This window comes from Pogoniulus pusillus, chromosome 39, assembly GCF_015220805.1.
Source record: "Pogoniulus pusillus isolate bPogPus1 chromosome 39, bPogPus1.pri, whole genome shotgun sequence".
In the NCBI taxonomy this organism is placed as follows: domain Eukaryota; kingdom Metazoa; phylum Chordata; class Aves; order Piciformes; family Lybiidae; genus Pogoniulus; species Pogoniulus pusillus.
In genome coordinates this window covers 4,096,828-4,345,740 of record NC_087302.1, presented here as the reverse complement: position 1 = coordinate 4,345,740, position 248,913 = coordinate 4,096,828, and the positions used below count along the sequence as shown (strand labels likewise).

The 248,913-nt window shown below is 53.1% G+C and overlaps 7 protein-coding genes across 15 annotated transcripts; 6 read left to right on the top strand and 1 right to left on the bottom strand.

The window, feature by feature from the left end:
* The first annotated feature begins 8,538 nt into the window (after positions 1–8,538).
* On the top strand, positions 8,539–36,132 carry SLC41A1 (solute carrier family 41 member 1). Of its 4 annotated transcripts, none has more exons than XM_064173594.1 (12): positions 8,539–8,669; positions 9,408–9,538; positions 9,845–10,602; positions 18,503–18,610; positions 25,049–25,120; positions 25,741–25,885; positions 25,983–26,129; positions 28,285–28,432; positions 30,125–30,204; positions 31,997–32,131; positions 33,004–33,152; positions 35,771–36,132. In XM_064173594.1, the coding sequence occupies exons 3-12, from the start codon at positions 10,225–10,227 to the stop codon at positions 35,954–35,956; spliced, it is 1,548 nt and encodes a 515-aa protein (XP_064029664.1). In that variant the 5' UTR covers positions 8,539–8,669; positions 9,408–9,538; positions 9,845–10,224; the 3' UTR covers positions 35,957–36,132. The 4 variants fall into 4 exon arrangements, with proteins under 4 accessions (XP_064029664.1, XP_064029666.1, XP_064029663.1 ...); XM_064173596.1 differs by having other exon boundaries at positions 9,842–10,602; XM_064173593.1 differs by having other exon boundaries at positions 9,408–10,602.
* A 5,036-nt stretch (positions 36,133–41,168) lies between these two features.
* Positions 41,169–52,854, top strand: RAB29 (RAB29, member RAS oncogene family). 2 transcript variants are annotated; one of them, XR_010308824.1, is made up of 6 exons: positions 41,169–41,307; positions 43,705–43,776; positions 45,209–45,390; positions 47,581–47,702; positions 48,931–51,583; positions 51,940–52,854. XR_010308824.1 is itself a non-coding variant. In XM_064173785.1 (5 exons), the coding sequence occupies exons 1-5, from the start codon at positions 41,184–41,186 to the stop codon at positions 49,046–49,048; spliced, it is 618 nt and encodes a 205-aa protein (XP_064029855.1). In that variant the 5' UTR covers positions 41,169–41,183; the 3' UTR covers positions 49,049–52,854. The 2 variants fall into 2 exon arrangements, 1 of the variants encoding a protein (XP_064029855.1); XM_064173785.1 differs by having other exon boundaries at positions 48,931–52,854.
* A 4,358-nt stretch (positions 52,855–57,212) lies between these two features.
* On the top strand, positions 57,213–79,988 carry NUCKS1 (nuclear casein kinase and cyclin dependent kinase substrate 1). Its single transcript, XM_064174002.1, has 8 exons — positions 57,213–57,476; positions 65,639–65,688; positions 67,463–67,568; positions 69,049–69,104; positions 69,432–69,584; positions 70,046–70,198; positions 71,300–71,446; positions 73,149–79,988. Exons 1-8 carry the CDS (start codon positions 57,460–57,462, stop codon positions 73,346–73,348), a joined length of 882 nt encoding a protein of 293 aa, XP_064030072.1. The 5' UTR covers positions 57,213–57,459; the 3' UTR covers positions 73,349–79,988.
* A 19,980-nt stretch (positions 79,989–99,968) lies between these two features.
* On the top strand, positions 99,969–142,514 carry SLC45A3 (solute carrier family 45 member 3). Of its 2 annotated transcripts, none has more exons than XM_064173542.1 (5): positions 99,969–100,041; positions 130,641–131,046; positions 131,831–132,664; positions 135,683–135,948; positions 141,851–142,514. In XM_064173542.1, exons 2-5 carry the CDS (start codon positions 130,875–130,877, stop codon positions 142,319–142,321), a joined length of 1,743 nt encoding a protein of 580 aa, XP_064029612.1. In that variant the 5' UTR covers positions 99,969–100,041; positions 130,641–130,874; the 3' UTR covers positions 142,322–142,514. The 2 variants fall into 2 exon arrangements, with proteins under 2 accessions (XP_064029612.1, XP_064029613.1); XM_064173543.1 differs by lacking the exon at positions 99,969–100,041 and adding an exon at positions 125,523–125,561.
* A 734-nt stretch (positions 142,515–143,248) lies between these two features.
* On the bottom strand, positions 143,249–242,210 carry MFSD4A (major facilitator superfamily domain containing 4A). Of its 4 annotated transcripts, none has more exons than XR_010308809.1 (11): positions 241,731–242,210; positions 233,321–233,519; positions 232,972–233,211; positions 224,332–224,500; positions 221,131–221,246; positions 219,689–219,862; positions 214,388–214,535; positions 212,909–212,979; positions 211,865–211,985; positions 209,756–210,759; positions 143,249–143,258 (listed from the first exon to the last, which is right to left on the bottom strand). XR_010308809.1 is itself a non-coding variant. In XM_064173629.1 (10 exons), exons 1-10 carry the CDS (start codon positions 241,958–241,960, stop codon positions 210,695–210,697), a joined length of 1,533 nt encoding a protein of 510 aa, XP_064029699.1. In that variant the 5' UTR covers positions 241,961–242,210; the 3' UTR covers positions 208,898–210,694. The 4 variants fall into 4 exon arrangements, 1 of the variants encoding a protein (XP_064029699.1); XR_010308808.1 differs by lacking the exon at positions 143,249–143,258 and having other exon boundaries at positions 208,898–209,801; positions 209,862–210,759; XR_010308810.1 differs by lacking the exon at positions 143,249–143,258 and having other exon boundaries at positions 208,898–210,147; positions 210,381–210,759.
* On the top strand, positions 147,747–153,127 carry LOC135191399 (Krueppel-like factor 15). The gene is made up of 4 exons (XM_064173661.1): positions 147,747–147,832; positions 148,884–148,995; positions 149,910–150,924; positions 152,764–153,127. Exons 3-4 carry the CDS (start codon positions 150,017–150,019, stop codon positions 152,927–152,929), a joined length of 1,074 nt encoding a protein of 357 aa, XP_064029731.1. The 5' UTR covers positions 147,747–147,832; positions 148,884–148,995; positions 149,910–150,016; the 3' UTR covers positions 152,930–153,127.
* Positions 168,805–195,808, top strand: ELK4 (ETS transcription factor ELK4). Its single transcript, XM_064173773.1, has 5 exons — positions 168,805–169,069; positions 186,783–186,998; positions 190,368–191,291; positions 193,084–193,200; positions 195,522–195,808. The coding sequence occupies exons 2-5, from the start codon at positions 186,792–186,794 to the stop codon at positions 195,618–195,620; spliced, it is 1,347 nt and encodes a 448-aa protein (XP_064029843.1). The 5' UTR covers positions 168,805–169,069; positions 186,783–186,791; the 3' UTR covers positions 195,621–195,808.
* Positions 242,211–248,913: the final 6,703 nt, after the last annotated feature.

Sequence of the window (248,913 nt, the reverse complement as noted above, 5' to 3'; positions counted from 1 at the left end):
TCCTATGCAGCAGCTTTGCCTTCCATGATCTTGAGTCTTTACCCCCATGAGCTGCCATGCCATGCTTACCTGGCACGCTTCTGAAGGGTCACTCAGTGCTTTGGCACCTCTGACAGAGCAGCTTTCTTCCCACCCCATTTCACTGCTCCCATGAACTGTTTGCAGAGGACATCTCTCATCTCGAGTGGCATTTGAAATCTCAGTGTCCTGTGGCATGGTTGGGGTTGGAAAGGACCTCTGGAGATCATCCACTCCAACTCCCCTGCTCCAGCAGGGCCCCCACAGCAGCTTGCCCAGGATCACAATGGCCAGATGGGGTTGGAAGCTCTCCAGAGGAGACTCCACAACCTCTCTGGGCAGCCTGTTCCAGGCTTCCAGCACCCTCACACCAAACAATCTTCTCCTCTTGTTCAGATGGAACCTCCTGGGTTGCAGTTTGTGCCCATTGCCCCTTATGCTCTCTCTGGGCACCACTGACATGAGCCCAACCCCCTCCTCTTGCCCCCCAGCCTTTAGCTGTTGCTGAGCATTGCTCAGATCCCCTCTGGGGCTGCTTTTCTCCAGGCTCACCACCCCCATGGCTCTCAGCCTTGGCTCCTCACAGAGATGCTCCAGGCCCCTCAGCACTTTTAGCCCCGTCCCTTTCCTGCTGAGATCACAGCTTGGCAGGGTGTCAGCAGCAGGTGATAATGCCAGGTACATCACCACAACATGGATTAACAGCTCTGGGAGCTATTTTCCTTTGTAATGAGTCACTGCTTTGAGGATGTAGTGCAGTTACCTCTGAGTCATCAGAGACCGGTCTGATTTTCTGCTCCAAAGACAAAAGCTGGTGTCATACCCACTGGGGTTTGGAATGCTCTTAGTCCAGTTCCAGGCTGGTAACACCTTCCTGTGTTCTATCCATGGCAATTTTGTTTCTCCCATAGCTTTATAGCCAGAGCTGCCATTTGTGTGAGCAGTTCATAGACTCACAGAATGGGTCAGGTTGGAAGGGACCTCAAAGCTCAGCCAGTTCCAACCCCCCCTGCCATTGGCAGGGACACCTCCCACTAGAACAGCTCGCTCATGGCCTCATCCAACCTGACCTTAAACATCTCCAGGGAGGTTGTGATCAAAGATCACATTCTGTGCTTCTGTGCTCCACAGCCTCCCTGGGCAATCTGTGCCAGTGTCTCACCACCCTCACTGCAAACAGCTTCTTCCTAACATCCACTTTCAGTCTCCCCTTTGCCGCTTTAAACCCATTCCTCCTCCTCCTCTCATTCCCAGACCTTGTCAATAGTCCCTCCCCAGCCCTCTTGTAGCCTCCTTCAGATCCTGCAAGGCCACTCCAAGGTCTCCTGGAAGCCTTCTCTTCTCCAGGCTGCAGAGCCTCAACTCTCTCAGCCTGTCCTCATAGCAGAGCTGCTGCAGCCCTCTGAGCACCTTCGTGGCTTCCTCTGGACTCGCTCCAAGCTCCTCAAGGTGTCTGTCTGCAGGCAGAGCAGCTGAGATGGGGTCAGAGGATGTCATCTCCCACACCTGCAGCTTCTAAAGAAAGCTCCCTCTCTGGCCTCTATTTAGGAGGACTTTGGTTTATTTTCAGCCCTAAGTGACCTAGGAGAGTTCAGGCTCAGAGCTGGAGGAGAATGCAGGAACAAGGTGTTTACAGAATTGTTTCCTCCACTCTTGTGTTTGACTCTTGCATCCTTGGCTGCTCTTCTGCTGTGCTGTTTGGTTTTTCAGGTTGCTGCTGAAATCCATTTTCTCAAGCTGGTGCTGTGAAAGCTTCTGCATTCAGCTCAGCCCTTGCCACCAAGCCCCACTCTCACAAATGCTGTAGAGCAGTTCAACCCCTGAGGAATCTGGAGGCAGCTCAGTCACAGCCTGTCACCCTTAACTTTGACTTTGGTGCTCTCCAGCCCAGCCTGTCACCCTTAACCCTGACTTTGGTGCTCTCCAGCCCAGCCTGTCACCCTTAACCCTGACTTTGGTGCTCTCCAGCCCAGCCTGTCACCCTTAACCCTGACTTTGGTGCTTTCCAGCACTGCCCAGTTGAACCCTGCCAATGCCCTCAGTCCTCAGCCACAGCTTGCTAGCACGCTGAGTATTTACAGATGTGCTTGCCCCAAATCCAGCCTCTTGCAGTGACCCTTTAAAGATACTGCCTTGGCCTGTGAGGTCTCCAGACCTGTCAAGCCCTAGTAGTTGCATGCCAGTATCTCTTGGTGCCCACAGCAAGTCCAGACCTGTAGAGCCATAGTAGTTGCATGCCAGCATTGGTGCTCACAGCAAGTCCTGGAGGTGTGCAGCAGTGCTGCCTTGGCAGCTTTGTCCCTAGCTGAGCAGCACAGGCTCTGTGTCTGCCCAGCTGCCATGCAGGGGCCTTGGCTTTGCTTTCCACTTCCACAGCTTCCCAGGGCAACAGGGGTGGCAAAGATCAAGAACTCAGTGTGGTGGGGAAGGAAGTGACCTGCTTCACTCACTGGAGATCACTGGGAGTGTAGAGCTGTGCTGGTGGCTCCCAGAGGAAGCTGCCAGAAGGAAAATGACCACATGGAAAGGTGGTTAAAACAGAACAAGGGAACACAGCCTCAAGCTGTGCCAGGGCAGGTCTAGGCTGGATGTTAGGGGGAAGTTGTTGTCAGAGAGAGTGATTGGCACTGGAATGGGCTGCCCAGGGAGGTGGTGGAGTGGCTGTGCCTGGAGGTGTTGAAGCAGAGTCTGGCTGGGGCACTTAGTGCCATGGTCTGGTTGATTGGGCAGGGCTGGGTGGGAGGTTGGGCTGGCTGAGCTTGGAGCTCTCTTCCAACCTGATTGATTCTGTGATTTCCTGAAGGGAGGCTGTAGCCAGGTGGGGTTGGGCTCTGCTGCCAGGCAGCCAGGGACAGAAGAAGGGGACACAGCCTCAAGCTGTGCCAGGGGAGGTTCAGGCTGGAGGTTAGGAGGAAGTTCTTCACAGGAAGAGTGATTGGCATTGGAATGGGCTGTTGGGGGAGGTGGTGGAGTTCCCATCCCTGGAGTTGTTTAAAAGGAGGCTGGAAGAGGCACTTAGTGCCATGGGTTAGTTAATTAGAAGGGTTAGGTGCTAGGTTGGACTCGATGATCTCAGAGGCCTTTTCCAACCTGGTTGACTCTGTGATTCTGTAATTTTGGGAAGTCAGAGGATCTTCATGGAGTTGGAAGTGAAAGAGGAATGAGGAGATTGGTTTTAACAGCAGTCTCTGCTCAGCCTCGTGGCATTGGTGCTTTCTTCAACCTAATTTCTGAGCAGAAATGAAGTCACAGCTTGCATCCTGCCCAAAGCATGAGCCATGTCCTCAGTGCCTCCCTGACAGGTGTCCCTGCTGTGCTTGGGTCAGCAGCTGCTGCCACAGGAACCACTGGCCTGGTGGAACACAGGAAGTGTGAGGACCTTTCAGCTCCTCTCCACCAGATGCTCTCACGTGGGGATGTCCCCTAGGGACCGACCTGACCGAGCCTGCCCTGTGTTTGGCACAGCAGGCACAGCACGTGGGTGCCACATGAGCACAGTTGGGAGCAGCATTGTTTGGTGATGAGTTTGTTTGCTTCCAGGCTGGTTGAAACAGAACTTCTGGGCTCTGCATTTCATCACAGACTCACAGAATGTCAGGGTTAGAAGGGACCTCCAAAGCTCAGCCAGGCCAACCCCCCCTGCCAGAGCAGCAGCACCCAGAGCAGGTCACACAGAACACATCCAGGTGGGTTTTGAATCTCTCCAGAGAGGGAGACTCCACAGCCCCCTTGGGCAGCCTGTGCCAGGACTCTGTCACCTTCACAGTGAACAAATTCCTTCTCATGTTTAAATGAAGCTTCCTCTGCCTCAGCTTCCACCACTGCCCCTTGTGCTGGCATTGGGCATCCCCCAGCAGAGCCTGGCTCCAGCTCTGCCACTCACCTGCACATCTTTATAGCCATTGCTGAGGTCACCTCTCAGGCTCCTCTGCTCCTAGCCCCAGCCCCAGCTCCCTCAGGCTCTGCTCCTAACAGAGCTGTTCCATTCCCTTCAGCATCCTTGTGGCTCTTCTCTCACATTGTAGAACAGAATCATAGAATGGTTTAGATTGGAAGGGACCTCAAAGCTCAGCCAGTTTCAACTCCCTACCATAGGCAGGGACACCTCCCACTAGAACAGGTCTGTCAAGGCCTCATCCAGCCAGATCCTGAACACCTCCAGGGAGGTTGTGGAGCACAGAAGCACCCAATGTGATCAAAGGTCACATTCTGTGCTTCTGTGCTCCACAACCTCCTTGGGAAACCTGTGCCTATGTCTCACCACCCTCAACCTGTGCCAGTGTCTCACCACCCTCACTGCAAGCAACTTTTTCCTAACATCCACTTTCAATCTCCCCTCTGTCACTTCAAACCCATTCCTCCTCCTCTCGTTACAAGCTCTTGTCAATAGTCCATCCCCAGCCTTCCTGTAGCCTCCTTCAGGTCCTGCAGGGCCACTTCAAGGTCTCCTCCAAGCCTTCTCTTCTCCAGGCTGCAAATCCCCAACTCTCTCAGCCTGTGCTCATAGCAGAGCTGCTGCAGCCTTCTCAGCATCTTGGTGTTGATGATCCTTGTAGTCCTTTCCAACCATAGCGATCCATAGTGATGAGATGTTGTGCTGAGGGATTTGGTTTAGTCAAGGACTTGTCAGTGTGAAACTAATTATTGATTTGATGATCTTGAAGGCCTTTTCCAATCTAAGATATTCTGTGATTCTATGTTGCCTGCCCTCATGAGCTGCTTCTGCTCTGGACTGATATCTGCAGGGGTTAAGGTCGTGATCCATGACCTGGTCAGTCTTTGAGTTTGCCTGCTGGTTACCAGAACTTAAGGACCAGGTCCTGTTCCTGGTTACCAGAACTTAAGGACCAGGTCCTGTTCCTGGTTACCAGAACTTCAGAATCTTTGCTTAGAGACAACTGGGACTCCATGTAAGTCATGGAGTCAGGGTTAGATGTGGACAGGCCACAGAGGGACTTCCCAGGACATTCTCCATCTTGTTAGATGGCATTTTCAAGTGGTTTTGACCAAACCATTTTGGGTTCTTCTGTGAAAAGGGCAAAATCATCCCACAGCCATTGCAGCCTCCCAGGCCACCACTGAGTGCTCACCCCAGGCAGGGTGCTGCAGTCATGTGGCTGCTGTAAGCCACGTGGACACAACCTTCCATGACCTAGTGCAGCTCCCTGGTACACTTTTTCCTTTTCCAAGAGTTTTGTTGCCTTTGGTACCTGCCACCCTGCAATTAGAAACCCATTTCCTGCCCTTTCATCCCCTGCCTTTCTGCTCTCAGGGTCACTGGTGGGGATTTTATCTGTGTCTCTGTTCTTGTCTCAGGCAGCTTTTGTCTCCCAGCTTCCACTTCCTGAGCCTGCAGCTGGCTGGGTTGGTAATCAACAAGGTCACAGTTTGGTGCACCTTGTTTTGAGTGAGGTGGTGGAAGAATGGTTGCTCCATGGCAGGTAGGCATTTTGCAAGTCAGGAAGGAGAGATGAAGGCAGAAGGAGACCCTTACAGGCCAGGTTTATTTGGACAAAGGAAAACAGAAGCTAAGGTTGGAGGCAGGAGCTAGAACTCCATGCCCAGCTTGTGAGACTTTGCTACAGCTTTAATTAGGGCAAGGCCAAGTACAGGGTCCTGAGCTTGGGTCACAACAACCCCATGAAGGCTCCAGGCTTGAAAACTGAACCAGGAGAGAAGGATCTGGGGGTGTTGGATGACTGCAGCTTGATAAGAGCCAATATGTGCCCAGGTGATCAAGAAGTCCAACAGCATCCTGGCCTGGATCAGCAATAGTGTGACCAGCAGGAGCAGGGCAGGGATTGTCCCCCTGTACTCAGCACTGGTGAGGGCACAGCTTGGGTTCAGTTTTGGGCCACTGGCTCCAAGAAGGACATTGAGAGGCTGGAGCAGGTACTGAGAAGGACAACAAAGCTGGGTCTAGAGAACAGAGCTGGGGAGGAGCAGCTGAGGGATGTGGGGTTCTTCAACCTGGAGAAGAGGAGGCTGAGGGGAGACTTCATTGCTCTCTACAGCTCCTTGAAAGGAGGCTGGAGCCAGGTGGGGTTGGGTCTTTTCTGCCTTGTAACAAGTGATAGGACAAGAGGAAATGACTTCAGGTCGCACCAGGGGTGGTTTAAGTTGGATACAAGAACTTCTTCACTGAAAGGGTTCTGGAACAGGCTGCCCAGGAGGTGATTGAATCCCCATCCTTGGAGGTGTTTAAGACTAGCCAAGGTGTGGAGCTGAGTGCCATGGTTTAGCACCAGACTTGGCAGAGTTAGAGACTGGTTGGACCGGATGAGCTTAAAGGGCTTTGCCAACTGAAGCAGTTCCATGAAGAAGCAATGAAGAGACACATCTGCAAAGCTTTTTGGGCCTGAGAAGGTTACAAGCCCCACCTAACTTTGCCATTGGAATGGGCTGCCAGGGAGGTGGTGGAGTCCCCATCCCTTGAGGCGTTGAAGCCAAGCCTGGCTGGGGCACTTAGTGCCATGATCTGGCTGATTGGCCAGGGCTGGGTGCTAGGTTGGACTGGATGAGCTTGGAGCTCTCTTCCAACCTGCTTGATTGTATGACTCTATCTGAGCTGTCATTGTGCTGCTTCAGAGGATTCTATGCCCTGCTCTGCTCAAGTGCTCCAGCCACCCCCTCCTTCTAAGTACTTCAGCAAAGGAAGCTCCTCAAGCTCCCCTTTTCATCGAAGCAGGGAGAACTGCAGCAGCACAGCCCCCATCTTCAGAGAGATCTCCATCACAATGGATCTCCTGCTGCCATTGACCACCACTACCTTCCTCTCTTCACTTGGAGGGATGAAGTCACCAGCTCTAGTCACGCTTGACCCAGTGTGTGTGGGGAGGGGACACACAAACACAGAGGAGACAGTTCCTGTGCTGCCCTCCCTGGGCCCTCTCACGCATGCCTTGTGTCACAGCCATCTTCATTGGCTCAAGACCTGTCTCCAAGGCCTGGAGCTGGGGATCACGTCATGGCTCTGGGTAATCACTTGCTGTTGGCTGTTTCCTGGGAGGAAAGGAAAGGCAGGAAGGAAAAACAACAACTGGTCAGAAGTTCCACTCCTGCCAAAAAAATCTATTTCCCTCCCTCCCCCCCCCAAAAAAAAAGGAGAAATAAAAGGGAAGGATGAATCAGAAGAGCAGCTTTGGGTCGGGAGTGGAGACTTCTGCCAGGCAGTACTCTGCAGCAGGACTTCTTGGTGTCTGCTGGGGGACAGTTGGCTCTGAACAGGGGCCAAGTGAGTATGTGCAATAGCCTGGGTTTTCTTTCAGCTGCATCAGAGAAGCCCTTGGGGCTGAAGGTCACTGTGTAGCTCTTGTACCATCCTAGTGCTGCTGGACCTCGGTTCCCAAATGGCAGATGAGACAGCAAAGCTGGGCTTAATGAAGGAGTTAGGGAGTTGAGGTGGAAAATGCCATTGGGTTGCTGTGTCACTGACATTTAAAGCTGACCTAAGTGAGAGGAATGGCTGGATCAAGCCTTCTTCGGTGGAGCATCAGTCAAGCTGAGTGCACCTGGACTCCAAACACCTCTGAGCCTGCCTTTCCAGCTGTGTGACCTGTGACACCCCTGTCCCCAGGCATCGAGAACCTCTCGGGAGCATCCCGACAGTGAGAGAAGCGAGAACCAGACAATAGTGAGGAGAAAGAAGCAGAAGCCTGCCAGTACTGCATGCCAGGTCAGAGCTGGGATCATCCAGGGAGCAAGGAAGCCCCAGGGATTGCACCTAGCGTGGTGGAGGGGAAGAAGGTTGGAGGGATGCAGGGAGGGAGGGAGGGATGGATGGATGGATGGATGGATGGAGGTGAATGGCCTGGAACACAAACCCTGTGAGGAGTGGCTGAGGGAGCTGGGGGGGTGCAGCCTGCAGAAGAGGAGGCTCAGGGCAGAGCTCATTGCTGCCTGCAGCTGCCTGCAGGGAGGCTGTAGCCAGGTGGGGTTGGGCTCTGCTGCCAGGCAGCCAGGGACAGAAGAAGAGGACACAGCCTGAAGCTGTGCCAGGGCAGGTTCAGGCTGGATGTGAGGATGAAGTTGTTGTCAGAGAGAGTGATTGGCACTGGAATGGGCTGCCCAGGGAGGTGGTGGAGTGGCTGTGGCTGGAGGTGTTGCAGCCAAGCCTGGCTGGGGCACTTAGTGCCATGGTCTGGTTGGTTGGGCAGGGCTGGGTGCTAGGTTGGGCTGGAGGAGCTTGGAGCTCTCTGCCAACCTGCTTCATTCTATGATTCTGTGGATGGATGGAGGGATGGATGGACGGACGGAGGGAGGGATGGATGTAGGGATAGGGGTGGGTGGATGGATGGACGGAGGGAGGGAAGCAGGAGAGGCTGCGGCATGGGCGCGGGGCTGGCCGCAGGCTCCCCGCGGGCTCCATGTGGGCTCGGCCTCACGTGACCCCGCACGCCACGCCCCTACGGCGCTCACCCCGCGCGGCGCGGGGGCGGGCGTGACGTCACGCGCGCTGACCAATGAGGGCCCGGCCCGGCGCGCTGGGCGGGGCCGGCAGTGGCGGGCGGTGATGTCAGGGCGGCGCGGGGCGGCCCGCGGCGGGGCCGGCGGCGAGCGGAGCGGAACGGAGCGGAACGGAGCGGCAGGCTCCGCGCTGCCCGGCGGTGCGCTGCCCGCTTTTGAGGTGCCCAGCGGTGCGGTGCCCAGCGGTGAGCTGCCCGGGGAACCAAGTGGGGGCGAGCTGCTGCGGTGGGGCCCAGGGTCTGCGGCGGGGGCAGTGAGGGGCCCCTCGACAGCCCCGTTCCGCGGAGAGGGGGCCGGCGGCCGAGGTAGCTTGGTTGTGCTTGGGATGGCTCTTCCCCGTGGGCGCCGGTTCCGCCGGTAGCGCTGCGCTGGGCTGCGGCTGGGGGTTGAGGGACTGAAGGGGCTGCGGGCCGCCCGCTCTGCTCCGCGCTCTGCCGGTGGCGCTTCCGCCGCGGCCGTGGCTCTGCGAGCGCTGCGGCACCTCCGGCGCTGCGGCAGCCGGGGAGGGGGCAGAGCCTCGGGGCCGTGCTCCTTCTGCACGCCTGCCCCGGCTCGGCGCGGGGCTCCCGGCGGGCGGCAGTCCCTGCTGCACTTGTGGCCGATGGCTCTGTGCGGGGCTTTGGCCTCCGGGCTAGGCACCCTTGTCCTGCGGCTTGGGGACCCTCCCCTAGCAGGGGTCCCCAGAGTGTGTTCTGGGGTGCGGGCAGAAGGGAGCTGGTCTCGCCCTCATCTCCCTTGACAGCCTGCCCTGAGATGTGGGCATGGGAGGCTGGCAGGGTGAAGGGCTAGCGTGGCTGTCAGCTGTAGGCTGAAGGTTGTGCCGTCGGCGTGGGGTGGAGGAGGAGCAGGTTGTGGAATGAATGAGTCCCTGTGCTGACTGCCACGAGGCCCAGCAGCAGATCTCTTTTCCTCTCGTGTTCCAGGTGAAAGAGGAGATCTCAGAGAGCGACCAAATGCCAGCTCCCACCCTCCAGCCTGCTCAGCTCACTACGAAACCCTAACCAGGAGCCTGCTGTTGCTTTAAATAAAGCCTCTGGCTGCCTTGTGCTGTAAGGTGAGAAATCCTTCTGCAAGAGGAGGAGGGCAGGGACACTTGGAACTCGCTGGTGCTGCTGCTGACTGCTTTGGCAGAGAGCACAAACCAGGCTGAAACTGAGCAAAAGCCTCCAGGAGCCTTCAGACTCCAATTCCACAGAGGGATGGTGGCAAAGCCCTGGTAGTAAGGAGAGCCTTTCTGGACTGCAGCATCTCCCAGAGCCAACACCTCTTGTATCTACTCTCTGTTTCCTCATCTCTTTAACCTCCTGTGTTGTTCACTTCATCTGGTTTTCTCTCTGCCTTGTGTGTCCCCTGACAGCAGTGGTGCTGCTGGAAGAAGACCTGGAGAGGCATGCACTGAAGTGTCACACATCAAAGACAAGAGGCTTGGATCCTGTCGCAGTTCTGCTGCACTGCACGGAGCCAGAGAGGAAAACCAGAGGGAATCTGCTGTAGTCCCCAGTTCCTGCAGTGTTCCCTGCTGGCTCAGTGGTTGGTGTCCTCCATTCCTGGACGTTGCTTGATGGGGATCTCTGCTGCAGGAGCAGTCTCTGCACTCAAAGGCAGGCGAGCAGGGCTGAGAGAGGTTGGCTCTAGATGCTGGAAAGGCCATTTGTATAAGCTCCTGGAAGAAGATCTCTTCTGGAACAGCTGCTGGCTGTAGGCCCACCAAGCCAAGGGTGAGGGTAGCCTCTCTGCAGCATGTCTTCCAAGGCAGAGCAAAAGGAGGCTCTCCAGGCCAACGGAGCTGTGCTGCCTGTTGTGCCCACAGACTGTCTCACCGGGCCAGACCGGGGGCAGCTGGTGGAGCCCTCCAATTTCCTGGCACCTGATGGTGATGGGGTGGAAGTGGTGGTGCTGGAGTCCCGTGCCAACGCCAAAGGGGTGCGAGAAGAAGATGCCCTGCTGGAAAACGGCAGCCAGAGCAATGAGAGTGATGACACCAGCACAGATCGAGGCCCTGAGCCAGCCTCGCCCCTCAAGGAGACCTCCTTTTCCATTGGACTGCAAGTCCTCTTTCCCTTCCTCCTGGCAGGGTTTGGGACAGTTGCTGCTGGAATGGTGCTGGACATTGTGCAGGTAGGGTTGACGCTTCCCTGGCGTGGCACTGGGCTCTCAATCCTGTCTCTGTTGACTGTGGCTTGATCCCAGGCCAGGAGGGGCTTGAATGCCAAGGCTGGTTCAGCAGACAGATGTCTGGAGTGAGAGGAGAACACTGGTTGGGGCAGGGGGAGATAGGAGGGGACCTTGGTGATGTCTGGAGTGAGGGGAGAATGCTGGTTGGGGCAGTGGGAGACAGGAGGGGACCTTGGTGATGTCTGGAGTGAGAGGAGAATGCTGGTTGGGGCAGTGGGAGACAGGAGGGGACCTTGGTGATGTCTGGAGTGAGAGGAGAATGCTGGTTGGGGCAGGGGGAGACAGGAGGGGACCTTGGTGATGTCTGGAGTGAGGGGAGGATGCTGGTTGGGGCAGAGGGAGACAGGAGGGGACCTTGGTGATGTCTGGAGTGAGAGGAGAATGCTGGTTGGGGCAGGGGGAGACAGGAGGGGACCTTGGTGATGTCTGGAGTGAGGGGAGGATGCTGGTTGAGGCAGGAGGGCACTTTGGTGATGTCTGGAGTGAGAGGAGGACGCTGGTTGAGGCAGGAGGGCACTTTGGTGATGTCTGGAGTGAGAGGAGGACACTGGTTGGGGCAGGAGGGCACTTTGGTGATGTCTGGAGTGAGAGGACGACACTGGTTGGAGCAGAGGGAGACAAGAGGGGACTTTGGTGATGTCTGCAGTGAGAGGGGGAGAGACTGTGGGCACCTCTGCACTGCAGCTGCCCTACTCTGGCTCATGGGAGGAGGATGCAGCTGAAGGGAACCGAGACCACTCCGTGTGTTAGGCAGGAAGTGAAGTGCTCTCCTGCTGGTGGCTGCAGGCATCCCAGCTCCAGAGGTTCTCCATGAGTTCTACAGGTCCTGCATCCCTTTTCTTTGACATCTGCTGCACGCCAGGCTTGTGCCACCCAGGCTACTGATCCCCCCATCACTCTGTGTGTGGGGGAGGCTTACCTGGTGGCTGAATGAGTGTCCCCTCTGCTGCTTTGTCGTGCTCTTGAAGTGGCCAGGAGCAACTGGGCTGTGACAGAGTTGTTCTTCCTGAGGGCTGTGTGGAGATGATGCTTAGCAAAGAGCTGGTTGTTAGCTCTGGATGAAAACTGCTGTGCCAGCAGGCACCACCCCTTGCTAGGTGTCTCATGGCAGGTGCCACTGTGGGAGCTCAGCAGCTGTGCAGCTTGTGTAGTTTGTTGGGTGGGAAATGTAATCCTCTGTGATCTGTGCTAGAGAGCATTGTCCTGCTCTGGCAGGGGGGTTGGACCTGATGATCTCCTTGGGTCCCTTCCAACCCCTAGCATCCTATGAAATGTGACTCTGGACCATGCCTGTCTCTCCAAGGTGTGCTGTCAGGGGTCGTGTGTGTCTCTGGCAGCAGATCAGTTGCTCTGAAAGGCAGGGTGAGCTGAGTTTTGCTGGTGCTCAGGGCCCAAACCAGTGCCCAGGGTGCCAAACTCACATCACTCCAGGCAGTGCAGCTTTGTGAAGCTGTTTGGATGCAGGAGGAAGCCATTTTGCAGCTGTGGTCAACCAAAAATGCTCTGCTTGAAGCTCTCCTCCTTGCTTAAGGGGAGTAAACAAACCCTGGCAGTGCAAGCAGAAGAGGACTCAGATGTCAGTGACTCCTGTTGCTGGCAGATGGGATCATCTCTGCCCAGCTGTGTGCCAGGAGGGCAAGTCAGGCTCTTTTCTGTTGCTGCTGTGGGTGGCCAAGCAGCCTCTCCTTTCTTGCTGTCTCGGCCCTGATGGCTGTTTCCCTGCGTGCCTGAGCACTTTGGTCAGCCTTGTGGTTCCTCTCCATGCAACCTGTCGAAAGAGCTCAAAACAGGAAAGGCCTCCTGCTCTAAATGAATCTGGGGGAGGTTTGCTGGCATCACTGGCTGGGGAAGAGCCGTTTCAGGCACGTTTCCCTTTGCAGAGCTCCCTCTAAGCCCCTGCCTGGCTTTTCCGGCTGTTTCCCAGAGCCAGCGGTTGGAGCCCAAAGCCTTTTCCTGGAGAAGGACCAACCCTGCTGGCCAGGGAGGAGTGGGGCAGGGCTGGGATCCTGCAGCACACTCCTGCCTTCTCCTGCCTGAGGTGTTTTAGGGCCCTTAAGGAATAAAGCTTTGTAATTCCTGCGTCCCACAGCAGCTCAGCCTGGGGCTGTGCAGCTTGGTCTGCCAACTCTGCCAGCTCCCTCTGGGCTGGGGATTAAAGGAGGCATCTAAATGCCATAGGGTGGAGAAGGGGGATGGGAAGCCTGTGGGCTCTGCTTGCTTGCCTGCAGGAGCTGATCCTGCTAACTGGCTGCCCAGGGGGAAGAAGGGAAGCACTGGGGTGGGCTGGAGTGCTGTGGCTTTGGGTGTTGCAGTGGTTTGTGGTGGAGGGAGGGCTCCATACACTCAGCCCCCTCTGTTTTGGGTAGAAGGACTAAGCAGCCAGCTGCAGTTGGTCTCCCCACTGTGACAGCAGGCAGCACTGGCCTCTGGCCATGCTGGCACATTAATGTCTCCCTAATTTGCCTCTCGGGGGAATTTGCCTCTGCTCCCACTGGGATTGGAGAGACCTTTGAGCCGAGTGGCATGTGAGCCTACCAGCTGCAGTCAAGGACTGCTGGCACAGTCTCCTCTCCCAGCAGAGCCCTGAGTGCTGTTTTCCAGACTTTTCTGCTCCCTGGAGGTGCTTTGAATGGGTGGATGGAGTAGAGAGTCTGTTTAGAGAGTCCTCATAGAATCACAGCATGGCTCAGGTTGGTTCAGGTTGGAAGGGACCTGGGAGGTCATCTCCTCCAACCTCCCTGCCACGGGCAGGGACAGCTCTCAACTAGATTCAGTTGCTCAAGGCCTTGTCCAACCTGGCCTAGAACAGCTCCAGGGAGAGGGCAGCCACAGCCTCCCTGAGCAACCTCTTCCAGTCTCCCCACCCTTGTACTGGAGAACTTCTTCCAGAGCTGCAGCCTAACTCTGCTCTCCTTCAGCCTCAAACTGTTCCCCCCCTGTGCTGTTTCTGGACACCCTTATGAGTCATGGAATGGTTTGGGTTGGAAGGCAGCTCCAAAGGTCATCCAGTTCAGTTCCCCTGCAGTGAGCAGAGACCTTCTGCCCTAGGTCAGGTTGTTCAGAGCCTTGATCAGGTTGCTCATCTCCCCTTCTGGACCGCCTCTGGTGTCAGCAACCCTCTGGAAATGCCAGCACTGGAGCTGTGGCTTTCCTGTTCCCTTTGGAGGGAGAGAGCTGGCAGAATGCAGGGTGTGAAGCAGCCTCACCAAGGCAGTCACAGCTCTGCCCTGCAGCACGTCCCAGCATGAATCACCTCCCAGCCAGAGTGGGAGCAAAACCAGGCAGTTACTCATGGTTCCTGTAAGCCTCTGTTTCGCACATGGGGACCGAAGATGAGAGCAGCTGGGAGGCAGCTGGCACCCTGGAAATAGCTGCTGCCTGCAGGTGCAAAGCTGCTGACAGGCAGCCAGCCTGGAGGACACTGCAAACCACCACCTGGCCTTTGCAGGTGGCTTCCAGGACCTCTGGCAGGCCAGGGTCGGGTCCTGTTCTCTCCAGTGCTGCCTGGGAGAGCCCAGGACCTGCTGGCTCTGCTGTCTGGGTGGGTTTGTGTTCCAAGAGAGTGCAGGCTTAGCATAGAATCATGGAACCAAGCAGGTTGGCAGAGAGCTCCAAGCTCAAACAGCCCAACCTAGCACCCAGCCCTGCCCAACCAACCACACCATGGCACTAAGTGCCCCAGCCAGGCTTGGCTGCAACACCTCCAGCCACGGCCACTCCACCACCTCCCTGGGCAGCCCATTCCAATGCCAATCACTCTCTCTGCCAACAACTTCCCCCTAACATCCAGCCTAGACCTGCCCTGGCACAGCTTGAGGCTGTGTCCCCTTGTTCTCTTGCTGCTTGCCTGGCAGAAGAGCCCAACCTCCAGAAAGTGAAGCTGAAAGAAGTTCAGCCTAGGCTGGTTGTAGTCTCTCTGCTCCCCTCCCCAGAGGGCAGGGAGGAGATGCTGCAGATGGAAGGGCCTCTCCCTGGAATTCTCTTCTAGAGCTTTGCTGAAAGCCAGCCAGGACCCCCCACACCCACCCTTTGCTCCCCAGTGCAGTGTGTTCCCCTTGGCATGGAGCAAACTGGATGATCCTGGAGGACCTTGTGTGCTGTGTCAGCCTCCCCTCCTCACCCCCCTGGGGCCAGCTCATTTCTCTGCTTCTTGACAGACTTGTTAAAGGAGGGCAGAAGGATTCTAACAGCTCAACCTCCTGAGCTGAAATTCGTCTTTGCTCCTTCTCTTTCCCTCCTTTGTTGTGTTCCCCAAGCAGCCTGGCTCTGCTTCACCCCACGGAGCCATGCTGTGGGCACAGGTCTCTGCAGGGAGCTTTCTTCTCTGCAGGAGCCAGGGAGGCCTTCAAGACCTCCTAAATGCCCCTAGCCCAGTGTTGTATAACATCTTATATTAAGAAAGCTGGCAGCAGCCCATGGGTCCTGCTCTTTGCAGTCAGCAAGCTGCTGAGCTCTGCAGAAATCTCCTTGTTTTCCTTCCCTGAGGATGGCTTTTATTCCTTGCTCCAGGAACACCCCTCTCTTGCTCAGGGAGCTGCTTCAGCAGGCTCCAGTTACAGCACTCCTGGCACCAGCTTGCAGTGCCAGGACCTCCTTCAGAGATGAATTTACAAAGCCAGGGTTGGGACAAGGTGAGGGAAAGCTGTGAACTAGTTCTAGCTGTGGCCTGATCCTGCCTCTGTGCTCCCTGGAGGCAAAAGGAGCCAGGGAAATGTTTGCACAGCCTTTGCAGCAGTGCAAAGGCTCAGTCAGGGTGGGAAGGGACCACAAGGATCAGCCAGTTCCAGCCCCCCCTGCCATGCCCAGGGGCACCTCACACTAGATCAGGCTGGCCACAGCCTCATCCAGCCTGGCCTTAAACACCTCCAGGGATGAGGCTTCCACCACCTCCCTGGGCAACCCATTCCAGGCTCTCAGCACCCTCATGCTGAAGAACTTTTTCCTAACATCCAGTCTGAATCTCCCCAGTTCCAGCTTTGTTCCATCCCCCCCAGCCCTATCCCTACCTGACAGCCTAAAAAGTCCCTCCCCAGCTTTCTTGTAGGCTCCCATAAGATACTCAAAGGCCACAATAAGATCACCTCAGAGCCTTCTCCTCTCCAGACTGATGTTCTTTCCAGACACCCAGCAGCAGAACAAGGGCACAGCCTCAAGCTGTGCCAGGGCAGGTTCAGGCTGGATGTTAGGAGGAAGTTGTTGGCAGAGAGAGTGATTGGCACTGGAATGGGCTGCCCAGGGAGGTGGTGGAGTGGCTGTGGCTGGAGGTGTTGCAGCCAAGCCTGGCTGGGGCACTTAGTGCCATGGTGTGGTTGGTTGGGCAGGGCTGGGTGCTAGGTTGGGCTGGCTGAGCTTGGAGCTCTCTTCCAGCCTGCTTGAGTGTATGGTTTTGCCTAGAAAATCAAGGCAGCCTCTGGTGCCTCCTGCTCAATGGAGCTGACTTCACTGCAGAGCCAGGGCATAGTAAATACAGAGAGGAGACCTCATTGCTCTCTACAGCTCCCTGAAAGGAGGTTGGAGTGAGGTGTGGGTTGGTCTCTTCTCCTTCTTACAGGTGATAGAATGAGAGGAAATGGCCTGAAATTGAGCCAGAGGAGATTGACAGAACCACAGCAAGATGCAGACTGGCAAAGCCCCTCAGGGGCACCAAAGCCAACCCAGAGCCCTACTCCACAGCATTCACCTTAAACCACAGCCCCAAGCACCACATCCAAACCACCCTGAAACACAGCCAGGCTGGGTGACTCCAGCACCTCCCTGGGCAGCTCATTCCAGTCCCTGAGCACTCTCTCCATGAAAAACTTTTTCCTAATGTCCAATCTAAACCTCCCCAGCCTCAGCTTGAGGCCATTCCCCCTTCTTCTGTCCTCAATTCCCTGTGAGCAGAGCCCAGCAGCAGCCTCTCCACACTGTCCCTTCAGGTAGCTGCAGACAGGTTTAGTTGGATATAAGGAAGATGTTTTGACTGTAAGAGTGCTCAGGGGACAGGCAGAGGCAGCCCAGGGAGGTGGTGGAGTCACCATGCCTGGAGATGCAGCCCAGGGAGGTGGTGGAGTCACCATGCCTGGAGATGCTCAGGCAACCTGTGGCCATGGCACTTGGGGACAGGGTTTAGTGGCTGTGGTGGTGCTGAGCTGATCATCTTTCAGGTCCCTTCCAACCCAACCCGTTCTGAGAAGTGCCACTTCTTCTACCCTTGCAACCTGGCACTGCCCATGCGTGGCCCTAGGCAACCCCAGCTCCCCTTCTGGTGCCACCCTCTGAATTGTGCCCTGCTTGAACTGCTTCTGATGTTGGTGGAGGTCTCTTCCAAGCAAAACAATTCCATGATTGTATCTGGGTAGTGCAGGTGCCAGGCAAGGGAGGGCACTCAAGGGAAAGAGAGGCCACAGAGAGCTCAGTGTTGGAGCTGGCAGGATCAGGCAGCAGCAGCAATGCTGCCGAGTGCTGATGCGAGGCATGTGGGCAGGGAATGGCTCTCAGCTGAGACCTGCCTTCAGTTCTGCCAAAAATCTGCAAGTATTGGGCAAAGTTCCTTCATCTTTCCCTCTTTTGGCCTCTGCAGCTGTAAACATTCCGTCAGTGGCTAATCTTTGGGGGATTTTGAACTGAGAGTTGCAGGGTGAGATCCGCTCTGTGAGCTCAGCAGCAGCGTCTGGCTGCTGCTGGGCCAACCTCAGGAGCACTCCAGGCAGGGCACAACTCAGAGGGTGGCACCAGAAGGGGAGCTGAGGTTGTCTAGGGCCACTCATGGGCAGTGCCAGGTTGCAAGAGTAGAGTTCAAGAGAGATGCTGAGGTGCTGGAAGGTGTTTGGAGAAGGGCAGCAAGGCTGGGGAGGGGCCTGGAGCACAGCCCTGTGAGGAGAGGCTGAGGGAGCTGGGGGGGTGCAGCCTGCAGCAGAGGAGGCTCAGGGCAGAGCTCATTGCTGCCTGCAGCTGCCTGCAGGGAGGCTGTAGCCAGGGGGGGTTGGGTAACCTGTTCCAGGCTCTCACCACCCTCATGCTGAAGAACTTCTTCCTAACATCCAGTCTGACTCTCCCCAGTTCCAGCTTTGTTCCATCTCCCTTGGCCCTATCTCTACCTGACAGCCTAAAAAGTCCCTCCCCAGCTTTCTTGTAGGCTCCCATAAGATACTCAAAGGCCACAATAAGATCACCTCAGAGCCTTCTCCTCTCCAGACTGATGTTCTTCCCAGACACCCAGCAACAGAAGAAGGGGACACAGCCTCAAGCTGTGCCAGGGCAGGTTCAGGCTGGATGTGAGGAGGAAGTTGTTGTCAGAGAGAGTGATTGGCACTGGAATGGGCTGCCCAGGGAGGTGGTGGAGTGGCTGTGGCTGGAGGTGTTGCAGCCAAGCCTGGCTGGGGCACTTAGTGCCATGGTGTGGTTGGTTGGGCAGGGCTGGGTGCTAGGTTGGGCTGGCTGAGCTTGGAGCTCTCTTTCAACCTGCCTGGTTCTGTGATTCTAAGAATAAGGGACACACCACAGAGTGGATTGGGTTGGAAGGAAGCTGAAAGCTCATCCAGTTCCAAGGGACACCTCCCACCAGCCCAGATTGCTCAAGGCTTCATCCAGCCTGGCCTTGAACACCTCCAGGGAGGGAGCATCCACAGCCTCCCTGGGCAGCCTGTGCCAGTGCCTCCCCACCCTCACTATCAAGAATTTCTTCCTCATCTCCAGGCTCAATCTCCCCTTCCCAAGCTTCAATCCATTCCCCTCTGTCCTCTCCCTACAAGCCCTTGTAGAAAGTCCCTCCCCAGCTTTCCTGTAGCCCCTTTGACCCAAAGCAAAGGTCTCTAACAGCCATGGCTATCTGTAATGGTCTCTCTTGGTTTCAATCTTGCAGCACTGGGATGTCTTCAAGTATGTGACAGAGGTTTTTATCTTGGTGCCTGCACTGCTGGGCCTGAAGGGGAACCTGGAGATGACTCTGGCCTCTCGCCTGTCAACAGCTGTGAGTACCCAAGGAGGTGGAGGGAGCAGGGATGGGAAGGTCTATGTGTGTGGTGGCTGGGCAGACAAAAAGGTCTCTCAGCCAGTGACTACAGAAACCAGAGCCTGGACTTTAGGGTGCTGGGAAGGTGCCTTTGTCCCACTGGACTGATCAGATGTGAAGGTTTAATCAGATGTGAAGCTTTGCTGACAGTTCACTTCCTTGTCGTGGCTGCTGGTGGGCCTGGAGGCAGGGTGTGTGAGCTGGCAGTGGCAGGTCAGGCTGTACAGTGCCTGGATGAGAGCTGGCAGTGGCAGGTCAGGCTGTGCAGTGCCTGGGTGAGAGCTGGCAGTGGCAGGTCAGGCTGTGCAGTGCCTGGGTGAGAGCTGGCAGTGGCAGGTCAGGCTGTGCAGTGCCTGGGTGAGAGCTGGCAGTGGCAGGTCAGGCTGTGCAGTGCCTGGGTGAGAGCTGGCAGTGGCAGGTCAGTGTGTGCAGTGCCTGGGTGAGGGCTGACAGTGGCAGGTCAGTGTGTGCAGTGCCTGGGTGAGGGCTGACAGTGGCAGGTCAGTGTGTGCAGTGCCTGGGTGAGGGCTGACAGTGGCAGTTGACCATCTGGAATGCTTGGATGCAGTTGTCTCGTGGGGAAGCAGGGTGCAGAGGAGTCACCAAAGCAGGCTGGGACAAGCCAGGTTCTGCAAGGCTTGGAGATGAGAGAGCCTGGAGAGAAGTCTCCAGCAGAGGCTGAAGTGGTGTCTGCAGCTGCCTGAAAGGAGGTCATAGCCAGGTGGGGTTGGTCTCTTCTCTCGGGCAACCAGGGACAGAATGAGGGCACACAGCCTCAAGCTGTGCCAGAATAGCTTCAGGCAGGATGGTAGGAAGAAGTTCTTAGCAGAAGGAGTGATTGGCATTGGAATGGGCTGCCCAGGGAGGTGGTGGAGTGGCTGTGCCTGGGAGTGTTTAAAAAGATCTGGCACTTGGTGCTGCAGGTGAGCTGATTAGATGGTGCTGGCCAGGAGACTGGACTTGATCACAGAATTAGCCAGGTTGGGAAAGACCTCTGAGCTCTCAGAGTCCAACCTGGCACCCAGCACCTTCTAATCAACTAACCCACAGCACTCAGTGCCTCATGCAGCCTCCTCTTAAACACCCCCAGACTCCACCACCTCCCCAGGCAGCCCATTCCAGTGCCAATCTCTCTTGCTGAGAAGAACTTCTTCCTAACATCCAGCCTGAACCTGCCCTGGCACAGCTTGAGGCTGTGTCCTCTTCTTCTGGTGCTGGCTGCCTGGCAGCAGAGCCCAACCCCACCTGGCTACAGCCTCCCTGCAGGCAGCTGCAGGCAGCAATGAGCTCTGCCCTGAGCCTCCTCTGCTGCAGGCTGCACCCCCCCAGCTCCCTCAGCCTCTCCTCCCAGGGCTGTGCTCCAGGCCCCTCCCCAGCCTTGCTGCCCTTCTCTGGAATGATCTCAAAGGTCTCTTCCAAGCTGACTGATTGATTCTGTGCCCTTGCAGAGAGAGCTGGCAGGTGGTTTGACAGCCTCTTGAAACTGATGGAGAGACAAGGCTGGGCATGGCTCCTGCTGGAGCTCGGTGCCATTGCTGTGAGACAGCAGCTCCCTGTGTGAGCTGGAGGCAGCTCTGGTAGCTCACTGGATCAGTGCCACTCTCAGTGAGGTGCTTGGTGTGGAAACGTTGCTGTAACACAGCAGTCTGGCTCTGCAGCTGGCAGTGCTGGAGAGAGACTGGTGTCCTCTGACAGAGGCAATCATCACAGTCACAGAATGTCAGGAGCTGGAAGGGACCTCCAAAGCTCAGCCAGTCCAGCTCCCACCAGAGCAGCAGCACCCAGAGCAGATCACACAGGAACACATCCAGAAGGGTTTGGAATATCTGCTGAGAGGGAGACTCCACAGCCCCCCTGGGCAGCCTGTGCCAGGGCTCTGACACAGTGAAAAATTCCTCCTCATGTTTCCATGGAGCTTCCTCTGCCTCAGCTTCCACCACTGCCCCTTGTGCTGGCATTGGGCATCCCCCAGCAGAGCCTGGCCCCAGCCTCTGCCACTCACCTGCACATCTTTATAGCCATTGCTGAGGTCACCTCTCAGCTGCTCTGCTCCAAGCTCCCAGCCCCAGCTCCCTCAGGCTCTGCTCCTAACAGAGCTGTTCCATTCCCTTCATCATCTCAGTGGCTCTGTGCTGGACTCTCTCCAGCAGTTCTGTGTCCCTCTTGGGCTGAAGGGCCCAGAACTGGACACAGTACTCCAGATGTGGCCTTAGCAGGGCAGAGCAGAGGGGCAGGAGAACCTCTCTCAACCTCCTACCCACAGCCCTTCTAATCCCCCCCAGGATGGCACTGGCCCTGCTGGCCACCAGAGCACATTGCTGGCTCATGCTCACCCTCCCATCCACCAGGACCAGGCAGCACAGAGCTTCCTCTTGGCATGGTCCTCTTCTCCCAGCCTTCCCCTTAGTGATGGCTGCAGGAGAAAGTAGAGTGTTGAAAAGATCTCTCCAGGTCTGCTCTTCTGAGTCCTCTCTTGTTCTTCCATCTCGAGCAGTGGGGTGATGCCAGCTGTGACTTTTTGCTCCTCCTTTGTTGACCTCTGTGGCCCAAAGTTGTTTTTTTTGGTGAATCCCTGGCTGGCAGCAGAGCCAACATTTTGTGCTGCTCACCATCCAGCCTGTGCCAGCTCCTCTTGTCCCTCATGCAGTTGCTCCCTATACACATCCAAAGGGATGCCCCTGAACCAGTGGCACTGGAGCATCCTCATCTGCAGTCTCAGGTTGTTCCTGGGGAGCAGGAAGGCAAAGAGCACTTCCCTGGTGTCACTCTTGTCTTGGCCCCTGCACCCCAGCCTCTGCCTGCTGATTCCTGCTGACTGTGGGGACCAGTTCCTGCTTGGATTCAGCCCTTACTCATCCTGCTCCTAAGGAGCAGGGTGCTGAGCTGCCTGGGGGTGGCTGTGCCAGCATAACCTGGCACAAGCTGGGCTCTGGCTGCTTCCCGTCTGTGCTGGACAGAGCTGCTGGGAGGCTTCACACTGCCCTTGGCCCAGCTGTGCCAGGACTTACAGGGACAGAGGCTGAGCTTTGTTTGCCCCTTCCTTCTGGGAAGCAAAATGCTCTGTTTTATTTGCTCTCCATCCCTGGGGTCACGTCAGGATCCTTGCTGTGCCAGACAGGGACCATTCTCCCTCTTGGCCTTGGCCAGCTTGCACTTTCTGAGCATGAGCTTATCAGGGTGAGTGCTTGGCTCTCCTGGGCCAAAGGCAGCACAGCACTTCTTGTCCTCTTCCCTTATGGCACTGGCACAGAGCAGTGTTGGGGCAGGCTTGGCAGAGAGCAGAGGCTGTGCAGAAAGTCACAGGAGTGCCAAACCTTCCCCTCTCTGCCCTGCTGGCTGCAGCAGTCATCAAGAAACTGCCTCGGGGGGCACTGCTGCAGCCTGCCTGCACCTCTGTGCCAAGCAGCTGCTGCCCTCACACCAGCTTGGGCTCCTGGTTGCCTGCCCCTGAGCAAGGTGGCACTCACCTTGCATGCCAGCACCCAGCCTTTGTGCCCTGCTTTGCTTCACCCTGGCAGGAGACGAGGGGGTGCTGCCTCCACACATCCCCTCCCTGCTGGGGCAGGGTCAGCTCCTGGGCTTTCCTTTCTCCTTGCCCTCTTCTCTCAGTGTGGGGGACCCACGTGGAGGGAGCTCCCCTCTGCCTAGGGCTTGGTGGGGTGAGTCTTGTGCTCTCTCCACAGGCAAGCAGCCCAGAGTGGTTTCTCAGGCTGTGGCTTTCTAATTAGTGCTGCATTAAGCCCCCCCCTCAGAAATTCCTTCCACAATTAAGAAGCAAAACTCTCCCCATTAGTTCAAGGATTAAAATCTTGTTGCTGGTGACTGCAGCTTGGTTATGTTAATCCCAACCTAATTGCCATGTGGCTGGAATGTTAAGGTCAGGCCTCATATGGGGCTCAGGTTGCTGTGTTGGATGTGCTCAGTGCTGCACCAGTCAAGTTTGTGTTGGTTTTCATAGAATCAGTCAGGGCTGGAAGGGAGCACAAGGAGCAGCCAGTGCCAGCCCCCCCTGCCATGCCCAGGGACACCCTACCCTAGAGCAGGCTGCACACAGCCTCAGCCAGCCTGGCCTCAAACACCTCCAGCCATGGGGCCTCAACCACCTCCCTGGGCAACCCATTCCAGCCTCTCACCACTCTCCTGCTCAACAACTTCTTCCTCACCTCCAGCCTGATTCTCCTCACCTCCAGCTTTGCTCCATTCCCCCCACTCCTGCCACTCCCTGACAGCCCCAAAAGTCCCTCCCCAGCTTTTTTGGAGCCCCCTTCAGACCCTGGCAGGTCACAAGAAGGTCCCCTGGGAGCCTCCTCTGCTCCAGCCTGCACAGCCCCAACTCTTTCAGTCTGTGCTCACAGCAGAGCTGCTGCAGCCTCTCAGCATCCTCCTGGCCCTGCTCTGGACACTCTCCAGCATCTCCACAGCCCTCTTGTCCCAGGGGCTCCAGAACTGAGGAGGAGAGGCTGAGGGCCCTGGGACTGCTTGGTCTCGAGAAGAGAAGACTCAGAGGGAATTGAATCAATGTTTATAACTCTCTGAGGGCTGGGGGTCAGGAGGGGGGGACAGGCTCTGCTCACTGCTCCCTGGCATAGGACAAGCAGCAGTGGATGGAAGCTGCAGCACAGGAGGTTCCAGCTCAACACAAGGGGGAACTTCTTGGCTGGAAGGGTCCCAGAGCCCTGGCACAGGCTGCCCAGAGAGGTTGTGGAGTCTCCTTGTGTGGAGCCTTTCCAGGCCTGTCTGGATGTGTTCCTGTGTGCCCTGAGCTGGATTGTGTGGCCCTGCTGTGGCAGAGGGATTGGACTGGATGAGCTCTTTGAGTCCCTTCCTGTGTTCCATTCTTCCAGCTTCCCACCAAGACCTGGAAGGTGCTAGGGGCAGGGCAGAACTTTTATGCTCTGCCAGAACCAGCAACTTGCAGGGATTCTGCTGGGTTCTTTTGGATCCTTCACTATGGACTTCAAGCAACTTTCCATCTCTTCTGGTTAGTCTGCTTAGCATCTCCCAGAGCTGCAGCAGTGCCAGGTGACCTGTGTGCCATGGCTTTTCCTGCTCCTCAGTGGGTGTCCACGTGGCAGTGGCCTTGTTTACTCAGCTTCTAACCGAAACAGCCTTTCTTGCTGCCAGCTTCCTCTGGCCTTGCTCCGTACCGGAGCTGGGGCACCTCTATTCCCGTCCTGGCTCCTGACCCTGAGGGGCAGCATGACCCAGCTGGGGCTGAGCCAGGCTTGGCTCTGTCCCCACAGAGTGAATTGAGTGAGGAGAGGAGCAGCAGTGCGTGGCTCTGCGTGGGGACAGAGCATCTCTGATGGAAGATCTTTCGTCAGCAGACATAGATTCCTCCCTGCCCTCCCTTCCAGACCTCACTCTGCTGGCTCTGGCTCTGCTTTTGCCATGGAGAAGAGCATCCCATTCCTGGAGTTGGGAAGGGGAAGGTGCAGAGAGAGGTGCTGGAGTCCCCATCTCTGGAGAGAGTCAAAACCCATCTGGATGTGTTCCTGTGTGGCCTTCTCTAGGTGACCTTGCCTTGGCAGAGGGGTTGGACTCCATCTCCAGAGGTCCCTTCCAGCCCTCACTGTGCTGTGATTCTGGGAACAGCTTTAGAAGTGTGGACTGCAAGACCAGAGGAACTGCTGGAACAGGCACTGTGGTACCCAGGGTGTGCAGCCCTGGATCACTGACAGACCTGCAGGCAGAGCTGTGCCCCAGCTGGGCACACAAACACCTCTCCTGCTCAGTTGCTTACCTGTAAGATTTGAGGTTGCTCTTTGCTGCTGCTCCTGACACAAACTTACTTAGCTGGAACTAAGAAATCTGCCTGCTGCCTTCAGGTTTGGGCTCCTCAGTTGAAGAGGGACAGGGATCTGCTGGAGAGGGTGCAAGGGAAGGCTATGAGGATGAGGAGGGGACTGGAGCACTGCCTGAGGAGGAGAGGCTGAGGGCCCTGGGGCTGCTTAGTCTGGAGAAGAGAAGACTCAGAGGGGATTGAATCAATGTCTATAACTCTCTGAGGGCTGGGGGTCAGGAGGGGGGGACAGGCTCTGCTCACTGCTCCCTGGCATAGGACAAGCAGCAGTGGATGGAAGCTGCAGCACAGGAGGTTCCAGCTCAGCACAAGGAGCAACTTCTTGGCTGGAAGGGTCCCAGAGCCCTGGCACAGGCTGCCCAGAGAGGTTGTGGAGTCTCCTTGTGTGGAGCCTTTCCAGGCCTGTCTGGATGTGTTGCTGTGTGCCCTGAGCTGGATTGTGTGGTCCTGCTGTGGCAGGGGGCTTGGACTGGATGCTCTCTTTGGGTCCTTTCCAACCCCTGACATCCTGGGATGCTGGAAGGCAGGAATTTGCCTGTTAGAGAGTGCAAAATGCTGCCAGATTTTAATGACACTGGGATGTCCTCTTGCAGGCTAACATTGGCCAAATGGATACACCCAAAGAGCTCTGGAAGATGATAACAGGGAACATGGCTCTGATACAGGTAAGGAACTGTGCAAGGAGAAGAAAGTGTTGGTATTTGGTGTTGAGCCCAGCTCTGTCAGCTGTCAGGAGGGTTGAATGCCTGCAGTTTGCTGTTGACTCTCAACACTGCTTGTCTGAAAGCTGGGGAGGGACTTTTTAGGCTGTCAGGGAGTGGCAGGACTGGGGGGAATGGAGCAAAGCTGGAAATGGGGAGATTCAGACTGGATGCTAGGAAGAAGTTCTTCACCATGAGGGTGGTGAGAGCCTGGAAGGGGTTGCCCAGGGAGGTGGTGGCAGCCTCATCCCTGGAGGTGTTTAAGGCCAGGCTGGCTGAGGCTGTGGCCAGCCTGATCTAGTGTGAGGTGCCCCTGCCCATGGCAGGGGGGGTTGGAACTGGCTGATCCTTGTGGTCCCTTCCAACCCTGACTGATTCTATGATCCTATGATGAAATCTTTTTGTCCCACAGTCCTCTGACCATGATGATTTGCCCCTCAGGTCAGGCTTGGTGGTCCCCAGCTGGACACTGATCCACTCGAATGAACGCCTGGGGGGGACGGGGGTGGTGGTTCCCCTTTCCCTCACCCCAGGACTGTTTTGCTCTCTAGTCCCCTTGGTGACTGTTTAGATTATCTTCTCAGGTTCAGGCTACTGTGGTTGGCTTCCTGGCCTCCATTGCAGCAGTGGTGTTTGGCTGGATCCCAGATGGACACTTCAGCATTGACCATGCTGTCCTGCTCTGCGCCAGCAGCGTGGCCACTGCCTTCATTGCTTCTCTTGTTCTGGGTGAGAGTCAGACCCTGCACACCCTCCACATGCTTCTTCCTAATCTGCTGAGCTCCCCTTGGGCCTCAACCTGTTTTCTTTCTCTGTCTGGCTGTAGGCATGATCATGATTGGGGTCATCATTGGCTCCAGGAGGATGGGGATCAACCCTGATAACGTCGCCACGCCGATCGCTGCCAGCCTGGGGGATCTCATCACCCTGGCCCTGCTTTCAGGCATCAGCTGGGGCTTGTACAAAGAGCTGGGTGAGGAGCAGCAAAAGGCCATTTGTGTCTCTCTGGTCCTTCCATGTGCTGCTGCCTCTCTGTCTCGTTTCACCCTTTACCCTCTCGTGGGCATGGGTAGGATGCCTGGCCTGGAGGCTGTCTCAGTTAGTGAGACCCAGTCAGAGCTGGTAAGGAGAGGAGGTGAATGTTCCTCCTGCCTTGGAGCTGCAGACAGCCCTGGCAGTGACCTGCATGCTTCCTTCTCACCAGGTAAAGTGCTAAGGGAGAGGTTGTCCCTTTCCATGTGCCAAGGGCCCAGCTGTGGCTAAAGCAGTGGGAGAAGGATATCAGGGAGTGACAGGCCTGGGGGGAAGGGAGCAAAGCTGGAGGTGGGTAGGTTTAGACTGGCTGTGAGGAGGAAGCTGTTGAGCAGGAGAGTGGTGAGAGGCTGGAATGGGTTGCCCAGGGAGGTGGTTGAGGCCCCATGGCTGGAGGTGTTTGAGGCCAGGCTGGCTGAGGCTGTGTGCAGCCTGCTCTAGGGTAGGGTGTCCCTGGGCATGGCAGAGGGGTTGGAACTGGATAATCCTTGTGGTTCCTTCCAACTCTGACTGATTCTGTGATTCTTAGGCAGCTTGGGATTCATCTTTTGTGCTGTCAGCACCAGCTGGGGATCCTTACTGCAGAACTGCAGCTGTAGGCTCTGGACTTCCTCCTCCCTCCCTTCCACCTTCCTTCCCTGGCTGGAGCGCAGGGGATGTGACTCAGCCAGGTTCAGCCAGAGGTGAAGCAACACTGGGAGTAGGAAGTGGGAATGAGGAGTGGAAATCAAAGAGATCTCAGTTGGGTCTGTTGATAAAGCCCCTGTGTGAGTCAGTGAGGAGAGGGAAGTGCCATGTTGTGCTGCCTTCAGCTGGAATCAAGTTACTTTTCTTCCTAGGAGCTGGTACAGAGCTGTGTTTGGAGTTGAGATGTTTGAGTGTTGCTAAGCAGTGTTTAGTCCAAGGCAGGACGTCCCAGCTTCTCACACTGCCCTGCCAGCAGAGACTGGGAGGGGACACAGCCAGGACAGCTGACCCAAGCTAGCCAAAGGGGTATTCCAGACCATATGATGTCATGGCCAGTATAGAAAGTGGTGGGGAGCTGGCCAGGGGTCAGTGTGGCTCAGGGACTGGTTGGGTATTGGTCAGTGGGTGGTGAGCAGTTGTGGTCTGCATCACTTGTTTGGCTTGTTGGCATTTTATTTCCTCTTCCTCACCTGCCCTCTTACATTGCCTTTATCCCAACCCCCAGGTTTAACCCTCTCTTGCCCTCTTACATTGCCTTTATCCCACCCCTAAGTTTAACCCTCTCCTGCCCTCTCACATTGCCTTTATCCCAACTCCCAAGTTTAACCCTCTCCTGCCCTCTTACATTGCCTTTATCCCACCCCCAAGTTTAACCCTCTCCTGCCCTCTCACATTGCCTTTATCCCACCCTCAAGTTTAACCCTCTCCTGCCCTCTCACATTGCCTTTATCCCACCCCCAAGTTTAACCCTCTCCTGCCCTCTTACACTGCCTTTATCCCACCCCTAAGTTTAACCCTCTCCTGCCCTCTCACATTGCCTTTATCCCAACCCCCAAGTTTAACCCTCTCCTGCCCTCTCACATTGCCTTTATCCCACCCCCAAGTTTAACCCTCTCCTGCCCTCTTACATTGCTCTTATCCCAGCCCCCAAGTTTAACTCTCTCCTGCCCTCTCACATTGCTTTTATCCCAGCCCCAAGTTTAACTCTCTCCTGCCCTCTCACATTGCTTTTATCCCACCCCCAAGTTTAACTCTCTCCTGCCCTCTCACATTGCCTTTATCCCAACCCCAAGTTTAACTCTCTCCTGCCCTCTCACATTGCTTTTATCCCAGCCCCCAAGTTTAACTCTCTCCTGCCCTCTCACACTGCCTGTTTCCCACCCCCCACGTTTTACTACTCTTTCCCCTCCCCAGTTCTCTGCCCCCTCCCACTCCGTGGGGAGCAGCTGGCTGGGGTTAAACATGACACAGGCACCGCAGAGCTGGGACTGGCTTGGTGTCGTTTTGCCTGCCCTGCCTGGAGCTCCTGGCTGCAGGCAGGCTCAAGGAGCTCAGCTGAAGTGGCTCCTCTCACCTGAGTGCAGCAGGATGTGTCCTTGACTCGTTGCTCCTGCTTACTTGCCCCTCAGAGAGCAAAGCCTACGTGAATCCCCTGGTGTGTGCCTTCTTCATAGCTCTGCTGCCCATCTGGATCATCATTGCCAAGAGGAATGCAGCCACTCGGGAGGTGCTCTACTCTGGCTGGGAGCCTGTCATCATTGCCATGGCTATCAGCAGGTAGGAGGAGTTCCTTCCTCCCAAACACACCTCCTTTTGGGGTTTCCCTCACCAGCCCTTTCAACCTCTTGGGCCCTTGGTGGATTTTGGAACGAGAGAACCAAACCTCTGAGCTCTTTGTAGTTTAAGAGAGCTGTTGAGGTGCTGGAAGGTGTTTGGAGAAGGGCAGCAAGGCTGGGGAGGGGTCTGGAGCACAGCCCTGTGAGGAGAGGCTGAGGGAGCTGGGGGGGTGCAGCCTGCAGCAGAGGAGGCTCAGGGCAGAGCTCATTGCTGCCTGCAGGGAGGCTGTAGCCAGGGGGGGTTGGTTTCTTTTCCCAGGCACCCAGCAACAGAACAAGGGGACACAGCCTCAAGCTGTGCCAGGGCAGGTTCAGGCTGGATGTTAGGAAGAAGTTCTTCATGGAAAGAGAGATTGGCATTGGAATGGGCTGCCTGGGGAGGTGGTGGAGTCCTCATGCCTGGGGGTGTTTAAAAGGAGGCTGCATGAGGCACTTAGTGCCATGGGCCAGTTAATTAGAAGGTGTTAGTTGGTAGGTTTGACTTGATGATCTTAGAGGCCTTTTCCAACCTGGTTGACTCAGTGATTCTGTTTGCACAGCCCTGGTTGCCAGCAGGCTGCAGCTCATCCTGTGGCTTCTAGACAAAAGCAGGGAGTTGTAGGTCCTGGGGCACTGGAGGGGTTAAGCATCTGGCTGCTGGAATCCAGACCCTTAGCAATGTCCCAGCTGCTGCACAGGGAGACTCTGGCATGGCCAGGGAGTAAACTCAGATCCCATTTGGCAGTCCTATGCACAAGCTCACCAGGAGCTGGCAGTGCCCTCAGGCAGCCCTGCAAGGCTGCACCAAGAGCAGTGTGGGCAGCAGGGCAAGAGAGGGGATTCTGCCCCTGTGCTCTGATCTGACCCTACCTCCAAAACTGCCTCCAGTTCTGGTGTCCCCACCATAAGAAGGACACAGAGGTGCCTGAGGAGACCACAAAGATGATCCAAGGGCTGGAGGAGCTCTGCTGTGAGAACAGGCTGGGGGTGTGCAGCCTGGAGAGAAGAGTCCAGGGGGACCTTAGAGCTGTCTTTAATAGCTGAAGTGATCCTACAGGAAGGCTGCAGAGAGACTTTTCCTGAGGGTGTCTAGAGCCAGGCCAAGGAGGAATGGTTTGAAGCTGAGGCAGAGCAGGGTTAGAGTGGAGTGAGGAAGAAGTTCCTCAGTAGGAGGGTGCTGAGACTCTGGGATAGGCTGCTCAGAAAGGTTGTGGCTGCCTCCTGCTTGGGAGTGCTCAAGGCCAGGTTGGATGAGGCTTTGAGCAGCTGAGTCTAGTTGAGAGGTGTCCCTGCCTGTGGCAGGAGTTTGGAGTAGATGAGCTCTGAGGTCCCTTCCAACATGAGCCACTGCATGAAGATCCCTCTCTGCTCCCTGAAGGGCAGGGCTGCTTTGGATTATGGTGTTGCAGCAACCTTGCTGCCAGCAAACATCAAATTCCCTGCTAACCAGGAGTGAAAATCCTGCTAAAACTGTCTTCTTGTCCAGGGTTGAGCCTTAAAACCACCTGCACCAACCTCAGCCATAACCACTTCTGTTGCTGGGGGGGTGTGTCCCTGGGGTGCACACACTGCAACAGAGAGAGCCCTCAGAGCCCTGTGCTGTGTATTTCCTGCTGAGCTTTCACCACTGACCTCTTCCATCTTCCCTCTGCAGTGTGGGAGGGTTAATCCTGGACAGAACAGTCTCAGACCCCAACTTTGCTGGCATGGCTGTCTTCACCCCGGTGATCAACGGTGAGTGAGTTCCCACTCTGACCTTGCAGCTCTTGCTGGCTCCTGGCAAGCACTGGGATTATTCCACATGCCTTATTTTTAGGCCAGGTTAAGGAGATTCAATCCCTTTTGTTTGCCAGCAAGAGGTGGTGCTTGGACTCCAGCTCTGCAGCAGCCTGGCTCCCTCTGCTGCCAGCCCAGCACAAGAGGGTGCCTGACCTGGGAGGCTGTTGCCTGACCTGGGAGGCTGTTGCCTGACCTGGGAGGCTGTTGCCTGACCTGGGAGGCTGTTGCCTAAAAATCACTTTCCAAGAGCCCACCAAACACACTCTTGGTTTCCTGATTGCTCCTTGTCTGGTGGAAGACCTCCATCTTTACACAATGTGTGGCTTTGTGGCACCTGGCAACAGAAAGATTTGGCTTGATGGGACTCTGAGCAACCTAATCTGGCTGGGGATGTCCCTGCTGACTGCAGGGAGGTTGGACTGGGTGACCTTTAAAGGTCCCTTCCAACCCATTCAGCTTGGAGAGGAGAAGGCTTTGAGGAGACTTTGGAGTGGCCTTCCAGGATCTGAAGGGGGCTACAGGAAGGGTGGGGAGGGACTATTGATAGGGGCTTGTGATGAGAGGAGGAGGAGGAGGAATGGGTTTGAAGTGGCAGAGGGGAGATTGAAAGTGGTTGTTAGGAAGAAGTTGTTTGCAGTGAGGGTGGTGAGAGACTGGCACAGGTTGAGGGTGGTGAGACACTGACACAGGTTGCCCAGGGAGGTTGTGGAGCACAGAAGCACAGATCTTTGATCACATTGGGTGCTTCTGTGCTCCACAACCTCCCTGGAGGTGTTCATGACCAGGCTGGATGAAACCTTGAGTGACCTGTTCTAGTGGGAGATGTCCCTGCCTAGGGCAGGAGGTTGGAACTGGCTGAGCTTTGAGCTCCCTTCCAACCTAAACCATTCTGTGATCAAAGATTTGGGTTTACAGCTGAAGACTCATAAAAGCTTATTGCAGCTGCTCTAAAGCTTTGGGCTCCTTTCTGCCTGATGAACCTGGGAAATTGTTTGGTTGCTTTTTGCCACAAATGGATTTACAATTTGAGGACTTTAGAGCTGTCTTCTAGGACCTGAAAGGATCCTACAGGAAGGCTGCAGAGGGACTTTCCCTCAGGGTATCTGGAGACAGGCCAAAGTGGAGTGGTTTGAAGCTGAAAGAGAGCAGGGTTAGACTGGAGCTGAGGAAGAAGCTCTTCAGTAGGAGGGTGCTGAGACTCCGGAACAGGCTGCCCAGGGAGGTTGTGGTTTCCTCCTGCCTGGGAGTGTTCAAGGCCAGATTGGATGAGGCCTTGAGCAGCCAAATCCAGTTGAGAGGTGTCCTTGCCTGTGGTGGAGAGGTTGGAGCAGATGAGCTCTGAGGTCTCTTCCAGCCTGATCCATTCTGTGATTCTATGAATTCTGAGCCAGTGCATCTTGTGCTGGTGGCTTCCACATTTTCACTATGCCTTATGTCATATATATATTAAAACTAGGAGGTTTAAACTTCCTCTCTCTGTTTGGGTGGCTGATTCAGCTTTTCATTTGCTTGATTCAATGTCATTTCTTCTTCCAAAGCTGCAGTAGTAAAGCTGCATTTGTTTCACTAAGGAGAAGCCTTAGGACAGAGGTTTTTTTTGGTCTCAGCTCTTCACATCCTGCTGGAAGTAGAATTGTGATCAAAAATAGACTGCCCTGAATGATTCCAGATCTGCTGGCTGCTGAAAACAGCTCTTTCTCCTCTCTGGAGTGTTTGAGACCTCATCTTGCTTCTCTCCCCTCTGCAGGTGTGGGTGGCAACCTGGTGGCCGTGCAAGCCAGTCGCATCTCCACTTACCTGCACATGAGTGGGATGCCTGGAGAGAGCTCAGAAGCAGCCCCTCGCAAGTGCCCCAGCCCCTGCAGCACTTTCTTCAGCTCAGGTGGGCAAGCTGAGTGCTGGAATCTGTTGGCTTCTGCCTGTGACAGTCGCTGGAGCACTGTGGCAGGAAGTGGTGGCCAAGGTCTGCCCAGAGGCAGCTGAGGAATGTGGCTGGTCCCTTGGCTTGCCCTACCCCCTAGAGCCATGTTAGAGCCAGCAAAGCTGCTGTGGGGAGAGCTTGGCCTCTGCTGGCTGAGCAGTGTCATGTCCTGGCTGCCTGATTCTTTTCCAGATGGATCCAAGATGCTGCAGCCTGCCTGGAGGCTGCTGGAGGGGTGCAGCTCTGCTGGGCTGCAGAGAGCTCCTGCTCCCGAGGGCTTGTGAGCAGCTCTGTCCTCTGTGGCACAGCACAGCCCACACTTGGCAGTCCAGCCCAGAACGTGGGCACAGACTCTTCCTCTCCAAGCTTCCTGGAGAGGCTTGATGGCCTCCTGGCCTTTGTGCCAAGGCTGGCCCTTGGCAGGGAAGGGGTTGAGAGGTCTGCAGTGTGGTTGTGACCTGTTAGAGAAGGAATCACCAGATAGGATGCAGCCAGAGCTCCCAGGAAATTCAGGGCTCATGGCACATCCTTGATAGCTCTGAGGTGGTTCCTGAGTCCTTTTGACAGCTGAGGCCTGAGAACAGCTTTGCTGTGGGCACAGAATTCAGCTCCTCTGCCGAGCTTGCTGCAGAGAGTCCTTGGTCACTCTTCTGGGCACTGCCTTCCAGCCTAAATCCGCAGTGCCTGGATCCTCACCAGGCAGTGTGCTGGTCCCTGCTTCTGATTCGCCCAGGGTGGTGCTGCCCTGCCCCCTGGAGCCCAGGGAGGCTGCAGAATTCCCGAGTTTTCAAGCCTTTCCTTAAGCCTGAGCCCCATCTTGGTCTCCTCCACAGATGTGAATTCCCGTTCTGCTCGTGTGCTCTTTCTCCTGGTGGTGCCTGGACACTTGGTTTTCCTTTACACCATCAGCTCCATGCAAGGTGGACACACTACACTCACCCTCATTTTTATAGTCTTCTACATGACAGCTGCTCTGCTCCAGGTAAGCTGGAGCCCCTCTCAGGGGCTGTGAGCCCTCAGGGTGGGATGAGGGATCACCAGCTGAGTCGCAGAGACCCTGCTGGAGGCACAAGGGACATCCCCTGACTGTAGGTGAGAGATTTCTGTGCTGGGCAGAAGTGTGCCAAGCAGATTGTGTTTGCCAAATGAGGCAGCATCAAACTGAGCAAATCCTCTTTTTCCTGCCCTGTGCACACAGGTTTTGCTTTCTATCGTTTTTTGGCACCTTTTGAGTCTGTCTTTTGTCCCTTTTAAGTCCTTCTGAGGGCAGAAGTGTTTACCTTGTGTGTGTTAATCTGCCCCACAAAGGTGCTTTAGCAGTTTTAAACTTGCAGTTTGAAGACTGGTGAGGAAAACAGGATGTGGAATTTGCAGGGACCCCTGTGGGGCTTGTCCTGCCCTGTCCCTGCCACCTCTGCAGGGTAGAGATTTGCCAGCTGTGCTGACTCTGAGGGACATGTACAGACCACTTCATCCATGCCACAGAAACCCACTGGCCTCTTGCAGGGGCCTGGCTGCCTGTTAGAGGGCAGGGAGAGATGCTTCAGTTAGGGACTTCCCTTCTCAGCCCAGATGTGCCCTCCCCTGCTCATCCTGCTGATGGCAACACAGGATGTCAGAGGCTGGAAGGGACCTCCAAAGCTCAGCCAGTCCAACTCCCCTGCCAGAGCAGGAGCACCTAGAGCAGATCACAAAGGAATACACTCAGGGGGGGTTTTGAATCTCTCCAGAGAGGGAGACTCCACAGCCTCCCTGAACAGCCTGCTTCAGGGCTCTGCCACCCTCACAGGGAAAAATTCCTCCTCATGTTTAAATGAAGGTTCCTGTGCCTTAGCTTCCACCACTGCCCCTTGTGCTGGCATTGGGCATCCCCCAGCAGAGCCTGGCCCCAGCTTCCAGGCACTCACTTATAAACATGAATGAGGGCAGCCCTCAGGCTCCTCTGCTCCACGCTAAAGAGCCTCAACTCCCTCAGGCTCTGCTCATAAGGAGTGTTCCATTCCCTTCATCATCTCAGTAACTCTGTGCTGGAGTCTCTCAAGCAGTTCTATGTCCATCATAGAGTCACAGAATTAACCAGATTGGAAGAGATCTCCAGGATCATTGAGTCCAACCTATCACCTAACAGGATCACAGCTCACAGGATGTTAGGGGTTGGAAGGGACCCAAGGAGATTATCCAGGCCAACCTCCCTGCCACAGCAGGACCACACAATCTAGCACAGTTCACAAAGGAACACATCCAGACAGGCCTGGAAAGGCTCCACACAAGGAGACTCCACAACCTCTCTGGGCAGCCTGTGCCAGGGCTCTGGGACCCTTCCAGCCAAGAAGTTCCCCTTGTGCTGAGCTGCAACCTCCTGTGCTGCAGCTTCCATCCACTGCTGCTTGTCCTATCCCAGGGAGCAGTGAGCAGACCCTGTTCCCCCCCCCACTCCTGACCCCCAGCCCTCAGATGTTTATAACATTAATTAATTTCCCTCTCAGTCTTCTCCAGACTAAAAAGTCCCTTCTAATTAACCCATGGCACCAAATACCTCATGCAGCCTCCTGTTGAACACCTCCAGGGATGGTGACTCCAACACCTCCCTGGGCAGCCCATCCCATTCCAATGCCAATCTCTCTTTCCAGGAAGGTTTTCTTCCTTATGTCCAGCCTGAACCTGCCCTGGCACAGTTTGAGACTTCCTGAACTGTCCCCTAAAACTGAGGCCAGCCTGAGGAAATGAGTCAGAGCATCCAGCAGAGCAAAGAGCAGGCTGCTGTCAGCTAGAAGGCTAAATTTAGGTTGTCAACTGCTGCTGGGTGCTGGGCACTTGAGGGGGCTTCCGCTCTGCAAAGCCACTGCTGCCAGCAGCCTGCAGTGGAGCAGGAGCAGGGAACCAAGGGGACAGCCAGGTGCTGTCTGCTGTGGTCCTGAGGGGCACCTTGCCTGCCCTGGAGACATCAGAGGCATTAGAAAAAGCCCTGAGGCTGCTTCAAATCCTTGTCCCAGACTGGAGGCTTGAGAGGACCCAATGCAGATTTCTTCTGTCTTTAGGTCATAGCATTGTGTGGGCTGGAAAAGCCCTTGAAGGTGATCAGGTGATCCTTGATCACATTGGGTACTTCTGTGCTCCACAACCTCCCTGGAGGTGTTCATGGCCAGGTTGGATGAGGCCTTGAGGTTGAGGGTGGTGAGACACTGGCACAGGTTGAGGGTGGTGAGACACTGGCACAGGTTGCCCAGGGAGGTTGTGGAGCACAGAAGCACCCAATGTGATCTTTGATCACATTGGGTGCTTCTGTGCTCCACAACCTCCCTGGAGGTGTTCAGGACCAGGTTGGATGAGTCCTTGAGCAACCTGTTCTAGTGGGAGGTGTCCCTGCCTATGGCAGAGGGGTTGGAACTGGCTGAGCTTTGACCTCCCTTCCAACCTAACCCATTCCATGAAGCACTGCAAGTGCTGTGCTCAGCAAGGGCCTTCTGCCCTCCCTTAAAGCAACCTTGGCAATGAGGTTGTGAGTCTGAGCTGCACCTGCCCAAGTGGAGCTGCTGCAGACACAGGGCTGCAGAGGGCAGGTTTGGTGGCTGATGTGGCTCTCTTCTTCCTGCCTCCCAGGTGCTCATTCTTCTTTACATCGCTGACTGGATGGTGCACTGGATGTGGGGCAGGGACCTCGACCCTGACAACTTCTCCATCCCATACTTGACAGCTCTGGGAGATCTGATTGGAACAGGTCTCCTGGCTCTCAGCTTTCACATCCTCTGGCTCATCGGTGACCGGGACTCGGATGTAGGGGACTAGCTCCCCTTGCTGCCCTCCCTCCACCTCTCACACTTCTCTTCCTCCTCCTCCTCCTCCTCCCTTTATTTTTGTTGTTTCTTCTCTTCCACCCTCACTCTGCTTCCTCCTCCAACCCTGTCTCTTCTGGAGACTTCACCTTTGATACTGGATTCTCATTATTTTCAATGGGAGCTTTACCTGGTTTATATTTCAAGCCGAGTTTGTACAGCAAAGCAATCTAGTTTTAGGAAGGACAAAATGAAAAACACTTTAAAAAAGAAGAAAAAAGGACAAAAAAAAAAGGTGTAAAGAGACAATCACTAAGTGCAATTTCCTAGGAGTTAGGTCTGACCCAAGGTTACAGTGAAGTTAGATGGTGCACCCTTGGCCTGATCACTCCAGGCACTGTTCACTTCCGAAGCAGTTTGAGTGCTGGAGGTGGGGTTCAGGGGTTTGCACCTTCTAGCAGATTACCTGGATGAAGGCCTGGAGTGTCCCCTGTCTTCTCTGCCCTGTCACTCTCCTCTCTTCTGTTTGCTTTCCTGTGCCTGGCATCCAAAGCAGGTGACTGGTAGAGGGATTAGCAAAGACAGTGAGGAAGGGTCCTCTGTGCTCAGGCACCCACAGGGAGAGTGAGTGGCCCTGGGGGTGAGGACTTCTCTCCAGAATCTGGCTGTGAGCAGGGCTGGTGTCTGCTGACAGGTTTGACCTCCCTTGTGCCAACCACCTGGCAGCATCTCGGGCTGCATCTGCTTGTCCTGCCCCTCAGCACAAACCGAGTCAGCTGCCCCTGCGTGCAGAGGGCCACACTCTGTGCTTTGTCTGCAGAGGCTGTGAGCTGTGCCTGGCCATGAGCTCATCCTTCTCTCTTCCACCAGCCATCAGCATCTCCTGGAGCCATCAGGGATGCTGTGTGCCAGCCTCCTCTCCATGCAGCTATGGGCACAACTCTGTTTTCATGGCAGCCTCCTCAGCTGATTGTTGTATCCTGGAGGAGCAGATGGAAAACCAGGTCCTGTTTTGTGCTTTAAGACTTAGCATTAAGCTCTTGGTGTCTCTTAGGAGAGGACACCCATGTTGAGCCACCTTGTGTAGGTCAGAGATCTGAAGCCCAGCTTCCCTGCTCTGCTTCTTCCCCCTCTGCTTTTCCTGCTGTTCAGTTCAGCTATGGCTCAGCTGCCTCCTCTTCTGCTGCTGCTGCATGTTGGAAGGGCTCCTGCAGTCTGCAGCAGCCTAATGAGAGAAAACCTGTTCAGCTGCATGTCTGAGGTGGTTAGAAATGGTCCTGCTGAAGGCTTGCAGCACTCAGAGCCCTTTAGTTTTCCCACTGGGATAGAAATCAATCCAGAGAGCTGAGTGCAGCAGGTCTCACTGACTTGGAAGCTTCCCTTGGTTCCATCAAATGTAAATGTTGTGCTGGAGCAGGCAGAGCTGTTAAACAGTCTGCTGCATGTGAGCATCATGTGCATGCAGCAAGTGCTTTGGAGGGAAGCTCCTAACATCCAGGAAGGGTGGGGGAAATAGAGATACCCCATGGAGCCTGCAGCCTGGAGAGCTGCCAGTGGCTCCCCAGAGGTTGGGAGAATGCCCTCAGCACAGCAGCATCTTGCATCCCATTCCTGAAGCCACAGCAGGGCTCTGGTTTGTCAGCTGGGCAAGCCTTGGGTGCTGCACTTCTGCTGTGTCTGGACACTGCTTGACTGCTTCTCTGCAGCTCCAGAACATCACCTGGAAGCTGCTGGAATTGTGGGTTTCTGCCTTTCCTCTTGCTTTAAGCACAGACCATCCTTGGTTGGCCTGAATTCCTCCTTCTGTGTTTCTCCTACAATTCAATCCTTGCCTTCTCTTCCTGGCTTTCTGTCCCAGACAGGCCAAGCATCTCTGCTGGGAAATGGTGTGATGTGGTGCTGGGAATGTTGATCTTCATCCCAGAATCCCAGCATGGTGGGGATTGGAAGGCACCTCTGGTTATCATCAGTCCAACCCCCTTCCTGCTCCAGCAGGGCACCCACAGCAGCTTGCCCAGGAACCCAATGGCCTGGGGGGAGTTGGGATCTCTGCAGAGAAGAAAACTTAACAACCTCTCTGGGCAGCCTGCTGCAGGGCTCCAGCACCCTCACACCAAAGGAGTTTCTCCTCCTGTTCAAGTGACAAACAAGATCTAAGGCCAGGGTGGGAGATCTTTTTGTCACTTTGGGCAGTGCACAACCAGCTGAGCTCAACAAAGCCCTGCCAAAGTGTGCACGGTCAGGAGTGAGCTGCTTGGAGCAGTTCCTGCCCTCCTCAGAAAACAGAGCTAATGGTCCAGGTCAAGACCAAAGTTAGGCTGGGACTGGGCACTGTCCCAGCCCAGAGATCTGGCTGCAGAGCTCTGAAGATGAGTGTTTGGCAAGGTCAGGGTTAGTGAGTGGGGAACCAGTTTTGGAAAGCCATGGGAGCAGATGGATCCAAACCAAAGAGCAGCTCTGGGCTCTTGCTGCTCGAGCACCTCTGAAGCAGCAGAAGAATCCTTTTCTGCTTTGCTGTTTGCTGAGTTCCTTCTACTGCCAAGCTGTTGGTAGTGCTGAGGCAGAGCTGAATCCATGCCCTTGCCAGGCTGCTCACTCCCAGACCCTCAGAAGAGCATTTCTGAGCTGGTTTTCACCTCCTACCTTGCTGCTCTCAGGCTTGCTGTCCTCTTCTCCATCTTTGCACGTGTGCTTCGTGGCAGCAGCTCTGAATCTCCTCCTCTCCACCCTAGGGACAGCTTCTCCCAGACCTTGTTTGGCCAAAGCTCTGTTCAAACCCCAACCTTCACACTCTGCTGTGCTGAGGTCTCAGCCTGGGGACCTGGGGAGTATTCTCTGCTGCTCACCTGATTTCTCTGCCTAACGTTGAGGAACAGCTACAGGACTTCCTTCCATTAACACTTCACCTTTTAGAGGGAGAGATGAGAAACTCTCCTGGACTTTAGGTGTCCACTGTTACTTAGTCCCCCCCCCAAGAACAGATTTCCCCCCCAGGAGAAGAATCTATCACTTCTGATCTCTTGTGAAGAGACTCTGAAAGCTGCCACTGCTGGGCTCCTGGTGTCCATATGTCTCTAAAAGGTCTGAAGGATGGGGAGGGGGGAATAGGTCAGGGAAGAATTTAGCATCAAACTGAAGGGTAGGGATGGTCCCAAACCTTTCCCACCAGTCCCACTCAGCTGCATGCTGACCACACAGCTGCCTGCAAGTGAAAAAATTCCTGGTTTGCTCTTTTTAGTAAAGGAAAAAGAGACAAACAAAGACTGTCTTAATTATTTATAGTTCCTACCACTTGCCAGATGTCAACTGAACTGATAAATTATATTTGGTTAATTAAAGAGGACATTTATTTATGTGGCCTGTGGTCTCCTCCTACCTCCCTGCTTGAGCAAAGGTCTCCCTCCCAGCTTGCAGCTCAGTTGAGGGGTTTCTTTGGGGGGGGGGGGGGGGGGGGGGGTTGATAGGCTGTGGAATGGGAGTTAAGGAAATCAAACAAATTGCTGCCCACGAAGCCAGCTGTGATTAGTGCAAGTGACACAGCACTGGGGTGGCTTTGGCTGAGCCCTGCCTGGAGCCAGGAGCTGCTGGAGGTGTTTGTTCTGGGCTGGGTACAGAAGCCCTGCCCTAGCTGAGGTGGCCTCTTAGCCTGTGACTCCTGGGGAAGGTATGTGGGACAAAAGCGTCCTGCAGGCTTGAGGGGGGCATTGCTAAGCCACTGGATTTGCAGGGTGAGTGATTGGCAGAGGGCTCCCACCCTCCCCAGCTGCGGCATGGGCCTCTGTGGGCTGTTTCCCGGCAGGGCTGTGCCTCCTGGCTGCTTGCCCAGCGAGCATCTTGAAGACTCCTAAAAGAGCAGCAGCAGGCACTGGGGAGCAGCCACCGAGAGCTTGCTGGCTCTGACTTCTCCTCTGGCCCCAGGCCACGCTACCTGCAGTGCCAGGTCATCTCCCACACCCTGACTATCAGGGCGTTTAGGCACAGGGTGGGTCCTTTGATATCTTGGTCTCCCGGGGGTGGAGGGTTGCGTTTTCCTGTTCAGCTTGGGGACCGAGAGCAGAGCTCCTGCACACGTGTTGCAGACAGAGACATTTTGGCATGGCCCTTGCAGAAATCCCAACGATGGTGTGGAACTGCTTTAAAGTGCATTAAATGTCTAGGGCAGGGTCTGGGGGTACGTAGGGCTGGATCCAGAGGCGTAGAAGATAGGGCCTGGGGGTACAGGGATGCATGAAGCAGTGTCTGGGGGTGCAGGGTTGCATGGGGCTGGGCAGGCATGGGGTTGTATTCAGGGGTGCAGAGGGCAGGGTGTGGGGGTACAGGGGTCTATGGAGCTAGATTCAGAGATACAGAGGACAGTTCTGGGGGTTCAGGGGTGCAGAGGGATAGGGCTGGAGCTGAAGGTGCAGGGGGACTGTGGGGCTGGGGGTGCAAAGGTGCACGGAGATGGGTTTGGGGATGGTAAGACTGGATACAGCTGTGCTGAGGGCAGGCTCTGAGGCTGGAGGGATGCATGGGGGTGGTTTGGGGGTGATGGGAGTGGATACAGCTGTGCTGAGGGCAGGGTCTGAGGATGGAGGAATGCATGGGGATGGTTTGGGGATGATGGGACTGGATACAGCTGTGCTGAAGGAAGGCTCTGAGGCTGGAGGGATGCATGGGGATGGATTGGGGGTGATGGGAGTGGATACAGCTGTGCTGAGGGCAGGGTCTGAGGACGGAGGGATGCATGGGGATGGATTGGGGGATGATGGGACTGGATACAGCTGTGCTGAGGGCAGGCTCTGAGGACGGAGGGATGCATGGGGATGGTTTGGGGGTGATGGGAGTGGATACAGCTGTGCTGAGGGCAGGGTCTGAGGACGGAGGGATGCATGGGGATGGATTGGGGGATGATGGGACTGGATACAGGCATGCAGAGGGCGGGCTCTGAGGATGGAGAGATGCATGGGGATGGTTTGGGGGTGATGGGAGTGGATACAGGCATGCAGAGGGCAGGCTCTGAGGATAGAGAGATGCACGGGAATGGGCTTGGGGGATGATTGGGCTGAACGCAGGAGCGCTGAGGGCAGGCTCTGAGGCTGGAGGGTTGCCCGGGGATGGGGGCAGGGGGCAGGCAGGGGCGGATCCCTCCGCTGCGAACTACAGGTCCCGGCAGCCTCGCTGCAAGCGGCGGTTCCGCCGCTGCCTCCACCTGACCCTCACATGACCGCGGTGGAGCCGGGGCCGGAGCCGGGGCCGGGATGGGGCAGCGCGATCGGATGTTCAAAGTGCTGGTGGTAGGAGATGCCACGGTGGGGAAAACCTCGCTGGTGCAGCGGTACGCGAACGACAGCTTCAACCGGCACTACAAGTCCACGGTGGGAGGTGAGCGGAGCTCGGCGGCGGGGAGGCAGGGAGGGAGCGGGGCGGTGCAGGCATCCCGGGGAGCTCGGGGTCCAGGATTGCTCTGAGTCCCAGGGAGCCAGGCAGCCCGGATTTCTCCGTATCCCGGGAAGTCCGGAGAGGCAGCACTGCCGGGATGTTCCCTGCTCTGCTTTGCAAACCGAGCACTGCCCGTGCCGGGCTGGGCTGGGCTTTATCTTCTCCTCCGAAAGCCAGCGAGGTCCTTGCTCAGCTCCAAATACCGCTGGGACTAATGAATGCTGCATTTATTCATATCGAGGTTATTGCTATTGCATTTAATACTATTGCACTTATTATTGTTGCATTTAATAGTGCTGCGTTTGTTATTATTGCACTTATTCGTGCACTTATTGCACTGAATGCATTTGTTAGTGTTGCATTCATTGCTTTTGCAGTTGTTATTATTGCACTGAATGCATTTGCTATTATGCATTCATTGCTATTGCAGTTGTTATTATTGCACTGAATGCATTTGCTCTTATTGCATTCATTGCTATTGCAGTTGTTATTATTGCACTGAATGCATTTGCTCTTATTGCATTCATTACTATTGCAGTTGTTATTATTGCACTGAATGCATTTGCTATTATGCATTTATTGCTACTGCATTTGTTGTTATTGCACTTAATGCATTTGCTCTTATTGCATTTATCACTAATGCAGTTATTATTATTGCACTTAATGCATTTGCTCTTATTGCATTCATTACTATTGCAGTTGTTATTATTGCACGTAATGCATTTGCTCTTATTGCATTCATTACTATTGCAGTTGTTATTATTGCACTTAATCCATTTGCTCTTATTACATTTATCACTAATGCAGTTATTATTATTGCACTTAATGCATTTGCTCTTATTGCATTCATTACTATTGCAGTTGTTATTATTGCACTTAATGCATTTGCTGTTATGCATTTATTGCTATTGCATTTGTTATTGCACTTAATGCATTTCTTACTATTGCAGATGTTATTATTGCACTTAATTCATTTGCTCTTATTGCATTTATTACTAATGCAGCTATTATTATTGCACTTAATGCATTTGCTCTTATTGCATTCATTACTACTGCAGTTGTTATTATTGCACTTAATGCATTTGCTGTTATGCATTTATTGCTATTGCATTTGTTATTGCACTTAATGCATTTATTGCTATTGCAGTTGTTATTATTGCACTTAATGCATTTGCTCTTATTGCATTTTTCACCAATGCAGTTATTATTGTTACATTTAATGCATTTGTTATTATTGCATTCATTACTATTGCATTTGTTATTATTGCACTTAATGCATTTGCTATTATGCATTTATTGCTATTGCAGTTGTTATTATTGCACTTAATGCATTTGCTATTACTGCATTTATTGCTATTGCAGTTGTTATTATTGCACTTAATGCATTTGCTATTAATGCATTTATTACTATCCCAGTTGTTATTATTGCACTTAATGCATTTGCTACTGCATTCATTGCTATTGCATTTGTTATTACTGCACTTCATGCATTTCCTGTTATTACATTTGATATTGCACTTAATGCATTTGCTATTACTGCATTTATTACTATTGCATTTCTTATTAGCTCATTTGTTCCTATTGCACTTAATGCATTCGTTATCATTAAGCACCCCTTGCTCACAGGCTCTGGTGGGAAAGTCTCTTCCTCTTCTTCCTTCCATCCTCCCTCATCTCCTTTAGTCTGGAGAGCAGGAGGCTGAGGGAAGACTTCCTTGCTCTCTACAGCTCCCTGAGAGGAGGTTGTGTCAGGTAGTGTCAGGTGATAGAAGGAGAGGCAATGGCCTGAAATTAGGCCAGGGGAGGTCTAGGTTAGATATCAGGACCAATTTTTTTTGCTGCAAGAGTGGCCAGGGATTGGCACAGGCTGCCCAGGGAGGTGGTAGTGGAGTCCCCATCCCTATAGGTGTTCAAGTAAGGTGTGGCCATGGCACCTAGGGACACAGTTTAGTGGGCATGGTGGTGTTGGGTTGATGGTTGGACTGGATGACCTTAGAGGGCTTTTCCAACCAAAACAACTCCATCACTCTGTGACTCCTGCTTTATCTGCTGGCATTTTGTGTGCTGGGGGCATCCTCTCTGCAGGCAGTAGGGTGGGCAGTGTGTGGCACCCCTGGGTTGAGCACTTTTCTGTGGTGCAGGAGAGGGCTCAGCTCTCGCCCACCCTCCCGTGCTGCGTTTGGTCATGCTGGTGTTGGGGATGGTCCAGGACAAACTGCCCTGGCTGGGAGAGCAGCTGCTGGGTTGGCCTGGGAACTGGTGAGAGGCTGCAGAGGAATAAATCCCATGGTGCAAATGGTCCTGACCAGGGTTCCTTTCTTTTTGGGGGGGGCTCTGCAGTGGATTTTGCTCTGAAGGTGGTCCAGTGGTCGGAGTCAGAGACAGTGCGGCTTCAGCTCTGGGACATTGCAGGTATGTTCCCAGGGACCAGCAAGCTCAGGAGAAAGCTCTCAGTGGCTTAGCTTTTCCCTTTCACTTTCCCCTCTCCCTTTCTCCTTTTTCCCCTTTCCTCCTTCTCCTGGTTCATTCATCCAGCTGGACACAACCTCTCAGCTCTGAGTCTTCTGCTAAGACCTCATTTTCTGGCAGGACCCCCAGGAATGCTGATTGCTGCCTGGAGCAGCTTCGCTGCCCACACACTGCTGTGGCTGCTGGGGTCAGGATTGGGATCTGGCTGCTTAGTGAGCTGCGAGAGCAGAGCCAGCAGATCCCTCAGGGGCAGCCACAGCAAGAATCACAGAATCATGGAGTGGTTTGGGTTGGAAGGGACCTTAAAGTTCATCCAATTCCAAACCCGCTGCCATGGGCAGGGACACCTCCCACTAGCTCAGGCTGCTCAAGGCCTCATCCAGCCTGGTCTTATACACTTCCAGGAGTGAGGCATCCACAGCCTCCCTGGGTAACCTGTTCCAGTGTCTCACCACCCTCATAGCAAAGAACTGCTTCCTAATGTCCAGTCTAAACCTACTCTGCTCTAGTTTCAAACTGCTGCTCCTTGCCCTGGCACCAGAGAGGTGTCTGTTGGGTACCCTCAGGGTGGTGGGGCTGAGTCAGGGGTGGGGCATGCTGCAGTAGATGGTGGTTCATGGGCTGGGGCAGAGTGAGGAGCTGCCATAATGTGCAGGGAACTGTGTTTCCTGAGCCTCCCCAACAGCAGAAGACCAAGGATAGGCCAGTGCTGCAGTGCCTCTAAAATGGCACCTCTGGATCTGGAAGGGTGAGAACAGGGTTGTGGTTTCCTCTGGCCTTGCTCTTCAGACCTGTGTGGCTGGAATCCTGAAACAGAAAAGAGGAAGGAGAAGTTTGCAGCAAGAGGATTGCAGCAAGAGCATGATTTCAGTTTCAGCCCCCAAAAGGCCTTTAAGATTTAGAAAGCAGAGGAGGTTTAGGTTGGAGATTAGGATAAAGTTTTTCACTGTAAGAGTGGTCAGGGGTTGGAACAGGCTGCCCAGGGAGGGGGTGAGGTCCTCATCCCTGGAGGTATTCAAGACAGGTGTGGCCATGGCCCTTTGGGACATGGTTTAGTGGCCCTGGTGGTGCTGGGTTGTTGGTTGGACTCAGTGAGCTGAGAAGCCTCTTCCAACTCAAACAATTCTGCAACTCTCTGATTCTGTTGCTGGGTGTCTGGGTCAAGATTTAGAGCTGCCCAGATTGTTCCAGTTCTGCTGCTGCCTGGCTGAGCTACCCCAGGCAGGACAACATCTCCATGCCCCTATTTCCTCACCAGTCAAGGGGGCGTTGTTGGTGCCGAGGATGTACCAGGAGGAACTTGTTCTTTGTGTGAACAGCTCTGAAAGTGGCCCCTCTGGGGGGGGTCATTTCGTTTTTCCTGTTGATCCTGAAGGACAGGAACGCTTCACCTCCATGACCCGGCTCTACTACAGGGAGGCAGCTGCCTGCATCATCATGTTTGATGTCACCAATGTCAGCACCTTCAGCAACAGCCAGAAGTGGAAGCAGGATTTAGACAGCAAGCTGCTGCTGCCAGATGGGAACCCTGTGCCTTGCCTGCTGCTGGCTAACAAAGTGAGCAGCTCCATTCTTGGCTCTCTGTGTGGGGTGTGTGGAAGGGAAAAGTGGATGGAGAGACCTTGCAAGCCCCAAGCCTTGCCCAGGGTTGTCCCAGAGCTTGTGACCTCTTTAGTCCTTTCTTTACTTCTTGATTTCTTTGTCTAGCAAGGGCTCTGCTCCGTAATTAGACACAGGTAGGACTGAATGTGGGGATAGAATGACAGAAACAGAGAATTGTTCAGCTTGGAAAAAACCTTTGAGATAGGGAACACAGAACTGTTGAGGTTGGAAGAGACCCTGGAGGTCATCAAGCCCAACCACTCTCCCAGAGCTCACGATCCCACCTCTGCTGCTAAGCCACCGTCACTAAACCACATCCCTCAGCACCACATCCCTGTGGCTTTCAAATACCTCCAGGGATGGTGACTCCTCCACCTCCCTGGGCAGCCTGTTCCAGTGCTTGGCAACCCTTTCTGGGAAGAAATTGTTCCCAGTGTCCAGCCTGAACCTCTGCTGGTCCAACCTGAGTCCACTTCCTCTTGTCCTGTCACTTGTTGCATTCGAGAAGAGCCCAACCCCCACCTCACTCCAAGTGAGGGAGTTGCAGAAGGCACTCTACAGCTCCAGGGAGTTGTAGAGGGCAACGAGGTCTCCTCTCAGCCTCCCTTCTGAGGACTAAACAGCCTCATTTCCCCCAGCTGCTCCTCAAAGGGCTTGTGTTCAAGGTCCTTCTCCAGCTTGGTTGCTCTTCTCTGAACACACTCCAGTGCTTCAATGTCCCTCTTGTAGCGAGGAGCCCCAAGCCAAGCCCAGCTGTTAGCTGGCACAAAGGAGATGTTTGACAGCTGCTCTGTCCTTGGCTGCAGTCCCTTGTGCAGGGCTGTTGGAGCTTGAGCTCCGAAGCTCCTGGGTTTAAAAGCTTTGCTTTGCCTTTCTTTCTTTGATCTGTAACTTGCAGTAACCAGGGGAGGTTGTGTGGAACACTGCTGCTGCTTTCTGCTCCAGCTGCCAGAGGGATGTCTCCTGGCTGCAGGAGCAAGTTTCACCCTGTAGATTGGTTGTTGCCTCTTCATCATTTATTTCCCTTTCATTCAGCAACCACCTCTGTGTTCCTCCTGTGCCAGCATTGGCTCAGCAGCTCTTTCCAGGTACAGTTTGAGACTTGCCTGGTTTGAGAGAGCCTAAATCTGGAGATGACTCAAAAACACGATGGGTGGGCAGGAGAGTGGTGAGGTTTAGGAGCATAGAATCATAGAATAGTTTAGGTTGGAAGGGAGCTCAAAGCTCAGCCAGTTCCAACCCCCTGCCATAGGCAGAGACACCTCCCAGTAGAACAGGTTGCTCAAGGCCTCATCCAACCTGGTCCTGAACACCTCCAGGGAGGTTGTGGAGCACAGAAGCACCCAATGTGATCAAAGATCTGTGCTTCTGTGCTCCACAACCTCCCTGGGCAACCTGTGTCAGTGTCTCGCCACCCTCATTGCAAACAACTTCTTCCTAGCATCCAGTTTCAATCTCCCTTCTGCCACTTTAAACCCATTCCTCCTCCTCATCTCATTACAAGCCCTTGTCAGTAGTCCCCATTCTTTCTGTAGGCTCCCTTCAGATCCTGCAAGGCCACTCCAAGGTCTCCTCCAAGCCTTCTCTTCTCCAGGCTGCAGAGCCCAAACTCTCTCAGCCTGTCCTCATAGCAGAGCTGCTCCAGCTTCTCCTCTTCTTCACAAATGTGCTTTCACCTGGCAGCTGCCTTAGGGCAGTTTTGCCTGCAGCAAGGGCATCTATGTGGCTGTACCCACTGAGAGAAGCTGTTATGGGCCAGGCTTTCTCACTGCTTCTTCTTAAGATCCCTTTGGGATCAGGGTGGCTGCATCTGGGACACTTCACCAGTACCTCAGCTCCTTGCTCTCGAGAGGCTGGGCAGATTTGGGATGAGTGACAAAGCTTCCTTGTCCCATGCTGGGTGAACCTCCATTCCCTGCATGCTTGGCTGAGGTGTGTCAGCATCTCAGATGAGATAAATGCTGCTTGCAACATCCCATTAAGAACCTTGCCCTAAGAACTCTCTATATCAGGTTGCAAACTGGGGGATGTGAGGGGCTGAGCTTGCTGCCTGCTGCCATCACACAGGCTGAGGGGGGGAGAGTTCCCCTCCCAGCTTAAAAATTAAAAGGCTAAACTTAACATGACCTGGTTCTTGCTTTACAGTGTGACCTTTCCCCGTGGGCAGTGACAAGAGAAGAAGTGGATCGGTTCAGCAAAGAAAATGGCTTTTCTGGTTGGGTGGAGACATCTGTCAAGGAAAACAAGAACATTAATGAGTCCATGAGGTAGGCACCAGGCTGCTGATACACAGAGTCTTAGATTGCATCAGGTTGGAAGGGACCCTCAAAGCTCATCTTGTCCAGCTCGCTTGCAGAGAGCAGGGATGTCCCCAGCTAGAGCAGGCTGGTTAGGACCCACTGAAATCTGACCTTGGATGCCTCCAGGGATGGAGCTTCAACCACATCTCAGGGCAATCTGTTCCTTTGTTTCACCACTCTCACTGTAGAGAACTTCCTCCTGGTGTCTTAACTAAATCTCCCCCACTCCACTTTCAAACCATTGCCTCTCATCCTATCACTACCCACCCTTGAAAACAGTCCCTGCCCAGCCTCCCTGTAGGTCCCCTTCAGATACTGAAATGCAGCTCTCAGGTCTCCCTGGAGCCTTCTCCAGGCTGAATAACCCAAACTGCCTCAGCCTGTCCCTGCGGGGGAGGTTCTCCAGCCCTCTGCTCATCTTGGTGACCTTTCTCTGGACCAGCTCCAGCAATTCAATGTCCCTCTTGTGTTGGGGGGCTCAGAGCTGGCCACAGCACTCCAGGTGAGGTCTCACCAGAGCAGAGGGGCAGATTCTCATGGCTACTCTTTTGATGCAGCCCAGGATGCATCTAAGAGTTTGTTCCCTCTCTCAGATATGGCCAGCTCTGAGGTGAGGGGAGATGCTGTCAGTAAGTGACAGGCAGCAGCAATCATAACCAGGCAAAGCTCCTGAAGGGAAGCTGAAATCTGAGGAGTCAGAGGTTGGGTTTTTTCCCCCTTGGCTAAGCTCTGACATGCTTTTGGAAAGAGAATTTCTTTGTACAATACCAGAGATGTTTTTTCATCTGCTGGCCTCTAGCAGCAGGTTGGGGTTTCATGTGCAAAGACACCAGAAGTCCTTTTGTGGTGCAGGAGGAGGATTTGTCCTTGTCTCAAAGGTACTAGACTGGGTACTCACACCTGATCTTGAGCAGCTGGTGTCTAGAAGCTGGGTTTTGAGTCCTAAACTAGACCCGAGGTGGCTGCAGGAGGTGCTGTTTGCTACCTGCTTACTGCAGACCCTTCTGTCGTGATGCTGCCGTTAAGGAGCTTCCTTAACCTGATTGCTTAGTCCCTGAAGTGCTGAAGTTTTGTGTCCTTCTAGAAGGAATCTGCTGTTTCATTTTGCACTGCTGAAAAGCTGCCTGGCCCCAGGACTGGCTTAAACCAAAACCAGAAGAAAGCCTAAACCAACTTCCCTGTCTTTGTCTCCTAGAGTCCTGATTGAAAAGATGATGTCCTCATCTACTGGGGATGGAAGCTCCTCTGCCACTGGGAGTGGGGATTATATTAACATCAAAGAGACAGCCCCACCAGGCTGGGCTTGCTGTTAGATGCACTGCCTGCACCACCTGCCTTTGGGGTCCAGCACCAAGCTCCTTTTATTATCATCATTACTTTTCTTCCCCCTGAACTGGTTGTCACTGGGTTTTGAGTTGGGCTTTTTCTGCCATGACCATGAACTGTCTTCTGCTTCGTGCCTCTTTGTTCTCAGCAGAGCATTGCTACAATGACTTGGGAGTGAGGAGTGGAAAGGATGAGAAGGTTCCTCACTCTCCTGGTGTGGTAGCTGCTGGGGGCTCTGCCAGCAGTGCTGCAGCACAGGCCCTGCTCGAGTGCATGGCTTGGATTCATTACTTTTCAACAGTTTGAGCACTTCATCCTCTGGCACAGATGTCAAAGGAATATCTCTAACATTGTTTTGCACCTTTTATTCCCCCTCACCACCTGCACCCACCCTGCACAAAGGCACCAAAGTGTCCTTCAGGTCCAAAGTGTCCTTCAGGTCCACAGACACCTGTGGCTCATGCTGTGCCTGTGGCTTCCCAGTGTGGGACTGCAGCAAAAACTCTTTTACTTCGTGCTCTGGATCTACACATCTTTGACTCCATGTCCTGGAGAGACCTACACAGCTCATCATTGCTACTGACTGTCCTTCAGGTGTGAAGCCAGATGTGGATTGGCAGCATGTCCCAAGGAAGCAGATCTGCAGAGTTAGCAGTGAGAAGCTGAGAGCTGCTGTAGCTCAGTCCTTACTTTTATGTCCAGACTGTGGTGCTCAACAGCACAGCCCTCTGATTTTTGCCCAGTTGCCTTCTGCTCATTCCTTCTCCCTCATCTTCTGTCCAGCACAGAATCACAGAATGCATCAGGTTGCAAGAGACCCTCAAAGCTCATCTTGTCCTGCTCCATCTGCAACTGGAGCAGGCTGGTCAGGGGTCACTGAAATTAAACCTTGGATGTCTCCAGGGATGGAGCCTCAAGCACATCTCTGGGCAATCTGTTCCAGTGTTTCACCACTCTCATTGTGCAGAACTTGCTCCTGATGCCCAACCTAAATCTTCCCTGCTCCAGTCTCAAACCAGTGCCCTCATCCCCACAGGCCCTTCTGAACATCCCCTCCCCAGCCTCCCTCTAGGTCCCCTTCAGATACTGAAATGCTGCTCTGAGGTCACTCTGGAGCTTTCTCTTCATAAGGCTGAACAGCTCCAACTGCCTCAGCCCCTCCAGCCCTCTGATCATCTTCATGGCCTTCTCTGGACCTGCTCCAACTGTTTCATGCCCTTCTTGTGTTGAGGGCCCCAGAGCTGGACAATCTGTCACTTTATTGGGGCACCAAGAGCTGAATGAGGAATAGGTTGTAAACTCCTTTGTGTGGCCACAAGAAGTCCTTTTCACTTGGAGAACACCTTGCATCCTCCCACCTCAATTGGCAGTTGCTGACCAATTGCCTTCCCACAGTTACTCCAGAGGGACTGAGTGGATTTGGTGGCAGGGATGGTGCAGGGAAGGCAGCTCTCTGAAAGCCCACCTGCTGGGTTTAGTGCAGTGAGGGGGAAGCAAAGGAGAAGGCTTCACAGGACAAAAGGGGATGAAGAGAATTGCTCCCCACTTGCCTTTTGCTGTCCTACTTTCCCTAACATCTCTCCAGGTAGTCTATTTTGGGACCAGTTCTTACCAATAACAACAAAGTAGAAGTAAAACTACACAAGAGAGTTATTGGTCTGACGGGTTGGATTTCTGCAGCCTTGTAGGCATCTTCTCTAAGCATGTTCAGCTACAGAATTGTCTGGCCCATGTTTTAGTTAGGGCTTGGACAAGTAATCTTCATAGAATCATCATAGAATGCTTTAGGTTGAAAGGGACCTCAGAGATCATCTACTCCAACCTCCCCTCCATAGGCAGGGACACCTCTCAACTAGACTCAGCTGCTCAAGGCCTCATCCAGCTTGGCCTTGAACACCCCCAAGCAGGAGGCAGCCACAACCTTTCTGAGCAGCCTATTCCAGAGCCTCAGCACCCTCCTACTGAGGAACTTCTTCCTCACTCCACTCTAACCCTGCTCTGCCTCAGCTTCAAACCCTTCCCCCTTGGCCTGTCTCTAGACACCCTCAGGAAAAGTCTCTCTGCAGCTTTCCTGGAGGATCACTTCAGCTATTAGAAGGCAGCTCTGAGGTCCCCCTGGACTCTTCTTCTCTCCAGCCTGGACACCTCCAGCTCCCTCAGCCTGTCCTCATAGCAGAGGTGCTCCAGCCCTTGGATCATCTTTGTGGCCGCCTCTGGGCTTGCTCCAGCAGCTCTGTGTCCTTCTTGTGCTTGGAGGTGAGGTCTCAGCAGAGCAGTGTAAAGGGGAAGAATCAATAAGGTCTTTCCCTTCTGGAGTAGTTTCACTTGAAATCAGGACTGTAAACTGTTTTATCCCAACTTCTGTTGAATCAGGAGTGCTTTCATTTGGCAGAGCACTCCCTCTGTCTGCCTGCCCTTCCTTTACAGACTCTGTGGAGGGGGAAGGTGGTCAGGACAGGAGCTGATTGCTGATTGTTTCCATTCTAAAGAGCTGGAAAGGATTGATGCATAAAGAGTAAGAGGTAGGAAACTGGGACCCAGTGGTTTGAGAGCTAAAGTGCCTGGAATAGGATTCTGCTGTGCAAATATTGCTAAATTTGGGCTTACAGGCACTTAAAAATGCCCTTTTTTTATTGCACTGCTGGAGTCACAGTAGAAATGGGTGAAAGATGGAACAAAATTGACCTATCTTGTTGAATTTTACTACTCACGTGTTAAAAGCACAAGAAAAGCAGTATCTAAATGTATTTTAACTCCATAAGCATTTCCAGGTCTTTAGGGACCATGGGGAGAAGAGTTTAATCCTTTAAAGGATCTCTCCCCAAACCCATTTTGGATTCATCTATTATTTATTGATTTCTCTATCAAAATGTTCTAGCAAAGAGGTCAATCAAGCACCAGCTGTCCTTACAGCTGGAGAAGCTGAGGCATGCAGTGGAACTCTCTGCCCAGGACCAACCAAATGCTCAGGTCAGTGACATTTTGGTCCTGAAAGGTAAAAATGTCCAATTCCTGTTTTATTTCTGGCCCAGCTGCCAGGCTGTGCACCTTGCAGGAAAGCACCTTCATACCTGTTGCATGTCAGTTTGAGAGGTTCATAGGTTCAGAGATTCATAGAATGGGTTGGGTTGGATGATCCCTTGAAGATCATTCAGTTCCAACCCTCCCTGTCATGGGCAGGGTCACCTCCCATGGTTGCTCAAGGTCCCATCCAACCTGGCCTTAAACACCTCCAGCGAGAGGGCATCCAAAAAACTCCCTGGGCAACCTGTTCCAGTGACTCTTTGCTGCCAGAACCCCTCAGTGTGAACCTCTTTTTCCTAAGTGCCTCTCAGAACCAAGCAAAGAGCCAAAGGAAGGTGTGTGAAGGTTTTTCATTTGTTACACATCATTTCTCCTCTGCCCAGTGGTTTCCGGCACCGCTGTGTGCCTCAGAGGGTTTATTTTTCCACGCTGCTTGTTAACATCTTTGTAGGCAACAGCAGGCAAGTGTCAAAACCAAGCCTGCACAACAGCAACAGTCGTTTGCTTGAGATGGGTATAAAAAGAACCCCAAGCAGACAGGAAAGCAGTTTTGCTGTGCAGGTGTCTGTGTGTCTTTTCTCAGGGCTCGCTGTGCGGCACACAAGGCGCTTCAAAAAGGAAAACCAAATCCAAACCATAGCAGAAGAAGAAACTCAACCAAAACTCTTTTGGTTCAGTCCTGTAAAACTGAACTGGAAAAGAGGAGATTTAGGCTGGAGATGAGGAAGAAATTCTTTACAGTGAGGGTGGGAAGACACTGGCACAGGTTGTCCAGGGAGGGTGTGGAGCACAGAAGCACAGATCTTTGATCACATTGGGTGCTTCTGTGCTCCACAACCTCCCTGGAGGTGTTCAGGACCAGGCTGGATGAGTCCTTGAGCAACCTGGACTGGGAGAGGTGTCCCTGCCCATGGCAGGAAGGTTGGAACTGGATAAGCTTTCAGCTCCTTTTCAACCCAAACTGTTCTCTGAATCTCTGAACCTAACCTGCTTTTTTGCTGGCATGGGCAGCGTGGAAGGAAAGGTTGTGTGAGGGATGATTGTGCCCAGCTTGAGCTGGCTTGGGTTTAAAACAACTGGAAGGGAAGGACCAACTTTAAGTTAAAGCAGGTTCTAAGAAACACTTTGAAACGAGTTAAGTCTTCTTCATGCAGTGATAAAAGCTTGAATCTTTCAACTATCCATCAGAAAAGCCTCATGTTTAGTTTGATGCTTTGCTGCTGTCTCAATCAGGAGTGAAAACAGTCCTGTGGAGAGGGACCTGAGGGGTCCTGGTGGCTAACAAGTTGCCCATGGCACAGCCATGTGTCCTTGTGGCCAAGAAGGCCAATGGGGTCCTGGGGTGTATTAGGAATAGTGTCCAGCAGATCAAGGGAGGTTCTCCTCCCCCTCTGCTCTGCCCTGCTGAGACCTCATCTTGAATACTGTGTTCAGTTTTGGGCTCCCCAGTTGAAGAGGGACAGGGATCTGCTGGAGAGAGTCCAGCAGAGGGCTAGGAGGATGATGAGGGGACTGGAGGGCATGGCTGATGAGGAGAGGCTGAGGGCCCTGTGGCTGCTTAGTCTGGAGAAGACTGAGAGGGGATTTGATAAATGTTTATAACTGTCTGAAGGCTGCCAGAAGAGGGAGGACAGGCTCTGCTCACTGCTCCCTGGGATAGGACAAGCAGCAATGGGTGTAAGTTGCAGCAAAAGAGGTTCCAGCTCAACACAAGGGAGAACTTCTTTGCTGGAAGGGTCCCAGAGCCCTGGCACAGGCTGCCCAGAGAGGTTGTGTAGTCTCCTTGTGTGGAGCCTTTCCAGGCCTGTCTGGATGTGTTCCTGTGTGATCTGTGCTAGAGAGGATTGTCCTGCTGTGGCAGGGGGGTTGGACTGGACAATCTCCTTGGGTCCCTTCCAGCCCCTAACATCCTGTGATCTGTGATCCTGTTAGGTGATAGGTTGGACTCAATGATCCTGGAGGTCTCTTCCAATCTGATGATCCTATGAACAGTGCAGAAAATGATGGCTCCTTAAGTGCCTCCTTTACACTCTTTGTGTGACTCTGGGCCAACTGCACCCATTTCCTTCTCCTCCAGGTGTTGTTTCTCATCCCTGTAACTTTAATTTGTGGTCAAGGAACTCAAAACCACATGAAGTTTAACGGTGTGTTTTCTGTGTTGCTGGCAGCAGGCTGTGGGTCCAGGTAGCTGAGAAGTTTGACTGCCATAGAATTGGACAGGCTGTGGTGGAGAAATGTCAGTGAGGACAAAAAAAAAGCCTTTTTCTTTCTGTTGGTTTGTCTGTTTGAACTGCTTGCAGTTATGCAGAAGTATTTCAAAGGCAGAGCTCAGGCAACTGAAAATTTGCAGTATTATCATGTTGAGAGAAAGGAAAGAAACTGCAGGGAGGTTTTTCAGTATCAATCAGTAACCAAATGCAGTATTGCAAACATCTGAAATAAAAATCTGACATTGCTGGTGTAGTTGTTTGTTGTTTTCTTCTCCTAGCAGCCCTAAAATAGGAGTTCAAAGTAGAAGCAACCTTGCTGTCAGTAACAGGGTGCCTGGAAAGCACAGAGGGTACTGCTCTGTGCTGCCTGCAAAACAAAATAGAGCCTTTTCTCACTTGAAACATCTTAGATTTGTGTTAGTGACCCACAAGAGGGATGGAAGCCTGCAAAAGCTGCTCACAGCTGTGAGGCAGGCAGAGTGAGGTTTAATCAAATACATCCAGCTAAGGGGAGAAAAGAGAGTTCTTTGATGTGGTTGGTTGATAATTCACCTTCCTTCCTCTGGCTTATTAATTCAGAGTATTTGGGGACTGCCCATGCTGGCAGGCAGTTCAGAGACTGATAGGTTTACAGAATGGTTTGGGTTGGAATAGACCTTAGAGGTCCATGGGCAGGGACATCTACCACCAGCCCAGTTTGCTGAAGGCCTCACCCACACAGTATCACACACAGTATCACCAAGGTTGGAAGAGACCTCACAGATCATCAAGTCCAACCCTTTACCACAGAGCTCAAGGCCAGACCATGGCACCAAGTGCCACATCCAGTCCTGCCTTGAACAGCTCCAGGAACGGCGACTCCACCACCTCCCCGGGCAGCCCATTCCAGTGTCCAATGACTCTCAGGGAAGAACTTTCTCCTCACCTCCAGCCTAAATCTCCCCTGGCGCAGCTTGAGGCTGTGTCCTCTTGTTCTGGTGCTGGCCACCTGAGAGAAGAGAGCAACCTCCTCCTGGCTACAACCTCCCCTCAGGTAGTTGTAGACAGCAATAAGGTCACCCCTCACCCAGCCTGGTCTTGGAAACCTCCAGGGAGAAGAGTCATTGGACACTGGAATGGGCTGCCCGGGGAGGTGGTGGAGTCGCCGTCCCTGGAGCTGTTCAAGGCAGGATTGGATGTGGCACTTGGTGCCATGGTCTGGCCTTGAGCTCTGTGGTAAAGGGTTGGACTTGATCTGTGAGGTCTCTTCCAACCTTGGTGATACTGTGATCCTGTGATCCTGTGATCCACATCCTCCCTGGGCAACCTGTGCCAGTGTCTCCCCACCCTCACTCTGGATATCTCTTCCCTTCCTGATCAGCTTCATTTTCACGAGTATTGACTCCAAGGGAGGACAGGGCAGGTCTGAACTGATCAGAGGAATGGCAGTAATTGCAAAGGAGACCAATGAAGCTCAAGCAGAGCATTAAATGAACTCGCGTTACTCCTCTAACGAGGTGAAAAGCTGATGATATTTGTGTTGTCTCCAATGGTTCAAGGTACAGAGGAACGTTTTTTATGTTCTGTTTTTAATAAAACGGAGGAATGAGTCTCTGGAAAGATTCAAGGGTGAAAGTGACTTGATACTGCTGAAGCTGTCGTTTAAATGCTCTTTTCCCACGGCAATCCCAGCTCTTTTGCTAAATAAAATGAGGTTAATTGGGAATTCCTATGGAATTTAGAGACGAAAGAACCTAAAACCTTCCCTGCAGAAGCTGTGCGTGTTCTGCCCGCACAGCTTGGTCCGGGGCATGCTGCAGAGCAGGGAGCTGCTGCTTGGGTCAAGGTGCTGCCCGTGGAACTCCATGGTGTGCCTGTGCCAGGCTCCGGGTGTCAGTGGCAGCCCTGTGACAGACGCTGTGCTCTCCTGTGCTCTACCTGGTTGTGTATTCCCCCCCAGGCAGACTCCTCTGAAGTCAGGCCCTGAATGGTGACACACTTTAGCATGACAAAGGGACCTGCCACAGCAGGATGGGCACTAGGATCACCCTCTGGGGCCCTAACCTGCCTTCCTAAGCCCCACACCTCGAGGGCATGGCAGCCCCACTCTCGCTCCTCACAGACCCCCAGCCCCGCAGGGCACAGGCAGCCCGGGGCATGCTGAGGAGGCGCAGCAAGATGGGGCCGGGGGGGCAGTGCTGCCAGCTCCGGGTGACCGGAGTGGGGCTCACACCCGCTGCCCCGGGGGAGAGCCGACGCTGGGGTGCTCCGGTGGGAGCCAGCAGGCTTGCAGGGCCCTGTAGGCCATACCCCTGTGGACCCCTGGGCCGGGCTGCCGCGGAAAGGCAGCGCCAGAGGAGCGGCGCTGCTGGCCGAGCCCGCAACCGGCGCTGCGGGGCCGTCGACGCCCGCGGGGCCGCTGCGAGGCGGTGCGGCGCTTCCCCGCCTTTTCCCTCCAAAACCGCGCCAGGCCGCGCCTGGCGAATCTGCGGGAAGTGCCCCACGGCCGCGCCGGCTTCCGTGAGCCCCAGAAAAGATTCAGGCCGGGTATCGACAGCGGTGGCGCGGGGCTGATGTGGCGGAACGGGGGTGACTCGGCGCGGCCGTGCCGCCGCGAACCGGTGGCGAATCTGCGGGCAGAGCCGCGGCCCCGCTCTGTCACTCACAGCCGCTTGAGCGTGTGGGGCGCCCTCGGCTCCCTGCCCTCCCCGCGCGGGGAGTGGGCAGGGTCTGCACGCCGTGATGGTTCGAACTAGCCAATGGGACGCGGCGTCCTCCCCGCCGCGGCCAATGAGATGGGGAGGAGGCGGTGCCAGCGGGGTAGGCTGCACCGCCCCCCGCTCGCATCCTCTCGGCGGTGCGAACGCGACCATTTTGCGGGGGGGATCGGCGAGCAGCGGCGACCGCGGCGGCGGAGGAGGAGCGGTGACCGGGGGTGGGGGGGCCGCGGCCCACGCAGAGGAGCGGGTGTCTCCCGCGGCGGGGCGCGGGCCGGCGGCGGCAGCGCCTGAGGGAGAAGAGGCGGCTCCGGGAGGCGCGGCCTGAGGCGCTGGGCCCAGGGCTCCCGCTCGCTCCGGAGAAGGGACGGGCGACGCCGAGCCCGCACCGGGCGACCGTTCATTTTTTCCTCCTTCCCCTGAGCGCTGGGCGACGTCCCCAGGGCCGGGCCCGAACCAGTGGGGAAAATGTCCAGGCCTGTCAGGTGAGTCCTTGGCGGAGCGCGGAGGCCCCGCTCCCGCCTCTCCTCCCACCCGCGGCGCCAGCGCTGCCTCCCTCTTTCCCTCCCTCCTCCCGGGCCCGGCCCCCGGCGGCGGGCCGGCAGTGTGTAGGCCTTCCCGCCTGCCTTGCTGCAGGCCTCGCTGCAGGCCGTGCCTGGGGAAGGGGCAGCCCGAGGCGAGGCGGGCCGGGCCTGGCCTGGCCGAGGCGCGGAGGGGCGGGGAAGACGGTGTGGGCTTGCTGAAGGCCAGGCGGGCGGCGAGGCTCCCTCAGGGCGAGGGGCGGCTGCGTGGCCGTGGGGAGGAGAGCGGGCGCGGCGGCGGGGGCAGGGAGGCCGCGCGGGTGCAGCATGGGCCACGTTCTGCGTTTTCCCCTTCCCACCCCCTTTTTCTTTTTTTTTATCGTTCCTACAACTTTAGATTTTATTTATTTTTTCAATTTATTTGCGACGTGCCTCGTTGCAAGCCTGGCCCCGGGTGATGTGCATCGCCCTGGGCTTGCCGGAGTGGGGGGGGGGGGGGGCGAACGGGGAGGCGGCAGCCCTTTTCTCTGCGCCTTGACGGGGCGTGCGAAGAAGAGGCCATTAGAGAGGCCGCGTCCAGCGTCCCACATTTTGTAACGGGAAAAAAAAAACTGAATCGCCACGATCCACCGTGACCCACTTCGTGCAGAACGGGCGGGCGAGAGGCGGTGTTCGCCAACCAGGCCTCTGTCGCAGCCCCCCGCACCCTCTTCCAGCAGGGTGGGGGGTGGTGGTGGTGGTGGAAGCAGACCACGCTGGCTGGGGGAGGGGACACGCATGCAATACGCCGTGACCAGCGAGGGTCTGGAGGAGAGGGGCTGTGCATAGAAGTTAAACCACGTTTAGGGGAGGAGTTCGGAGGAGCCGCCCCCTCTGGTGGGAGCAGCGTTGAACACACGCCCTTTTCCTCTCGCCTGGTAGCTAACTGCTCTCCCCGGGTCGGTTTCCTACTGGTATTTCCCCCTTTCCTCTCCTCCTCCCCCGAGATGACTGATTTTAGGTCGTGGGGAGGAGGAAACCGTGGGCCATTTAGCTAAAAGGGCTGTATTCTCTGCAGAAGTAGAGGAGGTAGGTGGTGGTGTCTGCGTCTTTAGTTGGACCTGCAGCGTGGGGCTGCAGAGGAATCTTCCGTTGTTGAGTCGTGATACCTTTGCACAGAGAACTTAACCTTCCGAAGTAGCTGAAGGTTTACTGAGGGTGGAGAGTGTGTTCTTTTTAACTTCTTTCTGGGGAGGTGCTCAGAGAGTGATGATGTAATTTTGGTTGCCTTTATAGAAAAGGTGAGAGTTTTGTAAGGTATTTTTTGAATCTTCTGATTTATTTTTCACTCTGGAGATATTGCAAAAGGCTGGTTGCACTTCTGTTCCAAATAAGCCTGATCTAGGGTATTTGGGGTTATAAATAGGAAATAAAACTTAAGTACCTGCATTTATAGGTAGTAGTAGCCTTTGTGCTTAAGTAATCTCTCTAACATGTGAGAGTTTAAAGACTAGTGGAAATTAGGGCTGCTGTGCTAAGTAGGAGGCTTGGTGCAGTGATTAGTGAAGGCTGTTTTTTATTGCTTTTTTTGACCAGTAGTTTCTTCCAGCAGACAAAGCTAAGGGTAATTAAACCTGAAGTTCCAGCCTTAGGGAATTGTTGCAGGTGCAAAAGGTGGATTAATAGGACTGGGTGTATACTCTGGGCCTGACATTCTGCAAGTCAGGGTGTTGGACTCTGGTGGTCTGATCTTGAATGACAGTGCTTGTGTTCTGAAGTGGCTTTGCTGCTCAGGGTGACACTTCAGTGTATGTTCAGCTGGTGATTTCCTTGCCAGCATTGGGGTCTTGCTACAGGTAAGAAAAGTGTGCAGCTCCTAAGGTTTCTGCTGTTAAGTAACATGAGTAAGCAAGTAGTTCTTAAAAAAAATAATTACAAATAAATAGAGAGTCCTTCAGTGTTATGAAAGATCTGACTTGTCTCACCCTCAGCTGACAGGCAGTGGGCTGCAGGAAAATGAAGTGCCAAAGTCCAGCAGGCTGATAGTAGCAGCAAACCTTTGGGGCGTGTGTCAGGAATAGATCCAGCAGTTTGCTATCTATCAGCCCTTTCAGGGGCAAAAATGTAAATATTCAGTGGCCAGGACATTGTATTGCTCTACTAATAACTGCAGAACTCTCCTAATAGATACAAAAACCCTTGAGAAACTATAATTTATGTTTTTTTTCCTGAATGTCTCCACTTATGGTTAGTAACATGGAAGTAAGTCTGGTGAAAGGTTCCTAACCAGAGGAAGATTTAATATTGCAGAAGTTTTGGTCTCTTCAGTGGTGTTTGAATAAAGTTGTCTACTAGTTTCCAATGAGGATAAATGCACCAAAACCAATGAACTTCCAACACGGATCCTCTGTTTTTACTCTGCTTGTCTATAGGAGACTGAATCTGGTGACTGAAGTCAGTTCTTGAGATTAAGAAGCAGTAATAAAGTTCTGTCATTTCCAGGCTTCGTGTGCCTGGCACTTGGGGCTAAAGACATAATGCACAATTAAACTTCTCCTTGGTGAACAATTATGGTATCACCACTAACTCTTAGAAGGCAAGGAGGAAAATGTAAAGGCACTGCAGTTACTCAACCTCTGATCTTGTGGCTAACTCTTCTGAGGTACTGCAAAGAGCATTTGATGGTTGCATTACTATATTCCTGTCCTTGTATATAAATTAAATTGTTTTGAGCCACTGTTTATCTATATATCATCAGTTAAGGTGCTTTAAGGAAGAATTTTGTCTTTAAATGTGATGGAGCTTGCTTCTGCCTTTTCTCACTGGCCAGTTTGACTTACTGGGTACTCCTGCAGGCACTGCAAAATGAAAGCTGTGGGCAGGTGTGGAAATCACAGGGGATTTTTGTTAGATCAATTCATAACTGTCTTCAGTCTTAAAATGAACAGTCTCAGTGCTTCAATGCTTCACAAATCTAATTATTCTTTATTAGTAGCTCTTGAAGCTCTGTCTTGCTTTGGCAGTGCAGTGGAAGGAGAATGGTCCTTTGAAATGTTACTTGTAGGGAAAAAATACATTTATTTACTAAATAAAATGTAATTTGTTGCCACTGTTGTACCTGTACACTGTAAATGATACTGCGATTCTGGAAAGCTTCCAAGGGGTAACAAGGAAGCAACACTTCTTGGGGACTGGCGTTTAACTTGAGTAATGATTTGTGGTTGTGTCCAGAGATAAGCTAGAGACACTTTCCAGATGAGTAACAATATACTGTCCTTGCTCTGAAGATAAACAGAACGAGGTAAAAGTATAATGAAAATCAAATACACAGCTTTCAGAACTGATTTTGTGTGTGTTTTGGGGTTTGTTCTCCTCCCTGCTCTGCATCAAAACATTTCTGTGCTGTATGTTAAAAGCTGTAGTTAGTTTAAAATAGACAGGCCCAAAGCTGCTTAAATTGTTGCTGCATCAATCATTTAATTGTTTTATGGAGTTTAAAGATGTGTATCCCTGAAAAATTATGCACATGCCATGAGTTATAGCCAGTTCTTAGAGATGTTTGGAGTTGCACCAGTTTCAGACCAAATGACCTCTCACTGGGAACCTCTAGTTGGTGAGTCCTGTCTGAGCACAGTTGTGCCAGTTAAATGGACTGACACTAAAGTAGTTTAGGTACCTAACTGTGTCAGCTTGAGATGCAGAATTACAAGTCTGTGTTCATTTAAGGCCTAAATCACTGCAGATTTGTTGAGCACAACTTTGAAGAAGCATTTCCTAGCTGTCTTTTTTTCCTTATCTATGCGTTGAAAAGGCACCAAAGGCATGGGTTTAATGCCAGTAGTTACTGATAAGGTGGGAGCTGGAATGAGAACTAGAAGGTGAAGCTGACTTCTCACCAAGCTCCTGTAGTGAGAAGGTACATAAGGCTTCACAAATACTTAGTTTAATGGTTCTGTTGGGTAAATGCTGTAGTTAACAAAAGAGCTCAGTAACCACTTAAACTGTCATTCATTTCACTTGCCACATTGTGTCAGAGGATGGGTGGTTACTTCTGATAACAATTTGACCTAAGCATTCTTCTCCAGTGCTGGAGATCAATTAGCAGCATTTTGCAGCCCCTCGGAGCATTGCTTTTCAGATTTGTTTTCTTTACACTTGGCCTTAGCTCTGGATTTTGATACCTATGGAAATCACTGAGGATCTGACCATCCCCTTCTGAAACCCCAAAGCTTTCTGATGCATCTGGTACATTGACTTAGAGACTGAGGGCTTAGGGACTTGCCTAGCTGAAGATGAGCTCTTGCTATACAATCCCTGTTCGATTCTACAGTCATTTAGTGATCCTTTTACAAGTTAATATTTCACAATTTCAGTTTTATTAAGTACCAAGTATGGCTTGTAAGATGTACTCTTTCTGAGCTCTTATTAAATACTTGAGTGTGACTTTGCTAAGTAAGTGCTTCCAAAGATGAGTTACTTAAAAGATGACTTACTCTTTATTCCACAAATAGCTGTTATAAAAACCATCAGGCTCTCTCTCCGCCTTTCCTCCCCCATTTCCTCCTCACACCAACACTTTAAATGTTCAATTGAGTTAGCAAGTAAGTTACCTTTAAATTTCAGTGCATATTTTAAACCAGATTGAACAATACCCATCCCAGATGCCTACTAGGCTGTCTTTTTATGCTCAGTCTAACTGACTTTAACAAATAGTTTATTTCTGATTGCCTGCCTTAACATCTTGGTTTTGCTAGTGTCAAAGAGATAGACTCCACACTGATACAACCAGTGAATTTAGCTTAGCTCCAGTGAATTTATCTGCTGTGAAGATGAGGTCTCTCTTTGCATACTCATAGTTATTAAGCATTTCACATGAGTGAAACAGTGCTGTTGACGCTTCTAAAGAGAACCATAAATTGATCCAGATGGAGTGAGTGATGAGTGTAGAGTGAGGAGAGTGGCCAATGCAGAGCAGTTTGTTTCAGTCCTTGTGAGCTTCACTGATTCTGTCGAGAGTACTTGCAAGATACTGCCTTCAGTAACATCAGCGTAAATGCTGCTTTCCTCCACCCTTCTTGCCTTGCAAGTTAAGATAGAGCAAGCTGAACAGACAGCTTCTCTGGGCAACCTGTTCCAGTGCCTCACCACCCTCATGGGGGAAAATTTTCTTCCTAATATCTAATTGAAATGGAGCTTCTTCCAGTTTGAAGCCATTACTCCTTGTACTGTCACTCCAAGCCCTTGTCAAAAGTCACTCCCCAGCTCTCCTGTAGCCCCCTTCAGGTATGGGAAGGCTGCACTAAGGTTTCCCTAGAGCCGCCTTTTCTCCAGGCTGGACAATTCCAGCTCTCGCAGCCTGTCCCCAGAGGGGAGCTGCTCCAGAACTCAGACCATCCTTATGACCTACTTCTGCCATGGTGGCTTTTATGTTTGTTTGGTTTTTTTTGTATCACCACTCCTGTTCACAAGGCAGTGAGAGCCAAGCAAGATTTACTTTCTAGATGAAAACAGACTACAGTGCTTGGGAAGAAGGATATGTTCCACAGAGACAGTGTTTCTCGTTGATGTTTTATCTTGACTGCCTTTCGTTTTCATTACACTATGGGTCTGAGAAATGAGTGAGATGTATCTGGGTCTGACCAACTTACTAGAAGGTGGCAATATTGCAATTTCCATCTTGCTTGCTCGGTAAGTGGTGTCAGAAATGATTTATGGAGCATGTGGCAAGTCTACCTTTTTTCCCACAGTAGAGGAAACTAATACCTCGTATTTACAGTTGATTTCATAACTTTATTCTTCATCAGATACTAGAATAAAATTGTGTGGATGGTTCTGTTTTTTTTTTCACATGTGGGATGGGTCAGGAGGCAGTCTTCAGAAGATCTCCAGCTGGAACAGGAGTTTGGAGTCCCTGGGCAGTAGCCCATTACAAACTCTGCCAACAGTTGTACTCCTGAATTGATACTGCACCATGCTCTGGAGCACACTGCTGTTGTACTTTGTTCCACTCACACGTACTCCAAAACTTGGATGGATTTCAACCTGTAGAAATGTAATTAATGACTTGTCTTGCCTTCCATTTATTTGCTTGTTAGATTTGTTTTTGAAGGACTGGGAAGGGGTTGATTTTATTTTTTCTGAGAGGCTTGGAGCTGGCTCAAGATAAAATTGTTATGCTCCTTTGTCTTTTTAAGTCTGCTGCTTTAAGCCATGAGTAGAGGTACTTGTACAGGAGTGCAACTTGTAACTGCTTTCAAAAGGATCAACACCCAGAACACAGCAATGACTTCTAGGATATCTTTTGGTTTAACAGTCTTATCAGGCATGGTGGAAATCACGAAGTGCAGCTCAGGTGTGAGAACTGAATGTGAAGTTCAACAGTCCTACAGTTTCCACAGTACAGGGAAAGGGCTTTGTGTGCTGGATGGAGCTTATGCTGGCTTCTCTTTGAGGTGTTCCTGAAGTCTATAATGTGGGTAGATGAGTTAACCTACATCTCATTGACTTTTCAAGCTGTTGAGGTGAGCTTGTGGGGTGATTACTGTGAAACCAGATTCATCTTTGGCTTTGGGTCAAAAGGATTGTAAGCTGTGCGTGTAGGGGTGTCTGAATGCCATGCCTTCTTCAGCTGTGCCTCCTCCTGTTGCATGTCAGCTGCAAGAGGTGGATGTTTGGAGTCTGAATTTGCCTGATGTGTTACCAGCTACAACTCAAATCTAATTCAGTTACCTTGGCTCCCTCAAGGAGCTGTATTACAGGGCAGTGGTGTCTTATCAATAAAGTAATTGGGACAGGTGCTGAGAAAATAGCCAGCAGTCACCAATACTTTGGGGTTGAGATTTTGCTTATTTATTAAAGTTACAGAAATAGATCCAATTTTGTTGGCAGTGAGGCAGTCATCTTCGTAATAGCTACAGGTGTGGTTAATTTTGTGTGGAATTGACCATTACATTTGCACTGGTAGTGACATCTTCTTGCCTGGGCTACTTTCAGTTTGATTGGAGATCAGGGAAGGTGCTGATGAGGTAAAATTTGGCTGTCCAACAGCTTGGGTTAAATGTGTCTTCCATTTTTGTGCCTAGTCAAAGCATCACAGAATGATACAGGTTGGAGGAGACCTCTGGAGAGCATCCAGGCATGTTTAGAATGACTTCAGAGATGGAGACTTTACCACCTTGCTGGACAGTCTGCTTCAGTGCTCTTCCACTCAAAGTAAAGAAGATCCTCCTCGTGTTTAGATGGAACTTCCTATGTTCCAGCTTGTTACCCCTTGCCCTGTCACTGAGCACCACTGAAAACAGACTGACCTCATCCTCCTGGCACCCACCCTTTAAGTATTGGTCAACATCTATGAGATCTTCCCTTAGTCTCTTTTCCAAGATGAAAAATGACAAGTCCCACAGCCTTTCTTCACATAGATGTTCTGGTCCATTCATTCTCTTTGTGGCCCTTTGTACCCTTTCTAGCAGTTTCAGGAGTTATAAGCAGCTGTCTTAGATCTTAGAGCATCAAAGTAATGAATTGAGAAAGCACCTAGAAGTGAAATGCTTTAGAAATAGTGCTCAAGGGGGAAGACAGTTCTGAGCAGAAGATAAGAACAAGTGTGATTGTATTGAGCAGCAGTTAGGAAATGTTGATCTCATTGCTGCCCTTGTTCCATCCCTGGAACCCTGGTTTTGAGTATCACACCTTTAGGACGGGCTATTGGGGGACCTCTGGCTTGAGGGATGTGTCCTTTGTGTCTTTTATCTTGGGCTGTAGACAGAGCTTTCAAGTAATGCTTTCATTATCTGACAGCTAATGATAGAGTGAATTTTAATAAGGGAAGAGCCATATAGCAGAGGTTCAGATGGCTCTTCCTGGCTGCAGTTGTGAGCCTTAAGAGTGCTGCCTACCAAAAAGCAATTCCCAATTCTGAGACCTTAATCCAGGCTCTGATACCAGCTTCTGGGGAAAGTGCTGAAATAGCCCCATGCTTGTTTCTGACTTCAGAGCTGGAGGTGGCTTATTTATGAGAGTTTGGGAATGGGTTTGGGTCACAAATCCTGCACTAGAAGCAAGGACATGGCAGTTCCTTACTACTTTGAGAATGCTTTTATATCTCTGAGATCATGAATTGCTAATGTTTATTTTTCTCTCCTTAACAGGAACAGGAAGGTGGTCGATTACTCTCAGTTTCAGGAATCAGATGATGCTGGTAATTTTTTTTTCTTACCACTATAATATTAAGTTAGAGCAGTTCCTTTCTTGCTTTGCATGTAAATCGTTTTGTTTCTAGTTGCATCTTTAGCTTAACATTCTAAGGACTTTCTGCTTTCAGAGTCTCTGAATTGTTAATAAGGTTTTGAAAATGTAATGATTCTCATATGTTTTGTATCAAACAAACAATGGTGATAGAAATCTTATTATTTAATGCTTGTATTGTTGTAGTGCCTCGAGGCTGTTGGCACCAACTGTTTTCTTCCTTGGTCTATGTTATGGTCTGGCAGAATCGCCTTGATGCTACTTTCCCCCCCCCTACATTAAAATGTTTTCAGTGGACTCTCATTAGTCCCCTAATGTCAGGCATTTTTGTGAATTGCTGCTTAAAAAAAAAAAAAGCTTTATGTTCTGTGTGAATTAACACAATATTTCTGGAAGCCATATGGGGAGCATGTTTTGTGTTCTTAGCAAACAGACATCCTGCTACTGTTTGCTGAGCGAGGTTACTCTGATAATTAATGGAAACAAATATGCAGAGTTCTTCACTGCAGCTCTGTTCCTCATCTTGAATGAGCTATTGTGTAAGAGTGTAAGAAGTTAACACTGCAAACTACTACACAATGACTATTTTTTTGCCCCCACTGTAGGACAGCAAATAAAGTGTTTGCTGTCGAAAACATACAGCAATGCATAGGTTTGTAGGATGGTAGGGGTAGGAAAGGACTTCTGGAGACCACCTAGTTCAGCTTCCCTGCCCCAAAGCAGGATTACCTAGGGCAGGTCACACAGAATCACAAAATGTTGGGGACTGGAAGTGACCTGGAGATCATTTAGTCCAGCCCTCCAAATTTCCTGCCTGCTCTAGCATAGATTTGCTCTTTCTTTCCCCTCTTCTAAGGGTATATGTTTTTCTTGAGCTTGGACGAGGTGGTGTCTGAATCTTAACTGGCTCTCCTGGACACCCCAACCTTCTAGAACCCTACCACACAGGATGCTTCTAAGTAGGTCTTTGAATAGGACAACGTTCGCCCTCTGGAAGTCCTGGGTAGAAATTTTACTATTTGCCCTGCAATACTAAACTTTATCCTGTCAGGAATGCATTCAGTTAAGTTTGGAGCCTCTCCAGAGATGGAGACTCCACAACCTCCCTAGGCAGCCTGCTTCAGGGCTCCAGCATCCACACAGCTAAGAAGCTTCTCCTCACATTGAGATGGAACTTCCTCACTTGCAGCTTATGCTCAGTGTTACTTGTCCTGTTACTGGGCACCACCAAAAAGAGCCTGTCGCCTTCATCTTGACATCTACCCCCTGGATATTTATAGATACTAATAAGATTCCCCTCTCAGCCTTCTCCAGACTAAGCAGCCCCAGGTCTCTCAGTCTTTCTTCACAGGACACATGTTCAAATCCCTTAACCATACTGATAGCTCTAACATTTAGGATGTTAATTTTTCATAAGTCTACCTCATAATTCTGTTTCTAACTAGATGTAAAATGAGATGCTGTGGCCTGTTGTGAGGCTTTTTCTGTGTTTCCTTATTGTCCTGTGTGAGACTTGTTTGTCAGCAGCATTTTTGTTGTGCTGTTGACAGAAGAAAATCTAAATCACTACTTTTAAGACAGGACTTTCTCTCAGTCAAGGTTTGTTTGAAGCTTTGTGATTTTGGGGGGAGAGGCTGTGCATAAAATGATCAAGTTATAGCTGAGGAATTCAGTTTTCTGGGGAACTAGGAGTTTGATTCAAAACCATTTTATACTGTCCCATCTAGATGAAGATTATGGAAGAGATTCAGGTCCCCCCTCCAAGAAAATCCGCTCATCTCCCCGAGAGGCTAAAAATAAGAGGCGATCTGGGAAGAATTCTCAGGAGGACAGGTAAAAGAAGCACTTCATCTGTTACCAACATGTCTCCAAACCCTGTCCTGTGTGTGGGGAGCAGTGTCTTCTAAGAGGAATGATTGTAAGTGGAACTCGAGGCCTACAGAGCTCTCAGTCACACAGCTTGCATAACCGACTTGGACGCTGAGGTGGTGCTTTTTGATCTGAGTAGACAGAGAAATCATGTGTAAAGTACTTGTCGGTAGTAGGGTGTCATTACAGTAGCTTCTGGAGCTAGACAGTTGGGAGGAATAGATCTGAGTTACAAATATTGACAGCTAATACAGTTACCCAGGTAAGTCACTGGCAAATTGGATTTCATTTTCCATGGTTTTTCAGTATGCTCTGAGAATTCCTGTGCTAAAGATGTGACAAGACAGTTGCAGTGGCAGTCAGGAGTAAGGTCTGTGTTAGATTTGTGAGTCTTTGTTTCTCATTTCTAGTTTTGTGTAATGTATAAACAGAGTATCTTGTTTTGATAACTGGGCAATGCACACAGCATGAAGGAATCCACAGAAAACAATGGCATAAAGACAAGTGATGGCTCTTAATTCAGAATAAAACTTCATTCCATTTATAACTCAGCCATGGATTGGTGTCTGAAACATCAACATTCTAACTGTGGAATAAAAGACATCTGGGTTATTGGTAGGATGAGAGGGAAGTGCATGATTCATCTCAACCATGTTAGTTCATGGTTGATTTACTTGAGAGAATTCCAGAATGGTAGAGATTGGAAGGGACTTCTGGAGATCATCTAGTCCAAGCCCCTGCTAAAGCAGAGACACCCACAACAGCTTGCCCTGGATCACAATGGCCAAGTGAGATTGGAATCTCTCCAGAGGAGGAGACTCCACAACTTCTCTGGGCAGCTTGTGCCAGGGCTCCAGCACCCTCACACTGAAGGAGTTTCTCCTCCTGTTCAGATGGAACCTCCTGGGTTCCAGTTTGTGCCAGTTGCCTCTTGTCCTGTCACTGGATGCCACTGAGAAGCAAACAGCCCCATCCTTTTGCTCCCTACCCTTTAGCTCTTGCTGAATATTCATCTGATCGCCTCTGGGGCTGCTCTTCTCCAGGCTCGGCAGCCCCAGGCCTCTCTGCTTCTCTCCTCACAAGAGATGCTGCAGGTCCCTTAGCATCTTCATGGCCTCCACTGTATTCTCTCCAGTAGTTCCCTGTCCTCTCTTGAATTGGGGAACCTCAGAACTGCACCCAGTACTCCAGATGTGGCCTCACTGGGACGGAGCAGAGAGAAATTTGACTGCACATCACATTGTGTGTGATGCAGAGTTTGAACAGTCTCTTTCCAACCACAACTACATGCACAAATGGGTAATCCTGGTGTGTAACACCCAGGGAAAGTGCAAGTTCCTAGCCTAGAGATCAGTTTGCTGTGTGATACTTGCTCTTTTCCACACAGCAGTGACTGAAGTTGAAGCTAACAGCAGTCAGACCCTTGTCTTTCTCTTATTTTCAGTGAGGATTCAGAAGAAAAAGATGTGAAGACTAAGAAAGATGATTCACACTCAGCAGGTAACTAACCTTATGCTACTGATGGAATATCTTCAAATTGAAGGGCAGGTTGTAAGAGCTACAGGAGTAGGATTTGACAGAGGAAAGAAATAGTTTTAATAGAGAAGAATGCACTTTTCTAACAGATGGAACTTAAATTTAATGCTGTCTCTGCTGCTGCTGCTGCCTCTGCTGTTGCTTCTTCCAACACTGATTTGGAATAACAGATTGTTGTATTTTGTTTTGTTACAAAGTTTCTCTTCACAGGTCTGTGTTAACCTCTTTTCAGTTCTCATCCATATCTCAGAATGATACAAGAAGCTTCATGTCTGTACCTTTTTCTTCCAGATGAGGATTTTGGCAGTGAAGACGATGACTTAGGAGCAGATGATGGCAAAGCTGACAGTGACTATGAGAGCTCTCAAAAAAGCAAAAAAGGAAAAAAGGCTAAACCAGAAAAGAACAAGAGAGCAGCTTCCAAATCCAGGAAAAGGCCTGCAGGTAAAAACAAAGAAGGGTTGTTAGCCTTTGCAGGGACAGCTGCTGTGCTGGGTCGTTGTTGGGTTACAGAAGCTGACTTGCTGAGTCAAAAGTGTAATTGCAGAATGGAATCACTGAGTGCTTTAGGTGGGAAAGGACTTCCAAAGCTCATCTAGCCCAGCAACCTTACAGTGAGCAGAGACCCCTTCAGCTAGAGCAGATTGCTTAGAGCCACAAACAACCAGACCTGGGCCAGGGTCTTACCATCTTAGTGTAAAATTTCTCTCTAGTCTGAGTCTCCCTCTTAGTTGAAAGCCATCAGCCCTTGTTCTGTCACAACAGGCCTTGTTCTGCTCTCTGTGAGCATCTTGATTAAGTTTCTCCTGAAGGACTTGACCTTTGTCTTGCCCACCTGCTAGCTCTGGACAGTTGGGTGGGCTGTGCTTTATATCTTCATTACAACTTGATGACTTTTGCTGCAGAGGACAGCGAGGATGAGAAAGAAGACCATAAAAACGTGCGCCAGCAACGACAGGCAGCATCCAAAGCAGCCTCTAAGCAACGAGAGATGCTCATGGATGATGTGGGTAGTGAGGAGGAAGAACAAGAGGATGATGAGGCACAATTCCAGGAGAGTGAGTGAAATAATGGAAATGAATGTGGCACTGGGTATATTGGGTGTGAGATTGTGGGTCTGGCCGGACAACAAAAGTAGTCATGGGATGGCTTATGTTGTAAGGAAGCTCAGCAATCATCTACTGCAGCCTCCCTGCCATGGGCAGGGACACCTCTCAACTAGACTCTGCTGCTTAGGGCCTCGTCCAGCCTGGCCTTGAGCATGATCTTGGAGGTCTCTTCCAACCTGGTTGATTCTATGATTCTGTGGTCTAGTTGACTGGATAGGGCTGGGTGCTAGGTTGGACTGGATGATCTTGGAGGTCTCTTCCAACCTGGTTGATTCTATGATTCTGTGATTATGATTATCCCAAGGGAGGAGGCAGCCACAACCTCCTTGGGCAACCTATTCTAGAGTCTCACTACCTTCCTTCTGAAGAACTTCTTCCCAGGCTTCAGACTAACCCTGCTGTCCCTTAGCTTCAAACCATTCCCCCTTGGCCTGTTGCTAGACACCTTTATGAAAAGTCTCTCTGACAGTGCAGACATGGACTTGTCCTTCATTTGTCACTGCTTTGCACACCTAGAATTGCTGTCCAAAGTCTGCAGCAAAGACCTACAAGTGTCTGTAAGCAGTCCCAAAGGATTGCAGTCAAAGTCTCTGCTTTCTGCTACTTGTTGGTACCTCACTGGTTTTGAGGCATTGATGATGCTTTCAGAGGGTGACTTTGTCCTTGATCGGCCACAATAGGACAGTTTGGTAAGAAAAGATGGAGTCAACTGGTGATGAACCACGGGAAGTTCTTGCAGTACAGAGTGCAAAATTGATCTCAGGATGGAGTTGGAACACCATGGAGAAGCTCACTTAACTTCTCTGTCAAGAGATTCTCTGCCTTTTGAGATAAGTGGCTTGTAAAGGAGATAAGGCATATTTTGAAGACCTCAGAACACTTTGTCCTACTGTGCTTTACCCCAAAGAGTGTGAAATCTGTATCAGATTTCTGTAGCACAGTAGGTAAGTGAGAGCTCACCAGATCAGAGGCTGCTAGATTCTTCTCTCCACTGACTGATCTCTCACCTGTGTCTTCTTCCAAAACCTTACATTTCTTTCTACTCGGCAGATTCGGGAAGCGATGAAGACTTCCTCATGGAAGATGATGATGACAGTGACTATGGCAGTTCAAAAAAGAAAAACAAAAAAGTCTCTAAGAAATCCAAGCCAGAGAGGAAAGAAAAGAAAATGCCCAAGCCCAGGCTAAAGGCTACAGGTGAGATGATGTTAAGGAAGTTAAACAGAGTGCTTTAGGGGCTGATTTTTTTTCCTGCTGTATAAGACTCAATAAAACACTTGGGGTCAGTAGACAATCACCCAGAGTGCTGTACATACAGAACATGTAATTCATGATTTAAATCATAGAATCAGTCAGGGTTGGAAGGGACCCCAAGGATCATCTAGTTCCAACCCCCCTACCATGGGCAGGGACCACAATGAAATAATAACGTTGTGAAATAATAAGGTGGCTTTAACTTTTGACTAGGGTTAACTAGTTTCTGCCAACGAGCCAACTCAACCTTTGTGTGGATTCCCAAACCTTCCCTCTTGAGGTGCTGCAGTCTGACTCTGTGTCACAGCCAAATAATAGAATTCCTGGCTGCTTTATTGTTTTTATCTTTTTATGAGGCTCATGAACTTTGTAATGTTTTCAGGGTGGAGGAAAGTATCACAGTATCATCAGGGTTGGAAGAGACCTCACAGATCATCAGGTCCAACCCTTTACCACAGAGCTCAAGGCCAGACCATGGCACCAAGTGCCACGTCCAGTCCTGCCTTGAACAGCTCCAGGGATGGCAACTCCACCGCCTCCCCGGGCAGCCCATTCCAGTGTCCAATGACTCTCTCAGGGAAGAACTTTCTCCTCACCTCCAGCCTAAATCTCCCCTGGCATAGCTTGAGGCTGTGTCCTCTTGTTCTGGTGCTGGCCACCTGAGAGAAGTAGAGAGATCTGAACCAAAATTGATCCATTTCTGTGGGCAGTCTAAAGTCAAAATAGCAATGTATGTACTGCTTTGGCAATTTATTGTGTCCTATCCAGTAATTAGGAAGGATTTGCAATTAAATAGTTTAGAAATCTTATTATCTAGCTTTTTATAGAATCAAAGAAAGCTGAGTTTGGAAGGCATCTTAAAGATAGTCTAGTTCCAACCTCCCTGCCATGAGCAGGGATACCTCCTATTGGACCAGCTTGCTCAAGGCCCCAGCCAACCTTGCTTTGGATAGTTCCAGCCTTGGAGCCCCTGTAACTTCTCTGGCAACTTGTCCCACTGCCTCACCACCCTCATGGGGAAGAATTTCTTCCTAGTGTCTCATCTAAATAGAGGTTCATCCATTTTGAAGCCATTATCCTGAGGGCTGTCACTTTTCAGCTTAGCTTTACTAATGAGGAATGATCAAAAAGACTGTGTGTGGTATGGGCAAAGTGAAATGAAGCTTGCTACTGAGGTGTCTTATAGCAAATTCTGGTATGGGCAAAGTGAAATGAAGCTTGCTGCTGGTGTCTTATAGCAAATTCTGGTATGGGCAGAGTGAAATGAAGCTTGCTGCTGAGGTCTTATAGCAAATTCTGGCATGGGCAGAGTGAAATGAAGCTTTCTGCTGAGGACTCTTGTAGCAAATTCTGGTATGGGCAGAGTGAAATGAAGCTTTCTGCTGAGGTCTTACAGCAAATTCTGGTATGGGCAAAGTGAAATGAAGCTTGCTGCTGAGGTCTTATAGCAAATTCTGGTATGGGCAAAGTGAAATGAAGCTTGCTGCTGAGGTCTTATAGCAAATTCTGGTATGGGCAAAGTGAAATGAAGCTTGCTGCTGAGGTGTCTTGTAAGAAATTCTGTTTGTGTGAAGCTATCTGACTGCTTGTTTGTTCTGGTTGTTGTTGCTGATCAGAACTTTGATAAGCCTTTTTCTTTTCCCAGTGACCCCCAGCCCAGTGAAAGGCAAAGGGAAGGCAGGTCGCCCCACAGCTTCTAAGGCAACAAAAGAAAAAACCCCATCCCCCAAAGAAGAGGATGAAGAGCCTGAAAGTCCACCAGAAAAGAAAAAATCCACCAGCCCTCCTCCAGAGAAGTCAGGAGATGAGGGATCTGAAGATGAAGCTCCCTCTGGTGAAGATTAAAGGGCAGTTGAGGAGGAAAAAAAAAAATCTTTGGTTAGAAAAGAAAAAAAAAAAAAGGAGAAAAAAAAAAAGGAAAAAAAAAACAGGAAAAGAAAACCTACATAGGGGTAGAACACGGTTTGGGCTGTGGCTTGACTCATGGGCTTTGAATGCTGTCTTTACTTTCAGCTGTTTAATACAGTGTATCCTTTTTTTAATAAGAGGAAACCCTTCTAGGGTCAGATTTTGAAGTCGATGTTCTCTGTTGGCCATTCCGTTCTCCCTCCCTCCTCCAAACCTGAAAGCCATTTCAGACAAATTGAGCAGACCATTGAAATACCTTTCTTTTTTCTTCTTCTTCTTCTTTTTTTTTTTCCTGGTGTGTGTTTTATTTTTAAGGGAGATTGCAGTTGTGAAGCAATAAGGTTTGAGACTGATTATGTGGAAACCGTACTTAACAAGCTGTAAGTAGAATAGATTTCCCAGTGCTGGTAAGAGCTCCTTAAAGCTGTTATACTGGATTGGAATATGTGGGGAACAAAATGAAGCTCTGCTTTAAGAGACTTTTGGTGAAAAAAGGTCACTCAAACAAAGCAGTTGAGGTGAATTCCAATAGAGTGGGAGGAACCTTGTGTTTCTTGGACTCAGGCACGTTTTTAATGGAAGGCAATCAAGAGACTTGTAGCAGATCCACTGTCTTATTTAGACTGCAATTAGGGTGCAGATATTCTGTCTTTGATCTGCAGTTTGCCTATCTGGTGTCCATCCTATACAAATCCAACCCACAGGCTTCTTGCATCCGTTCACTCTCCTTTATTTCATCCAAGGTTAGGCAGAACAGGGGAAAGAAATTGAAAAACAATCTTTTAAAACTCTGTTTTCAAACTGTTTCTTCCAAGGTTGGCTACAGATGGGCAGAACAGGGAAGAGAAGCTGAAAGCAATTTCAGTTTTAAACACTGGTTTCCATTTGATCTTGTGGAGAAAATGCCTTTAAACTTGTTTGGGTTATTTTAAGGGGCAACACCCCAATCTAATGGGAATGTAAACCTCAGTCCTTCAGCTTTTGGGGCAAGGGATGTCCATTTATCATTGTGAAGCAAAAGACTGCTGGAATGTTCTGGTTTGCTGGAATGTTCTGGTTAGTCTCAGATCCCATGAGTTACGTGTAAGTGTTTCTCTTCTCTCCCTTCACCTGTGCCCAAAGGCTCTGTAGTCAAACCTCTCAGCCTCTCCACCTGTGCCCAAAGACTCTGTAGTCAAACTTCTTAGCCTTTTCAGCTGCAGTTTTGGACAGCAGACTTCCATGGGTAGTGAACATAATCACACTACCATTTTCATTCTTTCATCCTTCCATCCCACAGCCTTGGGAGGCTTTGCTCCCACATTGACACTTCTGACTCTTGTTGGTCATCACTCTGCTCCCTGAGACTAAAAAATGCTGATCAGAGAAGAGTGATAAAGGGTGAAAGTAGGAGAAAGTGTATTTTGGAAGCAGTATAGCAGGGCTATCAGAAAAGCAGGATCTCCCTCCAAAGACAAACCACTTAAGCAGCCTGTGGTGACATTTCAATGTTGGAGGTTTTTATTAGTGAAAGCAGCCATATCCTTTTTAAATTTCAATTAAAATCCACCAGCCTTGGTTTTCAAACCCTAAACCAGAGCCTGCTGCCATCTTTGGTGGTAGAAAGACTGTAAACTGGACCTGCCATTTTTCTCTCTCTTCTGATTCTGAAACCCTTTGTGCTTTCTGTATGTCATTCACAGTTAACTTAGAGCTGGCAAACTTCACATCTCTTTTTCCCTCTTTGGCACAGAACTACATGTTTTGTAACCATCCTCTTGAAGGTAACATAAGGCAGCTAATTAGTTGGGATTTTTAGTACACATGCTACCAGATTTTTAATCCTATTTGGATTTTTAAAGAGCTTTTTAGATGTGATACACTAAAATATAACCAGGAAGGACTCTTGGCTGAGTGACATAGGGAGGCTGAAGATGCTGAACGCAGCATGGAGCTTAAAATGTGGAATGGGATATTAATATGAACAGCCAAGTTGATTGTCTTGTTGTGATTCATAGCCATGGGTTTTTATTGAGGCTGGTAAATTACTTTTACCTTGGCTTATAAAAAGAAGTTTTCCCAACATTCTTTACTATCATGAAGCTCCTGTTGCAGTTGCAATAAAGATGATCAGTGTTTCCATTGTGAATCTAATTTCTTTAATGGTTATTATTTTAATGTGCTTTCATTTTGCACAGCAGCTTAAAACTGGAGTCCTAACATAAGCAGTGGATGTAATCCCCCTCTTCTCCACTTGCCATGTTTTTAGGAGTGCAAAGGCTCTTGCATTTCATCCCCCTCCTTAGTCCAGTTTTTCTTGGATCAGAGGGAAAAAGAAATGGTCATGTTTGGAAAAAAAAGCCCAACATGTAGCTGAAACATGGGGATAGCACACACCTGTGAGTGTCTGGTGCAGAGTTCTCCTTCTGGCCAGACTGTTTCAAGCTATTCTTGCTCTTAGCTTCTTCTCTGTTGGGTTTTTTTGGGTATTAAAATGTACGAGGATTACTTAAACATAGAAACAGCAGTTTCTTTAGCCACTTGGCCTAATTTTCTGAAGAGTTTATAAGTTCCACTTAAGCTGTATTTTGGTGTTTGTTTTTCCTAGCTCAGTTAACTAAAAGCTGTGAGAACAGCATTTCTGTTATCTTCAGTTCAGGTTTTACACTGGGATTATTTTTCACCTGACAATTTTAGCCCTTTTCTCTTCCAAAACTCTTCTGCTCTCTCATACATTCATCTCTCGTGGCTATTCCAGGCTTTTTGTGATGCTTCTCTTGGAGTTTGTCACAACCCAAACACTATGGAAATCCTCTGCTTGTGGGACTTGGTGACTCCTAGGTTTTCCTGGTTTGCTGATCTGTGCAAACACTAAGCCCTAACAGTCTCTTGGTTACTCTGTTAGAAACACAGCAGTTGACATCTCAATGGGTAGAGGATTAAAACAAAGGAGAAAGCTAATACTTTTTTAGTAGGTGATATTCTTCAGTAGTGGCAGACTTAACCATTTTTAAACGTCCTTTTTAATTCCTCTGAAGCTTTCCTTGAGGGAAAGCTGTAAAAATGCCTTTCTTGAGGAGCATGAACAGTTCTTCATGGAGCAGAAAGCTTCATTCACAGGAGGCATTTAAAAGATCAGCTTCTATTCCACAGCTGTAGCTTTTGGAGCCTTTGCAGAGAGGTAAAATGGATTTATTCCCAAATCCAGCCAATCTAATGCCCAGCCCTAACCTTAGTCCTGAAATGCTAGTTCAGAACTGACTTCATTCTCTCTCTTGTCTCTCAGTCCCCACCACTGCAGTTAGTTTTGCAGTTACATGCCAATAGTTCTGCCTTGAACTGAACACAGGGCTTGAGGAGTGAAAAAAGAGTAGGCAATTCCAGTTGGAAATTCATGCTGCAGTTGACTTGCTTCAGTTTGTTTAAATTGGAGAAAAGGCAATTCCAATTGCAACTCCATGGTGAAGTTGATGTGCTTCAGTTTGTGTTTGAATGAATAAGAATAGGCAATTCCAATTTGAGTTCCATGGTGAAGTTGATGTGCTTCAGTTTCTGTTTGAATTGGGAAAAAAGGGGCAATTCCAATTGCAATTCCATGCTGAAGTTGATTTGCTTCAGTTTGTGTTTGGAAAAAAAAGGCAATTCCAGTTGGAATTCCATGCTGAGGTTGATTTGCTTCAGTTTCTGTTTGAATTGGAAAAAAAGGCAATTCCAGTTGGAATTTCATGCTGCAGTTGACTTGCTTCAGTTTCTGTTTGAATTGGGGGAAAAAAAGGGCAATTCCAATTGCAATTCCATGCTGAAGTTGATTTGCTTCACTTTGTGTTTGAATGACTAGGAATGGCAGTTCCAATTGGAATTCCATGCTGAAGTTGATTTGCTTCAGTTTATATTTGAATGGGGGGGGGGGGGGAAGGGCAATTCCAGTTGGAATTTCACACTGAAGTTGATTTGCTTCAGTTTGTGTTTGATCAGCATGAGAGCACCAACAGCCCCAAGCTCGGTGGGTTTCAGAACGCAGCGTGGGTGAGAGCAAGGCTTAGAAATGAGGCAGCTGAGATGCTTTGGATTTCCTTGGCTAATCCAAGCAGCAAAACGTGGGGAGAGAAGCAGCAACACATCTTTGAGTGACTTCTGCTAGGAACCCCTCACCAGCACCAGGTAATGGTTGGGAGCCTGCTCAACTCCCTTGCCACCATACAGCTGTAGCCACAGGGGATGGACTCAGCAGTGGCAGAAGATGCACTTGAATTCCTTTTTTTTTTTTTTTCCTTTTTGATATTTTCCCTTTTTCCTTTCTTCTTTTTTTTTAACCCTCCACTGGTGATGGTCACAAAGGTACAATTAGACACTGAGGCACCCAGGTTAAAAGGAGGGAAGTGGAAGTAAAACTGTAACATGCTGGAAGCTTGGTTTGTTTGGTTTTTTTTGAGCTGTAGAAACTGGTGCTTTGCTTTCTGTAATTTGTTTGTGAAGTGTTTATTTTTATAATGGATCATATTGTTGAACACATGGTTCTGGAGGGGAGGGAGGGAGGGAGGGGAAGGGGAAGAGAAAAAAAAACACAAACCAAAACCAAACCCCAACCAACAAAAGTGATCCATGAGGTTAATATTTGAGAGGTTCATCTGTTGGGGGAAGGCAGGGTATGAGAAATGGTGAGCAGATGGATATTTAAAAGGGACACTGTCACAAAATAGTTGCTGGTGGATAGGATAGGTTAGGTTTGGGGTGGGTGTGGGTTGGGGGGGAGGGGGAAGTGGGGTAGGGGGGGGTGTCACATCTATATGTGGAAATTATATATTCTATATGTATATGATCAAATAGAACTTTTGTTTGTTTGTTTTTCCCTAAACTTTGACTATTTTCCTACAGTTTTGGGAGGTTTAAATACAAGTCCTGCAAAACTTAACTCCTCTTGTTCTTAACTGTCCAAGATGACTTTGGGTTTGAAGTACTCTTGAGGAACATCCGCAGTGTCCTTGGGACACTTCCCCAAACCCTTAAGTGTATCCTCACGTTTTAGACTTCCCACTTCAGTAGAGGACTGGCATTTGAATGTCTTTTCATGAAATTCTTTATATTAAAAACAAAAAAAACCCCTAACCACAAAACATTTCTGAAGTCTAGTCCAGTTCTGGCCATGTGCTGACTCTTGTGTATCAACCACTATTGGAAGTGACTCTTTAGACTCTGCCCCTTCAGCCGCGTGAATCGAGTGGGTCCATCGGTCTGAGCATGCTCAGTGTGACTGCAAAACCACCATTGTGCATATGCTTTGTATATTGGGGGCAAGGGTTTTTTTATATATATATTTTGGGGGGGGTGGGGGGAAAGTGGGTGGGATGGAGAAATCCTCAATCAGCTTAAGCCAGGATAACTGTGTGTAAAAGCCCCTCTGAAGTATTTTGTCGTGTGAGTGCGCGGGTGCGAGCGGGCGCATGGGGAGCGTCTGACCTCTTTTCTTCCCTTTTGTGTTCTGAAGATTTGTGAAGTTTTAACTCCTTTTCCTCCCTCCTCCCCTTGCAGAAGCAAATTGTTACAAAAACTGAAAAAAAAAAAAGAAATTGTAAATAAGAGCTACATAGTTTTTTTTTTGTTTGAACCACGAACATGTCACAGCAAACCCTGAGTTAATCACTTGGAAAAGGTAAAGGAGGAGACTCCAGGTTGGCAGTTGGGAGGCACTGCTCTGTGGTATGCAGTGAGTATTTGTCTTGAGTATTTGCAATCCCCCTGGTGAGCTTTTTCTTCCAGCAGCTCTCTTTGCAGTTCCCCTCCCCCACCCCCTTATCCCTTGAAGTTTTTTTTATAACCTTTTAAGAGCAGGCAGAAAAAAGAAGCAGCTGCAAACAGCATTTGGTTCTTGGGGGTTGGGGTGTGCATGGGCACCACCACAGCCAGGGGGACGTTGGCAAGTCATGCCATACCTTGACAGTAGTGTGGTACTAGGAGAGTTGAGGCTGAATGTAACATGAATGCTTTATTTAAAATGGAAAACAAGGAAAAAAACCCAACCAGAAAAACAATTTGGGAGGTTTTCTTTTGGGTTTAATCCTTCTTTTAAAGGGGTTGAAGTGACCATGAGTGTCGACCACGTTTGTGGATTTCTAGATGCAGCCATTTCAGCGGTAGAGTTGTGTGATGGTCTTTTTTTTTTGTGCTACTTCTTTTTGACCTGTTCCAGTCTATGTACCTGCAAAGAAAAGAAAAGATTAAAATGATGATAATAAAAATAACAAAAAAAAAATTAATCATAATCCCACCCAAACCCCCTGCTTTGCTTTTATTGAAAGAGTTCCCAGGACTGAATACCTGCTCCTGAGCTCTGTTTTTTGTGTATCCTTTGCTTGTATTTTGTATTAAAAAGAAACCACAAGGAAAACAACAACAAAAAATAAACCCTTTATTGTTCAGCATGTTGGAATTGTGTCCCCCCCCACACCCCACACCCTCTTTTGGTTGTTTGGTTTTTTTTTTTCCCTCCTTTTTTGGAATATATTAAGCAACTCATTCTTCTGTATCTTTTCTTTTCTTTTGTAAACTTTTTGGTTTTGTTTAAAAATGGCTTTATAAAAAGGGCTTTTATAACCCATGACCAGGAGTTGTGTCGTTTTTCCTGCTCTTCCCAAGGTATGATACTGCACTGGGTTATTGGGTTGGTTGTTTTTTGCTTGATGAGTGTTGGGGAGGTGTAAAGGCTGTTTGGAGGAGAGAAGGAGGAGAGGGGCTATGATCAATGGCAAAGGGATGAGATTTAACAAGGTCAAGTGCAGGGTTCTACACTTTGGCCACAACAACCCCAAGCAGCACTACAGGCTGGGGCCAGAGGGGCTGAGAGCAGCCAGGCAGAGAGGGAGCTGGGGGTGCTGGGAGAGAGGAGCTGCAGAGGAGGCAGCAGTGCCCAGGTGGGCAGCAGAGCCAATGGCACCCTGGGCTGGCTCGAGCAGTGTGGGCAGCAGGACAAGGGAGGTTCTTCTGCCCCTGTGCTCAGCACTACTCAGGTCACAGCTTGAGTGCTGTGTCCAGTTCTGGGCTCCTGCATTGCAGAGAGCTGCTGAGGTGCTGGAAGGTGTTTGGAGAAGGGCAGCAAGGCTGGGGAGGGGCCTGGAGCACAGCCCTGTGAGGAGAGGCTGAGGGAGCTGGGGGGGTGCAGCCTGCAGCAGAGGAGGCTCAGGGCAGAGCTCATTGCTGCCTGCAGCTGCCTGCAGGGAGGCTGTAGCCAGGTGGGGTTGGGCTCTGCTGCCAGGCAAGCAGCAACAGAAGGGGACACAGCCTGAAGCTGTGCCAGGGCAGGTCTAGGCTGGATGTTGTTAGGAAGTTGTTGTCAAAGAGAGTGATTGGCACTGGAATGGGCTGCCCAGGGAGGTGGTGGAGTGGCTGTGGCTGGAGGTGTTGCAGCCAAGCCTGGCTGGGGCACTTAGTGCCATGGTGTGGTTGATTGGGCAGGGCTGGGTGCTAGGTTGGGCTGGCTGAGCTTGGAGCTCTCTGCCAACCTGTTTGATTCTGTATGTGTCCAGGAGAAGGTGCCAGGCTTTCTGCTGGTGTCCAGTAGAACAGTGAACCATTGGTACAAACTAGAACTCAGGAAGCTTCACCTCAACAGATGGGGCCACTTCTTTGCTGTGAGGGTGCTGAAGCCCTGGAGCAGGCTGCCCAGGGAGGTTGTGGAGTTTCCTTGTCGCAAGAGATTCCAGCCCCACCTGGCCATTGTGCTCCCAGGTAAGCTGCTCTGAGTGTCCCTGCTTTGGCAGGGGGGTTGGTGTGGCCAATCTCCAGCGGTGTTTTCCAACCTCTAACGTTCTGTGCTTCTGCGTGGGGTCTATGACTCTCTTGTGAGGTCTGAGAGTTTGGGGATGAATTCCTTTCTCTGAGGAGGCTGAGTCAGGTGCTGGCCAGAAGATTTTGGCAAGTAGAACTTTCCAAGCCTGGGAGCTCAGGGGAGGACCGAATGAGGTCCCGCTGGCTGTGAAGAACTCGGTCCGCAGAGGAGAGTTAAGTTTTCCGTTTCAGCTATTAAAAACATGATGAGATCTCGGTCGGTCCTCGCCTCGCTCCCAGCGCTCCCCCAGGGCTTTGCTGCTTTCCTTGCTCTTCCCTTGCTGCCCAGCAGGCGGCGCCCTCCCTCCGCGCCCACTCTCCTGCTGCGCCCTCTGCCGGCAGCAGGCGGGGACAGCCGCGGGCGCTTCCCGGCCCGCCGCGTCCTTGGCCCCTCGCTGCGGGCGCGGGGTTAGCGCAGCGGCTCCGGCGGCGGCTGCGTGGCACCAAGCGGCGGTGCGGGGTGAGCAGCCGGCAGCGGATCGGGGAAGCTGCGGGCCGGGCACAGCCGTCCCCACGGCGGGGGCGCCTGGGGCAGGGGTGAGCCGGCAGTGCTGGGACCGGGGGTTGGAGTCCATCCTCGTTCAAAACCCGCCCGAACGCGTTCCTGTGTGACCTTCCGCAGGTGACTCTGCCTTGGCAGAGGGCTTGGGCTTGATCCCCACAAAGTCCCTTCGAATCCCTCCTCTTCTGTGGCCCTTTGGTTCTGTGAGCTACTCTTCTTCCTCGCTACCACCCATCTTCATCCTCTGTGTGCGTGCAGCCTTTGGCTGCCTTACTCCTGCAGACTGCTTGCTTGAACCCAGGTTATGTACAGGCTGCTCAGCCCTGGGGGCAAATGCTCTGCCAGCAGCAAGTTACAAGTTCCTGTTGGCATCCTGGCAGTGTTTGCAAGGAGCTCATTCCGGAGAGATTTGTCCTCCCATTTAACGGCTGTGCCTCTGAGGAGTGGACTCAGGTAAGGTTTTGTAACCACAGCAAGCACTGCCAAGGCAGGGGGCACACCATTCCCTTGGCAAAGGATGCTGGCTGGCAAGTTTGGATCTAACAGAATTTTGCCTCAGGAGTATCCTGTTTGTGTTGGGATTGGTTATAGGACGAGAATGAAGTCAAAAGGTGGAACTCGAGATCAGGTCTCTGCAATGCAGCTTGTTTTGGCCCTAGAGGTGGCTTTGAAAGAGGATCTGAATGGGAGAAAGTTGATTTGAAGAGCTGCTGTTGTCTTCTTGCCTATCTTGCAGGGAGAAATTGTGGAAATTGAGATGCTGCCCAGAAAATTCCCTGTGCTTTAAAAGCATATTTTTAGGTACAGCTTCAATGCAGGAAACTACAAAGCAAACAGGCTACAGCTTGAGTGCTGTGTCCAGGTCTGGGCTCCTCCATTGCAGAGAGATGTTGAGGTGCTGGAAGGTGTCTGGAGAAGGGCAGCAAGGCTGGGGAGGGGCCTGGAGCACAGCCCTGTGAGGAGAGGCTGAGGGAGCTGGGGGTGTGCAGCCTGCAGCAGAGGAGGCTCAGGGCAGAGCTCATTGCTGTCTGCAGCTGCCTGCAGGGAGGCTGTAGCCAGGTGGGGTTGGGCTCTGCTGCCAGGCAGCCAGGGCCAGAAGAAGGGGACACAGCCTCAAGCTGTGCCAGGGCAGGTTGAGGCTGGATGTTGTTTGGAAGTTGTTGTCAGAGAGAGTGATTGGCATTGGAATGGGCTGCCCAGGGAGGTGGTGGAGTGGCTGTGCCTGGAGATGTTGAAGCCAAGCCTGACTGGGGCACTGAGTGCCATGATCTGGCTGCTTGGCCAGGGCTGGGTGCTAGGTTGGGCTGGCTGAGCTTGGAGCTCTCTTCCAACCTGCTTCAGTCTTTGAAGAGGATTTGGAGTTGGGTTGGTTTTTTTTAGCTTCTTCCCCTGGTTTTTGAAGTCTGCCTCCCATGAGCTGGATAAATGCAGTCCAGAAAGACATCACTAATCACCTGAATGCCTGTGGAGCTGGGACAGAGCTGTCCTGAGGAGAGGAGGAGAAGGTAGAGCTCTGAAAGGTGCATTGATTGAAGAGCACTAAGTGCCAGCAGCATGTGATGGTAGACTCGAGTTCGATCTGGGAGTGCTGCCTGTTAGTTCACAACCACATCCTGGGCTCACACACAGCTCCAGCTTCAGAGTTTGATGATAGGTCAGGAAATGGTTTTGTGTGCTTTGGCTTCTTTGTTGTTTTACCTCTTTCTACAGCTACAGGTCGAGTTCAAGTGCTGTTAGCCCACTGTGGGCAGGCTTCAGAATGCACTCACCCCGCCCCATGAATGAACCAGAGCAGAAAGGCAGAGCTCCTTCTCAGAGTCAGTGCTGCATTAAAGTCTTTATTGAATCATAGCATTATTTTGGTTGGAAAAGACCTCTGAGACCATCAAGTCCAACCTTCAACCCAACCATGGCCATTAAACCTTGTCCCCAGATGCTGTGCCCACAGGCTTCTCAAACCCCTCCACAGAAAGCAACTCCACCACCTCCCTGGGCAGCCTCTTCCGATGCCTGACCATAATTAATATCCATCCTAAACCTCCCCTGGCATGGGAAGGTTTAGCTTGACCCCTTAAGGTCAAATTCAGCCCCTTTGCCCTTCAGCCCTGCTTGCAATTTGGCCTCCTGCATGGGTTCTGATGGCCAACAAGGAAAACAATCCTGCCCAAAGCCAAAGCCATTTCCTCTCCTGTCCCTTCCAGAACGTTTCACTTGCTGCTAGGCTTTGCTTGGTGCCCCAGGATTTGCTTCATGCTCCTCTCCAAGTTCTGTAGCTGATGATTTCCTGGACAAATCTCTTGTCTCTTAGGTTGAATAACATTTGTGTGCCGAGGAGATAAGACAGCAGCAGTCCCAGCAGCAATAAACTCCCACTTGCTACCCTCTTCCCCCTCTCTGCCCTCTCCCCTAAGCGGTTGGTTTGGGGCAGCATTATCAATCCGTGGCTTCCCCCAGCAGTGGGCTCGGTCAGCTTTGTTCATGACAACCATTTCAAACACCAGTGATGAATTGGAGTGCTTTGGGGCTGAGGACTTCTGTCCTGCTCTGGGGAGATGATGTTAGCACTGCTTTTGTGGATGGGTTTTTGAGCAGAAAAGTCTTTCTGCTTGGAGTTTCTCTCTCTTTCTGCTTGGAGTTTTCTCTCTCTTTCTGCTTGGAGTTTCTCTCTCTTTCTGCCTGCAATTTTCTTCTCTTTCTGCCTGCAGTTTTCTTCTCTCTTTCTGCCTGCAGTTTCCTTCTCTCTTTCTGCCTGCAGTTTCCTTCTCTCTTTCTGCCTGCAGTTTCCTTCTCTCTTTCTGCCTGCAGTTTTCTCTCTCTTTCTGCCTGCAGTTTTCTTCTCTCTTTCTGCCTGCAGTTTCCTTCTCTCTTTCTGCCTGCAGTTTCCTTCTCTCTTTCTGCCTGCAGTTTCCTTCTCTCTTTCTGCCTGCAGTTTCCTTCTCTCTTTCTGCCTGCAGTTTTCTTCTCTTTCTGCCTGCAGTTTTCTTCTCTCTTTCTGCCTGCAGTTTCCTTCTCTCTTTCTGCCTGCAGTTTTCTTCTCTTTCTGCCTGCAGTTTTCTTCTCTCTTTCTGCCTGCAGTTTCCTTCTCTTTCTGCCTGCAGTTTTCTTCTCTCTTTCTGCCTGCAGTTTTCTCTCTCTTTCTGCCTGCAGTTTTCTTCTCTCTTTCTGCCTGCAGTTTTCTCTCTCTTTCTGCCTGCACTTTTCTTCTCTCTTTCTGCCTGCACTTTTCTTCTCTCTTTCTGCCTGCACTTTTCTTCTCTCTTTCTGCCTGCAGTTTTCTCTCTCTTCCTGCCTGCAGTTTTCTCTCTCTTTTCTGCCTGTTGATTTTGTTTCTCTCTTTTCTGCCTGGGGTTTTATTTTTAATTATTTTTAACTAGCTAAGTGGTCTCCTGTATGCTTCCTAAAAGGGACTCAATGATGTCCTATGAGGACAGGCTGAGAGAGTTGGAGTTGTTCAGCCTGGAGAAGAGAAGGCTCTGTGGAGACCTTATTGTGGCATTCCAGTGTCTGAAGTGGGCTACAAGAAATCTGGGGAGGGACATTTTAGAGTGTCAGGCAGTGATAGGAGTGGATCCAAGCTAGAAGAGGGAAGATTTAGATTAGACATTAAGAAGTAGTTCTTCACCATGAGGGTGCTGAGACACTGGCATAGGAGGTGCCAGTGTCTCAGGAGGTGTCTCAGTGTCTTAGGAGACACAGGAGGTGCCCAGGGAGGTGGTGGAAGCCTCATCCCTGGAGGTGTTTAAGGCCAGACTGGATGTGGCTGTGGGCAGCCTGATCTAGAGTGAGGTGTCCTTGCCCACAGCAGAGGGGTTGGAGCTGGCTGATCCTTGAGGTCCCTTCCAGCCCTGACAGTTCTGTGATCTTAAAAGGCCTTTTCAACTTTAATGATGCTATGGCTCTCTTGTAGCCCTCTCCAAAGGATGCACTGAGTTTCAGCTTCCCATTTTCTTCTGGATTCCAATGGGGATCTCCCCAGCAGTAACTTGTCCCCATCACCCCTTTCTTTTCCACAGGGCTCCTTGTTAGAAGGGAGCCTCCATCCTCCTGGTAGCCACCACTTATCTCCTGGTCCATACTGATAAGGCCTCCTCTAAGCCTTCTCTTCTGCAGGCTGAACAAGCCCAGCCCTCAGCTCTTGATGCTCCTTCAGTGACTGTGGCCTGCCAGCTACTGTGTGGTGGGGAGCAGCTGGATTCTGGTGGGGAGCAGCTTAGTTCTGGTGGGGAGCAGCTTAGTTCTGGTGGGGAGCAGCTGGATTCTGGTGGGGAGCAGATTGATTCTGGTGGGAGCAGCTTAGTTCTGGTGGGGAGCAGCTTAGTTCTGGTGGGGAGCAGATTGATTCTGGTGGGAGCAGCTGGATTCTGGTGGGGAGCAGCTGGATTCTGGTGGGGAGCAGCTTAGTTCTGGTGGGAGCAGCTTAGTTCTGGTGGGGAGCAGCTTAGTTCTGGAAGCAGGTCTGGGTGATTATTTTTTCCTTTTCCCCCCAGCTCTTAGGTTTAGGCTTCTGCAAGAGTAAAATTGCTCTGCAAAGAAAATCCAGGCAAGTGACAGCTCAATCCACTCCAGAAAAGGTTCCTTTCCCTCTTTACAAAAGGAAATCAGGGGGCTAATAGATGGAGCTGTGTAGCTGATCCCATTCTGACAGGGCTCATTACATCAGATTTGAGCACTCACTCTAGCATATGGCAACAGGGAGGGACTCTGTCTAGGACCACTGCTGGGGGAAGTCTCCAACCATGTTTGTGTGCCTTGACCCCAGGCAATTCTTCCATTCTTCCTTTGTTAACCAAGTGGTTTGTTGAGTGCCAGTGACCCCTTAGTAAGTCTCCTGAGCTGCTGGGGCTGGGAGTGACACAGAATTGTCACTAACAATATTGGGGAGGGTTCATCGTGGGGCAATTTTTAACGTTGGGGTCAAAGTCATCCTGGAGATTTAGGAGAGGCTGAGGAGGAGGTGAAGTAATCAGAGAGTCATCAGTGCACACTCTGGATAGATTTGGTTTGGGAGTGGGAAAAGCAGGAGGAGAGGAGCTGGTTCTAGAAGGAGTCCTCCTCACAAGCCTGATGTGCTGACAGCAATTGAAATTGGGCAGAGGTGTGCCAGAGGGAGGGGGGGGAAAAAGCTTTAGGAGAGGTTAAAGGGAGAGCAGAACAAGACCTGTGAAGAGACAGAGAGCTGGGATGCTGGCAAGTAGATGAGGTAGCTGTGTTTGTCCTGGCCTGACAGTGTGAGCTGGACATGGGAAACTCTGGAGGATCCTTTTTACCTTCTAATGAATGAAGCAGAATCAAGGTTCTCCCAGTTATAGAATCACAGAATGGTTTAGGCTGGAAGGGACCTCAAAGTATAGACAGGGACACCTCCCACAGGTTGCTCAAGGTCTCATCCAACCTGGTCCTGAACACCTCCCTGGGCAACCTGTGCCAGTGTCTCACCATCCTCACTGCAAACAACTTCTTCCTAACATCCACTTTCAATCTCCCCTCTACTACTTCAAACCCATTCCTCCTCCTCCTCTCATTCCCAGACCTTGTCAATAGTCCCTCCCCAGCCCTCCTGGAGCCCACTTCAGATCCTGCAAGGCCACTCCAAGGTCTCCTCCAAGCCTTCTCTGCTCCAGCCTGCACAGCCCCAACTCTTTCAGTCTGTGCTCACAGCAGAGCTGCTGCAGCCTCTCAGCATCCTCCTGGCCCTGCTCTGGACACTCTCCAGCATCTCCACAGCCCTCTTGTCCCAGGGGCTCCAGAGCTGGATGCAGGACTCCAGGTAGGGTCTCAGCAGAGCAGAGCAGAGGGGGAGAATCCCCTCCCTGGCCCTGCTGGCCACACTGCTGCTGCTGCAGCCCAGGCTCTGCTTGGCTCTCTGGGCTGCAAGTGCACACTGCTGGCTCCTGTTGAGCTTCTCCATCTTGCCTTACAAACGGGTGCAAGGCCTCATTCTTTTCCACCCCCAGCACCTCAGCTCCTCTCTGAGGCAGGATTTATCATCCAGCAGAGCTGCAGCTGCTCCTCAGCAGTGCTTTGGAAGGGGGAGAGCAGCTTGGGTGTCCTTCTCCTGCACTCACTTCCTGCCCCTGCAGCTCAAGGGCTTTCAGAATAAACAGCCTGGGAACTATTTGCACTCTGTGCTATAAACAGGCTGCTTGTTGTTTACCTGGAGCAAATATCTGCCCATCGACTGCACAAGAAAATAGGCAAGGAAGGGGAAATGTTGAGGCTCAGAAGGGTTCAGTAGATCATTCTCCTGGATCAGTTGCTTTGACAGCACATTGCTTGCCTTCCTCCCCCCCCCCCAGCAAATATATCTGAGGTGCTTTCTGTGAGCATTTTATTGGTCTTTTCTGTTTCAAGCTTCTTGCTTCAGCCAACAGTGATAGATGGTGGCAGTGCTCTGCCTTCTTTGTTATTGCTCCCTAGCAGCCAAGCTGTGGGAGCAAATACCCCTGGAAAGCACAGAACCATAGAACAGTTTGGGTTGGAAGGGATCTTAAAGATCATCCAGTTCCAATCCTCCTACCATGGGCAGGGATAGCTCCCACTAGACCAATCTGCTGAAAGGCTTCATCCAACCTGGTTTTCACAAGCTCACAGGGGTTGGAAGGGACCCAATGAGCTCATCCAGTCCAAGGTCCCTGCCAGAGCAGGACCACACAATCCAGCTCAGGGCACACAGCAACACATCCAGACAGGCCTGGAAAGGCTCCACACAAGGAGACTCCACAACCTCTCTGGGCAGCCTGTGCCAGGGCTCTGGGACCCTTCCAGGCAAGAAGTTGCCTCTTGTGCTGAGCTGCAACCTCCTGTGCTGCAGCTTCCATCCACTGCTGCTTGTCCTATCCCAGGGAGCAGTGAGCAGAGCCTGTCCCCCCCTCCTGACCCCCAGCCCTCAGAGAGTTATGAACACTGATTCAATCCCCTCTCAGTCTTCTCTTCTGCAGCCTAAGCAGCCCCAGGTCCCTCAGCCTCTCCTCTTCAAGCAGTACTCCAGTCCCCTCATCATCCTCCTAGCCCTCTGCTGGACTCTCTCCAGCAGATCCCTGCCTCTCTTCAACTGGAGAGCCCAAAACTGAAGGCAGTGCTCAAGGTAGGTCTCACCAGGGCAGAGTTTTGAACATTTCCATCCTTGGAGCTTCTGCAACTCCTCTGGGCAACCTGTTCCAGTTCCTCCTCACTCTCCCAGGGAAGAATTTAATCCTAACATCCAATCTAAACCCAGATTCCTCCGGTCCAAAGCCTTTATCCCTCCTCCTGTTATTACCTACCTTTGTACAGAGTGCTCTCCAGCAGCTCCTTTCCCACCCCTGGCAGGCTGCTCTGCAGGAGCAGAGGTTGCATTTCTCATTGTTCAGAGCCTGCTCTGGTGAAGCAAAGGGAACTTGTTCTGCCCCTCTGCAAATCAGCAGAGTTTCATTCCCGCACAATGAGATGGCCCCAACAGGAGCCAACAGCAGGACCTGCTTTTTCATCTGGTTGTCCTTGTTCCAGAGGGACTTGGAGCAGTGAGTTATTGTGCAGCCAAGGTCATCAGCCTCTTGCATACCAGGGCCCCTGGCTTCATCTGTTGCCTCCCCAACGTCTCAGGGTCCCCCCCCGGGGCAGCGCTCGGCGCTGATGCTGCCCTGGGAAATCGAGTGGATGGCTCATGGGGAGCATCATTTGCAAGTGGCTGAGCAAATGTGTTGCAGAAAATGGCTTGGAGACTGAATGGGAGCTGACAGTTTCCTTGGCACCCAAAGCAGAAAGAAATCCACTGCTTTGTCTCAGGCTTAGCAGAGCTGAAGGGCAGCAAGGCAGAGCTTTAAGGTGCAGGTACCAAACAGGCAGGGTGGGAGTGGGCTCAATCCTCAGGCAGCTTTCTCTGACCAGATTTGAATCAAACCAGGCTATTTCACCAGGAAGAACCTCAGATGTTATCCTGAGAGCTGGAAATGGTTGACTGACACCAGAGGTGCCTGCTTTGCCCCATGGCAATGGGACTCAGGGTTGCAGTGAAAGAAAATTTAGCCCTTTGGGGTAAGAGTGAGGAGGAAGGGCCCAGGCTGGCAACAAGGACAGAATCACAGAATCATTGAGGCTGGAAAAGACCTCTGAGATCATCAAGTCCAGGCTGTGACCCAACACCACTTCATCAGCTAAACCATGCCAACAAGTGCCACATCCAATCTGTTCTTACCTCCTGGGATGGTGACTCCACCACCTCCCTGGGCAGGACATTACCCAGCACTGGTGGGGAAAGCTTGAATCATTGAATCCTAGAATCAGTCAGGGTTGGAAGGGACCACAAGGATCAGCCACTTCCAAACCCCCTGCCAGGGGCAGGGACACCTCACACTAAATCAGTCTGTCTAGAGCCTCATCCAGCCTGGCATTAAACACCTTCAGGGCTGAGGCTTCCACCACCAACTTGGGCAACCTGTTCCAGGCCCTCAGCACTCTCATGGGGAAGAATTTCTTCCTAACATCCAGTCTGAATCTCCCCAGTTCCAGCTTTGTTCCATTCCCCCCAGTCCCATCACTACCTGACATCATAAAAAGTCCCCCCTCAGCTTTCTTGTAGCTCCCTTAAGATACTGGAAAGTCACAATAAGGTCACTTGGGAACCTTCTCATCTCCAGATTGAACAGCCCAAACTCCCTCAGTCTCATAGCAGAGCAGCTCCAGCCCTCTGCTCATCCTCGTGGCCCTTCTCTGGACACCTTCCAGCACATCCACAACCCTCTTGTAATAGAGGCTCCAGAACTGGAGCTGCATCAATGAGCAGTGGGACCCTTCCCAACCTGGCATCTGCCAGGCTGCACTGACCAGGAAGCTCTGCCCTACCTTGGTTGTAGGACTGAGGGTGGCTGAAGGATGCTGCATTAGGAGAGCAGAGGCAGGGTGGGATCAGAGATCTCACAACTGCAGGTTGTGGAATTGCTGTCTGCACCTACCTGAAGGGAGGCTGTAGCCAGGTGGGGTTGGGCTCTGCTGCCAGGCAAGCAGCACCAGAACAAGGGGACACAGCCTCAAGCTGTGCCAGGGCAGGTCTAGGCTGGATGTTGTTAGGAAGTTGTTGTTAGAGAGAGTGATTGGCACTGGAATGGGCTGCCCAGGGAGGTGGTGGAGTGGCTGTGGCTGGAGGTGTTGCAGCCAAGCCTGGCTGGGGCACTTAGTGCCATGGTCTGGTTGGTTGGGCAGGGCTGGGTGCTAGGTTGGGCTGGCTGAGCTTGGAGCTCTCTTCCAACCTGCTTGGTTCTGTGATTCTAAATGGTGCAAAGAGACCTTGAGCTTTCCAGTGGCTCTGCCTAAGCAGTGCCTGCTTGTCCTCGGGGTGCAGGGGGTTAAAGATCCTGAGGCCAGGTGTGGGGACAAGGATTAAAGTTCAGAGCAGCCAGAGATTCAGGGAGCTGGAGCCTGTGGCTGCTGTGAGGCAGGGGGACCAGAACAGAGCTGTGCTTCCTTCTCACCCAGGGGATATCTGGGGGTCAGCTGCTGCAGGCAGGAGGGGGACAGCAAATAAAACTGCAAAGCAAGGACGAGGGGAAGAGAGATTGAGCCAGAGCCTGTGGCTGCTCAGCTCATCTCTGACTTCCCCTCGGTGAAGCTGTTTGCTGTTGTGGTTGGCTGTTTGTCCTTGGACGTTCACAGCAAGGCCATTGTCCCTCCCTGCCTGGTTCTGCAGTGTCCTCCTGGCAGGGCAAGGGGCAGCCCCAGCTTGCTTGGTGGGTGGCACAGTCCAAAACTCTGGTTTCATCCTGGGATGGCAACTGAGTGCAGGATGCTGTGTATGGGGCGGGGTGGGGGGGGAAAGGAGGCTGTTGGCTAGAAGAGGTTAAGAATGCAGCCCAGGGAACAGTGGGGGGAAGGCTAAAATGTTTGTCCTGTGCTCTGTAAACAGAGCAGATATGCTGGGATTTCAAAGGCAGTTTAGCAACCCTGGCACAGGCAGAGCTTCACGGAAGGCTTCTCCCTTTCTGCATGGCTGCAGGGACGGGAACGCTGCTGTGGAGCAGCAAACAGTGGGAGCTGTGCCAGTATCAATAAAGGCTTTGATGAGGGAGAGAGTTTGTTTGCTTGGCTGCAAAGGCCTTGGGATCCAGTGAGTGGTACACAGTGACCCCATCTCCCCACCAAACAGAAGTCATAGAACTGTTTTGGTTGGAAAAGACCTCTGAGATCATCCAGTCCAACCATCAGCCTCATCCAGTCCAACCATCAGCCTCATCCAGTCCAACCATCAGCCCAGCACCACCATGGCCACTAAACCACGGCCCCAAGGGTCGTGCCCACAGGTTTCATGAACCCCTCCAGGCATGGTGACTCCATCACCAGCCTGTTCCAATCCCTGAGCACTCTTGCAGTGAGGAAATTCTGCCTCATCTCCAACCTAAAGCTGCCCTGGCACAGTTTCAGGCCATTTCTTCTCCTTCTACCACTTGATACTAGGGAGAGAGCAACTCTCCAACCCAGTCCTGCCCTTCCAATGGGAGAGGCTTTGCAGAGTCTCAAAGCCAGAGTTAGATTGGGTATTAGGAAGAGAAATTTCCCCATGAGGGTGGTGAGGCACTGGAACAGGTTGCTCAGAGAAGTCATGGAGACTCAAAGCCTGGAAGTGTCCAAAGCCAGGTTGGATGAGGCCTTGAGCAATGTGCTCCAGTGAGAGGTGTCCCTGCCCATAGCAGGGGGGTTGGAACTGGCTGAGCTTTAAGGTCTCTTCCAACCCAAGCCACTGTGAGACTGCTGTGCTGCAGCTTTGCTTTGCTGTTGGAGAAGCAAGAAGATGCTGTCCTCAGCAGCAGGCACCTTCCAGCCTGGCACTACTCCAGCTGGAGGCAATGCCTCTCCCATGGAAAATGCAGGTTCTGTCATTTCCCTGCCCCCCCCCCAGAGTCTCCCCTCAGAGTTGTGCTGACTGTGGCAGTTCTCTGCCTGCACAAGGACTGCTCTGGTGGCCCCAAATTCCATCTCTTGATTCTCCTGCAGCTGATGTGTCAGAGGAGCCTTGATGCACAGCTCAAATCCCAGGAGGAGGTTGAAATGTTCATTTCTTTTTCTTAGTCTTCTGGTTTCTTTTTTGGCAGTCTGAAAGTTTTAGCTTGGTGACTTCTCCTGCAATGCTTGAGACACACAAAAAAAGAGAGAATACATTTCCTGTTTAGAAAGAGAGCAAAGATAAGCCCTAAAGTGCAGCCTCCTGCTCTGGCTACCTCAAATATAAACAGCCTGAGCAGCCAGGCCCTGCTTTTGTTTGCCTTCGTGGCTTTGGTTCTCTTGAAAGGTGCATTAGACACAGTTCCACAGGGTCCATCTTCTGGCACCATCATTCCCAGCTGGCAGGAGAGCTCCTCCCAAGAGATTGCCCCCACCAAGTCTCCAGCATGAACTCCCACTTTGCTCTGCAGGCAGCAGCACAAAGCACCACCAAAGAATCATAGAATCAAGGAGTCTCCTTGTGACAAGGAGGAGACTCCACAACCTCCCTGGGCAGCCTGCTCCAGGGCTCCAGAACCCTCACGCCAAAGAAGTGTCCCCTCCTGTGGAGGTGCAGCTTCCTGAGTTCCAGTTTGCACCAATGGTTCATTGTCCTATTGGACACCAGCAGAAAGCCTGGCACCTTCTCCTGGACACATAGAGAATCATAGAAGCAAGCAGGTTGGCAGAGAGCTCCAAGCTCAGCCAGCCCAACCTAGCACCCAGCCCTGCCCAACCAACCAGACCATGGCACTAAGTGCCCCAGCCAGGCTTGGCTGCAACACCTCCAGCCACAGCCACTCCACCACCTCCCTGGGCAGCCCATTCCAGTGCCAATCACTCTCTCTGACAACAACTTCCTAACGGCATCCAGCCTGAACCTCCCCTGGCACAGCTTGAGGCTGTGTCCTCTTCTTCTGTCCCTGGCTGCCTGGCAGCAGAGCCCAACCCCACCTGGCTACAGCCTCCCTGCAGGCAGCTGCAGGCAGCAATGAGCTCTGCTCTGAGCCTCCTCTGCTGCAGGCTGCACCTCCCCAGCTCCCTCAGCCTCTCCTCACAGGGCTGTGCTCCAGGCCCCTCCCCAGCCTTGCTGCCCTTCTCTGGGCACAGCTCACAGCTTCACTGATGGCACTGGGTTGGAAGGGACCCTCAAAGCTCATCTTGTTCAGCAGGGACAACTGCAACTAGAGCAGGCTGCTCAAAGCCTCATCCAGCCTAGGCTTAAACACTTCCAGGGATGAGGCATCCACAACTCAGAGCAACCCATTCCAGTGTCTCACCACCCTCACTGTGCAGAACTTCCTGCTGATGCCCAACCTAAATCTCCTCTGCTCCAGCTCCAAACCACTGCCTCTTGTCCTATCACTCCAAACCCTTCATACCAGCCCCTCCCCAGCCTTCCTGTAGGTCCCCTTCAGGCACTGAAATGCAACTCTAAGGTCTCCTCAGAGCTCTTCTCCAGGCTGAGCAGCCTCAGTTCTTTCAGCCTGTTCCTGCTTTGCATTTCTCCACCACCTTTCCTCCTTGGTGTCTGAGTGCTCTGTAAATACTCACTCCTAGGCTCCCTGGGTGGGTCTGAACCGAGGACTGGTTTATTTTCTCGGCTCCCAGAGAGGGAAAGGTTTGCAGTGTGAGTCAGCAGACAGCCTGCAATCAAGTTCAGGACTCGTGGTTTGCTGTAATTAAGCACAAAATGGGCTGAAAGCTCCTGTTGGCTGATCTGGGGCTCTTGTGGCTTCCAGGGCAAATGGGAGCATCCATAAAATCCCTTCCTGCAGCATCATTACGACCTGCAGAAGGAGCTCAGGACTGTGAGTTCCCTCTGCCTGGCTGCAGCACAAGAGGCTGAGCTGTTCCCAGCAGACCCTGAGTACCACCACAGAATCATAGACTCACAGAATGAGTTGGGTTGGAAAGGATCTGAAAGATCAGCAAGTTCCAACCCCATGGGCAGGGACACCTCCCACCAGCCCTAGGTTGCTCAAGGCCTCGTCCAACCTGGTCTTGAACACCTCCAGGGAGGTTGTGGAGCACAGAAGCACAGAATGTGATCTTTGATCACATTCTGTGCTTCTGTGCTCCACAACCTCCCTGGGCAACCTGTGCCAGTGTCTCAACCACCCTCAACCTGTGCCAGTGTCTCACCACCCTCAACCTGTGCCAGTCTCTCACCACTCTCACTGCAAACAACTTCTTCCTAACATCCACTTTCAATCTCCCCTCTGCCACTTCAAACCCATTCCTCCTCCTCCTCTCATTCCTAGACCTTGTCAATAGTCCCTCCCCAGCTCTCCTGTAGCCCCCTTCAGATCCTGGAAGGCCACTCCAAGCTCTCCTCCAAGCCTTCTCTTCTCCAGGGTTCTCTTCTCCAGTCCAGGGAAGACTCAAGGCTCTTTGATTCACTGCAGGTCATGGTTGGCTTCTGTGCTGCTAGAGACCATTGCTGGCTCCTGTTGAGCTTTTCATCAACTGACACCTCCAAGTCCTTCTCCCCAGAGCTGCTCCCAAGCTATTCTTTGGTAAAGCTGAGATGGGTTCCTGGTCTTTGGTACCTTATCTACCATGTCTGATGGTGCCTGAGCCCTGCCAGCGTTCTGGCTGATACCATGAGCTCCACTTGGCTGGGTAGATGAGATTTAGATACAAGCAGGGCAAATCTACAGTAGAATCTAATCAAGCACAAGCAGCTGAGGTGGCAGTTGACTTTGGTTCCCCCCTTTTGATAAATTCATCTGGTTTGCAGATTTCCATGAACCTTCTGAACCTTCACATCCTCCTTCAGCAAAATGGTTAGGTCCATTTAGAAAGGCCAGGACTGGAGCTGCTGAAGCCAGTGGGATAAACAAGGTGAGGCTCTTATTGCCATACTGAGGTGCTCAATCACTTGGTCTGAACTTTCAGAGCTGCTGATTTCACAAAAGATCCCACTGAGCCTTTGCCAAAGTCCTTCTGGGAACTAGGTCTGGGCTCCTGAGTAGCTGTCAGCATGGAGCCCTGCAACAAGGAAATGTGTAACGTGCTCTGAAATCCTTGGCTGCTTGGTGGATGGGTTCCAGGAGCGCACAAGAAGGCTCAGGAAGCGCCTGGGCTTTTGGTCTTGCTCAGTCATGGGGAGCTGTCATTTGGGAGATGTGAGATCTGTAAAGCTGTACTGGAAGGAAGGAGAAGGTGGGCAGGGAGGAGTGGAAGCTCCACCAGTGCCTGGCTGTGGTTTCCTCCTTGTGGTGCCATGTGCCTTCTTTGCCACAGGTCACCTTCGTGGCGTGACCGTGGAACATCTCCGCCGAGGCTCCGTAGAGGAGCCCCAGGTTGGGTACCAGCACTCAGCCTGGCCAGGAGGAGGAAGTTGTTCAGCAGGAGAGTGGTGAGAGCCTGGAATGGGTTGCCCAGGGAGGTGTTTGAGGCCAGGCTGGATGAGGCTGTGGGCAGCCTCATTTAGTGTGAGGTGTCCCTAACCATGGCAGGGGGGTTGGAACTGGCTGCTCCTTGTGGTCCCTTCCAACCCTGCCTGATTCTATGATGCTATTCTATGATTCTACCAAAAGGCTGCAGAGGTGCTTGAGACCAAACCTTGAATCCTGGGCTCGGTTTTGGGCCCTTCACTACAAGGACACTGAGCTTCTGGAGCAGGTCCAGTGAAGGGCAAGGAAGCTGATGATGGGTCCAGAGCACAGGGTGTCTGAATCCCTCTATCTGGAGGTGTTTAAAAGTGTGGTGCTGAGCGCCATGGTTTCACAGCAGCCTTGGCAGAGTCAGAGAAGGGTTTGGGCTCAGTGATCTCCAAGGGCTTTTCCAACAGAAATGATTCTGTGATTCCATGAACGCAATGATGACAAGGAGGAGGCAGCAGCTGCCCTGGCTCCCGATGGCAGTGCAGATGTCAGCCAGAGCTTCCTTTTCGCTCTCTTTCTTGCAGAGCTTCATGCAACTGGCACAAAATCACAGAATGAGGGGGGCTGGAAAGGGCCTCTGGAGACTTGAGTCCTGCCAAAGCAGGATCACAGTGTCCAGGTGGGTTTGGAAAGCCTCCAGAGAAGGACACTCCACAACCTCTCTGGGCAGCCTGCTCCAGGGCTCCAGCACCCTCGCACCAAAGAAGTTTCTTCTCATGCTGAGGCAGAACATCCTGGGCTGCAGTTTGTATCTGTTGCCCCTCATGCCATCACTGGGCAGCAGTGAATAAAGCCTGGCACAGAAAACCCCTGGCCTGCTGACACCCTGCCAGCTCTGTGGCCTTCAGGGAGAGGAGCAGAACCTCTTCTTAGTGCCAGCCTAGGAGTACTCACCACAGCCTGCAATTTCTCCTTTAAAACTGGCTGCTTGTGCCCGAACCAAGCTCACACAGTGAGTCAGAGCCGGGAATAGAAGCTGGGAAACTCAAGTCGGTGCTGCCAGTCTAACCACAGAGCCCTGCAGTGCCAAGCTGCTGGAGCTCAGCGCAGGCACCATGCTGGGGAATCCACCTCCAGAGAGAGTCAGAGACTCCAGCGCAGGAGGGAACAAACCCAGCAGCGCTAATAGCTCTTTAATTGCTTGCGAGTCGAAAACAGGGGCAGCTCTCCCCACCCAAATTTGGACTCTGGCACTTTACCAGCTGAAGTCATAGCCCAAACCCTTCAGCTTTCTGGTTTCTTTTTCTTCTGCGTGTGTCTGTGCCGGGCTCGGTTGTTTTTCAGTCGTGTTCCTGGCTACATCTGGAGCGCCAAACCTTTCCTCCCCCCCCCCCCTCCCCTTCATTCTTTGCTTCAGGAAACAGCAGTGTGACTTCTCCTGGCCAAGCCGCCCTGGTGAGCCAGTTCTCATCGGTTCGAGTGACAACAAATGCAGGTGGCTCCTCTGCTTGCCCTTTTTTTTTCCGCGGAGGGTGAGTCCTTTCAGCAAAGTTTGGGAGGGAACAGCTGCTCGCACAGGGAAAACAAGACGATCCTGCTGAGCCAAGCTGAAATGTGACATGGCAATGGGATTGGGGTTGGTTTTTGTTTTGACCTTCGGAGGTAGGAAGCTGCTGAAAGGAGAGACCCTGTGAAGATTTAATAAGCAGATCTTCAGGATGCTCTTGCGGCTCGCTGAGCTGGGGGAATCCCAGGGAGGTTCTTCTGCCCCTGTGCTCAGCACTGCTCGGGACACACCTGGAGTGCTGGGTCCAGTTCTGGGCTCCTCCATTGCAGAGAGATGTTGAGGTGCTGGAAGGTGTTTGGAGAAGGGCAGCAAGGCTGGGGAGGGGCCTGGAGCACAGCCCTGTGAGGAGAGGCTGAGGGAGCTGGGGGGGTGCAGCCTGCAGCAGAGGAGGCTCAGGGCAGAGCTGATTGCTGCCTGCAGCTGCCTGCAGGGAGGCTGTAGCCAGGTGGGGTTGGGCTCTGCTGCCAGGCAGCCAGCACCAGAAGGGGACACAGCCTCAAGCTGTGCTGGGGGAGGTTCAGGCTGGATGTTGTTTGGAAGTTGTTGTCAGAGAGAGTGATTGGCACTGGAATGGGCTGCCCAGGGAGGTGACGGAGTCCCCATCCCTGGAGGTGTTCAAGAAAAGCCTGGCTGGGGCACTTAGTGCCATAGTCTGGTTGCTTGGGCAGGGCTGGGTGCTAGGTTGGACTGGCTGAGCTTGGAGCTCTCTGCCAACCTGCTTGATTCTATGATTCTATTCTATGAATCCACCGCGGGAACAGGGCAGGACCTTCAACTAGCACAGAGCAGAGCAAGGCTTTTGAGCACCCCACCAGCAGAAGAACTGCCCCAAACACCTATTTAAGCACAGCTGCGTTTGCCAACTGCATCCTCGCCTCCCTTTTCCTCTCCTCTGCTCACCAGCGCTCGCCCAAAGCAAGATGTTTGTTGCTGCTGCGGATGTTTTTGAGGAGCTCTTTCTAAAGCCTCTCATCTCCGGGGCTGGATGTGTGAATAAGAACATTCATTTTTACCTCCTCCCCATCCCCCCCGCCTCAACTCACGGTTCCGTTCAGCTATTGTGGGACGAGGCAGGTACAGATTTCGCTCCCTGGATCTCTTGGTATAAGCATCTATATTGTCCCCCTCTCTCCCTCGCACACGCCATGTGATTTTTCAGCATGAGCAATGTCCAGGAGCCAGGTCACAAGCTTCCCAGAGCCATTTGCATACAATCCAAGCAATTACAAGTCATGAATAGATTAGTGAAAACCCAAACAGAACAAGAAACTCCCGGGGCTGGGGCGGGGGGGAGGAGGGAGTGGTGGTGGTGAAGGAAGTCTCAGGTCGAAAGAAACGAGGGGGAAAGAGGCAAAAAAAGAAAAAGAAGTAGGGAGCTTGGTTCCAAACCCGGGGCTGAGGGATTCGGCCCCGCTGAGTGTCCACTCCATGGGGTTGATGGCAGCAGGCTCAGTCCCCCCGGCACGGTGAGGGCTCAGTCCCGCGGGGCACGGTGAGGACTCGGTAGGGGGCACGGTGAAAGCTCGGTCCCCTGGGGTCTTGGCACTGTGAGGGCTCGGTACCCCAAGCACGGTCAGGACTCTGTTCCCCGGGGTCTCGGCACTATGAGGGCTCGGTACCCCAAGCACGGTCAGGACTCGGTCCCCCGGGCAGGGCCAGGACTCGGTCCCCTGGGGTCTTGACACTGTGAGGGTTCAGTCCCTGGGCACGGTCAAGACTAGGTCCCCAAGAGTCTTGGCACTGTGAGGGTTCGGTCCCCTGGGCACGACAAGACCTGGTCCCCGGGCACGGTCAGGACTCGGTCCCCAAGAGTCTTAGCACTGTGAGGGTTCGGTCCCCCGGGCACGGTCAAGACTTGGTCCCCGGGCACGGTCAGGACTCGGTCCCCAAGAGTCTTAGCACTGTGAGGGTTCGGTCCCCCGGGCACGGTCAAGACTTGGTCCCCGGGCACGGTCAGGACTCGCCCTCTGGGCACGGTCAGGACTCGGTCCCCTGGGGTCTTGGCACTGTGAGGGTTCGGTCCCCTGGGCACGACAAGACTTGGTCCCCGGGCACGGTCAGGACTCGGTCCCCAAGAGTCTTAGCACTGTGAGGGTTCGGTCCCCCGGGCACGGTCAAGACTAGGTCCCCGGGCACGGTCAGGACTCGGTCCCCAAGAGTCTTAGCACTGTGAGGGTTCGGTCCCCGGGCACGGTCGGGACTCGGTCCTTGGGCAAGCTGAGGGCTCGGTCTCTGGGGCACGGCGAGGGATCGCTGCGAGGCGGAGGCTCCGCCGCGAATGCTCCGGCGTTGGGAGGGGGGACACGGCCGGCCCGGGGCGGCGGATCCCCCCCGGCGGCCCCGCTCCGCCCGCGGCAGCGCATGCTCCCTGCCGGGCCTCAACCTGCCCATTTAAACGGCGGCGGAGGCGCGGGCGCCGCACCGGGGCTGGGCGCCGGGCTGAGCCCCGGCAGCCGCCGCCGCCAGAACCACCCCCGAGGTAGGGATGGAACGGGGCAGGGTGGGAAGGAGGAAGGGAGGGACATGGCAGCTCCGTGCCCCGGCCGAGCCGGGATGAGGCTGCCGGAGTTTGCCGTCCCGGGTAGCGGGAGCGGCTGCCGCCCGGTGCCGGTCGGCGGAGAGCAGCGGTTGCTGCCGAGGCGGCTGGAAGGTGTCCCGGCAGCTCCTGGGCTCGCAGGCGGGAGGGGAAGAGCGGCAGGCAGAGCTGCGGAGCAGTGTCTCGGCCGGGGAGCGCTGCTGGTCCGCTCAGGCGAGGCGGTTGCGGGCTCAGCTTTGGTCCCGCTGATGCTCCCTGCGGCTCCGCCGCTGGTTTTGCTTTGGGCAGACAAAAAAAGACCCCACTCAAGATCTGTGGGAGCAGGAGGGGCTGCAGGTAGGGCTGCCAACAGTGCCCCTGCGGCACCGTTCCGGGCCTCCCAGAGCTGCGTTAGTGCACAGAGCATGGATGTGGCGTTAGCGTTTGCCATGCGTCTCCTTGCTACGGAGATCCCTGCTGTGACCAAGGTATTTATACAGTTGATTGAAGGAGGGGGAAAGAGTTTGGGAGGTGGGAAGTGACCATGAACTTCCCGAAATCCTAAAGGCTTTTGGGACAGGTGAGTGAATCCTTAGCCTCAAAGGAAGGCAGCACTTGGCAAAGGGAAGTTTTCATTGCACCTCACCGGTGGCTCTGGTGGGTTTGCTGCCAGCTTAGCCTATCTGACTCCTTCAACTGCAGGAGGAGCTTAAGGTTGTCTTCTTAGAAGCGGTACCTAACCGGCACAGGATGGCGATTCCATCAATTAACTTTGGCGTGACTGGAGACTTTGGTGGTAAAATGCCTTAGCTGTTTGTGAGAGACCCAAACTAAAAGGCTCATTTGTCTTGCCGTGGGTGACAGCTTTAGGAGGCAGAGCAAAGCCCTAGAATAAACTAAGGCTTTTACACTGGCCATGGCCAGATTGATTTCCAGCCTCACTGTTGAAAACAAAAATCAGAAGGGAAACTTATCAAGAGCAGCTTGGTGTGGGTGTTTTTTTCCCCCCTGGTCTTCCTCTGGATCTGCCAGCCACAGAGAGCAGCCATGCTCAACCCATACTCCTCTCTGATGGTGTATTTTTGGGTTCAAGAGAGCAGCATTTGTCTGTGTCATGTGGCAACGCTGAGGCAGTTTGTAGAAGCAGAGCATGAGGAAGAACTCCAAACGCCCTGGGCACCAAAAATCACCCAGGCACAACAAACCTATGTCCCCAGCCTTTGGAAAGTGTTTTATTATTCAGCCTACCTGCATTTTCCTTCCTTTCTTTTTAATCTCAGGGTTTGTTTTCTCTCCCTCTTTTTAAACCTGTGATGCTACCTGGACTTTCTTGCGTCATCCATCCCTGCTGCCCTTCCACTCCGCGGGGAGTGGCTGTGGTGGCGGAGCCAGGCGTGCCAGATTCCCAGCCCTCTGCTCGGATTCCAGGCAGTTGCCTTCAACTCTGGAACTTATTACCAGCAAAACTTTGTGGCAAGCCAAGGCTGCTTGGCTTATGGGATTTGAGAAAAGAAAGGATTAGAAATTTGATATGGATAACAAGTATCTCCAGAATTAATAGGAAATTAAAGGAGAGCTTTACAAGTCCCCCTAGTGCAGGGTATAAACCAATCTTAGGATTTAGTAGGCAACTTCTCCTTGTAGGGAGATGTTTGGGGTTTTTTTTTTTTGATGGGTATATTCCTCCCACAGCCTGTGCAGTGTTGTCTCTGAGAGGGTCTTGTCTCCTTGAAGAGAATCATAGAATCAGTCAGGGTTGGAAGGGACCACAAGATTCAGCCAGTTCCAACCCCCCTGCCATGGGCAGGGACACCCTACCCTAGATCATAGAATCCTTCAGGGTTGGAAGGGACCACAAGGATCAGGCAGTTCTAACCCCCCTGCCATGGGCAGGGACACCCTACCCTAGATCATAGAATCCCTCAGGGTTGGAAGGGACCACAAGATTCAGCCAGTTCCAACCCCCCTGCCATGGCCAGGGACACCCTACCCTAGATCATAGAATCCCTCAAGGTTGGAAGGGACCACAAGGATCAGGCAGTTCCAATCCCCCTGCCATGGCCAGGGACACTCTACCCTAGAGCAGGCTGCCCACAGCCTCAGACAGCTTGACCTTAAACACCTCCAGAAATGGAGCCTCAACCACTTCCCTGGGCAGAAGAGATTCTCATTGAGTTGTCTGAACCTCCCTGGAGATGTTTAAGCAAAGCCTGGCTGAGGCACTTAGTGCCATGGTCTAGCTGACTGGATAGGGCTGGGTGATAGGTTGGACTGGATGAGCTTGGAGGTCTCTTCCAACCTGGTTCATTCTATGGCTCAAAGGTGTTTCCCACTGAGATGCCTGAACCTCAAAGGTGTTTTCCAACATCAAAGTGCTGCTGGAAGGCCCAAGCTTTGTGTAGAAGCTGCCTTGAGCTCATGGTAGCCTTCTTTATGGGCACAGCATGGTCTGGCAGACTCTTAAGATGATCATCAGTGTAAGGTCATAGAGGAGCAGCAGATACTGCAGCATACCCCAGACAGATTCCACCAAGAGAAGCTCTTTGGAGGCATTCAGTCCTGCTTTATCAGCAGTAAGAAAGGCTCCATCTGGAGTGTGAGGAGCTGAAATGGCTGGGCTGATCCCTGAGCTAGAGAAGGCAGCCTTGGGGCTGCTCTAGCTTTGCCAGAGTCCCTAGCAAACACGGATGTCTGGTGTAAACTCTTGCTAACCTCATTCCCAAATGTTTATTTCTCTGGAGCACTCAAGTGGCAGCATTTGGGGGGGGGGGGGGTTGGGATGTGAGTGTGTGTAGGTTTTGGTCTGTCCCTTTGAGTAGTCTGTCTCTGCTCTTTGACTAAAGCCTCAGTGTAGAGATGAGTGATGCTGGGGACTGTTGCAGCTGATGGTGTTGTGAGAATAACCCAAAGCAATTTTAGGTGCCTCAGTTTGTGGTGAAGCTGCTACTAGAAGTGTTATGCAGAGTATGAACAAAAAAAAACCCTGGTCCTAAAAGCATCAAACCCATTGTCTGAGGAAGTGACAGGGCAAAACCTGCTCTTTGGATGCAGCTGAGTGAGTCTCCTTGGATGTCTTCTTGCAGAGTCTTGGAAATCTCAGTGCCTGCAGCACTCTGAAAGATTGAACCTAGAGAGATGCTGAGATAAGGGAATGTGTCCAGAGAAGGGCACCAAGGCTGGTGAGAGACTGAGGGAGCTGAGGGAGTGCAGCCTGCAGAAGAGGAGGCTCAGGGCAGAGCTCATTGCTGTCTGCAGCTGCCTTAAGGGAGGTTGTAGCCAGGTGGGGTTGGGTTCTTCTGCCAGGCAAGCAACAACAGGACACAGTCTCAAGTTGTGCCAGGGCAGGTCTAGGCTGGATGTTAGGAGGAAGTTGTTGGCAGAGAGAGTGATTGGCACTGGAATGGGCTGCCCAGGGAGGTGGTGGAGTGGCTGTGCCTGGAGGTGTTGCAGCCAAGCCTGGCTGGGGCACTTAGTGCCATGGTCTGGTTGGTTGGGCAGGGCTGGGTGCTAGGTTGGGCTGGCTGAGCTTGGAGCTCTCTTCCAACCTGCTTGATTCTGTAATCCTAAGAAGCTCTGAGGAGTTGCATACTTCTTCTGAGGAACACAGAGAAGTGGAGGAAGATGAGCATTAATGCTCTGTTAGGTCAGGCTTTGCTTTGATATTCCTATTCAATTATGAGTCTCAATCTCTGGCTTCTGTAGTTCTACACTGACAAAACCCAGGGTGAAAGAGTTTGACCTGTGACAGTGTCCTGATGATTTCCTTTCTAAGGAGCACTGCAAACAGTGAAGTGGCAGAGAACTGCCAGGGTTGTGTGTTCTTCCCTGCATGCAACTAGCAGCTGGTGTGATTGAATCCTAGAATGGCTTGAGGCTGGAAGGGGCCTTAAAGATCATCTACTTCCAAACCCCTGCCATGACCAAGGTCATGTCTTACTAAAGCAGCTTGCTCAGGGCCCCATCCAAAGTTGCTTTGAACACTTCCAGGCTTGGAGACTCCACAGCTTCTCTGGGCAACCTGTTTCAGTGCCTCACCACCCTCATAGGAAAGAACTTCCTTTTGATGTCACAGAATTAACTGGGTTGGAAAAGACCTCTGAGATCACTCAGTCCAACCTATCACCTAACCCTTCTAATTAACTAACCCATGGCACTAAGTGCCTCATGCAGCCTCCTCTTAAACACCCCCAGGGATGGGGACTCCACCACCTCTCTGGGCAGCCCATTCCAATGCCAATCTCTCTTTCCATGAAGAACTTCCTCCTAACATCCAGCCTAGACCTGCCCTGGCACAGCTTCAGGCTGTGTCCCCTTCTTCTGTCCCTGGCTGCCTGGCAGCAGAGCCCAACCCCACCTGGCTACAGCCTCCCTGCAAGGAGCTGCAGGCAACAATGAGCTCTGCCCTGAGCCTCCTCTGCTGCAGGCTGCACCCCCCCAGCTCCCTCAGCCTCTCCTCACAGGGCTGTGCTCCAGGCCCCTCCCCAGCCTTGCTGCCCTTCTCCAAACACCTTCCAGCACCTCAACATCTCTCTGCAATTGAGGAGCCTAGAACTGGACACAGCACTCCAGATGTGGCCTGAGCAGTGCTGAGCACAGGGGCAGAATCTAATTCTACCCTGCTCTAGTTTCAAACCACTGTCCCTTGTCCTATCACCAGAGGCTCTTATAAAAGTCCCTTTCCATCTCTTCTATAGGTCCCCTTCAGGTATTGGAAGCCTCCTCTTAATCTACCAGGTCTGGTAGGAGCTTACTTACATAAGTGACAGGAGAGGACACTCAAGAGGCAGTGCAGAGTCATTTGCTGAGGGTCTCTGTCTGCCCCCATGACTGTAAATGCACACTCAAGAACACTTGGGCAATCGAAGCCTTTCACACAGCATCAGATGTAGAGTCATAGGGCTGGAAGGGACCTTTAGAGGTCACCTAGTCCACTCCCCCTCCAGGGCCATCAACATATAGGTTTGGAGCACTCCTCTGACCATCCTCTTCAGGGGTTTGTCCCACCTCAGTCCCAGTGGGGTCGTAGAGCTGTTCAGATGAGCAGTGAGCAGCATCTGAGTAACACCTGTTTGGTTTTATCCTCCACCTTTGCCTAGGCTGGAGCAGTTCATCCAAGGAGTGTCTTGTTTTGGTGGGCATATTCCTCTCTTTAGGGTTTTCTTTAGTGGCTGTTTGTTGCCACCTCCTTGTCTTGGCTAAGGCAATGACAGAGCAAAACACTTGACCCACTGGGTGAAAGCTATGGAGGGTTGTGATGGACTCGAGGCCAAAGGAGCAGAGGGATGGAAGGAAAGCAAGCTGCAGGCAGTGGTGTGGTCACATCACAGTGCAACCAGGGATGGTTGCAGTGCTCTGTCCCTCGAGAGGAGTTAGCAGCAGATGGTACAGAGAGGGATGCACAGGAACCAGAAGGAGCTGGGTCTGGGGCACCTCCTTTGTCACTTCTGCTCTTGCAACTGTGTTCATCATATGATTGTGCCTTGTGGCTTCTGCAGGAGGTGGGGGGCAGCCAGTGTGAGACAGCTACTTTTAACTACAGCTGACCCTAGACAGCCAACCTGTGGAGTCTTGTGATCCTTCAGCCATGCAGTTAAACTCATGATTGGGGTTGTGCCATGAGTGGAGCAAGGGAGTCATGAGAAGCTTGTGAGCAGCTGTCAACTATTTTCAGTGTTGACTTCACATTTGCAGCGTTGACTTCATTTCTGAGCACTGAATAGCAGACATCAAAGCCAGCCATGTGCAAACAGGAACCCTGAGGCTCAGCTAAGAGAGGGGACAGGGACTCTCACCAGGCAAGGAGGAATCTTTGCCTGTAAAAGACAGGGGGGGATGCTGAAGCAGCCTTTGCAAGGTAGTTGAACAATGTAGGCCATTAAGAAGCAGCTCTTTGCTGTGAGGGTGGTGAGACACTAGAATGGGTTGCCCAGGGAAGCTGTGGATGCCTCTGGAATTGTTTAAGCCCAGGTTGGATGAGGCTTTGAGCAACCTGGGCTAGTGGAAGGTGAGTCCTAACCATGGCAGGGAGGTTGCAATAAGATGATCTTTAAGGTCCCTACCAGCTCAAACCATTCCATGGCTCTGTGTGCTGGTAGAGGGCAGTTTGCAAGTGTGGATCTGCATCAGGTGAAGGAAATCTTCTACTCAGCACAAAGGAGTAGGAAGATGGCAAACCAGAGGGGTGGGTCTGTAATTCTGTGTCCCCATGCTCCTGTTGCCAGTTACCTAAGCCTGGCAGTGTGTTGGACCCATGGAATCACACAACTCTCACAGAATCCTCTGCCTCTGCTCTGCCCTGCTGAGACCTCATCTTGAGAATTGCCTTCAGGTTTGGGCTCCCCAGTTGAAGAGGGACGGAGATCTGCTAGGGAGGGTCCAGTGGAGGGCTGTGAAGATGATGAGGGCACTGGAGCACTGCCTGAGGAGGAGAGGCTGAGGGACCTGGGGCTGCTTAGTCTGGAGAAGAAAAGACTCAGAGGAGATTTAATCAATGTCTATAACTGTCTGAGGGCTGGGGGTCAGGAGGGGGGGACAGGCTCTGCTCACTGCTCCCTGGGATAGGACAAGCAGCAGTGGATGGAAGCTGCAGCACAGGAGGTTGCAGCTCAACACATGGGGGATCTTCTTGCCTGGAAGGGTCCCAGAGCCCTGGCACAGGCTGCCCAGAGAGGTTGTGGAGTCTCCTTGTGTGGAGCCTTTCCAGGCCTGTCTGGATGTGTTGCTGTGTGCCCTGAGCTGCATTGTGTGGTCCTGCTCTGGCAGGGGAGTTTGGACTGGATGATCTCTTTGGGTCCCTTCCAACCCCTGTGATCTTGTGAACTGTTTGGGTTGGAAGAGCCCTCTAAGAGCATCCAGTCCAACCATCAACCCACCACCACCATGACCACTAAACCATGTCTCTAAGTGCCATGGCCATAGGTTTCCTGAGCCCCTCTGGGGATGGTGACTCCTCCACCTCCCTGGGCAGCCTGTTCCAATGCCTGACCACCCTTCCAGTTTCTTGTGTTGCTGTTGCCCCTGGCCTAAGCTATCACATGGCTTGTTCAAACAACATAACTAAGTGGAGCTATCAAGTCACCCTTTTATGACTATTATTTGTGTGCATGCTTGTTCCTTGAGGTCCTCCAATCTGTGCCCTCCCTCCTTGTTTTCACATCCTAAAATGCCAATTCCCCTTGCAGTTCCAAAATATTTGTTTAACATCTTGCCAGCCACCAGAAGAGGAGAAACAGGACCCCCCCTCCCACCCCCCCCGGAACGTTGTCTGGCAAAATAAGAAGTGAGGTGGAGGAATGTGGTGCGAATGGCTTCTTTGTCTTGGGGCTAGAGGGTGGCTGGGACACACACAGCAGCAATCAGGTGCTTGATTTGCAGCTCTGAACTGGTTTTGTTTCTCCATGTTGCTGTCTGTGCTCTAAAGGAAAGGGCTGTTGGTCTGGATCCCAGGCTCACAGGAGGTCAGGGGTTGGAAGAGACCCAAAGAGATCATCCAGTCCAAGCCCCCTGCCAAAGCAGGACCACACAATCCAGCTCAGGGCACACAGCAACACATCCAGACAGGCCTGGAAAGGCTCCACACAAGGAGACTCCACAACCTCTCTGGGCAGCCTGTGCCAGGGCTCTGGGACCCTTCCAGGCAAGAAGATGTTTCTTGTGCTGAGCTGGAACCTCCTGTGCTGCAGCTTCCATCCACTGCTGCTTGTCCTATCCCAGGGAGCAGTGAGCAGAGCCTGTCCCCCCCTCCTGACCCCCAGCACTCAGAGTTATAGACATTTATCAAATCCCCTCTGAGTCTTCTCTTCTCCAGACTAAGCAGCCCCAGGCCCCTCAGCCTCTCCTCCTCAGGCAGTGCTCCAGTCCCCTCATCATCCTCACAGCCCTCCACTGGACCCTCCCTAGCAGATCCCTGTCCCTCTTCAACTGGGGAGCCCAAACCTGAAGGCAATACTCAGGGATCTGAAGAACCTGACCATGGTGGCTTGGACTGGGGGTTGCACTTAATGATCTCTTTGGGTCCCTTCCAGCCCCTGACACTCTGTGGCTTACACCCTGGGAAACCTGGTTTGGCTAACCCATGAAATCAGCTCCATCAGGTCTAGAAGGAATCAGCTTCTGGTGACTTGCAGATTCTTTCTAGGGAGACTGCTGAGACATTGGAGCAAGTTGCCCATGGGGGTTGTGGATGCATCCTCCCTGGAAGTGTTCAAGGCCAGGTTGGATGAGACCTTGAGCAACCTGGGCTACTGGGAGGTTGAAGCTTGATGACCTTGAAGGTCCCTTCCAACCCAAGCCAGTCTCTGATTCTATTAATTCTCACCAGTGCCAGGTTTTGGGTTCTCAGCAGGTGTAAGGGTGGCCTCTGGTAAAATAATGAGGTCATCTGGAGAGAAACTTTACAACAGTGCTGGGCACCAGGGTTGGGCTTGTGAGGTCTGGAGGTTGGGCTTAGAATCACAGAATCAAACAGGTTAGAAGAGAGCTCCAAGCTCATCCAGTCCAACCTAGCACCCAGCCCTGCCCAACCAACCAGCCCATGGCACTAAGTGCCTCATCCAGGCTTTTCTTGAACACCTCCAGGGATGCTGCCTCCACCACCTCCCTGGGCAGCCCATTCCAATGCCAATCACTCTCTCTGCCAACAACTTCCTCCTCACATCCAGCCTAGACCTGCCCTGGCACAGCTTCAGGCTGTGTCCCCTTCTTCTGTTGCTGGCTGCCTGGCAGCAGAGCCCAACCCCACCTGGCTACAGCCTCCCTGCAGGCAGCTGCCGACAGCAATGAGGTCACTCCTGAGCCTCTTCTTCTCTAGGCTGCACACCTCCAGCTCCCTCAGCCTCTCCTCATAGGGTTTGTGTTCCAGGCCCTTCACCAGCTTTGTTACCCTTCTCCAAACACCTTCCAGCACCTCAACAGCTCTCTGCAATTCAGGAGCCCAGAACTGGACACAGCACTCCAGGGGTGGCCTGAGCAGTGCTGAGCACAGGGGCACAAGAACCTCCCTTGTCCTGCTGCCCACACTGCTCCTGAGCCAGCCCAGGATGCCATTGGCTCTGCTGCCCACCTGGGCACACTGCTGCCTCCTCTTCAGCTCCTCTCTGCCAGCACCCCCAGCTCCCTCTCTGCCTGGCTGCTCTCAGCCACTCTGTTCCCAGCCTGTAGTGCTGCTTGGGGTTGTTGTGGCCAAAGTGTAGAACCCTGCCCTTGGCTTTGTTCTATCTCATCCCCTTGGCCTCTGCCCACCCATGCAGCCTGGCCAGGTCCCTCTGCAGGGCTCTGCTACCTTCCACCAGCTCCACAGCTGCTCCTAGCTTGGTGTCAGCTTGTGAGGTCTGCAGAGTTGGGCTTGTGAGGTCTGCAGGTTTTCTCCTCAATGAAGGAAGCACAGATGCTGGGTTTGGTTTTTTTCCCACCTTCATTGTGTTGGTGAATTGCAGTTCTCTCCGTGGTGGTTTGTCCCCACCTGGGGCTTGGAGGGCAGTGCCAGCACAATGAGCGCAGCGACTCCGATCCAGCAGAGCAGGCTGGAGCCCACGTCAGGAGTGAGGTGTGCACAGTTGTGGATAACATCGAGATCCTGCTTTAGATTGATGGGTTTGGGCTTCCAGTGCAGTGGTGCATGCAATAAAAGCCATGAATCACACTTACTTCAGCAAACATTAGGAGTGATTCCTGCTGGGATCTGACCTGCTGCATCAAAGACACCGAGGTGCTGATCCAACCTCCAATCTAACACTCTTCTGCCATCTCCTCCCCAATTGCTGCTTCTAATTTAAGAGCCACGGGCAGGAGTGGCTCTGTCTTAGGTCTGAAGTGGCTGTGAGTGTGCTCAGCTCGTTCTCTGGCCTGTCTGCACAGACACCCAAGTCTCTGTGTTGGTCAGGAACCTGTGCTGGTGTTTCGTACTCTTTTCCTCCCCCCTCTATCAGCAGTGCTCTGTTTGGAAAGGTTGGGCTGTCCTCTGCCTCTGGAGAAGCATTTGCCACTGACTCAGGATGTCATGCTGCTCTCTTTCCCCTCTGCCCAGGGCTGTCTTGCCACCTCTGTTGTGACCTTCTCTTTGGAGAGAATCCTAGAATCAGTCAGGGTTGGAAGGGACCACAAGGGTCAGCCACTTCCAGCCCCCCTACCATGGGCAGGGACACCTCACACTAGAGCAGGCTGCACACAGCCTCATTCAGCCTGGCCTTAAACACCTCCAGGGGTGAGGCTTCCACCACCTCCCTGGGCAACCAGTTCCAGGCTCTCCCCACCCTCATGGTGAAGCACTTCCTTGGGGTTACCCAAAGTGTTTTGGTAAGCTACAAGACCTCAGCTGAGCACAGAATCATGATGGTTGGAAAAGACCTTTGAGATTGAGCCCAACCATAACCCAACTACTGTGACCACCAAACTATATCCTGAGGCACCACATTTGCACCCTCCTTGAACACCTCTGGGGATGGTGACTCCACCACCTGCCTGGGCAGCCTCTTCCAACCCCTGATCACTCTTTTCAGTCAAGAAATATCCAACCTGCACCTCTCCTGGCACAACTTCAGGCCATTTCCTCTTGTCCTTGCTGTTGCTGGAGTATCCTCTGTTAGTGCTCTGCCTGCCCATTCTGGTTTCCCCCTGTCCTACCTTGTTCTGGACCTTGGAAATGATTCTGACTTCCCTTGGAGCTATGCAAAAAGGAACAAAGAATTGTTCTGGGCACGGAGAGCATTTCCTTGGAGGTCTGTGGTGAGAGGCAGCTCATAAATACAGAGAGATGGAGCACAAAGGAGCGATGAGCTGACAGTGGCCTCGCAAGGCAGCAGCCTGAGTGTACCAGGTACAGGCTGGTGGGGTGACAGGGGAGGGCTTTGTGTGGCCACTGTTGCTGTTGGACTCCAGAGGTGTGTTTGGGAATGCTTGTGACAAACGAGTCCTGTGTGCACGGGGCAGTGGGAGCAGCTGGAGCAGGGCTGGAACAAAAGGCTGCTGTGCTCCAGCCAAGGCCGACTGAGCAGTTAATGGGCCTGGAAGGATGGCTTTTTATGGGAACTGACTGCAGCCAGGCTTGGGAGAGTGGCTACATGTGGGCTGGAGAGAGGGTCTGACCATGTGGACAGAAAGGAAAGCAGAGGAATGAGGGAGGGAGGGAAGGATGCTTCCAGTCTTCTCAGCCCATGGATATTGTTTCAGGGGAAATCCTTGCAACCTCAGTGCTCCAAATCCAGCCAGCCAGCCTGGATAGATCACTGTGGTGTTGAGAGGAGTCCCACAGCAGCCCCCCAGGGAAGATGATTCCAAAGGGCTTCTTTCATCTTGGCTTGCTGCGAACGCAGCCGACAGTTGTGCTGCCCCCGGAGGGTCCCATCCGTCACTGTCTGTGGCCACTGCTGCTAGCAGGAGCAGGCAATGCCAGCGAGCCCCTCTGCTAGCAGCAGCCTGGAGCTGAGGCCAGTCAGCACATGCTGGTGCACAGCCACAATGGCCTGGCACAGTGCTTTCCCTTCCCTGCCCCTGCTGTCCCCCTCCCTGGGGCAGTGCTGGAGATAAGCCTTGCCCAGCTCCTTGGGGGCAAAGCCAGCGTCGTGCCCGCCTCAGGTGCCCTGGCTGCTTGCCCAAGGCAGCCCAGAGCACGGTGCAGGAATGTCAGAGGTCTTCCTGCTTCACTTGGAGCTGACTGAACTTTACTCCAGTACGTAGGGGTGAGAGAGAGCAAGCCCAGGGTGAGGAGAAAATCCTGCCCCTACTCCCAGTCTGAACATGCACAAACTGCCATCAGTCCTCTGCCAGTCCAGCAGACTTCTCCTGCCAGCACTGAGCAGCTCCAGCTCTCAGACCACTTTCCTGCCTGTCCTCCTTGCTGGATGCAGTCAGTCCTTGGTAGCAGAGCAAGAAAAGAACCATGTGCAACATCAAGCCCCAGCACCTGTGCCCGGAGTGCTCTGCAAGATCCAAGGAGCTTTGAACTTCAGCTCTGTGCTTAATGATTACTAAAAGCTAATCATTTGGGGCTGATCTCCTCTCCAGGGCTCCAAGTGGAAGTTCAGTTCCTGTTTGTAAGGAGAGATGGGGTAGGCAGTGAGGGGGGTGGCAATAATGTCTTGCTCCATTCCCCTCCTGTGCAAAGGGCCACTATGAGCCTTGCCTTTTGCAACTCCCTTCCAGGCACTGCATGTGAGCAAGCTACAGCTTCTTGTTCAACCCCTGCAGGGTGAGAGTCTGTAACACGTTCAACTGACACTGAGAACAGAGAGAGGAAAAAGCCTCCCAAGTTTCCCATGAAGCTCTTCCAGTGCAACTTATCTCTCTTGCAAAAAGGATCCCCAACCCAAACCCACCCCAGAATCTGATTGCTTCTTATCTTTGCAATTAGCCAAACGACTTCAGCATCTCCTGTTTTCAGACCCAGGCCTCATGACTGCTCTGTCCTGATAAGGAGCAGCACTCTCTGTGCTCCAGCAGTGATCTGAGGGCTCTCATTAACCCGGGGAGGTCGCAGTGCTGCGGGCAGCAGGCAGAGCTGCTGCAGTTTTTGCTGCCCCAGGCACATCAAACTGCTCTTGTAAGAAAGGTCTCAAGTCTCTGATGTGTGGTCTTTGACCTTAAGGTGCTTGAGAGGAATCCTGTTGTCTCCTGCACACCTGCTCTTCACCTGTCCCTTTGGCAGAGGGTCCTGGCCCATAGCTACTGTGACAGGAGATGGCTTGCTGGCAGCCTGGCATGTTGGCATAAACCCACCTCCACTGGCACTGAAGCCCAGAGGGTGGACTGAAGAAGCCACCAAACAGGGTGGAAAGGATCACTTGTGCCAGAGGGGCAGGCAGTAGGGACAGGTCTGTCTTACAGCAACAACCAGCCCAAAGCTTGTGGAGAGTTTTGCTCTGTTCTCTCCCTGTCTGAAGGACCAAAGGATGTCAGGGGTTGGAAGTGACCCAAAGAGGTCATGGAGTCCAGCCCCTCTGCCAGAGCAGGACCATCCCACACCTATGCTTATAGAATCATAGAATGGTTTAGGCTGGAAGGGAGCTCAAAGCTCAGCCAGTTCCAACCCCCTGCCATAGGCAGGGACACCTCCCACTAGAACAGGTTGCTTGAGGCTTCATCCAGCCATTGGCTCTGCTGCCCACCTGGGCACTGCTGCCTCCTCTTCAGCTCCTCACTCCCAGCTCCCTCTCTGCCTGGCTGCTCTCAGCCACTCTGGCCCCAGCCTGTAGTGCTGCTTGGGGTTGCTGTGGCCAAAGTGCAGAACCTGGCACTCCTGGCACTGCAGTCTCATGTGTCAGTGCCAGCCTTTGCTTTGGCCCCTGCTTTTTGCTAGCACATCAGAAGTGTCTTCTCCACCTTAAAACTGATACTCAGCTGGCCCCGTGGCTGTCACAGCTTTCCACATAAAGCCAGATGTGATGGAAGTCTCCTGTGGGGTAGAAGTCCCAGAGCTGCCTTGGACCCACAGCAGAGCTCGTGGGCAGGAGGAGCTGAAGATGGACCTTGGCTTGCTCAGCAGTCAGACATCCCATCAGTGCTTGTGCTGTGGGTGGGGACAAGAAGGTCCAATTTCACTTCCCATTTTCCAGCTCTGTGAACAGGCCTTGCAGAGAAGCAGTTGAGAGCTTTGCCTTCCTCTCTCTCCTCTGTAGCAGATGAGGAAGTTCCTCTCTTTCTACTCAGCCTGTGCAGTTAAAGCCCAGAAGCTGAGTGCCAGTGTTCTCAGTGCTCAGATGGGGCTGGGCTCACAGTCAGACAGTAAGAGCCTTCCACCAGAACTGGTTTGCTCTTCTCTTTGCCAGTTCCAGTTTGTGGGGTAAGTTCTTTGTGCTCTGCTCTCCCTGTTTGACTCTCAGTGCTGGTTTCTCCCGAAGGAGAAGAGTGATGGAATCCCAGGTGCTTGCTCAGGCAGGGCTGGTGGGCACAGGACCTCACATCTCAGAGCAGGGTGGTGATGAGCAGCACAGAAGTCCATGTGGTAGCTGCAGTGGAAGGCAATTCAGGCACCTCCCTGGCACAGGATGCCCATCCCTGGAGGGGTTTGAAAGCTGCAGAGATGTGGTGCTGAGGGACATGGCTTAGCACCAGACTGGGTGATCTTAAAGGGCTTTTCCAGCCACAACAAGTCTCTGAAATGCAGATTCCCTGTCCCAGTAGCCATTCAAAGAGGCTTGGTGCATGTGACCTTTACTTGGCTTGGCTTTACATGAGGAGACACCAATGGAGACCCCCCTGAGCCCTTGGCTAGTGTGGTGTCTGCATTAGGTGTTCTGCAGGGAGTCTGAAGGGCTGCCCAGCTGCAGGGCTCTGGGAACAGGGTAGGTAGCAGGAGGGGACAGTGCTGCTGTGGCCAGGGGCACTGCCAGACCCCAGTGCTGGTTGCCACAGGGGAGGATCCTGGTTGCAGACCCTCCCTTTGCTAAGGTCTCCTCTGTAAGTATCTGAGGGGTGGGTGTCAGGATGAAGGTGCCAGGCTCGTTTCATTGGTGCCCAGTTTAAGACAAGGAGCAATGGACACAAGCTGAAACTCAGCAAGTTCTGCCTTAACAGGAGGAGAAACCTTTCTTGTGAGGGTGCTGGAGCCCTGCAGCAGGCTGCCCAGAGAGCTTGTGGAGTCTCCTTTGCTGGACACACTCAAAACCCACCTGGATGTGATCCTGCTCTGGCAGGGGGAGTTGGGCTGGATGACCTCTGGAGGTCCCTTCCAACTCCCTACCATTCTCTGATTCTGTGACAAGGATCATAGAATCAGGCAGGTTGGAAGAGAGCTCCAAGCTCAGCCAGCCCAACCTAGCACCCAGCCCTGCCCAACCAACCACACCATGGCACTAAGTGCCCCAGCCAGGCTTGGCTGCAACACCTCCAGCCACAGCCACTCCACCACCTCCCTGGGCAGCCCATTCCAGTGCCAATCACTCTCTCTGACAACAACTTCCTAACAACATCCAGCCTAGACCTGCCCTGGCACAGCTTGAGGCTGTGTCCCCTTGTTCTGTCCCTGGCTGCCTGGCAGCAGAGCCCAACCCCACCTGGCTACAGCCTCCCTTCAGGATGTATCCCTGGATCCATTTGAGCACAACAAACACATCCCAAACCCCCAGCCCCTTGCTCCACAGGAGCAGGAGGCACAGCTCGATGCTATCAAGCCAGCAGGGTCCCAGGAGTCTGGAGGGACTTGGGAAGCACCTGTTGGAGTGTCAGACACGGGGAGGCTGCTGCCCTTTTTAACAGCATCCATCCCTTTCCCTCCCCTTCCCTGTCCTCCCTTTACAACCAACCCATTGTGCTGTGGGCTACAGCAGCTGGGTGGAGTGTTTCAGGCTCAAGTGTAATTTCAGTGCCTTTAAAAGCCTTTGGAAGAGTTTTTTTCCCCACCCCCCCCCTTCTTATTTTTCTCTTGAAGAGGACAGCAATGCCAACAAGGGATAATTTGATGGATTACTCTGTGGGGCTGAGGGGGCTCTCCCTAATCCCCTTTGTGGGGCTGTTTGAGGAGACGCCTTGCAGAAGCCCCCCAGCCCCAGGCAGAGAAAAGGCAGCTCAGCAGGGTGGGTTTTACACACTGCCATAGAAATACAGAGCTTGGTCATGTGGTGCTGGATATAATCTGTGCAGAGGAGGGTGGGAGGTGGGGGGGGGGCACCTGGAGGAGGTTTATTTTAGTGTCCCCCCCCCCAGCCCTGCTTTTCAGTTCCATTTACATTTTTTTTTCCTGTTTTATTCTTCTGCTTTAAAATGTAAGAAGCAAAATAGAAGAAGGAGGAGGAGGTGGGGGAGAGGCTGCCTCTGGGAGCCAATGCCAGGGTGATGGGCACACAGCATTTAAAGAGCAGAGAAAAAGAAGTTCAAGTGAAAAGCAGAACCAGATTGTCTCTCATTTCCACCCCCCCCTCCTCCCCCTCCTCCTGCACCAAAACAGGGGCTCCTCTCATGAATGATTAAAAGCTTGGGTCGTGCAGCAGCAAAGCAGAGCTCAAGCTCTGATGTAGAGCCAGCCAACCTTGTCTGGAGCTGTTTAGAGCAGACCTGATGCTGACTCAGGAAAGGGAGACTTGAAGGAGTGAGGCTCCCCAGAGTGGAGGCTGCAAATGCTGCTGCTGTGGTGGCATTGCTTGGTCCTGCTGTGAGGCTTCTGCTTGACAGTTGAAGTTTGGTGGTTAGCTGCTGGTCCTGAGGAGGTGAAACCAGAGCACCCTACAGTGTGGCAGGCACAAGCAGTCCCATTGCAGCTCCTGCAACGTGCTCTGAGGCTGCTCTCAGCTGTGGGATGTCCTTATGGATGAGGAGTAGGTTCAGACTGGATGTCAGGAAGAAGTTTGCATGAGGGTGGTGAGAGCCTGGAACTGGTTGCACAGGGAGGTGGTGGAAGCCTCATCCCTGGAGGGGTTTAAGGCCAGGCTGGATGAGGCTGTGGGTAGCCTGATCTAGTGTGAGGTGTCCCTGCCTATGGCAGGGGGGTTGAAATTGGCTGACCCTTGTGGTCCCTTCCAACCCTGACTGATTCTGTTCTATGGTTGGGGCACTCAGTTCTTCATCACATCACAGCTGAGCTTTTCTGGGTGTCCCAATGGAAACTGGCCTGAGCTGCAGACCAGCAAGGGAAGCTCTCAGCCCTTCAGCCTTGGCTCTGCTTGCCTGCAGGCAGTGTGGTGTGCAGCTGCTCTCTGCACCCTGCCTCACCACAGCATCATGAAATGCTTGAGTTGGAAAGGACCTTAAAGATCATCATGTTCCATGTCCTCCTGCCATGGACAGGGACACCTCCTACTTGCTGCTCAAAGCTTCATCCAGCCTGGCCCCAAACACCTCCAGGGATGAGGAGTCCACAACCTTTCTGGGCAAACCCATTCCAGTGTCTCAACCACCCTCATAGCCAAGAACTTCTTCCTAACGTCCTGGCTGTGCTGCTGCTGGTGGTGTGGACTGCAGCAGGCTCTGTGCCAGGCAGCCTGGTGCTGGGTTAATGTGGCAGTGGTGCCTGCCATCTGCATGGCATGGTGGTGTGCTCTGGTCTGGTGTCTGAGGGGCATGGCAGGCTCCACAAGTGTCAGCCTGGCCTCTGAGTCAGCCTGGCCCCCTTAGCCAGACACAGATGGTTCCTGTTTGTAGCAGCGAGAGGAGGAGGAGGAGGAGGATGGGCTGAAACTGGCCACTCTCTGCTGCTGTATCTTTGTTGCTGGTCAAACAGGAGGGCACAGGAGCTAAGGCAGCCAAAGCTGGGGAGAGAAGCCTCCTGCCAGGAGCAATTCCTCTGCCTGCCAGAAGGAGAAGCAGGTTGTGGGACAGGAGGTCAGAGGAGCCTGTGGGCTGCCCTGCTGTCTGTTTGATGTTCTGTAGTGAGGGGAGGATAAAGCAGCCACAGAGCTCTTGGCACAGCTTCTGAGAGGAGTGTGAGCTACCAGAGACCTGCAGTGTGAAGGGCAAACAGGAGACATCTTCTTCCACCCTAGGAGAGATCCTCTCTGTTTGATAGGCAGAGCAAAGTGCTGCTGCTCTGCTGGGCTCAGCATCCTTTCCTGACTCCCACTCTTAAACATTCTGCCTCCTCTGTCTCAAAGGGACCTTTCCCTGGTGTCTTTGCTTTGTCCTCTGCAGGACAAGCAGTGACCTGTTTCAGGTGCCCTTGCTGCTTACTGTAAGCCTCAGAAGGCACTCAACAGTCGATTGCCCTCACAGGTGTGCCTTGACCTGAAGGAACCACTAATAGCAGATAAAATGCCTCCCAAAGCTCTTGCAGGGGAGAACCAGTGCCTTGAGCTGGCTTTGGAGCAGCCCAACCTTGCTACCTCTCAGGACAAACCAGCTCCCCAGGTTAGAAGGGCCAAAGGCAGGGGGAAGGTCACCAGGTAGCAGTTGCAGATGCATCCTGGTAGCTCTGACACGACTTGCACTCTGTTACTGGGGCAGTGTGAGCCTGGTAGGACCTGAGCTTGCACCTGCTGCTCCATCGTGGGGAGCCCAAGGAAGGGTGAGTGGTTTGGTGGTGATGGGAGCCAAGAGCTTTGCTCAGTGGCTGAGTGCAGTCTGCTTTAGTGGCTCACACAAAGTGGGAGATGCAGGCTCCTGAAAATCCTCTGCTGCCTACAGGGGCTTAAAACTTGGCCCCTTCTTCATTCTCTGCCTTCTTCCTTTCAGATCACAAAGTGGAGGTGGTGGTGAAGTGCCTTCAGTCTTGGGGCATCTATCTGTTGGGCCAAGGATCAGTCTGGTGGTTAGATGCTGCTCCTGGGTAGAGTAGAACCACATTGGACCAGAGCTAGGTGTTTGGAGGGCCCTGAAAGCAGGATGATGAGGGTTTGGGTGCTGGGATGAAGCAGTTGCAGTGTGTCATGAAGGATCTGACCCCCATCCCATATAAATGCCTCCCTTTGAACCCAACTTGGAAGGAAGGAAGCACAAATCCAGGCTGGGCAGTGCCAGGCTGGAGAGCAGCCCTGAGGAGAGGGACTTGGGGGTGCTGCTGGAGGAGAAGCTCAGCAGGAGCCAGCAGTGTGCACTTGCAGCCCAGAGAGCCAAGCAGAGCCTGGGCTGCAGCAGCAGCAGTGTGGCCAGCAGGGCCAGGGAGGGGATTCTCCCCCTCTGCTCTGCCCTGCTGAGACCCCACCTGGAGTACTGCATCCAGCTCTGGAGCCCCTGGGACAAGAGGGCTGTGGAGATGCTGGAGAGTGTCCAGAGCAGGGCCAGGAGGATGCTCAGAGGCTGCAGCAGCTCTGCTGTGAGCACAGCCTGAAAGAGTTGGGGCTGTGCAGGCTGGAGCAGAGGAGGCTCCCAGGGGACCTTCTTGTGGCCTGCCAGGATCTGAAGGGGGCTCCAAAAAAGCTGGGGAGGGACTTTTGAGGCTGTGAAGGAGTGTCAGGAGTGGGGGGAATGGAGCAAAGGTGGAGGTGGGGAGAGTGAGGCTGGAGGTGAGGAGGAAGTTGTTGAGCAGGAGAGTGGTGAGAGGCTGGAATGGGTTGCCCAGGGAGGGGGTTGAGGCCCCATGGCTGGAGGTGTTTGAGGCCAGGCTGGCTGAGGCTGTGTGCAGCCTGCTCTAGGGTAGGGTGTCCCTGCCCAAGACAGGGGGGTTGAACTCCATGATCTCTCCTTGGGTCCCTTCCAACCCCTATTATCCTATGATCCTGTCTCCTGAGCTGCAGTGAGGAACTGCCCCTGCCCCTGGATGCATCTGTAGCATCAGCATCTGTCCCAGAGTAACATATCCTGGTGCTGGGCTGCTGGGGGGTGAGGAAGGGAATTCCAAACGGCCTGGGGCACTCAGGTCTTCCTCCCTCTCCTCTGAGGGGATTTCCACCCGTGGCTGCTCTCTCCCTAAGCTGAGCTGCCGAGGCTGCTATAAGGGAGCCCCAGAGCTCAAAGGGAAGGCAGAGTTAATTCAGAGGGACTAAATCAATCAGCCCAACTCCCACTCCTGCTTCATGACCACTCCTCTCTCCCCGCACTCTGAATGGGGTCAAGGAGATTTGGGAAGGGAGGGGGAAGGGGAGAGAGGGTCAGGAGAGGTCAGGTGAGTTTTCCATTTCATCCCTGGCAAGCCTGCCAGAGCTATTCTCCATGGTGCATTTCACATTCAGCTGCAGTGAATGGACACTGATAGCTGTGAAAGGATCTGGCGCTGGGTGAACAGCCCTTCCCCGAGCACTGCCTCTTGTGCTCTCTCCCACCCTTTCTTCCAAAGGCCTTCCAGGGAGTGGGGAATTAATAACTCTGCTAAAGAGCCCTTTGGAAGGTTGGAAATGTAACGTTGGGGTTATGAATGGAAGCCCAAAGGCCAGCAGTAGCCTTCGCCCTCCCCTCTCGCTGCTGTCCTTTGGGAAGAGGGGGTTGGGGGTGGTTTTTTTTGGCATCAGAGCTGCTGTGCCCATGGGTCTCTATCTGATGGAGGTGCTGGGATGGAGCACAGCCTGCCTGAGTTCCCTGCACAGCACCAGCTCATGCTTCCAGCACTGACCAGTACCACTGCAGTACACTGCAATGAGTTGCCTGGGGAGGTAGCTGAGGCTTCATCCCTGGAGATTATAGAATCATAGAGTCAAGCAGGCTGGAAGAGAGCTCCAAGCTCAGCCAGCCCAACCTAGCACCCAGCCCTGCCCAACCAACCAGACCATGGCACTAAGTGCCCCAGCCAGGCTTGGCTGCAACACCTCCAGCCACAGCCACTCCACCACCTCCCTGGGCAGCCCATTCCAGTGCCAATCACTCTCTCTGGCAGGAACTGCCTCCTCACATCCAGCCTAGACCTGCCCTGGCACAGCTTGAGGCTGTGTCCCCTTGTTCTGGTGCTGGTTGCCTGGCAGCAGAGCCCAACCCCACCTGGCTACAGCCTCCCTGCAGGCAGCTGCAGGCAGCAATGAGCTCTGCCCTGAGCCTCCTCTGCTGCAGGCTGCACCCCCCCAGCTCCCTCAGCCTCTCCTCACAGGGCTGTGCTCCAGGCCCCTCCCCAGCCTTGCTGCCCTTCTCCAAACACCTTCCAGCACCTCAACAGCTCTCTGCAATGGAGGAGCCCAGAACTGGACACAGCACTCCAGGGGTGGCCTGAGCAGTGCTGAGCACAGGGGCACAAGAACCTCCCTTGTCCTGCTGCCCACACTGCTCCTGAGCCAGCCCAGGATGCCATTGGCTCTGCTGCCCACCTGGGCACTGCTGCCTCCTCTGCAGCTCCTCTCTGCCAGCACCCCCAGCTCCCTCTCTGCCTGGCTGCTCTCAGCCACTCTGTCCCCAGCCTGTAGTGCTGCTTGGGGTTGTTGTGGCCAAAGTGCAGAACCCTGCACTTGGCCTTGTTCAGTCTCATCCCCTTGGCCTCTACTCACCCATCCAGCCTGGCCAGGTCCCTCTGCAGGGCTCTGCTCCCCTCCAACAGCTCCACAGCTGCTCCTAGCTTGGTGTCATCTGCAAACTTTCTGATGCAGGACTCAATATCCTGATCCAGATCATCAATAAAGATATTGTACAGGTCTGGGATATTCAAGATGAGGCTCAACAGGGCTCTGGGCAATCTGATCTAGTTGAGGGTACCCCTGTTGACTGCAGAGGGGGTTGGACTGGATGAGTTTTGGAGGACCTTTCCAATGCAGATCATTTTGTGCTTCTCCAAAAAGCTGAGACTTTTCCTTTCCATTTGCTAAGGCAAAAAGCTTCTGTGGGGTAATTTTTTTCCCATGTGAGACAAGACTCAGCTTCTTACTCAGCTTCCTGCCTTCTGTCAGGTCACAAATAGTCAGTGAATCTAATTCTCCACTGGCTTGCTTGTTGCTGAGGCTGTTTGTTGAGGTGTCCATGGATGTCACAAAGCAGAGAGGCTGCCAGCACACCTAATAACTTCTCTTGTCCCAGGTGAGAGACTGGCAGGAGCATGGAGCACCCAAATTCTCCTGAGGAATAAATGGATTTCTTTCTCTGCTGGGTAACTACACAGCTTGCAGTGCTAGGATGAGGGGCAGTGGCTTTGAGCTGGCAGAGGGGAGACCGAGACTGGAGGTTGGGAAGAAACTCTTTACAGTGAGGGTGGTGAGACCCTGGCACAGGTTGAGGGTGGTGAGACCCTGGCACAGGTTGCTCAGGGAGGTTGTGCAGCACAGAAGCACCCAATGTGATCAAAGATCACATTGGGTGCTTCTGTGCTCCACAACCTCCCTGGAGGTGTTCAGGACCAGGCTGGATGAAGCCTCAAGCAACCTGTTCTAGTGGGAGGTGCTCTGCCTATGGCAGGGAGCTGGAACTGAATCACCCTCAGGCCCCTTCCAACCCAAACCAGTCTGTGATACACCCAAGTGTTCCCATTTAAAATGGCCATCCCTCAATCCTCCTTCTCTCCCAGCACTGCATAAATGCAATCAACTACAATCAGCTGCTGGAACATGTCCAGAGAAGGGTAACAAAGCTGGTGAGGGGCCTGGAGCACAAACCCTATGAGGAGAGAGGCTGAGGGAGCTGGGGGGGTGCAGCCTGCAGCAGAGGAGGCTCAGGGCAGAGCTCATTGCTGCCTGCAGCTGCCTGCAGGGAGGCTGTAGCCAGGTGGGGTTGGGCTCTGCTGCCAGGCAGCCAGGGACAGAAGAAGGGACACAGCCTCAAGCTGTGCCAGGGCAGGTCTAGGCTGGATGTTGTTAGGAAGTTGTTGGCAGAGAGAGTGATTGGCACTGGAATGGGCTGCCCAGGGAGGTGGTGATGTGGCTGTGGCTGGAGGTGTTGCAGCCAAGCCTGGCTGGGGCACTTAGTGCCATGGTGTGGTTGGTTGGGCAGGGCTGGGTGCTAGGTTGTGTTGGCTGAGCTTGGAGCTCTCTTCCAACCTGCTTGATTCTGAGATTCTGTGTTGGAAAGCTTCAAGGAGGTTTGAGGAAGGAGAAACTTCTTTCTCTCTTTGCCCTGCAAGTCGTTCAGCTTCTCCAGCTGTCTCTGTAGGGGTTTGTCTCGTAGTGAGAGCTGTGGTTCAGAGTCCACCAGCCAGGGCTGGGAGAAAGGAAGCAGGAAGTGGAAAGTGAACTGCTGGAGATGATGTTGCAGCATGGAACAGAGTCTGTACCTCTGCCATCCCCAGCGAGTTCAGTTCTGCCTGCTCATGCCCCTGTCACTGGGGCTCTTGTGCTAGTTTGAGCCTAGCTGGGATATGCTGGTGAGAGGAATTAGACTACAGGCTGTGAAAAGGCAACAATGGTGATGTCTGCTGCACCCATAGGCTTGCTGAGATGGATAAGAACAAGAACATAGATAACAGAGTCTCTCTCTGTCTTTGGGGCTGAACTTCTCTCTCTAACCTGCTATGTGTGTGACTAATCCTTCTGCTTCCTAACCCCCCTGGCTGACCCTCCAAACTCTACCTTGAACATAAAGCAAAGTCTGGAGCAAGGTAAGAGGGGTGGGGAGAAGGTGGAAGGGTGGTTGGGAGCCCCTCCTGGGAGCTCTGGTTTCTGGGAGGGCTGCTGTGTTCTTGGATTACCTTTTTAACTTGTCTCTCTCTGTATCTGTTGTAAATATCTGCTTATCTATTGTGCTAAGCTGTAAGCAGGAAGCTTCATTCAGTCAATTCCCAGAGAGGCTGAGTCTAGCCTGGGTGATTTTCTTCAGTGTGAGGGGGGCAGGCAACATCTAAACCATCTCTGGCTCTGCATCACATCAAGCACAGGAAGCTGTTTGTCCAAACCTCTGCTGCAGCAGGTGAACAGAGGACAAGCTGTGAGCAGGGGCAAGGTGTGAATCCAACCTGCTGGCCCCTAGAGAAATGGACTCTTGGAAGCCAGTTGCCCCAGCTTCATCCAGTTCTGGGCTCCTCCATTGCAGAGAGCTGTTGAGGTGCTGGAAGGTGTTTGGAGAAGGGCAGCAAGGCTGGGGAGGGGCCTGGAGCAGAGCCCTGTGAGGAGAGGCTGAGGGAGCTGGGGGGGGTGCAGCCTGCAGCAGAGGAGGCTCAGGGCAGAGCTCATTGCTGCCTGCAGCTGCCTGCAGGGAGGCTGTAGCCAGGTGGGGTTGGGCTCTGCTGCCAGGCAGCCAGGGACAGAAGAAGGGGACGAAGCCTCAAGCTGTGCCAGGGAAGGTCTAGGCTGGATGTTGTTAGGAAGTTGTTGTCAGAGAGAGTGATTGGCACTGGAATGGGCTGCCCAGGGAGGTGGTGGAGTGGCTGTGGCTGGAAGTGTTGCAGCCAAGCCTGGCTGGGGCACTTAGTGCCATGGTCTGGTTGGTTGGGCAGGGCTGGGTGCTAGGTTGGGCTGGCTGAGCTTGGAGCTCTCTTCCAACCTGCTTGAGTCTATGATTCTATCCCTGGTCCTCCTCCTTGCTCCCTGTTGCTGCTGCCAGGTGAGCTGTGCTCAGCAGGCTGCTTCCCTCCCTCTCCTTCTGGGTGTTATGTTGGAGAGGACAAAGAGAGGGCAGGAGCCAACAGGACTGCAGGAGGCCCAAACCTCTCTGATTTGCTTGCTGTAGCTGAAAAGGCTTCTCCATGCAGGTTGGGTGGCAGGGAGCCCTCTCCTCTCCGGGCTGCCTTTGTCCCTGTGCTCCTGCCCAGGACCTGCCCTCCTACCTGGCTGCCAGGTGAACCAAGCCTCCCAGGCTTGATCTGCTGTTTCTCTGCAGAGGAAGGAAAGGAGGAGTTTGGTTTGGGTGTTTCCAAGTAGAGCAGAAAGGCTGGGCTTCAAAATGCTTTAGTCCTGCTTGAGGAGGGAGAGGAGGAGCAGAGCCTCAGCACTGAGCAGCAGATGATGTCCCCATGGCACGGCAGCTTGGTCAGCAGCTGTGAGGAGCCCACATGTGGCTTCCTGCTGCTCCTGTGTGCATGGAAGGGCTGAGTGCCCCTTCCTGGGGGGCTCTGGCCGTTGTGCTTGTCACTGTGCTCCAAAGGGAAGGACAAACACTGCCCCTCTTGTAGAACTTCGGGGAAACTGAGGCCAGGGGGGACAAGAAATGCCTGCTGGCATCCAGCTTTATGGACCAGCTGCCTTCCCTGGCTGACTGAAAGGTCTCCCCATAGCAAAATGCCAGATCCCACGGGGCTAGGCTGGCTGCTGCTGGCACACTCAGGTTGGGCTCAATGATCTTGGAGGTCTTCTCCAAGCTGGTTGATGCTGTGATGTCTAAATGCTGCTGTTAGAGCAGGATCCCCCAGCTAGGAGAGATGGTTTGCTTGGCTGACTCCTTCCACACACAGACATTCAGGCCAGAAGTTATGGAGCTGCAGATCCAAACCACTCATCCCAGATAAATCATCCTGGAAGAGATTAGCAGTTTAAAAGGAAGCTTTTGGTATTGCTGCTGGGGCTGCTAATGAGAGCCAGGCTGTTACCTACACTGCAGGGAACATCTCAGCCTCTTGAAACCCAGAAACCAGCCAATAATAGAACAAGGGGACACAGTCTCAAGTTGTGCCAGGGTAGGCATAGGCTGGATATTAGGAAGAAGTTCTTCACAGAGAGAGTGATTGGCATTGGAATGGGCTGCCCAGGGAGGTGGTGGAGGCACCGTCCCTGGGAGTCTTCAAGAAAAGACTGGATGAGGCACTTGGTGCCATGGTCTGGTTGATTGGATAGGGCTGGGGGATAGGTTGGACTGGATGATCTTGGAGGTCTCTTCCAACCTGGTTGATTCTATGATTCTATGATAATTACAATAGTGATGATGCCATGTCCTACATCTCTCTCTGCTGGCTGCTCGTGGGGTGCCAGGAGAGCAGCAAGAGGAGGTGCCAAGCCTCAGCAGCAGAGCAAAGTTCAGTTCTGCCAGCCCAGAGCTGGAGTTTGCCTCCTGAGCTGGCGTGGGGCAGCAGTGGAGGGGGGAGCAGTAGGTTCCACAGCTCTGGTTCCTGCAGCCCTTGTTTGCTCAGCACCTTGGGCGAGGGGCCCAGGTGTGGCTGTGGTGCTAATAACAGCCCAGCGCTGGGGTTATCGGCAGGCAGGGAGGGCCCTGAAACCAAACCTGTGCCTGTCCCTGCAGCTGGTTCCACCTCTCCTTGTCTGCACTGCTACTTAAGGAGCTTTTCCTGAAGGCTCTGCAGCCAGGCTGGGCTGGAGCTCCAGAGGGATCCCCTGGCACTGCTCTGCCTGGAGGAGGTGAGTGCTTTCAGCCTGGCTCCTGCCAGCCTCCCAGACCTTCCTTCTCCATCCATCCATCCTTCTGGTCAGCATTCAGAGGATTCTTCCAGTCTGGGCCAGCTCAGCCACTTTGTGTCAGGCTGGACATGAGGTGAAAGCTCTTCACCATGACAGTGGTGACAGCTTGGAATGAGTTGCCCAGGGAGGTGGTTGAGGCCCCAGCCCTGCAGGCTGGATGAGGCTCTGGCCAGGCTGCTCTAGGGTAGAGTGTCCCTGAGCATGGCAGGGGGTTGGAACTGGCTGCTCCTTGTGGTCCATTCCAACCCTGACTGATTCTATGATTCTCTGCATTCTGTGAGCAAAAGGCAGGACCCAAATCTCATACCTGTAAAACGAAGTGATGGGAGGTGGACCAAAGTGCACTTGGACCAGGAGGAGGTTGATGGTCTCTTGCAACTGTGCCCACCACTTGCTTGCCCTTGGCGACTTCTCCTCTCTGGCTGTGCATGGATGCTGCTTCTGGCTGCTCTGGGATGTGGGTTTTGTCCTGAAAGCCCTCTCTGAGGGTGAGGAAGGGGGAAGAAATGGGTCTCTTCTTACCTGCTGGCAAGGATTTCAGCTTCTCTGCCTCAACCTGAAGCTATTAGAGAGCCAAAGGGATGGAGAGGTTCCTGCTTCCTCCCCATGCTGGAGATGTGACTGTGATAAAAGGGGAGTAAAGAAGGTTTTTTTTCTCTGTATGTGTGTGTGAGACACCTTGGACTTAATATTTAGGGTTTACTTGTGGGTGTTTGGGGTCTGCCTTTGGGTATTTGGAGTTGACCTCTAGGTAAATCCCCCTCTGCAAGCTCTGCAGACTCTGGGCTACAGCAGGCAGTGGAGTTGATATCTGCTTTCCAGGGGTAGCTCAGGGTGGTGGTGGCTCAGTGAATTTTGACTCGTGAGTCTCCTTCCTCATCCCCACCATCAGGCTGCTGGAGCTGGAGGGCTGCAGCTTCAGTTGCTCTCCCCAAGGCTGTCAGCCAGCTGGGCACCCACCATGAACGAACAAGGCTGAGACATCCTGTGTCTAGCCCACATCTGAGCAAGGTGGTTCCTGCCCCCCCAGCTGCTTCCTTGCAGACAGAGTGCATCTAAAGGAAAGCTGAGCATATCAGGGGCCTCTCTGAGTATTCCTTTGAAGCTATGTCTAGTGATTAAAGGGAAACCATTGTTGCTCTTCCCCCTCTGCCTTCAGCTTGCTATTTGACCTTGGGCAAGTCATTTAAATGTTCACAGTTGTTAAAAGGAGATATCTTTTGTGACACTCGAGGTGTGAGTGTGGAGATGAGAAGGGGGGAGGAAGGTGAAGGATCCTGGGAGGAAAAGAATCAGTTCTTATTGTGTGTAATTGGCAGCCTGTCAACTCCTCAGCTTAGAGAGCCCTGCCCCTCCTCTGCGGCAGGGAGAGGAGGAGAGAGGGATGCTTGCATCTATCAGTGCTGGGCACAGTCCTGTTCAGTGTCTTTATTGATGCTCTGGAGCAGGGGATTGAGTCCTGCATCAGAAAGTTTGCAGATGACACCAAGCTAGGAGCAGCTGTGGAGCTGTTGGAGGGGAGCAGAGCCCTGCAGAGGAACCTGGCCAGGCTGCATGGGTGGGCAGAGGCCAAGGGGATGAGACTGAACAAGGACAAGTGCAGGGTTCTACACTTTGGCCACAACAGCCCCAAGCAGCACTACAGGCTGGGGCCAGAGTGGCTGAGAGCAGCCAGGCAGAGAGGGAGCTGAGGGTGGTGGTAGAGAGGAGCTGCAGAGGAGGCAGCAGTGCCCAGGTGGGCAGCAGAGCCAATGGCATCCTGGGCTGGCTCAGGAGCAGTGTGGGCAGCAGGACAAGGGAGGTTCTTGTGCCCCTGTGCTCAGCACTGCTCAGGCCACACCTGGAGTGCTGTGTCCAGTTCTGGGCTCCTGAATTGCAGAGAGCTGTTGAGGTGCTGGAAGGTGTTTGGAGAAGGGCAGCAAGGCTGGGGAGGGGCCTGGAGCACAGCCCTGTGAGGAGAGGCTGAGGGAGCTGGGGGGGTGCAGCCTGCAGCAGAGGAGGCTCAGGGCAGAGCTGATTGCTGCCTGCAGCTGCCTGCAGGGAGGCTGTAGCCAGGTGGGGTTGGGCTCTGCTGCCAGGCAGCCAGCAACAGAAGAAGGGGACACAGCCTGAAGCTGTGCCAGGGCAGGTCTAGGCTGGATGTTGTTAGGAAGTTGTTGTCAGAGAGAGTGATTGGCACTGGAATGGGCTGCCCAGGGAGGTGGTGGAGTGGCTGTGGCTGGAGGTGTTGCAGCCAAGCCTGGCTGGGGCACTTAGTGCCATGGTGTGGTTGGTTGGGCAGGGCTGGGTGCTAGATTGGGCTGGCTGAGCTTGGAGCTCTCTGCCAACCTGCTTCATTCTATGACCTGTATAAGCCTCGTCACTGTGCTCCCAGTGTCACCCAAGTCATCTCAGTGTGGATTACTGGGCTGGTGGCAAGAGGGGAAGAAAAGGAGCAGAAGGTGTCCCAGCTGTAGCTGCCCAGTGCCACCTGTGCAGTGGCAGAGGTCAGACACACCTCTCTGTGCACTTAGGGAGCACTGCTTTGCACCAGCCTTGCTGATAACGTGGGAGGTTTATCTCTGCCCAGCGTGGCTGTGGAAAAAGCTGAGGCCCAGCATGCTGCTGCCTCAGCAGCTCTGTCTGCCTGCACTCTGCATCCTGCCTGGCCCTCTGACAGCAGCCAGGCTTGCTCAGTGAGGTCTGACCTGCTCCACCAAGCGTGGCCTCCAGCGCTGGTTGCCTCAGCTGCTGAGGGGGAAGGTGAACGTTGGCCTGGAGACATTTCCTCTGGGAGTCTTTTCCTCTCCCCTGTAGATGAAGCAAGGAAGTTAGAGTGGGACTGGACTGCCAAGGTGGATTTTCACTCTGGTTCTTGTGGTGGGTTCACTCTCAGCAGGGAGTTAAGGGGAGCTCTGTCCCAGGGATCTGCTGTGGCATAGAGGAGGTGTGCAGGCAGCTGCAGCTTCCCAAAGCCAGGGAGGGAGCAAGTGCAGATAAACTGCTCTGTCTCACATTCCATTTGGCTTCCTGCATCCAAGGGACCCAAAGCACTTGAGGGGTGCACTGTGGAGGCAAAATCTTCTGTGCCAAGTGGGAGCACCATGCAGAAATGGTTCATGAGCTGGAGCATATTCAGCCCAGCAGGAGCTGTTGTGTCCTATCCCCATAGAGAAACTTGGTGGTGGCTCATTTAGGGTGAGAAGTTAGACCATGTGAGTCCTGAGAGTTGAAGTGCAGTTGGTTTCACTCCTAGAGTGATGCCTGTGCAGGGGCTTTGTGTCACCCTTCTGACTGATCCACTCTGCCTTTCCCAGCAAAACTGCAGACCATATTAGAATCACAGAATTGTCAGGGCTGGAAAAGACCTCCAAGATCTAGTTCCAGCCTCCTTGCCATGGGCAGGGACAGCTCACACTAGAGCAGATTGCCCAGAGCCACATCCAGCCTGGGCTTAAAGACCTCCAGGGGTGAGGCTTCCACCACCTCCCTGGGCAAGCTGTGCCAGTGTCTCAGACCCCTCAGGATCATAGAATGAAGCAGGTTGGAAGAGAGCTCCAAGCTCAGCCAGCCCAACCTAGCACCCAGCCCTGCCCAACCAACCACACCATGGCACTAAGTGCCCCAGCCAGGCTTGGCTGCAACACCTCCAGCCACAGCCACTCCACCACCTCCCTGGGCAGCCCATTCCAGTGCCAATCACTCTCTCTGACAACAACTTCCTAACAACATCCAGCCTAGACCTGCCCTGGCACAGCTTCAGGCTGTGTCCCCTTCTTCTGGTGCTGGCTGCCTGGCAGCAGAGCCTAACCCCACCTGGCTACAGCCTCCCTGCAGGCAGCTGCAGGCAGCAATGAGGTCTGCCCTGAGCCTCCTCTGCTGCAGGCTGCACCCCCCCAGCTCCCTCAGCCTCTCCTCACAGGGCTCTGCTGAAGAACTTCTTAACAGCCAATCTAAATCTACCCATTTCTACTTTTGCTCCATTCCCCCCCAGTCCTATCACTACTGACCCCCTAAAAAGTCCCTCCCCAGCTTTCTTGTAGACCTCTTCAGATTCTGGAAGGCCACAATAAGGTCTCCTTGGAGCCTTCTCTTCTCCAGATTGAACAGCCCCAACTCTCTCAGTCTGTCCTCATAGGAGGGCAGCTCCAGCCCTCTGAGCACCCTCGTGGCCCTTCTCTGGACACCTCCCAGCATGTCTTCTCAAGGTGCTTTTGGGAAAGCAGCAGTTGGCTGCACCAGCTTAGCTGCTGGTACCTGTGCAGGCTTTCTTGTTTGTTGACTGCCATAGTGGCAGGCTCATGACAGGTTCCTAAGAGGCATTTGCTCACTCTCACCTTAGCTGCTTAGCCCCCATCCTGTCCTGGTGGCCTCTCCTCACTGAGGAAGGCTGGAGAGAGGGAGCTTGTTACAGGGCAAATAAATGACTCAGACTAATGAGTAAGGTAATTGCTGTTCAGTGTTAGATGAGGCTAAAGTGGGTCAGGTTTGTTTGTGAAACTCCATGCAGGCACCATCTGTTCCCTGTGCCCCATCTCAGGGGCTGGAGGTAGGATTTGGGTGAAACTGCCTCCCTGAGAGCTTTCAGGGCAGCATGCAAGGTGCCCAGGGGTGTGGGTGTCTAGAGAGGACCCTGAGTGACTGCAGGCAAGCATCTGCAGCCCGATCCTCAAAGGGACTCTTAATTGATTTCACTGAGAGAGGGGACCCTAAGTCCTTTGTGCCTCTGCCACAACTGCCCATCTGTGTAAGAGGCTGGACAGGACACTGAGGGGTCTGTAAGCCTGAAGGTGGGATTGGACTTTCCCAAGCCATGCCTGAGTGATGCCTGCTCAAGCCCTGAGAGAGAATCCTGGCCTCAGGTTAATGTCTTTTAACCCTGTTGCTCTCCCAGATGTCTTCTCTTTGTTCTCTCACACCTGGAAGCCTGCTGGGCTGGGGACTGTGTCCCTCAGTGCTGAGGAGTCTGTGTAGTGCATGGCTCTAACCCTTTCCCCTGCCCTGGTCCCCACCGTGTCTCACAAGCTCTCTCTTCCACAGCATGTGAGCAGAAGGAGAAGCCTGCAGTGGGATCCCTGCCTGGACTCAGCACTGCTGGGGGCACATCTGGCAGTGAAGAGGAGGAAACATTTCATTCACCAGCGTTAAAGATGGGAGACAGCATCTGTCCAGCAGCTCAGGAAGGGAAGCTGCAGCCCTTGCCCATGGGGCATCCCTGCAAGTGTCACAGGCAGGGTGACACAGCCCTCTGCCACTAAGGGGTGTGGGGGCAACATGGCTCAGCGAGCCTGGGGCAGGATGCTCTTCCACAACAGAAAGACCCAGCTCCTGCTGGTCAACTCCCTGACCTTTGGCCTGGAGGTCTGCCTGGCTGCAGGGATAACCTACGTGCCCCCACTGCTGCTGGAAGTGGGTGTGGAGGAGAAGTTCATGACCATGGTTCTGGGTAGGCAATTTCTTTTTCCTCTTGTCTTCACAGAATTAACCAGGTTGGAAAAGACCTCTAGGATCACTGAGTCCAACCTGGCACCTTCTAATTAACCCATGGCACTCAGTGCCTCCTCCAGCCTCCTTTTAAACACCTCCAGGGATGGGGACTGGACTCCACCACCTCCCTGGGCAGCCCATTCCAGTGCCAATCACTCTCTCTGACAACAACTTCCTAACAACATCCAGCCTGAACCTGCCCTGGCACAGCTTCAGGCTGTGTCCCCTTCTTCTGTCCCTGGCTGCCTGGCAGCAGAGCCCAACCCCACCTGGCTACAGCCTCCCTGCAGGCAGCTTCAGACAGCAATGAGCTCTGCCCTGAGCCTCCTCTGCTGCAGGCTGCACCCCCCCAGCTCCCTCAGCCTCTCCTCACAGGGCTGTGCTCCAGGCCCCTCCCCAGCCTTGCTGCCCTTCTCCAAACACCTTCCAGCACCTCAACATCTCTCTGCAATGGAGGAGCCCAGAACTGGACCCAGCACTCCAGGGGTGGCCTGAGCAGTGCTGAGCACAGGGGCAGTCTTGTTTCAGCCTGTGAGTCTGGAGGGCAGAGGCAAGTCAGGACCTGGATGTTTGTCTCTGGGGGTGGCTGCAGGGCTGCTCTTCCATCGAGGGCAGCTCTGTGTTCGGAGGAGGGGGCGGCTGTGACCCAGAGATGCTGCCTGAGTTCCTGAAGCATCCCAGACAGTTACAGAGCAGCATCCTCCAGATCTGTCCCTTTAACTCCTCCTCTTCCTCTTTGCCAGGGATAGGACCTGTCCTTGGCTTGGTTTTTGTCCCGCTGATCGGCTCTGCCAGCGACCACTGGCACAGCAGCTACGGCCGGAGGCGACCTTTCATCTGGATGCTTTGCCTGGGGGTCCTGCTGAGCCTCTTTGTCATCCCCCACGCCAGCAGCCTCGCCAGCCTCTTTGCCACCCACACTCGCCCTCTGGAGATTGCCTTCCTCATCCTGGGCATCGGCTTGCTGGATTTCTGTGGCCAGGTCTGCTTCACGCCGCTGGAGGCTCTGCTCTCAGACCTCTTCCAGGAGCCAGACAACTGCCGCCAGGCCTTCTCCGTCTACGCCTTCATGATCAGCCTGGGGGGCTGCATCGGCTACCTGCTTCCAGCCATCGACTGGGGTGGCAGCTTTCTGGCCCCATACCTGGGAGGGCAGGAGTCCTGCCTCTTCAGCCTCCTCGCCATCATCTTCCTCGTCTGTGTGCTGGCCACGCTCTTTGTGACGGAGGAGGCAGCTCCCCGGGCAGATGCAGTGGATGGTCCAGCGCTGAAGGATGCTTCCCCTAAGCCCTCACCTGCTGCCTGCTGCTCTTGCCAGCTGTCCAGGAGCTCCTGCCTCCTGCAGGCCAGGCACATGGCACAGGCTCTGAGGAACCTCTGCACGCTGGTGCCGCGGCTGCACAGCCTCTACTGCCGCATCCCCAAGGTCATCCGGCGCCTCTTCGTGGCCGAGCTCTGCAGCTGGATGGCCCTCATGACCTTCATGCTGTTCTACACAGACTTTGTTGGGGAAGGGCTGTACCATGGTGTGCCCAGAGCCAAGCCAGGCACGGATGCCAGGCGCTACTACGATGAAGGTGAGAAGTGAAGCAGCTGCTCTCAGGCTCCAGCACCCTATCGCTGAAGGGTAGAGGCTGGAAGGAGACTTCCAAAGCTCAGCCAGTCCAAGCCCCCTGCCAGAGCAGCAGCACCCAGAGCAGATCACACAGGAACACATCCAGGGAGGGTTTGAATATCTCCAGAGAGGGAGACTCCACAGCCCACCCTGGGCAGCCTGTGCCAGGCTCTGTCACTCTCAGAGAGAAAAAAATTCCTTCTCATGTTTACATGGCACTTTCTCTGCCTCAGCTTCCAGCCAGTGCCCCTTGGCCTGGCATTAGGCATCACCCAGCAGAGCCTGGCTCCAGCCTCCTGGCACTCACCTGCACATCTTTATAAACATTCATAGAATCAAGCAGGTTGGAAGAGAGCTCCAAGCTCAGCCAGCCCAACCTAGCACCCAGCCCTGCCCAACCAACCACACCATGGCACTAAGTGCCCCAGCCAGGCTTGGCTTCAACACCTCCAGCCACAGCCACTCCACCACCTCCCTGGGCAGCCCATTCCAGTGCCAATCACTCTCTCTGCCAACAACTTTCTCCTAACATCCATCCTGAACCTCCCCTGGCACAGCTTGAGGCTGTGTCCCCTTGTTCTGTTGCTGCTTGCTTGGCAGAAGAGCCTGAGCCCAACCCCATCTGGCTACAGCCTCCCTTCAGGTAGCTGTAGACAGCAATGAGGTCCCCCTCAGGCTCCCCTGCTCCCAGCCCCAGCTCCCTCAGGCTCTCCTAGGGAATGTGTCATTCCCTTCATCATCTGTTTGGTTCTGCACTGGACTCTCTCAAGCAGTTCTATGTCCTTCCTAAACTGGGTGGCCCAGAACAGGACACTCCTGTCCCTGAGGCAGGAGCACTTAGTGGGAGCATAGGAACAGGCTCAGCTTGGCTAAGTAATAGAAGAAAAGGTTACAGGCAACTGGATTTTGTGCAGGTGGATCAGGAAGTTCCCCCTGGCCCCCAGAGCATTGCACAGTGAACCAAGCAGGGGAACACCTCTTTGTCCTCCAAGCAACCCAGCACAGAACCGGATCTGGCAGTGCAGCCCTGGCCTGGGGCTGAGCTGTTAAGAGGCAGAACAGTCTGGCAGGTTGCAGTGCTGAACAGGATGGATCCCTCTCTGTCAGCAGCCTTTGCTCGCTGCTGCCAGCTCCTCTCACTGCTCTTCCCTCCTTCTTAAACGAGGGGTGGGTGATGATGCTCCCCAGCTCTTGGAGAGCAGGGTTTGGACAGCCAGGGCATGCTCCACAGCAGTGGGGTGAGCTTTGATGCAGCTTCTTTTCATGCTGCTGTCAGATTCCCATCTCACATCTGGTTCCTGGGAGCCCTGGAGCAGCTTCTCCAGTTATCATCCCTCTTTCCAGTGCTTCCTGGCAATGGAACAGGTTGTCCAGGGGAGGTGGTTGGGGCCCTATTCCTGGAGATAGTCAAGGTGAGGCATGACAGAGCTCTGGACAACCTGATCTAGCTGAGGGTGCCCCTGCTGACTGCAGAGGGGGTTGGACTGGAGGAGCTTTGGAGGTCCCTTCCAACCCAGACTGTTCTATGATTCTAATGCTCATCACCAGAGCCTGTAGCTGCCACATCCCCCTCGTGGGGTACTGCTCACTGCAGCACCTTCCTTGTTTGTTGCTGTTCCCTGCTCTCCCACTGTGGCTGCTGCATGGTGCCAGAGCCCTTCTTTTCCTGCTATGATCTGGTATAGGAGATCCTGCTCTGGCAGGGGGGGTCAGACTGGATGATCTTTTGGGGTCCCTTCCAGCCCCTGCCATTCTGTATCTTGGAGGTCTCTTCCAACCTGCTTGATTCTATGATTCCTCTTCTCCATCTAAGTCTTTTATTCTCAGGGGGCACCTTCTTGGCTCTCCTCTTCCAGGCCTCTGAGCTTTCCACTGCCTGCCCCTGTGAGCTCTGCAGTACACTGCCTCTTTGTGCTGGGTGTCTGTTTAACTTGGAGCTTAATTATTAGTGAACACTTGCTCTGTATAGCTTCCAGCAGGTCAGGACTCAGAGGAGCAGATGTTGAGTAGTGATCCTTGCCCCAAAGAGTTAATGGTTTTAATGCCCTGAAATCTGATAGATCTTGGCAAAGGGGAAGGTCCTGATTGCTGCCGGATACTGCCTGGAGTTAGTGGATGGTGAAGGCTTTACCTTGGCTTCAGCACAATTCCTTCTCCCTTTTGTTCCTTTGTTGTTGCTCTTGGCATCTGTTAACCACAGATCCTGGTTAATGAACAGGTGACAGATCCTGGGGCAAGAGGTAGGAAGGTGCAAGCAGCTCCCAAAGACTAAAATTCTTAGCTCCCAGTGCCACTCTGGTTAAGACTGGGGTGCTGCTGGTGGAGAGTAGGAGCTGCAGCCTGGCTGGTGTCAGGCAATGCTGCTCTGCTCCTTCCAGAGGAGGCAACCAAGGGGATCCAAGGGCTGGAGCTCCTCTGCTATGAGAGTAGGCTGAAGGAGTTGGGGGTGTGCAGCCTGGAGAAGAGAAGGCTCCAAGGGGACCTTAGAGCTGCCTGCCAATGCCTGAAGGAAACCTACAGGAGGGCTGCAGAGGAACTTTTCATCAGGGTGTCTAGAACAGGCCAAGGGGGAATGGTTTGAAGCTGAGGCAGAGCAGGGCTAGACTGGAGCTGAGGAAGAAGTTGTTCAGTAGGAGGGTGGTGAGACTCCGGAACAGGCTGCCCAGGGAGGTTGTGGCTGCCTCCTGCCTGGGGGTGTTTTCAAGGCCAGGTTGGATGAGGTCTTGAGCTGCCAACTCTAGCTGAGAGATGTCCCTGCCCATGGTGGGGAGGTTGGAGCAGATGAGCTCTGAGGTCCCTTCCAGCCTGCCCCACTCTGCTTCCTGACCCAGCCGTGTGGCTGGCAGGGCTGTCTGTGGCTGTGCCACACTCTGAGTCCTTCCTGGGTGGAGATGGAAGGAGGTCCCACGATGGTTGCTCAGCTGTGGGGAGCCTGTGCAGAGTCAGGGCTGTGCCTCTCACCACCTCTGCTCCCCTGCAGGTGTCCGGATGGGTAGCTTGGGCCTCTTCCTGCAGTGCATCACCTCCATCTTCTTCTCGACAATCATGGACCGGCTGGTGAAGCGGTTTGGGACCCGAGCAGTCTACCTGGCCAGTGTGGTCCTCTTCCCCGTGGCTGCCTTCGTCATGTGCCTCTCCCACAGCGTCATCATCGTCACCAGCTCAGCTGCTCTGACAGGCTTCACCTTCTCTGCACTCCAGATCCTGCCCTACACGCTGGCATCGCTGTACCACCACGAGAAGCAGGTAGGGATCTGCTGCAGGGGTCAGCCTCAGGACACCTTGGCCAGCCTGTGTAGCCACTTGGGGCTGCTGCAGTCAGCCCCAGCCCATGGGAGAGAAACCTCTGCCTGTCTGCAAAGGTTTTCCACATGTCCCTTGTCTCCAGGCTGTGTCTTCCTCAAGTTTTGGATTCAGTCTGGAGCTCTTCACATCAAAAAGGATATTATGGTGCTGGAGCAGATCCAGAAAAGAGGAATGAGGTTGGTGAGGGGGTCTTGAACACAAGCCCTGTGAGGAGCAGCTGAGGGAACTGGAGTTGTGGAGTCTCCGTCCCTGGAGGTGTTTAAGAGGAGGCTGGATGAGGCATTTAGTGCCATGGGTTAGTTAATTAGAAGGGTTAGGTGATAGGTTGGACTTGATGGTCTCAGAGGTCTTTTCCAACCTGGTCAATTTGTGATTTTAGGAAGTTAAGGATCTTCATGGAGTTGGAAGTAAAGGAGGAATTAGCACCAACCTCTGCTTGCCCAGAGGCAGTGTACTCAGTGCTGGTCAGGCCACACCTGGAGTGCTGTGTCCAGTTCTGGGCTCCTCCATTGCAGAGAGATGTTGAGGTGCTGGAAGGTGTTTGGAGAAGGGCAGCAAGGCTGGGGAGGGGCCTGGAGCACAGCCCTGTGAGGAGAGGCTGAGGGAGCTGGGGGGGTGCAGCTTGCAGCAGAGGAGGCTCAGGGCAGAGCTCATTGCTGCCTGCAGGGAGGCTGTAGCCAGGTGGGGTTGGGCTCTGCTGCCAGGCACTCAGGGACAGAAGAAGGGGACACAGCCTGAAGCTGTGCCAGGGCAGGTCTAGGCTGGATGTGAGGAGGAAGTTGTTGTCAGAGAGAGTGATTGGCACTGGAATGGGCTGCCCAGGGAGGTGGTGGAGTCCAGTCCCCATCCCTGGAGGTGTTTAAAAGGAGGCTGGAAGAGGCACTTAGTGCCATGGGTTAGTTAATTAGAAGGTGTTAGGTGCTAGATTGGACTCAATGATCTCAGAGGTCTTATTCAAACTGGTTAATTCTGTGATCTTGATTCTGTTCATCCTGGAGAAGAGGAGACTGAGGGGAGACCTCATTGCCCTCTATGACTCCCTGAAAGGAGGTTGGAGCCAGGTGAGGATCAGCCTCTTCCTGGTAACAAGTCATACCACAGGAGGAAATGGCCTCAGGTTGCACCAAGAGAGGTTTAGTTTGGATACCAGAAAAAAGCTTCTTCACTGAAAATGTTATCAGACACTGGAACAGGTTGCCCAGGGTAGAGGTGGAGTCACCAGCCCTGAGAGTGCTTAAAGTATGTTTGGATGAGGTGCTGAGGGACATGGTTTAACAGCTGGACACAGCAAGTGTTGGTGATAGTTGGACTCAATGACCTGAGGATTCATCTGGAGGAGATAAGAGTTTAGCATCTCACCACAGCCATCACCACCACTGTCACCACCACCATCACCTTATGCATCATCATCATCCTCATGCACCTCCTGCTCACAAGGAGGATGCACATTTAAAAAGCAGGGAGTGAGGTCATAGAATCCTAGAATGGTTTGGGCTGGAAGGGACCTCAAAGCTCAGCCAGTTCCAACCCACCTACTATGGGCAGGGACACCTCCCACTAGCTCAGGTTGCTCAAGGCTTCATCCAACCTGGCCCTGACACCTCCAGGGAGGGAGGGAGCATCCACAACCTCTGGGCAGCCTGTGCCAGTCTCTCCCCACCCTCACTGGTAAGAAGATGAGAGAGATCAGCTGGGACTGGTGTGCCAAAAGGGGATGGGAAACTGGTACAGGTTGTTTACTACCTGTGTGCATTTTGCAACCAAGCCGCATCTGCAGCACTGCCAACCTGAGCAGCTCAAAGCCTCCATCATTTCCAGCCCTTAGAGCTCCTGCTTCCCAACTCTTGGTCTGCAGCTGAGGAGCAGTAAACTGCAAACTGAGCTCCTTCCTCTTCCCCTCTCTCCCAAGAGAAATAGAAGCTGTGCGACTCGTGACACCAAAGACAAAAGCTGCTGATCGTGTCCCACAGATGTTAGCCTTGTGGAGGAGTCTTAGGAGGTTCCTGAGTGGGTTAAGAGGAGTTTCTCTGGAGCTGCAAATGCAGAATTAATTTGTGGTTGGAGAGCAGCTCTTTCATCCCTGCGGCAGGCAGCTCGCTGCGCAGGCAGAGTTCTGACCACAGGCATCCAGATGTTCACATTCAACAAATAACTTCTGACCAAGCCAGCCCAATTTGCAGCAGGCACCCTGTCAAAAAGAGGGGTGGGAAGGAACGTTCTGCTCTCTGTTTGCCTGGGATTTCCCAGGGACAGAGCAGCAACAGAAGGAAAACCAAACCCCCACAGGCTGGGAACGCGCCGCTTGCCCAACTGCGTGCCTAAAGCTCGATGGGGAAACACTCCTAGACAATGAGGTGTGGGGCAGAGCTGGGTTTAGTCTCTCTGCTGCCCTAACTGGGAAGTTCCTCCTTCTTTTACCAATTGCTTTGCAGCAGGATGCAGGCAGACCCCACAAGAAGTAGTCCTTAAAAATGCCTTTTGCAGGAGGTGCTCCCTCTGCCCTGATTCTCTCCTCTTTCTCCTCTCTTACTGTTGAAACCTGTCATTGGTTTTGTTTGCCTTTCCTCCTCCCTGATTCCTCTCTTCCTTCCCTTCTCTCTTCCTTCCCTTCTCTCTTCCTTCCCTTCTCTCTTCCTTCCCTTCTCTCTTCCTTCCCTTCTCTCTTCCTTCCCTTCTCTCTTCCTTCCCTTCTCTCTTCCTTCCCTTCTCTCTTCCTTCCCTTCTCTCTTCCTTCCCTTCTCTCTTCCTTCCCTTCTCTCTTCCTTCCCTTCTCTCTTCCTTCCCTTCTCTCTTCCTTCCCTTCTCTCTTCCTTCCCTTCTCTCTTCCTTCCCTTCTCTCTTCCTTCCCTTCTCCCTTCTCTCTTCCTTCCCTTCTCCCTTCTCTCTTCCTTCCCTTCTCCCTTCTCTCTTCCTTCCCTTCTCCCTTCTCTCTTCCTTCCCTTCTCCCTTCTCTCTTCCTTCCCTTCTCCCTTCTCTCTTCCTTCCCTTCTCCCTTCTCTCTTCCTTCCCTTCTCCCTTCTCTCTTCCTTCCCTTCTCCCTTCTCTCTTCCTTCCCTTCTCCCTTCTCTCTTCCTTCCCTTCTCCCTTCTCTCTTCCTTCCCTTCTCCCTTCTCTCTTCCTTCCCTTCTCCCTTCTCTCTTCCTTCCCTTCTCCCTTCTCTCTTCCTTCCCTTCTCCCTTCTCTCTTCCTTCCCTTCTCCCTTCTCTCTTCCTTCCCTTCTCCCTTCTCTCTTCCTTCCCTTCTCCCTTCTCTCTTCCTTCCCTTCTCCCTTCTCTCTTCCTTCCCTTCTCCCTTCTCTCTTCCTTCCCTTCTCCCTTCTCTCTTCCTTCCCTTCTCCCTTCTCTCTTCCTTCCCTTCTCCCTTCTCTCTTCCTTCCCTTCTCCCTTCTCTCTTCCTTCCCTTCTCCCTTCTCTCTTCCTTCCCTTCTCCCTTCTCTCTTCCTTCCCTTCTCCCTTCTCTCTTCCTTCCCTTCTCCCTTCTCTCTTCTCTCTTCCTTCCCTTCTCTCTTCTCTCTCTTTTTTGTTTTTTTTTTTTTTTTTAACTTTAAAACACTCCTCCTGAAGTGACTCAACAGAAGGAGGCATCCAAAGTGGCTTCCACGCTGGGCGAGATGGTTGGTGAAAGCCTGCAAGGCCACCTCAGCTGGAGCTCCTTGCTTTGCACAGGGCTGTGTAAGTCTCTCTCTTCTCCTGCATGTCCTCTCACCTTCCATGGCCACCAGACCTTGTCTGTAGCAGGAGGGAAAAGATCTGCATGCTCTAACAGCACCTGAAAGCTTGGGCAAGGTGAGATGCAGGGTGAGCATTCCCACCTCCTGCAGGAGGTGGAGGAGAGCTGGGCCCTTCGTTCCCATCACTCCAACTCCATCAGTGGGAGGTGGAGCTGATGACTGAAGCACCACTGACTCCTGTGGCTGGATCCTGTCTTGCTAGGGGTGATTTTAAACCCTAAGCTAGCTCCCAGGAGTGGTGAAGCCATTTTGTCTAAACTGGAACGAATTCTCCACGCTGGGTACCCAAACAGCCCTGCCAGGATGTGTCTCTCTGAAATCCTAGCCTGAAACAGTGTAAAAACCATGAAGCAGTGGCACAAGCCTCCAGGGCAGCTGAGAAGGCTTCTAGAGGGGAAGTCAGTGTCAAAGATGAAGGGCTGGAACTGGAGGGGGGGGGACACGCATCCTAGTTTGGCTCAGACAATCAATGCCCTCTCTGTGCTGGGTTTTGAGCTGCTTTGAAGTCTGATAGCGACAGAGAGATGTGGGAGGAGTTTTTTTTTTTAAGCTCCATGTAAGATAAATTTATGATGCATTTAAGCATCAAGTCAGGAGCCTTGGCAGTGGAGTTGAAGGGTTTATATGAGCAGCTGAGCAGAGCCCAGGTAAAGCTTCTGGCAGACTTTTGAGTGAAGCTCTTCTCATCAGGTTTCTCTTCTTCAGTGGAATTCTGTAACCCTTTGTGCTGCAGCTCTGCAGCCATGGCCTGGGGCAGCGTGAACAGAGACTGAGTGCTGCTGACATTCACTAGGGCAGGGCTGGGTGTAGCTGGGTGGGTGCCAAGACTGCTGAAAGCTTTGGGATGGCCTGCAAGGCAGCTGGAGTGCCCACACTGCTGCCCCAGCCCTCCTCTTCGTCTGTGTCCAGGTTCCTCTGTTCAAGGAAGGGCAGCTCAGGCAGCCCTGCAGCTAGGTAGGGTGCTCCTGGCTCTCCAGCAGGTGCTGGGCTGGGTTTCTTTCTTCTTCCCTTTATTGTTTCCTTTGTTTGCCCAACCTCACCGTGCAGATAGTGGATCAACGTCTCCTTTGTTGTCTGCTCTGCCCTGTGCAGTGCAAATGCCCTGGAGTTTTAAAGCTGCAGCTCTTGGACAGTCTGGCTCCCTCCACATGGCTGCCTGTGATTTCTTGGCCCTACTGTGGAGAGCTTTTTTTTGATCCCAATCCTCTGGGTGAATGCTGCTCGAGTGAGCTGTGCCTTAGAGATCTCACAGGTTGAGAAGAGAGAGGCAGAAAGGAGCAAAAAGAAAAAGATCTTTCTAACACACAACTCCCCTCCCCTGCTTCCCAAGCTTTTTCTAGCCTCAGTGAGAAGGCTCAGGTCAGGCAGATGAAGCAGCTCAGTTGAGGTCATGCATGCACAGTCTGGTACAGAGCTGAGAAAAGAGCTCTTTCCTGAGTTCCCAGCACTGTGTCATCCCAGCTGGCACCACTGAGGTGTCCCAGACATGAAGAAGTGCCCATGCATGCAGGGCTCTCAACTGTTTGTCTGCAGGAAAGCAAAGGGAATCAGCCTTTTCTGAAGCCCTCCTTGCCAGCCAAAAGCTGCCTCACCAGTACAGATGTGCTGGGAGCCTCTTCTCTTCCTCCTCCTCCTCCTCTCCTCCAGCCTTTAGGCTTTTCTGCAGGGAGAAGCCCAGAGGCCAGAAGCTCTTCTACCCATCTGCTCTGTGCACATTGCTGGTTACACTGGAGTGGGCTGACTGACTTTGTGATGTGTCCAAAGTGGGCTCTTCCCCCTCACTTGTGTTCTGCAAGTGTGCCTCAGCTGAGTCCAGGTTAGGGCGAGCTATAGTCGGTGCCCAGATTCCCTTGGCACCCAATGAGGAGGTGACAACACAACCCAGAGCTCAGTGCAAAGTGTCCCCAAGCAGAGCCAGGGCTGGCTGTGGGCAGCAGCAGCAGCAGCAGATGCTGAGCCCCAGAGCTTCGACACAACAAAGGCACCACTTAGCTGGATCCCCCCAGTGAGTCAGGGGTTGCTTTGAGTCCCATGCCAGTTGGGAAGAGCCAGGCTGGCTCCTGGACACCACCTCCCATGGCCCAGCCTCACCTGCCCTCCTCTTTCCCCTAGGTGTTCCTGCATAAATACAAGAGCAAAGAGGAGGGAGACACAGCTCGACTGGACAAGAAACCAGCTTTCTCCAAAGGCCACCTTCCCAGCCAGAAGCTGCCTTACCAGAATGGACATGCTGGGAGCCTCTTCTCTTCCTCCTCTTCCTCCTCCTCCTCCTCCTCCTCCTCTCCTCCAGCCTCCAGCTCGGCTCTGTGCGTCAGCTCCTCCTGCGACGTCTCGCTGATGATGATGGTGGCAGAGCCAGACTCAGCAGCTCCTGGCCGAGGCATCTGCTTGGACCTGGCTATTTTGGACAGTGCTTTCCTCCTCTCTCAGGTCGTCCCCTCCCTCTTCATGGGGTCCATCGTCCAGTTTACGCAGTCGGTGACTGCCTACATGGTGTCAGCTGCTGCCTTTGGCCTGGTGGCCATTTACTTTGCAACCAAAGTGGTCTTTGATAAGAGCGACATGGCCAAGTGCTCGGTGTGATGTGGGGAGGCACAAGGGCAGCAGGTGGCAGAAGATCTCCCTCTGTGTGTGTGTGTCTGTGTGAGTGTGCGTTCAGGTGGCCACTCGTGTGGCACCTGCTGTCCCCACGCTGCTGCTGCAGCCCTGCCCTGGGGTAGTTGTGGGGCAGGGAGCAGGAGAGGCTGGGAGCAGCAGGGTTCATCTCAGGTGTAAATAGGAGGTGTTGTTGGGGGGGATGGGGGGGCATTGCTCTTTGAGCTTTCCAGAGGTGCCTTGCTCAAAAGAGAGCACTGCACAGCCAGCACCAAAGGGGTTGTATAGGGGGGAGAAAGGAAATGGACTTTTCCTTTGCTAAGAGGTGAGGTTTCTGCCCAGACATTGCAGTGGTGTGGGGAGAGGAGGGAGGAGATGCTTTGGCTCTCCTGGTTTTCAGTGGAGCTGTATCCCTCTTCCCCATCTCACTGTGGGGTTTTGTTTTCACTCTTGAGCAAGACTTCTGCAAATAGGCCACTGGGAGGAGATTTCCTTTGAAGAAAGTGTGTGGCTAAGTTTTGGCCAGAGAGCAAAGGGGGTGTATGTGTGTGCACACAGGTTGCCATCCTTCCCCACCTCTCCTCTGGCTGGGAGAAACCATTGAGGAGCAGAGTTACTACGTCTTGTTTTGGAAAAACAAGGTTAGGCTCAGCTCCAAGAGGTGACTTATCTTTTACCTATGCACCAGGTTGCATCAGCTGGAAAGGACTTCTTCATCTTTCTCCTCTTTTTAATGATTGTTTTTAGCTTGCCTCACACAGCTCTCAGTAACTCCTGACCTCTCCCTCCTCCCAACTCCTGACTGCTCCCTGCCCTGACAGTCTCTTGTGCCTCTTCCACACCTGGCCCCTGAAGGATGCTGCCATATCATGAAGCAAATCTCTTCTCAGAGAGCTGTCAGTGCTGTGGCAATGAAGTCCTGATCCTTGAGGTCCCTTCCAACCTGGTACTTTGAGTGGAACAGGAGCAATTCCCCTGCAAGGCTACCAAGGCCTGGGGTCACTGCTGTAGCAGGTACCTAGAGCTGGTGCCTGGCTCTGTTTGCCCTCAAATGTGTGTCCCCAGAGCAACCTTCTGGAGCAGCCTTCTCCTTCCAGACAGAAAAGCTTTTGCTGTGTTAGCAGACTGGCAGGAGGGCACCTTGCAGAGCATCTGCAGCCCAGTACCTGAGTGAACACAGTGCCCAGATGCTGCAAACAGCACCATAAAGAGGAGGCAGGCAGGACAGAATGTGCCAACAGCCACCCTGGCAGCTGCTGACAGAGCAGGCTAAGCCTGGTTCTTGGTGTGCTGGGCAAAAGGAGGAACAGGGCAGGAGTTCTTGATGCTGTTGTGCCTGTGGTTTGCTGATCCAAATTCCATGTTTTGTTTGGGCTCTTTTAAATCAGTTTGGTTTCCAGGCAGGAGCTGAGCCTCTTACTGAGGCACAGCTTAACAGGTAGCTGTGTCTAAAGTGCCTCTTGCTCACGTAGCTCTGGGTGGCCCCAGTGCTCCTGGATTTATTCCTAGCTCTTAGCTCTCAGATATGAGTCACCTTCCACTGGTAGAAGAGTGGCTGCAGCTCCAAGTCTTCCTGGCCAGTCCCATTCCCAATACAAGTGATCCAGCTGGAATCATTCTGCCAGTGGCAGGTTTCTTCCAAGAAGGAGTCAAGGTCCTGGGAAGGAGACATTGAAATGATCCCAACTCTGCCCACAGTGTGTAGAGGGAAAGCATGAACACATCCTTTGGAGTCTGCAGAAGAAGTTCACCCATCCTTAACTTGGGCTGGGGTAAATGGAGTGGTTGTGCCTGGCTTCTGCAGAGGTGTGTGGGCAGTGAGATGCCCTGGTGAGGTTCTGCTGAAGGGCAGAGTGTTGCTATTTCTGCAAGGTCCTGGCAGGCCATTCCTTGCTGTGGAAACGAGGTCAACTCCCCTGCTTGCTGTCTGCAGATGGGTCCTAGGAGGGCTTCTCCTAAGCTTTTTTAGACCTTTCTTTCCCGTAAAGGATCACTGCTTTGGTTTTATTTCTTCTCCAATTATATGTCTGCCAACCTCCCCTTCCCACAGCAAGGTTTGTGTGCTGAAATGCAGCTGCTCTGGGGATGGATTTGGCAGCTGCTCAACCACCTACAGGAAGATGCTTTGGGTTGGTTTTTGGTTTGGTTTGTGCTCCTTAACCCTCATCTCTGTCCACTTCTGGCTTCAGGAAGAAGTCTTTAAGGCCAAATGAGGTTCAACAAGACCAAGTGCAACTGGGTTGGGGCAATGCCAAGCACAAATCCAGGCTGGGCAGTGCCAGACTGGAGAGCAGCCCTGAGGAGAAGGACTTGGGAGTGCTGCTGGAGGAGAAGCTCAGCAGGAGCCAGCAGTGTGCACTTGCAGCCCAGAAAGCCAAGCAGAGCCTGGGCTGCAGCAGCACAAGTGTGGCCAGCAGGGCCAGGGAGGGGATTGTCCCCCTCTGCTCTGCTCTGCTGAGACCCCACCTGGAGTCCTGCATCCAGCTCTGGAGCCCCTGGGACAAGAGGGATGTGGAGATGCTGGAGAGTGTCCAGAGCAGGGCCAGGAGGATGCTCAGAGGCTGCAGCAGCTCTGCTGTGAGCACAGCCTGAAAGAGCTGGGGCTGTGCAGGCTGGAGCAGAGGAGGCTCCCAGGTGACCTTCTTGTGGTCTTCCAGGATCTGAAGGGGGCTCCAGAAAAGCTGGGGAGGGACTTTTGAGGCTGCGAGGGAGTGACAGGAGTGGGGGGAATGGAGCAAAGGTGGAGGTGGGGAGAGTGAGGCTGGAGGTGAGGAGGAAGTTGTTGAGCAGCAGAGTGGTGAGAGGCTGGAATGGGTTGCCCAGGGAGGGGGTTGAGGCCCCATGGCTGGAGGTGTTTGAGGCCAGGCTGGCTGAGGCTGTGTGCAGCCTGCTCTAGGGTAGGGTGTCCCTGCCCAAGACAGGGGGGTTGAACTCAATGATCTCTCCTTGGGTCCCTTCCAGCACTGACTGATTCTATTACCCCCAAAGGTGGGATGCTCCTTGGCTTGATGCTCCCAGTGATCAGTAGCCTCTGACCTGAGATTTTTCCAAACAGGTCCCTAGCTGAGTGCTGAAGAATCCTTTAATTACATTTTTAATGGTGAGGAGCCTTCACCCACGGAGCCTGCTCCCCATTCCAAGTGCTTTTGATAATTGAAGTGCCTAAAGAGTGCTTCCACACCAGACTTCAGGCATCAGGGGGCTGATGGTAAAATGCTTCATTACAGACATCCAAGTGATAAAGCAGCAGGCTGGAGGGGCAGAAAGCCTTGGTTTGGAACATGAAGGGAGGCAGGTCCTAGTGAAGGTGAGCACATCCCTCACACGCTGTCCCTGGCAGACCCCATGTGAACATGGAAGTCTCTCCAGGACTTGGCCACCCCATACAGCTCAGAGGGGTACAAGCTCTTCAGAGGCAGCTTCCATGAGCTTTTCTGTTTCAGGCAGTAGATGCACTTCTGCTTTCCTCTCCCGGCTGAATCGTGCTGGGGCCTCTCTTTCCCTTGGGTGGAGGAGAGGGTTTGAGTGCTGCAGGAGGGAGGATGGGGAATGGCTTATTTGCTGTGAGCCTGGTGTGAATCTCGAGGTCAGGGAAGGATGTCTGGATGCTGTTTGTTCTTTGGAGACCGTATGCTGTCTGCGAGGTGTTCGTGGTTAATTTATTCAGTAGAGTAATTATTTTGTATACGACGTCAGAGGAAGCCTTATTATAAATTTATATGGAAAGGAGGAAATTAAAGGTGCGGAAATGGGACGTGGTCATTGCGCTGAGCGGCCGCTGGGTGGCGCCGGAGCAACGGCTGGGTGGGGCGGGTTGGAGCGGCCTGGTGTTGGGCGTGGCTTGATTTGAAGGGGGCGGGGATAAGGCTGGGCGGGGCGGTTGGGCGGGGTTAAGGGCGGGGTTAAGGGCGGGTTCGGTGGTAGATGGAGCGAGGTCAACTAGGGAGGGGTGGAGCGGAGGGTAGGGGCGGGGTCGGTAGTTGATTGGCAGGGTCGGCTGTGGGTGGGCGGGGTTAGGGGCGTGGCAGGCTCCATGGGTGGGGTCTGGCCGTAGCTAGGTTAGGGCCGGGGCGGGCGCGGAGGGTGCCCGGCGCTGACTCTCGGGTGGGTCCTGGGTCGTTACCGAGCCTCACCCTGCGCCTCGGCGGCACCTGAGCGCTGCGGAGGGGCCGATTCTGCCCCCACCGAGGGGAGCGGCAGGTGCGGAGTCGCCTCCTGTTACCCGTCCCTGGCTTGAACGAGTTCCTCTGTGCGCGTCCCGCTGACTCCGCCAGGTGCTGTGCGAAGCCAGAGAGAGAGCTGTGCCTGTCCTCAGGGGCTTCGTGGGGTGGCGAATCCAAACCTCTAAGCCGCTTCCCTCAGCACCACATCCACGCAGCCTTTAAAGCCCTTCGGGGGTGATGACTCAAGTTAAAAGGCTGTGAAATCGAGACACAGAGCAAGCGACACCCGGAGTCAGGGGAGCAGCCGCGGGCTGCCTCTGCCGAGTGACCGCAGCACCTTCATTGTCAGGGCAGGCTTTGTTCTGTGGTTCGCTTTGAGGGTTTCCAACACGAAGCCTCACTCCGGTTCAGGAGTTTGGGTTCAGGCTTAAAAGCAAAGAAACTGCTCTCACTTTCTTGCCTTCCCCAGGGCTTGCTGACCTGGTAGACAAGAGCATGCTCCAGTCTCTTCTGAGCGGGTTACAGCCAAGGATCTCTTTCTGCTACCTCTCAGGGTGTCAGAATTGTCATTCTGCGTGGAAATATTTAACCCCAGACTACTGCCAGCACCATCAAACAAAGCAGGGAGGGTGGGAGAGGTGAGGTAACCATGGCTCCTCCGCCTGGCCAGCATGTCTGCCCTGTGCTGGGGCCAGAACAGTTGGGTTTGTTACCCCCATGCTTTTATCCATCACAAGATGCATGGCTCCTGTGGTGCCACACGGAACAGAGTGCCCCTGTGCTCCTGGAACGCCACCGCTGCTGGCAGAGGATGCTCCCTGCCAGCTTTTCTCCTCCCTGGGGTGCGGTGGGGCTCAGCCCATGCTGCCAGGTGCAGCTCCAAGGTCGCCCTAGAGCAAAAGTAGTCCTTTAAGGAGCCACAAGCTTCCTGCATAGCTCTGGTGAGGCCAGGAGGACCTCGTGGACCTCCTCATCACAGCAGCAGCACCTGGAAGCTCTGGACCCTGCCAAGCCCGAGGTGAAAAGCTGCTCCCAACTGGATGCCAGCTGCCTCCTTCAAGGACTCCCCTGATTTTTCCTGATGCCTTGGAGGAATTTGGGCTGCTTCCAGCACAAACGAACAGGGAAACGCTGGCAAACGACAGCAGGGTCCGAAGTGGCTCCTGATGGGCCAGCTCCAGCAGTCAGAGCGGGGACAGATCTGCATGCCCTTGGCCGTGCCCGTGCCCGGTGCCGGCAGCCAAAGGGGCCGGAGCCGAGCCCGGGGCGGAGCAGAACGGTCCGGGATCCGCCTCCGTGCTGCGGGAAGCGAGCTGCCAGCATGGACCGGAGCCCGGTAAGAGGGTACGGGGGGCACGGAGGGAGACAGCCGCTCTGCAGCGCTCCCTGGGGAGGATGCCGCGCAGAGAGGTGGCTTGGGGCAAGGGGGGAGCTTTTTCCTTCCTCTAGCACCCTGGGATGAGGGAAGCTGCTGGGGGCTTCCAGCCTGTGCCTGGCTCTGCTTCCCGCGGTGGGGTTGGAGGGCAGTAGTTGTGCCAGGCTTTGCCCACACTCACTTGTCCTTGGCCAGGTGGAAGCGTGGAGCATCCTGGTGTTGCTGAGAGATCTGCTACACCTGGCCCTGCTCACATCTGGCTTATTTAGCATGTTGTAGTTAGGATCATAGCCTCATGGAATGGTTTTGGTTGGAAAAGACCTCTAAGCTCATCCAGTCCAACCATTCTCTGGTTCTGCCAAGGCTGGGGCTAAACCATGGCCCTCAGCATCACATCTCTGCCTTTCTGAAACCTCTCCAGTGATGGGGATTCAGCCCCATCCCTGGCTAACCTGTTCCAGGGCTTGATAGCCCTTTCAGTAAAGGACTTTCCTCTAATACCCAACCTGGTGCAATTTCAAGCCATTTCCTCTTGTCCTATCACTTCTTACTCAGGAGAAGAGACCAACCCCAGCCTGGCTCTGGCTCTGACTTCTTTTCAGGGAACTGTAGAAAGCCAAAAGGTCTCCTCTCAGCCTCCTTTTCTCCAGACTAAGCACCCCCAGTCCCCTCAGCTGCTCCACACCAGGCCTGCTCTTCAGACAACTTCCAGTTGCCCTGAAAGGCTGGGTGAGCCTGGGTTTTGCAGCCACCCACCCTGAGTGCATTCACAGCTCTGAGGAGGTTACAGGTTTGGGTTTAGTCACGAGAGGAGAGTCATAACCTGGGCTGAGTTCCCAGCTCCTGCTTGTTGGCTGACCTTGAGCAAATCACTTTTTCTCCCTGCACTCAAACTGCACATCTGCAGGTTTCATACAGCAACAGAGTCCTCTCTGGGATCTGGGCAAGTAGGGATAGCAAAATGGAGCTGGAAAGTGACACTGACCTTATCTTGCAATGTGCTTCCCTGAAGGCCAGCTCCAGGTCCCTGTTTTCCTGCAGCAGCTGATCTGAGGATGACAGCAGTGTTGATGTGCCTTCTGCAAAGCAGCCTTGGCCTGGCAAGGCACTGACAGCTGCCACAGGTATCTGCAATGTCTGGCAGCTAGAGAGGACACCACCAGGCCACACATTTCACCTCTGTGGGGTAGGATGTTACTGTGAGGGGCCTGGAGCACAGCCCTGTGAGGAGAGGCTGAGGGAGCTGGGGGGGGGGCAGCCTGCAGCAGAGGAGGCTCAGGGCAGAGCTCATTGCTGTCTGCAGCTGCCTGCAGGGAGGCTGTAGCCAGGTGGGGTTGGGTTCTGCTGCCAGGCAGCCAGCAACAGAAGAAGGGGACACAGCCTCAAGCTGTGCCAGGGCAGGTCTAGGCTGGATGTTAGGAGGAAGTTGTTGGCAGAGAGAGTGATTGGCACTGGAATGGGCTGCCCAGGGAGGTGGTGGAGTGGCTGTGGCTGGAGGTGTTGAAGCCAAGCCTGCCTGGGGCACTTAGTGCCATGGTGTGGTTGGTTGGGCAGGGCTGGGTGCTAGGTTGGGCTGGCTGAGCTTGGAGCTCTCTTCCAACCTGCTTGATTCTATGTTGCCTCCACTTGGATGGGAAACTGAGGACCAGAGCTGACACAAGGTTCCTCAAGAAGGCTGCAGCACAACAGGAGACCTTGCTCAGATCTCCTTAGTCTCAGGACAGCAGCTTAGCAATCAAACCTTCCTGCACTCTGGTTGTGCTTTTCCTTGTGCTGTTAGTTCAACAGAATGCTTCACTCTTCTCTTCCCCAGGGAGGAACCTGACATTCTAGGATTCTATGAACCCAGCTTTTTGCAGCCTGTTGGTGGCTTGCATAGGAAATGGTTAGAATTGGGGGGGGGGCTGAGCAGAAGACTTTTTAAAAGGTCACTGCCTGGTTTTGATGCTTCCTTTCTAAGCCACAGCTCATTTTAGTCAGAGTTTGAAGTTTTCTTGCTTTTTAAATTGGAAATAACCTTGGTGGTGTCCTCTTGCAGATGAATGAAGACTTCCCCAGCCTCAGGAGGCCCAGCTGAGCTCTTCCAGAGCTTTCTGATCCAGCTGAGCCAAGGGTTTTGTATGGGCAGAGGACGTGAAGCAACAAATGGTCTCTGTGAGTTGCCAGGAGCTGCCACCCTCCTTGACCAGCTCTTCCCTGCTAGAGAGCTTTGCTGGTGCTCTGCAGTGTGACATGCCACCATCCCATCTGCCAGGGCATGGCACTGGAAGGGCATCCAGCCACCAGGAAGGCTCTGACTATCTCCTTGCAGGCAGCAGTTCCTCTGAAGTCACCCCCCTCCCCTTGTCTAGGGCACAGGGGGAAGACACAACAGCCCAAGTCACTCTCTGTGAGGCTCACCTCAGGCTGCCTGACTTCTGCAGCAGCCTCTCCCAGGACTTCATTCCCACCCTAGAGGAGATTGAGGAGTTCCTAAGGGAGGAAGCTGACTTCCTTAAAGATGAAGCAAGTGTCCTTCACCCAGCTGGGGAGGAGGATGAGCTCAAATCTGAAATCAGCACTGAACCACAGCCTGTCTCCAGGGTCCTCCAAGAAGATGTTTCTCAGCCCGGTGGGACAGCTGATGATGGCAGTGAGCAGGCAGCAGCCACTGGAAGCATCCCTCTTGTCCTTCAAATCCAGCCTCTCCAGGTGGACAGTAGCAACCCAGTGGCACAGAGTGGCCTCAGGGTGACCCAGCTGGTTATCAGCCTGCAGGGCCAAAACCTGTCCCTTCTCCCTCAGCTCCAGCCCCCTCTGCCCATCGTGGGCCAAAAGTACATCAGAATTGCCCCACTGCCAGTCGCCACCAGACCAGGGGGGCAGGAGGAGGTGCAAGAGGTGGAGGCAAAGCCCAAGCACCGTGAAACTGCCCCGACCCCTCTCCGTGCCCATCGGTGCCCGCACCCAGGCTGTGGCAAGATGTACACCAAGAGCTCCCACCTCAAGGCTCACTGCCGGCGGCACACCGGAGAGAAGCCCTACCCCTGCGCCTGGCCCGACTGCGGCTGGAGGTGAGGCAGCTCTCTGCCCCTGCTGGGCACCTCCCTCTGCTTGCCAAGCACCTCCCTCTGCTTGCCCAGCTCTCTGCCCCTGCTGGGCACCCCCCTCTGCTTGCCAACTATCTCCCTTTGCTTGCCCAGCTCTCTGCCCCTGCTGGGCACCTCCCTCTGCTTGCCAAACATCTCCCTCTGCTTGCCGAGCTCTCTGCCCCTGCTGGGCACCTCCCTCTGCTTGCCAAACATCTCCCTCTGCTTGCCCAGCTCTCTGCCCCTGCTGGGCACCTCCCTCTGCTTGCCAAACATCTCCCTTTGCTTGCCCAGCTCTCTGCCCCTGCCGAGCACCTCCCTCTGCTTGCCAAGCATCTCCCTCTGCTTGCCCAGCTCTCTGACCCTGCCAAGCATCTCCCTCTGCTTGCCAAGCATCTCCCTCTGCTTGCCCAGACACACTGCACTCAGCACTGGTCAGGCCAGGGAGAGAGAGACCTGGGAGTGCTGGTAGGGAGTAGCTGCAGAGCTAGGAGCAGCTGTGGAGCTGGTGGAAGGTAGAAGAGCCCTGCAAAGGGACCTGGCCAGGTTGCATGGGTGGGCAGAGGCCAATGGGATGAGATAGAACAAGAACAAGGGCAGGGTTCTGCACTTTGGCCACAACAACTCCAAGCAGCACTACAGGCTGGGGCCAGAGTGGGTGAGAGCAGCCAGGCAGAGAGGGCCCTGGGGGTGCTGGCAGAGAGGAGCTGCAGAGGAGGCAGCAGAGCCAAAGGCATCCTGGGCTGGCTCAGGAGCAGTGTGGGCAGCAGGACAAGGGAGGTTCCTCTGCCCCTGTGCTCAGCACTGCTCAGGCCACCCCTGGAGTGCTGTGTCCAGTTCTGGGCTCCTCCATTGCAGAGAGCTGTTGAGGTGCTGGAAGGTGTTTGGAGAAGGGCAGCAAGGCTGGGGAGGGGCCTGGAGCAGAGCCCTGTGAGGAGAGGCTGAGGGAGCTGGGGGGGTGCAGCCTGCAGCAGAGGAGGCTCAGGGCAGACCTTCAGGCTTTCTACAACTCCCTGACAGGAGGTTGGATTAAGGTGGGACTTGGTCTCTTCTTCCTAGTGACAAGTGATGGGACAAGAGGAAACGGCCTCAAGTTGCCCCAGGCAGGGTTCAGGCTGGACACAAGGAAAAAATTCTTCCCTAAAAGGGCTTTCAAGCCCTGGAACAGGCTGCCCAGGGAGGGGGTTGAGGCCCCATCCCTGAAGATGTTTAAGGCCAGGCTGGCTGGGGCTGTGTGCAGCCTGCTCTAGGGTAGGGTGGACTTGGGCTTGGCAGGGGAGTTGGAACTGGCTGCTCCTTGTGGTCCCTTCCAACCCTGACTGATTCTGTGATTCTGTGATAGTGGAGTTGCCATCCCTGGAGGGATTTAAAAGCTGTGTAGATGTGGTGCTGGGGGACATAGATCAGCACCAGACTTGGTAGAATTAGAGGTGGTTGGACTTGATGAGCTGGAAGGTCTTTTCCAAGCAAAATGATTCTGTCATTCTCAAGTTCAGGTGTGTGCTGGCTTCTGCCTGGGGGTGGTGAATCTCTGCAAGGTGTGAGAACAGACTGTGGACACCTCATCCCTGGAAGTGTTTGAGCCCATGCTGGATGGAGACCTTGGGCAGCTGAGTTTAGCAGAGACTGGCCCTGCCCACGGTGGGGAGGTTGAAATAGCTGCTCTCTGAGGTCCCTTCCAACATAAGCCATTCTATGACCCCATCTATGGTCATTCCAAGAGGCTGTGGCAGTCAGACCTCAGCTTCCCATGTGCCAAGGTCCTCACACTGCCTGTGCTCTGGCAGCAAAGGCTGGCTCCCCCACGCTTCCCTTCTCCTGCAGGTTCTCCCGCTCGGATGAGCTGTCCCGCCACAAGCGCTCCCACTCCGGTGTCAAGCCCTACCAGTGTGCTGCCTGCCAGAAGAAGTTTGCCCGCAGTGACCACTTGGCCAAGCACATGAAGATCCACAGAGCTCAACCTTACAACCAGGGTGGCAGCAGAAGTTAAGTGCTGCTTGCTCACCCTCGCGAGGCTGAGGGCAGGAAGCTCCAAAATCAGGCGAACCACCGCAAATTGCACTGTGCTAACCAAGAGGGGAGATGACTCCAAGGCATTCCAGGAGAGCCAGGGGGGAAGCTCTGCCCAAGGGTGACCTGAGTCTCTGGTTCTGCTGTCTCTCTCTTAAATACAGGTGATGGAATCATAGGCTCATAGAATGGTTTGGGTTGGAAGGGAGCTCAAAGCTCAGCCAGTTCCAACGTCCCCACTACAGGCAGCGACACTTCCCATTGGAATTGCTCAAGACCTCATCCAACCTGGTGCTGAACACCTCCAGGGAGGTTGTGGGGCACAGAAGCACCCAATGTGATCTTTGATCTGTGCTTCTGTGCTCCACAACCTCCCTGGGCAACCTGTGCCAGGGTCTCACCACCTTCAACCTGTGCCAGTCTCTCACCACCCTCACTGCAAACAACTTCTTCCTAACATCCACTTTCAATCTCCCCTCTGCCACTTCAAACCCATTCCTCCTCCTCCTCCTCTCATTACAAGCCCTTGTCAATAGTCCCTCCCCAACCCTCCTGGAGCCCTTTCAGATCCTGCAAGGCCACTCCAAGGTCTCCTCCAAGCCTTCTCCAGGCTGCACAGCCCCAACTCTCTCAGCCTGTGCTCAGAGCAGAGCTGCTGCAGCCCTCTCAGCATCTTGGTGGCCTCCTCTGGACTGGCTCCAACACTTCCATGTCCTGCTTGTGTTGGGGGCTCCAGAACTGTACACAGTCCAGAACTGTACACACCAAACCTGAGTTAAGTCAGGGTGAGTGTAGGGATGGGGATGCAGTCGAATGACTTTTACAATGTCCTTTAGCAGAGCTTGGAGGTGTCACCTGCCTGCTGCAGTGTGATAGGTAAGAACTGACCTACAGCTCTGCATCCCCTGGGCTGTTGCAGTCCAGCATCTCAAGCAGCCCAGCAGCATTTTGGAGACAGCCCAAGAGGATTTGTCCTGGCTGGACTCACTCAGAAACACATGTGCAGGAGCCCACCTGGCAGGGTAGCTCCAGGCAGAATGAGTGGATGGATGGATGGGTGAGAGAGATGGATGGATGAGTGAGTGAGTGAGTGAGTTGGATGGATGGATGGATGGATGGATGGATGGATGGGTGAGTGGATGGATGGGTGAGTGAGTGAGTGAGTGGGGTGGGTGGGTGAGTGGGATGGGTGGGTGAGTGAGTGGGGTGGGTAGGGATGGGTGAGTGGATGGATGGGTGAGTGGGATGGATGGTTGGGTGGGTGGATGGATGGGTGAGTAGATGGATGGATGGGTGGGTGAGTGGGATGGATGGATGGATGGATGGATGAGTGAATGGATGGATGGATGGATGTGTGGGTGAGTGGACGAATGGGCTGGGTGAGTGGGACAGAGGGATGGTGATGGGAGGTAGGTTGTGCTGTGTTGTGCAGAGCTGCAGTGGCTGAAAACATGCTTGGGACACGTTTCCCAGCGTGGCTGAGCTGGTTCTGGTCTTGTCCATAACTGCTTTGCTGTGCTGTGCTTTTCCACCTGGCTGGTGTCCTTGGGAGGTGTGATATTGTGGCTACAGTTGGAGAAGGATGAGAAGTGCATCCACTGAGCTCACCCAGTGATATGTGTGGAAAAGGGGGTCAGGAGAAAGGCAAAATCCTGCTCTCCATGCTGGGAGGAGAGAAGGGCACTATGGAGAGGTGCCAAGATGGACCAGCAGAAGAGCTGCTCAGGGTGAGTGTGCAGCTCTCAGGTTGCTGACGTCCTTCTTGTGTTTGACTTGTGGTTAATGAAAGGCCAACTCCTCACCACTGTGCCAACCTCCTGAGCCTTTGCAAACAGCTGGGAGGGAATGAGGTGCTTGCACAAACACAGAATGAGCGTCAGGAGCTGGAGGTGGGCAGCCTGCCCTTCCTGCCTGCCTCTGCCAGCCTGCCTGAAGCTGATATTTAGTGCCACCTCCGGTGTGCTCCTGCCCTCCTGCTGCCACCTCGCTGCTCTTCCAAGAGTGAGGCTTCACACATTGGTCTCAAACTGCCCTGGAGCTGGCTTTGGGGTGAGGAGTTGTTGGGTTGTACCCAAAACAAGGACAAGGAAATGAGCTCAAAGCTCTTTTCCCTGCCCTGTGGAGGGCATGTTTGTACAACAGAGAGGTTGTCCTTGGGTGCCTGCAACCCTTTCTATGTGATGAATCTAGGGAAGGAAAAAGCCATGGATGTGGTGTCCTGCTCTAAGGGTTGGTCCCAACCATCTTGGGATGAGACACCCAACTTCTGTGTGAGAAGCACAAGCTTGTAGGGCAATCTAACCTAGTGACAGCATTGTGTGACTGGAGATGTTTGCTGCTGGTGGTGCCTGCTTCTTCCTCAGCAGTGACCACAGCTTCTCTCCAGCTTGGCTGAGAAGCTCTCACAGTGTGCCTTCAGGAAAAGAAGGAGCAGGGCAGCTGAAAACCCCTGCTTCATTCTTGATCTGGAATATCTGGGGACACTTGTGCTGCCCCTGCAGGAGCTGCTGCTGCTGTGGAGACAGGAGAGGGATGGGTTAGGGCACTTCCCACCACAGAGCTCCTCTGGCATGCTGAGGGTCCCCACGATGAAATTGTTTCTCCTGCTGTTTGCTGTCCCTTGGCCCTGCCCAGGATCTGGTGCTGTGTGTTGCTCCACAAGGACCAAAGAGAGAGATTTGCCTCTCCTGTGCCTCTGGCCCCTGCACACAACAAAAACATTCTCCAAAGTGGAAACTTCAGCATGCAAAAATGATGTTTCTGGAGGGGAGAACTGTCCCTCAAGCTGGCTTGGGGCTTGAATTCTTCACTAGGAAAACATGCAGGCCAGCAGCTGAAGGAAGGCTCCAGACTGGCCAGCTTCCAGCCACAGCATCCTGGGGAATCCACTTGAGGCTGACCCAGCTGCAAGGCTGCAGCCTGAGGCACAGAGAACAGAGCTGCTGGTGGGTTTCCAAAGAGCTGGCGAGCCTGGGATGTGTGTTTCCTGGAGAACACCTGCACTGCTTTGCTGCCCTAAGCCCCAGGCAGCAGGGGAAGGCTTGCCACAGGAAGAGCTGCAGCCACACTGCTCTATTCCAGACCCACTGGGAGGGCTGGTTTCTGGATCCCAGCTTCAACTCCTTCATTCTTAGCTCATCAGTGGCTAGGAGTGGATAAGCTGAGCAGAAAGCAGCTGCCTGCAGCAAGGATTCTTTCCTCTGTGTGTGTGCAAGTGGACATGTGTCAGACCTGCAGCCCTCTCCTTGACTCTGGAGAGAGCTCTCTGCCCAGGCAGCTTTGGCAGCAATGAGCTGCAGATCTGGGCCTGCCTCAGGCAGTCAGTGCCCTTCCAACACAGCAGGAGTGCTCCCACCTCTGCCCTGGCATGGCCAAGCGTGACCAGACGCCAGCAGGAAGCACAGCCCCGGCCTGAGCAGTGCCAGAGCCTGAACGGTGAGCCAGAGGCAGCAGGTATGCAGCAGCCTATTTTGGGATGTCCTTTGGTTTAGTGCATTTTTTGCCTGCCTAGGAATTTACTTCATACCCTCTTTGCTCCAGGGCTCTCTTTGGAGGCCATACACCAGCATGACTCATGCCCATCTCCTCCTTTTATCTGTCCACTCCTTCCCTTCTCTCCAGACTCTTTCACAGCACTCCCTGCTCAGTTAGGACCTGCCCCATCCTGCCTCCTCCTGCTCTCAGCCCAAGGCAACCAGGCAGACTGTGTGTTTCCCAAGTGTGAAGCAAGAGCAGCTTTGCCTCATCACTAGTCCAAGGCCCTTCTCTCTTCTCCTGCAGCTTATCTACTGAGCAGCTCCTGCAGAGTCCGTGCTGGGGTGGCTCTGCCATGGAGGATGGGGATGGGAGCACTGGCAGCAGGGACTTTGCAGCTCACCTGGTTGGTTCTGCCCTCCCTTTTAAACAAACCACAAAGGGAGAGAGGAGAGATGTGTATAAAATCAACCACCCCAGATAGGTATCTCTGGTGCAATGTGTGTTAGAGTCTCACCTGCTTCCCCCTGGGGACTTGGAAGGGATGGTTGAAAAGGTTTACTGAAGGCTCAGGAATTACCTGTCCTTTGCTCCAGTGAGGATGGTTCTCCACAGCAGAAACATTCACTGTGGAAGTAGAGATGAGATCACAGCATCACAGAATGGTTGGAAGGGACCTGAAAGATCATCCAGTTCCAACCCTTCTACCACAGGCAGGGACAACTGCCACCGGCTTAGGTTGCTCAAGGCATCATCCAACCTGGCCTTGAACACCTCCAGGGATGAGGCATCCACAGTCTCCCTGGGCAACCTGTGCCAGTCTCTCCCCACCCTCACAGGAAAGAATTTCTTCCTAACCTCCAGTCTAAATCTGCCCTCCTCAAGCTCAAAGCCATTGCTTCTCATCCTAGCTCTACAAACCCTTCCTGGTCAAGAGTCCCTCTCCAGTAGACTCCTTCAGGAACTGGAAGGCTGCTCTAAGGTCTCCCTGAACCTTTCTCTTCCCCAGCTCACTCAGCCTGTCCCCACAAGGGAGGTTCTCCAGCTCCCTGATCACTTTCATGGCTTCCTCTGGACTTTCTCCATCACTTCTATGTCCTCCTTGTCCTGGGGACACCAGCCCTGGATGCAGTGCTCTGAGTTTGTGGCATCAGGAGGGGATCAGGACCCTTCTGTCTTCCCTCAGCCAAACCCATACTGGAGCTGCCAGAGGTGACACAAGGTGTCCTCATGCCACCCAGGCTGCTGGGTTATAACCCTGGCTCCCCCTCTGACAGTGCTATTAAGGGAATGGAGCTGCCTACCTGCCATGGCACCTCTGCTATGAGGACAGGCTGAGAGAGTTGAGGTTCTTCAGCCTGGAGAAGAGAAGGCTTCCAGGAGACCTTGCAGTAGCCTTCCAGGATCCAAAGGGAGTCTACAGAAGGGCTGGGAAAGGACTATTGACAAGGTCTTGTGATGAGAGGAGGATGATGAGGAGGAGGAGGAGGAATGGGTTTGAAGTGGCAGAGGGGAGATTGAAAGTGGATGTTAGGAAGAAGTTGCTTGCAGGGAAGGTGGAGACCCTGGCACAGGTTGAGGGTGGTGAGACCCTGGCACAGGTTGAGAGTGGTGAGACCCTGGCACAGGTTGCCCAGGGAGGTTGTGGAGCACAGAAGCACCCAATGTGATCAAAGATCACATTGGGTGCTTCTGTGCTCCACAACCTCCCTGGAGGTGTTCAGGACCAGGCTGGATGAGGCCTTGAGTGACCTGTCCTAGTGAGAGGTGTCCTTACCTATAGCAGGGAGGTCAGAACTGGCTGAGCTTTGAGCTCCCTTCCAACCTAAACCATTCTATGACTGATTCCATGATTCTCTTGCATCCCTGTTGTCGGAGCAGGGCTGGGAGGAACTGGTTGCCTTTGTGCCTCAAGTGCAAAGCTGTCAGGTTGCTAAGCAGTGCTTTTTAAGAACCCAAAGGCAAGCAGACAGGAGGTGTAGCAGGGCAGGACGTGGGAGAGCACAAAGAGGAATTCAGGAGCTGCTGCTAAATTTGCAGCTGTGGCTCCGGATTTAGCCCCGCGCATGGTGCAGGAGGCCTCCATCTCCAGCAGCCTCTGCCAGCACTGACGTCCCCTGAGCTGCAGCCCACGTGCAGCTCGTGCTGGCTGCTCATCCTCCAACGTGAGATGAGGACCACTTTGGTTTAAAGCACCTCTAGGAAGATCTCAGGATCAGAGAGTGCATCAGAATGGGAAGGAGCCTTCCGAAGGTCGTCTCGGTCAAGCCCATTTGCAGTCAGCAGGGACCCTTCCAACCACAGCATCTGCTCAGGGGCACATCCAGGGCTCTTCTCCCAGGCAAGCAGCAACAGAATGAGGGGACACAGTCTCAAGTAGTGCCAGGGGAGGTCTAGGCTCTTGTGTTTATCACATCAACTGGGAACCTTTCCCCTCCCTCCCTCCAAAAAATAAACCAGAAAGCAAAATGCTTTACCTGCACAGGCAGCAGAGAGCAGCTCCTAGGAAAGGTGCATCCCTGCGAGCAAGCTCTTGTGTTATAGCCTGAAACAAGAAGGCTTTGAAACCAGCAGAGATTTGGGGCTTCTGGGGAGCAGCAGCAACCAGCACAGCAGAGGCAGAGCTGCTCTCTGCAGAGGGAACCTGGAGAGCTGAAAAGCTGAGTGCAAAAAGGGTTGAGAGGTGCAAACTCATTGGCAGCTTGGGCAGGAAAGAACACTTAGTGCCATGGTCTAGTTGACTGGATAGGGCTGGGTGCTAGGTTGGACTGGATGATCTTGGAGGTCTCTTCCAACCTGGTTGATTCTATGATTAAGGAGGGGAACTGAGTGACTTCTCCACCTTCTTGAAGGTGCTCCTTTAGCTTCAGGAAAAGCTTCTGGTGGTTATGGGGCTCCTTCTGTGACTTGTAATACTCCATCCTGCAGCATCTTTGGGAGCTCTGTGAAATGAGGATCTCCCAGGGAAGCACATCCTGGGTGGTAACTCTAGGAGGGGCACTGTGTCTGCCTGGGTTGTGAGCAGGGTGGGAAGCTGCTCTGAGCCCAAGCCACAGCAGATTCCCTGCCACAACCTTGTCAGTTGATGATTAGCACCATCTAGGCCTGCATGGCAAACCAGCACTGGTGCACACCTCTTGGTAGAGCTTCTGTAGGGTCAGGGGGTGGTTGGCAGCCCCAGAGCCAGATTGTCCCACTGCCCATCCCTGCTGCTGCCTGGCTCCTGTCCAGCAACACAACACCAACATTGGCACCTGAAGCCTCATTGATCCAAGAGGCTGTTGAACATTAAGGAAGACTGTGGCCAGCAGGACAAGGGAGGTTCTTGTGCCCCTGTGCTCAGCACTGCTCAGGACACCCCTGCAGTGCTGTGTCCAGTTCTGGGCTCCTCCATTGCAGAGAGATGCTGAGGTGCTGGAAGGTGTTTGGAGAAGGGCAGCAAGGCTGGGGAGGGGCCTGGAGCACAGCCCTGTGAGGAGAGGCTGAGGGAGCTGGGGGGGTGCAGCCTGCAGCAGAGGAGGCTCAGGGCAGAGCTCATTGCTGCCTGCAGCTGCCTGCAGGGAGGCTGTAGCCAGGTGGGGTTGGGCTCTGCTGCCAGGCAGCCAGGGCCAGAAGAAGGGGACACAGCCTCAAGCTGTGCCAGGGCAGGTCTAGGCTGGATGTGAGGAGGAAGTTGTTGGCAGAGAGAGTGATTGGCATTGGAATGGGCTGCCCAGGGAGGTGATGGAAGCCTCATCCTTGGAGGTGTTTAATGTCAGGCTGGATGAGGTTCCAGATAGCCTGATCTAGTGTGAGGTGTCCCTGGCCATGGCAGAGGGGTTGGAACTGGCTGATCCTTGTGGTCCCTTTCAACCCTGACTGATTCTGTGATCCTATGAACATCAGAAGTGGATTTTGATTAATGATTCTCCCCTCCAGGGTCCAGCAAATGTAGTTCTTGGTGTAGTTTCTGGTGGTTTTAGCAGCAGGAAACTGGCTTGGGGCAGGGAAAAAACCCAAATCTGGAGCCTGAAGTTCTCTCAGAACAATAAGAAAGGGTTTTTGTGGGCATGGGACCACACAAGCTGGAAAACAGGCAAACATTTGGAGGAGCCAAGAGGGTTGGTTGAGCATTCTGATGCCAGCCACCAGCTGGGGCAGACTCTGGCCCCGGGAGCTGGTGGTGGGAGCCTGGTGGAGAAGGTCTGCAGATTTGTCAGCAAGGTATTAACCCTTGGGTGGCTCAGCAGCACTTCTTGGGCCCAAGTCTGGAAGCCAAAGGGCCAGGAGCCCCTTGCTGGTTTGCATATGCCCTGGGATGTGTTTCAAGCCCTTCTGAAGCTCCAGCTAAGCATAGAACTCATCATTGCCTTGCAAAGAGGTGGGCTAGACCATGGGCATCAGGTGCAGGAGCTCACACCTGATGCTCTGCACCCCTCTGCTTGCTGTCAGCAGCTGAGCAGGCTCAGGGGCAGCTCCCCAGAGCTCTGGGAACTGAAGGGTTAAGGGCACAGCAAAGCTTAACGACCAGCAGAGCTAAATTACAACAGCTGGATGACTTCCTGCTCCATAATCAGCTTTTGGACGAGGCACAAACTCACTCCCAGGATGGCTGGGGCAGGAGAGAACATCTCTGTGTCTGGAAAAAGCTGATGGTGGTCCTGTGGGGCTCAGTGATCCTCACCTCAGGTTGGATGCTTGCTTTTAGGATGGACTTTGGACAGGTTGCTTGCAGGGATGCACCTTTCCTAGGAGCTGCTCTCTGCTGCCTGTGCAGGTAAAGCATTTTGCTTTCTGATTTATTTTGGGGGAGTGGGGGGAAGGTTCCCACTTGATGTGATAAATTCCCTGGCTGAAGCCCTGGAGGGTGGGGGGTGCTGGTGGTGTGGCCAGAATCAAGCAGGTTGGAAGAGAGCTCCAAGCTCAGCCAGCCCAACCTAGCACCCAGCCCTGCCCAACCAACCACACCATGGCACTAAGTGCCCCAGCCAGGCTTGGCTTCAACACCTCCAGCCACGGCCACTCCACCACCTCCCTGGGCAGCCCATTCCAGTGCCAATCACTCCTTCACGTGGTTTGAAGCAGCAACTGGGCAGTGGCACAGCAAGGGCTTATCCTTCTCTGCTTCCCTGGAAAAGCCTTTTTTGGCTCAGCATATCTGTGGTGAGAGTGGAGGTGGGGATCAGGGATAGGATTTGCCATCCCTGGCTCTGTGCTTGCTTTGGGGAATGTTGCTTTTTCTCTCTCAGCTGCACCAATTTCTCCTCGGGTGCAGCTTCACAGCTCCTTGTTAAGAGAGCCGAGGGTGCTTCAGTCTCCTCCTCACCTCTTCTGCTTCCCAGCTGGGGCTGTCTGCCCAGGCAGCAGGCTCTGAAGCGAGGTTCTGGGTGCCACTGAAATGGTCACCATGCACTCTGACTTTGCCCTCTCAGCACCAGTTGTGGTGCTGCTGGTGAGTCAGGCCAGCAGGAGAACTGAGGAGGGCTTTTATTCAGGAATCTTTATTCAGGATGTGGAAACTTCCCAAGAGGAATTGTGTGCTTACTGGGGGAGAAGGGCTGTGTAGATATTCCAGCCAGGAACTAGTTTGGCAACAGTTGTGTAATGAGCAGAGATCCTCTGGTGCACAGCTTTAGGGCTTAACTTCCACAAGCATCTGAAACCACCTCCAAGCCTACCTGAGTCAGTGGAGAGCAGCCTTTCTCCCACTCCCTTTCCCATTCCCTTTCTCCCAATGCACTGAGTGGGGAAGTTCTCCTGCAGCTGGAGCATCCTGCTGCTTCCTCTGGGGCATCCCTTTGAGTGTTAACAGCTGGTGTCTGATCTGGGCACTGCAGTTCTTGCCAGAGAGAGTGATTGGCATTGGAATGGGCTGCCCAGGGAGGTGGTGGAGTGGCTGTGGCTGGAGGTGTTGCAGCCAAGCCTGGCTGGGGCACTTAGTGCCATGGTCTGGTTGGTTGGGCAGGGCTGGGTGCTAGGTTGGGCTGGCTGAGCTTGGAGCTCTCTTCCAGCCTGCCTGATTCTATGATTCCTGAAAGCATCTCAAAGGGAAGTAAAAAGAGAGAGAGCAATGCCTGGATTTTGGTTGGAAAATTTCCCAACCAGCCAAATTTCAGAGTCATAAAATCACAGAATCAACCAGCTTGGAAAAGACCTCCAAGACCATCCAGTCCAACCTATGCATCCAGTCCAACCTTTGCTTGATCTAGAGACAAACTATCCCCCTGAGAGCACAGCCTCCTGCTAATGAGGCATCAAACCTCTCCAAGCTGCTTATTTCACTCCTTTTAGATTCTCAGACCTCATGCAGGCTTGGAGCTGCACCAGAGTAGCAGCTCTGTGCTCAGGAGCAAGGCCTTGTTGGGCTCTCATTAGCTGTTGCCCAATTTTCTGGCCCTCCCTGCTCTCTCTTGTCACTCTCTCAAGCCAACCACCAGGGAGGTGATGGCCAAGTCAGAACCTTGCAGTAAGACTTCTCCTTTGTGATAACTCAGTGCCTTCAGAAATCTCTGCCCTGTGTTTCCCTAGAACTGACTTTGTCCTTGCCTCAGAACCTGCAAGATCTCTTTCTAGGTGCCAGCATCTGATTAACCTTCACCTTAAATTCCAACTGGAATGTGTGTGTGTGACTTTTCCCCCTCCCCCCTTCCTCTGCTGCCTCTTTAAAATGCTTTTGTGTGTGAGGTCTTTACACATGAGGGTTTTTTTTTTCCCAAGCCCTGCCTTGCTGCTTGCTTGATTTTTCTTCCACCCTTTTGTCTGTCCTATATTTTCCCCCCTTGTGATGTTGTCTAAGACAGGAACAAGCCCACGTTGTGTTGCAAACCCACGGCAGGGAAAGAGGAACAAAGTGAGAGTTCCACAAAGTGGGAAGTTTATCATCCCCCTGCAAAAAAAAGACACTTTGCTCCTTGGGGGGAGTTACTCCAACTGTAAGGCCCTGAAGTCCTCTGGATGGAGAGGAGGAGACTTTTGTGTGCTGCCTTTCTTCCACAGCAGCCTGGTGCTGTGTTTTTGGGGTCAGCCTGGGCACTGTGTCCTAACTGAGTGCTGAGGCAATGTGGGATTTTTGGGGTGTGCTGTTGGATCTGGCTGCTGGCAAGTGGAGACAAAGCCAGGGAAGGACCTGGAGTTGTGCTTGGAGATGGAGCTCTGCTGTTTGCCTTGCAAAACATGTTTGGACCCCACCTGAGTCTGTTTTGTGTTGAAACAGCAGGTTTGTGTTCACGTGGCTTGTGAAATGTTCCCTCATGAAGCTGTATCTGTATATAAGTCATGGAATGGTTTGAGTTGGAAGGGGCCTTAAAGACCATCTAGTTCCAAGCCCCCTGCCACAGTCAGGGACACTTCCCACTAGGTCCTCATACAGTTTCAAATGAGCACCTGAAGCTAGAAGTGCTGCATGAAAGAAACAAGCTGCTGAGAACAGAGCTGTGGATCACCAGATGGAGATGGCAGCATCTTAAGGCTGCAGTTGCCCAACTTCAGACCCATTGGGCATGCAGGCAGGAGCCATCCAGTGCATCACTCACCACATGCCTAGAGAGCTCTGTCCTCAGCCTCATCACCCCCTCAAGATGAAAGACCACTACAAGTTAGGACCTGTTGGAACAGGGCTGCTTTGCAAGTAAGTGATGCTCGGTGCCAGACGAGGAGAAACTGAAAGCAGTGGTGTGGTGTGCACCAGTTCTGGAGCTTGGTCAGCAGCACACAGGCTGCAGGAGCTCTTGGAGCAAGCAGCTGGTTCCAGGAGTGCTCCCTGAGCTGTGCAGAGCCCAGGTGCTGGCCCCTTCCCAAACAAATGCCTTTAGCTCTGTTTGAGGTGCACACAAGGAGATGTTGGCACACCTCCCACGTGTGACTCTGCAGGGAGAGTCTGAGGGAGCAGAAGGCTTTTCTTTATAACCCTCTTTGGGTTCTCATTTGGTGTGGAGGAAGGGAGATGTTGGGATGAGCAAGAGAGAAAGAGGTTGGGATGGACAGAGGGAAATGCTTGTGGTGTGTTTGCAAGCCTGGCTCACCTATGGAGCGTTACCACCCTTGAGCCATCTGCAGCACAGCTCAGGAGGAGGTGAGGAGGCTCAATCCATGGGAAAAGAGCCTCTGGAGTTTCAGAACTTTGTTCTGCTCCTGGCTTGAGCATTCCCAATGGAAAAGTGGACTTGTTAACTCGAAGTGCTCTATGGAAATAATGACTGATGCTTTCCATAGAGGGAAAGAAAGCAGCACATGCTGAAGAAACTGACTCTGGACTTCCAGGGAGCATATTCTTACCTTTTGCTTCCCTTCTCCTCCCTGCCCAGCCTCCCTCAGGCTTTTTTGAAGTGGAGGTGGGAGCAACAGAAAACATTCACAGCCTCACAGGATGTTAGGGGTTGGAAGGGACCCAAGGAGAACATCCAGTCCAACCCCCCTGCCAGAGCAGGACACTCCTCTCTAACACAGATCACAGAGGAACACATCCAGACAGGCCTGGAAAGGCTCCACAGAAGGAGACTCCACAACCTCTCTGGGCAGCCTGTGCCAGGGCTCTGGGGCCCTTCCAGTAAAGAAGTTTCCCCTCGTGTTGAGGTAGAATCTCTTTTGCTGCAACTTACACCCATTGCTCCTTGTCCTGTCCCAGGGAGCAGTGAGCAGAGCCTGTCCCCCCCTCCTGGCAGCCCTCAGATACTTATAAACATTTATCACATCCCCTCTGAGTCTTTTCTTCTCCAGACTAAGCAGCCCCAGGGCCCTCAGCCTCTCCTCATCAGCCATGCCCTCCAGTCCCCTCATCATCCTCCTAGCCCTCCTCTGAACCTTCTCAAGCAGATCCCTGTCCCTCTTCAACTGGGGAGCCCAAAACTGAACACAGCATTCAAGATGAGGTCTCAGCAGGGCAGAGTAGAGGGGGAGGAGAACCTCCCTTGATCTGCTGGACACTCTGCCTAATACACCCCAGGATCCCATTGGCCTCTTGGCCACAAGGGCACATTGCTGTGCCATGGGTTAGCCACCAGTACCCCTCAGGTCCCTCTCCTTGAGGCTGCTCTCCAGCAGTCACCTCCCAGCCTGTCCTGGTGGAGTTCATTATTCCTCCCCAGACGCAGGACTCTGCCCTTGTCCTTGTTGAACTTCACCTGGCTCCTCTGTGCCCAGCTCTGCATTCTCTGAACCTCCTTTTAAAAGGTGGCAGTTAATGCCTGTAGATAATTAAATAATGGCCAGCAGGGCTGAAAGCTTCCTTCCCACGTCAGAAAACATGCTCTGGGGGAAACCCCTCAGCAGTCAAAAGACATTTTGGTTCCTTTCTCTGTTTTTATCTCCTCTCTGGTCCCCTGAGACTGTGCAGCAAGTGCTGATAAAGGACTACTTAAAGATGTTGTGAGATGCAACATTGGGTTCCTGAGTTTACAAACCTCCTTTCACTTCTCTTGGTTGTCATCTAGCTCCATGGTTGGAATCATCTGAAGATGAGCTGATAAGGATAGAGGATTTGCCTTCAGAGAAGCAGCATTAGCTGTAGCCAGAGCTGCTCAAGCTGCCCTGGGGGCTGAGCCACAACTGGTGCTGATGATGCTTCCCAAACACAGCTGCCCCTGTGGTGCTGTGGCTTGTACCCACCTACTGAGCAGGATCTAAGCCTGTGAGGAGGCAGCTGAGTGGAATGTGCAGGGCAGACTTTGGACTGAGGCAGCTTAACCTTTTACCAGCATGTGTCTAGGAAACCAAAAGCTGCATATTTTGGCCTCTGCAGTGTTTGACAGTGGAGTGCTGCTCACATTTGTTTTCTTCACTGCCAATGGGTGGGAATCTGATGGCAAAGGCAGCGAGGGCTGTTTGCTCATGGCAAGGGAGTGGAGGAGAGCTGCCTCCTTGGAGTGCCACCTTCTGCTCCTGGTGCCTGAGCCAACAGACAATAACTCTGCTCTCAAACTGGTGCAGAGTGAGTTTTTCACAGGTACCTCAGGAGCTTGGAGCCAGATGGGGGTTGGTCTCTTCTCCCCAGTAAGAAGCGATAGGACAAGAGGAAACAGCCTGAAGCTGTGCCACAGGAGGTTTAGGTTGGAGATTAGGAACAATTTCTGGGCTGCAGGAGCAGTCAGGGGTTGGCACAGGCTGCCCAGGGAGGTGGTGGAGTCTCCATCCCTGGAGGGGTTCAAGAAACCTGTGGGCATGGCACCTGGGGATATGGTTTAGTGGGCATGGTTGGACTGGGTGATCCTAGGGGGCTTTCCTAACTGAAACAATTCTATGATCTCAGTGCTAAACAACCTGACTGTGGGGACTCAAGCATGGGCATGGGCTGCTTTAATGAGCTTTGATGCGATTAAAGCCTCTGCAACCAGCCTGGGATTGCCTCTCCCTTCTGTTCAGCCTGCTGAGCATGAAGGCATTGGTGCCTTTGCCACCAGCACGCTGGGCTGAGCCATGGAAAAGAGCCAGGAGCAGGCAGCATCCACAAAGCCTTGGCTGAACCCTGCAGCCCTCTGCGGGGAACTCACCCAGGTAGCTTTTGGGAAACCAGTGGCACGGTGCCACCAGGCTTCCCAGGCAGAGCACAAGTGCCTGGCAGTGCCCTTCTCCCGGGAAGGAAGGTTCTGATGTGCCAGGTTCCTAGGCTGGAGCAAAGCAGCGAGCTCTGCTGGGCACAGCAGCAGCAGCAGTGCCTGAGGAGTGACTGCGTTGGGATGTCTCCTCCTGAGCTCCAGACATCCCTTTGGCCAAACAGCCCCCGGGTTCTGCAGGGTTTCTCTCTGTATTTGTTTGACAGTTCAAGTGTTTCTTGAATGTTTAAAGCATTTTGGGTGTTCTGCAGCTCCCTTCCAGCCTGAATCCCCTCCCCTTATGTGACCTCCTTATGTGAGCTCCTTTTATGATCAGGTTACCTGCCTGGTGAATGTGGGGCAGGCTGTGGATGGAGTCTACCTGGACTTCAGCAAAGCCTTTGGCACTGTCTGCCACAAGAAGCTCCTGGCCAAGCTGGCAGCTCATGGTTTGGACAGATTCACTCTGTGCTGGATCAAGAACTGGCTGGATGGCAGAGCCCAGAGAGTGGTGGTGAATGGTGCCACATCCAGCTGGCAGCTGGCACCAGTGGTGTTCCCCAAGGATCAGTGCTGGACACAGTCCTGTTCAATGTCTTTATTGCTGATCTGGAGCAGGGGATTGAGTCCAGCATCAGGAAGTTTGCAGATGACACCAAGCTAGGAGCAGCTGTGGAGCTGTTGGAGGGGAGCAGAGCCCTGCAGAGGGACCTGGCCAGGCTGCATGGGTGGGCAGAGGCCAAGGGGATGAGACTGAATAAGGCCAAGGGCAGGGTTCTGCACTTTGGCCACAACAACCCCAAGCAGCACTACAGGCTGGGGCCAGAGTGGCTGAGAGCAGGCAGGCAGAGAGGGAGCTGGGGGTGGTGGGAGAGAGGAGCTGCAGAGGAGGCAGCAGTGCCCAGGTGGGCAGCAAAGCCAATGGCATCCTGGGCTGGCTCAGGAGCAGTGTGGGCAGCAGGACAAGGGAGGTTCTTGTGCCCCTGTGCTCAGCACTGCTCAGGCCACCCCTGGAGTGCTGGGTCCAGTTCTGGGCTCCTGCATTCAAGGGAGATGCTGAGGTGCTGGAAGGTGTTTGGAGAAGGGCAACAAGGCTGGGGAGGGGCCTGGAGCAGAGCCCTGTGAGGAGAGGCTGAGGGAGCTGGGGGGGTGCAGCCTGCAGCAGAGGAGGCTCAGGGCAGAGCTCATTGCTGCCTGCAGCTGCCTGCAGGGAGGCTGTAGCCAGGTGGGGTTGGGCTCTGCTGCCAGGCAGCCAGGGCCAGAAGAAGAGGACACAGCCTGAAGCTGTGCCAGGGCAGGTCTAGGCTGGATGTGAGGAGGAAGTTGTTGTCAGAGAGAGTGATTGGCATTGGAATGGGCTGCCCAGGGAGGTGGTGGAGTGGCTGTGGCTGGAGGTGTTGCAGCCAAGCCTGGCTGGGGCACTTAGTGCCATGGTGTGGTTGGTTGGGCAGGGCTGGGTGCTAGGTTGGGCTGGCTGAGCTTGGAGCTCTCTGCCACCCTGCTTGGTTCTGTGATTCTATGACCCATGCCCTGCTGTGCATGGGGGATGGGGTCCCCTGTTCTGCACAGCCCCACTCCCACGGTGGGCAGCAGCTTGGGGGGTTCCGTGGTACTCGCCACACGGCCCAGAAACGCCTCCGGGGCGCTGCCCACGCCCGCGGCTCCCGTTAGGCCGAGCCGAGCGGCGGGGCCGGGCCGCTGGCACATGGCTGCGGGCGCTAGGCCCTGCGCACTACACCTCCCAGCGGGCTTTGCGAGCGGGGGGCGGGCACCAGCGCCCCATTGGCCAGCGGGGTCGGCGATCTGCGCGGGGATTGGCCGCCGAGCGCGCCCGCCTGGCGCTGCTGCGGAAGCGTGGGTACGGCGGCCGCGGAGGCTCCGCGGGGCAGGGGCTGGCGCGCCGCGTCCCGCCATGTAACGCACCGCCGCCGCCGCTCTGTCCCCCCCTCCCCCCGCCCCGGCCGCCGCCTCCGCGCCGCTGCCCTTCGCTGCTCGCCTGGCTCCCCCCGCCCGGGATGGGAGCCTGGCGCCCGGCCCACCGAGGGGGCGCCCGGCCATGAAGGGCGGCGGGGGAGCCGCTCTCAACACCTGCCCGCCGCGACGGGACTGCGACGCCCGAGTACCGGCGGGGTTCCTCCTCGGTGAGTGGGGCCGTACGGCCGGCCCGCGGCGGCCCGGGCACAGCGCGGTGTCTTCCGGGCCGGGAACGAGCGGACTCCCTTCTGCGCGGGGGAGGAAGCGGAGGGGACCCTGCGGGGGCTGTGGAGGCCCGGGGAGGGGAGGAACGGGACGCGGGCCGGAGGCAGCGATCTCGGAGGGGACTGGCGACATCCCCGGGAAGTTACCGCCTTGGGGGCTCCTTTTGGCGGTGCTGCGGGACCTCACCGTGGCCGGTTGGGGGTGTGCGTTTGTGTGCGGGGGTCGGTGTGAGTGCGGGGCTCGGCTCGTGTCAGGGAGCCGGGAACCGACAGTGGCTTTGGAAAGGGAGCGAACGCGCCCCGGGACCGCGGAGTGCCCCAGGGCCGTGCCCCGTGCCCTTGTGCCCTGCTGGAGCCGCTCTTGGCGTACGGCTGGAGGAGAGAAGGGAGAAGCCTTCCCCAGGACCCCTCGATCGGGTTTGGGTTGCTCAGGCCGAGCTGTGCCGGGCAGGAGGCTTTGCCTGGAGGAGTTCCCTTCCAGCTGGTACCGCTGGATGCTGGCTGAGCCTCCTCTCTATGCCGCTGGGAGATGAGAGGCAGGGATCAAGCGGTTAGGGGTTTGTTGTTTCGTTGGGGTTTTTTCCCCTTTCCTCACTGTGTTGGGCTTTTTTTCCCCCTTTCCTCTGTTGTTTTTTCCTTTCCTCACTCTTCTGTGTATTTTTTCCCTTTCTTGTGTTGTTCCTTTTTCCTTTCCTCCCTCTGTTGTGTTCCTTTTTCCTTTCCTCCCTCTGTTTTGTTCCTTTTTCCTTTCCTCCCTCTGTTGTGTTCCTTTTTCCTTTCCTCCCTCTGTTGTGTGTTCCTTTTTCCTTTCCTCCCTCTGTTGTGTGTTTCTTTCCTCTTTCCTCCCTCTGTTGTTTTGGTTTTTTCCCCCTTTCCTCCCCCTGTTGTTTTGTTTGTTTTTTTTTCCCCTTCCTCCTTCTGTTTTGTTTTTTAATTCCCCTTTCCTCTCTCTCGTGTGTATTTTTCCCTTTCCTCCCTCTGTTGTTTTGTTTTTTCCCCTTTCCTCCCTCTCCTGTGTTTTTTTCCCATTTCCTTCCTCTCCTGTATGTTTTTTCCCATTTCCTCCCTCTCCTGTGTGTTTTTCCCCCTTTCCTCCCTCTCCTGTGCGTTTTTCCCCCCCCTTTCCTCCCTCTCCTGTGTTTTTTCCCCTTTCCTCACTCTCTTGTGTGGTTTCCCCCCCTTTCCTCCCTCTCCTGTGTGGTTTCCCCCCCTTTCCTCCCTCTCTTGTGTGTTTTTCCCCCCCTTTCCTCCCTCTCTTGTGTGTTTTTCCCCCCCTTTCCTCCCTCTCTTGTGTGTTTTTTTCCCCTTTCCTCCCTCTCTTGGTGTTTTTCCCCCCTTTCCTCCCTCTCCTGTGTGTTTTTCCCCCCTTTCCTCCCTCTCCTGTGTGTTTTTCCCCCTTTCCTCCCTCTCCTGTGCGTTTTTCCCCCCCCTTTCCTCCCTCTCCTGTGTTTTTTTCCCATTTCCTTCCTCTCCTGTATGTTTTTTCCCATTTCCTCCCTCTCCTGTGTGTTTTTCCCCCTTTCCTCCCTCTCCTGTGCGTTTTTCCCCCCCCTTTCCTCCCTCTCCTGTGTTTTTTCCCCTTTCCTCACTCTCTTGTGTGGTTTCCCCCCCTTTCCTCCCTCTCCTGTGTGGTTTCCCCCCCTTTCCTCCCTCTCTTGTGTGTTTTTCCCCCCCTTTCCTCCCTCTCTTGTGTGTTTTTCCCCCCCTTTCCTCCCTCTCTTGTGTGTTTTTTTCCCCTTTCCTCCCTCTCTTGGTGTTTTTCCCCCCTTTCCTCCCTCTCCTGTGTGTTTTTCCCCCCTTTCCTCCCTCTCCTGTGTGTTTTTCCCCCCTTTCCTCCCTCTCCTGTGTGTTTTTCCCCCCTTTCCTCCCTCTCCTGTGTGTTTTTCCCCCCTTTCCTCCCTCTCCTGTGTGTTTTTCCCCCCTTTCCTCCCTCTCCTGTGTGTTTTTCCCCCTTTCCTCCCTCTGCTCCTTGTCTTGGGGTTTGTTGTTTCTTTTCCCTTTGGATCCTTGTGTCCTTCTCTCCGTGTGAAATGGGAGGATTCCTACCCACATCAGTAGGGCTGTGGAGAAGCTATGCAAATGCAGGCTCTTTATGATTTTGTCTGCATGCATATCCCCACACGCACACATACCTGTGCCTGGGCTTTAATTCCACACTGCTTACCTTTTATTTTCACAGACAGACTTCTCCTAATCCCCATTGTGCAGCTGCCTGGGGCGGGAGGGGAGATGGAATCCAAGGTTCTGGCTTCGTGCTGGTGGTTGTGTTTTTTAAGTAGCAGGCTCTTGAGAGATGCAGGAATGGTTTTTGGAGGCGATTGCTCTGCTCGGTGGGGGCAGAATCCACTCATTAGCATTTGGAGTCGTAGAATCAGCTCCTGCCTGGCAGCAGTACAGGACTATCCATGGGCCACCCCTTACCTCCAGGATCTGGGATGCTCCAGTGGCTGGCAGTCAGGTTTCATTTCATTTCATAGAATCAGGCAGGGTTGGAAGGGAGCACAAGGAGCAGCCAGTTCCAACCCCCCCTGCCATGCCCAGGGACACCCTACCCTAGAGCAGGCTGCACACAGCCTCAGCCAGCCTGGCCTCAAACACCTCCAGCCATGGGGCCTCAACCCCCTCCCTGGGCAACCCATTCCAGCCTCTCACCACTCTCCTGCTCAACAACTTCCTCCTCACCTCCAGCCTCACTCTCCCCACCTCCACCTTTGCTCTATTCCCCCCACTCCTGCCACTCCCTCACAGCCTCAAAAGTCCCTCCACAGCTTTCTTGTAGCCCCCTTCAGATGCTGGCAGGCCACAAGAAGGTCCCCTGGGAGCCTCCTCTGCTCCAGCCTGCACAGCCCCAACTCTTTCAGGCTGTGCTCACAGCAGAGCTGCTGCAGCCCTCTGAGCATCCTCTTCTTCTTTATCTTCATCATATTCAGAACAAACAGGAGCCCTGCACCAGGCACAACCTGCTTGATAAAGCTGATTTTGATTTTATTTTGATTTAAATTTAATTTCTAGAGATATATATTTAAATTTTTTGATCAGCCTGTTTATTTTTAGGGTCTCAGTGCCTGCTTGTAGAGAAGAGTTGTTCCATCGTCATAGCAACCAGGCTGAGTGTATTCTAAACATTATTCAAGGAAAACCTTGGGTTTTTTTTTTTTTCCTCTCCCCCCCTCCTTCTTAAATGAGACTTCCTTTTCATCAAATTGGGATCTACAGAAAGCATTTTACCCTTTTGGGGCAGGGAGTTTTACTCCTGTGATGTGATGCCAGGGATCTGACCCCCCTCGCTTTGCCCTTTCGCCAAGGCTGCTTTTACTTTCAGCAGGGCACATTGTGCCTGGTTGAAGCTCACTTAATCTGCTGTTGGTAAACATTCCCCTCAACCCATTGTGGTGGCAGATAAGTAGATTACATTTGCTTCCTCCTTAGAGAGGATCTTCCAGGGAAATAGGTATTTTTATGGCTTGGAAACAATCACATCAGTGTCAGCAAGGAACTGATCAAGGAGCTTGCGCTTTTGAAGCTTGCTGTTCTCTTCCTTGCTCTTAAGTCTTCCTCTGTTCTTTTTGGGTCTCTTCATAAAGAGACAAATAGAAAAGGGAAATTCTCATTGCATCTGGAAAAGAGAGGGAGTGCATTGAAGCTTGAGGAGGGCAGATATTGACTAGAGATGACTTGATAGTGAGGCTGGGGAGACACTGGCACAGGTTTCCCTGGAGGTGTTCAGCACCAGGTTGGATGAGGCTTTGAGTGCCCTGTTCTAGTGGGAGGTGTCTCTGCCTATGGCAGCTGAGTTTTGGGGTCCTTTGCAAGCTAAACCATTCTATGATTATAAAAAGAGAAATAGAAAAGGGAATCTCTTATCACATCTGGACAAGAGGGAGTGGATGGAAGCTCGAGGAGGGCAGATTTAGACTGGGAATGAGGAAGAAATTCTTGACAGTGAGGCTGGGGAGACACTGGAACAGCTTACCCAGAGAAGCTGTGGATGCTTCCTTCCTGGAGGTGTTCAGAGCTAGGTTGGATGAGGCTTTGAGCAGCCTGGGTTGGTGGAAGATGTCCCAGCCTACGGCAGAGGGCTTGAAACTGACTGATCTTTAAGGTCCCTTCCAACCCACACCATTCTATGAATCAAAGCACAGAAAAGCAGGCAAATGAGGTTTACAGTCCCTAAAAGCAGCTACTGTGGGATGTCAGTCCTCCTTAGCCAGGGAGGGAGGATCAGAGTGATTGGAGCAGCTGGAGGAAGTAATGTGGACTGTGCTTTGAAGTTGCTTATTGACTGTGTTCAAACAGACTTAAGGTTTTCAGTGTCAGAGTGTGCTTGTCAAAGCCATCTCGGGTAACAAAGCAAGCACCCTTGTGTCTCTGTCAGGACTTTTGTCTCTGCTTCCAGCAGCTTGAGTCTTCAGCCATAAGCGTGATGGAATCCTGCTGCTGCTGTTCTCCTTCCTCGCTTGTTTGCTCATGCTGAAAAGTTGAAAAGATTAGAAAATACTAACAAAAAAGAAGAGGAAATCATAGAATCAGTCAGGATGGGAAGGGATCAGCCTGTTCCAACCCCCCCTGCCATGCCCAGGGACACCCTACCCTAGAGCAGGCTGCACACAGCCTCAGCCAGCCTGGCCTCAAACACCTCCAGCCATGGGGCCTCAACCACCTCCCTGGGCAACCCATTCCAGCCTCTCACCACTCTCCTGCTCCACAACTTCCTCCTCACCTCCAGCCTCACTCTCCCCACCTCCACCTTTGCTCCATTCCCCCCACTCCTGCCACCCCCTCACAGCCTCAAAAGTCCCTCCCCAGCTTTTTTGTATCCCCTTCAGATGCTGAAAGGCCACACGAAGGTCCCCTGGGAGCCTCCTCTGCTCCAGCCTGCACAGCCCCAGCTCTTTCAGTCTGTGCTCACAGCAGAGCTGCTGCAGCCTCTGAGCATCCTCCTGGCCCTGCTCTGGACACTCTCCAGCATCTCCACAGCCCTCTTGTCCCAGGGGCTTCACAACTGGGTGCAGTAGAATCATAGAATGGTTTAGGTTGGAAGGGACCTCAAAGCTCATCTAGTTCCAAACCCTCACCACAGGCAGGGACAAGAGGAACTTAAAAGCTGAAACAATTCGCTTAACCCCCCCCTAGATATTTTTTAGCACCTTCATTTCATGTGAATTAAGTGATTTTTTTTTTCTTTTGAGCCAAGAAACCCCCAAAATTTATTGCAGCACTTGCTTTAAGTAAATAAAGCAGTCAAGCTTGGCGTGGGATTAGGCAATGAAAACTCTGGAGCTGCTCTTATCATGAGGACATCCTCCGGCATTTCCTTCCAAGGAGCTTCCTGCCTCGATAACCACAACTTCTCCTTCAGAACAAGCTGATTTTCCTGACCACTTTGGAAACAAAGGTGCAGGGAATGCCAGAGCCAAAGGGAAGACCTGAATTTATTGAAGTCTGAGGTGTTTCTCTTTGTTCCTTACCCTCTCACATCCCTTTTTCCTCGTTTTAGTATTTATTAGAGAAGGTTTCAGTTAATGATTCCTTGGAAAGCTGCCAGCCTCTGGAATCTTTTTAATGGTGTGTTGCAGATGGAGAAGCCTGCATCTGCAGTTTGATTTCTTGTGAGTAGTAACTTTGATTTACCATGCAGAACAAGAACAGGCTTTGGGCTGGTAGTCTGCCTGCTTTGGGCTGGTCATCTGCCTGCTTTGGGCTAGTAGTCCACCTGCAAGCTACAGAAGTTGATAGTGGTAGCAGTTAAAGTGCTTTTACAAGGCTCTGTGTTCCCTCCCATGCTTCCCACCACACCAGCATGTGCCAGTGGCTGGATGTTGATACCCTGAGGAGGGTGGATTTGGGTTGAGTTTTACCCACGTTGGGCAGGAGGCTAAAAGTGAATCACAGTGATGATGTTCTGAAGGTGTTAGAGCTACAGAAGTTGATAGTAGTTGATAGTGATGACAGTTAAAGTGCTTTTACAAGGCTCTGTGCATCCTGGAAGAGGACTAAGTACCCTCCCATGCTTCCCACCACACCAGCATGTGCCAGTGGCTGGATGCTGGTACCCTGAAGAGAGTGGATTTGGTTTGGGTTTTGCCCACATTGGGCAGGAGGCTAAAAGTGAATCACAGTGATAATGTTCTGAAGGTGTTAGAGCTATAAAAGTTGATAGTGATAACAGTTAATGTACTTTTACAAGGCTCTGTGTGTCTTGGAAGAGGACTAAATACCCTCCCATGCTTCCCACCACACCAGCATGTGCCAGTGGCTGGATGTTGGTACTCTGAGGAGGGTGGATTTGGGTTGGGTTTTACCCACGTTGGGCAGGAGGCTAAAAGTGAATCACAGTGATAATGTTCTGAAGGTGTTAGTTTAGACCCAGGAACCTGATTGGGAATTTGCTTGGGAAAAGTTTGTTAGTGATGGGATATTTAATGATTGTGTGTTGATCACCACTTAATTAGATCCTTCAGCAGCAGCCCTACATCTTTGTCCCCATATTGAAATAAAAGGAACAGGCTCCCCCTTTATTTATTTCTTTAGTTGCCTGCACAAAGGCACTGAAAAGCTTGAGCTAGCTTTGAAGTTAACCCCCTTTTGAACAAGGAGTTGGGTCTGTGACCTCCAAAAACCTCCTTCAACCCAAGTTACTTTGTTGTTTTGTTTTCCTGGAACAGCCACCAAGGCCTCACATCCCCTGGAATATTGATTGCACAATGCTGCAGGAGTTCTGCTCTGCAGTTTCCTTCTGATCACACACCCCAGAGCCATCTTAAACTAGGAAGAAGCCATGGGAATGGGTTTGGACAGGGCAGTCGAAGCAGTTTGACTTTGGACATGTGCTGGGATGCTCATGTGTGGTACTCAGGGCAAGTCTGGCTCTCCTGGAGTGTTGTGGTGGTGGTTGGATGAGGAGCAATGGTTTGAAACTGAAGCAGAGGAGATTTAGGTTGGACATCAGGGAGAAGCTCTGCACAGTGAGGGTGGTGAGATGCTGGCAAAGGTTGCTTGGGGATGTGGTCGAGGCCCCATCCTGGGAGAACATTCCAGCCTGATCTGGTTGGAGGTGTCCCTGATGAGTGGCTTGGACAAGATGACCTTAGAGGGTCCCTTCCAACCCAGGGCAAGCAGTGAATCTGTGCTGTAAAGATAATCTGCTGCCCCACGAGGTCCCCAGGACCACATCTGAGTTACTTCTGCTGCCTTTAATGAAGCGTTTCTGATCTGAGCAGAGGTTTCTGTGTCACCCTTTGTGTTTGCTTTTGCTCTGTGCTGCTTCCAGGGTCAGCTTCGGAGATGTCACTTCTGTAAACACCTGGGCAGGTGGAACCATGCCACTTAAATAGTGGTGGCATTGATTTCTGTCCTAGCTGCACGGTGCCTGTGTGCCAGCTTTTCTTTTCCTCTGCACCACGCTTTGTGGCTTCTGATGAGGCTGTAGCCCTGCCTGCTTTATCCAGTCCCCATCTGCAGAAGTCATCAAGCTGCAGATGCTTTATAAGAGGCTGTTGGAACAAATCGAGGCTAAAGATGATTTGAGCTGTTCTTGGTGTTGAGTCAAAGCACAGGAAATCTGCCAGAAGCCTTTGAGGGTGGGGGTTAGGACAGACACCATCCCCACAACCCTTCCTTTGCCACCACCTTGGCTGTTGGCCTTGCTGGGGATGTGGTGAGGTATCCCTCTGCTTTCTGAGCACCAAGGGGGTTGTTTTCTGATAGGAGGTGTAGCTGCTGGCCAAGGAGAGGTGCCCACATGCCACTTCCTAACCCAGTCTCTGTTCTGCTGTGCCACCCAGTGATTGCACACCCTCCTTCCCCGGGAGATGCAAAGCCTTGGGGCTCTGTAATCAAACAGATTGCGTGGAGCAGGTCGTGGCAGGAGGAGAAGTCACCGGAAGAGATCCCTATCTGCTGTTCCTGGCTTTTTAGTCTTGGTTCTTAACTCAAGGCCTCAAACAAAGCTGCAGCAACCTCCGACGGAGCTGCAGCGAGCTGAGAAAGCTCAAGTTTGCTGCGCCTTGTGCTCAGGGAACTGCAGCCAAATTCTGTCAGCTCCTCAGTATACTTCAAGGGTCATCTGTAGGCGTCAGAGAAGATCTCAAGACAATAATAGTGCTCTATTTTAGCATGCTCATTACAAAGTATAACTGCCCTCTGCCTCTAGCAACTATTTTTTCCCTCCTGCTCAAATGGTGCAGGAGTTGAAGGGGCTGGTGGCGTAAGCAGCAGTTTTGTGCTTCTCTGCCTAATTCCTTCATTGTCTCTTCAAATAAGACCTTTTTCTTTCTCCACAGACTCTTTAAAAGGAAATTAAGCTTCAGCACAAAGATGATTTGCAGTGGGGTGCTTGTCGTGATTGGTGTATTCAGCTGGAAGAAGCAGCAATCAAAGTGCTCAGCGTTTTATGCTGGTGGGGAGCTGTGCTGGGAGATTGCTGCCTTCTCAGGAAAGGAAAACGTAGCTTTGAGTGAGCTCGAAATGCTGTTTACAGATCATGGTTAGTGTAGAATAGGACTGTGGCTTCCTGTCCTCATCTCTGTTTCTTTGGGCTCAGTTTCTGTTGGGCCTGCAACATGTCTGAATCATAGAATCAGTCAAGGTTGGAAGGCACCACAAAGATTAGCCAGTTCCAACCCCCCTGCCGTGCCCAGGGACATCCTACCCTAGAGCAGGCTGTCCAGAGATTCATCCAGCCTGGCCTTAAACACCTCCAGGGATGAGGCTTCCTCCAACTCCCTGGGCAACCCCTTCCAGGGTCTCAGCACCCTCATGCTGATGAACTTTCTCCTGATGTCCAGTCTGAATCTCCCCACCTCCAGCTGTGTTCCACTTCCCCCAGTCCTATCACTCCCTGACAGCCTAAAAAATCCCTCCCCAGCTTTCTGTAGGCCACTTGGTGGTTGCTCTGTCTCTGAATGAACAGGACAAAAAGGATCTCCTGAATTCCTTCCAGGGTCACTGCAGGAGGGGGATGCTTTGGAGTACCTGGCCCTGAATGGAGCCTCTCCAACGATCAGGGCAGCTGGAGACCTTAGCACAGTGTGTGTGGCATAAGGAGCTTGAGCTGCTGCTCAGCCCCCTTCTGTGGTTGCAAGGTAAAAGGCTCATGAAAGGCATCAGCCACCCTCTGCCCCCAGGTGCTGAAGAAGGCAGAACCTTTTTAACATGTTAGTTGGCTGCTCTCAAACAAAGAGAAGTGCTCTTCTTGCCTGTGCTGGTTTTAATGTTACATCTTGTGTGATGTTGTTTGGATTCAGCTCTTTCCTGAAGAAGCAACAGTCCTTTGATGTGTTCTTGTGCCATATCAAAGCAGCTTTAATAAAAACAGCTCAGTGAGGTGTCTTTGACTCATCATGCAATGTTGTCTCCTCCTTTCCCAGTTACAGCCTACTTCTGCACCCAGAAGGGGCCAGATCCACCTGTGCACCAGTTTGGGAGTTGTTTTCTGACCTTTCCCCTCTGTCTGGGGGGGATCTCTCCATCTGCTTCGTGATAAAGAGGGACATTCCTTCTCTCCTGTGCAACATAACCCATCTGTTAGCCATTCCAAAGTGCTCTCTCCTGTTCTGTGACAGCCAAGGAATAAGTAAAACTTCTCTACCCTGCTGTTAATGTCTCTAAGAGATGGTTTCTTAAAGCAGAGAGTGCTGAGGGTGTCCTTTAAATGATGGGTGGAATCCTGGCAACCTGAAAGGGAACTACTAGAGAGAGTCCATTGAAGGCTACTGAGATGCTGAGGGGCCTGGAGCATCCCTGTGAGGAGGAAAGGATGAGGGCTCTGAGGCTGTTGAGCCTGGGGAAGAGCAGACCCAGAGGGGATCTGTGAGGCACTTAGTGCTATGGTCTGGTTGACTGGATAGGGCTGGGTGCTAGGTTGGGCTGGCTGAGCTTGGAGGTCTCTTCCAACCTGGTTGATTCTATAATCAGTGCTCAGCAAGAGCTAAAGGCTTGGGGTGCAAGAGGATGGGGCTGGGCTCTTGTCAGTGGTGCCCAGTGACAGGACAAGGGGCAGTGGGCACCAACTGGAACCCAGGAGGTTCCACCTGAACAGGGGGAGAGCTCCTTTGGCATTGAGGGTGTTGGATCCCTGGAGCAGACTGCCCAGAGAGGCTGTGGAGTCTCCTTCCCTGCAGAGATTCCACCCCCCCCGACCATTGTGATCCTGAGCAAGCTGCTATGGGTGCCCTGCTTTAGCAGGGGGGTTGGAGTGGATGATCTCCAGAGGTCCCTTCCAACCCCCACCATGCTGGATTCTATGAAATGCCAGAGACTTCAGTAGTAACTTGATCAATCCAACACTCCCCTACAGTCTGGGAGAAGAAGCCTTCCAGCTGGAAAGCTGCAGTGTTTGGGATTTGGGCAGCATGAACTCATTTCCTCTGCTAAATGCTCCTCACAACAGAGCTCATCACTAGGAAAGGAGATTGTGTAAATGGAGTCTTATGTTGTTGATCCTTTTGGTCATTCCCTGTGTGTCCCTGGACATTGTGCTGCCAGAATGCTGATCTGTCAGCTCTGGGCATCTCCAACTTAATCCCAAGAAGTCCAACACCAGCAGGCTGAGGCCTGACCCAGATGCTTTATTCTCTTTGAGCTACTGGGTGCAAGTTCTCCACACCCATGGGGACCCTGTCAAAGTAACCCATGTGTTGGAATTGGAGAATCATTGCTGTTGGAAAAGACCTCTTAAGATCATCAATCCAACCTTAGAGTCAACACCTCCATGGCCACCAGACTGTGTCTCAAAGATATTTGACTGTTGGGGAGCATTGAGATCCCAGCAAGGTGAAACAACAATTTAAATGCTGGGATGTAGTCTGTGTGGAAATTAGAGGAGGAGGGGAAAAGTTCCCTCCCCTCCCCCAAGCAAAAGCTTTTCATAGAATCAGTCAAGGTTGGAAGGGACCACAAGGAGCAGCCAGTGCCAATCCCCCTGCCATGCCCAGGGACACCCTACCCTAGAGCAGGCTGCACACAGCCTCAGCCAGCCTGGCCTCAAACACCTCCAGCCATGGGGCCTCAACCACCTCCCTGGGCAACCCACTCCAGGCTCTCACCGCTCTGCTGCTCCACAACTTCCTCCTCACCTCCAGCCTCACTCTCCCCACCTCCAGCTTTGCTCCATTCCCCCCACTCCTGCCACTCCCTCACAGCCTCAAAAGTCCCTCCTCAGCTTTTTTGGATCCCCCTTCAGATCCTGGCAGGCCACAAGAAGGGTCAGACACCAAAATTCTGCTGCTAATCTCAGATTCTGCTGCTACTCCCAAATTCTTTGCCACTCCAAAACCCTGCTGCTAGTCTCAAATCCTGCTGCTAATCTCAAATTCTTTGCCACTTGAAAACCCTACTGCTAACCTAACATTCTGATCCTAATCTCAAATTCCTTGCCACTCCAAAATCCTACTGCTACTCAAATTCTTTGCCACTCCAAAATCCTGCTACTCTCAAATCCTTTGCCACTCCAAAATTCTGTTCCTAATATCAAATCCTGCTGCTGCTCTCAAATTCTTTGCCACTCCAAAGTTCTGTTCCTAATCTCAAATCCTCCTGCTGCTCTCAAATTCTTTGCCACTCCAAAATCCTGCTGCTACTCAAGTTCTTTGCCACTCCAAAATTCTGTTCCTAATCTCAAACCCTGCTGCTACTCTCAAGTTCTTTTCCACTCCAAAATCCTGCTGCTAATCTCAAATCCTGCTGCTGCTCTCAAATCCTTTGCCACTCCAAAATCCTGCTGCTAATCTCAAATCCTGCTGCTACTCAAATTCTTTGCCACTCCAAAACCCTACTGCTACTCAAGTTCTTTGCCACTCCAAAATCCTGTTCCTAATCTCAAACTCTGCTACTACTCTCAAATTCTTTGCCACTCCAAAACCCTACTGCTACTCAAATTCTTTGCCACTCCAAAATTCTGTTCCTAATCTCAAACCCTGCTGCTACTCACATTCTTTGCCACTGCAAAACCCTACTGCTAATCTCAAATCCTGCTACTAATCTCAGATTCTTTGCCACTCCAAAACCCTCCTACTACTCTCAAATTCTTTGCTACTCCAAAACCCTACTGCTAATCTCAAACCCTGCTGCTACTCAAATCCTTTGCCGCTCCAAAATTGTGTTCCTAATCTCAAACCCTGCTGCTACTCAAATCCTTTGCCACTCCAAAACCCTACTGCTAATCTCAATCCCTGCTGCTACTCAAATTCTTTGCCACTCCAAAATTGTGTTCCTAATCTCAAACCCTGCTGCTACTCAAATCCTTTGCCACTCCAAAATTGTGTTCCTAATCTCAAATCCTGCTGCTGCTCTCAAATCCTTTGCCACTCCAAACCCCTGCTGCTAATCTAACTCTGCTGCGGTTGCCTCCCGTTGCATCAGTCAGCACTGCTCGGTGCAGAGCTGCTGCTGGCTTTGGAGAGTGCTGTAGATAAATGCAGTGTGGGAATAATCACTCAGCTTGATTTATTTTTTCATTCCCCCCCTCTCCCTCCACCCCTGTTCTTTCCCTGTTAACACATCAGTGGTATTGACAGCTCTGCAGAATGGGGGAACTGAGCCCTTCTGTCTACACAACACCCCGTGCATGTGCATCATCACGACAGGATAATGAGGTTCTGCTTTGTGATGCTCTGCAGCATGCCTGGCATCTGATTTCTCACTAGGTACATCTACCAGCAGCCAAGCTTGGATCAGGATCAGAATGGTGTGGGCAGCAGGAGTAGGGAAGTGATTTGTGCCCCTCTGAGGTCACAGTTTGAATACTGGGTGCAGATTTTGGCTCCTCCGAGGACATTGAAGGGCTGGAGTGGGGCTAGAGAAGGGCAACAAGACTGGGGAAGGGGTTGGAGAACAGGGCTGGGGAGTAGTAGCAGGTGAGGGAGCTGGGGGTGTTCAGTGTGGGGAACAGAAGGCTGAGGGGAGACCTCATTGCTCCCTGAAAGGAGGTTGGAACCAGGTGGGAGTTGGTCTTTTCTGCCTAGTATGAGGTGATAGAATGAGAGGAAATGACCTCAGGTTGCGCCAGGGGAGCTTTAGGTTGGATGTTAGGGAAAACTTCTTGACTGCAAGAGTGGTCAGGGATTGGAACAGGCTGCCCAGGGAGGTGATGGAGTCATTATCCCTGGAGGTGCTCAGAAATGGTTTAGTGGCCATGGTGGTGTTGGGTTGCTGGTTGGACTCCATGAGCTTGGAGCTCTTTTCCAACCAAAACAGTTCTGTGATTCTATGAAGTGTTACTGGCAAATATGAATACAGGTCAGAGGAGAACTCCTGGGTGAGTTTTCATGTGGTTCCCACTGGTGCAGAGTGGGTAGAGTCTCCAAGCACCTCCTTCAGCAGCTGATAGTTTCTTAGAGTACCAAGCAATTAATATGGGCAAGCAGGGAGTTGCATGCACCCAGTAATTAAGAAGGAAAGCACCTAAGGCCAGCATAACGAGGTGGTGTGGGTGTCCTGCCCTTTGAGATGGTTGCTTTTAATTGCAGCAATTTAACTGCTTGGATCAAGGCAAGAAGGGAGCTGTGAGCCTGCCATTGGGCAGGGAGCCTTCAAAAGAAGTGAAGTGCAACTGATGGGCTCTGCCCAAAAAAGTACCTGCCGGAGGGCACCTTATTTAAATAAGAATGTGTAGTCCTGTGAGCTGTCAGCAGTAATCCTTTTACAAGGCTGAGTAAATGCTGAAGCTCTGACATCTAGACTGTTCTCTTCCTTATATAGGGCTGGCTAAGTGCTGGGCAGTAATGAGATTGGAATAAAAGGCTTTGGTAATCAAGAGGAACTGGCAAGGTCCAGCTGAATCTTAAACTTATCCCTCTCTCTGCTTGGATTCAAGCAGTGCAAGTTTGGGTCCTTAAGTTCAGGGATTCTGATCTAGTGTGAGGTGTCCCTGCCCATTGGCAGGGGGGTTGGAACTAGATGATCTTAGAGGTCTCTTGCAACCCTGCCAATTCTGTGATTCACAGAGTGCATTGAGTTGGAAGAGATCCTCAAAGGTCATCTTGTGCAACCTCCCCCTACAGTCAGCAGGGACACCTCTAACTAGAGGAAGTTGCTCAGGGTCACAGCAAGGCTGATTCTGGATGGCTGCAAGGATGCAGCTTCCACCACATCTCTGGCCAGTGTCTTGTAGTGTGAAGAGCTTCCTCCTGATGTCCAACATAAATCTCCCCTGCTCCAGTTTCAAACCCTTGTCCCTTGTCATATTGCTACAAGTCACAGGCACACAGGATGTCAGGGGTTGGAAGGGACCCAAAGAAATCATCCAGTCCAACTCCCCTGCCAGAGCAGGACCTCACAGTCTAGCACAGGTCACCCGGGAACACATCCAGACAGGTCTTGGAATTCTCCAGAGAAGCAAACTCCACAGCTTCTCTGGGGAGCCCTTCCCAGCCCTCCTGTAGGTCCCTTTCAAGTACTGAAATGTGGCTCTTAAGGTGTCCTTGGAGCCTTCTCTTCTCCAGGCTGAACAGCCCCAACTCTGTCCCTGTAGCAGAGGTGCTCCAGCCCTATGATCATCTTTGTGGCCTCCTCTGTCTTGTGTTGGGGGTCCCATAGCTGGACACAGCAGTCCAGGTGGGGTCTTAGCAGGTCAGAGTGGCAGAATCACCTCTCTCCATCTGCTGGCCACACTGCTTAAGCTGCAGCCCAGAGTGTCTGCTCTGGAGCTTTGGCTATGAGTAGTGTTTGGTCTCTCGAGCTTTGAGCTCACTGAGATGGAAACCTCTGCATCCACTCGAGTTTTGCCTTGGCTGTGTGGGAAAGAAGAGAGGAATCCAGCAGCTGACAGATACCAAAACATCTTCAGTGCAGTTCCTCATGATAGATCTTACTCTAGAGTGGCTGGGTTTGGTTTGCTTTCATTGGAAGCTGTTGAAGAACAACAGCTGTTGAAGGGCTTCTCTGCTAAGAGAAGCTTTTCTCTTCTGGAATAAGAGAATCCATGTAGGATACTGAATAATAGAGTTTGATCTGGTTTAATTCAGAGTGTATCTGATACTTCCCCTGTGCAGGCAGGTTTCTTAATCTTCTGCTTCAGAATGTCTGTTTGGTGTAGTCAGATAGGTCAAGGAGAAACATTTCAGTCAGTTTGCAGATGACACCAAGCTAGGAGCAGCTGTGGAGCTGGTGGAAGGTAGGAGAGCCCTGCAGAGGGACCTGGCCAGGCTGCATGGGTGGGCAGAGGCCAAGGGGATGAGACTGAACAAGGCCAAGTGCAGGGTTCTACACTTTGGCCACAGCAGCCCCAAGCAGCACTACAGGCTGGGGCCAGAGTGGCTGAGAGCAGCCAGGCAGAGAGGGCCCTGGGGGTGCTGGGAGAGAGGAGCTGAAGGTGAGACAGCAGTGCCCAGGTGGGCAGCAGAGCCAATGGCATCCTGGGCTGGCTCAGGAGCAGTGTGGGCAGCAGGACAAGGGAGGTTCTTGTGCCCCTGTGCTCAGCACTGCTCAGGCCACCCCTGCAGTGCTGTGTCCAGTTCTGGGCTCCTCCATTGCAGAGAGCTGTTGAGGTGCTGGAAGGTGTTTGGAGAAGGGCAGCAAGGCTGGGGAGGGGCCTGGAGCAGAGCCCTGTGAGGAGAGGCTGAGGGAGCTGGGGGGGTGCAGCCTGCAGCAGAGGAGGCTCAGGGCAGAGCTCATTGCTGCCTGCAGCTGCCTGCAGGGAGGCTGTAGCCAGGTGGAGTTGGGCTCTGCTGCCAGGCAAGCAGCAACAGAAGAAGGGGACAGAGGCTGAAGCTGTGCCAGGGCAGGTCTAGGCTGGGTGTTGTTAGGAAGTTGTTGTCAGAGAGAGTGATTGGCATTGGAATGGGCTGCCCAGGGAGGTGGTGGAGTGGCCATGGCTGGAAGTGTTGCAGCCAAGCCTGGCTGGGGCACTTAGTGCCATGGTCTGGTTGGTTGGGCAGGGCTGGGTGCTAGGTTGTGCTGGCTGAGCTTGGAGCTCTCTTCCAACCTGTCTGATTCTATGATTTTGTGATCCCCTGTGCTGCTGTGTCTGGCCTTGAGGGAGTTAACCATTGACAGCTTCAGTGCCTGAAAATCAGGTGAGAGGGCAAGCAGAAATGGGCTTAAGTTGTGCCAGGAGAGGTTTAGGTTGGATATTAGGAAAAAAATCTGCACTGCAGGAGTGGGCAGGCAGTGGAACAGACTGCCAAGGGAGCTGGTGGAGTCCCTGTCCCTGGAGGTGTTCAAGAAGCTATAGATGTGGTGCTGTAGATGGTCATAGTCATTGGGTTATGGTTGGGCTTGATGATCTTAAAGGTCTTTTCCAACCTTAAGGATTCTATGAGTTTATAAAGTGCAGGAATCAGCTGGAATATATCAGTCCTAGAGAGTCTCAGCTTAAATGATGTAGGTAAGGCACAGCAGGGATGAAGAGCAAAGCAAAAGCAGCATTTCACAGATTCATGGAATGGTTTCGGTTGGAAGGGACCTCAGAGATCATCCAGTTCCAACCCCTCTGCCATGAGCTGGGACTTCTCCCACTAGCCTGGGTTGCTCAAGGTCTCATCCATCCTGGCCTTGAACACCTCCAGGGTGGGAGCATCCACAGCCTCCCTGAGCAACCTGCTCCAGTGTCTCCCCACCCTCACTGTGAAGAATCTTTCACATCATTTGAAGTCATTTTGTTTACTTCCATGTTTACTGACTCAGGAAAGACAAGGATGAAATCTAGAAGAGGAAAGGAGGTTGGGAAGAGAGGAGGCTGGGGTTTGGTGGAGAGGTTTTGCTTACCAAGAGGTGGTAGAAATGTGACTTGAAGGGAAAATTGAGTTAGTCTGCAGTGGTATCTTCATGGAGCTTCTGCAGCTGACCTCTGTTTTGGTCAAAGATGCTGAGGCTGGAGGTGGATATTGGTAAAGGAAGGAGGAGCTGAGTGGGTGGCTTCATTTTCACCTGAGCTGTTTCTCAGAGTGAGTGAAGACAGAACTGTCCAGAGAAGGGTGATGAAGCTGTTGAGGGGCCTGGAGCAGAGCCCTGTGAGGAGAAGCTGAGGGAGCTGGGGGTGTGCAGCCTGCAGCAGAGGAGGCTCAGGGCAGAGCTCATTGCTGCCTGCAGCTGCCTGCAGGGAGGCTGTAGCCAGGTGGGGTTGGGCTCTGCTGCCAGGCAGCCAGGGCCAGAAGAAGGGGACACAGCCTGAAGCTGTGCCAGGACAGGTCTAGGCTGGATGTGAGGAGGAAGTTGTTGTCAGAGAGAGTGATTGGCACTGAAATGGGCTGCCCAGGGAGGTGGTGGAGTGGCCGTGGCTGGAGGTGTTGAAGCCAAGCCTGGCTGGGGCACTTAGTGCCATGGTGTGGTTGGTTGGGCAGGGCTGGGTGCTAGGTTGGGCTGGCTGAGCTTGGAGCTCTCTCCTAACCTGCTTGATTCTATCATTTTATTATGATTTAAGTTAAATTTGTTTTTTGGGGAGGGTGACTCATTGCAACTTACCCAAAGTGACCTGATTTAGTTAAATGAGGCTAAATATAACCCATGTGAAAAGTACTGACATGTGGGAGGAGACGACAGCAGTTGGCTCTCAGCCTCTCTGTTCTGCAGGGAACATCTTTCACGACTGGTGACTAATAATTTTTACTCTTGGTGGCTCTGGAAAGAACATCTCTGCTCCATTACCCCCTTCTAGGGTAGAGGAAGAAAATGCCTGGCGCTTAATCCATTGCTTGTTATCTGCCTTTCTGAATTGCAGCTTACTGCTATGGACAGTGCTATCACTCTGTGGCAGTTCCTCCTCCAACTCCTCCAAGAGCCTCAGAACAAGAATATCATCTGTTGGACCTCCAACGACGGGGAGTTCAAACTGCTGCAGGCAGAGGAGGTGGCCAGGCTCTGGGGAATCCGCAAGAACAAGCCCAGTATGAACTATGATAAACTCAGCCGTGCTCTCAGATACTATTATGTGAAGGTAACAACATCTCTAAATCCACCTCCAATCCTTTATCCACCTTAATCAGCTTTGTTTCTTTTTCCATTCTCTTCAAGGGGACAGGTGTCACTCCTGTCCTCCCAGCATTGAGCAAGGTGTGCTAGGTTAGCTTTAGAGGGGGTTTTTTATCCCTTCCTCGGGCTGCATTTCTTCCCCAGTGGTTATTGTAGAAGGTTTTTAGCCAGCTTTGTGCAAAATGTTCCCTCTGGTTTATGCCTTTGCTAATACCAGTCTTGGAACACTAATCCTCATCTCCAAAATAGGGGCCACTGCAAGGGTTAAAAACCTTTGCAGTCTTTGAACACTAATCCTCATTTCCAAAATGTGAACCCTTGAAAGAGTTAAAAACCTTTTGCTGATGGCAGTCCTTGCACACTAATTGTCTTCTCCAAAATAGGAGCCCTTGCAGGGGTTAAAAACCTTTTGCTGATGGCAGTCCTTGCACACTAATTGTCTTCTTCAAAGTATGAGCCCTTGCAGGGGTTAAAAACCTTTTGCTGATGGCAGTCCTTGCACACTAATTGTCTTCTCCAAAGTATGAACCCTTGCAAGAGTTAAAAACCTTTTGCTGATGGCAGTCCTTGCACACTAATTGTCTTCTCCAAAATATGAACCCTTGCAAGAGTTAAAAACCTTTTGCTGATGGCAGTCCTTGCACACTAATTGTCTTCTCCAAAGTATGAACCCTTGCAAGAGTTAAAAACCTTTTGCTGATGGCAGTCCTTGCACACTAATTGTCTTCTCCAAAATATGAACCCTTGCAAGAGTTAAAAACCTTTTGCTGATGGCAATCTTTGAACACTAATTGTCTTCTTCAAAGTATGAGCCCTTGCAGGGGTTAAAAACCTTTTGCTGATGGCAGTCCTTGCACACTAATTGTCTTCTTCAAAGTATGAGCCCTTGCAGGGGTTAAAAACCTTTTGCTGATGGCAGTCCTTGCACACTAATTGTCTTCTTCAAAGTATGAGCCCTTGCAGGGGTTAAAAACCTTTTGCTGATGGCAATCTTTGAACGCTAATTGTCTTCTTCAAAGTATGAGCCCTTGCAAGAGTTAAAAACCTTTTGCTGATGGCAGTCCTTGCACACTAATTGTCTTCTCCAAAATATGAACCCTTGCAAGAGTTAAAAACCTTTTGTTGATGGCAGTCCTTGCACACTAATTGTCTTCTCCAAAATATGAGCCCTTGCAGGGGTTAAAAACCTTTTGTGGATACTAATCTTTAGACACTAATCCTCATCTCCCAAACAGGAACCCTTGCAAGGGTTAAAAACCTTTGGCTGATAGCAATCTTTGAACACTAATCCTCATCTCCAGAATATGAACCCTTGCAGGGGTTAAAAGCCTTTTGTTGATACCAGTCTTTAGACACTAATCCTCCTCTCCAAAACAGAAACCATTGCAAGGGTTAAAGACCTTTTGCTGATGGGAATCTTTGGACACTAATTCTCTTCTCCAAACCATGAGTCCTTGCAGGTGTTAAAAACCTTTTGATGATGGCAACCTTTGAGCACTAATCCTCATCTCCAAAACAGAAACTCTTGCAAGGGTTAAAAACCTGTTGCTGATGGCAATCTTTGAACACTAATCCTCATCTCCAAAACAGAAACCCTTGCAAGGGTTAAAAACCTGTTGCTGATAGCAATCTTTGAACACTAATCCTCATCTCCAGAGTATGAACCCTTGCAGGGGTTAAAAGCCTTTTGTTGATACCAATCTTGGAACACTAATTCTCTTCTCCAAAATAGGAACCCTTGCAAGGGTTAAAATCAGCAACAGGATGCTGATGAGGAGGAGATGGTGAATCTTGTGGCATCACAAGATCTCTTCTGCAGTTGTCTCTGTAAAGGGAGATCAAAAGGAAGATTCTTGGAGAAGCAGCACTAAAGAAAGTGTTTTGCTTTCTCTCCATGCATTCAGAATTGTCCTTTTTGTGTGGCCAACAGGTTTAGTCCAGCAGAGGAAGATGCTCCTCTCATGTAGATGATATCTCCTCATAATTTGGGAGAGCCTTTCATAGCTGGTGTCCAAAAGTGGAGCTAGAATGCCGGTGTGGGACTCCTGCCTTCATTTCAATCAACTGTTTACCCTGGGATTCTTCTTGTGGGGGTGTAAGAGAGAAAATAAAGCTCCCGAGGAGCCTGCCAGTTGGTAGCAGGTGGTCTTTTGCTTGGGGTTTGTTATCAGGGAGCACAAATCTTACTTGGCCCTGTGCAATCTCCTCAATAGTGATGATTGTCCAATAAAGAAAGAATCTTCTTAGCTCCAAACTGTGCCTGGCATTTTGCTGAGGAGAAAAACAAGTTTGACAGCTGCTGTTTTGTGGTATTGAAATAGCTGATTAGCCTGTGTTCTGCTGACTAGTTCAGCTGCTTTCTTTTCTTTTATTATCATCATCTTAAGAGCAAAGGTGGAGTTGATTTGAAATATTAACTCTCAAACCTCTAAGCTGCTATTCTGCCAGGTTCTCCTGTTAGGTTACTCTTAATGTACCCAGGACAGTGATTGTTGATGGAAGGTAGTGGGGGATTTTTTTTTCCTTCCTTCTTTGCTGATGTTTTAAGATACATGAAACAGTTTTAAGGCTGTTGTTAGTATTTTTAAGGTCAGATTGAGATCCCCTTTTGCACCATTCTGTCTGTGAGCTCTGGAAATGCTGCTCTGGGAGGATCATAGAATCTGTCAGGGTTGGAAGAAACCACAAGGAGCAGCCAGTTCCAACCCCCCTGCCATGCCCAGGGACACCCTACCCTAGAGCAGGCTGCACACAGCCTCAGCCAGCCTGGCCTCAAACACCTCCAGCCATGGGGCCTCAACCCCCTCCCTGGGCAACCCATTCCAGCCTCTCACCACGCTCCTGCTCAACAGCTTCCTCCTCACCTCCAGCCTCACTCTCCCCACCTCCAGCTTTGCTCCATTCCCCCCACTCCTGCCACTCCCTGACAGCGTAAAAAATCCCTTCCGAGCTTTTTTGGAGCCCCCTTCAGATCCTGGCAGGCCACCAGAAGGTCCCCTGGGAGCCTCCTCTGCTCCAGCCTGCACAGCCCCAACTCTTTCAGCCTGTGCTCACAGCAGAGCTGCTGCAGCCCTCTGAGCATCCTCCTGGCCCTGCTCTGGACACACTCCAGCATCTTCCACATCCCTCCTGTAATAGGGGCTCCAGAACTGGACACAGGATAAAGTCAGTTGGAAGGATGTGGTGTGGTTTTGAAAAGGGAAGTAAAAGAAACCATTCCTGATGAGAGCTTACAGACTATCTGTTTCCTCAGCCTATTTTAGGCAGTGTTTGTAGGAAGAAAATGAATCTGAAGAAGGTCTAAAGCTATTTCTGTCTTCTTTTTACCCCACAGAATATCATTAAGAAAGTGAATGGTAAGAAGTTTGTCTACAAGTTTGTTTCTTATCCAGAGATTTTAAACATGGATCCACTGGTGGTGGGCAGGATAGAAGGAGACCCTGAAATGAGTGGCTTTGCAGAAGTCAGCAGTGCTCCAAAGGATGTGGAAAACTGTGGGAAGGAGAAGTCTCAGTCCTGTGCAAAGTCCTCCAGCCGCAATGACTACATCCACTCAGGCTTGTACTCCTCCTTCACCCTCAACTCCCTCAACTCTTCCAGCGTCAAACTCTTCAGGTCCATCAAGATTGAGAATCCAGCTGAGAAACTGACAGAGAAGAAACCTGCTCAGGATCCAACCCCCTCTGTCATCAAGTTTGTCACCATGCCCTCCAAAAAGCCTTCCTCTGTCCCCCTGGTCTCTACCACTTCAGCGATCGCTGCTACTTCCACTGCTTCTGCCACTTCAACCGCACCCTCTCTTCCCATGGGATCAGATGAAACTCTGCAGACCCTGGAGACCCTTGTGCTCCCCAAGTTAACTGTTCCTGAAGCTCCAGCACCTTTGCCAAACTTAACCACCAGCTTCACCCCAACTCCACCCATATCCTCAGTTTCTCCTGCTCTGCAAGTCCCTTCCACACCCCCATCGCCTCCCCTGAGCTCCAATCCTGATCTGGACATTGACACAGACATCGAGTCTGTGGCTTCTCAGCAGCTGGAGCAGGCTCAGAGCCTTCAGCATCAATCCCCAGAGCCCAAAGAGCAGGATTCATCTGTGCTGGAGAAGGAATTTGCCAATCACCTCTCCAGATCCAAAAAACCCAAAGGGCTGGAGTTGGCTCCTACTCTGGTCATTACAGGCAGCGATCCAAGCCCACTGGGGATTCTCAGCCCTTCTCTCCCAACTGCTTCTCTTACTCCAGCACTTTTCTCTCAGGTAACCTCCATTCCCTTCCAGTTGAGTTGTGTTTTGTTGTCCTGTTTTGCTTTTTTTCTGTTTGCTAACAATAGTAGTTCTGTTACATTTTAAAACAGGAAAGGAAGTTGCCAATGAAGCAGTAGATTGTATTTGGAGCTCTGAAACTCAGGATGTCACTCCCTCTGCTGCCTTTTTTTTTCCTTGTTTGTTTTGGGTTTTATGCAACATAACTTTTACCCAACGTCATTTTTATGCAACTGAATTAATTTTCCTCACAGTCAGTGTTTAGCTTCCACCCCAAAGTGTGCCCAGGTGGTATCTCAGCTCTGCTTGTCTGCACAGTGGCAGCGTGTGGAGGCAGAACCCAAACCAGCACCAGCAGGATCCTCTGTAGATCTTGCCAAGGTGATGGTAAATTATTTCCAAACCTCTAAACTTTGCCTTTGTCCTTCAGGCTGATTCTGGAAAGACTTGAAAATGAAAGACCCATGGAGGTGTCTGTTGAGCAGCTTTGATTGTTTAGTTTGATTTCAATGGGCATTGACTTCAGGCCAGAGCATTGAGACTTAGCAGCAGTAAGAACAGCTGCTTAATGTGGTTGTTATCTTTGTGTGGGAAAGGAAAGCTTTTATGCCTCATGGAAAATTTGGGAGAGAACTGAGTCCAACTCTCCTGTTCAAATGTTCTCCATATATTTTATCTCTTTCCTGTCATAAACTGCTGCAAGTGTGGGGAAGCTGCTGGTTGAAAACTGAAATGGCTGAAGACAGCGGAGGGGAAAATCAGTTGGAGTTGCTCTTTTTGGCAGCCTTTGGGATGTTTGCCTGTTGAGCTTGAAACATCTGAAATATTCAAGTGGTAGGGATTGGAAAGGGTCTTCTGGAGATCATTCAGTCCAACCCCCCCTGCTAAGGCAGAGTCACCCAGAGAAGGTCACACAGGAACATGTCCAGGTGGGTTTTGAATGTCTCCAGAGATGGAGACTCCACAACCTCTCTGGGCAGCTTGTTCCAGGGCTCTACCACCCTTAAATTAAAGAAGTTCCTCCTCACCTTTAGATGGAACTTCAGATGTTCAGGTTTGTGCCTGTTGTCCCTTGTCCTGTCCCTGGGCAGCACTGAAAGGAGCCCAGCCCCATCTTCCTGCTACCCATCCTTTAAGTACTGATCAGCATTGATCAGATCCCTCCTCAGTCTTCTCTCCAGGCTAACCAGCCCACATTCTCTCAGCCTCTCCTCATAGAATCAAGCAGGTTGGAAGAGACCTCCAAGCTCATCCAGTCCAACCTGGCACCCAGCCCTATCAATCATCACAGTACCTTTGAAGCCTTTCACTGTCCTCTCTCCAGCAGTTCCCTTGAACCAAAGTGCCCAGAAGTGGGCACAGTACCCAAAAGCTGGGTGTAAATGTCATTTGTTGAGGCTTACAGTGCCAGTGTCACCCAGCCTCTGTGTGTACCCCGTGGTTTGCTCTCTCTAAGCTCAGAGGCTGAGCTTTCCCAAGCCACTCAGAGGTGCTGTGAGCTAAGCTGCAGGAGGAGCTGCTGGGCTCTAGGTTCCAGTGGGATTTGGCAGTGAATGGGACAAGAGGCCAATGGCTCAGCAAAAGGGGAAGTACAGCTGGATGGCTGCTGCTGTGTGGTGAGGTTTGGAGGGAGGAGGAGGTGGGAGGAGGGAATGGTAGTTCCTGGAATGTGAACCCAACCCTCTGCAGCTGTAGCAGCCGAGATGCTTGTGGCTGGATTTTCATGTGCTCTGTGTTACTCCCAGTGCTGCTTTCACCCTGCTCACCATCTTCTTGTGTTTTGCAGACTCCCATCTTGCTGACCCCAAGCCCTTTGCTCTCCAGTATCCATTTCTGGAGTACCCTCAGCCCAGTTGCTCCTCTCAGTCCTGCAAGGTTGCAAGGTGCTAACACACTCTTTCAGGTAAGTTCCAGCAACTTTAGCCAATCTCTCCATGCTTTTCAGAACCTTCCTCAGTTGATCTGCCAGAATGAAGGCAAATAGCTGAGAGAGAGACAAAACAGTGATCTTTTCTCTTTTCTAACCCCTGTGTTAGGCTTTTGAGAGCTTTAATTGTAGTGTTTACCCAGTTTTGGTTAAGCATGTTGTAAATGTTGATGTTCCAGAAATGGTCTGAATTAGTAACAGTTTATGTACTTAGAGATTAATTTCCCCCCTCACCCCCCTTTTTGGGTCTGTGCTTCCTGTAGAACTTTGTGACAGAGCAAGAGAGGAGATTCTGCCCCTTTACTCTGCTCTTGTGAGACCCCCACCTTAAATCTTGCCTCCAGTTCTGGTGTTCCCAGTATAAGAAGGACACAGAGCTGCTGGAGTGAGTCCAAAGGAAGCCACAAAGATGATCCAAGGGCTGGAGCAGCTCTGCTGTGAGGACAGGCTGAGGGAGCTGGGGGTGTGCAGCCTGGAGAAGGGAAGACTCCAGAAAGACCTCAGAGCTGCCTTTCAATAGCTGAAGGGATCCTGCAGGAATGCTGCAGAGAGACTTTTCCTGAGGGTGTCTAGTGACAGACCAAGGGGAAATGGTTTGGAGCTGAGGCAGAGCAGGGTTAGAATGGAGCTGAGGAAGGAGTTACTCAGCAGGAGGGTGCTGAGACTCTGAAATAGCTACCCAGGAGGTTGTGGCTGCCTCCTGCTTGGAGTTGTTCAAGCCCAGGTTGAGTGAGGCTTTGAGCAGCCAAATCTACTTGAGAGGCCTCCATGCTAGCAGGGAGGTTGGAGGAGATGATCTCTGAGCTGCCTTCCAACCTGAGCCATTCTGTGATTTTCCTGAAAGCTTGAATTTTGTTGCTCTGTTGCTTGGTTTAATCATTTAGCAGTTGAAAGTCATCGGATGAATCTCAGCAGCAGTAAGCAGCAAGGTTGTGTTTGCAGTTTCTCTGGCAGTGTGCAGCTCAGCTCTTTCTCATCTCTCTCTCTTTTCTGTTGTCCTTTCTTGCTTGGAAATTCCCAGCCCCCCCCAGAAAAAAAACCCAAGAAAAATCTCTTCCATTAAACCTGTAGTTTGAATTACTCAAACTCTTCCTTTATCTTCCACTTTGGAATTGGAATAACCACAATTTATTGCCTCATTGCTGAAGCAAAGGGTGAAATGTAAGTAGTTGTCTTTTGGGTTTCTATCTGGCATCTCCATGGAGATGAAGGAAGCAGCTCCCATGTACCACGAGGACAGGGAATAAACAAGCAGTGCTGAAAACTCCCTGGCTTGCTTTTTCTTCCCCTCTATAAATAGCTGATAATTAACAGAGGAACAATTTAGGCCACCATTTCCCAACAAGCCTGAGTTGAAGTCACTTCTTAGTTCAGGACATGAGCAGAGGTCACAGACTGGGGACCTCCTGGTGACACTGGAGGTAGCAGCTGGGTTGCTGCAGTCTATGGCATTTAAAAGTCAGTTCCTTGGAGGAGACCAAGAAGGTTCTTGGAAAGTTTGGTGGTTTGGGTTTTTTTTTTTTGGTGTGTTTTGTGGAGTTTTATGAGGAGAGACTTTAGTGATGAGGCTGGAGAGGGGGCTGGAGGGAAAGGCTTATGAGGAGAGGCTGAGGGAGCTGCAGTGGTTCAGCCTGGAGAGGAGGAGAGGTAGAGGAGACCTTATGACTCTCTGCAGCTACCTGAAGGGTAGTTTCCAGGGAGGTGGTGGAGTCACCATGCCTGGAGGTGTTTGAAGGTCATAGAATGGTCTGGGCCAGAAGGGGCCTTCAGAGGTCATCCAGCCCAGTCCCCCTGCAGTCATCAGGGACATCCATAGAATAGAATCACAGAATCAAGCAGGTTGGAAGAGAGCTCCAAGCTCAGCCAGTCCAACCTAGCACCCAGCCCTGCCCAACCAACCACACCATGGCACTAAGTGCCCCAGCCAGGCTTGGATTCAACACCTCCAGGCACACAGACTCCACCACCTCCCTGGGCAGCCCATTCCAGTGCCAATCACTCTGCCAAGAACTTCCTCCTAACATCCAGCCTAGACCTGCCCTGGCACAGCTTCAGGCTGTGTCCCCTTCTTCTGTCCCTGGCTGCCTGGCAGCAGAGCCCAACCCCACCTGGCTACAGCCTCCCTGCAGGCAGCTGCAGACAGCAATGAGCTCTGCCCTGAGCCTCCTCTGCTGCAGGCTGCACCCCCCCAGCTCCCTCAGCCTCTCCTCATAGGGTTTGTGTTGCAGGCCTTTCACCAGCTTTGTCACCCTTCTCTGGACACTCTTCCCTAACCATTGCTTTGTTTTGTCTCTCAGTTTCCTTCAGTGCTGAACAGTCATGGCCCCTTTACTCTGTCTGGACTGGATGGACCTTCAACCCCTGGCCCATTTTCCCCTGACCTCCAGAAGACATAGCACACGAACTGCTGGAAAGGACATCTTGGCAAGCAAGGGAAAAGTTGGGACACTTCTCTTTAACCACCTTTTGTAAATGAGCAAGTTTCTAATTCCAGGAAGGTGACAACAATCATCAGTTTCTGCCCTTCCCTCCCCTCCTCAGAAAATGCCTTTTTTTTTTTGTCTTGCAAAGTCCTCCTTTTTGATTGAGTTGTTTTTTTTGTCTGGAAGAACCCAGGTTGGGAATGTTTATGCAAACGCCTTAATGGGAGCTGTGAGGCTCCAGTCTCTTCCCTGCTTGGTTTGGAAGACTTCACAGGAGTTTTGGTTGGTGTTGCAGTAACTGAGTCTGCACTGATTGCAGTCAAATGGTATCAGGGAAGTCTTTTTTTTGTGCTGTTGTTGGTGGTTTTGTTTTTCCCTCCTCTCTGTGACTTTTGGAAAACCCTTCTGCTCTTCTGCTTCCTGTGCTTTGCAAGGAGAGATGAAAAGAAAGGACTAATCCTGATCAAAGCTGGCATTCCAGGAAATGCTTGGGAAAGGGCTGTGTGCACTCAGCTTTGCCTTGAGGCTTGAGAACTTCTGCAGCAATGAAGCAGCCTGCATCTTTTCTGCTGTAAAAAACAAACATCTTTTGTCTTTTTCTGCAGGGAGAAAGGTTTTTTTCTTTCAAGAGATATTCAATGATTGTGTTACTGAGAGACAATTTAACTCTGGTGGTGTTACACCAGCACAGTCCAGCCCTCTTGGAGAAGCAGTCTTGACCAAGCTCTTCTGGATTGCTTCTCTGCCCTCCTTTCGGTGAGGAGGCAACGAGATGAGTGGTGGGATTGGTTCTTTTCAGTTCTCAGAGAGTTTGAATGCTGAAGTCCAAACATTTCTTTGTGCCAGAGACCTGTTGAACCTCACTGCAAGATGAGCAGGGTGGTGGATTTTTAACCTGTCTGTGGTTGGTGAGGTTGCTGCCTGATGCTGAAGGGTTGGACCCAACAGTGGGTGAGAACCCTGAGGTCTGAGCGTTCACCTTACCACTCTTTTCCCACAGTGGGAGGTGGAGAAGCTCCTCTTCTGCCAGCTCTTATCTGGAGTTTGGCTTTAGTTCTGTTGCTTTATTCATTTGAGGAAGCACTCAGACCCAAAAATCAGTTAGGCTCAGACCCAAAATCTGTTAGGCTGAGACCCAAGTTAGGCTCAGAGCCAAGATCAGTTAGGCTCAGTGTTTACAGCCATTTGAAGGGGGTACCACCACGTACCAACCTCACTCTACATTTGCACTTGCATTGCTTTCCTTGGTGGCCCTGTCTGCGTGGATTAACACAAGCTTAGTCCTGAGCCACTTGGAAACACTGATGATATGAAATTTATTGTTTGATTTGGTTTTTTACCACTCAGGAGGCCTTTTAGGAGGAATGAAAGAAGAGAGGCTCTGCTCTCATGGCTCCTCAGAGGCTGAATGTCTTGGGTCTGGTGGTGGTTTGTCCTTTTGCTCTGGGCAAGTGATGTCAGGCAGCAACTTCTCTTTGCTATTTGGGTACATTGAGTTGGTGGCATTAAGAGGATCTTCTCCATGAGATACCCACTAGGAAACAGCTGGAGACCATCTCTTTGGGCATCCCTACTGGCTGGCTTCAAAGCTTTAAGGAGCAGAGGAGGATTGCACCTTTCCCAGCACGAGGAGCTGGCAGCCTATGCTGTACATACTGCACCTGCCCTACGGATAAGTGGTGAACACAAAACTTTTCCAGAGTGTTCTTTCTGCCACTTCTGCAGACTCTGAATTCACTTTAAAGCATCTGACAATACCCAAGACTCCACTTAGAGCAGTGACATTGTCTTTCTACATTCTACTGGTGAAATATATAAACCACTTAGTGCGTTCCTGACGTGAACCCGAGGCAGGTGGGTGGAGTGGAGTTGCTTTTTGGGCATTTCTTTTTTTCCCTTTTCATCCCAAAAGTCCCCTGCCTGGTGGGAGGTGGGAGAAAAAGCTTCTGCCTTTTTTAGGTGGAAAGCAGGGAGTGAGCTTATGGAGTGAAACTGTCTTCCTGCAGTTAGGTCAGAGGCATGATGCTTCGTGCTTAAATTTTAGACATCAGCAGATGCAGGATAAAAATTCCTGTGCCAGCAGCTCTTAAAATGAATAATGTGCAATATTGACCTTTTCTTTTTTCTTTTTAACTATTAATTATTATTAGTGTTGAATGCAGGAAAGAAGCTGCAGATCAGAGTTGAGAGCAGGCAGCTGCAATTCCCTGGTTTGCACCACAGCTTACGAGTCTGCTCTGGAAGAGTCTATATAGCTAGGTAGAAACAGCAGCACTTTGGTTGTTTTAAGTTGGCCAATTTTATGCCCTGACTTGGCAAATTTTATGCCTTGGGCTGGCCAGTTTTATGCCTTGGGCTGGCCAATCTTCTGCCCACCACATGTGTGGAGTGTGGACTTGAAGAGTGATGTTGCAGACTAGGAGCAGAGTTGAAAGAAACAATGAATGAGCACTAAAGATTTGCAATTTAATTGCTTCCCTTTCCTCATCCCCCTATGGAGAAAAGCCAAGTTTGTTTGTGTAGAAGTTGTGTGTGTGTGTGTGTGTGTGTGTGTGTGTGTGCACACAATGCACTTAGTTCATTGTAAACTTGATCACTTTCAGCACAGGTATGCAAAGAGAAGCAAGGGCTGATACAGCTTCTCAGCCTTGCTTGGCCTGGTTTTCCTGCTCCTCTCCAAGCAGCTCCATGAGATTGCACTGCCAAGAAGGAAAGATCTCAAGCTGCAGCAGGATAGGGTTGGCTAGACATTAGGAATGTGTTTTTTTCCTTCACTGAAAGGGCAACCAAGCATTGGAACAGGCTGCCCTGGGAGGTGGTGGAGTCCCCATCCCTGGAGGTGTTTGAAGGTCGTTTAGATGCTGTGCTCAGCGATAAGGTTTGGTAGAGTAGAGTTAATGGTTGGACCTGGTGATCTTGAGAGTCTTTTCCAACCTGAATGATTCTATGGAAGGGTTGATGATCCACATTTGCCTTCAGAGAGAGATGCAGCTTGTGTGTGTGTGTGTGTGTGTGTGTTGGACAGGGTCTGGAATTCCCCAGACTTCCTGCCAGCTAGCACTGAGATGTTTGCTTCTTGAGCACCTGCCTAGGACAATAAAAGATCCTGATCTCAGGAGGCAGCTGGGAAAGCAGGGTGGGGGGAGAGGGAGAGGAGCAGCTTGCTCACTTTTTCTCCATGACAACGTTCAGGTCACTTAAGGTAATATTCCCTTGTATATATGCTGCCTCATTAAACACAGATTAGCTAACAAGTGTCTAACTGCCAGCTTGCTTGGATCACATTCCCGAGGGAGCACAGCGTCCCTGTGACTTCTTGGAGCTTGGTTCTGTGACTTGCTGACAATTCTTCAGGAGCAGTTTTTGCAGCTCATTGCAACTTGTTTTTTAATTTAGGGGAGGGAAGGTGGGTGGGTTTTGGGGGGGGGGGAGGGAGGGAGGTATGGGTGGGTGGTGGTGTTAATTTAGGCTCTCTTAATTAGCAGTCTGTACCGTGGGGTATTAGTAGCGTGTTGGTTTCAAATAGCGCAGCGTTGCAGAAGCGGCGTCGCTCCAATTCGTGTTGCCATGGTCTTGTTGAATGCTTGGTGATCTTTGCATTGGTTAATTCCTAGGTGGTGGTAGAGCTAGGCTGGATCAGCATGGTCTTGCTTCTGGAAAGCTCTTTTTTTTATTGCTGCTGTTTAGTAGTACTGCAGAGTTAGCCAGCTTGCACCGCTGCTGCTGCTGCTGCTGCTGCTGCTGCCCTGTGCTACCTCCGGTGCTTTTAAGTTGAGCTCCTGAGCTGTTGGGATGCCACTAGCAGCACTTGTTGCTGGCAGAGGCAATTCCATGGGAAGCAGAAATGTCTTCATACACCCTAGGGTTATAGAACCAAACTTGTTGTGTCTTAGCCCTGTTCCAGAGAATGTGGTCCTGCTCGTGAGGAGGATGGAGGAAAGTTGGGTTGGTTGTTTTTATCTTAACAGCAGCTCAAGGTCTAGCTCCTTGGTTCAGAAATTGATCTTCAGCAGGGCTGGCTGAAGTGTATTTGCTATGCACTGTCTTGGGCACATGCAAGCTGCTTTTTGCAATAGGGCAGGAAGTGCTAAAATCCCTTGGATCTGAGGAGTTGTTGTTTTGACTTTGAGCAGCCAAAGGCTTTGCCGTATCCACACTGCCATAGGGGTAACACAGCCTGCGCCCTGATAGGAGAGGCTTTGGCTGCTCAATGCTTTGGGTCAGGATCATTCCTCCCTCTGCTATCTTTTCAAACCTCAAGATTTCTAGCAGCTATTTTTCTTTCCTGGGTTGAAAACGTTTGCTTTAACCACGGAGGAGAGGCTGCTTTGTGTGCAGCCTTTCCCTTCCACCGCTCACCGAGGTGCAGCGAGATGCATTAAGAGCAGATTCCCTCCTGGCTTCACCTTTCATGGAAGAGCTTCTGCAGGCTGAGATGGGCTGGAAGAGCTGCTCTAGCACATGGATGCAGCTTCTCAGGTGAGCACAGGCACAGAGTTCTGATCCCCTTCTGTAGCATTTTCCTAGTGCAAGGTCAGAGCCAGTTGGCTACCCCTGGTTTATTCATCTATCTTTTAGTTACCTTTTGCTACTGTTCTATAGTATTTCTTCTGTATGTACTCATGTTTTACTACACAATTTAACCTCTTCCATTCTTGTTGGTGGTTTTTTTTTTTCCTGATGCATATTTGTTTACAAAACACATCTCAGTGTTGTATCAAGAGGTTATCTTGGTATTGTCAGCAGCAAAAATGCCAATTACATTGGTAGTAGTTAAGGAGTATTGTCAAAGCTGGGAGTTGAAGACTTGGTGTTTAAATTCTGGGCCTCCATAACAGTTTTGGTCTGCTTCTTTAGGGCACAGCCATCACCTCCTGGCTTCTGAGGTCTTGGGAATGGAGAGTTTGCTTTTGGTGTAGTAATCACAGGGTGTGGAGTATTGCAACCAGCTGGGGACCCGCAGGCTCAGATGAGCTGCAGGCCTGTTAGAGCTGCAGACCTTTTGCTTAGAAGCCATTCAGGATGCTTTAAGGAGGTTTAGGATGTGGTGCCTAAAGAGGACTCTTCATGCTTTGGTTAGGCTTTAATTAAACAGTAACTGGCAATGGCTGCTGTTGAGGCTGAACAGTCACCAGCAGATCTGTGGGCTGTGGTCATGGAGGTTCAGATGGGACATGCTGGAGCTGGGCTGTTGGAATCAGAGGCAGGTTGAAAAGAGGAGCTGCAGGGTCAGTTGTTCTGCACAGACCTTCAAGCCTGCTGCTGCAGGAAAGCTTTGTCTGGATCCACAGTCTTGGATGTGGCTTTCCACTTGGTTCCAGTGAGTTGTACTGCCTGTGGAGGAACCCTGCAAAGAGCATCCAGCAGGTCTAGGGAGGTTCTCCTTGCCCTCTTCTATGCCCTGGTGAGACCACACCTGTCCAGGTTTGGGCTCCCCAGTTGATGTGAGACAGGGTCCTGCTGGAGAGAGTTCAATTGAGAGCAACAGGGATGATTTGGGCACTTGAACATCTCTTCTGTGGAGAAAGACTGAGATCCCTGGGTCTTGAGAAGAGGAGGCTGAGAGGGGACCTTATCAATGTCTTATCAGTATCTGAGTGGTGGGTGTCAGGATGAAGGTTCCAGGCTCATTTTGGTGGTGACCAGTGATAGGACAAGTCACAGCAGGTACAAACTGGAACCCAGGAGGTTCCATCTCAACGTGAGGAGAAACTCCTTTGGTGTGAGGGTGCTGGAGCCCTGGAGCAGGCTGCCCAGAGAGGTTGTGGAGTCTCCTTCTCTGCAGAGCTTCCAAACCCAACTGGATGCGTTCCTGTGTGACTTGCCCTGGGTGATGCTGTTTTAGCAGGGGTTTGGGCTGGATGATCTCCAGGGGTCTCTTCCAACCTCTAACATTCTGTGATTCTGGACAGAGAAGAAGTTCTTGCAAACAGAACCCATTTTTTTTATTCCATAGCCTGCTTTTAGTCATCCAACCCCAAACATTCTATGACACTATTACAGGAGCTGAGGAGCCACAGTGACAGCACCACTGCCATCCTTCTGCAACCAGCAAGCCTCCTGTTGACATTCCTGACTGTCTTGGTGCCACCTGAAGCAGAAAGGTTCAGCTTTGAGTTTGGGTCTTAGTGGCTCTTGAACTGAAGGATGTTTTTCTCACCCTTGTACAAAGAGCAAACAGAATTAAGGAGGGGGAATCTTTTCACTGCAGGAGGTTGATTGCTTTTGGGGAAGATGCAGCTTGAAGGATGCAGCTTTGGCTGTTGCTATGCTTTGTGAACCCAAAAATTGTGACCTAGAGGTAAGAAAACTGGGCAGGGCCCAGAGTTACCTGTTGAATGTGCTGATGTTTTCTTCTTGGGACAGCAAGATGTCTGCTTGGTACCAATTATTCTGCTCACCAAAAGGTAAAACTGACCAGGATTTTTATTTAACTCCCTCCCAAAGAACATAGTAGAGGACTCAAGACTGTGGGAGCTGTTCCAGCCAACTGCTAAAAGCATCCTTGGAAAGCTGGAACACTCTTCACTGAGGCTGGGCTTGCTCCCTCCCTGAACAAGAGGATGACTCTGTGGTTCGTAGCCTGGCTCATAGCTCCACATCAATCCTGCTTAGCCATGCACAGAGCAGAACTCTTCAGCTGCCACTTTTCAGTGTTTGGCACACCCTGGTGAGGTTTTCTTGGTGTTTTTTGGGGTTTTGGTTTTAGTACTCAAATCAATTTCACCAAGCCCTATGAGGAGAGGCTGAGGGAGCTGAGGGTGTGCAGCCTGCAGAAGAGGAGGCTCAGGGCAGAGCTCATTGCTGTCTACAACTACCTGAAGGGAGGTTGTGGCCAGGTGGGGTTGGGCTCTGCTGCCAGGTAACCAGCAAAGAACAAGGGGACACAGCCTCAAGTTGTGCCAGGGCAGGTCTAGGCTGGATGTTGTTAGGAAGTTGTTGTCAGAGAGAGTGATTGGCACTGGAATGGGCTGCCCAGGGAGGTGGTGGAGTGGCTGTGGCTGGAGGTGTTGCAGCCAAGCCATGGTGTGGTTGGTTGGCCAGGGCTGGGTACTGGGTTGGGCTGGCTGAGCTTGGAGCTCTCTTCCATCCTGGTTGATTCTGTGATTCTGCTTAGTTGCCACAGGTTGGTTGAGGTCATTGCTTGCCATAGCTTAAAAATCTGAGTTTGGCTTTGGCAGGTTTTGTGTTCCTGGAACAGAGAAGTTTGCACTTCTTTGCTCTCAGACACTTGTGTTTCTCCGGCGGCAACAGGAGGCTTTCGTCTCACAGCAGGGCTTTTATTTTTGGCCAAGGGATGCCACAAAAATCCTTCATTTCAAAAACAGAGGTCTTCATAGAGACCCTGAGCTGTAAGCAGAGAGAGCAGAGGCTGGCAGCAGGTTGTGTGCACAGAGCCCACTTCAGTCCCCGAGCAGCACCTGCGGCAGTGCTGTACCAAGAACTGGAAGCTGTTGGGGTTTAGTTTTTCCTTTTTATTTGCTTTCTTTTTTTTTTGGGGGGGGAAGGGAGGTTGTTGTTCTATTTTTTAACTCTTTCTGAGCACAGGAAAGCTTTGAGGATGGCCTCTGCATGATTCCTAACGTGTGCTGTGTGCTAGGGTTGGGCAAGAGGGTGGGTTTGCAGTACCTGGCTTTGCTCTAAGGCTCCTTGAGACCTGTTTTGTTGGTTTTATTTTGTTTTGGCTAGCATGTCTTAAATCTCAAGGCTTTGAAACTGCTTTAGAGACTTGTGTTGATTTTATATGGATATATAGAGATAGATATTTTTGTTTGGGTGCTGTTTTCTTTTTGCTTCTGCTGTTGTTCAGTTGCACAGAGGTGTAGGTGGTAAGGATGCGCCGGTTGGAATTCTCTGGCGACAGGGTTGAGTTTATTCCTTCTGGAGTTTTGGGTTTGATCAAAAAAAAAAGAAACAAACAAAAAAAAAAAAAAAAGAAAGAAGAAAAAAAAAATCCCCAAAGTTGCATTCTAAAAGAATCTCCCTTTTTGAAAGAGAGAGGAAAAAAAAACCAGCCCTTGTTTGTATTCTGTTGCAGTGTTACCAGATGGCCTTACGTACGTCACAGCGGTTGTGATAAGTACAGTAGCACATTTAATGCTTATCTTTCCCCCGTCCTCTCTCCCCCTCTCCTCTCCACTCCTTTCTCACCCCTCCCTTCCCCTCCTCTTTCCCCCTCTCTTCGTTCCCCTCCTCTCCCCCTCTCTTCGTTCCCCTCCTCTCCCCCTCTCTTCGTTCCCCTCCTCTCCCCCTCTCTTCGTTCCCCTCCTCTCCCCCTCTCTTCGTTCCCCTCCTCTCCCCCTCTCTTCGTTCCCCTCCTCTCCCCCTCTCTTCGTGTCCCTCTTCTCCCCCTCTCTTCGTTCCCCTCCCCTTTCCCCTTCTCTTTGTTCCCCTCCCCTTTCCCCTTCTCTTTGTTCCCCTCCCCTTTCCCCTTCTCTTTGTTCCCCTCCCCTTTCCCCTTCTCTTTGTTCCCCTCCCCTTTCCCCCTCTCTTTGTTCCACTTCTCTTTCTCCCTCTCTTCATTCCCCTCCTCTCCTCCTCTCTTCGTTCCCCTCCTCTCCCCCTTTCCTCTTCCCTCCTCTCCCCTTCCCAAACCTTCTCCCTCTCCTCTGTTTGTGTAGCTAAGAAGTAGATGTCTTTTGATCACAGAGCAAAATCGAGGGGACAACTCTAGCACCACATCCACTGAGGGTGGTTGGTTGTCTCTTCTCATGTCTGTTAGGGCTGGAGTTAAAGCTGGGACTGACCTGACTCTGCCCAGGGATGGTTAACCAAGGTGGGAGAGAGACTTTGGGCAATTCTGAGCCTCTCCCAGGGAGCTGATGGCAGATTTGAATCCTCTGCCAGCAGCTTGGGAAGCAGAACAGATCTTGTTGGCTTCACTGCAGGTGCTCTGACTTAACACCAGCTGAGAATCTGCTCTTTGCAGCTTTTGATCTGTGGCTCAGAGTCAGGGGAAGGAGGTTTAAGTGAAATTTCAGAGAGCCTGAGCAACCTGTAATGTGTGACTCTTGGTGTTGGCTTTACTTTAAGTGCACATCTGTTTTGGAAAGCAACCTTCTGATGCCTTTTAGGGTTTGCTTCTCAACTGTTCACTTAACCTGGGCCCTTTGGTGCCTGGAGTGGGGCTGGTGCTACACCAGCTCTGCTTGGGGCAGCTTGGGCAGGCACCCATTTCTGTTAACTTGGAGCTCTGGAGTGAAGCCATTTGACTTCTCTTGTAGTGGGTTAAAAACTCCTCTGTGCTACATTGTGTGGCCCTGCTCTGGCAGGGGGGTTGGACACGATGATCTCCTTGGATCCCTTCCAACCCCTAACAGCCTGTGAGCCAGTGGGTGGAAAGGCTCCACCAGTGGATGCAAAGGCTCCATCAGTGGATGCAAAGGCTCCATCAGTGGGTGGAAAGGCTCCACCAGTGGTGAAAGGCTCCACCAGTGGATGCAAAGGCTCCATCAGTGGGTGGAAAGGCTCCACCAGTGGTGAAAGGCTCCACCAATGGATGCAAAGGCTCCATCAGTGGGTGGAAGGGCTCCACCAGTGGTGAAAGGCTCCACCAGTGGATGCAAAGGCTCCATCAGTGGGTGGACGGGCTCCATCAGTGGTTGGAAGGGCTCCACCAGTGGTGAAAGGCTCCACCAGTGGATGCAAAGGCTCCACCAGTGGTTGGAAGGGCTCCATCAGTGGTGAAAGGCTCCACCAGTGGATGAATATGGCTCCACCAGAGGTTGAAAGCTGCACTGAAGGCAGCAGAGATGATGCTTTCAGTTGCTCTTTCCAGAACAGAACTGCATTTAAAATACCTTCTCTCTATGTTTAAATACTACCAAGATGAGACAAAACAATTTATGTCCTAGTGAATGTCTTAACTTCCTCCTCTGGAGACTTCTTTTGTTTCTCTCTCTCTCCATGGCCTTTTGGAGACACAGCTGTAATCTTAGAGGGCTCTGATGCTCTTGTTACAGTTGAGTCAAGTAGCCTGGCAGAGAAGAGCTTCTCAGTCTAAGCTTCTTTGGCAGAGCAGCTTCTGAAAGAGCATCTCAATGCCATTGTGTTCGAAGGACCTAAGTGCAGGTATTGTAATGCAAGCAGATAACACAGCCAAAGCTTTCAGCACTTGTTCAGTGTTAACTAAATTTGCTTGGAATTGAACCTTTCCATGCTACCACCTCAGGAAGACCTTCAGCCTGTCGAGATCACCTCCAACCCCAAACAAAACCAAGTTGGGAAGCTTTTCAGGCATGAAAAGTTGAGCCAAGCTTTGAGGTGCTGCAACAAAGCCACAGAAGCGACTTTTGGAAGGAGCAGTGCACTGAGATGGCACTTTGAGGGATTGAAGCTTTCCAAACTGCACTGAGAGAGATTGAAGCTTTCCAAGCTGAGCCCTGGTGGCCCTTTTGTTCTTCACAGCATCACGAAGGTCTGTCCTGAATAATCAGGTGACTTTTTTTTTCCCCCCCTCCCCTCTCCCTTTTCTTTCTTTTCCTATCGCTTCAATTTTCTTTCGTGCACAAAAAAACCAACCTCCCCCCCCAAAAAATATCCCAACCCCCCCAAATCAATGCATTGCAATTTAGTTTGCTTTTCAATAAATAAAGGGGTGGGGGCTAGGTGAAATGAACCTAAAAGAAACCTATTTTCTGTAAGAACTGACAGAGGGATTTGCTTTGTATAACGCGAGCTGGCTTTAAAAGAATGAACCCCAAAAAAACCAAGCAGTGTAGCAAAATTATCCAAGTCAATCCTATGTTAATAGTTATGTGCAACCAGACATGCAAAACAATTGTATTTTTTTAAATAAATATTTTTAACAAAGCTCCTGAGCCTTTTGGACTTGCTTTGGGGTGGGGTTGGTTGGGTTTGGTTGACTTGCGGTAGAGGAAAGGGAAGGTTGCAGCTGTGGGGGGATGGAGAACTCACTGAAGCTTGCGTGAAGGGAGGCAGAGTTGCTCCTGTGTGGGTTTAATTCTCTGGGGTCCTTGATTGCAGAGAGATGTTGAGGTGCTGGAAGGTGTTTGGAGAAGGGCAGCAAGACTGGGGAGGGGCCTGGAGCACAGCCCTGTGAGGAGAGGCTGAGGGAGCTGGGGGGGTGCAGCCTGCAGCAGAGGAGGCTCAGGGCAGAGCTCATTGCTGTCTGCAGCTGCCTGCAGGGAGGCTGTAGCCAGGTGGGGTTGGGCTCTGCTGCCAGGCAGCCAGAGACAGAAGGGGACACAGCCTGAAGCTGTGCCAGGGCAGGTCTAGGCTGGATGTTGTTAGGAAGTTGTTGTCAGAGAGAGTGATTGGCACTGGAATGGGCTGCCCAGGGAGGTGGTGGAGTGGCTGTGGCTGGAGGTGTTGAAGCCAAGCCTGGCTGGGGCACTTAGTGCCATGGTCTGGTTGGTTGGGCAGGGCTGGGTGCTAGGTTGGGCTGGCTGAGCTTGGAGCTCTCTTCCAACCTGCTTGATTCTGTGATCAGAGGCTGTTCTAGATTTACCATAAGGATAGTGGAACACTGCAACAGGTTGCCCAGGGAGGTGGTTGAGTCTTCATCCCAGGAGGTACTCAAGATGAGGCTCAAAAGGGCTCTGGGCAACCTGCTTTAGAGGAGGAGGTCCCTGCTGAGTGCAGGGGGTTGGACTGGCTGAGCTTTGGAGGCATCTTCCAGCCCAACCCACTCTGTGGTGTCCTATGGTGAGTAGGTCCATAGTGCTGAGAGCACCGTGGGGACTGGAGCTGTCAACTACACTTCTGGCAACAGAAATTATCCTGGCAGGAGCCTTTAGCTGCCTGTTAATCTGCAAGAAGAGTCCCTGGTGTGAGGCAGCTGTAGTCTGAGCAGCTTCTCTTCCAAAACTGGCTCCTCCATTGTACTGTTTCATGCTCCTTTCCTCTCTGCGGGGCTGGGGAGTTGCTGCGGGGCTGGGGAGATGCTGTCATGCTGGGAGGGGCTCGGTGAGTGACAGCCTGAGGGTGGGGGTTGCTGCAGATGGGTTTTGCAGTGCTCATTTCCACGCTGGCTGCCTGGAGCAGAGTGAGGCTGGCATCCTGTGGTGCTAGGGAAGCATTGCAGCCTGTCCCTCAGGAGGGCTCCTCAATCCGGATCAGCCCAGAGTTCAAGTGGTTGATCACAGGATGGGTTGGGTGGAAAGAGACCTTCGAAGCTCATCCAGTCCAACCCCTGCCCTGCAACTCAGCAGGGACAGCCCCAACTAAAGCAGGTTGCTCAGAGTCCAAAGAACCTAACCTGGAATGGTTGCAGGGTTGGGCATCTTCCACCTCTCTGGGCAAAGAACCTGACCTGGAATGGTTGCAGGGATGAGCATCTTCCACCTCTCTGGGCAAAGAACCTGGCCTGGAATGGTTGCAGGGATGAGCATCTCCCATCTCTCTGGGCAAAGAACCTGGCCTGGAATGGTTGCAGGGATGGGCATCTTCCACCTCTCTGGGCAAAGAACCTGACCTGGAATGGTTGCAGAGATGAGCATCTTCCACCTCTCTGGGCAAAGAACCTGACCTGGAATGGTTGCAGGGATGAGCATCTCCCATCTCTGGGGAGCCTGGACCAGGCTCTCACCATCCTCAGTGTCCAACAGTTCTTCCTTCTCTGGATGATGAGGGGACTGGAGCACTGCCTGAGGAGGAGAGGCTGAGGGCCCTGGGGCTGCTTAGTCTGCAGAAGAGAAGACTGAGAGGAGATTTAATCAATGTCTGTAACTGGCTGAGGGCTGGTGGGCAGGGGGGAACAGGCTCTGCTCATTGCTCCCTGGGAGTGATTCTATGACAAAGCCTGGAGCAGGCTGCCCAGAGAGTTTGTGGAGTCTCCTCTGGAGACTTTCCAAACCCACCTGGATGCATTCTGTGAACTGCCCTGGGGGCTCCTGCCTTGGCAGGGAGGTGAGACTGGATGATCTCTGGAGGAACCTTCCAACCTCTAAGGGGAAAGGTAAGAGAGGCTAGATTGAAACTTGAGGAGGGCAGATTGAGACTGGAAATGAGGAAGAAATTCTTTCCATTGAGGGTGGTGAGACACAGGCACAGATTGCCCAGGGAGGCTGTGGCTGCTCCCTCCCTGGAGATGTTCAAGACCAGACTGAACGAAGCCTTGAGCAACCTGGGCTGATGGGAGCTGTCCCTGCCTGTGGCAGGAGGCTTGGAACTGGCTGCCCTTTCAGCTCCCTTCCAACCCAACCCATTCTATGCCACTCTGGCCTGGTGCAGGTGGTAGCTGAGAGCCTTGGGCAGGAGCAGCTGAAGTTAGCCGAGCGCAGTCGTGCTGAGAATCTCCAATCAATCAGCTTTAATTAAACACTGCTTTCTATCCACAGCTCCATATGTACATCCACATACAGCAGTTCAAGCAAAAGCAGCCCCTGTCCCATCCTCCCTCGAGAGCTAGATGGAGGCAGCTTCCCACTCCTTTAAAGCCAGTCCTTGCTTCTCAGCTTGGAACAGGTCATGCATGGGTTATGTGAGTACCTCAGAAGGCACCAGGTAAAATATTGCACAGATCAAGCAGCTGGAGGTTGACTCCCACCCAACCTCCTTGGTTTAAGCTTCGACTGGAAGCTAAAAAAAAACAACCCAAATCATCAATCCCTAAAAAAAAACAACCAAAACCCAAACCCAAACCAACCACTGTGGCTGCAGCAGCTGAAAGAAAAAACCAGTGGCTGAAAGCAACCAAAAAAAACCCCCAATTAGCCTTAAAAATAAATTCAGCACAACTCATTCTGGACTTAAAAAAACTGAAAGGAGAAAAAGCAAATGATTTGAATAATCCAGAGGCTTTAGCATGCTGAGTCTCAGGGGAGGTGGCTGGTGCTGGGTGAATATACAGGAAGCAGCTCTGCAAAGGCAGCCAGGTCCAGGCAGGTTCTGCTACAGCATTGCACTCGGTGGCTGCTGCCACTTGGGTCACTTTCCCCCTCCCTCCCCCCCCCCCCAAACTTTGGAAGTTGATATGGAGGTGACATTGAGTCTGTTGTAGAAAAGTGAAATGAATTCCAACCCAGTATTGTGCTGTGAACTGTGGGGATGCTGTGCAAGAGGCCAAAAGATCTCTAAAGTTCAGTATCTAAGTCAGGAGGGCTTCAGTCAAGCCATGCAACAGAGGACCTCTTTGCCAACCCCACTGGTGAGGAAGTTCATATCCAGCAGCAGCTGCTTCTTCCTTCTCACCTTCTGTCCTGATCTGGTGAGGAAGTTCATATCCAGCAGCAGCTGCTTCTTCCTTCTCACTCTGTCCTGAACTGGTGAGGAAGTTCATATCCAGCAGCAGCTGCTTCTTCCTTCTCACCTGTCCTGAACTGGTGAGGAAGTTCATATCCAGCAGCAGCTGCTTCTTCCTTCTCACTCTGTCCTGAACTGGTGAGGAAGTTCATATCCAGCAGCAGCTGCTTCTTCCTTCTCACTCTGTCCTGAACTGGTGAGGAAGTTCATATCCAGCAGCAGCTGCTTCTTCCTTCTCACCTGTCCTGATCTGGTGAGGAAGTTCATTTCCAGCAGCAGCTGCTTCTTCTTCTCACTCTGTCCTGAACTGGTGAGGAAGTTCATATCCAGCAGCAGCTGCTTCTTCCTTCTCACCTGTCCTGAACTGGTGAGGAAGTTCATAGCCAGCAGCAGCTGCTTCTTCCTTCTCACCTGTCCTGAACTGGTGAGGAAGTTCATAGCCAGCAGCAGCTGCTTCTTCCTTCTCACCTTCTGTCCTGATCTGGTGAGGAAGTTCATATCCAGCAGCAGCTGCTTCTTCCTTCTCACTCTGTCCTGAACTGGTGAGGAAGTTCATTTCCAGCAGCACCTCTTGTCCCCTCCTCCCTGCCATCCCCTGCAGCCCTCCAGACACAGGCTCCATGTGCTGCTGCCAGTCTCTGGTACCCAGGAGGTGGGTAGCTTGTGCTTAGGCTCAACGTGGTGCTTGAGGATGTTTTCTTGATTCTGACTTACCCATCCTAAGGTGCTTTTGGTTGCAGACAACTTGCATGACTCAGTCCATTGCATCTGAGATCATCCTTAGCAGTAATGCTTCAGTTGGTGGCTTGGTTTTATTGCTTGGCTGGAGCTTGGCCACTTCTTTAGCGTTGATACTGCCCAGTGTCATCCATGGCTGCTGGTTTGTCAGGTGAGGCTTCATCCAGAGCTGAAAAATGGACATTGAATGTTTGACCTGAATGGCTCAGACTCCATTGAGCTTTAAAAGAGAAGGTTTGGGCTGGAAGGGACATCTAAAAGGTCCAACCTCCATGGGATGTGGCTGTTCTATCACCCAGCATATGAGGTTGGTTGCTTCTCTGGTCATAGAATCAGAGAGTGGTCCAGGTTGGAAGGGACCTCTGGAAATCATCCAGTCCAACCCCCTTGCTAAAACAGGATCACCCAGGGCAGGTCACACAGGAACACATCCAGAGGGGTTTGGAAGCTCTGCAGAGAAGGAGACTCCACAACCTCTCTGGGCAGCCTGCTCCAGGGCTGCAGCACCCTCACACCAAAGGAGTTTCTCCTCACGTTGAGGTGGAACTTCCTGGCTTCCAGTTTGTACCCATCCTTCTCACAGCCCACCCCTGAAAAGAGCCTGACACGACCCTGGGTCATGGGAGAAAGGCCTGTGCCAGTGACCTGGACACCTTTTTTCCCCTCTTGTCTCCCAGAGCTCCTTCTGTGCTTCTAAATGCAAAGACACTGAAGGCTGAGGTCACACCCTGGAGCCTCGCCGCTGAAATCCTTGCTCTGAGAGAGGAAAACCAAACAGCACAGGTAGACTGAGGTGATGCCAGAGAGCAGGCTTTCACCAGGGAGTCTCTTCTCAGAGCCTGACAGCTGCCTCTGCCTAGCAGACCTGCTTGTTCCCTGGATTTTAGCCAGGGAACACAGAGGGAATCTTGTGCATCCTGCGCTAGGAGCGCTCGGTCCTGCTCACCCTGCAGGCAGAGCTTTCCCAGCCAGCCTGCCCTGTGCTGTCTCCCTCCTCTGCAATCCACACAACCATTCCCTCATTTTTCCCTTTCCTTTCTTTTCTGTTTCTCCAACAGAAGAGGATAAAAAGGAAAAGAAACAAAAGCAAAGCCCAGGCTGTGGCTGCCAAGGCTTTGTGGGCAAAGGCAAAGCAGGAAGAGGGGCCAGGAAGCAGCAGCAGGAGAAACATTTCCTTGCATTTTGCTAGGAGCCTGCACCCTGGTTGTGTATCTGAGCCCTCTGCCACTCTTCCTCTCATTATAAAGCAGGGCTGAGGGCTGCTGGGTTCTTACCTGATGAGGGCTTGGGGTACATCCTGTGGAAAAACAAGAGCAGAGCATAGAAGGTAAAGGCCAAGCCTCCAAAGATCATCCCACAGACCAGGAAACTGTAGCTGCCCTGCTCGTGTATGATCTGCAGTGGGAGGGGAAAAAAGAGAAGTCAGCTGGAGCAGAATTGGCCTCAGCACTCAGACACCTCACTAGCATCAGTGAGAGCTTTGCTCTTTGGTAGCTCAAGGCATTCATAGAGTGGTTTGGGTTGGGAGAGACCTTCAAGACCATCCAGTTCCAAGTCCTCTGCTACAAGCAGAGACATCTCCCCCTAGCCCAGGTTGCTCAAGGCTTCATTCAACATGGCCTTGGACACAGCAGGTCGAGGGAGGTGATTCTCCCCCTCTGCTCTGCTCTGCTGAGACCCCACCTGGAGTATTGCATTCAGTTCTGGAGCCCCTGGGACAAGAGGGCTGTGGAGATGCTGGAGAGTGTCCAGAGCAGGGCCAGGAGGATGCTGAGAGGCTGCAGCAGCTCTGCTGTGAGCACAGCCTGAAAGAGTTGGGGCTGTGCAGGCTGGAGCAGAGGAGGCTCCCAGGGGACCTTCTTGTGGCCTGCCAGGATCTGAAGGGGGCTCCAAAAAAGCTGGGGAGGGACTTTTGAGGCTGTGAGGGAGTGTCAGGAGTGGGGGGAATGGAGCAAAGGTGGAGGTGGGGAGAGTGAGGCTGGAGGGGAGGAGGAAGTTGTTGAGCAGGAGAGTGGTGAGAGGCTGGAATGGGTTGCCCAGGGAGGGGGTTGAGGCCCCATGGCTGGAGGTGTTTGAGGCCAGGCTGGCTGAGGCTGTGTGCAGCCTGCTCTAGGGTAGGGTGTCCCTGGGCATGGCAGGGGGGTTGGAACTGGCTGCTCCTTGTGGTCCCTTCCAAACCTGACTGCTTCTATGACCTCCTTGGAGAGGGCATCCACACCCTCCCTGGGCAACTTGTTCCCAGCAGCTCTCCAGCTCCTGGGGTAAGGTTTCTGCAGGCAGGTTGCAGTCAGTTTGGGGCATGCCCTGTCCACACTCACCGATCCCACCAGCAGCTGCAGCACCATCTCTCCAATCCCAGCTCCAGTCACTAGCACAGTTGTGGCACAGCCTGCAAAGGAAGGGGAGGTGATGCTGGGTGAAGCAGCCAGCAGGACCCACCTGTAGCTCCTTTAAATTGCCTATTTCATAGCCCTGCCCATACAAGATTTACAAATCCTCCTGTTTGTTCCCATCTAGTGTTGGGAAGGCCTCTTCCAAGCTGCTGAAGTGCAGGTAGGTAAAGGGTTTTAAGCTCCAAACCCTTCTCCTGCTCTGTGGCTGGTTGGCACAGCTGATGTTTATTCTTGTTGGACAGACCTTCAGAACTCACAGAATGGGTTGGGGTGGAAGGGACCTTAAAGAGCAGCCAGTTCCAACCCCCCTGCCATGGGCAGGGACACCTCCCACCAGCCCAGGTTGCTCAAGGCTTCATCCAACCTGGCTTTGAACACCTCCAGGGAGGGGGCAGCCACAACCTCTCTGGACAACCTGTTCCAGTCAATCCCTACCCTGACTGCAAAGGATTTCTTCCCAATATCCAGTCTCAATCTGTCCTACTTCAGCTCCAAACCATTGCTTCTTGTCCTGTCACTACAGGCCATAGTCAGAAGTCTCTTTTGTGCTTCTGTCTTGCTAAACTAGAGATGAAAGTTGGTGGAGACTCCTCTAATTGATGGCCACACTCAAGGAGTTTCAGTTCCTTGATGAGGACACAGCCTCAAGTTGTGCCAGGGCAGGTTGAGGCTGGATGTTGTTAGGAAGTTGTTGTCAGAGAGAGTGATTGGCACTGGAATGGGCTGCCCAGGGAGGTGGTGGAGTGGCTGTGGCTGGAGGTGTTGCAGCCAAGCCTGGCTGGGGCACTTAGTGCCATGGTGTGGTTGGTTGGGCAGGGCTGGGTGCTAGGTTGGGCTGGCTGAGCTTGGAGCTCTCTTCCAGCCTGCTTCAGTCTATGATTCCATGATCTTTCAAGGTCCCTTCCAGCCCCTGACATTGTGTGTTTTCAAAGCTAGCTCCACCCTGAGTCCCTACAGCAGATGTTGCTGTCAGCCCCTGGGAGCCCTAAAGCTGCAGGAAACCAAGAACCTGCCTGGATCCCTGCCTGTGGAAGCTCTTAGGACAATGAAGCTGGGCTTGGTGCAATGGAGACAAGGGGCAGTGGTTTGGAGCTTGAGGAGGGCAGACTGAGACTGGAGATGAGGAAGAAATTCTTTCCAGTGAGGGTGGGGAGACACTGGCAGAGGTTGCCCAGGGAGGTTGTGGATGTCCCCTCTCAGGAGGTGTTCAAGGCCAGGCTGGATGAAGCTTTGAGCAACCTGGGCTGGTGGTTTGCTGAACAAACACCATGTCCAACAGCAGATCTTCCTTCCAGGCCTCATAAGCATCCCTGAGGAGTAAAGGAGCTGCTAAGTGTGATGGGATCCGAGCTCCAGCCTTCAACACCTACCTGCCCCTCCAAGCCAGCCCAAATCTCAGCTCACCTTTGTACTGCAGGATGTCCTCAGTGTAAGCCAGCATGCTGGGGAAGGTGCTGCTGAGGAACAGCCCCAGGGATGCTGTCCCCACAAACAAAAAGACAACACTGGAGGAGAAGATGAGGAGCAGGAGGAAGGTAATCAGGACTCCAACCTGCAAACAACAGCCAGAGTCAGTGGGAAGGCAAAAGGCTGAGCTGCAGCAGAGTCTGGGGTTGTTTATTTCTGGTCTGGAAAAGAGAATAAAACTTTCCCTGAAAAATGATCATAGTCTGGAAAATGGAAGTGAGCAAGCCAGGGAAATCCACCTGCCTCCAGAGGGAAGAGCTTGGTGCTGTGTCACACAGTCAGGAAGGCTGGAAAAGACCTCTGAGCTCATCCAGTCCAACCACTGACCCAGCCCCACCATGGCCACTAAACCATGGCCCCAAGTGCCATGGCCACAGGTTTCTTGAACCCCTCCAGGGATGGAGACTCCACCACCTCCCTGGGCAGCCTGTGCCAGTCCCTGACCACCCTTTGAGGAGAGAAAACTTTCCTAATCTCCAACCTAAACCTCCTCTAGTGCAACTTGAGACCATTTCCTCTTGTCCTATCACTTGTTCCTTGAGAGAAGACATTAACCCCACCTGGCTCCAGCCTCCTTTCAGGGAGCTGTAGAGAGCAATCAGCCTCCTTTTCTCCAGCCTCATCACCCCCAGCTCCCTCAGCTGCTCCTCCCCAGCCTTGTTCTCCAGCCCCTTCCCCAGCTTTGTTGCCCTTCTTTGGACCTGCTGCAGCCCCTCAATGTCCTTCTTGGGGACATAAAATGTCTCTCTCCAATTCTCTCTACAAAAAGCAAGCTCAGGAAGGCAGCACCATCCAGTAGCAAAGTCTTGGCTGCTTCTGCATCAGAGCCAGCTGCAAACAGGCAGAGGCAGGGCTGCAGAGTTAGATCTGGAGCCAACCCACCAGCTCTACATCATAAGGTAGAGACTTAAGAATGCAGCTGGAAAACCTCTCTTCTTTTTCCTCTGCAGATTCCACCTCTCAGTCACTACTCAGCCTTAGTAAGCAGGTTAAAGAGTGAAGTCTCTCTCTCCTTAACTGCTCAGGAACCAGGCAGAGAGGTAGAGCCAGAGAGCCAACAACATTTCATAGCAGCAGGTCTAACCTTCCTGGACCTCTTTGTTTTGAAGGGCTGTTTCCCAAGGAACTTTGTGAGTCAGTTCCTTAAACAGGCTGAAGTCTGCCCCTCAGCAGTCCAGTGTGGAGGTTCTGTTGATGCCCCTCCTGGTTTCACCACAGATTGAAAACTCATTTCATGGTCACTGGACCCCAGGCAGCATCTGACCACCACATCCCCAACCAGCCCCTCTCTATTTGTGAGCAGCAGCTTAAGCAGAGCTGCACCTCTGGTAGGCTCACATACCAGCTGAGATAAGAAGTTGTCCTTCACACACTCTAGGAACCTTCTAGACTGCCTCTTCTCTGCAGTAGTAAAGTCTCAGCAGATGTCTGGCAGGTTAAAGTTGGCCACAAGAGCAAGGGCAGATGTCTGGCAGGTTAAAGTTGGCCACAAGAGCAAGGGCAGAGGTCTGGCAGGTTAAAGTTGGCCACAAGAGCAAGGGCAGAGGTCTGGCAGGTTAAAGTTGGCCACAAGAGCAAGGGCAGAGGTCTGGCAGGTTAAAGTCCCCCCCCACAAGAGCAAGGGCAGAGGTCTGGCAGGTTAAAGTCCCCCACAAGAGCAAGGGCAGAGGTCTGGCAGGTTAAGGTCCCCCACAAGAACAAGGGCAGAGGTCTGGCAGGTTAAGGTCCCCCACAAGAGCAAGGGCAGAGGTCTGGCAGGTTAAGGTCCCCCACAAGAACAAGGGCAGAGGTCTGGCAGGTTAAAGTTGGCCACAAGAGCAAGGGCAGAGGTCTGGCAGGTTAAAGTTGGCCACAAGAACAAGGGCAGAGGTCTGGCAGGTTAAAGTTGGCCACAAGAGCAAGGGCAGAGGTCTGGCAGGTTAAAGTTGGCCACAAGAGCAAGGGCAGAGGTCTGGCAGGTTAAAGTTGGCCACAAGAGCAAGGGCAGAGGTCTGGCAGGTTAAAGTTGGCCACAAGAGCAAGGGCAGAGGTCTGGCAGGTTAAAGTCCCCCCCCACAAGAGCAAGGGCAGAGGTCTGGCAGGTTAAAGTCCCCCCCCACAAGAGCAAGGGCAGAGGTCTGGCAGGTTAAAGTTGGCCACAAGAGCAAGGGCAGAGGTCTGGCAGGTTAAGGTCCCCCACAAGAGCAAGGGCAGAGGTCTGGCAGGTTAAGGTACCCCACAAGAGCAAGGGCAGAGGTCTGGCAGGTTAAGGTCCTCCACAAGAACAGGGGCAGAGGTCTGGCAGGTTAAAGTCCCCTACAAGAACAGGGGCAGAGATCTGGCAGGTTAAAGTCCCCTACAAGAACAGGGGCAGAGGTCTGGCAGGTTAAGGTCCCCTGCAAGAGCAAGGGCAGAGGTCTGGCAGGTTAAAGTTGGCCACAAGAGCAAGGGTAGAGGTCTGGCAGGTTAAAGTTGGCCACAAGAACAAGGGCAGAGGTCTGGCAGGTTAAAGTTGGCCACAAGAACAAGGGCAGAGGTCTGGCAGGTTAAGGTCCCCCACAAGAGCAAGGGCAGAGGTCTGGCAGGTTAAGGTACCCCACAAGAGCAAGGGCAGAGGTCTGGCAGGTTAAAGTTGGCCACAAGAGCAAGGGCAGAGGTCTGGCAGGTTAAAGTTGGCCACAAGAACAAGGGCAGAGGTCTGGCAGGTTAAGGTCCCCCACAAGAGCAAGGGCAGAGGTCTGGCAGGTTAAAGTTGGCCACAAGAGCAAGGGCAGAGGTCTGGCAGGTTAATGTTGGCCACAAGAGCAAGGGCAGAGGTCTGGCAGGTTAAAGTTGGCCACAAGAGCAAGGGCAGAGGTCTGGCAGGTTAAAGTTGGCCACAAGAGCAAGGGCAGAGGTCTGGCAGGTTAAAGTTGGCCACAAGAGCAAGGGCAGATGTCTGGCAGGTAAAAGTTGGCCACAAGAACAAGGGCAGAGGTCTGGCAGGTTAAGGTCCCCCACAAGAGCAAGGGCAGAGGTCTGGCAGGTTAAAGTTGGCCACAAGAGCAAGGGCAGAGGTCTGGCAGGTTAAAGTTGGCCACAAGAACAAGGGCAGAGGTCTGGCAGGTTAAAGTTGGCCACAAGAACAAGGGCAGGTGATCTTGAGGCAGCCTCCAGTTGCTTAAAGAGTAATACATCAACCTTTTCTTCCTGGCTGGGTGGTCTGTAACAGCCTCCTAGCAGGGTGTCAGCCTTCTTGGCCTTCCCCTTAATTCTCACCCCTAAGGACTCCACTTCATCATCCTTTATCTCCACCTCCATGACACCCAGAGCATCCCTAACATACAGAGCCACTCCTCCTTGCCTGTCTCACCTGAAGAGTCTGTAGCCATTGAGGACAGCACTCCAGCTGTGAGAGTCACCTCCCCACCTCTCTGTGTTGGGGCCAGCATTGCAGTTTGCCTCCTGCACCCAGGCTCCCAGCTCCTCTTGTTTGTTACCCACACCTCGTGCATTACTTCACATGCACTTCAGCTGGGCTGCTGCTCTTACCCCTGTCTCTGGCCTACCACCTTCAGTCTCCTTCAGTTTGCCTCTGGTGCTGTCATGTTTAACCCCCTGTCCCTCCCACTCTAGCTTAAAGCCCTCCCAACAAGCCCAGGGAGCTCCTGTGCCAGGGCTCTGCAGATTCCACAGCTCACTCACTCATCAGCCTTAGTAAGCAGGTTGAAGAGTGGAGTCTCTCTCTCCTTAGCTGCTCAGGAACCAGGCACAGGAGCAGAGCCAAAGAGCCAACAGCATTTCAGCCACCCTGCCTTAGCCCTCTGGCTCCTCCAGCTAAGAGCAAAAGCATCCCAGCTGCACCCAGCTCTGCTCAGCAGAGGGAGCTCTGCAAAAGCAGCTCCAGTTAGTCCCTGGGACTCGTTGGGACCCCAGCTGGGGGTGGCTGAAGGTTGAGACCCCAGCTGGGGGAGGCTGAAGGTCCACCAGGGCTGGAGAGGTTAGTCTAAATCCAAAGGGCAGTGCTGAAATGACTGCAGGAGCTGCTGCATCTTCCTGCACCGAGCAGCACCAAGGAGCCAGCACTGCACAGAGGCTTCAGTGTCAGCCAGGGGAACTTTTGTCCTTGCCTGACACCACTGCTGTGGCCTTTTAAGGGGAGTCATAGAATCGTTGTGCTTGGACAAGGACTCCATCGAGTCCAACCTGCAGCCCAGCACCTCCCCAGCCACTAAACCATGTCCCCAGGTGCCATGCCCACGTGTTGTTTTGAGCACCTCCAGGGATGGGGACTCCACCACCTCCCTGGGAAGCCTTTTCCAATCCCTGAGTAAGTAAAATTTCCCTCATCTCCAACCTCAGCCTCCCCTGACCCAACTTGAGGCCATTTCCTCTGCTGGGTGCTTTCTGAGGAGCAAGCTCAAGAAGGCAGCACCATCCAGTAGCAAAGTCTTGGCTGCCTTCTGCATCAGAGCCAGCTGCAAACATGCAGAGACAGGGCTGCAGAGTTAGATCTGGAGCCAACCCACCAGCTCTACACATCTGGCTGACATGGTCTAGTAAGTGGCATCCCTGCTCACTGCAGGGGAGGTTGGAACTGGAAGACCACACCAGCAGTGTGCCCAGGTGGCCAAGGATGCCAGTGGCATCCTGGCTAGGATTAAAAATGCTGTGGGCAGCAGGAGCAGGGAGGGGATTGTGCTTTGGTGAGGCCACAGCTCGAGTGCTGTGTTCAGGTTTGGGCACCACAATGCAAGAGAGCTGTGGAGGTGCTGGAGCAGGTCCAGAGGAGAGCAATGGAGCTGGGGAAGGGCCTGGAGAGTAAATCTTATGAGGAGTGACTGAGGGAGCTGGGGATGGGTAGTGTGAGGAAGAGGAGGCTGAGGGGAGACCTCATTGCTGTCTGCAGCTACCTGAAGAGACAGTGTGGAGAGGCTGCTGCTGGGCTCTTGGAGACAGAAAAAGGGGGAATGGCCTCAAGCTGAGGCTGGGGAGGTTTAGATTGGATGTTAGGAAGAAGTTTTTCATGGAGAGAGTGGTCAGGGACTGGAATGAGCTGCCCAGGGAGGTGCTGGAGTCACCTGGCTGCGTTTCAGGGTGGTTTGGATGTGGTGCAAGGTGAATATTGTAGAGTAGGACTCTAGGTTGGCCTTGGTGCTCCTGAGGGGCTTTGCCAACCTGCATCTTGCTTCTGTGACAACTTTAAGGTCCCTTCCAACCCCAGCCCCATCCTATGCCCCAAAGCAAGGTGAAAGCAGCCCCGGCAGAGCCCAGCCTTACCACGTTGATGAAGACCATGGTTGCTGGCTTCATGCGGTAGGACACGGGGATGGAGATGAGCCTGCCCAGCGTGATGAAGCCCCAGAAGAGGCTGGGCAGGTATCCAGCCACCTTGTGCACCACGGAGAGAGGCTCCTCCACCGCGTAGCTGTAGATGAAGCCTGAGTACTCCCCCTGCAGGGAAAGCCAACCAGGATGCCGCAGCCTTGTGATGACCTCCAGGCTTGGCAGCTTCAGCCTGGCCCTCAATAAGCCACAGGAGTGTGACCCCCTCCCACCTCTGGCTTTGCTACCAAGTCTCAGTGAACCTTGTTCCCAGGGGGGGTTGCAGCTGCAGGAAGGATTCCATCAGCAGCAGGACACAGGACTGCAGCTCTCCTGCTGGTTAGTCCTGCCCTTCCAGGACTGGGTAAAAAGCATGTCAGGAGCTTAACTGCAGCAATGGTTCTACCTTTACAGGCTGCCTCAGCCTCCTGGAATTGCAGGCTCTCCAAACCTATCCCACTGAGCACCCAAAGTTGATCATCCTTGAAGCTGGAGGCCCTGGGAAGTTCCTGTTACCTGTCAGCTGCCTCATGTAACCCCCACTCATCTTTCAGGACCTTGTTCTGATGATCTGTTTAAGACCCAGCAGCATCTGACCATGAGGGCACTGAAATGAAAGCTGTTCAAAGAGCAGCAATTTGCCAGCCAGGAGCAAGACCTCCTGCCCTGGACAGAAGTGCCACACATGGGCCAAGTCACCACTGAGACTGCACCAGCACCACACAATCCCAGCATGGTGAGGGCTGGAAAGGACCTCTGGAGGTCACCCAGTCCAGCCCCTCCTGCTAAAGCAGGGCACCCACAGCAGCTTGCCCAGCACCACATCGTCCAGGTTTGGAAGCTCTCCAGAGAAGGAGACTCCATAACCTCTCTGGGCAGCCTGCTGCAGGGCTCCAGCACCCTCAAGAAGTTGCTTCTCAGGTTTAGATGGAATTTATGCTCAAGTTTGTCCCCCTTGGCCCTGTCCCTGGGCACAGACATGCTCTCATCTTGGCTTTTGGGGGCTCAGAGGATTCATCACACAGAGATCCACCCTTGTGACAGCAAACAAAGCTGTTCCTGCCTCTTGGCTGAAGCCAGAGGAGAGGGCACTGCACACAAGTAGCAGCTCCAGCTCTCAGCAGCCAAGGTTAGTGGCAGCAGCAACCCAGCTGCAACACCACAGAGCCTAGGAGAAGCCACAAACCCTCCCAAAAAAGCAGGGCACATAATCAGCCTGACCCTGATTAGCTTTGAAGGAGCTACCTCAGGACCCAGAACGCTGCAGAGGCAGACCCTCAGGTCCAGCTCACCGCAGGCAGGGCACAGCTGTTGGCTTTGGGCTGGTAGGAGTGATTTGGAAGGAAGGAAGCCACAGAGCTTTGCTCAGACAGGATCCCTCCATCAGCTGAACTCACCACAATGCCATCAGTCATGAAGAGAACAAGAGCCCCAGTGATGTGGACTGCAAAGTAGGTGTAAGAAGCCCCTCTGAAGTTCTTGCTTTGGCAGCAGCTAAGTAAGTCATCATGACCTGGTGGAAAACAATGCAAAGCAAACTTAGCTTGAAAGGTGTCCCCCCCCCGGGGCTGGGGTGGTTGCCAGCCCACAATGGGGATTAGTTTTGTGCTCAGCAGCAGGACAGAGATTCATAGGGGGAGGTGTGAACTGCTAACAACTGCTGCACAACCTCTATCTGTACCCACCTGGAAGCTTTCAGATAGGAGATGGGCAGGCTGGTGGGCTGCTGGCCACAGACTGGCATCTTAGCTCTCCAAGATACTCACTGCTGCTCTTACTGCAGCTGCCTGTGCTCCTCTTCCCCTTCAGGAGCTCCACACTGCTGGCCCCACTCTTATAATTGATAGCAATGAGCACATTGACCGTGCTCAGAGCTCCTCATCCTTGCTAGCACCACACAGGAGAAGTCCTGCTCAGGGTAGCTGTCACTCACAGATTGCATTGGGTTGGAAGGGACCCTCAAAGGTCATCTTGTCTAACCCCTCTGCAGTCAGCAGGGACATCTCCAACTGCCCAGGGTCACTCCTCAGAGATATATTAGAGTCATAGACCAAAGCAGGTTGGCAGAGAGCTCCAAGCTCAGCCAGCACAACCTAGCACCCAGCCCTGGCCAGTCACCCAGACCATGGCACTAAGTGCCCCAGCCAGGCTTGGCTGCAACACCTCCAGCCACAGCCACTCCACCACCTCCCTGGGCAGCCCATTCCAGTGCCAATCACTCTCTCTGACAACAACTTCCTCCTCACATCCAGCCTCAACCTGCCCTGGCACAACTTGAGGCTGTGTCCCCTTCTTCTGTCCCTAAGTGCCTGGCAGCAGAGCCCAACCCCACCTGGCCACAACCTCCCTGCAGGCAGCTGCAGGCAGCAATGAGCTCTGCCCTGAGCCTCCTCTGCTGCAGGCTGCACCCCCCCAGCTCCCTCAGCCTCTCCTCACAGGGCTGTGCTCCAGGCCTCTCCCCAGCCTTGCTGCCCTTCTCTGCACATGTTCCAGCATCTCAACATCCCTCTTCTGTCCTCATGCTTAACTCACAGCCCTCTAGGATGTGCAGGTGGTGAGGGAATGGTACCTGGAGACCTACACAGGTAAGAGAGTGGCTCCTGCATGGCAAAGATGGAACTCTCACCATGCCCATGGGGAAGGTGGGGGGTTGCCAGCACAGATGTGTCCCTCAGAGACAGCAGCAGTCAGCCTCCAGCCCTCCTGCTTCTCTAAGGATTGGTCTGAACAACATGTCCCTGCCTATGGCACTAGGTGATCTTTGAGGTCCCCTCCAAACTAAACCACCCCAGGATTCTGTGATTGCAGAGGAAGATGGAGAGCTGGAGAAAGGGAAGCTCCAGTGGGTTGTATGGAAAAGGGCAACTGGGCTGAGGAAAGAAGGCATCAATGCCTCAGCTAAGGGCAATGCTGTCAGACACCAGAGAGCCCACTCGAGGCACTTGTGATCCCTCCCTGCAGCACCTCACCACATCTCTAACTGCTTCCCCCTTCAAGGACTCTTCAGAGTGTCCTTTTGTCCTTCAGGCAAAGTCATCTCCTCTGTACCACCACCAAACACTCCTCTGATAACCCTAAGCCAGAACCTTCAGCGTTGCCTTGGCTCAGTTTCTCTTGGGTGGCAAAGAACAATGTCACCATTGTCCCCAAACCAGGGTGGAGTTCAAGAGCAAACTATGGCAGGAGCTTAACCTTTCCCTTCCCAACAAGGGCACTGCCCTCAGTCCTTGCAGCTGGGTGACAATCAGTGCTCTGCAGCACCATGGCCACGTTGAAATGGGAGCACTCAAGAGGAGCCAGCTCCAAACCTGACCTCCAGAAGGAAAGGAAGTGGCACAACTCTCCCATCTGCTTCCATGAGTTGGGAGCCCAGCTTAGGTTGTGAGAGTCTGGCAAAATGCAGCCTGGGGGCACAGAATACATTCCCAGAGTGGCTTGGGAGGTGAGGGACCTCCAAAGCTCAACCAGTCCAGCCCCCTGAAACTAGAGCAGGTTGCTCAGAGCCCCAAACAACCTAACCTGCGATGGTGCCAGGGATGGGGGATCTCCAACCTCTGGGGGCAGCCTGGGCCAGGATCTCACCACCCTCAGTGTCAAATATTTCTCCCTTCCTCCAGTTTGAATCTCCCTCTCTTAGTTTCAAATCATCATTCCTTGTTCTGTCCCAGCAGAAGAGCTGCAATAAGGTCTCCCTGAGTCCCAGCAGCAGAACTCTCATCCCTGACCCAGCTGTGGTCCCACCTAATCCTAGGGCACCAAATTATGAGGAGAGACCAGACCTTGGCACTAAGTGCCCCAGCCAGGCTTGGCTGCAACACTTCCAGGGATGGAGACTCCATCACCTCCTTGAGCAGCCCATTCCAATGCCAATCTCTCTTTCCATGAAGAACTTCCTAACAACATCCAGCCTCAACCTGCCCTGGCACAGCTTCAGGCTCTGTCCCCTTCTTCTGTCCCTAAGTGCCTGGCAGCAGAGCCCAACCCCACCTGGCTACAGCCTCCCTGCAGGCAGCTGCAGGCAGCAATGAGCTCTGCCCTGAGCCTCCTCTGCTGCAGGCTGCACCCCCCCAGCTCCCTCAGCCTCTCCTCACAGGGCTGTGCTCCAGGCCCCTCCCCAGCCTTGCTACCCTTCTCCAAACACCTTCCAGCACCTCAGCAGCTCTCTGCAATGGAGGAGCCCAGAACTGGACACAGCACTGCAGGGGTGGCCTGAGCAGTGCTGAGCACAGGGGCACAAGAACCTCCCTTGTCCTGCTGCCCACACTGCTCCTGAGCCAGCCCAGGATGCCATTGGCTCTGCTGCCCACCTGGGCACTGCTGCCTCCTCTGCAGCTCCTCTCTCCCAGCACCCCCAGCTCCCTCTCTGCCTGGCTGCTCTCAGCCACTCTGGCCCCAGCCTGTAGTGCTGCTTGGGGTTGTTGTGGCCAAAGTGTAGAACCCTGCACTTGGCCTTGTTCAGTCTCATCCCCTTGGCCTCTGCCCACCCATGCAGCCTGGCCAGGTCCCTCTGCAGGGCTCTGCTACCCTCCAACAGCTCCACAGCTGCTCCTAGCTTGGTGTCATCTGCAAACTTCCTGATGCTGGAGGCTGCAGCTTACCTCCTGCTGCCTGTGCTCTCTGCAGGCTGGGGGGGAGCTCGTCCTTCTCCGGGGGCCGTGTCTCCAGTGCCAGCTCGTCGGCGGGCAGCAGTGGGTGGCTGCTGCTGCTGAAGCAGGGCACCATCCGCTCCTTGTAGAGCAGGAAGAACACAGCGATGGGCACCGGCAGCTGGGGAGGAGCAGAGAGGGGTGGGGAAGAGGTCAAGCCCTGTGCAAAGTACAGGTCCAGCTCCCACTCACAAGAGTGCCCTCAGCAGCTGCCACAGCTGTGCCCCAAGTTGGTGGATCCTAAGAGGTGCTTTGGCACCTTGGCATCGTCCTCCAGACAAGTGCCCTCCTCTGCTCTGAGGGAGAAACACAGAGCAGTGTGAGCAGAGCAGGGCTTGTCCTCCTGTGCTTAGCACTGCTGAGGCCATTCCTCCACTCCTGGGCTCAGTTTTGGGGGACTCACTCCAAGAAGGGCGTTGAAGTGTTGCAGCTGGTCCAGAGAAGGGCAACAAAGCTGGGGAAGGGGCTGGAGAAGAGGGCTGGGGAGGGGCAGCTGAGGGAGCTGGGGGGGGGGGTCGGGCTGGAGAAGACGAGGCTGAAGAGAGACCTTATTGCTCCTACAGCCCCCTGAAAGGAGGCTGCAGTGAGGTGGGGTTTGGGCTCTTCTCCCTGGTCTCAGGTGAGGCTGTTTCCTCTCTCTAGCCTCCCCTAGGAGGCTGCAGCGAGGGGAGGTCTCCTCTCCCTGGTCTCAGGTGAGGCTCTTTCCTCTCATTCTGTCAAGTTTAGGCTTAGATTGAATATTCTGGAGCTGGAATTCTCCATGAGGAAAGAGCAAACTGCTCTGAGACCTGCTCCAGCTCATCTCTGGCCATTAGCAGAGGTTGCTCAGCATCTCCTAAGAGATGAGCTCCTGGTTCCCAGGCCAACAATGACAACACCAGAACAGCAAAGAGGCCTCAAACACCTCCTGGGTACAGCCTCTGCTGAGGGACCTGGAATTGAAGAGCAGTGAGGCCCCAGTTGTGGTGCACTGTGGTCTTCTTGGATGCCTTAGAGCTCTCTGGACATCCAGGGATGCTGTTTGTGTGTGCCCCCCAACCAGTGCATCACCACCACCATCACCCCACCACCATGCTGCCACCAGCCCCACAGCACACCACCACCAGCCCCACCAACACACCAACATCACCACCAGCCCCACAGCACACCACCACCAGCTCCCCAGCTCCACCAGTGCACCACCACCACCACCAGTCCCACAGCACACCACTACCAGCCCCACCAGCCTCACCAGCACACTGCCAGCAGCCTCACCAGCACATACTACCAGCCTCACCAGCCCCACCACCACCAGCATGCCACCACCAGTTCCACCAGCACACCACCAGCAGCCTCACCAGCACCAGCACCACCTCCATCCCCTCCAGCCTCACCAACACACACTACCATCTCCACCAGCACACCCCCACCACCAGCTGCCTCACCAGCACCGTTCCCTGCAGCCAGAGCTCTCTCCCTGCTCACTGCACACAGGCACCCTGGGCTTCCACCTGCCCACTGGCTCCATCATCATGTGGCATCTGCAGCATCATGTTCCCAGCACCCTCAGTGCCACGTGCTTGGGGCCAAGCCTCCATTCTGCTCCCACCCACAGCTCTGTGGTGCCTCCAAGCCCAAAAGGATTAATTCTTTAATGATTTTATTTTGGACAGAACCACAGAATTTCAGGAGCTGGAAGGAACCTCCAAAGCTCAGCCAGTCCAAGCCCTCTGCCAGAGCAGCAGCACCCAGAGCAGATCACACACAAACACAGCCAGGTGGGGTTTGAATGTCTCCAGAGAGGGAGACTCCACAGCCCCCCTGGGCAGCCTGTGCCAGGCTCTGCCACCCTCACAGGCAAAAAATTCCTCCTCATGTTTCCGTGGAGCTTCCTCTGCCTCAGCTTCCACCACTGCCCCTTGGGCATCCCCCAGCAGAGCCTGGCTCCAGCTCTGCCACTCACCTGCACATCTTTAGAGCCATTGCTGAGGTCACCTCTCAGCTCCTCTGCTCCAAGCTCCCAGCCCCAGCTCCCTCAGGCTCTGCTCCTAACAGAGCTGTTCCATTCCCTGCAGCATCTCTGTGGCTCTGTGCTGGACTCTCTCCAGCAGTTCTGTGTCCCTCTTGAACTGGGGGGCCCAGAACTGGACACAGTACTGCAGATGTGGCCTCAGCAGGGCAGAGCAGAGGGGCAGGAGAACCTCTCTTGACTTCCTACCCACAGCCCTTCTAATCCCCCCCAGGATGGCACTGGCCCTGCTGGCCCCCAGAGCCCATTGCTGCCTCATTCTCACCCTCCCATCCACCAGGACCCCCAAATCCCTTTCCCCTTCTCTGCCTTCCAACAAATCCATCCCCAACCTATACTGGTTGGAGGCAGCAGGAGGGAAGCAAATGAAGCTGGGTCTGCTCCTCACCAGCCCTCCCTCCTCCTCCTCCTCCCTCCTCAACCAAGTGGTGTTTACTCTGCAACGAAGTGGGGGAGCAAGGCAGGAAATCCCAAGTGACAGCTCCCTGCCAGCCGCCGCCGGGAGCTTGTTTGCTGCGCGGCTGTGAGCAAGTGTGAGCTCCAGCTCCCAATTTCCTGCCTTTTCTTTTTGTTGGCTTCTGCCTCCCGTTTTAAATGTATGGAGAATTCCCCCCCCCCCCCCCCCCCCCACATCACACACCCCCTCCCCACCTCACTTCATTTATGAGGTCTGCATTGTTCTGGGAACAATGGGAATAGGAACAGTTAGTTCGGTCCCAGGGAAGAAAAATGCTTTTGCTTGATAGTTTTAATCCTTCCGGAGGTCAGGACCAGATTTTGTTCTTCTACATTGCAGATTTGGCCCGAAAAAAAAAAACAACAAACCCAACCTGAGAGTATCCCCAGGCAGAGGGAGTGGCTGTGCAGAGCCTGGCTGCAGGCACTTCCAGCCTTAAGGGGCATTCCATGCCCAAGGAGAAAAGGGCTGCATCCCCAAACACCCCACCCTGAGTCCCAGTCGAGCCACAGATGCATCCCTGCTCTCCACATCCTCATCTCCCAAGCAGACAGAGCCCTCAAAGATCACATTGGGTGCTTCTGTGCTCCACAACCTCCCTGGGTAACCTGTGCCAGGGTCTCACCACCTTCAACCTGTGCCAGGGTCTCACCCCCTTCAACCTGTGCCAGGGTCTCATCACCTTCAACCTGTGCCAGGGTCTCACCCCCTTCAACCTGTGCCAGGGTCTCACCCCCTTCAACCTGTGCCAGACTCTCACCCCCTTCAACCTGTGCCAGGGTCTTACCCTCTTCGACCTGTGCCAAGGTCTCACCCCCTTCAACCTGTGCCACTGTCTCACCCCCTTCAACCTGTGCCAGACTCTCACCACCCTCACTGCAAACAACTTCTTCCTAACATCCACTATCAGTGTCCCCTCTGCCACTTCAAACCCATTCCTCCTCCTCCTCTCATCCCCAGACCTTGTCAATAGTCCCTCCCCAGCCCTCCTGGAGCCCCCTTCAGATCCTGCAAGGCCACTCCAGTGTCTCCTCCAAGCCTTCTCCTCTCCAGGCTGCACAGCCCCAACTCTCTCAGCCTGTGCTCACAGCAGAGCTGCTGCAGCCCTCTCAGCATCTTGGTGGCCTCCTCTGCACTGGCTCCAACACTTCCATGTCCTGCTTGTGCTGGGGGCTGCAGAACTGCCCCCAGGACTGCAGGTGGGGTGTGAGCAGAGCAGAGCCAAGGGGCACAATCCCCTCCCTCGCCAATCCATCGAAAGGATTATCCCTTTAGCGTGGGGACAAATCCAAGCTCCTCTCCAGCTGCTGTTTGAGCCTGCCCCTGGCACAGGAGCAGGGGATGGGTCCCTGCTGTCGTATCCAGGCTGCGTTAGAGCAAGCCACGCACCATGGAGTGTCCCACACTCCCCTCGGGAATGCTCCTTCCTGCCCAACGCAGCCCTCCCAGAGCAGCACTTCCCTGGCTTCCAGCCGCTTGGAATCAGCTGGGTGATGACATCGCCCTTCTGGGGGAGAAAAGGGATGTTCAGAGAGGGGTTTTGGTGTGGTTGGGGTTTTGGGGGGTTATATTCGGGGGGGGTGGGGTTTATTTTTGGGGGGGTTTGGGGTTTATTTTGGGGGGGTTTGGGGTTTATTTTTTGGGGGGTTTGGGGGTTTATTTTTGGGGCTTTGGAGCTTTATTTTTTGGAGGGGTTGTTTTTTTTGGTTTTTTTTGGGGGGGGCTTTGGGGGTTTATTTTTGGGGGGTTTGGGGTTTATTTTTTGGGGGCTTTGGGTTTTTTCGGGGGGTTGGGTTTGATTTTTTTGGGTTTTATTTTGGGGGGGTTGGGGTTTATTTTTTGTGGGCTTTGGGATTTATTGTTTTGGGGTTTGGGTTTTTTTGGGGAGATTTGGGGTTTATTTTTTGGGGCTTTGGGGTTTATTTTTTGGGGGGTTTGGGGTTTATTTTTTGGGGTTTTTTGGGGTTTATTTTTGGGGGGTTTGGGTTTTTTTGGGGGGGTTTTGGAGGTTTATTTTTTAGGGGGGTTGGGGTTTATTTTTGGGGGCTTTGGGTTTTTTTTGGTTGTTGTTTATTTTAGGGGGGTTTGGGTTTTTTGGGGGGGTTGGGGGTTTTATTTTTGGGGGGTTTTGTGGTTTTTTTTGGGGGGGTTGGGGTTTTATTTTTTGGGGCTTTGGGATTTATTGTTTGGGGGCTTTGGGGTTTATTGTTTGGGTCTTGGTTTGGGTTATTTTGGGGTCTGTCTTTTTCTTTTGTTTGTTTATTTCTTTCATTCGAGTTTTTCTCTCTCTGCACTGCTGTGTTCCTGCCAGAGTCCAATGGAGACCTTCCCACTTGAAACAAAAGGAAGAAACTGAAGTGAATCATCTCAGCTTCTGCCTTGTCAGAACCCACCACAGCTCTCAGAGATGGAAATGGAGGGGGGTTGGGAGTTGACCAGTTCATAACAGAGCTGCTGGCCCTGATTTCTGCTTCTCTGACTTACTCATTTCATCCACTGCCCTGGGGGGGGGGGGGGGTGGTGGTTAAATATTGATCATCATCTTTTCACCTTGGCAGTCTTGGAGCTGAGCTGCTTCCAGCATCTCCAGCCAGCTGGTTGGGTTTAAACAAGGAACCAAAGAATCACAGAACCTTAGAGGTTGGGAAGGGACCTGCAGAGATCATCAAGTCCAATGCCCCTTGCCTAGGTTGACCACCTAGGGTAGGTCAACCAAGTCTTTGGGAAAGACAACAACAGCTCAGCTTTGGCAAGGGGCCACGTTCCAGAGCTGTGAGGGCAGCATGCAGCCCACTCCTTGTTCCTCTGAGTGTGTTACCACCTAACCCTCACCCCAAAACCCAGCATCTGCCAGCACCCTGGGACCCCCTGCCCTACTCCTGCTGAGACACTGCAACAGGTTGTAGATGCCTCCTCCCCAGAGGTGTTCAAAGGTAGATTTGGATGAAGCCCTCAGCAACCTGGGCTAGTGGGAGGTGTCCCTGCTCATGGCAGGGGGTTGGAATTGGATTATCTTTCAGGTCCTTTCCAGCCCAAACCATTCCATGGATCCCTGACTCTCTAATCTGTGCCCAGAGGTGCAAAACATCCCCACATGCAGCCATCACAGGCTGCATCAGGTTGGAAGGGACCCTCAAAGATCACCTTCTCCAGCCCCCCTGCAGTCAGCATGAACACCTCTAGCTGCATCAGCAGTGCACAAGCCCAGCTCATGACCTGCTATGCACCAGCACAGGATCCCCAGTCCTGCTTCCCAGGTGTCCATGGGACACTGCTAGGAACAGAGCAGGATCCAGGGTGCATGGGACACTGCTAGGAACAGAGAGGCACACTCTGCACACCAGCATAGGATCCCCAGTCCTGCTTCCCAGGTGTCCATGGGACACTGCTAGGAACAGAGCAGGATCCAGGGTGCATGGGACACTGCTAGGAACAGAGAGGCACACTCTGCACACCAGCAGAGGATCCCAAATCCTGCTCTCCAGATGTCCATGGGACACTGCTAGGAACAGAGCAGGATCCATGAGACACTGCTAGGGACAGAGCAGTCTGGCAACCACCCTCCCCTCGGTGCTGCAGACCTGAGACCCATCCTTGTGTTTGAAGCAGATATTAAATGTTGCCCTCAAACCCAAATTGGTTTGCTGAGGCTGAGGAGTGATTAAAAGCAGATTTCCCCTGGCACAGCAGAGGCAGTGGTAATTAAAACTGCTCTTTCTTCCTGGGCAGGAGCATTCCTGTCGGTACCTCTGCAGAGCAGCTCAGCTCCTGCCCAGCTGCTCTGGCTGCCTGTCCCTCTCCTCACACCAGCTTTGGTCAGCTGAAAGCCCCTGGGTGAGGCACAGCAGGGCTGGCTTTAGCTCTTCAGCAAACCAGAAGACCAAGAGTGCAAAGAAACCTTCTCCCTTCCCCCAGTGTGGATGGGTGGGGGAAGATCCAGGGTTGCTTGCTGGCCTGGGCCAGGGAGAAGGCAGAAGGGCAATGGTTACAGCAGCACAGTGTAAGGGCAGCAGGTACAGGGGCCACAGAAGGTACAATGGCCAGGGGGGGTGTTGGAATCTTCCCACAGGAGGAGACTCCAAAACCTCTCTGGGCAGCCTCCTCCAGGGCTCCAGCACCCTCACCACAAAGGATTTTCTCCCCCTCTCCAGATGCAACCTCCTGGCTTCCAATTTGTCCTGTCCCTGGGCACCACTGACAAGAGGCTGGCTCCATCCTCTTGCCCCTCACTGAGTGCTGCTCAGACCTCCTCTGGAGCTGCTCTTCTGCAGGCTCTCAGCCTTTGCTGCTCACAGGGATGCTCCAGGCCCTCAGCATCTCTGTAGCCTCCCCTGGACTCTCTCTCTAGTAGTTCCCTGTCCCTCTTGAACTGGGGAGCCCAGAACTGGACTCACTACTCCAGGTACAACCTGTGCAGAGTAAAGTAGGAGGAGAACCTCCCTTGACCTACTTCTACTGTAGGAGGCCTCCAGGTGAGCAAAACAGGCAGCACCTTGGCAGCCCTGGCACACTCTGCAGACAGAGAGCAGGACAGCCTGGGGCAGGGCTTCCACAGCCCAGGCTCTGCTCTGCTCACAGGGGACCCCCAGCAGCTCTTTCCCTGCACAAAGCACTTCTTGGCTCTCTGTGCTTCTGAGCAAGAGCTGCCCTTGGCATCAGTCCTGGCTCACACAGCACCACTCAGCTGCCACAGCAACGTTTGGCTCTTATCACTCCAGCTCCACAGGGACCTGCACACACAGTGCTTGTGCCACCAGGGAGATGGCACTGGCAGCTCAGTGAGCTCTGCTGCAGAGGGCCTGGGGATGGGCACAGTGGTGGGCAGCACAGGCTGAGCAGCAGAGGCTTTCACATCAGCTGCTTGGTTTAACTTGCTCTAATCTCAGGCTTTTCCCCCTCCCTCTGTATGATAATGATGATGATGATGATGATGAGGCTGTACAAGGGACCAGCTGTATTTAGCCACGCTAGCATTTGTGTATTCACTGCACAGGGCCACACTTCAAAGAGTGCCCTGCAGGCAAGAGCAGCTTGCTGGAGATCAGTTTTGGGACACAGCAGGGCAGGGAAAGAGCACAGGCACCGAAGCTCAGCCCCCTCACAAAGGAAGGACCCCAAGGCTTCTGCTTCTGCTGCAAATCACCAGGGAGACACAACAAACAGGCAGAGATATCCTGAGCAAGACTTCCCTCCCAGGAGCTCAGCCCATGGGGAGATCCTCTGGATCTCACTGGCAATCACCACCCCAGCAGGCAGCTCCTCCCCACGCTGCCCACAGAGGAAGATCTCCTGCCTCTGGGTGTAGAGAGCTGGGAGAAGTCCTGCCCGAGGAGGTGCTGGAGAGACAACCTGCTTCAGAGACCACATGGGATGGGGCAGAGACTGCTGCCTCAGCCCCACAGCCCTGCCCTCCTGCCCCAGGCTGCTCCTGCTGGAAACAGGGCACTGGGCAAAGCCCAAAGCTTGCTCTGGCCCAACACAACCCTCTGGCTGTGACCCAGCACAGCCATCCTCATGCCCCCTTCCACTGTCTGTGACCCAACACAACCCTCCTCATGCCACCTTCCACTGGCTCTGGACCAACACAACCATCCTCATGCCACCTTCCACTGGCTCCTTCCCAACACAACCATCCTCATGCCACCTTCCACTGGCTGTGGCCCAACACAACCATCCTCATGCCCCCTTCCACTGGCTGTGACCCAGCACAACCCTCTTCATGTCACCTTCCACTGGCTGTGACCCAAAAGAGCCATCCTCATGCCACCTTCCACTGGCTCCTTCCCAACACAACCATCCTCATGCCACCTTCCACTGGCTGTAGACCAACACCACTATCCTCATATCCCCTTCCACTGGCTGTGGCCCAACACAACCATCCTCATGCCACCTTCCACTGGCTGTAGACCAACACAACCACCCTCATGTCCCCTTCCACTGGATCCTTCCCAACACAACCACCCTCATGCCCCCTTCCACTGGCTGCAGACCAACACAACCACCCTCATGCTCCCTTTCCCCCTCCAGGGCCACCCACCAGGCAGCAAGAAGCCCTCAAAGCACCTCGAGTGCCTGCAAAAGCAAGCAGCAGGCACGCCCCAGAGCACAGCCTGGCTGCAGCACTTACATTGATGAGGGCCATGATCCAGAAGGCATAGGACACTCGGGTGACCACCATGCCCTTCATGGGCAGGTCGTAGTGAGAGAGGTTGCCAGGGTGGTGAGGGACCAGGGACTTGCGGATGTGGGGGAGGTTGCTGGAGGCATTGGCAGTGGAGTTGGAGAGGATGCAGTTGGTGTCTGAGAGGAAGGGGTCAGCTATCAGGGGGCTCAGCAGCGCTCCAAAGCCCACGAAGAAGTGAAGGGCCTGCAAGAGATGAGGCACACAGGCAGAGCAGGGGGGGGGGCTGTGCGTGTGCTTGCTGCTCTGAGCCACTCCTCTTGCTCAGAGGAGGAGAGAAGGGCTCCATGCTCACCTGCAGGAAGATGGCTGAGTCCTTCTGGTAGATCTTCACCAGTTGCATGTTGGAGATGGTGTCGATGCAACCCATGGCCAGGCCTGCCACTGCCATCACCACAGCCAGGACCACCACATTGTGGCACAGAGGGATGATGGCAAAGACCAAGGAGATGGCCAGGGATGAGGCAAAGAGAGCAAACAAGGACTGAGCCAACCTGAGGTGGGGAAGGAGGAAAGACAGGATGGAGTCACTACCATGAGGGCAGTACCCACAGCTCAGTCCTGCCTCCTGCCCTCAGCCCCAGCTCTGTGGGTGGAGTAGGCAGCAGCAGGAGATGCACTCCTGGGCTGCAGCCCCAACTAATGCAGCTCCAGCACCTCCTCTTCTGTCAGGACAAGGGAGATGCTACACACACAACCCTCCATGCCTGTGTGCCACAGCCAAAGTCAGCCCAGGGCACTGCCACCTCCTGCCTGGAGGGTGATGCCTCCCAGAGGCAGATCTTCCACCCTGCTTTCATGGAGAAGAGAAACCATCCCTTCAGGTCTGTGTTCTGCACACTTCAAAGCAGGATAAGGCCTGGGAACCTTCCTTTACTAACTGGGCAGGTCTGGGAATGGAAAGGAGCAGGGGCAGGAGCAGGCAAGGCCACACCAGGAGCTTTGAGCAGCTCCAGGCTGTTCCTCCTGCAGGAGCACATTGCAGGAGCAAACAGAAGAGCTGTTGAGTGATCCCAGTTCCCAGCAGGAAGACAGCTGCTGGCACCCACATCACCATGGCATCCCAGACCTGCCTGCATGTGCTGTCCTGCCTCACAGCAGGGAGCACTGGGGAGCTGCTGCAGCTCCCTCTCCATGCTCTGTGCCAGCTCTGTGCTGGCAGCATCAGCCCTTCCCCAGCACCATGGGCTGGGCTGCAGCACTGCTGCCATGCCCAGTGCAAATGCCCACGTTCCAAGCCACGTGCACCATGGAGATGCCCAAGGGAGGTGTGTGGTAGAGAGGAAGCTGATGCCTTGCACCTCCAGCCTGGCAGCAGCTCCGACAGGCCCCGGGCACTGGCCAGAGAGCAGCTCCCAGGCTGGCAATGCACTGCTCTGGAGCTGCCAAGTGCAAAGGCAGGCAGGAAGGAAGCAAGCAGGGACCAGACAGCGAAGCACTGGTGAAAGATGGGGCTGGAAAGTCACAACAGAGAGAGAGAGAGAGCAGCACAGCCATGGCCCCAGCACACCTCAGGCTCCCAGACCCTGGTAGAAGCCTGTGGCAACAGCCAGGAGTTTATCACAGAATGGGTTGGGTTGGAAGGGACCTGAAAGATCATCCAGGTCCTACCCTCTGCCATGGGCAGGGACACCTCCCACTGGCCTAGACCTCATCCAACCTGGCCTTGAACACCTCCAGGGAGGGGGCATCCACAACCTCCCTGGGCAACCTGTGCCAGTGTTTCTCCACCCTCACAGCAAGGAATCCTCATTCTAAACCTGCCCTCCCTCAAGCTCCAATCCAGCCTGCTGCAGAGGCTGGGGGACGTGGGGGGCACAGCAAAGGGCTGGCACTGTTCAGGGGTGTCCCCAGCACAGACAAAGAAGCAGTAAGTGATACACCTACAGCTCTCTGCTTGGTGCTATGCCCAAAGAGGGAGGAGAAGGCTGTGAGGAGGCACAGCAGAGAGCTTCCAGCCCTCCTGCCCTGACTGCTCATCTGGAACGGTCCAGCCTTGGCCATGTCACTGCCCTCATCCATCTGCACACCCAGAGTCACATCCTGCTCCTTGCTTACACTGCACTTCAACAGCACCAGGGAGAGGGGAGAAAAAGGGGCCAAGGGCACATCTCCCTTTTTAACTCCTGCCTGGTGGCACAGCCCTGGCTGTGCCAGCTGCTTGGTGTGCTCCCATCTCCCAGCCCAGCCTCCTTCTCCCAGCAGCTGGACAATGCTTTGCAAATCCCTAACTCCTGATCTTCCTCTGACAGCAGAACAGGGAGCCAGCCTGGGACTTCCTGGGGAGAGAGGGAGCCAAGTGAGCCGTGCACAGGCACAGCAGGAGAAACAAGCAGCAGAGAAGAGGTTCCAGCCTGGAGAGCCAAAGCAGCACTCTCCAGGGTACAGCAGGAGGGAGAGAGGCAGAGGCACCAGCAGCTGCTGACTGCCAGGCTGGGAGTGAGGGGGAAATGGGGAAACACACCAAGACACCCCAGAAAGTCCTCTGCAGCCCAAGCAAAACCCCCACATCTCCTCTCGTGCCTGGCTCCAGCCTTGACTCGAGGTAAACATTACTTGCAGATGTCCTCAGAAAGCATTCAAAAGACCTCCTCACTTTTTTCCCCTCCCTTCAGCCTTAACACCAAAATTCACACCCACCCCCCCTCCAGCAAACACCAGTAGCCCCCAGCTAAGGGGGGGCATGAGGCCCTGCTGCCCACCTGCCTGGCTCTGGCATTAGAGGGAACCAAGAAACTGCTGATTTCCCATGCCAGGTCCCTAAGCTGCAGCCAAAGGCCACCCAACAACCAGCTGGGGGATGCCTTCAGAAACAAACCCTTTGGAAAGCATCCTTGAATCAGGTACCCCTTGGCCTTAAGAGGGGGATCTGAACCCCATGTCTTGACAAGGTGAAGCCAATGTACCCCTCCAAAAGGCTTAAAATGCAGCCCTTATGGTATGCCATGGTCTGGTTCCTGATGCTGCTGCCTTCCCCATCACTGTGTGGTCCCCACGAGTAGAGGCACAACACAACTCTGCACCAGCTGTGCCCATGCCCAGGGTAGGCTCCACTTCAGCAGCAGATGAAAGAGGCTTGTAACACCATGGGCTCTGCTTCAGGACCTCCCAGAGCTCTGTTACAGTGCAGGAGGGAAGGCCTGCAGCAATCTCAGAAGGGTCTAAGCTGATCTCCTCCACAGGAGCAGGCTGCTTAGTGCTGCCCTGTAGTCACAACCAGCAAAGCTTCCTCTCTGCTTCCCTACAAGGTACAGGACCCTCCCACCTCAAGGGCTGCACTCTTCAAGTTTGTCCTTCCCCCCCCACCTCAGGAAGCATTTTCTAAGTCCTCCACATCAAGAAGAAAAAGAATCATCAGGCTAATTCTGACTTGCAAACTGATAAATAGGGGGCCAAAGCCCTAAGGGGCCAAGGTGAGGACATGGAGGAGGAAGGTGGTATGGAGGAGGAAGGTGGCATGGATTATCCCACACAAGGAAGCAGTGGGCAGGCTTGAGGAGCATCATCTTGTCCCACAGCCCCAAGGAGCTCATGCTCAAGGCTTGAAGGAAAAGGCTTTCCTTTGAGGAGTGCCCTGCATGCTTGAGCAGAAACCTTCAGAAGATGGAAGGCTGAAGGGCAGGGAAAAACTCTCAGCTGACATACCCAAGGGTAAAGGTGGAAGAAGGGCAGCAGGGTCCCATCTCACCAGCTTCAGAGCCACCAGCACCTCCTCTCCTCTGCTAGCACCAGAGGGACTAGCTCAGGGCTGACTCCAAAGCTGGGAGCAAAACCAATGCAGGTTCTGAAGTTCAAACCCAACCCTCAACCAACCCAAAGTGTCCTGCTGGTGCTTGTCACAGAGGTGTGCAGGCAGCAGAGGGGGAGCACAGCTGGAACTCACAATGGAAGCTTAAAATCCACTAGGGATGGAAAAGGGGAAGCAAAAAGGAGTTGAGCAGGGGGGGGATGTGGGTGCACAGAGCTCAGCCCTGGAGTCTGCAGTGCCAGGGGCTCAGGGCTGCATTGACCCAAGATTTCAGCTCCCATTTGGGCTGCTGAGTCAAAGTAGGGTTTGAAGTCCTCTCAGCACTGGCAGCCCTGCACTGCTGGGTGGGTTTGCAGCCTAAGTAGGGTTTGAAGTCCTCTCAGCACTGGCAGCCCTGCACTGCTGGGTGGGTTTGCAGTCTCTCTTGCCAGGCACCTCTGAGAACACAGTCCAAGGGACACCAGGAAACAAGAGTCTTCCTCAGTGTGCTTCACACAAAGGCACACAGGATTCCTCTGAGGAGGGCATCAGCTGCTGCCAGGGTTGTCTTTACTTGAGAAACATCTACAGCAGCACTGGGGTTTGAGCCAGGACACACACTCCAGCTGAACCCCAACCTCACTCATGTATGGACCCCATGTTCTTCTGAAGCAGAGCTTATAAGGACAAGCAGACAAAGCCCAAGCATGAGGTGCCAGAGAGCAGCAGCCTGGTATGAACCTGAGCATGAGCTTAATCCATACACCTGGCTCTGCTCCCTGGCATCAAAGGATGGAATGAGAGGGAAATAGCCTGAAATTGTGTCAGGGGAGGTTTAGGTTGGAGATTAGGAACAATTTCTTTGCTGCAAGAATGATCAGGGATTAGAACAGGCTGCCCAGGGAGGTGGTGGAGTCCCCAGCCCTGGAGGGATTCAAGAAATCTGTGGCCATGGCACCTGGGGCCATGGTTTAGTGGCCATGGTGGGGTTGGGTTGATGGCAGCAAGCAGCTGAAGATGAGGCAGCAGTGTGCCTGGGTGGGCAGCAGAGCCAATGGCATCCTGGGCTGGCTCAGGAGCAGTGTGGGCAGCAGGACAAGGGAGGTTCTTCTGCCCCCTGTGCTCAGCACTGCTCAGACCACCCCTGGAGTGCTGTGTCCAGTTCTGGGCTCCTCCATTGCAGAGAGATGTTGAGGTGCTGGAAGGTGTTTGGAGAAGGGCAGCAAGGCTGGGGAGGGGCCTGGAGCACAGCCCTGTGAGGAGAGGCTGAGGGAGCTGGGGGGGTGCAGCCTGCAGCAGATGAGGCTCAGGGCAGAGCTCATTGCTGTCTGTAGCTGCCTGCAGGGAGGCTGCAGCCAGGTGGGGTTGGGCTCTGCTGCCAGGCAGCCAGGGACAGAAGAAGAGGACATAGACTGAAGCTGTGCCAGGGCAGGTCTAGGCTGGATGTGAGGAGGAAGTTGTTGTCAGAGAGAGTGATTGGCACTGGAAGGGGCTGCCCAGGGAGGTGGTGGAGTGGCTGTGGCTGGAGGTGTTGCAGCCAAGCCTGGCTGGGGCACTTAGTGCCATGGTCTGGTTGGTTGGGCAGGGCTGGGTGCTAGGTTGGGCTGGCTGAGCTTGGAGCTCTCTGCCAACCTGCTTCATTCTATGATTCTATATTTGGACTCAGTCTCAGAGATCTTTCCCAACCAAAACCATTCTGTGATCCTCTGGTTTCTGCCTGCCTTGGGGAACCTCAGCCTGGCAAAACTTTCTCCTTCCTTGACACCTCTCATGAGAGGCAGTTCTGGAGCTCGCTCTGGCAGCCCAGGCTGGTGCTGAGCTGCACAAGGGCTGGATGCCATCCTCATGCTGTGTCCTCCCAGTGCTCCAGCAACCCCAGCTGGGCTGAGAGAGGCAGGGAACACGACCCAGCACTCAGCAGCTTCTCCACTGAGAAGAACCAAGCCATTGCTTAGACCCCACCACCCACATCTGCCACAGAATCCACTTCTTTCCCTCGTGAGTCCATGGAGCAGAGCAGGCAGCTCAGAACGACAGAATTTTAGCTGTAAGCAACCAACAAAGTCCTCAGGCAGCAGAAATTAAAGCCAGCTTGCAGGCAGCCCTAGGCTTGGCTGGCTTGCAGGCAGCCCATGCTTTGGGATCCTCTACCAGCAGCTAACCCAGCTGGAAAATGTGACCTATCCAGCACTCTTCCTTGCCCAACACTTGGGCCACTCTTAACTTGATTTCTAAGCCCACAGCATGGCCCAGGAGTAGAAACCCTTGGCCAGACAGCTCAGTCTGTCTGTCCCTGCAGAGGGGATGGCACAGGAGCTCTTGGGCCTGGGGCTTTTTGGTCTGGAAAAGGCTGGGAGGGGATTGAATCAATGTCTGTAACTGAGGGCTGGGGGTCAGCAGGGGGGGACAGGCTCTGCTCACTGCTCCCTGGCATAGGACAAGCAGCAGTGGATGGAAGCTGCAGCACAGGAGGTTCCAGCTCAACACAAGGGGCAACTTCTTGGCTGGAAGGGTCCCAGAGCCCTGGCACAGGCTGCCCAGAGAGGTTTTGGAATGTCCTTGTGTGGAGCCTTTCCAGGCCTGTCTGGATGTGTTCCTGAGTGCCCTGAGCTGGATTGTGTGGTCCTGCTGTGGCCTGGGGTTGAACTGGATGATCTCTTTGGGTCCCTTCCAACCCCTGCCATCCTGTGAGCCTGTGATCCTCCCCCAGACCCAAGTGTTGGTAGCTGCACTTTTCTGAGCATTCCCCCTCCTCCCCCCACTTCTAAGCTCCAACTATCCCAAACATGCCCTCCTGCCTGGCACAGCTGCTGCTCCTCAGCAGGGCTCAGACACTTGCCTAAAGCTCTGCTGCTCCACGAGGATGTGACCACAAACACACATCCTGCTTCAGAACCACACCGAGCAACCAAAGCTCTTTTCCCTCAAGCTGCTGCTGCAGAGGTCTGGGAAGTCTCCAAGCACCAAAGCAACCCAAAGGGCTCCGTGGAAGCTGCTGGCCAAGGGCAGCTCTGGGTAGGAAGTGGACAGCAGGAAACAATTCTGCTTCTTCCTTCGCTGCTCCTCCAAACATATGTGAAGCAGAGTGGGGGCTGGCAAAGGCTCTGCCTGCTGACCCAGCAGACTCAGAGCTGTGACAGGCCCAGGGCAGGCTTCCCATGGGCAGTCCCTGCTCCTGTGCAGCCCAACCCACACCTCCTTGCCCAGCACTGCTCCCTGATCTGGGCAGGAGGACTGCAGAATCGGTTTGGTTGAAAAAGCTCTTGAAGATCTTTGACCATTCTCTGACTTTACCAAGGCTGGCACTAACTCATCTGCCCCAGCACCACATCTCCCTGGCTTTTAAACACCTCCAGGGATAAGGATTCAACCACCTCCCTGGGAAGCCTCAGCACCACATCTCTCTGGCTTTTAAACACCTCCAGGGATAAGGATTCAACCACCTCCCTGGGAAGCCTCAGCACCACATCTCCCTGGCTTTTAAACACCTCCAGGGATAAGGATTCAACCACCTCCCTGGGAAGCCTCAGCACCACATCTCCCTGGCTTTTAAACACCTCCAGGGGTAAGGATTCAACCACCTCCCTGGGAAGCCTCAGCACCACATCTCCCTGGCTTTTAAACACCTCCAGGGATAAGGATTCAACCACCTCCCTGGGAAGCCTCAGCACCACATCTCTCTGGCTTTTAAACACCTCCAGGGATAAGGATTCAACACCTCCCAGGGCTTGGGAATCACAGTATCACAGTATCACCAAGGTTGGAAGAGACCTCACAGATCATCAAGTCCAATCCTTTCAGGGAGGAAGTTTCTTCCTAATATCCAACCTAAACCTCCCCTGGGACAACTTGAGGCCATTCCTTCTTGTCCTGCCACTTAATACTAAAGAATAGACCAACAACTCCCTTGTTCCAATCTCCTCTCAGGGAGTTGTAGAGAGTGAGGAGGTCTCTCCTCAGCCTCCTTTTCTCCACGCTGACACAACCCCAGCTCCCTCAGCAGCTCCATGCACCAGGGTGGCAAATCTTCAGGTGCTCATCTGCCTCTTCCATCAGCCAACCCCTCCACAGTCCAACCAAACCTTTCCAAAGGGGCATTTTAAAGCAGTGAAGGACCCAATGCAAACCTCCCTCCTCTAAAAGAGGTAAATCCTGTATCTCAGAGCCACGGAGGGTGAGGCCACATTTCATCACTGCCTGAAGAGTGAGTGGCAATGTAAATAAGCAGCCAAAGCTCAGCAGAGCAGAGCTGTCACCAAGCCTCAAATCAGACTCCTGTTTGGCAACCTTTAGGGTTGAGCTACTACCTCTTCTTTATGTTAAAGGCATCCTGGAGAGGTGGTTTAGGGTTAGGACCCTGTTTGGCTGCACCTGAGTCTCTCACTGGCCAGCAAAAGTCCACTGCTGGCCCTGGCCACTCTGCTTAGGTCTTTGTCCCCCAGCAGGGTCATGAGGGCCACTCTCACCTCCCCCAAGCTCCTGGCACAGGGAATGTGACAGTGCCTCAAGTTCTGGCACTGAGGTTCCAGGCTTCCAGAAAGAATTGTTCTGCTAAACAATCAGGTCAAGGAAAACACCCTCCAGGAAGTTCTGGCTGGAACTTCACGCCAAGGCTATCTCTCTGCTGAGCTCCAGACTTCTCTGCAAGGCTATGGAGCCAAAAAGAGGGCAGCAGCACCCTCATGGAGCATCTACTACCCCACGCCTTCAGGGAGACCTCCTCCATCCCTCCTTGCTGCTCGGCCAGGAGGGCTGCAGAACACAGGAAGGCTCTGAACCTGCTGGGGCAGGCTCAGAGCATCGCTGAGGTTCAGTTTTTCCCCACAACCCATCCCAGCCATGCAAACCCAGAACGTGGGAGGGATGCAGAGCCCTCAGTCTGGGGGGAGGGGAGGGGGAAATGTCTGGGTGCTGCCCACCCCCCAGCCCAGGAAGAAAGGGGATGGAGGAGGTGTGATGAGTTTGCCAGGTGCCTTACGTCCTCTTGAAGACCCCTCCGAGGCAGCTGCCGAGCAGGAGGCAGAACTGCTGGGAGAAGAAGACCCAAGTGATCTGCGAGAGGGAGCTCTGGGTCTGGCAGCGCAGGTCCAGCAGCGTGGGCCCCAGGAAGGCGATGCAGAGGCCGAAGCTGAAGAAGACGCTCCAGTAGGTGAGGGTGGGCTGCAGGTTCCTCCGGAACCGAGCCGACACTCGCTCGTCCCACCACATCCTGGGCGGCGGCGCGGGGTTGGGAGACTGGGGCGGGGGCGGCCACGGCGCTGCGGTTCACCGGTGCCGGTCCCGCCGCCGCCCCGCTCCCGGTCCCGCTCCCGGCCCCGCCGCCGCCCCGCTCCTCCTTTTGCAGGATGTGGCTCCGGAGCCCGGGCTCTGGCTCCGCCTCCGGGGCCGCCACCGCCTCCCGGGGCCGGGAATGAGAGGGATCGGGAGGAAAAAGGAGGACCCCTCCAGCTCCATCCCCTGGGGCTGACCCGCTCCAGCGCATCCCTACCGGAGTAAGGACCAAAGAAGCCCCAGAGCATCACCCCCCGACCCCAGCCACCAGTATCCCCCCGGGGGGGTGTTGCATCATCCTGCCAAAAGTGGGGCAGCCCCTGGGGTTGTGTGGTCCAGACCTCACGGCCACGAGTGACACTGACCCCCTGCCACGGCAGCCAACCTGATACACCAAAGAACCAAGCGAGGCACACCCTCCCCACCCCCACCCACCGCCAGCATCCCCTTTGCTCTGCTGCCACCCATCCCTCCAAGCTCCAGGAGCCGTAAATCACTGCCACCCTTCCAGACTAATGCACTTGGAGTTGTCCCTTCCCTGGCTGAGGAGCACAAGATGGTTTGGGGGGAGGTGGGGGTGGGGGTGGTTGATGTTTTCCAGCCAGAGCAGTTGATGCTTACGCAAAAGGTCTCCTCTAGAGGATGGGTTTATAAATATTTCACCTACTTTAGCTAGGGGAAGACTTGCAATTTTTAGAACACTCTTTCCAGGCAAAGCAGAATCGATGGAGCTCAGCCACGAGAGCTCCAGGTCTGCCCACCAGGTCCCTTTGCCCCATGCCAGCAGCTTCTTGCCCCCCCCTGTACTCACCCAGCTGGTGACCCGTGCCTAAGGAATGCTGCTCTGGGGCTTGTAGGTGCTCATTTCCACCTGGACATTGCTTAATGTTTAGCTAATCCAAATTGCATCCAAGTTCTTGATTCTTCCCTGCCTGTGGCATCCACTGGAGCCTTCCCAGAGGAAATGAGAGCAGGACCATGCCTCCTTCCACCACCAAAGGGAGCAAACTGGCTGTGGTGAACAGCATGGAGCAGGTGGACAATGATTGTCCCACAGGGAGAAACGGAGCCCTCAACAAGCAGCACCTGGAGGTGTTGAGCAATCAGAGAACATCTCATCTGCCTGGGGGAGGGGGCAAGGTTGTTAACCTGGTTTAGGGATGGGGAAACTGAGGGCTAGAACGAGATGCTTTGCATATGAACACTGAGTGAGTCAGCAGCACGGCAGGAAACTTCAGGGCTTCATCCTGAGGTGCTGAAAACCACCTCCCTTCAGAGTCTGGATGGAGAGGTTGGTGCACAGAGCTGCCAGCCCCAGCCTCTCCCTACCTCTGAGAAGCCATGCCCCTGCAGAGCACCCCAGCTCCTCTTCCCCATCCATGAGTGGGGACAAACCAGCACAAGGGAGAGGAAGGATGCTGGCGGCGAAGGCCTTTCCATCAAGATGCTAATAGGGAGGTCCATGCATCCCCTTGTGGATGGAGCTAAAGTTGATGCTGCACCAGCAGATCCTTGTTTCCCACATACAAGGTGCCATGCCCCACAGAAAAGGCTGGCATGGCTTTACCTGTGCTTCCCCTGGGCCAGGGTTTTGATCTCAATATTGACCTTGGCTTTCCTTCACCAGACCTGCGCTGTCCTCCTGCCTTCCTTCACTGCATTACCATCACCTGATTGCATCAGCTCGCAGGGCTTTGCCTTTCCCAGCTCTCAAGTGGCTGAGCAATGCTACCCCCCACCTTTGCAGGGCCAGCTTAGATGAAAAGGCAGGATCCAAACAGCAGAGCTTACAAATGCCAACCACAACCCCACCCCCCTTGGCCAGGCAGCAGCCCCGCAGCCCCTACCCTTGCTCCCAGGAATATCAGGGCATTTTATCAGGGATAAAACCCAAACCACACAGAGATCTGCTTGCAAATAAAGAGAGGGAGCGTGGGTGGGTTAGTCAGCAGAAGAACACACAGATCCTTTCTGGCACCACATGCTGAAGCCCAGCTCTTGGAGGGGTAGCTGATCAAAATGCAAGCCACAGGACTATGAGTAAATGCAGCCCCAGAATTAGCTGCACGAGGAGGCACTCCAGGCTGTTTTCCAAGCTGAAGGCAATGTTGTGCTTGCAGTGAATTAACCACCCACAGTTAAACTTCTTTTTTTTTTTTTTTTTTTTTGGTTGCTGTTGTTGTTGTTTTTTTTGCACTTGCTGCAAGCTGCAAAGTTGAAACCATGAATGGAGGAGGAGCAGAGCAGCACACAGCAGTGGGGCTGGGTGCGTGCTGCTGCTGCTGCAAAAGGTCTAAGGAGCCCTTGGGAGCCACCTTGCTTTACCTGCCTGTGTCCTTGCATGTTTCTAGGGCAGCAGGAAGCTCCAGCTGGGATTTTTCCCACTCTTTCAGTCAATCTTTCCAGGCAGTGGAGCGATTTATGCTTTGAATCATAGAATCGTAGAATCAAGCAGGCTGGAAGAGAGCTCCAAGCTTATCCAGGCCAGCCTAGCACCCAGCCCTGCCCAACCAACCACACCATAGAATCATAGAAGCATAGAATCAACCAGGCTGGAAGAGAGCTCCAGGCTTATCCAGGCCAACCTAGCACCCAGCCCTGCCCAACCAACCAGATCATGGCACTAAGTGCCCCAGCCAGGCTTGGCTGCAACACCTCCAGCCACAGCCACTCCACCACCTCCCTGGGCAGCCCATTCCAGTGCCAATCACTCTCTCTGACAACAACTTCCTCCTCACATCCAGCCTTTGACCATGATGGATCCTGTTTTGCAGTGACTGCTCCTTCAACAGTCAGATCCAGGGAGGTTCTCCTCCCTCTCTACTTTGCCCTGCTGAGACCTCATCTTGAGTACTGCCTTCAGGTTTGGGCTCCCCAGTTGAAGAGGGACAGGGATCTGCTAGAGAGGGTCCAAGGGAGGGATATGAGGATGAGGAGGGGACTGGAGCACTGCCTGGTGAGGAGAGGCTGAGGGACCTGGGGCTGCTTAGTCTGGAGAAGAGAAGACTCAGAGGAGATTGAATCAATGTCTATAACCCTCTGAGGGCTGGGGGTCAGGAGGGGGGGACAGGCTCTGCTCACTGCTCCCTGGCATAGGACAAGCAGCAGTGGATGGAAGCTGCAGCACAGGAGGTTGCAGCTCAGCACAAGAGGCAACTTCTTGCCTGGAAGGGTCCCAGAGCCCTGGCACAGGCTGCCCAGAGAGGTTGTGGAGTCTCCTTGTGTGGAGCCTTTCCAGGCCTGTCTGGATGTGTTGCTGTGTGCCCTGAGCTGCATTGTGTGGTCCTGCTGTGGCAGGGGGGTTGGACTGGATGATCTCTTTGGGTCCCTTCCAACACCTGACATCCTGTGAGCCTGTGAACACTGAAGACAGGTTGGGTTCAGACTTGCTGCTGTGGTGCTGGCACCACTTCTCTCAGCCCAGTCTCAGCAGGGTGGGGAAGCTCACTTCTGGGAATAGGTTTTCCAAGGGTTTCCTTGGGGCAGAATGAGCAGAGCCCCCACAGGTGGGCTTAGGACAGGCTGCTTCAAGGCTTTGGCCAGTGTTTGGGTTGGTAGCTGTGGCCAAGGGGCTGGGGCTGATACTGTTGGGTGGTTTTAATCCTTGTGGAACAGTTTTGCCCCTCTCCCCTTTTTGCCAAGAGACCACAAAGGGCAATTCTGAGCTGACATCTTCAGAAACCTTCAGGGCTGTGAAGATGATGAGGGGGACTAAGAACACCTCTCTTTTGAGGAAAGGCTGAGGGATTTGGGGCAGGCAGCCTTAGGGGGTTGTGGAGTCTCCATCTCTAGAGTCATTCCAAATCCACCTGAACATTGTGATCCTGAGCAACCTGCTTTAGGTGAACCTGCTTGAGCAGGGAGGTTGGACTGGATGATCTCCAGAGGTCCCTTCCAACCCCTGTCATTGTGTGCATGGGGAGAAGCCACAGGCATGAGAAGGATGCTGGAGAGCCACAAACATTCCCAGTGTTTCCATCAGCTACTTGGAAAACCCAGCAAGGGAGCTGCTTGGGGACAGCTGCCCAGGAGGAGCTGCTGCAGCAGGCTGGGAGCGATGGCAACAGCAGTGGCAGCTCTGCTCCAGACCTCCTCCCTTTGCTTGTGAGGGCAAGGAAGCTGCTGAGGCACCTGGAGCATCTCTGTGAGGAGCAAAGGCTGTGGGGCTGTGGAGTCTGGAGCCCCAGGGGGGAGCTGATCAGTGCTGAGCAACAGCTAAAGGCTGGGGCAGGGGCAAGAGGCTGGGGCTGGGCTCTTGTCAGTGGTGCCCAGGGGCAGGGCAAAGGGAAATGGGCACAAACTGGCACCCAGGAGGTTCTAGCAGGAGAACTTTCTCTGGTGTGAGGCTGCTGGAGGCCTGCAGCAGGCTGCTCAGAGAGGCTGTGGAGTCTCCTTCTCTGCAGAGCTTCCAACCCCTCCTGGCTATGGTGATCCTGAGCAAGCTGCTGTGGGTGCCCTGCTTTAGTCAGGAGGTTGCACTGGATGATCTCCAGAGGTCCCTTCCCACCCACCCCTGTCACTGTGTGTGCTCCTGTGAAACCCTAACACATTATCCCAGCAACCAGAGGTGCTGGAGGGATGAGCCAGAGAGCTGCACCTGCAGTTGGAGGCAGGAACCCCAATGCCCCCCCTCACCCCCACCAGGCAAGGTGGAACATATAAGAGAACAAGCTCCTAGAACCACTGCACCTTGCTGGGAGGAGAGCTGAGGTGATGCTTCTTACAAGCCAGGCAAAGCTCTCTCCAGACAACCAGGCTGGGCTGCTCTAGGCTGTGTGCAGGATGCCCTGGGCCAGGCAGCACACCAGAGAGGTGCTCACCTCTTGGCTTTCAGTGTCAGGAGTTGCACAACACTCCATGTGATCAAGCAAGGTTGGCTTCACTCCTAGGTCAAACATTAGCTCAAGATCTTATTACAGATCCTGTAACACCTGTCTGGAAGGAGGAAGCTCTCACCTGCTTGTCCTTCTAGCATCCAACTGAAAAGAACTCACACACCCAGCTTGGCTGAGCTGGGAGCAGTGTGCTTCCTCCTTTGGGGCAGTGCAGACTGCAGCAGGGGAGGGCAGACAGCCAGGCTGAGCCCCCCTAGAAAGCACCTGGAGTTTAGTGACACACAAATAATCTCATGAAGGGAGGGCAGACAACCAGGCTGAGTCATAGAATCATAGAATCCAGCAGGCTGGAAGAGAGCTCCAAGCTCAGCCAGCCCAACCTAGCACCCAGCCCTGCCCAACCAACCACACCATGGCACTAAGTGCCCCAGCCAGGCTTGGCTTCAACACCTCCAGCCACAGCCACTCCACCACCTCCCTGGGCAGCCCATTCCAGTGCCAATCACTCTCTCTGACAACAACTTCCTAACAACATCCAGCCTAGACCTGCCCTGGCACAGCTTCAGGCTGTGTCCCCTTCTTCTGTTGCTGGCTGCCTGGCAGCAGAGCCCAACCCCACCTGGCTACAGCCTCCCTGCAGGCAGCTGCAGGCAGCAATGAGCTCTGCCCTGAGCCTCCTCTGCTGCAGGCTGCACACCCCCAGCTCCCTCAGCCTCTCCTCACAGGGCTGTGCTCCAGGCCCCTCCCCAGCCTTGCTGCCCTTCTCCAGACACCTTCCAGCACCTCAACATCTCTCTGCAATGGAGGAGCCCAGAACTGGACACAGCACTCCAGGTGTGTCCTGAGCAGTGCTGAGCACAGGGGCACAAGAACCTCCCTTGTCCTGCTTCAAACTGCAGCAGAGGAGGGCAGACAGCCAGTCTGAGCTCCCCAAAAGGCACCTGGAGTTTAGTGACACACAAATAACCTCATTAAAGGCAACAGAGCTCATCTTGGCTTTGCAGATGCACTGAGAGATGTGGGGAGTGATGGGAGGAGCATCCTGGTAAGAAGCAGGAGCCCTCAATCCCCCAAGGGATATGGAGTGGGGAGGTTGTGGCTGTTTGTGTGGCTGGGAAGAACATCCAGCCACTGGCCAGGTCCATGAGTGGAGGATGTGGGGTGGGACAGGTTGGTGGCACTCAGGTGGAGCCAGAGCCAGCAGCTAGCACTGCCATGGGCCTGGAGGAATGGCAGCAGCAGAGGGTTTGGCAAAGAGCTCATCACTGTGCCCACTGCCAGGGCCTGAGGGTGACTCAGGCAGGCTGGGCACAGGCTGCCAGTGCAGCCTGGAGAGGCAATGCCCCCCTCCCTAAACCAGCTGCCTGCCATCTGTGGTTTCACACACCAGGTGTGGCTCCAAAGCTCCCCCAGGTCCCCCCCATACTCCATGTCTGGCTCATGCCAGGTGCCCAGGGGGATGCAGCTTCTCTTTAGCACCAATGGGGCAGAGAGCAGGAAGGTGCCCAGGGGTTGCTGTGCCAAATGGCTCTGATCTCAGGGGACTTTTTAGCTGCTAGAGCTGGGGCAGACAGAGCTCTCCTGTCCCTCCTCCAGCTCTGTCCTTCAGCTGCTTTGCAGCCACAGGCTGGGCACGGGCTGGGCACATCAGCTCAGTGCTTTATTTACCTGCCAGGCTTGTGGCAATATTTGCTGAGGGCATTAGGAACCACACGAGGGAGCACAGAAACATTTTCCTACGGCACACAAGTTCCTGAGCTCCTCTGTTCCAACCTTCTGTAAAGGGCAGGTGCTGGGAAACTCCTTCTGCACCGAGTCTGTGCCTGGCAGATGACTCCAGCAGGATGGGAAATGCCCTGCTAGCAGGAGAGAAAAGGAACAGGGGCCTGGAGCTGCTCAGAAATGCTGTGGGAAGGCACAGGGATGGCACAGCATGGCATGGTAGGGCTCAGAATGCTTCCTGCCTCCCCTACATACCCACCATGGGGCAACTCACTGCTTGGGAGCCCTCCCCCAAGGGACCTGTGAGCCTGGGACAGCAGTTCCCTGCCTGGC

Coding starts and splice junctions, on each gene's coding strand:
- SLC41A1 (XM_064173594.1), top strand. CDS start 10,225: ATGTCTTCCAAGGCAGAGCAAAAGGAGGCTCTCCAGGCCAACGGAGCT. Junction 18,611..25,048: donor CCTCTCGCCTGTCAACAGCT/GTGAGTACCCAA, acceptor GTCCTCTTGCAG/GCTAACATTGGCCAAATGGA. Junction 25,121..25,740: donor GGAACATGGCTCTGATACAG/GTAAGGAACTGT, acceptor TTATCTTCTCAG/GTTCAGGCTACTGTGGTTGG.
- RAB29 (XM_064173785.1), top strand. CDS start 41,184: ATGGGGCAGCGCGATCGGATGTTCAAAGTGCTGGTGGTAGGAGATGCC. Junction 41,308..43,704: donor CTACAAGTCCACGGTGGGAG/GTGAGCGGAGCT, acceptor GGGGCTCTGCAG/TGGATTTTGCTCTGAAGGTG. Junction 47,703..48,930: donor AACATTAATGAGTCCATGAG/GTAGGCACCAGG, acceptor TTTGTCTCCTAG/AGTCCTGATTGAAAAGATGA.
- NUCKS1 (XM_064174002.1), top strand. Junction 69,105..69,431: donor AGATGATTCACACTCAGCAG/GTAACTAACCTT, acceptor TTTTTCTTCCAG/ATGAGGATTTTGGCAGTGAA. Junction 71,447..73,148: donor GCCCAGGCTAAAGGCTACAG/GTGAGATGATGT, acceptor TTCTTTTCCCAG/TGACCCCCAGCCCAGTGAAA.
- SLC45A3 (XM_064173542.1), top strand. CDS start 130,875: ATGGCTCAGCGAGCCTGGGGCAGGATGCTCTTCCACAACAGAAAGACC. Junction 132,665..135,682: donor CAGGCGCTACTACGATGAAG/GTGAGAAGTGAA, acceptor GCTCCCCTGCAG/GTGTCCGGATGGGTAGCTTG. Junction 135,949..141,850: donor TGTACCACCACGAGAAGCAG/GTAGGGATCTGC, acceptor TCTTTCCCCTAG/GTGTTCCTGCATAAATACAA.
- LOC135191399 (XM_064173661.1), top strand. CDS start 150,017: ATGGTCTCTGTGAGTTGCCAGGAGCTGCCACCCTCCTTGACCAGCTCT. Junction 150,925..152,763: donor TGGCCCGACTGCGGCTGGAG/GTGAGGCAGCTC, acceptor CTTCTCCTGCAG/GTTCTCCCGCTCGGATGAGC.
- ELK4 (XM_064173773.1), top strand. CDS start 186,792: ATGGACAGTGCTATCACTCTGTGGCAGTTCCTCCTCCAACTCCTCCAA. Junction 191,292..193,083: donor CTCCAGCACTTTTCTCTCAG/GTAACCTCCATT, acceptor TGTGTTTTGCAG/ACTCCCATCTTGCTGACCCC. Junction 193,201..195,521: donor GTGCTAACACACTCTTTCAG/GTAAGTTCCAGC, acceptor TTTGTCTCTCAG/TTTCCTTCAGTGCTGAACAG.
- MFSD4A (XM_064173629.1), bottom strand. CDS start 241,960: ATGTGGTGGGACGAGCGAGTGTCGGCTCGGTTCCGGAGGAACCTGCAG. Junction 212,980..214,387: donor GGACATCCTGCAGTACAAAG/GTGAGCTGAGAT, acceptor CTTCCTTTGCAG/GCTGTGCCACAACTGTGCTA. Junction 211,986..212,908: donor TGCAGCTGCTGGTGGGATCG/GTGAGTGTGGAC, acceptor CTCCCACTGCAG/ATCATACACGAGCAGGGCAG.